The sequence below is a fragment of the Heptranchias perlo genome, chromosome 5 (assembly GCF_035084215.1).
Source record: "Heptranchias perlo isolate sHepPer1 chromosome 5, sHepPer1.hap1, whole genome shotgun sequence".
NCBI classification, from domain to species: domain Eukaryota; kingdom Metazoa; phylum Chordata; class Chondrichthyes; order Hexanchiformes; family Hexanchidae; genus Heptranchias; species Heptranchias perlo.
The window spans coordinates 45691576-45979933 of NC_090329.1; the positions used below are offsets into that span (position 1 = coordinate 45691576).

The following is a 288358-nucleotide window of genomic DNA, read 5'->3' on the forward strand; positions in this document are numbered from 1 at the left end:
GAGCTGGCACCTGTGGTATCCATTCCCCCCGCCCCAGCTCCTGCGCACTTGTGCTCAGTGTCTCACCATGTGCAGATCCCTCCTCAAACCTAGCCTCTAAAGGACGCACAGTTTCAGTCTCTAAGCTGGTGGAAGCAAGTGTCAGATCGAGTGACGGTGTGGCTTCAGTTTCCCGCTCCTCCTCCTCCTCGGACGGTGCTGCCATATGTTCTTGAGAATCTGCAATGACAAAGGGAAACAGGTTGAGTTGTAGAGTTGACAGCATCTGCAGAACATGAGTCAAAAAAGATTATGGGAGGAGGGACTTGTGGAAAAGGAGAAGGAGCACTATATGGCAGAGACTCCCTTCATCGGGACCTCCAGCGCGGCATGCTGTCATGGCTGCATGAATGGCCCGCCCAATGATCTGAAGCACTGTCTCCTCCAGGGGGGTGAGGACGTGTAAGCGAGCCCGCCCACCCTCAGGTCCCCTTCTGCTGCTGACTGTTATGCGCCACCTTCTCCTGCAAGACAGAGGACATTGTGTCAGTGAGTATCCTGCAAGGTATGTGGGTGACGTGCCTGTCGTGGTCGAATAGCTGCCAGTTTGTATGACTTGTGAATGGTGGTTGCGTGGCCTGCAAGTGTGGTACTATGTGCAGGTGAGATGCAGAATGCCGAGTTTAGCATTGCGTATGGATGGGCAGTGTTTGTTGGTGGATGGGTGACAGGGAGTGTGATGCATGGAGCAGTGGTGCAGTTGGTAGGATGTGCCACTTGACACTTGCACTCACTCACCTTGACCACTCATGTCAAATTATTGAACTTCTTTCAGCACTGTACCCACGTGCGTGGTGCAATGCTCTTGGCGTTGATTTCCTGCACCACAGCCTGCCAATGCCTACGGATCTGCAGTCTGGAGGGTCTCCTGCCACCCTGCGGGTACATGTTAGCCCTCATTTCATCCACACCTTCCACCAGGGCCTCCAGAGCATCATCGGAGAAGTGTGGAACCCTCTCTCGTGCCGGTCCTGCTATCCTCGTGGCCATCTTTCCCTTCTCCAAGTAAGCTGTGTACCTGCCGTTTGAAATGTGCACCTGCACCTTTAAGAGGTGCAGGCTGCTGATGACGTGTGCTGTGCACGCCCCATTTCCAACTTCCTCATTCTCCATGCAGTGTCTCAGCAGCTCGGGTAGCGCTGGCTGCATGGAGATATCATGGTAAATAGCAGGCAGCACAAAATTCACGTGCTGCCTGCATGGGGGCCATTGGGCGCGGGGTAATAGCACATCATGCTACCTCTGCCCGAAAATGGCCCTTATCGAATTTATCCCCCATAAGATCCTGAGGGGACTTGAAGGGGTAGATGCTGAGAGGATGTTTCCCCTTGTAGTAGACTAGAATGAGGGGCCACAGTTTAAAAATAAGGGGTCTCCCATTTAAGACGGAGATGAGGAGAAATTTTTTTCTCTCAGAAGGTTGTGAGTCTGTGGAACTCCCTTCCCCAGAGAGCGGTGGAGGCAGGATCATTGAATATTTTTAAGGCTGAGTTAGATAGATTCCTGATTAACAAGGAAGTCAAAGGTTATAGTAGGTAGACGGGAAAGTAGGGTTGAGGTCACTATCAGTTCAGCCATGATCTTATCAAATGGCATAGCAGGCTCGAGGGGCCGAATGGCCTACTCCTGCTCTTAATTTGTATGTTCTTATGTTCCCGGCTGGCCAGAGGAAGCGCCCTGCTTCTGCCACCAAGATGGTGTGGCTGGAGGTGGCAGAGGAGCTGAGCAGCAGGAGCACAGAGGCAAGGTCATGGGTACAGTGCAGGAAGTGCTTTAATGACCTAACTAGGTCAGGAAAAGTGAGTACAGTTACTGATTCACCCACATCCTGTGGTGTACATTACCCCGCCCCCACCCCAAGCATCTGTCTTGCCAAGCCTATTCCATCACATTTACTCCTCACACCCACTTAAGTCTCATCATCAACTTACCTTCACTTTATGTGCACTTCCTCACCTCCCCCACTTCCACTCACCCCAATCCTGATGCAATGTGATGAATCTGTCTGATGGTCACCCTCTGATGCATCTGCTTCATTGTCAGCCTCACCCAGAGCAATGCATCTATCGGGTGACCACGTCAGCTTCACTCACTCACATGTCTGTTCTTTCTCCCCTTGTGGGAGAAAAGAGCGCAAAATGCACAGGAGAGGAGCAGGACTGGAGGGGGCCACCACAAATAGTATCCCTGACAGAGGCGGAGGAGGAGGCGTTGGAGCTCAGCCACACGGTTGAATGACTGGCCTTTGGAGATGGCGAGTCTGGCAACCCGCAATAGGCTGGTAGCAGAACTTTAACATCCTTCACACACATCATGAATTGATGCTATCAATGATTGACCTGTTGCATGCCTCGGGTATGCTCGTCACAAACTAACTTCTGCAATGATTGTTAATATTGCTTTATGTTCTCTTCCAGGGCCTTCAAGGATTTGTGACGAGGCAGGCACCATGGAAGAAGGCGATTCCTCAGAGGAGCTCAATTCCTCTGAGAGTGCAACGTCACATCACATCCACCCATGCATCAGCACAGATACTGGCACTTTGGTGGATCCTGTTAGGCAGATAGTTGGATTGTCACCTGGTGATTCACCACTCACAAGTGTGCACGAGCAGACACTGGTGGCAGGGGCAGCTGTGGAGAGTCCACATCGGGGGGTGCACTCGTCTCTAAGCTCTGCTCAGCTGGACCCAGATGATGAACCCCGGGGGACATTGTTGAGAGTGAGAATGATCGAGGCACAGCTCCACCTTTGCGAGGTAATGGAAAAGATGTCACGCACACTCGCCACAATAGCAGATAGGATGGAGGAGTCCAACTCCATCTCTAGTGGACTGGTGGCACAGTTAAGTGTGGAAATGTCTTCATTATAGAGAGTGGCAGCGTCCAGTGAGCCTCACGCAAGGCTCTCAAATGAGTCAATGCAGGCCATGATAACGACCATGCGGACTCTGGATGCCAACATGTCTGCCACTTTAAACACTTAAAAAATCTTCTAGTCAGTATTTCTTGACACTTTCAAGAATTATTTTGATGTAATGATATGAAAATGTTTTAAAAGTTACTTATTGTTTGGCAAGTAGATTTTTTTTCAATTCCGACTAGATTATATTTTGCTTGCCAAAAAACTGTTAGCTCAACTGTAACCAGTGAAAATTAATCAGAAAAAGAAGAAAAATTCACCATTGTGTAAACAAAGAGCTTAGTCAGTGAGAAAGGGAATAACTTTGAGACTGCAAGGATCAAATGAAATGAGAAAACAGAATGAAACAATTGGGATTAGCGATGGAAATATAAACACACTAGCATAACTAACAAAGTGGTGACTTGCTTTACTTTTTAGCTTGCCAATACTGGAAGCCAGAGACCGATTAATGACTGAAATTTTCCAACCCTGTATAAGTCAAAGAACTATATTTTATAGAAATATCATAGAAATTAGCAGCCGTAGCACAATCCTGAAGTGGCCAATGCCCTCTTCTAGCCAATAAGATACTTCCCATGCTGTTCCTACTAGCGACAAAAAAATATTATAAGGGTCAGAAATTCCTGAAGACCCCAAATTCCCGATATATGCTCCTGGTGGGCGAAGTTTTGTGTCAGGAGGGCAATTTGTAAAATTAGCCCTCAATTCTCTTCTTATCTATTTTTCTTGCTGCTTTTTGTGGTTAAGGTCAAGGATGGCTGTGCTGGAAAAGAAATGCTTTTCCACTTTTGGCAACTAGTTCCACCATCAAGCACTCTTGCCTCAGCTACAACATGCCCAGATGCAAAATAAAGCCCTTTCTAACATACACATTCTGCATATTTAAAATCCATAACTTCACTTAGTGCATTTCTTAATGTTTGTGCAACACTTTTCGCATTGTCAGCTATTATATGGATGATTTGGTACAATTCTCACATCTGACCAGCTAACTTTTTCTCTTTCTTCTATCCTGCATTAAAACAATAGTTCAAAAATCAACAATTCACAAAATCACAAGACTTGGAAATGAATATATAAGTATTAAAATACTAAAAGAAACACTTATTTCAATGTAATAGCTGTTTAGCTAGTAAATAAGAAACATTTCAATTAATTTCAAAACAGGTTTATTTATTTCAATTTTGCTGAAAATCTACAATTTAACCAGAACTCAACATTTTATTGCCCAATATTAACCACGTATATAAAGCAAGAAATACACTAATGAAACTAACTGCAACTGTCCACATTAACTTTAAGATACACTTGTTGGTTGCAACTTTTAAAAAAAATAGCAAATATTGATAATGTAAAGATAAGTACGTAAATTACATTGCTGATGAATTTCAATTACAAGTTAAACTGAGTGTGGATCACTTGAAGCTGTTTTTTTCATATTTTTCTATATAAATGTATTTTCATGTGTAAATCGAATCAACTTGTGACCTTATGGCAGAAATGAAATTCAGTATGGATGCATATTATGTTTTTTTAATGATGCCAGTAATTGGTAAGCACTAAGTTTTGAGTTATGCTAAAATAATCACTGATATATGCACACATTGTCATTCATTATTGCCCAACTTAAATGTATTTCTTTTATAGGCTATTATAGATATTTTAATACCTACAAATCAATCAAGTAGTACAAAAATAATTACAAATATCTGAAGAGCCATCCTGAGAAAACATTTTAGAGGGATGGTTCAATTCTTTATTTCATATTTTCTTCCCTTACCTCCCAAAGGAGTTGATCTCTGATGTAGTTTTATCCGCCTGGGACAATCGAGACAGTATGGGCCACAGACTTCTCCATAAACAGTATCAAAACTGGTTTGTGATTGGCTGATAAAAATGGAACATTTGCCAAAAGCCAGGACATCACTTTTTTTTCTCTTCACTTTAGTTTTACACTGTGGTTCTGTCCCTAGCCAGCCTGAAAAAAAAGCTCATACTCTCAGTAGTGGCAGATGGACTGATGTAACAATCAACTTCAGGAATCTGACCATCTGCATTAGGAAGCAAATATTCTGCTGTCTGTGATACTACATTACTATGAACATACAATTAGGAAAGAATATCAGCTAAGTATGATTAACGTGAACTTTTATATTCTTATATAACACAACATTAACAAAACATTAAATATTTGCAACTCTCAGTGCCCAACCAGTCAGATAGTTCCAAACAACACTCATTTCATCTCAAATATGGATGTAGATGTTTAGCTTTGATCTTTTTAGACAAACCGATCCTTATGGGACCAGCACACGTTTTAAGAGGTTCAATTCTCAGCAATCCACTTGACAAATAGGATCCTAAATATGAAACAAAAGAAATGTAGTCATAATTGTTTCAGGAAAGAAGTAAGTTAAAATATAAGGTTCTGTGTAATATATACTAAACATCTCTGTGCTATGGAACAATAAAGAGGCAAAACATAATCATTGGTAAGATTACATTTAGCAACCAATTAGAAGACAAAAAAAACATGAGCCCAAGTAATGTAGATATTCACTAAACATTAGTCAGCCAAGTGACACAAGGGGGGAGAAATTCAACATGGTTTTGCCCGTTTTTTTGGGTGCAAAATGAAGAATTTTGGGTTGTGATCTCCTCTGGAAATTTTCCAGCCACCAAATTGGAAGCCAGTGACTTTTAGAGCTCCAGGGTGCTCGCCTGAAACAGGGGTTAGGCACCTTACGTATGTAAATCGGGTTGGTTGTAGGACTCCGATTGAAATTAGTGTCCAAATGGGTGGAGCTTGTGCTGTGAAAGCTCCACGTAGTTGGACAAAGTCTTAAGTGGCCTAACCAGCAGTCCTTAAAGGGACTGCTGGAGGCTGCTCAAGAAATGGGCACAAAACTTTTTCAAAGTTTAATTTCTGTGTAGCCTGGAGGAGCAGGAGTGATTCTCTTGGTTCCACAAAAATACAGACCCTGATAGTAACGGGGAGGCGTAAAAAATGCTGGAGAGCTCGGTAGCGGGCGAAGAACCCGGTGAGGCAAGGGACAAGGAGCCCCTGCTGATCTTAACAGCAGGGCCTCATTTAAATAAATCACTGCAGATTCCTGCCCAACAGCCAGTCAGATTGACTGCCTGGCCAGCGGGCGGGAGCAGAAATTAGCAGCAGGAGGCCGCAGCCGGGAACCCGGGAGAAAAACTCAGGACAACTGAAAAATTCTAAACCACTGTAATACCTCTCCTACCAGGTGATTGAGACCATCATTTGCAAGCACCTGGGGGGGGGTAGTAGTGTGACTGTCTCTCCTAGGAATGAAAAAGAGGCATTCATCAGCCTCATGGGGACTACAATAAAAATGTTGTGTTTCAATTTAATAGTCAGTTAACAATTCCAAACATTTAAAATGTGAAATTATTTATCAGGCTTCATTGTTGTACAAAGACGTGTGTTGTAATATTGATAATGCTAATAGTTACCTGTTTTACTGTGTATATTATCAGCCACAGTCTCTTCATAGTTTGTCTGGAAATTAAATGCCGATGACCAGGTTTTAGTTTCTCTGGATTCATGGCTTTTGTATTCTGTTAAAATTAAAAAGCATGTTTCTCATGAAAACAACAATGAAAAGAAAAAAAAAATCATTCTTTAGTTTCATGAATTTTCTCTGTGAGCTCCATAACTGTTCAAATTAATTATATAATATTGTTACAGAAGATGCATTATTAAGCTTCACTTTGAGAAAAATATTAGTCTTACAACAGAGAACATCTTGAGGGAAATGTTTAAAACTGACTAAGGAAAATAGTATTATCTCATTGATATGGATTTGGAGGGGGAAGACAGCAGCACCAAGCAAATAATTTGCCTTGCTTTTGTAATCTACTTCAACCCTGTTGTAGACCTTCACTGAGATTGCCAATGATTATAGCTATAAAATTATTAAAGGGGCCAGTTTAAGTCTGCCCAAAAAAATCTGGGTAAACAGAACAGGAACAAATCAGTTGTAAATGAGAACCCAGTTTCAGGAATACAGCTGAAAGTCACCACTCTTTAGTTCACTACAGCTAACCAGTCTCTTGGACATACTGGGGGGTAATTTTCACCTTGGGCCATAAACTACTTGAGTACGTCGGAAATGGAAATCCAGCTGGATCTGCAATGGGCAGATGATCCGCTCTGCCAACTTATCACTGTACCATTGAAGGTGAAAATTACCCAAATTGCATCCAAGTGAATAGTTAGCTGTAGTAAGCTAAAGAGTGTTGACATTTACATAGCCATCAGACTGCAATGCCAGACATTCCTCATATTTTAGGTTCAAGAGAAAGGTTACAATTATCTTAAGAACTGCTTTGTAAAGTCCACCATTAAAGGTCCAAAAATTATGCTTGACTATAAGGCAGACAAAAATGCCAACAGAATCATCATCACAGGGGCCTCAATATTAACCCCCCCCCCCATGACGGGCAGGAGAGCGTCAAGGGTGGGGACCATGAATTAAAAATCGGCGAACGTGTCACCAGCCACCTGCGTATGTGCCTGCTGTCATTTTTACAGCGGCGGGTTGCGAGGTATTCCCAGAGCTCCGGAAACCCGGTAGAGAAATGGAGGCTATATCTGCTGGCTCCAGCAGGTTAGTGCCTTTTAGAGCACACCCTGTGAGCCAGGAGGAGCAGAAGTGCTCTCCCCAGCCCCTCATGGAAGTCTTTGGCCTCTCTTCTGCCGATCGTGGCCTCTCCTCGTCACCGCGATCGACAACACCCCTCCCACCCTCACCAAGCTCTGATCTTGAGCCTCCAGCCAGATTCTGACCCACCCCCCCCCCCAACAAAGCTCCAATCCCAAGCTTCCTGCCAGGCTCTGACACACCCCTGCCCCCACCAAGCTTCGATCCCAAGTCCCGATCTCTCCTGATTGCTGGGGCCGTCCCCAATGATCCCCGGCTGCAGCATCCTAAATACCAGCAGGACATCTGCATCCCTGAGCTTTCTGGGTTTTAGATGCGCTACCGCACTCCCCCGCACCCTCCCTGCCTCCCCGTAAATATCGGGGCCAGGGTGTTCAGTTGAAGTGACCTCCTAAAATCATACTGATGTCAACTAAGAGTAATTTATATAAAAGGGTGAAGGGAAATATATATTTTTTAAATTGTGAATAGCAGCAAAAGGAATCAAAACCATTTTTAAAGCTATATATGACATCTCTCTGCCCACTATTTTAATGCAGATGTTAACCCATTTATGTTATGGGCTGATGTGTTCTTTGAGAGATATGTTGGGTAGCAATTCTAAGGGGGTCCGAAACTGGTTAAACTAATTCTTCTCTTCAGTTTCCACAAATGAATTCTGAGGATAAATTCTAGATGAAGTCAGTCTGTAGAGGTCAGGAAAGGCTATGTCATGGAGAAACTCAAAGCATTATGCTTTGTTATTGAACTTCTGTGTAAATGCCAATGCTGTCGTCTACCACAAGGAAAATAACAATTATGGCTGCAATTAAATCATAGGAACAGGAGTAGGCCATTGAGTCCCTCAAACCTGTTCCGCCATTCAATTATATCATGGCTAATCTGTACCTTAAGTTCATTTACCTGCCTTTGCTCCATATCCATTGATACCGTTACCTAACAAAAATCTATCACTCTCAGTCTTGAAATTTTCAATTGACCCAACACCACAGCTTTTTGAGAGTTCCAGATTTCCACCAGCCTTTGTTACTTGCACTTAGAAAATCATAATATGTTTAGGCAGAGTCAATATGGTTTTATGAAAGGAAAATCATGTTTGACAAATCTATTAGAGTATTTTGAGGGTGTAACTAGCAGGGTAGATAAGGGGGAACCAGTGGATGTAGTATATTTGGATTTTCAAAAGGCATTCAATAAGATGCCACACAAGGTTGCTACACAAGATTAGGGCTCATGGGATTGGGGGTAATATATTAGCATGGATTGAGGATTGGCTGACAGACAGAAAACAGAGGGCACGATTTTAAAAACAAAGTGAGGATGCATTGAAGGCGGGGGGGGGCAAAGAAAATTGGGATTTTCTGGAGCGGGAAGGAATCCCGTCCTCAAACTGCCAAAAAACGCACACGACCCAGAGCCATCTGGGTTTGGGCGCCGTTCCTGAACCTGGAAGTCCCGCCGGCACTTAAAGCTAGCGGAGCGATATTTAAACCAGCAATTCAAGTACTTAAGTGTTTCCAGTGCTGTGTGAAACACGGCACGGGAAACTCGGCAGGTTGCAGCCGGCAACCATTTGGACATTTAAATCCCTGTTTGACAGATGGGGATAAAAGGTGAGTTATTGCAGCAGGGCACTCAGTTCTCTCAGATAAACTTTTGGCTGGAAGATCTTTGTGTTTGGATTTGAAATTCTTGGTTTACACTGAGAATTGTTCTGTTTACACATATTTACCTACATTTTTTTGGACCCCCTCAAACTGACAACATCAGGATGGGGGGGCGCAATGGCTGCATTCACCAGTACATCCGAGGACAAGGAACATCACCAACCTCGCCAGGCACAGCGTACACTTTTACCACTGAGGTGCGCCACAGGCACAAGAGCAGAGAGGGGAACAACAGAGGGACCGACGTCGCAGGAGGCACTACCCTCATGAGAGGGTCTACAGACCGAGGCTGAGCTTCCTGGACCTCTCGGAGGAGCAGTGCCTATGGAGGCTGATAGTGAGTCGCCAGGTGGTCGCAGACATCTGCAGCCTCCTTCGTGCCGAGCTGCTCCCGGCTGGGCCTGGTAGCATTGCATTACCTGTCACAGTTAAAGTGACAACTGCCCTCAACTTCTTTGCCTCCGGATCATTCCAGGGCGCCACTGGGGACATTGCCAGGGTCTCTCAGTCGTCTGCCCACAAGTGCATAAGACAGGTCACCAATGGTTTGTTTCGCAGGGCGTCGCAATACGTCAACTTCCCCATGTACGACCTCAGCTAGAAGGAGAGGGAAGTGGGTTTCCACTCTGTGGCTGGCTTCCCATGGGTACAGGGTGCAATCGATTGCATGCATATAGCAAACCAAGCACCTCCACACGAGCCTGGACTGTTCATCAACAGAAAGGGGTATCACTCCTTCGACGCGCAGCTCATTTGCAACCACAGGAAAAGATTTCTTCACGTCTGTGCCAGATTCCCTGGCAGCTGCCATGATTCATTCATTCTGAGGGAATCCAACATCTTCCACACACCAAACAACCTTAAGGGCTGGCTCCTCAGAGACAAGAGATGCCCCTTGTATACGTGGCTCATGACACCTCTGAGGAACCCCATCAGCGAGGAACAGCGTTGATACGACAGTCACATCGCCACCAGGTCTGTCATTGAACATGCAATAGGACTGCTGAAGATGCGGTTTCGGTGCCTGGATCGGTCTGGGGGAGCACTTCAATATGCACCAGCGAGAGTGGGTCAAATTACAGTCGTCTGTTGTGTCCTGCGCAACAGAGAGGGTTACCAGTTAATGAGGCCCCATGCCCTCATCCAGCATCCACATCTGCCATCAACATCAGAAGGAGGAGAACAAGGAAGAGGATGAGGAAGAAGAGGGGGAGGAACCCATCGGCAGAGCAGCAGCTCACCTGGCTGCTCGTGAGGCCAAGGAATGACTAATATTTGAACGATTCTCATAAGGACATATGGAAAGTGAGGATAGTCCAGTTCTCGGAACACCTGGAAAGAGACGCGCCAACAGCAACCCCCCACCCCCTGCATAAAACAGTCCTACAACTACACATACACACACTGTGAACACACCCATTGGGTGGAATCAAGTCTCGCCGTTCATGATGAAGCATATGAAAGGGCACTATCACAAAAGGCAGTCAAGAATGGGCAAGACGTGGCAGTAGTGGTGAGAATGATAACATTCAATGTGAATTTAACAAAAATCAAATATAAATGAAAAACATGACAGTCTGTCAAATACCCTTGTGCATACCCTTCATGATCACAAAACCTTCGCCTTTCTCTTCCCACTACTTTTTCATGATGCATCCCCTGTGGCTGCAGCAAAGGTAGTGGCAGGTTGCTCATGTTCATGCCCTGACTGCCTAGATGCTTTCAGCCTACGCCCTCTGGGTTTTAGAGCCCGTGAGGGCCCGGCCAAAGACTGCTTCACCTGCACTTGTGCAGGGGCAGACTCAGCCACCTGGAGAGGAGGCAGCATTGTGGGTACTGGTTGAGAGGGGGGCAACAGGTGAAAGATGGGAGCGCTTTGAGTGGTGTCCCCACTTCCATGTCCCCTTTCACCATCATCCCTCTCCTGGGCCAGGCCCACATCACTCCTACCACCCTGCTTGAGAACAGTTTGGAACACATGTATGATGCCTTGGAAGCCTTATTGTAAAGTTTCTGTCTGCCTGTTTAAGGCAGCAGAAAGTTGTTCACCGAGTCCGAACGGCTGTTGTCAGGGCCTGAATGGACTCATTTGTGAGCCGTGCTTGAAGCTCAGTGGAGGCTAGCATTCTCTCCATCGCAGACATTTCCCCACTTACCTGCACCACTATCTCAAACATTCCCACACTTACCTGTGCCATCATTCCACTCATGCAGGAGGTGGACTCCTCCATCCACTGCGCTATGGTGGAGAGTGTGCATGGCACCTGTTCCAGTACCTCGCAAATGTGCTGCTGCCCCTCGATCATTCTCCTTTTAAAGGATGGTCCCCAGGATTCAGCATCTGTGTCCAGCTGAGCAAAGCCTGGAGAGGAAGGTGCCCACCGACACGGACTCTCCGCAGCTGCCCCTGCCACCAGTGTCTGCTCATGCTCACTTGTGTGTGGTGACTCACCAGGTGCCAACCCAACTAACTGACTAATAAGACCCACTGAGGTGTGAATATCTGCGCTGGTGGATGGCTTGCTAAGATGTGACGGTGTGCCCTCAGAGGCCAGAAGTTCTCTGTGGAATTGCCCCCCCCCCCCCATCACTGCGGTCATTGGAGGGCCTGGAAGAGAATAGAAGGCAATATTAAGCATCATCAAAGATGTGTAATGTTGTGATGAGCATACTGAGGTGTTCAACATGCCAATCATTCTTAACATCAATTGTTTCTGATGAATGTTAAAATTGTGTCACCAGATGTTTGTGGGGTGCCAGTCATGGCGTTCCAGACAGCCAGTCATTCGAGGGTGTGGCTGATCTCCAGGGCCTCCTCCTCTGCCTCAGTGAGGACCACTATTTGTTGTGGCCCCCCTCCAGTCATTGCCCTCACGCATGCATTTTGCGCTCTCTTCTCCTAGAAGGGGAGAAAGTACAGATGTGTGAGTGAGTGAGGGTGAAGTGGTCAGCCGATGAATGCTTGGCTTTGAGAGAGGCTCACCGTGAAAGAGATGCATCAGAGGGTGAGTATCAGACAGAAACATCACATTGGATCAGGATTGGGGTGAGTAGTAGTGGTGGGAACTGCGGGATATGTTGCTCCTGTTGGTAACCTCCTCTTCCACCTCGAGCCAAGCCTTCTTGGTGGCAGAAGCAGGGCGCTTCCTCCTGTCGGCCAGGTAAAATTGTTCCCTCCTCCTACTCACCCCGCCCAGCAGCACCTCAAATGAGGCGTCGCTGAATCTTGGAGCTGGCTTGCCTCTCTGCTCCTCCATTCTGTCTCCTTGCTCCTTGCTTCAGCAAAAGCCATTGATGCAATGGCCCTTTAAATCCAGATGCTCCAGCTGACAGCGGGTCATGCGGGTGCGCAGTCCGCCTGCTGCACAGCTTTCGGACGGCAAACCCGGAAACAAGATTAATGGTCATCAATTAAGTTGCGATCGTGTAGGGAACAGGTAAGGTTTTATTTTTTGGGTTAAACGCGCACCCATTGACCGCACCGCCCCCCCCACCCCACTGCTGCCATCCTGCTGGCTGTTTAAAATCATGCCCAGAATAGGAATAAATGGTTCATTTTGGGGTTGGCAGATTGTAACTAGTGGGGTGCCGCAAGGATCAGTGCTTGGGCCTCAACTATTTACAATCTATATCAATGACTTAGATGAGGGGACAGAGTGTAATGTATCCAAGTTTGCTGACGGTACAAAGCTAGGTGGGAAAGTAAGCTGTGAGGACGCAAAGAGGCTGCTAAGGGATATAGACAGGTTAAGTGAGTGGGCAAGAAGGTGGCAGATGGAGTATAATGTGGGGAAATGTGAGGTTATCCACTTTGGTAGGAAGAATAGAAAAGAAGAATATTTTTTAAAAGGTAAGAGACTAAGAAATGTTGGTATTCAGAGGGATTTGGGTGTCCTTGTACACGAATCACAGGAAGTTAACATGCAGGTACAGTAAGCAATTAGGAAAGCAAATGATATGTTAGCCTTTATTGCAAGGGGGTTGGAGCATAAGAGTAAGGAAGTCCTATTACAATTATATAGGGCTTTGGTGAGACCACACCTGGCGTACTGTGTACAGTTTTGGTCTCCTTACCTAAGAAAGGATATACTTGCCTTTGAGGGGGTGCAACGAAGGTTCACTAGGTTGATTCCTGAGATGAGAGGGTTGTCCTATGAGGAGAGATTGAGTAGAATGGGCCTATATTCTCTGGAGTTTAGAAAATTACAAAATTCTTAGAGCGCTTGACAGGATAGATGCTGAGAGGCTGTCTCCCCTGGCTGGAGAGTCTAGAACTAGGGGTCATAGTCTCAGGATAAAGTATTGGCCATTTAAGACTGAGATAAGGAGACATTTCTTCCCTCAGAAGGTGGTGAATCTTTGGAATTCTCTACCCCAGAGGGCTGTAGTTCAGTCGTTGAGTATATTCAAAACTGAGATTGATAGATTTGTGGACACTAAGGGAATCAAGAGATAGAGTGGGAAAGTGGAGGTAGAAGATCAGCCATGATCACATTGAATGGCACAGCATCCTTGAGGGGCCGTATGGTTTACTCCTGCTCCTATTTCTTATGTTCTTAAATGGCCTAGCTCTAATTTTAAAATTATGTCTCACTCTGCCCCCAAACACATATCATGGATGTCCTCGATTCCACAATCCATCCTTCACAACCAGAACTACACATCTTCAATTAAGCATGATTACTTCTTCCAATGGTATTAGTGTCATGAGGGAATGACAAATGGCAACAAATAGAAACATATAAATATTTGGTGATAAATTCATGGATATCACTGGGAGTGATTTTGAATGGGCTAAAAATTGATAAAGAAGAGATACTAGAAAGGCCAGCTATACTTAAAGTGGATAAGTCACCCAGTCTGGATGGGATGCATCCTAGGTTGCTGAGGGAAGTAAGGGTAGAGATTGCGGAGGTACTGGCCATAATCTTCCAAACATCCTTAGATATGGGGGTGGGGACCAGAGGACTAGAGAATTGCAAATATTACACCCTTGTTCAAAAAAGGGTGTAACGATAAACCCAGCAACAATAGGCCAGTCAGTTTAAACTCGGTGGTGGGGAAACTTTTAGAAATGATAATCCGGGACAGAATTAACAGTCACTTGGACGGGCATGGATTGATTAGGGAAACCAGCACGGCTTTGTTAAAGGCAAATCATGTTTAACTAATCTGGTAGAGTTTTTTGTTGAGGTAACAGAGAGGGTAGATGAGGGCAATGCAGTTGATATGGTATATATGGACTTTCAAAAGGTGTTTGATAAAGTGCCGCATGGTAGGCTTGTCATCAAGATTGCAGCCCATGGAATAAAGGTGGCAGTAGCAGCATGGATACGAAATTAGCTAAGTGACAGAAAACAGAGAGTAGTGGTGAATGGTTGTTTTTCGAACTGGAGGGAGGTGTATAGTGGTGTTCCCCAGGGGTCAGTGCTGGGACCACTGCTTTTCTTGATATATATTAATGACTTGGACTTGGGTGTACAGGACAGAATTTCAAAATTTGCAGATGACACAAAACTTGGAAGGGTAGTAAACAATGAGGAGGATAGTGATAGACTTCAAGAGGATATAGACAGGCTGGTGCCATGGGTGGACACGTGGCAGATTAAATTTAACGCACAAAAATGGGAGGTGATGCATTTCGGTAGGAAAAATGAGGAGAGGCAATATAAACTAAAGGGCACAATTCTACAAGCGGTAAAGGAACAGAGAGATCTGGGGGTATATGCACACAAATTGTTGAAGGTGGCAGGTCAGATTGAGAAAGTGGTTAAAAAAGCATACGAGATCCTGGGCTTTATAAATAGCGACATAGAGTACAAAAGTAAGGAAGCCATGATGAACCCTTATAAAACACTGGTTCGGCCACAGCTGGAACATTGTGTCCAGATCTGGGCACTGCACTTTAGGAAAGATGTGCAGGCCTTTGAAAGGGTTGAAGAGATTTACTAAAACGATTCCAGGGATATGGGGACTTTAGTTATGTGGGTAGACTGGAGAAGCTGGGGTTGTTCTCCTTGGAACAGAGCAGGTTGCGAGGAGATTTGATAGAGGTATTCAAAATCATGAAGGGTCTAGACAGAATAGATAGAGAGAAACTGTTCCCATTGGCTGAAGGGTCAAGAACAAGAGGGCATAGATTTAAGGTGATTGGCAAAAGAACCAAAGGTGACATGAGGAAAAACTTTTTTTACACAGCGAGTGGTTAGGATCTGGAATGCACTGCCCGGGGGGGGTGGTGGAGGCAGACTGAATCACGGCCTTCGGAAGGGAACTGGATAAGTACTTGAAAGGAAAAAAATTGCAGGGTTATGGGGATAGGGCGGGGGAGTGGAACTAGCTGGATTGCACTTGCATGGAGCAGGCGCGGACTCGATGGGCCGAATGGCCTCCTTCTGTGCTGTAACCTTTCTATGATTCTATGAATGACATGAATGGGCCAGACAAGTAGATGACAGCAATTCTAATGATATTTAGATTCCCTCAACTAAAGTGGGTTCACAAAGTTTCTTAAACTTATTATCCTCTCTGAGCACAGGTACTAAGTCTTTCCACATCCATAACCATAGCAAGAAATAGTTCCTCAGTGAAATCTAGATGTATATCCCAGGCACTTAAATTGTTGTTTGAAAACATCATAAAATAAATCTGAGGTACCATACATTGGATAGAATCTGTGAGCAATCGCACCCTTAGGTCCATTATCTTTAATTTCTCTCATCTTGGGTCTAATACTGTATCCTAAAAGAAAACAAGTAAAGAGAGTAGAAGAGTGGTACTCCCTACTCCATACCGAGATAGGATGCATATTCGCCCCCTCACTATGCAGTTTTCAATCCCTTTATTGTTATCTTAGTCATTCAAAAATGCAAGAATTCTTTCAGTTTTATAAAATTCAGAGTGGAATAGTGAAAACTTTAAGTACCAAATCTTAATTTCCTAAACAGTGTTGAATTTCCTTTCTTCACAGGTCTTACTTGAATAAGTGGTTGTATAAACATACTCACCTGAGACTTTATGTGGGATATACAATGATTCCTCCCTTTCTGTTTCTGATACATCAATTGCCATTGGTACCTCCTGTTCTCCTTTAATGACTGACCCCCTCTTGGCAAACACAGGAAATGTACATTGTAAAGCATCTTGTCCTATTAAGTGGTCATGATCTTTCTGACTCAAAGCAGCTTTCCCATGTGAAATAGAATGCTGTAAATCATCATGCATTGGATCCACGCATAAATTGTTCATTTTATCAAGTCTACCTGGCAACTCATCTAAATCTTTTGTGTTGTTGGCAATCTCAGTTGCATTTTCTTCAGACACGTTGTCAGGCCATTCTGATTGTCTGCTGATTTCATGAAACAGACAAAGCTCCTCTAACACGGCATTAAACTGCGCCTTCATTTCAAAATTTGGAATATCGTTCTTTGAATGTATAAACTGTTTCTTAAATTGTTGCACATCAACATTAAGCATTGTTGATCCTGTAGCAGAATTATTTTGTTCAAAGTAATCATTTCTTCCATGACCAATTGTGCTGTCAGGTCTCTGCATTTGATGATTTAAAGAGCCTTGTGACATTAAGCAAGTAGGTGTTTCATACTCATTGGATTCCTTTGTATATAACTCATATATAGTTTTTATCTGACAAGGTAAAGGGTCTTGAGTCTTTGTTGTATTGGAAACATCTTGCTTAAATTCCTGCTTAGAAGGAATAAAATTCAGTTTAAGAGGTTTCATATCTTCTTCCAAATTATGTCTACAAACAGCAGGAACATCATTTGAAAGGGAAGATCCTTGAAAGATTCTTGCTGGATCTACGCTCAAACTAACCGATGTACTGGCCTTTTCACTTGTCTTCTGCTTCTGTCCCTTTGGGTCCATTTCGACAAATACTGTATCAGTACAAGAAAAACATTCTAAAGAATTCATTGATACCTCCTTCTGAGTATCATGCAAAGATGTTCGATCATTCTGAAAAATATTAACTATATCATATGATAATTCCTTACTTTCTTCCTTGTTCTCATACAGACTGGATTCTGTGCTGGCTTGCTGATGGTCCACATTGTGTTGCTGTAATTGATCTGTTGCCCTGACCAATTTATAATTTGTAACTAAAGGCTGAGAAGTTTGAACGTAGCGTGCATTGTTTTCTTCCTTAGTTCTACTTTGTAGCATGTCAGGTAATCTTAAATGAGAACATTCTTTTTTATCTCTTTCAGTGACAATTACACTCTTGGTTTCTTCAGCAGAGATATTTATGTTACTCTCACCACCTTCTACTGAATTGGTTTTGAAGCTTGACATTTGAGGTAACCAAACTTTGTTTAATTTAATGGTATCATTATCATAAATAATCTGTTTTGTTATGGTCTCATTCGCATTATACATTTCCTTGTTGCAGCAGTTAACCTCTCTAATAAATGTAACTGTATCTAGTTCTTCAGTATCAGTATTGAGGGTAAATTTTTCAAAATTGTCAAATGCAGATCCATAAGGTGAAGCTGTTTCAGAAAAGCTATTAATTTTTATTCCTGGCTGTTTGCTTTCTTCTTCTTTCACTAACATAACTGATTTTTTATTCCCTTCAGTTTCCGATGTAGCAAATGCAGTCTTTTCTTTTACAGCAGTATCAATGCTAAATGTAAGAGCAGCTGTTTTATTGCTATTGCATCCTTCTAGCTCTTCTTTCATTTCACAGTTCTGTGAAGCATTTATAGTGCCATTCAAGCCTGAACAATCTTTTAGCAAATTACAAATATTGGAACACTGTGCTGCTTTATCAGTACACTTAATCTGAGCCATAAGCCTATTGCTAGCCTCAAGTGGAGGAGTTTCATGAAATACATTGACTAAATGTGGAGGCACATCATCACTGCCATTTATAAGACAACTAGGGCCATTCACATGTGCGGCATAATTTTCTGTAGAATCATTTACGGTAGTATCTTTAATCATCACATTACAAGTGACTGGTGTTTGAATATTTGCATCCTTTGAAGCACAAATAATAGTGTTTTCTTCAATATTGTTCTCATCATCTAATACAGTACTAAGTATTTTACTACCCTGATGTTCTTCCAATATTTCATTCTCATGACTAAGGGGTGAAGTACTTACAGGGCTACTCAATGCCACAACATCTTTGCTTGAATTGTTGAAAAATGAAAATTGTGCTGGTTTATATGAATAATCAGTCTGAGCTTCATGCGTATTTTCAGTATCAAAGTGAGGCACTGCATGTAACATATTTACTTTTGCATGAAGATCATTATCTGAATGTTTAATATAATCACAGCTACTTGTACATTTCTGCAGACACTCCATTTCCCTTTTGGAAATATAATTTATTCCAGTCCTTGTACAACTCAATTGTCTGCCTACATTTTCTGAAAAAACAATCTTAGTCTCTTCTGAACTATTCTCAGCACTAAGCACAACAGTAGGAGAGACACACTGTTCATCCAGTAGCTTATTTTGATGATACAGTAATATACTAGCAGTACAGATAAATGATGTATTATCTTTCATCAAACTGGAAACACTAGAGAATTGCAAAGTTTCATTTGCACACCTAATTTCAGACTTCTTCCCACCATCATCCTCTAACCAAGGGACTGCATGTAACACATTGACTGCTACACTGTCCACATTACTGGTAGTGCTTTTGAGCTTCTCAGGACTGCTTAGACATTTAAGTTGGCACTCTGCTTTATTTTCTGAAAAGTTATTTGCTTCAGCGTCTTTAGCCACATTGTAGGCAACTGATGTTTGAATGCTTCCATTTTCTGAAACCCCAACTGTGATTTCATCATCAGTACTATTTTCTGCAGCAACTGTAGAGCTAAGCATTTTATTACAGTGATGCTCATTCAGTATTTCTTTCCCATGGTTGAAATGTGGAGTATTTTCAGGCATATTCAATACTGCATTTTCTTTTGTTGACATGCCCAAAATGGAAAATTGTGCTAATTTGTCTAAACATTCAGACTGAGACCCATGCCTTTTGTCAGTATCAAAGTGAGGGATTCCATATATTACACCTAGTTCTTTGTGAACATCACTATTTATGGGTTTCACACAGCTTAACTCACTCACATATTTCTGCTGACACACTCCTTCCCTTGCAGAAATATTATTTATTTCAATCTTTTTAGAACCTACCAAAGATGTTTGTCTGTCTGTATTCTCTGAAAAAATAATACTGGTCTTTTCTGTACCATTCTCAACACTAAGTATAGCAGCAGAAGTAGCTTGATGTTCACATAGTGTCTCGTTTTGATGACAATGTGGTATATTGGCAGTACAACTCAATAAGTTATCTTTTGTCAAACTGCAAACATTGGAAAATTCTACTACTTCATTTACACATCCAGTTTCAGACCTCTGACCTTGGTCACCCTGCAACCACAGGGTTGCATTTAGTACACTGACTGCTACACTGTGCATATCACTGTCGGTACCTTTGAGGTAATATTTAAGCTGGCGTTCTGCTTCTTTTATTGAAAAATCATTTACTTCAGTGTTTTTAATCAAATTACAGGTGACAGATGTTTGAATGCTTGTGTTTTCTGAAACATAAATTGTGATCTCTTCTTTAGTACTATTCTCTGTATTACATGTGGTGCCTGGCATTCTACTAATATGCTGCTCCCTTAATATTTCTGGCTTCTGACTAAGTAGTAAAGTATTTACACGGGTACTTAACTGTACACCATCAGTCACTGAACTGCTAGAAGTGGAAAACTGTTCTAATGTATTTGTATAATCAGTCTGCATCCTTTGTGTACTGTCAGTATCAAAGTAATGGATTACATTTTCTTCTGTGAGAAAGCCACAATCTCTATCTTTCACATAATGAGGGCTGCTCAGATTTTTCATATGACATTCTGTTTCATTTTCAGAAATATTTAGTCCAGTTTCTTTAGCCCATGCCAAAATAGAATCTGATTTTTGTCTGCCTATATTCTCTGAAATTATTTTGGTTGCTCCAAAACCATTCACTGCACTGTTCTTAGCACTAAATGCAGAAGTAGGAATTTCCATTGCATAACTGCCTTTGGATGCCTCGTTTTCATGGGAGAGCAGTGATACATCATTGATGTTACTCAAATCCACACTATCTTTTGAACTGTTAAAACTGGAAGATTGTTCTATGTTGCCTGCACATTCAATTTGCATCACATTCCCATTATGATCCTCAGAATGGGGTACTGCATCATTGTTTTTCACAAGGAGAAAATTAGGTCTAGATACACACATCAGTTCGTGTTCTCCCTCATTTTCTGAGGTACCATTCCTGTCACTGACTACACAATAGGCATTCAAATTTTCAGTTGATTCATATACTGAAATCATCTCTGACATTTTTTCAAATGCTTCACTTGAATTAACCAGAAGACATTTAGGTTGACATTCATGGCTATTTGAATGTATTGCATCCTCAGAGGTCAAATCTACTATTGGTACCATTGAGAAGTCATCACTTTCAGCATTACTATGACTATGCAAATGTTGCCGTATGTCACAAACTGATTCATCATCTTTTTCTAAATATTTTTTTTCAGTCAATGAATTAACTTCCAATATTTCTAATTTTATCTGTTCTGTTATCTCTACTTGAGAATTGCCAAGATTTTCATTTTCACTTGAACTGGTAATCTCACTATCTGTAGGTCTATTTTTACTGTCTGAAATTTCTGGCACTTTCTGCATCAATTCTGCTTGTTTTTCCTTTTGTAACTGCGACTGGACTACCAAAGCTGCTTCTTCAGCTTTCTTGCCATATACAAATTGGTTCTTTTTATCTGGACTTTTAGAAATGCCTCCATAGATAAGTTCTACCACTTCTTTAGAGGCATCTACTCCCTCACAATTGACATTTAAAATTCCACCTGTTCCAATAAATTTGTTGACATACATAAGGTTGTCTATCTTCTGTGTCTCATTAGCATCTATACAAGTTCCTTCACTGTTATAAATTTGGCTTCCAGTGGATTCTTTATTAACAGTAATATCACTATCTCCATGGTAATACATGTCGACCGTTACAGTCTTTTCATTCTTTCTTATTATTGGAATCTTTCCAATGAAAAGCCCAGAGCTATTTTCAGAAGAGGCGAATTCTAAAGGTATAACTACCATTTTCTGTGTGTCCATTTCATAAGCACTTTCATTCAAGGTAGAACTATTAAGTGAACATGAACTTTGTACATTTACTGATTTTATATCAATACCCAAATCTAAAACAGGTGTCTCAGTCTGATTAAGCATCTTTGTGGCATTTTGGATCTCATTGTCCATAGTGGCAAGTGGAACTCCCAAAATTGACTCTGTATGATCCACAGTTACATTTTTATTATTTGCAACTGGTATGGAATTCAACTGTGTTTTTTGACTGCATTCTTGTTCCTCATGCTTTATGTTGCTCATTTCCCTCCTTTCATCCTGTGATCCACATACTTTTACAGATTCAATGCATATCTCACTTGCCTCCTCTTTTGATTTAACTGATTCACAAGTCAGCAAATTGTCAATCTTGTGTTCATGGCAAATAGACTTATTGCAGATGTCTTTTTGATTTTTCACATCTTTGGCAATGGTAATGCCACTCAAAATCATTATGTTATCCAAAACCGGATCATTTTTCTTTGTTGTACTATATGGCATTTTATTATCCTGGTCATCAGTTTTATAGCCGAACAACAGTATGTCAGTTTTAGAAGCTTTGTTCTCAGCAACACCTGGAATTAACACACCCTGAGAACTTTTATGTTTCACTTTTTCAATGTGTTTTTCCATGTGTAAAGGCACCATTAAGTCTGTTATCCCTAAATTGTGATCTTCACTTTTAACATTTGATATACCAGTTGCAGAATAGTTTTCAAATCCATATTCATTATCTGTATATCTCTCCAGTTCAATGGCACTGCTACTGGTGTTGCTTTTCCCATCTGTAGCCTTTACCTCAGTATTTGAATCAAAGAAATACCCTTTTTGTTGTGTAAATTCATTTCTATGTTTTAACAAATCCTTACTATTTGCACAGGGTAGATTTTTCTCAATTGACTCTTCGATTGTGTTACAGGGACCACTGAAAAGTTTCACTCGCTTTGAAGCTGGATGTTCCATGTCATTCTCAGAAACTTTGTTTGTAGAAAATAATTGTTGTACAATAATATCCTCCATCTGAAGACCTTTCAACAGAAATTTTGATTATGGAATAAGCTAAAACAAAAAAGCAAAATGCAAAGTTTAGCATTGTCAATTTGAACTGTTTTAGTTAAAAAGAATCCATACTGGCTCTTTAAGATCAGTAAAGATCAATTAAAACAACAGTGTACAGTACATTACATATATAGTCCTCACCACTTACACTGTCCCTGTTTATCCTGGACAGCCACCTATATCGGGCAAATGGTGCGAACCATCTAGAGAAAGGAGTCCCAGCCTGTTCAGTCTTTCCTGATAGTTGCGCCTGTTCACTCTTTCCTGATAGTTGCACCTTTTCAGTTCCGGTATCATCCTTGTAAATCTTTTTTGCACTTACTCCGTGTTCTCCATTAAAGGTAAGCTCACTAATTTTCTGCCTCATACTGAAGGGAGGTTTCAACGTCTCAAGGTGCAAATTGTGCACAATGAGGGCAGCACCTAAGACTCCCACATTTAGTAATAACTCCTTGGAGGTCTTGTTACAAGAGGTGCAGTAAAGAAGGGTAGCACTCTTTACTGCCAAATGCAAGCTGCTGGTGTGAGTGATTGAGATCAGTATCCAGGTCTCTCTTACCTGGAAGCAAGAGGTTTGGTGACAGCAGAAGTGCCAAGGTAAGGGTACACACCTTTTTACACATACTTACTCTTTGTATATAAAAGTCGTGGCCCAAATGTAAATGTTTCTCTCCTGCATCCTCAAGAAGATGACATGCAAAGCAGAGAAAACATTTACTGCTTTTATCAACACTGCTTCGTACAACACAAACTGTAGAGCCCAATTGTAGTGGGGCACAGTAATATCTTTCACATTGCAATTCAAAGTTCAGCTCACGATTACTGCCAACAGAAACACTATGGAAGCTTATTTGTAAAGTCCTGCCACTGGGAGGGACATGGCCTGTTTTGAGGTGCTCAGGCATCCTTTCTATACTTTCTGGCTTTCTTAATTCTCACTACATCCGCTACACTTGCAAAGCATGATGCAAAAAATGTATGCTCTTATCTCTCTTTGAAGGCATTGTCTTGGAAATGTGTGGTAAACCTTCTTCCTTTTCTCTTCCTGTAGGTTCTTCCAAAGATGAGGTCAGAGAAAGTGTCACCACAGATCCTGGCACATCACAACAACCTACACTTCCCCCTGCCCCCTACATTAGTACAGCTACTAGAACCCACAGAAGGTAGGGAGTGAGCATGTAGAAGATGTACTGGATGATTCACAACTAACAAGTGGGGAGGAGTAAGTCGAGGTGGCAGGAGAGGAAGGGAAAGATCTGGTCAGGCTCAGAGCCCATAATGTATGTTTGCTCCATGGGCAAGGGGTTGGTATCCTACTGAGTCTGCCTTCAGAAGGGAACTAATACAAAAGCAAATTGCAATATTCCACATCCTATGATTCTGCTGTGAGTAGTTTTGAGCAGCTGGTGGAGAATTGAAGCAATACACCTCTGACATCACTACAGTCCTGTGTAAGGGATTATAGAAATGCAGTGCCATGAACTGAGTGGCATCTTCACAACCAGCTGCAGGGAGGCCCCAAAACACAAGGGAATCCCCAAAACACAAGGGAATCAAGTTCAGAACAACTTTCTTCCACAAATGTTGTGATTGCTGCCATTGAGACCTTAGGCACCCACTTACAGGAGTCTCTTGGATGTGACAGACTGAGTGATTACTTGAAAACACTAGTGAGTCCAACCTTTGCCTAGATCGAAGACAACTTACAGACTTCTGTCATGCAGAGCATTAGTCGCCCAGCACTGAGGGTGTGGCAGAAAATGAAGCAGCTTCCTTTCAAGGCTGCCACTTATCCTTCCACTGCAGCCAGGCTTCTCAAAGGATTGATGAAGTGCCAGAGTGGGCAGGTGCTGGCAGCCACCGTGCCAGTGGACAAGGCTCCAGCTATTTTTTTTATTCGTTCATGGGATGTGGGCGTCGCTGGCGAGGCTGGCATTTATTGCCCATCCCTAATTGCCCTTGAGAAAGTGGTGGCGAGCCGCCTTCTTAAACCGCCGCAGTCCGTGTGGTGAAGGTTCTCCCACAGTGCTGTTAGGGAGTTCCAGGATTTTGACCCAGCGACGATGAAGGAACGGCGATATATTTCCAAGTCGGGATGGTGTGTGACTTGGAGGGGAACGTGCAGGTGGTGTTGTTCCCATGTGCCTGCTGCTCTTGTCCTTCTAGGTGGTAGAGGTCACGGGTTTGGGAGGTGCTGTCGAAGAAGCCTTGGCGAGTTGCTGCAGTGCATCCTGTGGATGGTACACACTGCAGCCACAGTGCGCCGGTGGTGAAGGGAGTGAATGTTTAGGGTGGTGGATGGGGTGCCAATCAAGCGGGCTGTTTTGTCCTGGATGGTGTCGAGCTTCTTGAGTGTTGTTGGAGCTGCACTCATCCAGGCAAGTGGAGAGTATTCCATCACACTCCTGACTTGTGCCTTGTAGATGGTGGAAAGGCTTTGGGGAGTCAGGAGGTGAGTCACTTGCCGCAGAATACCCAGCCTCTGACCTGCTCTTGTAGCCACAGTATTTATATGGCTGGTCCAGTTAAGTTTCTGGTCAATGGTGACTCCCAGGATGTTGATGGTGGGGGATTCGGCAATGGTAATGCCGTTGAATGTCAAGGGGAGGTGGTTAGACTCTCTCTTGTTGGAGATGGTCGTTGCCTGGAACTTGTCTGGCTCGAATGTTACTTGCCACTTATCAGCCCAAGTCTGGATGTTGTCCAGGTTTTGCTGCATGCGGGCTCGGACTGCTTCATTATTTGAGGGGTTGCGAATGGAACTGAACACTGTGCAATCAACAGCGAACATCCCCATTTCTGACCTTATGATGGAGGGAAGGTCATTGATGAAGCAGCTGAAGATGGTTGGGCCTAGGACACTGCCCTGAGGAACTCCTGCAGCAATGCCCTGGGCTGAGATGATTGGCCTCCAACAACCACTACCATCTTCCTTTGTGCTAGGTATGACTCCAGCCACTGGAGAGTTTTCCCCCTGATTCCCATTGACTTCAATTTTACTAGGGCTCCTTGGTGCCACACTCGGTCAAATGCTGCCTTGATGTCAAGGGCAGTCACTCTCACCTCACCTCTGAAATTCAGCTCTTTTGTCCATATTTGGACCAAGGCTGTATTGAGGTCTGGCGCCGAGTGGTCCTGGCGGAACCCAAACTGAGCATCGGTGAGTAAGTGCCGCTTGATAGCACTGTCGACGACACCTTCCATCACTTTGCTGATGATTGAGAGTGGACTGATGGGGCGGTAATTGGCCGGATTGGATTTGTCCTGCTTTTTGTGGACAGGACATACCTGGGCAATTTTCCACATTGTCGGGTGAATGCCAGTGTTGTAGCTGTACTGGAACAGCTTGGCGAGAGGCGCAGCTAGTTCTGGAGCACAAGTCTTCAGTACTACAGCCGGGATGTTGTCGGGTTGCAGGGATATCACATGACTGAGAGGTTCAAGTCCACAACCATCCTAACAGGACCACACCTCCCAAGAGTACAATTGCTCCTCCTATTGAGGGAGCTTTTAAACATAGCCTCGGTTGCTATGGTTCCATTTTTACTTTCAGCCAGAATAAGATTAACACACCTCTTTCACACGTAACAGGTTTTACTACTCTGTTGGTCATTTTTATTTAATTGTAAGATGGCAACTATTAATGTTGTGTCTCTTAATGTTTAAGGGCTGGAATGTTCTGTCAAGTATTAGAATATTGTTTTCTTCAGCATGGAGACTTGCTTATCCCTCGTAGAACATGTGAAGCTTTGTCAGAGCTGGATGGAATTTTTCCTTTATGCCTCGCTCCTCTAGAATAGGCAGTAGTGATCTTGATTCATAAAAATCGACCATTGGAAGTTGCCACTACCACTATAAATTAGCAGGATCACTAGAATCTGGTCTCAACCCAGTTAGTTGGAATACTTTTATCCCTTTTTAAAATTTATGTTCCAAACACTAACTCGGTATTTTTTATTTTTGATGTTTCTTATTATGGCTGTTTGGTTGTGTCCCACTACTATTGTAAAGAATAAATTCAAACGGGTCCTCAATCCGTGAGTGGGCAAGCTTCCTTCCAGTTCAGCTCTTTTTTCATATATGACTTTGGCCCTACATTGGCCCAGAATTTGCTATCAAAATAACGGTGTGGCTAATGGCGCTCGCCTTTATTTATGTGCTAATGCTACAGCAATTTCAGGCGAGGGTAGATGCGCAGTTAAAAATGGAAATCCAAAGGTTGCTGTCCGAAATGCGCCACTCCACCGTTAGCTTCACGAAAACGGCATCTCACTGTCTGCCTCACCATTGAACAGCGTGAAATTCCTGTATTTGCAAGGTGGATATGAACTAAACTCGCCACAGAAAATTAAGTCTTGTCCATTTCGGTCTAAGTACCCTTTTAATGATGTGATAAGTGTTAATTACTGTCAGTCAACCTCTCTGGCACTGAAAATGAACCGTTACAAGTTTGGCATCTCATTCCTTCAGGTTTTAATTGTTGTTGGAGGTTTTTTTTAAATTACATTATTTTTCTTTACTTTTCCTTTCTGTCTCTTTTTTTCTTTCTCTACCTGATTTGACATTGAATTCACCCACTCTAACTTACACTTCCTTCTCAGTCCTTGAACTGTTAATTTCACAATCCTTCAATCTGATTGGTTAAGGAGATACACAGTTGCTTGACCTGTTCCTTCAGATCCCCAGTTTCCCTCGCTGCAACGTTTCCATCTCGCACTTCCAGCAACTTGCGGTGCAAAATATCATCACGATTAAACAGGCACGGGCAAGTCTAACTAACAGCGGACGCTGTTCGTTGCCCTGCTACAGCAAATTCTGGGCCAATGTAGTTGTAAGTATTTAGTATTGGTGGGTATGTGGTGCATATGTAAGCTGTCATTCTCAGATTACATTTTCTGGTCCAATCCCTACAAGTCTTATTCTAGGATTGTTTCTCATCCCTGAAAAATATTAAGTTCTTCTGTCCAATTGATTGAATTGGACTGTCAGACCATGCTCTGATTGCTCTTTTCCTGGTCTTCAAAGGAGATCAAGCAGATGATGCCTCAGTCTCTCTCCTCTGGGAGTGCCACAAAATCTCTCTGGATCCCTTAGTTGGTTTTAGGGAGCACAATAATATACTGGACACTTTGCCGGGTTTGATGTGGGAAATAGCCAAAGCTGTATTGTGTGGTAATGTGATTCCTACACCTCCAATAATAAGGCTGTTGGCTTCCAGAATTAATGGAAAGATTAGATTTGTACGTGAATTGGAGTGGTTGGTATGTCCCTTACCCTCAGGAGGTTAATCGTGAATTTATTTTGTTTTATTCTGACCCTCATTCAAAATCCAGGATTGCTCCTAAGGCTATTCGCAGTAAAGATCACGGTAACCTATCCCCTTAGTGCATCTGGAGGAAGAGTGACTGAATGCAAAAGTGACGATGGAGGATTTGCATCAGGCCATCTGGAATTGGCCCCTGTTTTTAAAGCATTGCACCATATTGCTGATTCTGGCTCAATTTCTGACATTTTTGAGATACATCCATCTCCTTTTTAAAAAAAACTGCAAAGTACATTGAGGGTAAGTGACAAGTCAACCACTATAGATCTATCTCCCTCCTTAATTGCGATTCCGTTTTTTTAAAAACTAAAATTCTAGCTAAACGCCTGATTAGGTTTGTCCCAGTTGGTCCACCCTGGATAGACAAGCGTTAACTGTTAGACGCCCGATGTTTTTTAAATGCCCCAGGTTCTTTGGAAGGCATCAACTTGTTCTCTGCCTTGGCACTGAGAAGGCTTTTGACCAAGTGAAGTGTTTTTTTTTCCCCTTATGAGTGGTGCTGCAGCTTTTACTCGGTGGATCTCTTAATGTACTCTCACTTTTGATCGCTGGGAGATTGAATTACCCATTTTGGACTCGTCCTGAGGACTCAACATGGGTGGGTGAGGTCTCCGTGCGTCAAACCCTTAGCTGGGCGTATACATAACGTCCAGGCGGTACAGACGAAAATCTACCTCTCTGTGTCTGCTGGGCTCTTGCCTTTGTTTGGTGAGAGAAAAATCTCTTTTCATATCTATTAGTGCAATCAAAAAGAAAACAACAATTTCATTTTAAATGGAAGAATCTGCAACCCACGCCGCAGTTTCCAATGGCCAGGACGGTCACCTTTTTCCTTCACAATCACCATTCCCGCACCTCCAGTGGGAAGGTAGTGACTGGACTTACCCGCTGCTCGGGTGACCCTCCCCCAGGACCAGGACCTCCTCCGTCTCCTCGCGCCCTGGACTGAAGCCGCGCTTGAAATTTGGCGCCTGACCCTCGCTCGCGTCTTCCCGCCCTCACTTTTTAACGGCTTCTAGCCTCGCGCGCTGGAGCGGACGGCCGGGGGACTGCGGGGAATGGCAGGTGGGTGTGTGTGTGTGTGTGCGGTGGGCATTGGGCATTGGAGGTATTGCTGGAGAGACTTTGAAATTAACTCTCGGCCTGTTTAGCAAAGTTGCACGTCTTCGCGCGCGTACACACACATACACGCGCGCATATATATATATATATATATATAATTGTTATTTATCCAGTGTTAAGAGCAATGTATATATATTACTATTAATACTGGATAAATTCCAATTGTGAAATTTTCAGTTGACAGTTTGGAAGGCTGTCATCTGATGCCCCCCACCCCCCCCCCCCCCCCCCCCAAAAAAAGAAAGGTGGATAAAAGCAATAGGCTGAAGCCATATCATCAGTAATATGATTCTACCACGTCCTAGAGTTGAGCTGTGTCAGGTCAAGTTGTATTAATATATTACTTGTCCCTTCTCTCTGTCTTTCTCTTGCTCTTCATTATAAACATCCTCACTTATCACTGGAATAGGCTAGTGTGTCTCCTCGATAGAGGTGTTTCTGTTCTTCAGGTTACACCAAACAGATGAAGATGAATCTGGAAACTGCGTATTGGCCTTGGAAACCCTGGTTCTACATCCTAGAGTTGAGCTGTGTCTTGTCAATCTCAATACCCACAGGAGAGATCATCTGTCACTCTGATCTAATGGGCTTCAACTTGATTTTCACTTTTGGGAGGAGACACCACTTAGTTCACAATATCCCCATCTTCAGTCATGGCTAATTTCTGGCCTCTAGAAAAATGCCTACTAACAGATTTTACAGCATCAAATGGAAAATGTTTCTCAACAGGTGCACCTCTCACCAAGTGAGGCCTCTCTTCGGTCTGAGATCTGAACCAATTATGCTTCCATCCTTGAATATCTACAACACATTCTTAAATTGTAGCTGAAACCCAGTACCATACATGGTGACACAGCAGCCTTTGCAGTCTTTTATCATTCTGTTCTTAAGGGCTTTCTTGATGAACAACCTCTCATTTCTCATTTTATGTGACTCCTTGTTAGAGAGGAAGAAGCAGGAAATAAGCTGGATCTCTATGGCCAAAGTAGCTCCAAGATGACATGCCTGGCAATGAAGGTTCTGAACTGAGTCAACTTTATGTGGCAGACTCTGTAATCTGATATCTGAATCAGGCAGATCCCTCAGTACTTCAGAGTACTAGTGATGATTGACCAGCCAGTCTGTCTCACTAATGACTTGCTAGTCAATTAGTCTTATTTACTCTGACACACAGACCTTCATGCACATTCTCACTTTTTGCCTTAGATAATTTCATATTTTCCTTTAGTTTGAAAACCATTGCTTCTTTTATCTGACATCTCATAACTTCACATTTTTACCTTAATCCAGAGATTGTTATCACTTTTTATCAACTGCCTCATAAATCAGAATTGCAACATAATACTCAGTATATTAATGTAATTTAGGGCTTTATCATACCATATTGATCATTCAGAATCCTAATTCATTTCAGCAATTGTTTTTTTCATATAGCCTTGTTAAACCGGTATCAAAACAATGCCTAACCAAGTAGATGTTCAATCACCCAGCTGGGTGGGACTGCGCTCGTCTAGTTCCACTCTTATCTATCCAGTCGTAGCCAGAGAATCAACTGCAATGGCCATAGCACAGACCAGGAGTAAAAGTTCTCAATTGGGGAAAGGCCAATTTTACTAAGCTGAGATGTGATTTAGCAAAAGTGGACTGGAAACAGCTACACGAAGGTAAATCAGTGTCAGAGCAGTGAGAGGCATTCAAGGAGGAGATAGTGAGGGTTCAGAGCAAATATGTTCCCACAAAGAAAAAGGGTGGGACTCCCAAATCTAGAGCCTCTGGATGTCAAGGAACATATCGGGTAGAATAAGGCAAAAAAAGGGAAGCTTATGTCAGATTTCGAGAGCTCAGTACTGCAAAAAGCCTAGAGAAGTATAAGAAGTGCAGGGGTGAAATTATAAAAGGAAATTAGGAAAGCAAAGAGAGGGCATGAAAAAATATTGGCAAGTAAAATCAAGGAAAACCCAAAGATGTTTTATAAATACATAAAGAGCAAGAGGATAACTAAGGAAAGAGTAGGGCAAATTAGAGACCAAAAGGGTGTGGAGGTAGAAGACGTGGGTATGGTTCTTAATGAATATTTTGCATCTGTCTTCACAAAAGAGGGGGACGATGCAGACATTGTAGTTAAGGAGGGAGAGTGTGAAATAGTGGATGGGATAAACATAGTGAGAGAGGAAATATTAAGGTGTTTAGCATCCTTGAAAGTAAATAAATTGCCAGACCCGGATGAAATGTATCCCAGGTTGTTAAGACAAGTAAGGGAGGAAATAGCAGAGGCTCTGACCATCAGAGGACTGCTAATGTTGTGCTGTTGTTTAAAAAGGGAGAAAGGGATAGACCGAGTAATTACAGGCCAGTCAGCCTAACCTCAGTGGTGGGAAAATTATTGGAAAAAATTCTGAGAGACAGTATTAATCGTCATTTAGAAAGTTACGGATTAATCAAGGATAGGCAGCATGCATTTCTTAAGGGAAGGTCGTGTCTGACTAACTTGATTGAATTTTTTGTGGCGGTAACAAGGAGGGTCGATGAGTGTAGCGTGTTTGATGTAGTCTACTTGGATTTTGGCAAGGCTTTTAACAAGGTCCTATGTGGCAGGCTGGTCAGAAAAGTAAAAGCCCATGAAATCGAAGGGAAAATGGCAAGTTGAATCCAGAATTGGCTCAGTGGCAGGAAGCAAAGGGTAATGGTTGTCAGGCATTTTTGTGACTGGAAGGCTGTTTCCAGTGGGGTTCCGCAGGATTCAATACTAGGTCCCTTGCTTTTTGTGGTATATATCAATGATTTAAACATAAATGGAGGGGACATGATTAAGAAGCTTGCAGATGATACAAAAGTTGGTCGTGTGGTTGATAGTGAGGAAGAAAGCTGTAGACTGCAGGAAGATATCAATGGATTGGTCAGGTGGGCAGAAAAGTGGCAAATGGAATTCAATCCGGAGAAGTGTGAGGTAATGCATTTGGGGAGGGCAAATTAGGCAAAGGAATACACAATAAATGGTAGGATACAGAGAAGTGTAGAGGAACAGAGGGACCTTGGAGTGTCCACAGATCCCTGAAGGTAGCAGGACAGGTAGATAAGGTGGTTAAGAAGGCATTTTTTTTTATTAGTTCATGGGATGTGAGCATCGTTGGCAAGGCCAGCATTTATTACCCATCCTTAATTGCCCTTGAGAAGGTGGTGGTGAGCCGCCTTCTTGAACCGCTGCAGACCGTGTGGTGAAGGTTCTCCCACAGTGCTGTTAGGTAGGGAGTTCCAGGATTTTGACTCAGCGACGATGAAGGAACAGCAATATATTTCCAAGTCAGGATGGTGTGTGACTTGGAGGGGAAAGTGCAGGTGGTGTTGTTCACATGTGCCTGCTGCCCCTGTCCTTCTAGGTGGTAGAGGTCGCGGGTTTGGGAGGTGCTGCCGAAGAAGCCTTGGCGAGTTGCTGCAGTGCATCCTATAGATGGTACACACTGCAGCCACGGTGCGCCAGCGGTGAAGGGAGTGAATGTTTAGGGTTGTGGATGGGGTGCCAATCAAGCGGGTTGCTTTGATGGTGTTGAGCTTATTGAATGTTGTTGGAGCTGCACTCATCCAAGCAAGTGGAGAGTATTCCATCACACTCCTGACTTGTGCCTTGTAGATGGTGGAAAGGCTTAGGGGAGTCAGGAGGTGAGTCACTCACCACAGAATACCCAGTCTCTGACCTGCTCTTGTAGCCACAGTATTTAGGTGGCTGGTCCAGTTAAGTTTCTGGTCAACGGTGACCCACAGAATGTTGATGGTGGGGGATTCGGTAATGGTAATGCCGTTGAATGTCAATGGGAGGTGTTTAGGCTCTCTCTTATTTGAGATGGTCGTTGCCTGGCACTTATCTGGCTCGAATGTTACTTGCCGCTTATCAAACCAAGCCTGGATGTTGTCCAGGTCTTGCTGCATGCAGGCACGGACTGCTTCATTATCTGAGGAGTTGAGAATGGAACTGAACACTGTGCACTCATCAGCGAACATCCCTATTTCTGACCTTATGATGGAGGGGAGGTCATTGATGAAGCAGCTGAAGATGGGCCTAAGATACTGCCCTGAGGAACTCCTGCAGCAATGTCCTGGGGCTGAGATGATTGGCCTCCAACAACCACTATCATCTTCCTTTGTGCTAGGTATGACTCCAGCCGCTGGAGAGTTTCCCCCCTGATTCCCATTGATTTCAATTTTACTAGGGCTCCTTGGTGCCACACTCAATCAAATGCTGCCTTGATGTCAAGGGCAGTCACTCTTTCCTCACCTCTGGAATTCTGCTCTGTTGTCCATTTTTGGACCAAGGCTGTAATGAGGTCTGGAGCCGAGTGCTCCTGGCAGAACCCAAACTGAGCATTGGTGAGCAGGTTATTGATGAGTAAGTGCCGCTTGATAGCACAGTCGACGACACCTTCCATCACTTTGCTGATGATTGAGAGTAGACTGATGGCACATTAATTGGCCAGATTGCATTTGTCCTGCTTTTTGTGGACAGGACCATACCTGGGCAATTTTCCACATTGTCGGGTAGATGCCAATGTTGTAGCTGTACTGGAACAGTTTGGCTAGAGGCACGGCTAGTTCTGGAGCACAAGTCTTCAGCACTACAGCTGGGATGGTGTTGGGGCCCATAGCCTTTGCTGTATCCAGTGCACTCAGCCGTTTCTTGATGTCACGTGGAGTGAATCGAATGGACTGAAAACTGGCTTCTGTGATGGTGGGGATATCGGGAGGAGGTTGAGATGGATTATCCACTCGGCACTTCTGGCTGAAGATGGTTGCAAATGCTTCAACCTTGTCTTTTGCACTCACGTACTGGACTCTGCCATCATTGAGGATGGGGATGTTCACAGAGCCTCCTCCCCCGTTAGTTGCTTAATTGTCCACTACCATTCACGACTGGATGTGGCAGGACTGCAGAACTTTGATCTGATCTGTTGGTTGTGGAATCGCTTAGCTCTGTCTATAACATGTTGCTTCCGTTGTTTAGCATGCATGTAGTCCTGTTTTGTAACTTCACCAGGTTGGCACCTCATTTTTAGGTATGCCTGGTGCTGCTCCTGGCATGCTCTTCTACACTCCTCATTAAACCAGGGTTGATCTCCTGGCTTGTTGGTAATGGTAGAGACAGGAACATGTCAGGCCATGAGGTTACAGATTGTGCTGGAATACAATTCTGCTGCTGCTGATGGCCCACAGCGCCTCATGGATGCCCAGTTTTGAGTTGCTAGATCTGTTCTGAATCTATCCCATTTAGCACGGTGGTAGTGCCACACAACACGTTGGATGGTGTCCTCAGTGTGAAGACAGGACTTCGTCTCCACAAGGACTGTGTGGTGGTCACTCCTACCAATACTGTCATGGACAGATGCATCTGCGACAGGTAGATTGGTGAGGACGAGGTCAAGTAGGTTTGTCCCTCGTGTTGGTTCGCTCACCACCTGCCGCAGGTCCAGTCTGGCAGCTGTGTCCTTCAGGACTCGGCCAGCTTGGTCAGTAGTGGTGCGACAGAGCCACTCTTGGTGATGGACATTGAAGTACCGCACCCAGAGTACATTCTGTGCCCTTGCTACCCTCAGTGCTTCCTCCACGTGGTGTTAAACATAGAGGAGGACTGATTCATCAGCTGAGGGAGGGCGGTAGGTGGTAATCAGCAGGCGGTTTCCTTGTCCATGTTTGACCTGATGCCATTAAATGTCATGGGGCCTGTTGTGTCAATGTTGAGGACTCCCAGGGCCACTCCCTCCTGACTGTATATCACTGTACTGCCACCTCTGGTAGGTCTGTCCTGCCGGTGGGACAGGACATATCCAGGGATGGTGATGGAAGAGTCTGGGACATTGGCTTAAAGGTATGATTCTGTGAGTATGGCTATGTCAGGCTGTTGCTTGACTAGTCTGTGGGACAGCTCTCCCAATTTTGGCACAAGTCCCCAGACGTTAGTGAGGAGGACTTTGCAGGATCAACTGGGCTTGGTTTGCCTTTGTCGTGTCTGGTGCCTAGTGGTCCGATGCTGGGTGGTCCGTCCAGTTTTATTATTAAATAGAATACTTTCCTTTATTAGCAGGATACTTTATATACAGTACTGTGTACAATTCTGGTCATTAGATTACAGGAAAGAGGTGATTGCGCTGGAGACGATACAGAGGAGATTTACAAAGATGTTGCCAGGACTGGAGAATTTTAGCTATGAGGAAAGATTGGAGAGGCTGGGTTTGTTTTCTTTGGAACAGAGGAGGCTGAGGGGAGATTTAATTTAGGTGTATGAAATTATGAGGGGCCTAGATAGAATGGATAGGAAGGACCTATTTCCCTTAGCAGAGAGGTCAATAACCAAGGGGCATAGATTTAAAGTAACTGATAGAAGGATTAGAGGGGAGTTGAGGAGAACTTTTTTCACCCAGCAGGTGGTGGGGGTCTGGAACTCACTGCCTAAAAGGATGGTAGAGGCAGAAACCTTCATCGCATTTAAAAAGTACTTGGATATGCACTTGAAGTGCCGTAATCTACAAGGCCACGGATCAAGAGCTTGAAAGTGGGATTCGGCTGGATAGCTCTTTTTCGGCCGGCACAGACACGATGGACCAAATGGCCTCCTTCTGTGCCGTAAATTTCTATGATTCTATGATTCTTCCCGATTTTAAAATTCTCATCCTTGTTTTCAGATCCCTCCATGGCCTCGCCCCTCCCTATCTCAGTAATCTCCTCCAGCCATACAACCCTCTGAGACCTCTGCACTCCTCCAATTCTTGCTTCTTGCACATCCCCGATTTTAATCAGCCTTGCCTTCAGCTGCCTAGGCCCTAAGCTCCGGAATTCCATCTCTCTACCCTTCTCTCCTCCTTTAAGACGCTCCTTAAAACCTACCTCTTTGACCAAGCTTTTGGTCACCTGTCCTAATACCTCGTTATGTTACTCGGTGTCAAATTTTGTTTAATAACGCTCCTGTGAAGCGTCTTGGGACGTTTTACGTTTTATGTTAAAGGCGCTATATAAATTCAAGTTGTTACTGTTGTTGTAGTCTCCTTTCTGGTGGAAAAATAAATGAATTGGAAGAGATTACTTATTGTAATATAAAATTTGCAAATGAAACCAGGTTATGGGGATGAATAACATATGAGGGAGAAAAACTGCATTCAAAGAGATCTGAACCAATAATGCAGATGGCCTAATGAATAGCAGGTGCTTATTAATACAGATAACTTTAAGGATATTGCATAATGAAGGGGTGTCTATTAGCAAAGTAGGAGAAGATTTGAGTGTGAATATTAATCATTGATTAAAATTTTCCAGGCATTGCAATGCTATTAACAAAAAATTTGATCAAATACTAGATGTACATAAAGGGCATTTGACTAAATCAAAATGGGTTATTTGAACATTGTATGGTGAGGTTACCTTTGGAATATTGCCTGCACTTTTAGATATTCCAGGAGATCAGAGAAAGGGGACAACGATATTTCTGGTACTTAGTGCTCTGAGTTATGCGGAAAGACTCATAGAGCCAAACTTTTTATTATTGGGGAAAAGAGGGAGGGATGGGAACAGTTCCCAGGTGCTTAAAATTGGAGAGACACAGATAATGTAGATGTAAGTAGGCTGTTTGACAAAAGCTTGGAATTAACACAGCTCAAGCAAGGCTAAAGATTAGAAGTAATCTCCCCTCATAGATTAGTGGATATATATAACGTGATGCTGTGCTGTCCAGCCTTCAAAAAAGTGCTGGATAAATATTTGGTTGGTTACAGGATTGGATTTTAAAGGGATAAATATAGCCTGAGATGTTTAAATGGGATGCAATGATGTCACTGCTGGGGCCAGAGAAGGATTTGTATGGTCTGTGGAGGGCAGCAGGCCAGGGTTGAAAGTGGAAATATAGGATGGATAAATAATGTGGCACTTTACTTGATCATTGGGGATCAGACAGGATTCACACAGAACTTTCCCTCAAGCGATTGAATTAGTGAGGTAGAATCTAGAATAGGGTAATTGTAAACAATTTTACAACACCAAGTTATAGTCCAGCAATTTTATTTTAAATTCACAAGCTTTCGGAGATTTTCTCCTTCCTCAGGTAAATGTTCAGGATCTCCTTGAAGCCTACGCATTTATGCGTAGGCTTCAAGGAGATCCTGAACATTTACCTGAGGAAGGAGAAAATCTCCGAAAGCTTGTGAATTTAAAATAAAATTGCTGGACTATAACTTGGTGTTGTAAAATTGTTTACAATTGTCAACCCCAGTCCATCACCGGCATCTCCACATCTAGAATAGGGTAGATTGTATTTGGTGTGTGGAAGGAGAAAATTTGTTGAGCCAAATGGCTTGTTTTTGATCCATGCATTGTTACACATTTAATACTGGGAATGTTTTTTTTACAGCAGTCAAGTTTTAAATTGGGCTATTATAGCAATCTGGACACATTCCCTAACTCACGAGGGTTCTGCCTTACTAGAGAACCATTCGTCCAGTTTGATGTCAGATGATAATCTTCACTCTCAAGCATTTCCTACGCCAGTGATTGCCACTCAGTAAAGAATTCCTCCTAGCTGATCAGTATCCAGCTCCTGCAGGAAGATTCTTCAGCAAATACTGCAGTGGATGAGATCTCCTGATTTTACAGGTTAGGAAATCCTACCACTAAAGCACTCACTAGAGTACCTTGCTGCAGAAGCTGGAGCCAGCTAAATTACAAGCAACTAAAGGAATAAATTCCGCACCAATGGAGTAGGTAGGAAGGGAAAATTTCTTGTTTCTTAAAATATGATTTATTGTATATTTAGGTTTGACATGTTCTAACACAAGAAATAAATAATTCATTGCTTAGAATGGAGAAAACATAAGCAAAATAGATCACTTTGTGATCTTGAAAAGGGAAATAGATATGCTAAAAAGCCCTTTGAGAATATAAGCAGATGAACAGATAATTCCCCTCTTTGCTGATCAGAATTGGAATTACAAACTGTCCAGCTAACATGAAGATCTGTGATTTAGAAAAGGAGATATCCTTTCCATTTTGAATGTAACATGACAATATATCAAAGAACAAAATGTGTGGCATAAGTCTTTTAAGACAATAGACCCAATACATAAATCACTTTCAGACAGAGGTTTTCTTTTCTACTGATTGCTTCAATTTAATTTTACAGATATGGTTACCAGCCATTTAATTCAGTCAGAGCACTAACATAATTTGTCCTGTTTCATATCTCTGATTCCTATTAATTTTAAGGTCATCTCCAAAATAAAAGTTGTTCTTCAAGTTCCCTTTCCTTTCTGAAAAGACATGACGATGTCTTTCTTTATCTTTCTTCTTTCATGTTTTCCTTCACATTCAGCAGTTATTGCCATAGGGGAAACAGAAAAGACTATAAAGTTCAATAATAACTGTTTGTCCCTTTATTATAGGGTCTGCTTTAGTTTCAAACCAGTGGGCTATCTTAATTGCACCATGACATATATCTACACTGATCACCACCCTTCAGTAAAACCTGACTTCAACAATATAAAAAGCTCTGATATCACCATCTGCACCTTGCTTCCTGCCAGTTGCTACAATTTATAAAAATATATTTTTTCCAAAATCATCTACTTTCCTCAGACCTGGCAAATTAATGCTTTCTTCATCAACGTGTTTTAAAAATTTCCTTCATTCTTGCCTAATACATCTCTGTTCCTTTCTCAGTTCTCATTTTACTTTATGTAATGTTTGCCATTCATTTCTTTCTTCATTCTTAACACTTAGTTAAAGGTTGTGTAATTTAGCTATTAATTTAAAATGGCAGGATAATTATACATACCTCCTCCGTTCCTCAGCAACTAATCACAGTTCATTTCTTTCTCAATGCTGACCTCTTCAAAATGATTACTTGCTCCTTTCTCAAAGATTACAAATTGTAAGGGTGTCAAAATAAAAATAAAAACTAACATATAATCTGCGACACAGGTCCCAACTTTATGGATATTTTTGTGTCATGCAAATCTAGAAAAAACAATTTACTAACTGCTACAGCTCATGTTTTGCCATCTGCAATTAATGTTTTCACTGGACCATGGCCTGTTGAAATGAAAATATCAACTGGGATCAACTGAGATAGTGCTACATGTATGAATTTCTGGAAAGCAAAGTAGCATGCAACTGTAAATAATGAAGCTGTGGGCCAGGGCCTTCCACCCTCCCTCCGCCTATCCTGGGTAGAACTGGAAGTTGTATCGATGTACTCCTGGAGGTTTCATTACATGGCCTCCTGTCTCCAACCAACCTGCCCAGTGAAATAGCCTTTTTGCCCCATCTCCAATATTTTTATAACTATTAAATTAAAGTGTTCAAAGAAAATTGTAAAATCACACAATTTTTTTTAAATGCCCCTATGATTTTTCTCCTGGATTTGTCACAAAAATATCCAAGATATTAATTCCTGGAGATCTCCAGGAAATCCTGGAAGTTTGGTGGCGGAAAATTGGAAGGGAATGCCGCACTCCATTGCTTCCCTATCTACTTTCCTGCTGATCGGATTTCCCACCAGTGAACTGTTATGTCCGAGTAAACACTCATATTGGTGGTAATAACTAACTGCTTTTATTCCCAGTCCCTCTAGAACATTCCTGTCAAAGAATAACAAAACTAATACAAGAGAAGTATAATTACTACAATGCGCTTACTCCCATCAGGGGATATCTAGGGGGAAATTTTAACCCCTAGTAAAAATAGTTGATTTTTGGAGCAGGACTGCATCCGGCTCCAAAGCACCTGCTTCCAGGTTTAACCCGTGTTTGGATGCGCGCATGTAACAGAAAGACGGAAGTCCCGTCCCCACTTAAAGCCGGCGGGCCGATACTTAAGGGGGCAATGTACCTCATTGCGATAATTGGGACACTTAATTTTTTGTATATTAGAAATGTCAAACAAATTTAACCTTACCTGTTCGGGTTTCCCATGCTTCTGATTCACATCAGGTGAAAGCAGATGGGAAGGGCCAGATCCATGAGGTGAGTGCCTTTATTGCACTGCTGTGGGCCAGGAGGAGCAGGAGTACTTCATGCAGGCCCAACAAGCTCACCTGGCGTGCCCAGTCACTATGGTCCATTTTTTCAATTGTGCCCTCGTGCTCCATGCAATCTAATTCCGCTGATATCCATCGTGAAAATTAAAATTGGCCAGTTTCTGTAATGGGTGGCCAATCCGCAATACCTATTTTACGCCTGGCGGTCAGTTGAAAATCTACCTCTCCATGTTGATAAATGCAAAGCAATGAGACTAGTGAAGAAGGATTAACATTGGCTCCCGGTCCAGCAACGCTTCAAATTTAAAATTCTCATCCTTGTGTTCAAATCCTTGTGTAACCTTCTCCAGCCCGACAACCCTCCAAGAACTCCTTAAAACCTACCTCTCTGACCAAGCTTTTGGTCACCTGTCCTAATATCTCCTTATGTGGTGCGGTGTCAAATTTTGTCTGATAACATTCCTGTGAAGGCCTAGGGACATTTTACTATGTTAAAGGCGCTACATAAATGCAAGTTGTTGTTGTTGCGTGCATCAACATGGCCTAAGTAACTCCAACATTCTTAGATTGTTTTGGTTGCTTGCCTAGGGTTACCCATATCAGTTGGAAGGCTGTCCAGCTGAGGGTGGAGGGTTAGTTTAGATTGCCTCCCTCATTCACTATACCTTTCATGTGGTGGGGAGTGAGAAGTTGAGGAATTCCATTTACATCGAGGCCCAGCAAACTGCTTAGTGTAACAGCTCTGGATACAGACACCCCAAAAAACAGCGAAAAATAGAAGACCCATGTCCTCCATTCCATGCCTCTGAGTAAAATATAGAGAATATCCTCCCCAAACACAGTGACCAAAAGACAATGCTCACCTCCCTCCTACTTTCGCACCTAAGACGGCTTCCAACCTCTGGACCCAATAATCACAAGGACTCTAACCTCTATTGCAATCTCTACACTCAGGAAAGAGGCAAGTGTGAAATCCCCACTGCACTCACACTCACCTTCAATGTGCCAGTCATTAGGATCAGCTGATGCTTCTATGGTTAGTCTACTTTTTCCCAGATGTTCAAAAACCCCATCTGCATTGCTGGAATTAAGACCAGCAAAAACTCTACTGGGGCTGACAGGTATGTAAACTGAAGCACTAACTGACTCTGTTTTCTCTCACTAGCCCTGAAATGTACTCACTTTTCAAGATCCTGCTGGCAGCTCCAAGGACCAGCTAACCTGTGCTTCAGACTGCACCTTCCCCCACTGTACCAACAGAGGCTGTGCTGACTTGAGAGTCTGGCTGTGCTTCTTGCACCCTTAAATTTAGGGCAAACAGGAATTATAGTGCTGCCCTAGCATCTATACCTCTCACCCACAGAAAGACCAACAGTCCCAGGCAAAGTCCATGGACCTGGTTGCCAACATGTTCACCCAACGATCATCCAACACCCTCGAGTACTGAAAAGGTATCCCAACATCCTCAATACCATTTATGGAGTACCAGTCCTCACAGCCTGCAAAGATGGCATATCGCAGAACAAGGACAGAACCAGCACAAGTGACCTCAGTCACAAATAGTGGCCCAACCCAAAAACACAGCATTTACTGAGGACTCCATAATAGGAACGCCCTCCCCCTGAAACCCAGAATACTCAGCTCATGCCATAGCTGACTGCAACACATCACCCCCAGATTTAGAAAAACAAACCATCCATACAAGCCAGGACAAAACCCCAAAGGGAATCAGTTCTTTTAACGAATGCATACCTTTTTTGTTTATATCTGTATAAAAATATATGTCTTCCAGAATCAGTGTTTATAATGCCACTTTCATTTTTAAACTAAGTAAGAAAGCTTTTTTTTCCCCTATTTGTGTGTTAAACAATTAAAAGCATTGGTGTGGCAACCTAACAATGTACTAACAAACAGATTATACATTAACATGGCTTCTAATTATTTCCTTAGAATCGATAATTTATAATCTGGTTTTTCATTGACCACCCTGACAGCTATTACTGAATGACATATGTGTATACTTATGTTTGAGTGTAAATGATTCACTTTAATGAAGATTATATAAGTAATATTTTATATGATCATCTGTAAAGTTGATGCATTTTTCTTTCATCAGGAATCAATATTAGACAAAGCAAAAGCAAAGCATCCAGATATCAGTAAATTATCTGCTTATTTTATATCAACCAGATGATTGGGTCTGGAGCATAAATCTTAAGTTTGTCCAATTTTCCACCATTTGAATCTTCCGTCCTTTGTTTATTTGGGTGGAAAACTGTTTTCTGCACATTTTCTGCACATTGTTGAAATCTATCATTAGAGATGGGATGCAATTAACTTTTGAGTCGGCATGATTTAACATCATAACTATGGCCTTTCGCTGTATTAGAATTTAGACTTACTCAGATCATGTTTGATAAATGTTTAAAATAGAAATGAATTGACAATGCAGTTTTCTTCAAAATGTAGTATTATACCTAGATTATAGCTCCAAGTACAACTTTTTTCCCATTTCCCTCAGTAGGGTTTCTCCCAATGTCATGGCCAATATTCCTCCCTCAACCACCAACATGAAAAATAGATTATCTGGTCATTCATGCTTTAGCTGTTTGTGGGGCATCGCTGTGCCGTGTAGTCACTGTTATGTAGGCAAACACGGCATTGGAGTTGTCTGCCGTGTTTGCCTACATAACAGTGACTACACTTAAAAAGTAATCTATTGGTTGCAAAGAGTTTTGAAACATCCTAAGAGTGTGATACAACAATATAAATGAATGTTCTTTCTTTCTAATATGCTACTGCAGTGAGGAGGACTGCTGGAGTTTCTTATTTATGTCCACCATTGAACAGTGAGTTGACATGTTACAATGACTGGTGCCAAAATATCGCACAACAATTTGTAATTTACTCAAAGTGAGAAAAAAGTAATGGATGAGTACTTTTTGTTCACAGTACACCTAGTGTCCATGTAAAGACATATAACTATTAAAATATCTGAAACCATTTTTTAAAAACTTTCACATTTCTTGCCCCAGTAGAGATCCCTTATTTTAGGTATCCTTCCCTCTAGCTCATTTAAGTGATGTCACAGCTTGGATGATTTTTCTGTGCCATGGAACAACTCCAATCGTTTTAATAAGAGTCACAACTTCAGATCAGCCTGGAGGCCAATCTGGAGCTGAATCCCCCCATCCCACCAAACTGACAGTTATCAGTGATAGCATTATTTTCATACGCTACCTGGGAAATGCAGTGATGCAGTCATGAATTCCCAAGGTTGTTCATTGAAGCACTATTTGCATCATTATAACTATCAGCCATGATCTAATTGAATGGTGGAACAGGCTCCAGGATTTGAATGGCCTACTCCTGTTTCTGTGCTCCTGGATCCTAATAAAGTGGTAGATCACTTTATTTATCCTGATAACTCCCAAAATAGATAGTCTCTGATGAAAATACTGCAGTCTTGAGCCAGACGCTCAATGGAACAAATTACCTTGGGAAACTCTTTGGCTGTGGTTATATTGTAGCTACTGATCTCAGATCAGTCAGTGCCTTATTTATATTGCCTAATGAAAATCAAACTCTTGTAACCAGGAGAGAATTATATATATATATATATATATATATTACACCCTCCTGGCAGTGGAGATGACAAATTTTCATTGGTAGTTTCCATTATAAATGTAGCATAGGAAATATGATTTTAAAATGGAGACCGAATTATATCTGCATGTCCTAGTCCAATTATTCCCAACCCTCTAATCACGCTTCACTTGAAGATTACACCTGGTCTTGACTCCCTGTGTGCAACGCCATGGGAAATTGAGTCATATTTTAAAAGTGTTCTGCTTCAGTTTCTAAGTGCCGAGGGGATCCAAGAGATCCTCTGAGCACCTTTTAAATTTGGCTTTACACCATTCTGAGTTATATTAGGCATGTAAAGCCCAAGCAATGGGAGGCAACCTCCTTCAGGTGATCTGAAACCACTCTGCTCTGGAGTCAGGTCATTTTTGTAACACTGCAAAGTGAAAGCCACTTCTCAGCAACGCAGAAATGGGCAACCTTTTAAACGCCTCCATTTTCTAGGTCTGTCTGAATGGAACATTGGCAAAAGCTTGGAAGCAGGTCCTCCTTAGTTGAGGAATAATGGTTGATGTGAGGGCAGGGTTAATGAGGTGGAGGACAAATGAAGTGCACCAAAATATCACATTTCATGTAAAAACATTTGTTCTGATTTGCAAATGTGGCAATATATATGTTTTGGTTAACCTTCCATTGAAAAGTTATGCTTGAAACCGTAGAGAAATGTCGTTTCTGAGCGTCTATTTAATTGCACAATACTAGCTTTATATATAATATTGTCGTCATAAACAATACAGTCAACAGAAGCACAAAAACGAATACTTTTTGTGGACGGTCGAAAAGTATCTCAAAATAAAACAAAAAAATAAAGTATACAAACAACCCAGATCATCCCATGGCTGTTTCTATACAATACCCATTTTTCTGCCGACTACTGTGATAGATAGGGAAAGAAAACACCATTAATCTTTCTTACTTGCAATGTGTTATTGCTAAATATATTTTAAGCCTTTAAGACCCCATAAATTAACTCTTGGTGCCCAATGCCGATTTTGAAACACGATATACAAACCGAAAGCATGTCAGCACCAAATAAAAGAGAATGGGCAGCTCCCTTATTGTATTTGCAAATATTGTTGAAAACGTGATTTTCAACCTTGCTGATTCTTAATTTTCTAAACAGCGATTTGAAAGCTGAATTATTTGGATTTTGGAAATGAGATATCTTATTTCCACCATAGTTTTTCATTAATTCTGCGGTGGTATACAGACTGTCATTGAGTATGTATTTTTTTCTATAAACCACAAATTTAATGTGGGATAATTTCGATGTGATATTTTGCATCATAATACCAAAAATGTGCTTCCTTATAGCCCGGACACCGAGAGCATACGTGATCTGAATGTTCCATTATTATGCAACATACCGTCAGAGTGGTTTACTTTAAATTCACACTTTTCCCTCCTTTGTATATATAATTGAACAATGTAGCCCACAATTATTTGAACCTCTAAATGATACCTTAAAAACGAAAACATCGTATTTTAAGAACTTGAAAGTGTGCCCCCTCCCCAAGTCGCTTGGCATAGGAAAAAAATCAGTCTTGCATTTCCTTGACGTTTCATGTCTTGGCATTACTGTACTATCAAAAATAACAACAAAATCTGTAAATATTTTGTTGTTGTTACAGGAACGAATTTGAACACTGAAGGTCAAGAAATGGATATAGCTGTCAAATATGAATGCAAATCATAATCGAGGGATCCAAAATGTGGTAGATTGGATTTTGTATCATGAATGCCGTAAACGCATTTTAAAGGAATTGCAATGTTATCAGAATTTTAACATGTTTCCTTTTCCTCACATCTGGCGGTGACACTCCATTTGTCACATCGATGTGTCTGCAGCGCGGCTGAAACTGACCATCTCTGGCAGCAGCAGATCCTGCACGGTAGGCGGGCTGCTTCTGGTCGCGCAGACTCAGACCATATGACATCAACTAACCACGTTACTACTTCTGAAAGAAAGCAAATATATGGAGTGTATGATGCACAGGGACTGACGCTCATCCTCCTTCCTGTAGTACCCCATAACCCAGAGCTGACGCGAGCCCTGTTGCACATAACACATACAGATCGACAGGACCTGCATCAAACACTGTGACCTACCCGCTTTCATTGCTTTTAACTCGAATGGTAGGATTCAACTGATTTCGGATCTAGCAAAAAAAAACTAATTGCTGATTTTTACTACAGCTTCGCCTACAAAGGTAAGTGGATGATGCACTGGACAAAAAATATTGCACCATGCGCATGCTGATTGAGATTGCTTGTTTAAGATCCGCGTTTTTTAAATCTCATCTGCAGCAATAACATCTCTTTGCCTTTCCCCTAACCCGTGCAATGTTACCTAAAGCTACCATCAATAAATCTGGCATGTCCATATAATATAAAATGACATGTATGCTGACCGAAATATTGATTGAAACAGGAATCATCATCTGAGCATTTCAATTTCACTTCAAAATCGAGCACGATACTGGCATCTTGGAGTGAATGAATGTCTTTATGTGAATCTTAGGAATTAACTGCAGTGTTGTATTTAACGTAAATATCAGCATGGGGAAATCCAAGTTGGATGCTTAATGCATGATCGCCTTTTCTTATAATGAAGGTGCATTTTGGTTATCACTGTAAGAAATGATTAGTTGGAAGGCAATTAATCGGTATAAGGTGCATGTCATTTTCCATGGCAATTCAGCCATAGGTTGTGATTCGCAGTCGCGTGCCTGCAAGAAAAGCATGATCAAGAACTCCACAGTAAATTAAACATCATTATTCGTCAAGTTGATAAACCTTGGATAAAATAATTAGAAGCACGCCAGAGAGAAGAGGCTTAGCAATGTGCTCGATAATAAAACATCGTGATCTCTGTTTTGATGGTAAAAACAGCAAGTGGTGGCCCCGTCCTTTCGCTGCTCATGATGCAAATGGAAAGCAACGGGTTTGTGCAATTACAAAGGTTGAAGTGATAATCCAAAAGCGACACCTTAAGTGAATCTCGTGGCTCAAAACTCAAGGCGCGTTGCAACGTTACCTACCGCCCCCAGCAGGCTTGCTTCGTTTATTAAAAAAAGGGAACATATATGTCACCTTTAAAAAGCCAAATGAAGATTTATTGTTTCTAAGTCAAAACGTTCTAAGGGAATGATTTTTATACTGCCAAGGGTGATAACAATAAGTGCTATTGCTTGGATTCCGATTTGATGCATACTTATGTTTTGAATCAACACAAGAGTCAAAATTATATTTCTCTGACGTGCATTGTATAGAACATTGTCGTTAGTTAATGAGGGATTTAAACAAGCACAAATGTATCATTTAGGAACATGAATATTTCAAGTTCCATAATATAAGGGCTTCGGTGATAATTATTAGTTTGTGCGTTCGCAGTTGGGGTGGGATAAAAACGTTTGGCTATATGCAAAAACAACTTTCCCTTTGATAGATTTTGTCTTACAGAGTAAAGATTTAGAAGTAAATTTGATAATAAGGACTGAACCACATTGCTGGTAATCTGGTATAGCGAGATGCTTGTGCTAAGCTCTGAGCAGCTTTTCGAATTGTGTATTTTAACAGTTACTAAAGCAATTGCATGTTGTGACTGGCGACATTTGCCCTCTCACAAAACGTGAAGTTTTGCAGATTACAAATTACGACCGCGGAATATCACCTGTAAATACGATCACTGACAAGGAAACCGAAAGACATGGCATTCTGTGCTTGTCCATTGGTATGTGAGGAGATTGATTCATGTGAACGCACTCAGAATTCCCACGGATTTATATTAAAGTACAACTCTTAGAACAATACCAGCATTATTTTTGTGATTTCAATGTGAAATATAATCTTTCGATGTCTTTAGAACTGAATATCAACATTATTGTGTACAAATCCATGGCAAACCAATATAGGTCTCCGAATACAACATCAGATAGAGATGCCGCTCTAAAATTGCATCCGACTTTCAAACAGAATAATTTAAGAGTGGGACTGGTTTGTACAAGAATACTAATTATCAGACCACACATTCTCAGTTGCTGTACCTTTTGATTTTAAGCGAAATTGTCTTTATTTGCCCACTAAATTAAGTGTTCTTCCCATAGATCTTTATTGATTTGGCTATAGCAATAGAGATGCCTGATATAATTGTAGATCCGCGGTGGTAATGATGTTTGCACTGTATGGCCCCTGGGTATTTTACTTGCTGCATCAAATGCCCAAAGGAATTTTGAAAATGAAGTATGAAAGCGCTCCACCGTGAAATTTAGAATTGGCAGCACTGCGTGATGATTTCCGCAAAAGGAGGGAAATGCAATACAAGAGGGAATTAAGGGCACATCACAAATAGTAGGTTTTGGAAGATTTAATAGAAAATAGTGAAGTCTGTTAGTGGTCTCTCTATGACTTTTCCTTTTGCACAGGATATCTGGTAAAATGCAGATCAACTGCTTATGGGAAAAAACATATTTTCTGGTTTTGGAAACATTGATAAAGTTGCCGGGTATTCTGCTGATTTGCAGGCTTACCAGTGATTGCTTAGAACTTTCCGCTTGGAATACCCACGTTGTGGTTTGCCAGTTTAGCAGGAAATGGCATCTGTAACATGTAACGGAGATTCACAGACAGGATCCAGGGAACCTTTGTATGTTGTGTTGGAAAGGATGCCATCTCTTTAGGAATGGCAGATGTCTCGTAGTTTCATTCCGCTATCAGTAAAATCCATACACTCATTTTTTGTATTGCTATGCTATTAGATGATGCATTTTGATATGGAGATCATATTTGGAAAATGTTTCAAACAGATTAAATAGGATAAAACAGGCAATGTCGTTATCATTCCCAGATGGCGTTAAAATATTAGTGGCCTTCGATTATCAATAAGTATGCTGATTCTCTGGCCAAAATTATTTTGGATTATATGCAGCACAAATACGCCTGCTGTAAAAGTCACATTCTTAAAGAGAACATAATCGGCTATCTGATAAACAGTGAATGTAAATATTCGTGCATTATTTGTAACCAAATTATTCACAATTCCAGTACTTGTAATCTGTAACAACCAGAAAAACACTCCAACTCTTTTATAATGGAGTAGTTCTATCATTTCTTACAACTTAACTATTAAGGTCGCACCTTAAATGTTTGTCTAAATCCTTATAAAATAACCCAGTTCTTTGGTGATTATTATATATAGGATCACTTTTTCTTGCGATCATGTTTAAATATTTGGCTATACTATTAATCAATTTTACTGCATTTTCGTTATGTCACGTTTAAATATCTGCCTGTATGTTTACTAATCATCGACGCTAATGCATCTTCATCTGAAACAGCAGATAGTTCCTGCTGGAAATCAGCGGCGTTTCGGAACAGAGCAGTTGATGTCATTGTTTGGCTAGTATATTATTATTATTGCAGCAGTGACGACCATTTCCAGAATATTCATATATAGACACAGAAACGTCAAAACAAACGTGAAGCAAAAATAACAAGTTTGTATTATCTCCGGGTTTCAACCAGAGGGCGCCACTAACTGATTACTGAAAGTGATTGTTGCTCTTCAGCAAAAAACCCAACCAATTAAATGTACAGACATTGCTGTAGCATAATTTTTTTTGTTATTTTACTAACTTACTAGTAGAGTGCAATGATAATTAGTATTTTTAAAGTAATTTCATGCGCCTTTAAAGTAATTTAACAAACGTTTATCTAAAACCCATCCTTAAACTAACGCTGCACAAACATCAGTTCTAACCAACTATTATTACAAATCTCTTCCCATTAGCGGCCCTAGTCTCGACTTAAGTTCCACTTGTTTGCACCGCAGTCAAAAAGACCTGCTGGCTCCCATAAATTTGTAAGAAAGAACTTGCATTCATATAGAGCCTTTCACAACCTCAGTATGTCCCGAAGTGCTTTACAGCCAATTAAGTACTTTTGAAGTTTAGTCCCTGTTGTAATATAGGAAATACACATAGCAAGCTTTCACAAACAACAATGAAATAAATGACCAGATCATCTGTATTTTTAAGTGTTGGTTGAGTGATAAATGTTGACCAGGACACCTGCTCTTCCTTGAATAATGCTGTGGGATCTTTTGCATCCACTTGAAAGGGCAGACAGGACCTTGATTTAACGTCTCATTCAAAAGACAGCACCTCCGACACTGCCGCACTCCCTCAGTACAGCACAGAAAGGCCAGCCTAGATATACGCTCAAGTCTCTTTAACCCTCAACCTTCTGACTCAGAGGCGAGAGTGCTCCCACTGAATCAAGGCTAATTCCTGTAGTTTTCCGTGGGGTGAGAAAAAAATAAAAGTGCGAATATATCTCCTATGGTATTGCTCATGGGCCTAGGAGTGGAATCCCGGGCAAGCAGGTTTGAGGCACATTGGGAATAAAACGCCAACACCCTGGCACAAAGCAGAGGACAGATGCAAAGTTTGTTGTGGAATTGAATCTCTTGACATGATTGGTCTGTGTTGATCATACGACTGGCAGTACCATATTGTTAGCATCACCCACCAGCAATGTTGGAGGCACTCTACAATCATACATTCTTAGTCACAAAACTTTTAACAGGATAAGATAGATCACATCACACAATCCAGTGACTGAATGTTTCCATGATAGCTATCGAAAAAAAATACTATGGAGTTCACTACTTTTTTTTACAATGCTATCACTGCAGAACTAAACACTGTTAATGGCAGAGTAATAAATGAAAATCCATTGCCTTCTTGGAGGTGAATCGATACCAGAGATTTGCTTCATTGGAGATGGCAGGGGAATGAAGAAGATAATTCCACTGGAACAAAGAAGTCTCAGGATTAGGCTTAGTATGCATTAGTTGGTCAATTGTAATTGGTTGTGCATCCAGATGAAGAATTGTCCTGTATGTAACAATGAATCAATTGGAAACTGGGTACTGTTTCTCACTTCATGTATTTTTAAGCAAATCTTTGATATTTAATGTTTCCTCCCCCAAGTAGCTTGCTGTATTTTTGTTTATTGGTTGGCTATTACCTATTTTACATTCATATTTTACTTCTGCATTGAGTAACTGTGTTTTCTATAGTGGTCGGTCATATTTGACACACAATATTGTCTAGCAATTTTTCCAACATCATTCAGACACTAGGGGCAAATTTTCATTTCTTGGTAAGAAATGGTTCAAAATGCCTACTTTGATGCAATATTTTATGACCCCCTCCCCCCCAATCAAAATGGTAGGTTTGCACAGTTTTTTTGCAGGGGATTCTGAGAAACCCAATTTGTTGGTGGAAGTGGCAGCAAACTGTCCAATCATGATGTGTCTGTAATAGTGCTGTTTCAATCAATGTACAAACAACTTAATTGGTATAAACTGGTTAATACAGATATGCAACACAGAAAACTCAACTGTTTATAAATGTCAGCACAAAATGTACAAAAAGCCTGATTTACTGCCCAGGCAAAGAATGTCCTAGTAGATGGTGTGCTCACACCAAAATTGATTAATGAATTTCCATGAGTGGCAAAGGACCCATTGATCTTCATATGAGATTAAAGGCCATTTATAGATTTAACTCTTTGTGATTAGAGATATTTTCTAAAGATTCTCACACAGAGAAATGAATAAATACATTTCCATGATTGGCAAATTACCCACCTGTTTTCTTATGGAGTTAAAGGTATATATAGAGATGCATTCAAATGTTGTTAGAGACTTTCTCATACTCACTATGAGAAATTAATAATGAATTTCCAAAGTGGCAAGTGGCCCTTGGGGATGACAACAGGAATTAGGTTGGGGTTACCAGTAGGAATTGGGTTAAGAAAAGAATAACACCTTATTCCCCCAAACTCACTATTTTTAAACGATAAACACTAGTTGTCTCGATACTTCCAAATCTTGGCCTCCCTTTTGTATAACTAGCCCCCATTCTGAACAGAAGTTCAGAACTCAATTTTTGTTTCAATTTGCCCATGCAGAACGTTGCCTTTAATAAGGCCTTCCTAGTCCTCAACGAACCCTATACAAGCAAATTTTTCACTAATTTCCTTACCCCACTTTAGGCTGCTAGCAAGACTCAGTAACAGTAGCAATAGACATTTACTATTTTCTACTGGTGTTGTTCACCTGTTCACTCATGCCTGCTTTTCATGGAAATTAACATCCAGGGGAAAATATGGCCCTAGAGCAAAAAGTATAGGAGGAAGACTTCCTCTGTGCTGTGGGTATAATGAAATTGTAAACCCATTTTTTAAAATAAATGAGTTATGAAATCCTCACACATAGCATATAGAGAGGAAATATTTGTCCATTGCCTACTGTAGTTGGAGAACAGGCTATAGCCTATATGAAAATGTTTTGAAACGCTTCTTAATTAAAGAGCCAATGTGATCAAATTGTGTAATAAAGCAAATATTGACTGAAGTTTTCAGGCTATACGATGAACTATTGTCCTCTGGGTTATAGGATCTCCTATGTAATAAGGATTTCAGTCTTTGGATTTGACCTGTTATAACAACACACTCTCAGTTGCTTATGTAACTTTGCACTTTATATCAAGGCTGAGAGACACATTAATGATAAGTAACTGACACTGAAAGTACTTCCTCAACTTTCTCAGTGGCTCACTGCCCAGTGTGGAGATGAGCCATAAGGACTTTGGAAAGTGGAAGGTTCATTCTCCAGTCTGTCCTGAATTAATTCAACTGGGAGACGGTAGAGGTTATATATTTGGCTTCAGTGTTCCTGGGCTAGATAGAGGAAAAAAGAGCCAGGCTTCCAGCTCGTTTTCTATCCAATGATCCCCAGCTCAGAAGTGTAAGTGTGTGGCCATGCAATCAATCTTGAGAGTCTCATAGCTTCAATAGGAGGCAGGAGCCAAGGATGATGTACAGGACATCGCGGGGAAAGGGATAGAAGAACAAGTTTGTGTCAATTCCTTTGTGAAAAAATGTGGACCTTATATCTGCTATAGATGAACCCCATTGCTTCTAAGCAGACAACTTGAAATGATCATTTGTTTTACTTTGAAGTGAAAAACTTTGGAATTTTCTTATTCCAAAGAACTGAACGCAAACTTTTTTGTACAAAACATCATGCAAATGTCATTAATTAGATTGTTGCAGTTGGTTTCCTGAAGATCTGATTATGAATTTTCACAAACATTTGGTGCTTTACAGCAAAAGTCTTCTGATCAGGGTGTTATCCAAAACTTATAATTAACACAACAGAGCTCGAAATTTCATCAGTATCCGCATTTGTGGGATTTTACCACCCACAACACAAAGACAAACCTTTAAATTATCAGGAGCTTAACATGGGGAGATTTGGTGAAATGACTCGGAGGTTCCCATTTCCTAAAGGAATCCCAGCACTGATAATTCAATATTCTAATCGATGAGACTAGGCGTCAAATTCAAGGACGTCAAGTTCAAGGACAGTACTCCACCATTGGTTAGTAAACAATCTGAAACAAGAACTGGGCACATTCTGTTATAGATTGCACAATGTTTTAGTGGGGGAGGGGAAGCGTTATCGTTTATGGAAACACTGAGAGTTACAAGTTATAACCATACCCAGACAGAGAGGCACACTGGGGCTGTTTTTGTATATTTTGTATCATGCTGATTTTTGGAATAAAAGCCTCACATACTACCAGGTTGACTGTTTACACATAATCAATTCTGCTCTAAAAGGGGAATAATACAAATTTAGATGGCAGGCAATGCAAGAAGTGGAAATTCTTTATTTGGATACAGTTGACTTTAAATTGAATTTTTAAAGGGGTACACAAAATCCAATTCAACCTTGCAGAAAGCAGTAGTAAACAGTTGTTATCTATTTTAAGACTGTTCAGTTGCGCTGAGTGATTTACTTAGAATTATACAGCTCTTTTCTCTATCATACTGCTCTTGGATGCAGAGTACTGACACTGCTTTTACAATCAACAGAAATAAAAGAAAACATTGGCTACACAGCTGTAATTACAATGCTGTAACTATAGCAGAGTTATTGCAGCAATTTATCAAGAAAAATATATTTTTTAAATCAAGCACAGCATTGACAAACCCTCTCCTATTGTATTAACTCAAATGTATTAGTCAGATTACCATGCGCTGTGTAATTTTACTGTTTTATAGTAAGCATTATCATTAACAATTCTTTAATACTCCAGAAGAGAGGGAAATGCAAAAGAACATAGCACAGTTGATCCTATGATCACTTGTATAAAGCAAAAGATAGTCATACTTGCTTGGAACTTAATTGTATAATGATTTGTGCAATAAAAATTGCACATTGCATTTATGCCAAAACTATAAGTGTATGTTGTTTTTAATTGCTCAATAAGCAGATTTCAGTATTGTATATTAGGCAATGAATTGCATTGCTATTTTTTACTGTAATTAGAAAGAACAAGATCACCATTGTGAAACTAAATCCAGATTGCGTTGTGGGTCGTTTGGCCCAGAGCATGTTAAATCAATTTCATGTTCCACTGATGCACAAAGTAATTCCAAGAGGTCCACTGAATGACCTTTTTTTTAATATTAGTAAAGATAATAACATTTATTGTTATCTTTAATAACATTAAAAATTTCACTAGCACTGAAGAGTTGCAGTTGTCTGTGAGTTCAGGTGGACCTCATACTTCCGAGGACAGAGAGATCTGAGGTGACATTAATGCTGAATATATCCTTTGTGCCATCATAGATTATGACCCAAAATGGTTAGATTTGGGAGAAGGACCATAAGCTTTGTATAAGTTCCCATTTTGGTTACATTCATTCTGGCATTCATCTGATGGGTGGTGGGGCTTATGTGATGGGCGGTATATTCAATGTATGAGTTTTAATTGATGCTTACGTATTCTACTGCAAATAGTGATTGAGAGGGTTTGTTCCCAGCTTCCTGTCCATTCTTCTGCTGTCATTTGGTGACCTAGATCTTTCTCCCATATTCCTTTTAGACTTTTTGTGACTTCTGCCAATGTGGTGAAATCCTAACCCTTGCACTACAAATGTGTAGATTAGGCACCTATGGAATATATGCCAGCAGAGAGTGCTTGATGTATGGACTCTGTCTCAAACTGAGAGAATATCAAGAAGTCTGGCCTTCTGCCTGGAGACCTATACAACAGATCACCTCTTGCATACTTCATAAAATACCTTTGGTCCCAGTGTATAGAAGAAGCGATCCAACCCAAAAACACACTGGAATGGGTGGGACAAGCGCTGTCCAGCTGTGTAGCTCTCAACACATGTCCACCTTGGACCTGGACTGTGTTAAATCACTGCAAATGTGCACAACTAGACTGCCAATGTACCATCTCATCAATGCCCTGTTAATAAAATTTACAATTTCATCAATGTGAAAACTAATGTATGATTTTGCTCTTTCCATAAAAAAATTGGAAAATTTGCATTTAAAAAAACCAGAAAAAAATAAACCTGTTAAATCTTTGCCTGTATTCCTGTTTCAACTCGTAATCTGTTTAGATTCTTGAAGTAACATGACTGTAAACAGGCATATATGTGATTAAATACACATTAAACAGAGTTCCATTTTACCCAAGTACAAAATAATGTAGAGAGGGCAGTGTAATTTACTGCTATTAGCTTGCACACTTTAATGCAAGTACTGGTTTCAAAGGCACTGTAATGGCACTGATATTGTTAATATGTTGCATATTGAAGAATTAGTTCACTCTAGTAAAAATAAATTAAATATCATATGTCAAACAGCCAACATCTGTACATGTGAAGGTTTATCACAGTTATGTAGTGGGATCACAAACAGTAAACATTTACCAAATGAAAGCATTTTTTAACATTTAACGATGGTATTCTCAAGGTCAGAAATGTAGTATTTGCCATTAATAAAGATGGGCTAAGTAAGTTATTTTGTTGAAGATGCGATAATTTAATTACTTTTATAAATGACCTATAAACAGAAATGAGTTTGTACTTAACTACAGCTATTATCTGACCACAAAATAGTATCACACACGTCAATGGTCATTATCCAGAAAGCAGCCATGATGCATTCATTGTTCAGCATTCCATGGAGCCTGCATTAATCCATTGAAGGAAAACAAATATAATGGCTGGCTTTTAGGAGAACTGGGCTATCTTCTGCATCCATAGTATTTGGCGCACAACTGGTTTACCCATTCATTGCCAGATCAGGATGGACTACATCAGGCACTATTGGGCCCTGCCCTCCTCTTCCTGGAATCATCCTGGAATGCAAAGATAATCCCGACTTCTTTTCTGAACTACAAACCATCTCCTTAAATCCCGCTCCCCTGCCTCTTTCACCCTTACTCCCAACAACAAGTGTGAGGAGCTAATGAGATTCTTTGTCACTAAAATTGAGACCATCCATTTAACTGCCTCTGCTACATCCCTGCCCTAGCCCTGAACCTACATCTTTCTCTAGTTTCTCTCTTCATGCCCTCTCCAAACTCATCTTGTCCATGAGACCCACCTTCTGCTCTATTGATACCTATTCCCACTAAACTGATGACCACCCATTATTCCTTCCTGGCCCCCTTGTTAGCTGATATTGTAAAACATTCCCTCTCCTCAGGTACTGTCCCTCTCCCATTCAAATCTGCCATCATCAACCCCTTCCTCAAAAAACTCACCCTTTACCCCTCTGTCCTTGCAAACTACCGCCCCATCTCCAACCTGCTGTTCCTCTCCAAAGTACTTGAACGTGTTGTCGCCTCCCAAATCCATGCCCACCTTTCTTGCAACTCGATGTTTGAAGCTCTCCAATCAGATTTTCACCCCTGCCACAAATGGCCCTAATCAAAGTCACAAATTACATCCTCTGTGACAGTGACCGTGGTGCACTTTCCCTCCTCATTCTTCTCGACCTCTCTAGCGTTTGACATGGTTGATCACACTGTCCTCCTCCAATGCCTTTCCTCTCTTGTCCAGCTGAGTGGGACTGCCCTTGACCCCTTGACTGGTTCTACTTTTACTTATCCAACCATAACTAGAGAATTTCCTGCAATGGTTTCTCTTCCCGCCCTCACCATCACCTCTGGAATCCTCCAGAGATCTAACCTTGGCCCCCTCCTATTTCTCATCTACGTGCTACCTCTTGGGGACATCATCCAAAGACATGACGTCAGGTTCCATATGTATCCTGATGACACCCAGCTCTACCTCACCACCACCTCTCTCGACCCCTCCACCTCCTCTGTGTTTTCATCTAGACCTGGATGAGTTGCAATTTCGTCCATTGACCATTAGGAGACCAAAGCTATTGTCTTTGGCCCCCGCCATAAACTCTGTTCCCCAGCCACCGATTTCATCCCCCTCCCTGGCCATTGTCTCAGGCTGAGCTAGCCTGTTTTGCAACCTCAGCACCCTATTTCACCCTGAGCTAAGCTTCTGACCCCGTATCCACTCCATTACAAAGACTACCTACTTCCACCTCTGTAGCATCGCTTGTTTCCACCCCTGCCTCAGCTCATTTTTTTTTATTCGTTCATGGGATGTGGGCGTCGCTGGCAAGGCCAGCATTTATTGCCCATCCCTAATTGCCCTTGAGCAGGTGGTGGTGAGCTGCCTTCTTAAACCACTGCAGTCCGTGTGGTGAAGATTCTCCCACAGTGCTGTTAGGTAGGGAGTTCCAGGATTTTGACCCAGCAATGATGAAGGAACGGCGATATATTTCCAAGTCAGGATGGTGTGTGACTTGGAGGGGAAAGTGCAGGTGGTGTTGTTCCCATGTGCCTCCTGCCCTTGTCCTTCTAGGTGGTAGAGGTCGTGGGTTTGGGAGGTGCTGTCGATGGTACACACTGTAGCCACGGTGCGCCGGTGGTGAAGGGAGTGAATGTTTAGGGTGGTGGATGGGGTGCCAATCAAGCGGGCTGCTTTGTCTGCTGCTGAGACCCTCATTCATGCTTTTGTTACCCCCAGATTCGACTATTCCAATGCTTTCCTGGCCGGCCTCCCATCTTCCACCTTCCATAAACTTGAGCTCATTGCTGCCCATATCCTAACTCGCACCAAGTCCCATTCACCTATCACCCCTGTACTCACTGAACTATATTGGCTCCCAGTCCACCAATGCCTCAATTTTAAAATTCTCATCCTCATGTTTAAATCCCTCCTTGGCCTCCCCCCTCCCTATCTCTGTAACCTCCTCCAGCCCTAAACTTCCCAGGAACTCTGCGTTCCTCCAACTCTGGCATCTTATGCATCTCCTACTCCCTTCGTCCCACCTTTGGCGGCCGTGCCTTCAGTCGTCGGGGCCCTAAGTTCTGAAATTCCCTACCTAAACCTATCCGCCTCTCCATCTCTCTCTCCTGCTTTAAGACGCTCCTTAAAACCTACCTCTTTGACCAAGCTTTTAGTCATCTATCCTAATATCTCCTTCTTTGGCTTGGTGTCAATTTTGGTCGGATTACGTTCCTATGAAGCGCCTTGGGGTGCTTTCCTACATTAAAGGCACTATGTAAATGAAAGTTGTTATTGCTGACCTTGCTGAGAAATCCACTAACAACATACAACCATGTCAAACTGAATGCCTCAGTTAGGGTCAACATCCTTTGGTGCTTCTCCTGCCAAAGGATCTCCAACTCTTCAACATCAAAAGTAGCAGTGCTGTCCACATGTCTACTCTACCATTATGAACATATAATCAACTTTTGTGTCATCAGCACAACTTGTCCTGTAATGGTTGCTGTTGATTTGTTGGATTTTCTGCTCCCCATCCAAGTGCTGCTCTCTTGTCATAACTACAGTATAACCGCAACATTTGTGCAGCGCTGGTATGCTAGTATCACAGACAAGATCAGAATAACAGAAGCATGCTTTTTAACCATGGATTCAGTGGTTGCGCAATGGAAATGGCCATTCTGTTCTCCAAGATGTGGTCAGAATTGGTAAGGCTGCATTTATTGTCCATTGGGGTTATAATATCAACAATGACAATAGAGCAACTCTCTGAAAAAGCTATCCATTTAGTCTCATTTCTCTGGTCTTTCTCCATACCCCCTTCTTAACTTTCTTCCTCCATCAGTGGGGTCCTGAAGACCTTCAGAATGTGTCTTCCAGAAATCTGCCCATCCCACGTATTTTGTGGGTGTAGTCATCTGGTCTTTGAGCTCAGTATTCCTCAGCTGAAGCAATACAACTCTGATGTTTTTTGCATAGTACTACTCTTGGATACTTTGCAAACAAAGATTTCTGCATAATGCAAACTGCGCATATATCGAGCTTAGCTCCTGATCTTGTCATTACTATACTCCCACTTTCAATTATACCCCAGCCTTAATTAATTATCACCGACCTAATCTTGCAGATAAAGACCAACTCTTTCTCAGCTCTGAACTCCAGTTTTGGCCAATCTCATTTCCTTTCCTTTTTTCAATTTGTTCTTGGGATGTTAGCAACACTGGCAAGGCTGTATTTGTTACCTATTGCTAATTGCTATGAGAAGGTGGTAGGGAGCTTCTTCTTGAATCATTGTGTTCTTTGTGGTGATGGTGCTTGCCTGATGATAATTGAGTTCAGTGGCACAACTGAACTGGATGGTGTTGAGCTTCTGCACTGGAAGGTGTTGAGCTTCTTGAGCATTGTTGCAGCTGCACCCATCCAGGGGAGTGGTTAAATCACATTCCTGATTTGAACCTCGGAGATGATGGCGAGATTTTGAGAGGTCAGGAGGTGAATTACTCTTCGCAGTCTGGGATGCTCTAGTAGCCATGGTGTTGATATGACTGGTCCAAGAAGAAAAAGAACTTGCTTCTAGTCAATGGTGGCCTCTAGGATGATGGTGGGAGACTTGGCTATAGTGGTGCCATTGAAGATCAGGGAAGATGGTTGACGATGGTCATTACCTTGCATTTATGTGGCACAAATATTTCCTGTCATTTGTCAGTACAAGCCTGGATGTTATCCAGGTCCTGTTGTGGGTTGTCATGGGCTGCTTCATTATCAGAAGAGTTGTGTTTTCTCTTGGAAGAACTCATTCTGTTAGCATTTCACTCAGTTTGCCTCTCACAATTCAAGAAGCCTCTTGCTAGTACAATCTTATATGCCTACATGAATCTACCTGGTGATTCACTCAGGAATTCATTTTGCTCTCTTAGACACTAATAATAAAATGCTGGAAATCTGAAACAAAAGCAGAAAATGCCAGAAACGCACAGCACATCAGTTAGCTTCTGTGGAGCGTACAATCAAATTAATGAGCTGGAGGCCCTTTGCTATTGCCAGCTATTACGAGTCTCTTTGGATGGAGTTGTCTTGCTCTCAGGGTGGGCTGACTCTTTGTCATGGATTCCTAGGCAGGCCGGTCCCGCAAAGTTGAAGGCTTCTGCAGGAAGCTGTTGGAGTGCTCCTTTGTGCTGCTGCTATGAGGAAAAACAGCCTTGTCAGCACACACACCCGCTATTCCACTGGTACTGGGAACAGGATTCTGGTTACCAGTGACATGCAGGAGAAGTGACTACAGTAAGAGAAAGATCTGGAAATCCCTGAAAGAGTCAAGCAAATATCCCTCTCAAAATGGTTCTTCAAGACCTGAAGTATTTTATTCAGTGTCCCAACGTTGAATTGACTTACCTAGCTACCTTGTGGGTCTCTTATGAGGAATGTGGTAGCCCGTGGAGGAATTGAAGAATACATAGAAACATCATTTTAGAAAAGGTGTACATGCTCACAAACCCATTAAAGGCACATTAACTCCGATATCTCCATACCCTCTGCCAAGCCAGAGTTGATTGCAATGATAGCCAGTGCTTTCTCTTCATGCCGACTTAATGTGAATGCACTTCCTTGGCCAGTGGCCTGCTCTTCCCTCGCATTATGTGCTTGTTCAGGATTCTGGGACCATTTCTTTCATAAATAGGACTTTGATACGAGCTGTCTTGAATTGTGTTTCGAACAAGATTTCGCCTAAAAGTGATTAGCCACTCCAGAAAGTCCCATGCTGAGTTATAAATCCCGTGGCAGTCAAGAGGAGTTTTAAATGTGGGATGAGCCGATGTTTTCAAAGAATTCTGAAACAGTGGCTCATTCGCTATCAATGTCTGATCATTCAAGAGACATCTAGCACATTGGTGTTGATTAATTTCTTTGATCTCTGCTAGCCTTTGAAAAGAAACCTTTTTAATAGTCAACCCGGACACCAGGAGGGTGATTTTAACCCCCAAGAAGGGGTGGGTTGGGTGAGGGTGGGAGTTGAAAATAATTGTTTTTTGGGTCGCAACTGCAAAATTTTTGGACTTTGCATTCCCAGTGGGAAGCCTGTACTTTTATGCGCCCAAGTTAAACCCAGAAATAAAGCTGGGTTGCGGTCGCGACCCAAAAAACAGCTATTTTCAACTCCTACCCACCCCCAACCCACCTGTTCTTGGGGGTTAAAATCATCCCCCAGATGTCAGTTAAAGCAACAGAACTTTGAGAAAGAAGCAGAAAAGCTGTGAGGAAGAAATAACCTCTGCACTATCGGCAGGACAGATAGCAAAGTGAATCTATCTTTCTACTTAAGAATCCTCCTCTCAGTGAGCTAGTGCACATGTGTACGCAAACAGAAGTTGAACTGATTGTACCAAGTGACTTTCACCATACTCTGTGTTCTACTTTTGTCTTCAATGGAATAAAGCAGTTTATGAATCAAACCAAACAATGTCCTCGCCTAATGTTAACTTGGTCCACCTTGGAGAGAATAAAGGAGGACACGTGCTTAAGACAAAGAGATCCAGTCTAGATCAGAAGGGAGTTTCATTGTTACATTCAAAGGTCTTGCGAACACTGTAGTAGATATAGGACAATGGGAGTCAACTTCCATAAAAAAAACAGGCAACCAGACTGCTTAAAGGATTGACTAACACCACTAAATGGGAATAGATACCTGCGGCAAACCTGAATTTGTAACAGTTCTCTCTTCCCCTGCAGGAGGAATGTATTGTGTTAATTGTCTGCAACAGTCTCCAGATGCTGCAGTCACAATCTGCCAAGATTCATGGAATGGATTGTATTAATAGTAGTTATTGTTGCTGTCATATTTTCACTCTCTCCCCTTGGAGAATAGTGTGAAATAGTGGAGGGATTCACAGGCTGATTAATAATCTGACAGGCTGCAATGTGAATGCTCCTTTCATGGTCGTAACCATCCTTATACTGGTGATAGGTTGGTTAGTCCTAGACAGCGGGAGGGTTTTATGGCCTCCCACAACCTATATGATGAAGGGGGGGAAACCGGATCCACAGCCATATCCACCAAACTTGAGTATCCTGCTGGATATCAACCTAGAATTCAGAATCAGAGCTCCGGTGTCCACTCACTGGGACTGTCTGGAGCAGGGTTCAAACCATGCACCTTCTGACTTGCAAGGCAGGAATGCTACCACTAAGCCAAGGGCTCACTCCATAATAGTAGCTGAAAAGGAACCAGAACGTAGGATGTAAGACTTCAAAGTGCTAGCATAAATTACAGGAGGTGAAACAATTGACACAAATGATGCTAGGTTACAGTGCTTCCAGGGAAAGGAACAAAGTGTCATGTCATACCCCAAATGACTCAGGTTGACTATTCGGGCTGGGAATACCCGTTGGCTTCTAGGTATGCTTTCTGTGGGAAATCTGTTGCCTGTTGGTAACAAATTTTGTGCTCCCAGCGACTACAGGGTCAATTTCATGACCTAACGGATCTCCTGTGCCATTGCTCAAGGTAAGTCGGAGGACATGTTACTTTATAACGTAGGGCCCTTAAGCCCCAATGACAACTGTCCCATCTGCTCCCATTAGAGCAAGAGATGCTCTCTTCTCTCTTCCACCTCAACAGAGTATCTCTGCTCTAATATTCAAAGGTCTTCCACTGCCAACAGGCTTTCTCTCTCCACATCTCACAATTGAGTATCTTTCTCTCTGTTCTCATTTCCCCCTCTCACCCTCCCTCTCTCTGCAACTCCAACAAGGTTTCTGTCTTCTTGCTTTCTCTTTCCACCACCTCAACCAGATCTCTGAGGATTTCTCTCCCAATCATTTCCCCACCCCAACAGCTTTTGTCTTCATCTCTCTTTCCTCCTAACACCAGCTGCAGTTTGTTTGTCTGAGACAGACTCCTGCACATGGGCACATCATGGCCATTGTTGGATTTATTTGTTTCAGAATTTTTTTGGGCTGGACCTACCATAAATTCTCACAGCCTCCCACTTTTCTCTAACTTTAGATACTGTTACTGGTAAGTCCCTCTCATCCTTCACTTCCATTTCTCTCTCTGTTTCTCAGTATTTGTTTCTGTCGCTGTGTTTATTTCCCCACTGGCAGACCTCCTGTGGTATTGCTCATGATAAATCAGAGGACAGACACATTATACAGTGTAATGCTCAATATATTATTCTGCTATTTAGGTGCAGTTCAGCACATTCCAGCGTGTCCCTTTAGGACTATAAGATCTAAGGGTCAATTTTAACCCAGAGCGAGTTTCAGGTGGGCAGAGGACGAAGCGAGCATGAAACAAACTCTCTGACCTAAGTTTCAGGTGCAGGGTATTTTTAGATCCTGGACCTCATTTAAATGCCGCTGGTCCACGTCCCACCTGGTACATGCAAGAATAGGATGCAGACCATCTGCCGGCGGGGGAAAATTGGGCAGCCCTTGGTTACCCTCCAATTTACAGGTAAGTGGAGGAGAGGGGGTTTTGGGAGGGTCTCGCTGGAGGGAAGTGGGAGGTTACTCTGCAGCAGGGGAGGCTGTGACTTACCTTGTGGGGCTCGGTGGAAAGGAAATTTTTTCACTTACATGGAGGGCCTCTTCATTCTTCCCACCAGCTTCAGCCTGGCAGGAAATGAACTGTAGTTAAAATGCCATTTGGGTCCTATTGACATCTTGGGACTCCAATTACCATTTGGAGTCCAGCGAGCACCTCATCCGCTGTCAAAATCAGCAGTGTTAAAATTGGATTGAAGATTCAGCGAGAACATAGCGGGAAATTATGTTTTAACTGCTCATCCCTCTGTCCCCACCCAGTGGGGAGAGTTAAAATTCCCTGCGCCCCCCCCCCCAATTTCTGTAAATAAGCACATATTATTACATAGTATTCTGGCATTCTTACTGCTGTTTCAGGGATAAACTTCCATGACTGTCCATTTTTCTGTGAAAATCTTGAATGAATGCATTTATTATAATGTTCTTTCACTTCTTTGTTTCTCAACATGAATATAATTTCTCTCAGTTTCTCAGTATTTGTTTCTGTCTTTTGTATTTATTTTTTAACTAAAATATTTCCTGTGGCATCACTCGTGGTAATTTCTTACATTTTTCAAGCCTTGGATTCACAGCAAGATGTTTGGCAACATGTAGCTGATTGGAGGTAGGTGTATTAGGCTTAGTAGTGGTAGAAGAGAGAGGGTGTGATTGTGGTGCTTTGCAGCAATTATGGGAGTAATTTTGGCATATGGCAGCATATCAGAGGGGAAATATGGGGATTGGTAGCATTGGGGAGTGGGATTTGGGGTATGGTTTATTTGCTGCTTCCTGGGGTCTGGCATCTATCGATGCTGAGGTCGGTGGGGAATTCCAAGTCTTGGCAGCAGAGGGCATGAGGTGTTCAGGAGGATTGCTGCACGGTGGGGGTAGCCCTAAGGTCTGGAAGAATTGGGAGAATTGGGGGTGGTACTGGGACTTGAGGGTCCCACGAGTTGGCAGCACTGGGCAGATTGCTAGGTTTTGTCAGAACTGTGGGAATCCCAGTGTCTGACAACAAATGGGAAGCAGTACGTAGATAAACTAGAAGATGTCCGGTAGTGTTGCTCATTGTAAATACAACAACAGGAACATTTACCATACAATGCAATGTGTATTATTCTGCTGCTAAATTGGAGCAGTGTTTAAGCTGGGCTGTCCCTTTAAGGTCAGAGTCCAACTGCTGTATATCCTGAACACAGTGCATAAAGTACAATCAGGTGGGAAGGAGTGCACGCCCAGAATGGAGTCCAACCAATTCTCCTCTGTGCTGCGGCCAGGTAATCCAATATGCTCAGGCACAATAACAGGAAAATCTTTCTCTCTCCTCCTCAATGTTGTTTTTCCCATTAATATTTATCTTTTTCTTCCCTTTGTAGTATTTAATTCTCTCTTTCTCGGCATATCTTCCTCATTTCTCGATATTTACCTTTGCTGTTGCTTCAGTTTCTTCACCCTTTGAGGAGAGATGGTGCTGAGGGACACTTTCCATTCCTCCTGAAATTAAATGAGTGAACTCCCCTTTCTCTCGTTCTGCCCTTGGCAAGGTTTCTCCTCCAACAACCTGCATGCCCTTTGTTGATTGACCAGCATTTAATGCAGGATTTGCACTATACAAGCTTTTGGGGGGCATCTGGAAATTATAGTGTTTCATGTCAAAGATAGGCTCCTGTGCATGTCCATTTTGTTTACATCTGGGCCTTGACACTGGGATTCAGAAAGTGGGGAGTCAGCTGGCCAGTTGGTAATTGTGAAGTTTGGGGGTAGAGTACCAAGAAACCAGGATGTTCAGAGGTCTGTAACTAAAATTCTAGGGCCCCAAGATTCTGATTGGAGCCGAGGTGGAATCCTGGATGATCTCTGGATTCCGCCCCTTGTTTTCCATCCTGCTGTTTTCCAGACGGGATCATGGGTGAAACTTCCACCCACCTCCTTCATGTCAAGGGGGTCCATTTGGTGAGTTATAAGGCTACCATAGGAATTCTGCCCTTATGCCTTCCAAGGACCTCGGCAGAACTCACGCCAACTGAGAGGTGAGGCTTGTAAAATGGGCCCAAAGCTCCACTAGGGAAAGGTGATCGATTCCAGGAGGGATAAAATGCCTGATTGCTCCATTGGGAGCAGAATAATAGAGATAACATTTCTTCAGGCCTCCTCTTTGTCATCGAGCGGCATGGCATTGCTCTGACATTCCACCGGTGTTTTGAGTGGGTGAAGCTGAAGCCCCCTCTCTAGCCATGCAAATCATCCCATCTCTGGGATTTGGGGTGGTGTCGCCAGCCTGGGGCTAGGGCTCATGAGGGTTCCACCACAAGTGGAGCAGACCCCCCCACCCTGCCCTGGAATTTCGGGGCCTAGGAATTTAAGCAGATGGTTAACTAACAACAGTGATGTTTTTGCTAATGGTAGGGAAAACTTGTAGCAACATAGCACAAAAAATTTTATTTCAGTCAATGTTTTATTAAACGGAGCAAAACATTAGCATAAGAATATTTCGATGTAAACTATGTTCTGGCACATATTGCTGCTGTATTTGTGCAGGAAGTCACAGGGAGAAATGGCTGTAAATGGTATTGGAAGTTAAAGTGACCATTCCCAAGACTTCACAGCTGCCTTCAAAATAAATCTTAAAACAGCACAAACATCATCCCTGTGGCCAACTGATAAGAACAGAGCTTTTATATGAATGCTTATTGTACACTTGACAGTGGCACCATTATGCTGCCTTGGAACTAGCATTATTGAAGCAGCTTGAGTCCCATAGAGTGGCCAATTAATTATAATTCTGCAGATGCGCTTCTCTGCCACATGAATGGGAACTTGTGGGTTAATAGCTGCATAACATGGAAATCCTGCAAGATAATTACTAATGCTGCTTTGTTTGCCTAGCATTAATTAGATATAGGACCACACACTGGCCAGCAATTTCCTCGAAGCTGCTCCTGCTCTGCCGCAGTAACTTTGCTGAAAGCGCGGCAGAAACCATGTTTTGATTGTGGTATACCACTACTAATATTTTGCTCCTAATTTTTAGTTCAACTTATCAGTTTTGGTGGCTACATTACAGGGAAGTGCTGGCCTCATTACTGGCCCCGATATTATTTAAATTAATGCGAACTGATCCCACGATGAATTTTCCATGGTTTTGGGCATCGTAGCTCTTCGTTAGCTGAGTGCCCATTTAAAATAAATGTTGCGATGACTCCATGCTATTTCTTGTAGACCAGCATTCCTTAAAGCTAGATTACCTGATTTAGGAAAATTGGTTTCCTAGTGTTGTTTTTTGACTCAGCATAATGAACTTTTACAGTAAGTTTTCTGATGCTTGCTGCTGTTTTTCTGCAAATCAGGACTCCTTTGAAACACACCTCTAGCCACAGCCACACTTGTGCCACCAGTTGCCAATTCAGCTACAACCACACTGCTCGGTGTGGACATTCCATTGGCTGCCCTGGATTTGGATGGCCAAATGCAGTTCCAGCAGAAGGAGGAAAGATAGGAGGAAAAAGAAGTTTCCTCTCACTTTAACAGCTGCTGCACTCAGGATTTTTTAAACATTTTTTTTCCAATTCATTCTTGGGATATGGACATCACTGGCCTTGAGAAGGTGGTGGTGAGCTATCTCCTTGAACCGCTGCAGTCCGTGCAATGACGGTACACCCACAGTGCTGTTAGGTAAGGAATACCAGGATTTTGACCTAGCGACGATGAAGGAAGGGCGATATGTGTTCACGTCAAGATGGTGTGTGACTTGGAGGGGAATGTGCAGGTGGTGTTGTTCCCATGGGCCTTCTGCCCTTGTCCTTCTAGGTGGTAGAGGTCACGGGTTTGGGAGGTGCTGTCAAAGAAGCCTTGGCGAGTTGCTGCCGTACATTCTGTAGATAGTACACACTGCAGCCACGATATGCCGGTGGTGGAGAGAGTGGATGGGGTGCCAATCAAGCAGGCTGCTTTGTCCTGGATGGTGTTGAGCTTCTTGAGTGTTATTGGAGCTGCACACTTCCAGGCAAGTGGAGAGTATTCCATCACACTCCTGACTTGTGCCTTATAGATGGTGGAAAGGCTTTGGGGAGTCAGGAGGTGAGTCACTCGCTGCAGAATACCCAGCCTCTGACCTGCTCGTGTAGCCACAATATTTATGTGGCTGCTCCAGTTGAGATTCTGGTCAATGGTGACCCCCCGGGATGTTGACGGTGGGGGTTTCGACGATGGTAATGCCATTGAATGTCAAGGGGAGGTGGTTAGACTCTCTCTTGTTGGAGATGGTCATTGTCTGGCATTTGTGTGGCGCAAATGTTACTTGTCACTTATTAGCTCAAGCCTGGATGTTGTCCAGGTCTTGCTGTCTAAAGGCATGGATTGCTTCATTATCTGAGGAACTGTGAATGGAACTGAACACTGTGCAATCATCACCGAGCATCCCCACTTCTGACCTTATGATGGAGAGAAGGTCATTGATGAAGCAGCTGAAGATGGTTAGGCCTAGGACAGCCCTGAGGAACTCCTGCAGCGATGTTCTGGGGCTGAGATGATTGGCATCCAACAACCGCAACCATCTTCCTTTGTGCTCGGTATGACTCGAGCCATTGGAGAGTTTTCCCCCTGATCCCCATTCAATTTTACTAGGGCTCCTTGGTGCGACACTTGGTCGAATGCTGCTTTGATGTCAAGGGCAGTCACTCTCAGCTCATCTCTGGAATTCAGCTCTTTTGTCCATGTTTGGACCAAGGCTGTAATGAGGTCTGGAGCCGAGTGATCCTGGCGGAACCCAAACTGAGCATCGGTGAGCAGGTTAGTGGTGAGTAAGTGCCGCTTGATAGCACTGTCGATGACACCTTCCATCACTTTGCTGATGATTGAGAGTAGGCTGAGAGGGAAGTAATTGGCCAGATTCGATTTGTCCTGCTTTTTGTGGACAGGACATACCTGGGAAATTTTCCACATTATTGGGTAGATACCAATGTTCTAGCTGTACTGGAACAGTTTGGCTAGAGGCACAGCTAGTTCTGGAGCACAAGTCTTCAGCACTACAGCCGGAATGTTGTCAGGGCCCATAGGCTTTGCTGTATCCAGTGCGCTCAGCCGTTTCTTGATATCACGTGAAATTAATTGAATTGGCTGAAGACTGGCTTCTGTGATGGTTGGGACCTCAGAAGGAGGCCGGAAAGGATCATCCACTTGGCACTTCCAGCTGAAGATGGTTGCAAACGCATCCCCCATGAGCAATGGTCTCCTCATGAGTTAAAAACATGCAGAGAGCAGATATCAATTATTTAAATGATCCAACCCCGTAGAATTCATCAGGTTCGGGATCGCATGCAGCCAGTGTGAATGCATGTCAAGAGCACAGGCCATTTCTCCTCACATCCTCCCCCCACCCCACCCCACCATCCCCCCGTCGTGGAATCAGCCTTGTCGTGCCTGAAAGCAATGATATGAACAAAATAAGACTGAAATTGGGATGGACCTGCTCACCAGTGCAATTATGGTGCAGTGGAAGTCACAGCCACCTCAAGTGAAGGCTGATGAACCTGTCCCAAATTGTGGGGGAAGGAGCCATTAGAATGGTCAGGGTGGGCGCATCAGCAGTGTCCACCTGACTATTGAAGTTGCTCTATGCCGCTACAACACAGCAGATGCAGCTCAAGAAGGGCCTCACAGGAACAGAACAGCCTCCATTCTGCACCCTAAAGGAGTTATTGGACCTCTTCAAGAAATATTATTTGCTTCCTCTGGCATTTTGCAGCCCTAGGCTCCTAACAGAAACTATGCTTGCTCTGTTGAGGCTATCAAGAGGCAACTGTGTGGAATTTCCTGGGGAAGTCTGTGAACTCCACTAGCCAAGTCCCCTTGACAGGATGAGCCCAGCAATAGATCCATCCACAGCCCCCGCACCCCCCCCAACCCGGAATTTCCTGGCTTCCACTCCCAATGGAACTGGAGTTTTGCCCCATTTTCTGCACCCCTCCAGAACAACACCTGTGATGCACTAAACATAGGGGCAGAATTTTGTGCCCAATATTTCTTTCATTGGCTACGTATAGATAAATATTGCATTTGACTTTAAGCTTTTGCATCATCTTTTCACCAATTCTCAAAAACAATGAAATAAGTGGACTAAACCACATTTTACTTTGATATTAATATTGTCACTTAAATATTAAAGATGAAAAGCAGCAAAATTAAAGATAAATTCAACACTGGATTCCATTTTTTATTATATTTATTTGGATTCCTAAATAAACACGTAGGGTTGTAATCTGCGCAAGGATTCTCTCATCTCCCCGTAACTTCAATGGAAACCCTGGAGAAAGGCATAAACAGCTATTTATGTCATTGCTCCAGAATTTTCACCAATGTTCCGTCGAAGTTATGGCAAAAAAACCCTGCAGAAAATCTACCCCATAGATTTTAAACCAGGAACTATTCTGTTTCCTCATATCTGTTCTAAAAAAGTCTCAGTTTTGTTTAGATCTTCCCATATAGGTCATTTCCCAGGTCAATGGAGTGAAATTCCTTCTGTCAATTATTTAAGTGGAAAATGTCAGTGTGACTTACAAAAGGAATTTTCTGTTTTGTACTGAAACTGAAACCTCTCATCATCAATAGGAAGGTAAACAGGTTACTTGATGCTAAAGGCTATCATGTAAACACCTGCAAGAAGGTGCAAAAGAGAAACCTGAGTTCTTCTGATGTTTTGCTTTCACCATCCCTGTGGAGAAATACCCTAATATGCCTTTAGTTGATGCATTCCCATACACCCTGGCTCAGAATGGGAATCGACAATATGAGAAATTATAGATAAACCCCATGTTCTATAATTCTATGATGCATTGTAATTGTATAATAATGTACTGCATTACCAGGCCACAGGGATCTAATCTTTGGCATTGTGGTGATATTTACAGCTAACTGAACTTAGCTGTGATCTGAAAAACATTAGTGACACATTGAAAACCCTCCTGCACTTTGTCCTTGTTCATTCCATTTATAATGGGGAATGATCTTTTGAAAATCTGGCCTAAGGGGCCTTTTAAGCACAAGGACACATTGACTGTTTCAATTAGACACCAGTGTACTAAATCCCAGGTCAATAAACATCTTTTAGATCACCATTGTGAAAGTGTCTATGCTTGTTTCTATAATATATGCAACGTTCTGCATCCCCATAATTATGTCAGCTCTGATGCTCACTTTATTTATTGCCAATCTCTTACTAGTTTCACAGCAGCATGTTGCTGGCCCTTTGCTTGATGCTTCCCCCCCTACAACTTGGCACAGAATAGGAACTTAGTATATGGGAAAGCACAAGCAGAACTTCACATTCTACAGTTTCATGATGCTGTGTACCAGCATAATTATGTACTGTATCTCCTACTTCTTTCAACAAAAAAATGTATGAGTAGAAAAGAAGATTGTGTATACTGTACTAAAAATAGTTGACTGTTTATTCTTAATTTGTATGGGCAATGATGACTGTGGCAGCTTAGGATACCATTTACTATGGCTAAATAAAGACCCTGCACCACAAATGGGGCTTCATATGAAGCAGGCAGTTTATGATTTCAATGATTTAACAATAGCAAACTTTATATTCCCCACACTCTTCTGAGATCGCCCCATGAGCTAGCATGGCTCTGTTGTTCTGCAAAAAGTGCTACCTGGCTGATTAGCCTTCTGCATTTGACAAGACAGATTCGTCCTTGATAAAGAGAGAGAGAGCCTCGTGGGGATTTGACTGAGCTCTGACTGCATCAAAAGCTTTTCCTGGCCACCACCTGCAATCTGAACAGCATAATTTTCTGGTCAGTTATCTTTCATCTCTAGGGCAGACTCAGAAAAATTGACATGTCGGAACTGCATCTGATAAAGCTATGGACACTCTTAACAGCTCAGGAAGTAGACCTTTGCAGTTCATGATGGTACAATTTCTCTTTGCTCCTTCTAGTAGCTACTTAACACAGATTATTCCTTCCTGGATTAATTTTTCAGATCATCCAATTTGTCTTCTCACTTGAAAAACATATCAACAGTGAGAATGGTGATTAAAAACCTCAACCTACCAGTAGTGTAAATTACCTTGTTTTTAAGTGCCACAATTTTTTTCAGTGCCTGGTAAAGCTTGATACTTTCGCTTACCTCATTTATTGACCATGGTTGTTTAACTGCACAAGTGGAGCTTTTGCCTTTTTGGAGTATGTACTGGTTTTTGTATCATGCCTAATACATCTTAGAATACTTCTCACTATTTGTCTGAAGGTTTACCGATTAACAGTTCAGCCCAGTTTGCTGTGGTCAATTTATTTCTCATCCCTTTGAAGTTTTTCTTACTTAAATTTAAGACCTTGGTTTGTGTCTGTTCCTACTCCCTCTCAAACCTAATATCAAATTCAATCATCATATAGCCACTATTCGCAAGATGTTCCTTTACCGTCAGATTAGTAACTCATTCTATGTCGTTACTCATCACTAAATCTAATGTGGCCTGTACCCTTGTTGCTTCTAAAATTGTCAGAAAATTGTCCCACATACATTCTAGAAATTTGTTGCATTTACTATTTGAGCTGTCCTGCTTCTCCCAGCCTATGTGGAAAATAAAATCTCCCATTATTACCACATTGTTTTTGCTACATGCTTCCCTGATCTCCGTATTTATACATCCCCCCTCCCCCAACATCACTACTGTCAGGAGGTTTGCTGTATTGTGTCTTTTATTAATAATCCTCCTACTTTCCCAAATTGCCTTTAACAAATTCGTGTTGGCTATCATTAATTAACCCATGTTTCTCCAAGTGAATGTAATTTTGTCCTGGATTATGGGGCTCGATTTTGGCGTCGGGTTTCCGGCGGGTTTCCAGCGGGAGGACCCGGAAAATCCCGATATCCGGTCACGTGACCGGATCGCGACGAAATCCCGGCCACTTCCGGGTACCGCGCTGATGTGCGGGGCTGCGCGCGCAAGCCCCGCTGGTGGGAATCCCGCAGGCAATTAAAGCCAGCGGGGTTCCACTTGAGAGTACTTACCTTGCTTGTTGAGGTCAGTTAATGAGCTGAATCAGCTGTCAAAAGAGGAAGTGTGGGATTTTTGGTTCAAGGCAGTGTGTGTCCAACCTGGCGTGTTGCAGCCAGCAGCCTGTGGCAGGTGCCAAGGTGCACTCCACGGGGGACAGCCCTCACCCACGCAGGAGGCCACCGCGTCACATAGGGCAACCCCTGCCCCCCACCACCCCCCGCCAAGCCAGAGGACAGACCGACATGAAACCGCAGCCCCAGTCCGAGGAACCACCCACCTACCCTGCACAACCCCTCAGACCAACACCTGCCAGATGGGTGGTGTGTGGACACCCTCGGAGGACGAAGAGCATGACCAGCCCCAGCAGCCTCGCAGTCCACGCCGTCCGCCGCAGAGACGTGGATCCCCCCAACACGGTGTTGTTGCACGCCCACCTGCACAGCAGGAGGGAGGGCTACCGCAGAGAGAGACGCATCGCAGAGGGCACTAGCCTCGCCACAGGGTTCACAGACCGAGGCGCAGCTCCCCGGACCTCTCCGAGCAGCAGTGCACAGGGAGGCGCAGATTCGCTCGACATCTAGTCGTGGAGATCTGCAGCCTCTTTCATGCCGAGCTGCTCCTGGCTGGCCCCAGCACCAACTGCTTACCTGTCGCTGTCAAAGTCACCACTGCCCTCCACACCTTCTCCTCCGCATCCTTCCAGGGTGCAGCCGGCTACACCGCCGATGTCTCTCAGTCGTCTGCGCGGACGAGCCCTGCAAATACACCTGCACCTACTCTGCAGTAACACGATGGGTGGCATCAGTGGTGGGTCCTCATAGTGATACCCAGGAGCGGGCATTATTGGACACAACGGACAGGATTCGCGGAGACATGGCAGTGGTGGTGTCAATATAATATGTGCTGTTTGTTGCTCTGAAATTCAATATAGGTAACACCCATGACAAACCCTTCATGCTCACGACACGTTTGCCTTACGCTGCCTACTGCACATATGTGATGCATGCCCTGTGGCTGCAGCACAGGTGGTGGCAGGTTGAGTGAGGCTGGCCGTGAGGGAGATGCACGAGAGGGTGAGTATGGGATGGAGCAATGAGATTGTATGAGGATTGAGTTGCGTGTTAGTGGCAGGATGAGTACTGGCGAGGTGAGTAGGTGGAGGTAAGATGAGGATGAGGTTTGAGTGGGTATGAAGGGTGATGTGACAGAGTAGTGTTGGTGGTGCCGAAGGAGATGTGGGGTGGGGGCAGTGTTGTGGCAGACGGAGTGTAGGGGAAAGACTTCGTGTTCTCACTGCGGCTGACCTACTGCGGTCATTGCAGTGCCTCCTGCACTGAATGCAGGTGGGCCATATGTTGGTGGCGCAGGTGACCCCCTCTGCCACCTCGAGCCAGGCCTTCTTGGTGGCAGAGGCAGGCCGCTTCCTCCCGCCCGCCGGGGGGAAGATCTGTGTCCTCCCCCTCCTCCTCACCCCATCTGATGATACCTGGGGTGAGGCATCATTAAACTGGGAGCAGCCTTCCCCCTGGGCTGCTCCATGCTGCAATTTGTTCCATTGGTTGCAGCATCTGTCAGTGAAGGACTGCCCCTTTAACTCGAGAGCCTCCAGCTGACAGATCGTACTGCGCATGCGCAGCCCGACCGACGCGCAGGCCAGCGCCGTGGACCCCGGAGGAGCAGGTAATTGATTCCTATTAGTGGGTTGCCTGCTACGATCGCGCGGGCAACCCACTAATTTCGCCGAGCGTGTTGACCACGCTCCCAGAGGACCACCCGCTGGGAACCCGCAGGCCTGCTAAATTCGAGCCCATGGTCTCTAGAAGTTTTCCCAGCACCGACATTAGGCTGACTGGCCCTATTCCTCCCCCTCCATTATGTGTCGGAGTGTCTCCAACTTGAGCTCCAGCCCAACGACACTGAGCTGCAGTGACTCAAGACGTAGATATTTTCCACAGGTCTGGTCATCAAGAACACTCTCACTGTCTACAAATGCCACATTCTGCAGTCCTGACACACTCACTGTGCTGCCATTATCTATTCTACATTTATTATATGGGAGTTATTTATTTATCTATTTCCAGTGCTAGCTGATTCACCTTTAATACTAATTATGATTATCAAGACAGATTTAATTTGAATTCCCTTAGTTACTTTTATTACTCAGTTTAGTTTATTTAGCTATTTCATCTATTGTTGACCTCACTTTTTATTTAATTTTTATTTACTTACTTAAAGCTGCTAGTTAGGTTTTTGCCCTTGCCACATATTTATTCATTCCTTTTTTAAAAGTTTACCTGACCTTAATCTATTATATAGTTAAGTATTAAAGTGTGTCTAAATAATTGAAAACTTTGTAACTCTATTAATTCCCACTCTTACCAATTTCCTGTTTTAGAAGTCCTCATTCTGTTCCCAGCTCACTCTGTTCCCAACTCATTCTGCTGCACTCTTGCCTTAAAAACATTGAACCATGTGTTTAAAATAAACATGATGTTCTATAAAAATATTACTGCTTTGTAGGGTTTTTCTTTGGAGCTTTAAGTGAATTAACAAAGACTGAATGTAAAAGTAGTACATTCAGTAACGGAATCTTGGTGGTGTGACAATATAATGGATATGGTATTGGACTGGCAACTCCAGAAGTTCTCATTGTGGCAGATTATGAAATTGAATTTAATAAATCTGGCAATGCGTGGGCTGGCACGGAAAAAAATGACCATGAAAGGTGCAGGATTGTCGTAAAAGCTGAACAAGTTCACTAATACTCTATTGGTCCACACCAAGTGGTTGACTTTAAAAGTAACCTTGTAAGCCATTTAGTTCTACAAGTAATCACTATGAAGCATAATTATTCAGTAACATTGTGAGAGCACCATCACCATTACAGCAGTTTAGAAGAAGACCCACCACTAATTCAGGGCAACTTGTAATGGGCAACAATTGCATTGCCCACATCCTGAGAAGAAATTAAAAACAATCTAAACATTTAACTTCATAAAATAAATCTCAATAAATATGAAACTTTGTATACAAATACTTAATTCCTTAAGACCCAAAATATACTACATGCAATTTCTATAATAATATGTGTTCTCTCCACATTCTCTGAATTGGGAGGATCACCTTGAATTATTCCTTGTTTATAACCCACTTTTATTGTACAGCCTCTCTTTTTAGTAATAACATTCTTTAGAAGAACCTTGCACTTAATAATGTTTCATTTTCAAAGTAAAATAATCATTGGCAATATCATTGGACTTTCTACATTTTTTTGAATGTTTGTAATTGATGCCTTTTAAAATATTCAGGCATTAATTTGTTGTACAGTCTGACTACAAAAATGGTAAATGCATTAAAACAGACTTTTTTAATATTAAAATGTACCTAGAGCATTTTATTGTGTTTACTTTAATTCTGTGCCAGAAAAGATAATCCCATTGGTCAGACAGCAGTGAATGAAATAATAAGTAATATTAGCTGTTTAATGCACTTCATGCTCTGTTTCGTGCTTAAACCACTCCTGTTATGCATTAGTCATCATGAGTAATGCAGTAACCTTTGTATTAATTATTGTCATTAATAATGCCTTGGATCATTCAATGTTAGTTAATAACATTTTCTGATAATGTGTAATATATAATCATTAGTGCAGAAACTGCCAGATAATTACAGCGATGATGATCACCAAAAGTACTAAATAATTTGATTTGAAATAATTCTCCAAATTGCTAAGCTCCGGAAAGGGATGATGTCATTGTGACTATGTTTTAGCCTCTGGCTCTGTATGTGTTGGCCTGTTCCTGATTTGATTGATTGATGGATTCTCCATCCTTCCAGTTGTATTATCTCCACTCTCAGCACCCTGAATCCCAGAAAATAGCATTGATGAATTATTCCAACCCTAAAATCTTCAGTCCAAGAATCTCCTATAACAGAATTATGCTGAACTATTTCTATAGGTAAGAATACATCTTTCGTATTTATTGGTAGCTCTAGTTAAAGTTTGTGGGGGGGGGGGGGGGCGGGCGGAGGGCATTGAAGACTGCTCTCACTCACCTGCTTGTGATAAGACACACAGAGTAGATTTTAACTATCGGACTGCCGGCTGGCTGGCCGATAATGCTGGCAGGAGACCCGGTCCATTTTGATGGCCGAGCTTTATTAACATACTGTCAGTGGGAGTGTGGGCACTAAATGGCCACTTCACTGCTGCTAACCAGCTCCAGGCTGGCACAATATTGGATGGTCCAGAAGCCAACAGGGCAGAAAGGTAGGTTCAGAGGGGGTTGCGATTGTGGTGGGTCCAGGGCAGAAGCAGCCCCACATTAGTCTTGTGGAGCCCTCCTCCTTGACCCCACAAAATAACTCTAATACTTACATTTTCAGGTCTCTTCTGCCGAATCACCAGATTTTATACAATGGAACATCCATGTCGTACACTCTGGCCAGCAGGAAGTTAAAATTGCATCAGGGTCCTATTTTTGTCGTCAGACCCTGATTTGCATAGGTTAATGAGGCTCCCGCCTGATTCAGGTGGGATTCTTGGTCGCCCAGGAAAAATTGTGCCAGGGTGCCACCTCCATTTAACCCAACTACTGCCCCATTTATGATCTCCCCCATGGTATTCCTGGCAAAGGTCTGAAAAGGATTACCTGAGCCCATAAAAAGAATATAATAGGAAAATAGTTTAAACAGCAGTACAATAATTGTTACTCTGGTACAGTAACTTTAAGTTTCCAACATCTTGTTCTCTTCTTTAAAATCAATACTTGTAATCGTGAAATATATTCCTCCTTTTGTAATTTAGAATTGCATTACAATGGGAAACAAACCCTGAAATGACTGGGAGTCTAATCCACTGGCTCAAGTGTGGGAGAATTGAAGCTCAGTCTGCTCTAGCCCTAAGCAGGAGACCCCATCTGAAATCCAGGGATTTGCATGAGTTCGACAGGCCTGCTATGCCTGCAAGGATCCATCAGCTGATAGTGCTGACAGGAGGGTGGCCAAGCCCTAATATCTTCCAGAATGTTTGCAATACTTGTGCTTAGGAACCAGCTATACAGCAGCAACTGAACCATATGATATATGTTGGAAGTACCTCCTGTGCCTAAGAAAACAATAGGTAGGAATTGGTATGCAATGTGTCTATTTTTCAGGTGTAAAACGGGCGCAACACAGACAAATTGGGACGGACTGTGCCCAATCAGCGTGGGTGTACGGGCCACTGCTAAATTCATCAGGTCCATTTTTTAGGCTGCCTTAAACGGGCTTTTGGCCCCTTGCATAGGTCATTGAGCGGCTGTTTACGGACCCCTCTGGGAAATTTGTTTCGGTGAGCAGGATTTTACGACAGGGCCTAAGTATTGCCTCCAAGAAAAGGTATGATTACAATTTTTTTAAATTAAAAAGCAATTCTGTGGAGCCAAAAGGAGCAGGATTGCTCCTCCGACTCCACAATCCTCGCGATTGCCCTCCCCCCTCCCCCCCGTTGCCCATGGCAGATGTGAGGTTTATCGGAAGTCATTTTGAGTAATTTGTTTTCTTTGTTGGTAATTTGTCATTATTTCCCATACTTGCTGAGTTCTGATTTATTGTGACTGAAAGGATTTTAAATATTTTTATAAACGATTTGATTGGTTCAGTTTCTGCTTTTTTATTGTTAGATTTAGTTCATTGGTCATAATTACAGAGTACTGATGCACTGCTCTTTTTTAAAAAAAATTGAGCCAATCAGGTGCAAATGTGATGGGAAATCTGAATGTAAAATAGGAAGATGCCCAAGTATGAAAGGCAAAACACATGTAGATGTGTATATTTATAGTATTCCAGATATGTAGATAGATCATTGGGAGAGATTTCAAGGGTTTGTGTGAAAGTTGTTAATTACTTGAGCTTTGCTGTTGATGTTCATGACACGAGTTTGATCCCCTCTGTGAGTTTACTGAATTGTAATCATTCCCAGGTGTTGATTATTCTCTAGTGCCTTGAAATCACATAGTGCAGTATTAGGAAAGAAAGCACTAACAAGTTCGGATGGAATTCCTTTGTCTGCTATTTTAATGCAGGCATTAACCCATTTACTCAGGTTGTTACTAATATTACACAGCACAATTTCAAGGCATCTGGCTTATATAAGGAATTATTAACTGATGATTATGCCATGCATGGGACCTTATGGACAATCAGCAACCAATGGAACAGAAGATCCATAAAGCACATTATCTATAAGAGCTATAGATGAGTAACCTACAAATAAAATGAAATATAGTTTAAACAAGATATTTGTACATTTTACCTTTTATTTTTAAATTATATAGAATATTATCTTAGCTTTTTCATTGAGGAAAAAAAGCCCCATTGTTCATTTGCACCAACTGTGGGAGTTTTGTGAAATAAATATTGAACTTCTACCAGTGCATATTTAATTACATTATTATTGATAAATACTTCTTTGTGATACCTCATTATAAAGCATTACATAATATCATACTTAATCTCTTCGGTCCGTACTTTATTGACTAAACTATTTTTTATTGTATGCTGCAAACAGGACTTGGCACAGTTGAAATATACTAACTTTAATCAATTAATTGAAAATAGAATTTTGTGGTAAACAGCAGCTGAGTTACATTTTACTTTATGACATTCAAATCAGACCTGTTTACAAATGATGTTTACAAAGTAAGAGTATTATTATACTGAGCCTGTTGTGTTACTTAGGACCTGCTGCTGAAATTTTATATTCTTCAATTTTTCTTAGATTAAATTAACGGGGTATTTCTCAGTATAGATGAAACTTCTCTGTGGCTTACAAATACAGTGATAACACTGCACCAATCATTTTGTACGGCATTCTTCTGTCAACTATATTAAGACTTGAAATAAAAGGACTAGTGCTGCTGTTAAAATAGCATATAAATAAATATCATAAGGCACTTCAAAAAGGCGTTAACAGGCCGAAGGTGATGATTTCAGTTTTCCCAGTCTTCAACTGGAGGAAATTAAGGCTCATCCAAGACTGGATATTGGATGGGTTGAGAGAAGTGGCAGAGAGATAGAGCTGGGTGTCGACAGTGTACATGTAGAAGCTGACCCCATGCCTGGGGATAATTTTGCCAAGGGGCAGCATGTAGATGAGGAAGAGGAGGGGGCAAAGGACAAATTCCTGGGGGATTCCGGAGGTGACGGTGCGGGGGCAGGATGAAAAGCCATTGCTGGAGATGCCCTGGCTACGATCTATTAGAGAAAAGTGGAACCAAGCGAGGGCAATCCCACTGAGCTGGACAATGGAGGAAAGGCATTGGAAGACGATGAGATGATGTGGTCAACAGTGTCTACAGGGAAATTGAGCGGGATGAGAAGGGATAACGAACTACAGTCACAGCGGACGTCATCTGTAACTTTGGTTAGGGCTGTTTCAGTACTACAGGAAAGATGAGCTCAGATTATAAGCTTTAGGTGAAGGTCTGCCGTGGCATAGCAAAAATGATGGTTCCCAATGATACTTCTTTATGTAGGTCAAATCTGTCTGGGCTGCCACATGAAGAATGATCACTTGGATGAGGTTCTTGAGATGCTAGTGCCTGTGGAACCAAACCCAGCGTGATGTAAAAAATCTGAAAAACAGATGTTGAATATTTATGATAACTCCATTTTTGTCAGTGACTCAGATTTGTACGTATGCACTGCCTCTTGTGTGCAAGATTTTGTACCTACTTTTTAACATTGTAATTATTAAAAGGTGGTAAAATGGCTTTTAATTCTTATATACAAACACAACACAAACTTTTTAAGTACAAACCAAAGAGAAGCTGTCCATGTGTACTTGTGGCAGATGCAAAGACTGAATTTGTAAGCTACTGACATGACCTCCAAAACTGTAATTAAAACCAATTAATACTTAAAGAATTTTCACAGATAAATTAAATCATGCACATTTTAATTTGTCCAAGTTTAAATTTTCCAGTAATAGTTTCATTGTGGAGCTTCACTGGATTACAACATAACTGTAGTTTATAAAGAAAGTTTAATCAAACAATGTAGCTATCACATGCTTGCATTAGACCTTCTCTTAAGTCTCCTGGTTAGTTTAAAACATAATAAAACAAACATCATAAATAGGGACTAAGTGGTGCAATGGGTCAATATACTGACCTTTCACTCCGAGAAGCTGCGTTTGCACCTGACCCAGGCTGATAGGATAAAAGTCTCCTTTCCCTGCTGACAATAAAGGTCCTATGTAAAATGGTACCAGTAGTATCAACCCAATTCGTAGTGGATATTTACTGACAGCATACAACTGTCAACAATTCAGCACAAATTGGCATTAAGTCTCACTTATAGAGGCCACATAAGGTGGCAGATATAGGAAATGAAAGAATTCATTCTGATGCAATAGAAAGTGCTCTATTGAGGCTGGAGTTAAAGCACATCAGTCACTGCCTTCAGGAAAAGAGGACAGAAAATTGGAGATCTTCGAGCAAGCAGCTGTCCAGCACTGCATTAACTGCCAACCCGAACCCCCCCTCCCGGCAGTTGGCCAAGATGCACCCATAATGACATAGGTACCAGCCAGTAATATTTAAATTAGAGAACTTCACCGCGATACTCTGGCAGGGTCAGTGGCGGAGGTTCCCAGTGCGTGAATTTCAGCACATATACCAGGATCAAAGATCCATGGATTTTTGGGCCTTGTGCCTGTGTGTATTTCCTGTCCACAACACCTCACTTCCATTTGTTGTGTTTTTGTCACAAATTATAAATTCCTATGGCAACATTTATAATGTAAACTGCCTGTGTTAACTTATCACACTTTAATTGTGACTTCCTACCAATGGTGGTTCTGTAACACCTCAATTTTGTGTCTCCCAGCACCTCAGCCTGTAAAACAGATAAACTCCTGGGGGTAAATTTTAAAGGAGAACTGGGAAGAGGGCAGGGGCGGTGGGGGGGGGAGGGAGTTCCTGACAGGAAACTCAGAAGTACGGGTTTTCTGGACGTCCTTACGATTTTGACGTAAGGACATTTTTTTGTAGGTTTCCTGCCCAACAGGCCAGCCAGATTGACAGGCTGGCTGCCAGTCGGGTGGTAGAGCAGCCAGGGAGCAGATTCCAGCAGGTTAGTCATCAGGGAGGTCGGGGTCGTCAGGGGTCATCATGGGGGTCGGTCATCGGGGGTGGGGTCAGTCATGGGGGGGTCAATCATCAGGGGTGTCAGGGTCGGGAATCATCAGGGGGTCAGTCATCGGGGGGATCATCAGGGGTCATGAGGGGCCAGGTGTCATCGGGGGAGTCAGCGGGGGGTTGGTCATTAGGGGGAGACATTGGGGGTGTTGGGGGTCAATGGGGAGACTTCGGGGGTCATTGGGGGATCGTCGGGGGTCATCAGGGGAGTCATCGGGGGTCATCAGGGGAGTCATCGGGGGGGTTGGTCATTGGGGGGGTCGGTCATTGGGGGGGGTCATTGGGGTCATCGGAGGGAGTCATCGGGGAGGCCAGGGGTCTTCGGGGCATTGGTCATCGGGGGAGTCATCAGGGGAGTTGGTCATCGGAGGGAGTCATCAGAGTCAGCGGTCATCAGAGGTTGGGGTCATTGGGGGGAAGGTCATCGGGGGGAGACGGCGATTGGGCGGGGTGTTGGAGATCGGGGGGAGTCGGAGATCGGAGTGGGGTTGGAGATTGTGGGGAGGGGGTGTCGGAGATCATTAGGAGGGTCCGAGATCGTGGGGAGGATCGGTCAATTGCGAGTGTGGGATCGCTGCACATAGGCTTGTTGGGCCTGGAGGAAACATTCCTGCCCCTCCTGGCCCACAAGCAGTGCAATAAAAGCACTTACCTGTCCTATCCGGGCCTTCTCGCCTCCTCTTACGTGACGTGAAGCAGAAGGCCCAGGATTCCTGGCCCCCAGGAGTTAAAAATCAGAAACCTGTCAAATTGGAGGCCTGCAGCCTCTTTAAAAGATTTCACTGAGAGCGGGTTGGTCGCCAGTCCCTCGACCCGCCTCCGGTAAAACTGGAAGTAGGCGGGTTGGGGTCGGGTTTTACTTTTTTACAATTTTTGCCTTCCCACCCACCCCCAACCCACCCGTTTGTGGGATTAAATTCACCCCCGAGACTTCAGTTCAATCTACTTCTCTGCTTCCCTAATTACCATACGTTTTGCTATTTAACTACAAATATTAATGTAAAATCAAATATAATAATGTAATATCAAATCTATCTATAATATATTAAAAATCTTACATCTGCATGCACTTCCCATCTGCACCATTTGACTTCCTGTTGTCATGACTTCATTATGATTTTTGTGTCAATTTTCCATTATAAATTCCTATGTCCAAATTTACAGTGGAAATGCCTATATAAACTTGTCACTCTGATTGCACAATCTGACAATTGGGTTTTCACAATTCTCTCAAAATGTTTTCTGAATTTTTTTCATCAATAACTGCAATTTCTAATGTCCAAAATAAGGGTTGAACCAAAATGAAAAATTCAAAAGTGTAATATTTCAAAATAACACTACTAATTTATGCATTGAATTGTATTGTGTGTCTTTTAATACCTTTATTAAAGCCTCTCCCAAAAGCTTTGCCTTGAACTTAATATTTTTACCTAGAACTGTGGCACTGTAAGCTGAATTTGGATTGTATAGTCTGAGCATGTGCAGTGAACTTTTTTAAAAAAGGAGAGACTGTATGTGTATGTGGCCCAAAATGGTCATAGAATTATAGAATCATAGAAAGGTTACAGCATGGAAGGAGGCCATTCGGCCCATCGAGTCCGTGCCGGCTCTATGCAAGAGCAATCCAGCTAGTCCCACTTCCCCGCCCTATCCCCGTAGCCCTGCAAATTTTTTCCTTTAAAGAACTTATCCAGTTCCCTTTTGAAGGCCATGATTGAATCTGCCTCCACCCCCCGCCCTCCCCCGCCCCCCCCCCCCCCCGCACACTGGCAGTGCATTCCAGATCATAACCACTCGCTGCGTAAAAAAGTTTTCCCCCATGTCACCTTTGGTTCCTTTGCCAATCACCTTAAATCTATGTCCTCTGGTTCTTGACCCTCCCACCGATGGGATCAGTTTCTCTCTATCTATTCTGCCTAGACCCTTCATGATTTTGAATACCTCTATCAAATCTCCTCTCAATCTTCTGTGTTCCAAGGAGAACAACCCCAGCTTCTCTGGTCTACCCACATAACTAAAGTCCCTTGTCCCTGGAATCATTCTAGTAAATCTTTTCTGCACCCTCTCTAAGGCCTTCACATCTTTCCTAAAGTGCCGTGCCCAGAACTGGACAAAATATTCCAGTTGTGGTCGAGCCAGTGTTTTATAAAGGTTTATCATGACCTCCTTGCTTTTGTACTCTATGCCTCTATTTATAAAGCCCAGGATCCCATATGCTTTTTAACCACTTTCTCAACCTGCCCTGCCACCTTCAACGATTTGTGCACATATACTCTCAGATCTCTCTGTTCCTGTACCCCTTTTAGAATTGTGCCCTCTAGTTTATATTGCCCCTCCTCATTCTTCCTACCAAAATGTGCATTTTTCTGCATTAAATTTCATCTGGCACGTGTCTGCCCATTTCACCAGCCTGTCTATATCCTCTTGAAGTCTATCACTGTCCTCCTCAATGTTCACTACAGTTCCAAGTTTTGTGTCATCTACAAATTTGGAAATTGTGCCCTGTACACCCAAGTCCAAGTCATTAATATGTATCAAGAAAAGCAGTGATCCCAGCACTGACCCCTGGGACACACCACTCTAGACATCCCTCCAGTCCAAAAAACAACCGTTCACCACTACTCTCTGTTTCCTGTTATTTAGCCAATTTTGAATCCATGCTGCTACTGCCCTCCTTATTCCATGGGCTTTGATCTTGATGATAAGCCTATTATGCGGCACTTTATCAAACGCCTTTTGAAAGTCCATATGCACCACATCAAGTGCATTGCCCTCATCTACCATCTCTGTTACCTCATCAAAAAACTCAATCAAGTTAGTTAAACACGATTTGCCTTCAGCAAATCCATGCTGGCTTTCCCTAATCAATCCACACTTGTCCAAGTGACTGCTAATTCTGTCCCGGATTATCGTTTCTAAAAGTTTCCTCACCACCAAGGTTAAACTGACTGGCCTGTAGTTGCTGGGTTTATCTTTACACCCTTTTTTGAACAAGGGTGCAACATTTGCAAATCTCCAGTCCTCTGGCACCACCCCCGTACGGGGTGCGCTCTGAATATGCACCAGGAGCTGGAGGCTCAAGGTTAAACTGATATTGGATCTTGGGCCTTATCAACAGATTTCTGGCGAGTTGCAGGCACCTATCCCTGCCTGCAGAGGCACCTCGCCGGTGTACTGGCCTCCAATTTGGGCCAGCTGCCTCACTGGGAGTGGCCCTTAGGTAAATCCTATAGAGTGGAGAATGGATGGGGGTCAATCGTGGGCCGGCACCAGTCTTCTGGAGTGTTGTGGATCCTGGAGGAACATTTCTGCTCCTTCTGGCTCCACATGGAGTTAAGTTAAATTTGAAATACTTACCTTTTTTGTGGCTGCTGGTTAGACAACAGGAAGCAATTGAAAACCGGATGGGTTCAGCGCTGACAAATTTGTTGTGGGGTCCTTAAACGGGCATTAGGCCCCTCAATATCATATGCCTGTTACAGGCGGCTACCAGAGATGCCTGGAAAGCACCTTTACCAATATGGTGGCACCCATAATGCACGCGCAGATCAGGCATGGGATGTTACGCCCCTGGAAAACAGTTTCTCCCCCAATGTGTATATGAGAGAGAGAAAAAATGTCAGTCGTTTGATTACACACCTGTTGTAACCTTTGTTTTGTGTTCAAGAAGCTTTAGAAATATAAATGTAGAAAGACTGGGGTCAGAGGTTGAGAGAGAATCAGTAAAGAGGAGAATGGGCACATGTAATGTTACTTGAATTTCAAAAGAAACATCAATTGAATTTTAAAACCAACTAACTAAATCTTTCCACCTGTGTTTTATTGACAGTTAGAAAAGGTCAATGCTAATCACATAAAAAGGCAGAAATTCTCATTTCTAACATTTATAAGACAAAGGGAGAGAGGCAGAAAGAAAGACTCAAATAGAGAGAAAAGGGGACAGGTAGTGTCCTTCCTCATTCTAATTTTATTTCTTAAAAAAAGTTGAATTTTGAAAGCAAACAAAGCTGCTTTGAGTGAAACAGATAGGAACGTAGGATGGCAGGGGGGAGAGGGGAAATGAAACAGGTTGAGGATGGGGGGGCCTCTGGCCTCTCACCACCTGCCTTGGGGAAGTGAATGGACAATTAAGGGCAAGGTGAGTGACAACAGAGCATGGAGGAGGGGAGGATAAGGGGCTGAGTAGGTAGTTCAAAGGGGAACTGAGTGTTGGGAGTAAGGTTCTGGTAGGAAGCATAGTGGGAAGGTGAAAAGATATGGACATATTGGTGGTGAGGGAAGCACTTTATGATTGGGGAAAAAGGATGAGAAGGAAGTCTGTAAGGAACATATTTTCCAAGGGAGGTGTTGCAGTACTACCGCTGGCAGGAGGGTATAATTACAGCATGACAAGTTTATATCAGCAATTTTCATTATAAATGTAGACATAGAAATTTTGACAAAAATATGTAAATAAGGACAGAATGTATGACTTCAAAATGGGGACTGAGTTACATCTGTGCAGCCTAGTCCAGTTATCTTCTTCCTTCTCACCCCACTTCACCTAAAAACTGCACATGATTTTGACTCCCCATGAGCAACCCCATGGGCGATTGAATAGTTATATATAAAATTATTGTGTAAATGCCGATACAGAGTACAGGATAGCTTAAAAATAGCCCAGACATTAATACTAACTACACTATCATTTGTATGACAGCCCAGTTCATATTTCTTTATGCTACTTGAATTATTAGAATACATTTTCTCTGCATATGTTTCCATGTTTCAACAACCATTTTACATCAGAGATTTTCTTTACACAGTCTGTACACCACAGATGGAAATGTTACACTGAAAATAATAAAGACTGTAGATTTACATTTTTAAATGATCAACTTTAAATGGAACTTTCTTATTTGCACATAGCTGAATAGTTATTTTAATACAATGGCTGTGAAACTAGAATGTTATAAATAACTAGCTTATTTTCTGAGAAAAGGCTGCATTTCAACAACCTGTTTTTCAACATGCCGGCTGGCAGTGCACTGCAACAAGTAAACTAAAACTGACAACAATTCGATTTGTTCCATTAACTCAAGCAAAGATACTCGGTGGTAAATCTGAGGCTGTTTTCAGCCAGAGTCTATGCAACAATAATCTAGATCAATCACTGTTGTGCACTTGCAGCAAAGCATGATGCAGTTTGTCTCACTGTCCTCTGTAATCGTTAGAAATAAACTCTTCTATGGCACCACAAATAAGGCTAGATTCACTTGGAATTTTCTGGGGAATTAAGTCGGATCAGGCACATCTGTAAAATCTGGATATGCATTCCCCAATCTACTTTGCTGGAAATCAAAGTAGATTAAGTTAATTTAGGTTCCACTGATGCAAGTTCACTGCTCCCCTACTACAAACAGTTACAAGATGCTTCTGATTTGTGGTTCAGCTGCACATTTTTATTAGTAGCTTAATGTAGTATTGCATGCTCTTTTTTTCTCACTTTGCATTTTTATAACCAGCTATTCTCTCTCATGCATGCAGTTTTATGCAGTCGACATCTCTGTGGAACGTCAATGCCACTTCTTGTTCAGCATGCTGTTAGGGACACTTGAGCACTACGATCCAACAGTAACAAAAAATATTTTTGATTTTAAGATTTATTAAAATAATATACGCAAAATATGGAATTAACCTTTAGCCTCCTACAACTTGATTTATATTGTGCATTCAAATAGATTTTCAGCAGGCTAAAGTTAAAGGTAACTTTGCATCACACCCTTATAGCACATTTTAATTTGATTTGTGCTTTCCCAGCATTTTCTGCATATTTCCAACAGTTTCTGCCATTCAAATTTCTAGCATTTTCTGTTTTTTCTTTTTATTCCTACTCTTTGATCTATTCCAGCAATGCCAGCCTCGAAGAAATTTTATTAATTTTTAAAGTATTGTTTCCATTTTGTCTCTTTCTTCCTGTTCACTTTTATTGTTATTTCATTCCTTCTTGTTTATATTCCAGTTTCCCCAATTTTCCCACCATTTTGTTTGTGCAACCTCACCCGTATGTTTTCATCCTCCAGTGTGTGCATATTCTTTTGTCCCTTCATCACCTCAGTGATACTTTTTTATATCATCTTAGTCTTAGTGGATGAAACTTGTTTCTGGAAAATTGAAACCCTAAGAATAAAGTGCATCCGTTACAGTGTTTTCAAACTTGGTATCTAGTGCCAGGGCAACCTGCGTAGAATTACATAGAGTCTACAGCACAGAAACAGGCCATTCAGCCCAACTGGTCTATGCTGGCGTTGATGCTTTACACGAGCCTCTTCCCACACCTCTTCATTTTAACCCTATCAGCACATCCTTCTATACCTTTCCCCCTCATGGGGCATCTATGCTATTCGCCTCAAATACTCATTGTGGTAGCCAGTTCCACATTCTTATCACTCTTTTGTTAAAGAAATTTCTCCTGAATTCCCCATTGGATTTATTAGTGACTGTCTTATATTTATGGCCCCTAGTTTTGGTCTCCCCACAAATGGAAACATCTTCTCTATGTCTACCCTATCAAACCCTTTCATAATCTTAAAGACCTCTATCAGGTCACCCCTCAGACTTCTCTTTTCTAGAGAAAAGAGCCCCAGCCTGTTCAGTCTTTCCAGATAATTATATCCTCTCAGTTCTGGTATCATCTTTGTGAATCTTTTTTGCACCTTCTCCAGTGCTTCTATATCTTTTTTTATAATATGGAGATCAGAACTGTGCACAGTATTCCAAGTATGGGTCTAACCAAGGTTTGATTTAAGTTTAACATAACTTCTCTGCTTAAAGTTATCCTAAATCCTGAATTAAAGTGATAATTAATTACCAGTTCAAATGTCATGTCATGTCTTTCCAGGGACAATGGGGAAACAGAACAGCAAACTTGCCCCTGAGGTGATGGAAGATTTGGTGAAGAACACAGAATTTAATGAACACGAACTCAAACAGTGGTACAAAGGATTTCTTAAAGACTGTCCCAGTGGCAGACTGAACCTGGATGAATTCCAGCAACTGTATGTAAAGGTATATGTATTTTAATTATAAATCAATTCAGGTCATAGTGACAATATTCTGAGGGTCAAAAAGAAGCAGCTGATAGGAAACTAAATGGGAGAAAAATTGGGCCAGGGTAGCTCGATCCGCTATTACCCCATGCCCAGTGGCCCCTGAGCAGGCAGAATGAGACTTTTGTGAGGTCTGAGGACTTACCTTCAAACCGCGTTCCGAATCAGTATTGACACGAGGATCCAGTACAATTCGCACTTTCCACCAGCAGGGGGAGCCCCAATCTCTTAAAGGCAGGCTGTCTCTTAAAAAGCTCTTAAAGGTAACTGGTACCTATTATTTGCTGAAAATAACAGTCTGCTGTCTGCGCGGTGTCTGAACGGAGATCAGACATAGCACATGCAAAACACAGATGCAGCTCCCGTCCTATATTTACAAACTGATGAGTTAAGTTAAAACATTGAATGAAGGTTGAGCACTACTAAATCCCACATCCTCCAATCTGCACGCCAGACCTCACCAATTTGCCAATCTGAGTTGGCACCAGGCCTGTGAAAGTGCATACATCAAGGTTCTCTGCTGATGCACTAAAGGTCTTGGTGCAAGAGGTGGACAGAAGGAGGGACATCCTATATCCGCGGTAGGGGTAGGGGGGGGCAAGAGGCCCTCCAGACATATATCCAGTAGGCAGTGGGAGACAGCGGGGGACAGAGTCAATGCCAGGTGCACAGCATCATGAACATGGATGTAATGCAGGAAGAAGTTCAATGCTTTGACACGAGTGGTCAAGGTGAGTGAGGTCAACTGTCAAGTGGCATCACCTACCAACTACACTACTAGCTGCATCCACTGCTCCACGCACTACACCCCCCATCAACCACATATCAACAAACTGTTTCCATCAGTACTCAACTTTTCCAATCAGATGCTTCCTCTCACCATCACACATTAACACTATTGCAAGTAGCCCACCCACAATTCACAGACCACACACACACTGGCAGCTATTCAACCATGACAGGCACATCACCCAGACACACATCCGCTTTCTTCCAGGAGAAGGTGGTGCATAACAGGATGCAGCAAGTGATAGTGGCATTCAGCCCCTCAAGCCTGTACCACCATTCAATGAGATCATTGTTGACCTGTGACCTAACTCCATATATCTGCCTTAGCCCCATATCCCATAATACCCCGGTTCACAGAAATCTACCAATCTCATATTTAGAATTCATAATTGAGCTAGCATCAACTACCGTTTGCAGAAGAGCATTCCAAACTTCTCCCACCCTTTGTGCATTTCCTAAATTCACTGCTGCACATCATGGCTCTAAATGTTAGGCTATGTCCCTTAGTCCAAGTATTCAAGTCTAGGAGACCTCCAAAAACAGTTACAAATGTCTCGGTAGCCAGAAGCAGTAATCCAGCCACTAACCTGTAAAAACCTGCACGATCCCTTTAAATAGCACTGGCGGGGGTCCTCGAAGCACTCTAAGACATGTTCAGATGGTCGGGGTTAAGACTGCGCTTTGAGTTGAGTATTAAGCCCCAAAATGGTGTCTATTGCTTTAAATCAGCATTGCACACTGATTATATCCATTTTCTCCTTACTTTACCTGCAGCCAGCGTTCGGTATTTGCGTATGCGCTAACTCCTATACCACGATGGCGTTCGGCACACGTCACACTGGAAACATACTTGCGCAGCCAAGACGCCATCTTGGATGTTGAAGAGGCTGTGTAGCACCAAAACAATGAATGCTATACGGCCCAATTTAGCACCCTAAGTACTATCTGTAAAACATGTCAAGGAGACGATTTCATCTATTCACTATTTATAGTGATTCATAAATCCATTCTTTATATTGGTACTTACAATTTCACTACACATAGAGAACAGAGGCAATCTGCCCCAACTTCATTGCTTAAATTGATTGAAAGATAACAAGTGATATGAGTCAGTTTATTGAGATGTATGGAAAAACAGGAATAAAAACAAAAGGAATCCACCAGATTTTCCTTTGCAGACATCCACTCCAACAGGCCTGATTTTCCAATATTCACTGTGCCTGGGTGATCCATTGCATCCGGGCAAAGACCCAGGAAGCTTTCCCTTTATATGTATTAGGAGAGAAAGGATCTGAAGATAATTTCCAGAATTGATTAAAAACTTGGAAATCTACATCACCACCTCATTCCCATACCAAATCAGTAAAGATTTCTCAGTTCATTTAGGTCACTGACATACATGCTTATGTTTATTCATGCATGTGGATTCTGGTGCATAGCTGATCAGAAGATTGCCAGAAGATGTTAGCTGTTCACATCACTAAATAATTTCTTGCTCGTTATTAAATTGTGGTTTGACACCATGCAGTACGATCTGTGCTTTGCTTTTTAAGTAAAATATAGCTCTGATGTGTTGTGTGACAGAATTGTTATTGTAATCCTTTGGGCTTACTTGGAAAGACATCTGTCATAGAGTACAACTAGAATACTTGTCAGTGAAATTAAAACCAACAGCACCCTCAATAGCTCGATTGGTAAATGCAGTACATTATTGTGATACTGAGGCATACAGACCAAGAAAGTATAAGGGGAAGTCTGGAAGCCTCCGGCCCGGTGGAGACGGGACGGTAGCACCCAAAAAAACCACGGGGAAGAACTTACTGCCCTGTTCCCGTCGTTGCCTTTCACTGTTGCAATTTTGCCAGGATACTTAGATTTGGCAAGCCAGGCGGTTGCCTGAAACAAGTGCGTGGCTAATTTAGATACTTAAATCGGGGTCCCATGACTTCAATATGACCCCGATGCCATTTTAGGACTCAACTGGTTGCAGCGCATGGTCCTGCCGAAGAGGAGCCCATAGGCAAGTACTTATTTATTTTTCTGGGGCTAAGAAGAGCAGGTAACCATGGGGCGCTTGTTTTCTGTCTGCAGCCCACCAGCCCCATGTTAATGGAGCCCAGCCTTAAAAATGGACCTGGCCTCCCATCAACACAATCAGCCAGCGAGCCCCGCGCTCTGCTGACCAGCCACCCGCAAACCGCACAGAGGGAATATTTACCGTTCAGAATAAATTCCTGGTCTTTTGTGAGTTCATTCATTTTAGGCAGAGAGGTAATAATGAATTGCAATTAAATTCAGTGTCCCTGGGCTGATTGCTGTCCAATGACCCTTGTTACTTGAGGTATTGGAAGCTGCCAGCATCAATAGAACTTTATATGTACATTAAACAAAAAGTGATTGGGGTTTATTTTAACTTTTGGGCAACCGACTGGCGGAACATGCTGGCCGGTCAACCATTCCAGCGGCGAAGAGGCCCCTGCGGTTTTGAGGACCTCGTTTAAATCTGGCAGGTGAGCTGCAGGATGCCAAACCGGCATCCCGGTGCAACTCACCTGAGGCCTCAAAATCGGGCCGGGATGGCTGAAACAGAAGGACGTGTGGTAGGCCCCTTTCAAAATGGTGTCAGCCGCACCACCGGTGTTAACAGGGCGGTAAAGCTAACAACCCTACTTTGATACTGTTACTGCCTCATTAATGCCAAGCCAAAGCAATCAAAATTGACCCCATTGACTTCAAGAAAGAAAATTGGTTAAAAATAAAAGAAATAGTAGCAGTAAGTACCTCACACTTATGAGGGAAAACACTAAAATAGAAAGCTGCCTATCCTTTAGCTGTTGCTTGATTAAATTACTCTGTGATGAAACACGCTGTATTTTTCGTAACTTCTGTCAATGCTATCTTCAGAGCTAAAGATTTTTCTGTCCATGTATAGTAAATTGCTCACTCATTTATCGACAGCTCATAACAGAGATGTTTTTTAAAGCACTGACACACACTAACATAAAGTGTAAATTGGTTTATAGAAACAGGAGTAGGCCCTTTAGCTCCTCGAGCCTGTTCCACCATTCAGTTAGTTCATGGCTATTCTGTACCTCAACTCCATTTACTCACCTTAGTTCCATATCCCTTGATACCCTTACCTAACGATGTCAGTCTTGAAAATTTCATTTGACCCTTTTGGGGGAGAGATTTCCAGATTTTCACTACCCTTTGTGTGAAAAAGTGCTTCCCAATTTCATTCCTAAATGGCCTAGTTCTAATTTTAGGATTATGCCCCCTTGTTCTGGGTTCCCCCACCAGACAAAATAGTTCATCTGTATCTATCCTATCAAATCCCTTTATCATTTTAAAGACTTTGATTAGATCACCCCTCAGCCTTCTAAACTTCAGGGAATACAAACCAAGTTTATGCAACATGTCCTCATAATTTAGCCCATAAACAGACCAAGCTTTTAGTCACTCATCCTAATATCTCCTTCTTTGGCTTGGCGTCAGTTTTTGTCTGATCATGCTGCAGTGAAATGCCTTGGGTTATTTTCCTACAATAAAGGCGCTATATAAATGCAAGTTCTTGTTGTCGTTTAAGCCCTAATATCATTCTGGTGAACCTGCGTTGTACCCCACTCCGGGGCAAATATATCTTTCCTGAGGTTTGATGCCCAAAACTGAATGCAGTTCTCCAGATGGGCAATATTCCAGTTGGTATCAAATTAGGCCCTCTTCTGAACATTTTCCAAAGCCTCTATATCACTCACTATGTGATGGAACCAAAACTGTACAATGTTTTCCAGATGAGTCCTAACCAAGGTCTTATACAAGGACAGTGTAGTGTTTTTTGTTTTGTATTTTCTCACCTAAGGTTCTAACACCCACACAATTCTTTGTGTTGTCGATGAACTTGTGGACAGTTCCCCCAAAACCTTCATCCAGGCTACTGATAAAGACTGTGAAGCACAATAGCTCAACACCGATCTCTGTGGGACTTGACTAGTAACCTGTCTTCATGCAGAACCATTGCCATTAATAACAACCTTCTGTGTACGAGAATGCAACCAATATCTGCCTGCCAATCCAACAGGACTCTATCTTATTAAGTAGCTTATTGTGTGGCACCTTGTCAAAAGTTTTTTGAAAATCCATGTATACAATGCCAACCAATCTACCTACATCCGCCAATCTAGTACCTTCCTCAAAAAATTCAATAAGGTTGATGAAACCTGACCTACTTTTACAGAGGCCATCTTGAGAGTCTCTAATAACCACTTTCCCGTCAAGATGGTCATACGGAGTATCTCTAATGATCCCTTCTAGCAACATGCCTGAGTCAAGCTAATAGGCCAGTCATTTCATAGTTCTCACTTATTGCTCTTTCTGAATATTGGCACCAAATGGACCTCCCTTTAGTTCATGGGAACAATCTCAGACTCTGGTGAGCTGTTAGATATAAGAGCAAGGGGCTCACTGAGCACAGCTCCCATTTCTTTAAACACCCTTGGGTGAATGCCATAAAGACCAACAGCCCAATCTGCTTTGAGACCCCTTATTCTAACCAGGACTATATCCGCATCCACTTTGACACTTTCAACTATACAGCCAACTGTAAAATGTATTGTTAACTCAGCATTGTCATCTGTAGTGAAGACTGATTCAAAGTAGCCATTTAAAACAACTGCCATGTGCTAGAAGTCCACCTGAATCTGCCCAGAGAATTCCTTCAATGGCCCTATAGAGTCCTTAATCAGCAGGAATAGGAGGCGACTAAGAGAGGAGTCTATGTTGATATTGAAATGAAAGGACTTAAGAAGGATTTTGAAGGTTGGAAGGGATGTAACAAGATGAAGGAGTTTGGGGAGGGAGTTCCAGTGCTGAGACAAGAAGACAGAAGGCTCTCCCATTCAATAAACTTAACCTCAGAAGATCACCCTCATTGTATCATTTTTTACAGCAGGCACCCCAATGGCCTCTCTGAGTGAGATTGCTCATTTAAGGGCCACGATTGCGAAGATCTGCTACTGGTACAGAGGTTTGCTATTGATGTGTGTGGTTTGGAGAATCAGAGCCATAATATTACAGCCCCATTTTTGACCTACACTCTCATCCAGCAAGGCTCCATGCTGAACATTTCTATCTAATCTTTAGATAAATTTGTGTCAAATTTGAGATATTTTTGAGCTGAGTAATGCATACCCATTAAGAATTTGGTTCAGATTACCTGAAATATTTTGACATAAGGAGCATTACTATCAACATTCTTACTGTCTATGATTCTATGACCAGAGAAAGGAAAATATCTTCCCATCAGTCTGAGCTGGATTTAAACTCAGGTGACATAGGTGAAAGGGTAGTGTGTTGACCCATTGTAGTTAATTCTCCAGATAGTCATAAAGTAAGGCTACAGAGAAGCTTAAAATTAAAACGCAAATTTTGACAAAAAAGAGGAAACATATTGTAACAGAAACAGACGTAATAAAGTGCAGGTTGAGACAAAATGCCCCACCACGGTGAAGAAGCAAGAGTGGGCCATTAGCAGCACAGTATTAAAATCTTGATGATGAGCTCTTCATGCACTTACCATAGAAAAAAAAGAGCTCTGTAGGAAATAGACTGGTCACAAGACAAGCTCAGGGAACTAGAAAGATTGTTTTTTAGAGTTCATTCCCTTGTATCAGAATTGGGTGACCTCTGAGAAAGCAAAAGGATGTACAGTATCCCCAAGGAAATTTAATATGGTGGCCTTCTGAAACTAGAGAAGTTGACCACCACTGACTTCTGCAGTAGTCACCAACATTACATGGACAAAGAGAATGTGGATGAGGAAACAAGAAAAAAATTCAATCTCAAGTAAGAGTATAATGTGGGGAAATGTGAAATTATCCACTTTGGTAGGAAGAATAGAAAAGCAGAATATTTTTTAAAAGGTGAGAGACTAAGAAAGGTTGGTATTCGGAGGGATTTTACACCAAGTAATTAGGAAGGCAAATGGTATGTTAGCCTTTATTGCAAGAGGGTTGGAGTATAAGAGTAAGGAGGTCTTGCTTCAATTATAAAGGGCTCTGGTGAGACCACACCTGGAGTATTGTGTACAGTTTTGGTCTCCTTACTTAAGGAAGGATATATTTGCCTTAGAGGGGCTGCAGCAAAGGTTCACTAGATTGATTCCTGGGATGAGAGGATTGTCCTATAAGGAGAGATTGAGTAAAATAGGCCTATATTCTGTGGAATTTAGAAGAATGAGAGGTGATCTCATTGAAACGTATAAAATTCTTAGAGGGCTTGACAGGGTGGACAGCCCAGAGGGCTGTGGATACTCAGTCGTTGAGTATATTCAAGATTGAGATCGATAGATTTTTGGACACTAAGGGAATCAGGGGATATAGGATAGGGCAGGAAAGTGGAGTTGAGGGAGAAGATCAGCTATGATCTTAATGAATGGCTGAGCAGGCTCGAGGGGCCGTATGGCCTATTCCTGCTCCTAGTTCTTATATTCTTTTGTACAAGTAGAAGAAGAGGGTAGAATTGAAGATAAGGGGAAAAAACATTACAGGATCTGAGGAAAAGAGGGAGAGCTAGAAAAGTGAGGGAAGGGGAAGAGAGTTCAACAAAGCAATTTGTGACATGGTGGCATGACTACCTAAGTGCTTCAAATGCGTTGCACAATCCAGCAAGATTTCATTTTTTGTATTGACGCCTACACACTTTGTAATTATTAACCTTACATAAACAGAAGTGTCTGAAAAATAAAGAAGGTGTAAGATGCTCTGCAGGAAATGTATCATTAAAAAATGATCATGAGTAGTTTTAAATAGCTTGCATTAGATGTGTTCAAAGATTAGGCGACGATAAGTGAAAACTGACAATATGAGAGAGACAACAGAATCTAGTCAATCTGTTTTAGGGTGGAATGGAAAACTACTTTCACAATTTCAGAAAGGTTATGTTACTTAAAATTGTCAGTAAGAAGCATGTCACTTTGTAAATAGCAGCTTAGTGATCCATCCTTAGCATGAGCTAATTGAGGCCTTAGTACCTAGTACCAGCTGGCTGGTGGATTTCTGTTCTTTTCTTAGACTGTAAACACTGTTTCATTGGTATCTCTGCAAAAACTCAGTATGTAATAAAAAATCTACTTTATTATTTATAATTCCACATTACAGAGGCCAATGACTAGGAAAAGTGCTACAAGGCACTATTATCCAATTGGCCAGTTATACTACACAGTTTGCATTGATATGAAGTAGTTTCAACTTTACATTAATACGAACAGTAAAGTTTCTTGAATCTAACTCAGCTGGTGGTGAGGCCATTTCAAAGAGGTAAACTAACTTAACTTAGCTTCAACTGGTGCTGAGCAAACTTCAAAAACTGAAACCTCATTTTTAATCTTTTTAATGTGAGCAGAGAATGATCTTTCCCACTGGCTCTTTATTAACATTGAAGTTTAACTGCCATTTAGATAACAATGAGTGATGAAGATTAGAACTCCATTTTACCAGGCAATCCAATGCTTTGTAGTGTAACTGGGATCTGCCAGTCCTGTATTGTTCCAAGCATGTGCCAGTCACAAACCAGTACCTGCAATACAGTCTTTTTAAAAGAGGTTGCTAATTAATTGGTAAGCAATAGAAATTAATAGGGGATTAATAACAGAAGAGGGTATGGTAGTATAGTGGTTATGTTACTAGATTATTAGGAAAAAGAGGGTGGTCAAGAGCGATGTGGGCCCCTTAAAAACTGATAATAGTCATATTGTAAATGAAAATAAGGAAATGGGGGACATGTTAAATAATTACTTTGTGTCAGTATTTACAGTAGAGGAAGAGAATAGCATGCCAGATGTCCCAAGGAAACTAATTTTGAATCAGGGACGGGGACTCACCATAATTAGTGTAAGCAAATTAACAGTAATGAAGAAAACAATAGCACTAAAGAGTGACAAATCCCCAGGACCAGATGGTTTCTATCTCAGGGTTTTAAATGAAGTAGGTGAGAACATTGCAGGTGCCCTAACTATAATCTTCCAAAGTTCTCTCAATTCAGGAACCATTCCTTTAGATTGGAAAATTGCATGTCACTCTGCTATTTAAGAAAGATAAGAGAAGGAAACCAGAGAATTATAGACCAGTTAGCCTAACATCTGTTGATGGGAAATAACTGAAGTCTATAATTAAGGATAGAGTGATTGAACACCTTGAAAATTTTCGGCTGATCAGAGAGAGCCAGCATGGATTTGTAAAGAGTAGGTCATGCCTGATGAACCTGATTGAATTTTTTGAAGAGGTGACTAAAGTAACGGACAGGGGAATGTCTATGGATGTTGTTTATATGGGCTTCCAGAAGGCATTTGATAAAGTTCTTCATAACAGACTGTTAGCTAAAGTTGAAGCTCATGGAATTGAGGGAAAATAATTGACCTGGTTAGGAAATTGACTGAGTGGCAGGTAAAAGAGAGTAGGGATAATGGGCACATACTCAAATTGGCAGGATGTGACTAGTGGTGTCTCACAGGGATCTGTGTGGGGCCTTAACTATTCACTGTATTTATTAACAACTTAGATGACGGGATAGAAAGCCACATATCCAAGTTTGCCGATGAAACAAAGATAGGCAGCATTGTAAGCAGTGTAGATGGAAGCATAAAATTTCAGAGAGATATAAATAGATTAAGTGAATGGGCAAAACTGTGGCAAACGGATTTCAATGCAGGCAAGTGTGAGGTCATCCACTTTGGACCTAAAAAGGATAGATCAGAGTACTTTCTAAATGGTGAAAAGCTTGAAACAGTGGAGGTCCAAAGAGACTTAGGGGTCCATGCACATAGATCATTAAAATGTCATGGACAGGTACAGAAAATAATCAAAAAGGCTAATGGAATGCTGGTCTTTATATCTAGAGGACTAGAATACAAGAGGGTAGAAGTTAGGCTACAGCTATACAAAGCCCAGGTTAGACCACACCTGGAGTACTGTGTCCAGTTCTGGGCACTGCACCTTAGGAAGAAGATATTGGCCTTGGAGGGAGTGCGTTATAGATTTACTAGAATGATACCTGGACTCCAAGGGTTAAATTACGAGGAGAGATTACACAAACTAGGGTTGCATTCCCTGGAATTTAGAAGATTAAGGAGTGAATTGATCGAAGTTTTCAAAATATGAAGGGGAGCTGATAGGGTAGATAGAGAGAAACTATTTCCGCTGGTTGGGGAGTCTAGGATTAGGGGACACAGCCTAGAAATTAGAGCCAGGACTTTCAGCAGTGAAATTAGGAAACACTTCTACAAGCAAAGGGTGGTAGAAGTTTGGAACTCTCTTCCGCAAACAGCAGATGATGCTAATTCACTTGTTAATTTTAAATGTGAGATTGATAGATTTTTGTTAGCCCCATATCCCTTAATACCTTTGGTTAAGGCGGGTATATGGAGTTAGGTCACAGATCAGCCATGATCTCATTGAATGGCAGAACAGGCTCGAGGGCCTAAATGGCCTACTCCTATTCCTATGTTCCTATTTTCCTATTAGTAATCCAGAGGCCTGGACTAATAATCCAGAGAATGTGAGTTTAAATCCCATCATGGCAGTTTGAGAATTTGTATTTAGTTTTAAAAATCTTGAAATAAAGAGCTGCGAAGGAAACCTGCCATCCTTACCTGGTCTGGCCTGTATGTGACTCCAGTCCCACACCAATGTGGTTGACTCTTGTGGCCCAACGAGCCACTCAGTTGCATCACCACTTTCTCAAGGCAACCAGGAATGGGCAATAAATGCCAGCCTTGCCAGCGTGCCCACATTCCGAAAATGAAGAAATAAGAAAAACTTTTTTGCCATCCACCTGCTACTTAAACAACTGCACAGGGAATTCCCTAAGGGGTTCTCTTGATCGGCCACTGTGACTTTGATCAGCAGAAACCGCTGCTCTTCCGCCAAAATTATGCTGGCCAATTGGGAGAGTCCCCCCCTCAAGGAAATTCCCGCTGCTGGTTTATATCTGTGAACCATATTTTCGGACATTTGAATATTGCACTTCCACACTGGGAGATTTCCTTTTTTAAAACAGAGGGGGTCACCTTCACTTTCAGCGTGGGAGGAAAATTGATGGTTGCAAATCGGCCGCCTGTTTTACACACCGCCTGATTTTTCTTTCTGCCAATCCCAAACGTATTTATTACCCCAGACTTTCTTGAAAGATTATCTCACTAACTTTACATGTTGAGAAAAATGACATAAAGTGATCCCAACTCTCAGGGAGATGCATAAATGCTGAGGTACTCAGGCGTTTGCCTGATAAATATGCATCATTATCCAAAATATATCTGGCAAGCTTTCATTTTTTTTTAAATTCAGAAATATTTAAATGTACTTCAGTCAGATCATGCAGTGTGATAACTAATTTTCACAGGAACATAATTTTGGCAGGGGATGTAATATATAAACTGAAATATGATGTGCAGAATTTAACATGGTAATAATGTTGTAGAAAGACTTGATATTAATTTGCCAAAGGCAACATACTGTTTTCTTTTGTCAAGGAAATTGGATTTGTTCATTCCCTAAAATTTGATGCACAACAGATCGTGTGCAGGGAACAAAAGATCATCTTAGCTTCAAAAAGATTACTTGGACCATATACTGCATTTAAAGATATGAAATGTTTGCCACATCCATAAATAAATGAAATCTACACGCACACACCTAGCATAATTTCATATATAAAAAACGCCATATACTTAAAACTATTTGAAATTTGCAGAAGGGTTTTTGGTACAACAAAAGAAGATTTCAAGTAAGTTTTCAATGTGGATAATTTTGAAATCCTATCAAATCCATCAATGAGGAATAAATATCTTAGTAAAACAAAATTACAGGTGCTGTAAATCTGAACTCATTTCTGTGCTGGTCAGTCCTAAAAAAGGGGGCCTGAATATACTGATCACTACCTGCCCGAGTGAAGAAAAGGTGGCTGGAAAACGAGCAAAGGATATGCAAATGAGGGTGAGAAGACGGTGTGACATCATCCGCTGTATTTCCCATCATCCGGTCTCTTTACATTGGTCACAGGGCCTGCTGGAACAGATATAAATTTCAGTGGAGATTTTTAAAGGAACCAAACTTGGACATCTATTTCAGTGAGGTGAGATTTTGATCTATTATAAAGAAAGGATTTATCTCAGGAGATATTTTATTGCTGCTCTCAATTTAAGTACTTTAACTTAAGGCTCATTACTACTGAGGCCTGTAGCTGTGATTTTGGGGTGGGAGAAATTTAAAAGGGTCTGCACTGTCTCTTAAAAGGAAATTTCCTTTGGGGTACCAGAGAACATGACAGTATCTCTGGGTATTCCTCTGTATTTGACGTTCCATTGTGAGGAGGAGAGTGCCAGAGAAGGGTCCAACTGCGTCTGAAAAGACTGAGGAGGGTAAGAAGTTACCCAGCCACCAGACTGCACACAGTATGAAACTCTTACCTACAGCTGTCTGGAGAGCAGTATATGAGGAGAATCAGATTCCTGAAAGAAGCACAGTGCGAACGATGCAAAATCCTGGAACCTGCTTTGAAGCCATCTTCAAGAAACGCCACCGCTTTGTCAGTGGAGGCAAAGGCTTCAACTGCAATGGATCATTGCAGTCTAGTGCAGGGTATCTGTGCAACATTTCTTAATCAGCAGTCCACTGTTGCATCAGGCAGGTGACTGATGCACTGTTCACTAGAGCTGACCAGTTCATTTCCATGGATACAGCTCTCAATGTGAGAGGGCTTTGGGCTTTAGCAGAATGGCAGGCTTCCCAAGATTACAAGGGGCTTGTGGACTGCACTCATATAGCTATCAGAGTGTCAGTATAAGATACAGTGGCTTACACGAACAGAAAGGGATACCATTTCCTAATTGTACAGCTGGTATGTGACCTCAGATGCTGAACGTCAATGTGAAGTACCCTGGGAGTAGCCATGATGTGTTTATAATGAGACAGTCCTCTGTGCCAGCTTATTTTAACTAATCAAAGGCAGATCAGTGCATGGCTTCTTGGAGCTAAGGGTTAGACTCTGCAAACCTAGTTAGGGACCCTAGGAATTTGGATTCCTTGCAGTGCTGCTGAGGAGAGGTACAACAAGATCCTTGCGCCCACTAGGGTAATAATACCACACACTTTTGGAATGCTGGAAGCACAATTCTACTGTCTAGATAGTTCTGGTGGTGCTCTACAATATGCTGCAGCTGGACTCCTCCAGGACAATGAACCACCATAGGAAAGGGAGGAGGAAGTAAATGTAAAAGCAGACACTGAAGAGCAGGAGAATGAGGATAATCCAAGCGCTTTCCCTGTGCCTGGTCCAAGAAAGGTCAGAAATGCTCTGATAAAGAGTCACTTTTTCATATACATTTAAATCAATAAAATGAAAATCAGACTCTTTTTATAATGGGCAGTCAATCTGCAACACCAGCTTTTGTCCAGGTGGCAAGTTGTACGTCTGTTCCATGGTTACATTTCCTTTGTACAGTTTTTCAGCAACTGTTCCTTATCTTTTCATAAACTAGTAAAATTCCTCTACTCATTTCCAGAAGAATGGAACCACTTTAAAGCACAGAGCCATTTTTAGTTTTGATTTCTCATCCAATATTGCTGAAAAAGCAATTAAAAAACAATGAATGTCTTGGAAAGTTATGTAATATGAACAGAAAAGAAAATACAATTAACAGAAAAATGTATTTTGAATTATTTGTGCTTTGAAATTAGGCAGCAGCCCACAGTCACACTTATACTTAAAACTTCATATGAAACACATTTTAATCACAATAGACAACTGCTTTACATTGTAGCCCACTTTTGACACCCACCCAAGAATAATTGGCATCAAAAGTGACAGTGTTGTTTTTCACCAATCTGTGCTCGTTGCGTTTTATAAAATAGTGACACTCAAAATTTAATTACATGGAGCCAGTGATTAACTATTTTGCTTTTTTATCTGCACTGGTCCTAGTCTGGCACCAATTCCTTTGCACCAGTCAGTAAGGGTACACTATTGAAGAAGAGCATTTATGTCTTGCTGCACCTTTTCCATTGTCCCTTTCGTTTGACAAACTGCGCATTCAAACTACATTAATACAACAAACTGTTCCAGTACAGCTACAACACTGGCATCTACCCGACAATGTGAAAAATTGCCCAGGTATGTCCTGTCCACAAAAAGCAGGACAAATCCAATCCAGCCAATTACTGCCCCATCAGTCTACTCTCAATCATCAGCAAAGTGATGGAAGGTGTCGTCAACAGTGCTATCAAGTGGCACTTACTCACCAATAACCTGCTCACCGATGCGCAGTTTGGGTTCCGCCAGGACCACTCGGCTCCAGACCTCATTACAGCCTTGGTCCAAACATGGACAAAAGAGCTGAATTCCAGAGGTGAGGTGAGAGTGACTGCCCTTGACATCAAGGCAGCATTTGACCGAGCGTGGCACCAAGGAGCCCTAGTAAAATTGAAGTCAATGGGAATCAGGGGGAAAACTCTCCAGTGGTTGGAGTCATACCTAGCACAAAGGAAGTTGGTAGTGGTTGTTGGAGGCCAATCATCTCAGCCCCAGGGCATAGCTGCAGGAATTCCTCAGGGCAGTGTCCTAGGCCCATCCATCCTCAGCTGCTTCATCAATGACCTTTCCTCCAACATAAGGTCAGAAATGGGGATGTTCGCTGATGATTGCACAGTGTTCAGTTCCATTCGCAACCCCTTAAATAATGAAGCAGTTCGAGCCCGCACGCAGCAAGACCTGGACAACATCCAGGCTTGGGCTCATAAGTGGCAAATAACATTCGCGCCAGACAAGTGCCAGGCAATGACCATCTCCAACAAGAGAGAGTCTAACCTTGATATTCAACGGCATTACTATCGCCGAATCCCCCACCATCAACATCCTGGGGGTCACTATTGACCAGAAACTTAACTGGACCAGCCATATAAATACTGTGTCTACAAGAGCAGGTCAGAGGCTGGGTATTCTGCGGCGAGTGACTCACCTCCTGACTCCCCAAAGCCTTTCCACCATCTACAAGGCATAAATCAGGAGTGTGATGGAATACTCTCCACTTGCCTGGATGAGTGCAGCTCCAACAACACTCAAGAAGCTCGACACCATCCAGGACAAAGCAGCCCACTTGATTGGCACCCCATCCACCACCCTAAAAATTCACTCCCTTCACCACCAGCGCACTGTGGCTGCAGTGTGTACCATCCACAGGATGCACTGGAGCAACTCGCCAAGGCTTCTTCGACAGCACCCCCGAAACCCGTGACCTCTATCACCTAGAAGGACAAGAGCAGCAGGTATATGGGAACAACACCACCTGCACGTTCCCCTCCAAGTCACACACCATCCCGACTTGGAAATATATCGCCGTTCCTTCATCGTCGCTGGGTCAAAATCTTGGAACTCCCTTCTTAACAGCACTGGGAGAACCTTCAGCACACGGACTGCAGTGGTTCAAGAAGGCGGCTCACCACCACCTTCTCAAGGGTAATTAGGGATGGGCAATAAATGCCGGCCTCGCCAGCGACGCCCACATCCCATGAACGAATAAAAAAAACACAATTAGTCCTATGTTCAGCACTATACCCCTTTATTTGACAGGCGGCTGAATTCATGAGTCCATCACGGTGATGGATGTCAGTATTGAGGAATGGAACATTTTTCTCTTTTTGTCACTCAATCTGAGCATCAAACAGTCCCAGAGACATAGAATGGGCCTGTTACTAACCAAGACTTCCTTTAATCTGCTACAACAATGTGCCTTTGCAAAACCTCAGAAAAGCACCCCAATATGACATCCCATTTCCCTGTGGGCTCCCTAAGTGAGACAGACAATTTATGGCCTGAATTTCTTGTGTGCTATTTTTAACACATTGGTTAATGCATTCAAATTCAAATTCCTGTTTGTGATACTTTAACACAGTTGCTAACCTTTGCAAAAATAGCACATAGAAAAAATTAAACCATTTTAGAAGAAAATAAACCATTTTAGTGTCAATTAGAGCTGACGTATGAGCAGTTTTGAATGGTGGAGTAATAACTAATAAAAGAACAGGTGGAGGCTGCCCAAACTCAATTGCATTAGGATCCTTACAACCAACAGAGGGAGAAGGGGTTGAAATTCTGCAGCCTTTCTGGTGGACTCCTGGGATACGTTAGATCCCGACCTAGTGCCCAAATTTGTTGGGGGTGGAACCTCCACCCGCCCCAAGCGTAGACATTGATGCAAGGGAGGGCGAGGCCCAGGGCTGGGACTCCAAATATCAGAGTTCCAATATTCTAGACCTATTTAGGGATCCCATGTACGGAAGGCACTGTTACGTCTTGTCCAAACAGGCATACTGGGTGACCAACCAGCAGAAGTGGGGCCCACCTGTGGGTCCAGGCCAGGATCATGATTAAAAAATTTAGCAGTCCTTTGGACAGGGCATCCTTCATTTTATTAGTGGTTCCCTCTTGAAGTGGGTATTTGCAGTTGCTCTTGTTTCTTTGAAACAGAGCAATAACTGAAGTAAAGGAACTCTGTGCGGTAAATGTTCATCTTCACTGCTCCCAGCTTTGCATACAGGAGGCATGTGTTGGGAATTTGGTTATGCCCTCAAATTCCAAGTATGCATTTCTAGAGTGTGAAGCTCTATGCTGGAGCATTAAAGATGAAAATCTACAGTTAGAAGTGCTTTGTCATTATAAGGTGGATATCATTATAAGATCTTATGGCACAATTGAAAGAGAATATTCCAGGTGTCTTAGCCAACTTTGCTTTCTTAACCAATACCACCAAAAACAAAATAACTTGGTCATTTATCTCATTGCTGTTTGTGGGTATCTTGCTATATGCAAAATGGCTGCCGGATTTGCCTGGATAGAACTGCACTTCAAAATGATTCACCGTGTACATGAAGCGCCTTCAGAGGTTTCCAAGAAACGTGATAAGGCTGAATTTCCAGTCACCATGACCAGGGGTGCCAGAGCGAAAAGAATGATTGGAAATTAAGTGATCGTTGTTGCCAGATTTTTACCCGTTGTGTGCTAGTACGATAGTGTTCTTGCACAAAATGTGTGAAAGCTTCATTTTGATATTACAATGAATTTTAATGAAATGTAAATCAATACAGGTGTGATACCCCAGTTTTCTAATGGAAAATTCTAATGGAGAATGGTCACTGTGCCTGAGCGGGTAAGGCCGAGGCACACCCGATATTGAGCCTCAGGCATCATTTAAATGAGACTGTCAAGCTGCGGACACCCGCTGGGCATCCCCATGCATCTCACCGGTGAAGAGGTTTTGAATTTCGGGCCGCTGGTCGCCGGCAGTGGCCCTCAGGTAGGTCGTTAAAAGGGAAGGGAATGCGATCGAGAGCGGTGGGGTGGGGGGCAGGGCGACCAGGAGCTGGGGGGGGGGGAACTGGGACATCAGAAAATTGGGAGAGGGGGCGATCGAGATATCAGGACGGGGTTGAGGAGATGATCGGGACAAGTGTGGGGTCAAGGCGGCAGTCGAGGCATTACCTTTTTGGTGCCGCCTTTAAGGACCGCCAGTTGGGCCGCATGTAGACCTGAATTTCCTGAAAGCAGCCAGCCCAGAGAAAGAGGAGGATGAAAGATGGGATTTCAGACAGGCAATGGTGAACTGCTGCCCTTACTCACACACCCATTTCTATAAATCCATCAGATGGCAATGACATTGTTGTGCCATCTGCTTGAAACTGACTTGTAGACAACTTGTATCATTGGGACAGCATTGCCAGTGGCAATCAGAATCACCACAGCCCTGAATGTTTTTGCCTCAGGCTCATTCCAAGGTTCAACGAGGCTGATCAACAACATCAGTCAATCCACAGTGCACAGATGCAATGATTGCCACCTCAAGCAAATTAATTATTTTCCCTTGGAAGTCTAGCAGCAGAATTAGAAGGTCCTATGAGTTTTTCACACTGCAGGATTCTGTCAAGTCCAGGATGTATTTGACCTATTTCAAAGAGAAGGCAGAAATCATGGGTAGGAGGCCACGGCTTGCCTTTTCATTCCTGACTCATGACACAATTGAGATAACCATGACAAGAACCTGAGTCAAGATATTACGAGACCCTTGCACTTACCAGGATATTGAAGCAGTTTTTTAGATTGGGGTGTCTTACAATACAGGTCCAATAGGGTGTCCAGGATTATTGTAATCTGCTGCATGCTGCACAACTTTGTCATCCAGAGAGACCTAACATTGGAGCAGGTGGAGAGACAGGAGGCCTACCTGCAACAAAGAGCAGAACTAGGCACTGTTATCAGCCAAATGATATCTCAATTGAAAACTCCAGTGCCCACCAGCTATTGGCAGAAGGGGAAATTTCAAGGCCCTCTCCAAGGTCTCATTTACTGACCCCTTCAGCGCACTGTGTAAGGGAGCTGATATTAAAATTTTCTAGAGAAAACATTTGGCCATCTATGAGGAGCTAGGTCAGGGAAGTAGCCTGAACCACTCTGGTGAGGCCCACTTACACCCTTCTGGAGGCTGTTATGCTTCATCTGACTTGATGTACTAGTCATCAGAGATACGCCAGGTCCGTTTTGGGCCAGGGAAGTGGGAACTCTCAGTGTAGGAAGTTCGTACTCCTAGACCTGCCCCTCCGACATGGTTGCCCTTGTAAGGGGTGGGCAGAGGCTCCAACCTTTACTGGATCAAGCAGGAATTCCCAAATCAGGTTGAGGATGGAACGTCTGGGTCCTTGACTTTTCCAAACCATTCCCCTGAATTGTTGCTGGAGTTACAGCGGGAGACCAGTAGAAGCCCCTGGGAATTCCAGGGCCAATGGGAATGCAGTGGGACATGAACTTATCTTAGCTGCAGGTATAGCCAATATTACATCTGTTGTATTATAGAGAAGAAAATTCAAGTACACAAAAGTCACATTTTTCCAATGGTGGATTTACACATTTTTGAAGGGATAAGTGAAATCTAATTGTGCAAAATATATTTCCTAGGAGGAGTCTGGGGTCATGCCCACCTGGAAATTTTGATTTTTGACACTTTTTTGGTGCATATTCCAGCATTTTAAGTGCACTGTGATTCAGCATTTGAAGTCAAAAGTAATGGTGTTATACATATTTAAATATTAATCTAAAATAGTTATGAGTCACAATTGGCTCTTAATTTTTGAGCATCAGGAAATAACATCTAGTGAGTATAACACAACAGGCCTACATGATACATGTCAACCGTCCAGAGAGTCAGCTGTTTCCCAGTCCCATTCATGCTGGAAGCTGGAAAGCAGCAGATGTCAAGTTCCATGAAGTTGCCCCATAAGCCACAGCAGCTAGCCTCTTCTGCACCTGCAATGAGGCATCACATATGCACAGAAGAGGTGAGCCAAAGTGATTTATAGGGTGACTTCCCATATCAACTGTTCTCCAGCCTCCAACATGAACGAAAAAGCCGATGTGCCAAAAAGTGGGCAGCTGGCATGTATGCTGATGCTACACGATGGATGTCACCACTGTAGCGAAGTGTTGCATAAAACACCAGGGGCTAGATTTTAACCTTCCCATCGCCAACCAGCAGAGTGCGCCAGCCAGTTGCCCTACTATTCTTGCCAGCAGGAAGTCCAAGCCATTGTGAGATCCGGATCTCATTTCCATGCCGCTGGCAAACTGCACGTCCCAAATGGGCGTTCCACTGCAGCTCGCCATCTTCGGCTCAGCACAACATCAGGCGGCTCAGACGCTACAAGGCCCACAGGTAGGTCCTGGAAAGGGAGGGGGGGGGGTGCGAGACCAGGGGGCAGCGGTCCACAGTGTTTTTGTGGAGCCAGGAGGAACACTCTGCCTCCTCCTGGATCCACAAAAATATAACTTGGAAAAGGTTTTGGGGTGGTTTTTCAGCGGCCACCAACGGTCCCTTTAAGGACTGCTTGTTAGGCTGCTCAACAGCAGGACACATAGACGGACTGTGCGCAGTGCAAGCTCCGTCTAAGTGCCTTTTAAAATTGGAATCAGGGTCCTAACTGTCCACTACACAAATCAGAACACCACCTGAAACACACAGGTGCTCTGGCCGACAATGGGAAGACCCATTTAAGAATGGCGACAGCCGGAATGGTTTTAATGATGCAGTAAGCCTACTGACCCCATTTTGAGGACATTACCACCTTGTTAATGTCAATTTCAGTTAATTAAAATTGACCCTCATGAGGTTTATAAAGTTCCCAAGAGATCTAATGGATCCCCTGAGTTATTCTAAAATGTAAAATCGCACCTGGCTGTAATTATCTTCCAATCAGCATGAGACTACTTGCAAGAGATGATTTCAACGACTGCTCAAAGGCATCAGACCACCAACCTTGCTATTTTCATCTCAATTCTTATTTGATACCGCTTTATATTGACCCAAAAAATGATAACATACTGGCTGCCTAGTAAAGTCACTTTGTTTCAACGCTCTAATGTTTATCTTATTCATCCTCAGACGATATTCTTATTGCAAACTAGAGCAATATATAATATTTCTCTGAATAAAATACAATGTACAATAATCTACCTAACAATTACTGAATTGATTTTCAGTATTGAATTCTATTTTCATAATTGAGGCTGAATATGTAATTCATGAGTGATAAAGTTGCAGTTAAATTACGGTCAGGCAAAAATATCCATGTGACATTATTCAATTCCAAATCATCCTTTATAGTAAAAAGTTATAAATCTTTTGTGACTTTGTAGTTTGGAAGAAAACCAATGGAAACTATCTGATCTGCAACTGCTTCATTCAAACTACATTTCACTGCCTCTGCTGTGAAAAGTAATTTTTATTTCCACAGGTCTAGAACCGCATCAATATTACAAAGCAACCCCTCACTATTATTATCTGATTATCCCTCACTATTGTTTACTGTTTCTTCACTAACTGAAACCATATAAAATACTCCTTCTGTATCATTTTCATAATACAATGGCAAACTTGAATGTGAATTTGTAATAGGTTCATATTAAGCCCATGTGTAACCAGGGTGGGGGTGTGGTGGGGGGGGGGGGGGTGGGGAGAAGCAAGGGGAAAAGAGCTGGTACCAAACAGAAACTTCTATCTCCAGGTCAGCAGTTTCTGAACACTCTGCAGTATTCAGATTTATTCACTGACAGTGCAAACTGTTCCCCCAGCACAGAGATCCAATCAAACTCTGCAAGACATTTGTTGCTGGAGAGACTTGCTCTGTTTAAATATTCCCACTCTTACAATTAAGTCTAGTTTTATATTAGGTATTCTATTCTCATGTGTGGAATTAGGTGCTGCACTTTTTTTGTTACTTCATTATCCATTCTGTTTTCAGTACAATTGTTGTTATGATGAATTGAAAGAACAATCTTCACTCTACCTCTGTCACTTACACATAGTCAAACTTCTGTAACATCACAAATGATAGTGAAAATGAGGATCTATTAACGACAATGCACACGCAACCAGAAAGCTGATAACTTGGTTATATGACTGTAAAGTGAGTTACTTTTCATGGCATGATCCTTGATGGTAAACAGGCTGTGCCATTCCATTTCTGCACTGTGAACTGACTTAAACATGTGAAAACGTATGAGCACCAAATTGAGTTTGAAAAAGCATAAATTGAATTCAATTTTTTACAGCTGTAGAAAAAGACTTGTAATGTTCCCTTTACCAGAACACATTTTTGATATGGTTCCCAAAGTTAATATCATAGAGAGGAGGCACTGTTATAAATATATTTACAACATGCTTTTTCTACCTCTTTTTTCCCCTGTCTCATCCTCCATGCATTGCATCATCGTTTTGAAGAAAGTTGAAAATTAAATTGTTATACTGTTATAGTTGTGTATAATCATACTTCCAAAATATGAAATGTTCAAAGATAAAATAGATATTCTTATGTTTTCTGTAACATCCAGATAGACTCCAATCCATCTGCCAAGGCGGCTCACTCATCCTTTGATCTGGTGTGTAATTAAGAAGGTGGGGGTAAGGTGAAATTATGTTTAGCGTGAGAGACAAGAGCAGAACATATTGGGCTGTGCGCTGCTGCAGCTGAAAAGAAATGGAGGTCCTTGCCAAAATTCCACATCTTCCCTTTATAGTGGATATTTTGATATTGCAATTCAATTTTGGAGCAATACTAGGAAGGAGTGTGTCATTGTTACATGTCAAGGTAGTATTGTTCTTGGCATGCAACTCTGACTTTAGCTAGAAATCAAGCTTAGAACTGGTTAGTGGCCTGCAGATTCTCAGTTCGTTCTGAATTCTAAGCAGACAGAGGTGTTCCATAATGTAAACAATACAGGGGAGGATGGTAATTAGCTTAGAAAGACAAAGAGGAAATATTAAATGCTAATATCAAATAACAGAAAAATAAATAGTGAAGTATTCCATAGGCACATAAGCAAAAAAAGGAGAATTAAGATGGGGATAGAGCCATTAAGGGATGAGCAAGATAAACTCACATGAGATGATAGTGAAATGGCAGAGATACTGAATAGATACTTTGGGCCCGATATTAGGAGGTGGGCAGGTTGGCAGGAGGGGTCGACTGGGCGCGTGGGTAACGTGCCCAGTGAAATCGGGGTGCTCTGCACACGATCGCAGCCTAATTGAAGGTACTTACGCGTGCTTCCAGGTTCCCGTTGCAGACCTGCGCACCCACATCACAGGCTGTCAGCAGGAGGAGACCTATTTAAAGGGACAGTCCTCCAATGCTCCTCCTGCATCAAAGAACCAAAATAATAGAATGGAGCAGGCCAGAGGCAAAGCTGCTCCAAGGTTTTCTGACTCCTCACTCCAGGTGCTGCTCGATGGGGTGAGGAGGTGGCCTGCCTCTGCCACCAAGAAGGCCTGGCTCGAGGTGGCAGAGGAGGTCAGCAGCAGCAGCAATGTCGGCCGAACCTGGGTCCAGTGCAGGAAGCGCTTTAATGACCTAACCAGATCAACCAAAGTGAGTATACTTATGCATTCTCCCACACTCCGTCTTCCACATCACCGCCACCACGACACAACTCCTTCTGCCACCACAACGCTCTCGCATCACTCCTCACATCCACTCAACCATCATCCTCACCTTGCCTGCACTTACTCACCGCCCCTGTCCCCATTCGTACACTACCACGCAACGCAATCCTCATACAATCTCATGGCTATGTCTCACATGCACCCTCCTATGCATCTCCCTCACGGTCACCCCCACCCACACCAATGCATTCAGCGGGTCACTATGCAACCATCACTCAATCATGCCTCTCTGCGTTTTGCCTTGATAGGAGAAGAGATGCCAGAATGCCCGGGAGAGGGCAAGGACCGGAGGGGGCCCGCCACACCAGGTGGTCCTAACGGACGCGGAGCAGCAGGCAATGGAAATAAGCCGCACGCTGGAGTGGCTGTCCGTGGCGGACACCGAGACTGGGAGCACAAAAACGGCTGTTGACAGAAATCTAACACTCAGCACTCATGATAGCAAATGATCATGATAGCAAATGGCATCTGCAGCACCTCAACATCTGTCCACATGCTTAATATTGCTTTCTGTTCTCTTGCAGGGCCATCTGCGACCGCCGTGACTGGAGGGTGATTCCTCAGAGGACCTGCCGGCCTCTGAGGGGGCATCGTCACATCTGAGCCAGCCATCCATCAGCACAGATACACACACCTCGGTGGGTCCCCGTCCTCAGTTAGTTGGGCTTGCACATGGTGAGTCACCACGCACATGTGAGCACGAGCAGACCTTGGTGGCAGGAGCAGCCGTGGGAGTCCGCGTCAATGGGAGCACTCTTCTCCAGGCTCTGCTCAGCTGGACCCAGATGCTGAACCCTGGGGGCCAGCCATGAAAAGGAGAGTCATCGAGGGCCAGAAGCACATTGCCGAGGTACTGGAACAGTTGCCCGTGCACTCTCCACAATAGCGCAGAGGATGGAGGAGTCCATCTCCTGCATGAGTGGAATACTGTCACAGGGACGTGACGGCATCTCTGAGATAGTATCGCGGGTAGGTGCGGGAATGTCTGCGATGGAGGGAATGCTAACCTCCATCGAGCTTCCAGCACGGCTCAACAATGAGTTCATTCAGGCCCCGACAACGGCCGTTCGGATTCAGGGTGAGCAACATTCTGCCGCCTCAAATAGGCTGACAGATACGTTACAACTGGCCTTCCAAGGCTTCACACAAGTCCTCCAAACTGTCATCCAGCAGGGTGGAAGGAGTGATGTGGGCCTGGCCGAGGAGAGGGATGATGGCGAAAGGGGACATGGAAGTGGGGACGCCACTCAAAGCGCTCCCACGTCTCACCTGTTGCCACCCTCTCAACCAGTACCCCCAATGCTGCCTCCTCTCCAGGCGGCCGAGTCTGCCCCTGCACAGGTGCAAGTGGAGCAGTCTTTGGAGGGGCCCTCACGGGCACCGAAAGCCAGAGGGCGTCCGCGCAAAGCATCTCATCGGTCAGGGCATGGACAAGAGCAACTAAATATTCCAGGATACATGACGTTTAGAAAAGACAGGCAGAATGGAAAAGGAGGGGGTGTAGCCCTAATAATAAAGGACGACATAAGGACAGTGGTGAGAAAGGATCTTGGCTCAGAAGATCAGGTAGTAGAATCAGTAATGGATGGAAATAAGAAATAACAAGGGGAAGAAAACACTGGTGGGAGTAGTTTATAGGCCCCCTAATAGCCGCTATACCGTTGGACAGAGTATTAATCATGAAATAATAGGAGCTTGTAACAAAGGTAATGCAGTAATCATGGGGGACTTTAATCTTCACATAGACTGGACAAACCAAATTGGTGAAGGTCGTTTGGAGGATGAGTTCATGGAATGCACTCGAGACAGTTTCCTAGAACAATATGTCTTGGAACCAACCAGGGAACAGGCTATTTTAGATCTTGTATTGTGTAATGAGACAGGATTCATTAGTAATCTCACAGTAAAGGATCCACTGGGGAAGAGCAATTATAATATGATAGAATTTCACATTGAGTTTGAGAGTGATGTAATTAAGTCCGAAACTAGAGTCGTAAACTTAAATAAAGCCAATTATATAGGTATGAAGAGCAAGTTGGCTAAGGTAGGTTGGGAAATTAAATTAAAGGGATTGACAGTTGAAAAGCAATGGCAAACATTTAAAGAAATATTTCAATATTCTCAACAAATATACATTCCATTGGGAAATAAAAACTCCACGTGAAAAGTGATCCACCCGTGGCTAACTAAAGAAGTTAATGATAGTATTAGATTAAAAGAAGAGGCCTATAATGTTGCCAAGAAGAGTAGTAAGCCTGAGGATTGGGAATGTTTTAGAAATCAGCAAAGGACAACCAAAAAATTGATTAAAAGGGAGAAAATAGAGACTGAAAATAAACTAGCAAAAAATATAAAAATGGATTGTATGAGCTTCTACAAGTATGTAAAAAGGAAGAGAGTAGCAAAAGTAAATGTTGGTCCCCTGGAGGCTGAGACAGGAGAAATTATAATGGGGAATCAGGAAACGGCAGATGGGTTAAACAAATATTTTGTATCTGTCTTCACAGTAGAAGACACAAAAAGCATACCAGAAATAGTGGGGAACCAAGGGGCTAATGAGAGTGAGGAACTTAAAGGAATTATTATCAGTAGAGAAAAAGTACTTGAGAAGCTAATGGAACTAAAAGCCGATAAATCCCCTGGACCTGATGGCCTACATTCAAGGGTTTTAAAAGAGGTGGTTGCAAAAATAGTGGATGCTTTGGTTATTATCTTCCAAAATTCCCTAGATTCTAGAACGGTCCCAGCGGATTGAAAGATAGCAAATGTAACCCCATTATTCAAGAAAGGAGAGTGAGAGAAAACGGAACAATAGGCCAGTTAGCCTGACATCAGTCGTTGGGAAAATGCTGGAATCCATTATTAAGGAAGTGGTAACAGGGCACTTAGAACATCATAATATGATCAGGCAGAGTCAACATGGTTTTATGAAAGGGAAATCGTGTTTGACAAATTTATTAGAATTTTTTGAGGATGTAACTAGCAGGATAGATAAAGGGGAACCAGTGGATATAGTATATTTGGATTTTCAAAAGGCATTCGATAAGGTGCCACATAAAAGATTGTTGCACAAGATAAGGACTCATGGGGTTGTGGGTAACATATTAGCATGGATAGAGGATTGGTTAACAGACAGAAAACAGAGTGTAGGGATAAACGGGTCATTCTCAGGTTGGCAGGCTATAACTAGTGGGGTACTGCGAGGATCAGTGCTTGGGCCTCAGCTATTTACAATCAATATTAATGACTTGGATGAAGGGACCGACTGTAATGTATAAAAGTTTGCTGACAATACAAAGTTAGGTGGGAAAGTAAGCTGTGAGGAGGACACAAAGAATCTGCAAAGGGATATCGACAGGTTATCTGAGTGGGCAAGATGGAGGCAGATGGAGTATAATGTGGGGAAATGTGAGGTTATTCACTCTGGTAGGAAGAATAGAAAAACAGAATATTTTGTAAATGGTGAGAAACTATTAAATGTTGGTATCCAGAGAGACTTGGGTGTCCTGGTGGAAGAAACACAAAAAGTTAGCATGCAGGTACAGCAAGCAATTATGAAGGCAAATAGCATGTTGGCCTTTATTGCAAGGGGGTTGGAGTACAAGAGTAAGGAAGTCGCATTACAATTGTACAGGGCTTTGGTGAGACCTCACCCGGAGTACTGCGTACAGTTTTGGTCTCCTTATCTAAGGAAGGATATACTTGCCTTAGAGGCGGTGCAATGAAGGTTCACTGGATTAATTCCTGGAATGAGAGGATTGTCCTATGAGGAGAGATTGAGTAGAATGGGTCTATACTTCCTGGAATTTAGAAGAACGAGAGGTGATCTCATTGAAACATATAAGATTCTGAGGGGGGCTTGACAGGGTAGAGGCTTGAGAGGTTGCTTCTCCTGGCTGGAGAGTCTAGAACTGGAGGGCATAGTCGCAGGTTATGGGGTCAGCCATTTAAGACTGAGAACAGGAGGCATTTCTTCACTCAGTGGGTTGTGAATCTTTGGAATTCTCTACCCCACAGGGCTGTGGATGCTGAGTCATTGAATATATTCAAGGCTGATATGGATAAATGTTTGGACTCTAGGGGAATCAAGGGATATGGGGATTGGGCAAGAAAATGGCGTTGAGGTTGAAGATGAGCCATGATCTGATTGAATGGCGGAGCCGGCTCGAGTGGCTGTATGGCCTACTCCTGTTCCTATTTCTTATGTTCTTATGTTCTCATGAAGTGGTGTTGCAGGGATCCTTGCTGGGACTACTGCTATTTACCATATATATAAATAATTTGGACTCAGAAATTGGAGGTCTTCAATGGAAAGGAAAATTGTGCAAGGTGTATAACAGGCGGCCGATCTGCTACTGCTCATTTTGCGCCCGCACCGAAGTTGAATTTCACCCCATGGTATCAAAATCTTCAAATCATACTAAATTATGGGCGTTGCTAATAATGTGGAAGACTACACCAACATACAGGAAAACATAAACAGGCTTGCTGAATGTGCGAATAAATAGCAAATTAAATTCAATATAGTGAAATGTGAGGTGGTTCATTTTGGTAGGAGGAATAGCAGGCCTCATATTCCTTGGAAGATAAGAAACTAAATTGTGTAGAGGAGCAAAGAGATCTGGGAGTACAGATACATAAATCGCTAAAAGGAGCAACACAAGTTGATAAGACCGAAATGTGTGCTAACAAAGTACTGGGGTTCATTTCTGGACAATTACTGGACAGTACAAAAGCAGGGAGGTAATGTTAATTTATATAGAACTTTGGTTAGATCACACTTGGAGTACTGTGTGCAGTTCTAGTCACTATACTACCAAAAGGATATTGAAGCACTGGAGAAAGTGCAGAAAAAATTTACAAGGATGTTACCAGAATTGAGAGGATGCAACTATCAGGAAAGATTGAGGAGGCTGGGGATTTCCGGAAAAGGGAAGACTAAGAGATCTGATGGAGGTCTTTAAAATTCTTATTAGACTCGATAGGATGGACGTGGAGAAATTGTTTCCACTTGAGTCCAAAACAAGGGGGCATAAATAAGATAGCCATTAACAGATCAATAAAGAATTTAGGAGGAATTTCTTTATCCACAGAATGGTGAGAATGTGGAACTTGCTGCCACATGGAGTGGTTGAAGCAGATAGCATTTAAGGGGTGGCTTGCTGCATGCACGAGGGAATAGAGGGAAATGGGGGCAGGGTGGAAGCAGTAATTAGAGTGGAAGAAGTCGTTGGGAATAAACATCGGTATAAACCGAACGGTCTGTTTCTGTGCTGTAGATTCTGTGTAAGCTGACATTGCATAGATCATGACAAAAGACTTCAATAAACCTGAAGAATCTGAAAGATATTGCCGGAGGACCGTTTCAATTGACTGTGATTTAAAATAAGTGTTCTGCAGGGTTTGCAGCTGCAAGCCTGTGGTGAAGGTACAGTGATTCCTTGGGTCTTAAAATGTGCAATATTAGCATATGAATGATTAACACATTGTTATGAAATCACATTGTCTGCTATTTCAAAGATAGTATTAACCCATTTAAAATAAAATTAATTCATTGCAAAATGTAGGTTTTAAATTTTGTTAATGGGACTCCTATCACAGACAGCCCTAGCTCTAGCAGCAATGTGATTGGAAATCAGCACACTGAATTAGAGCTGCTCTTCTGAAGCAGAGGTTGGTTACATGTTTCTTCACAAAAGGGAGATGCAAGTCAAGATTTACCCCGGCATAAAGTTGCATGAGGTCTTTGCACCCACCTGTTTGTTAGAGCACAATTTTCTGGGGTTGGTCTTATCAGAATAATTTTGGAGGGCTCCTAGCAGGATTCCCACCTGCAAGGCGCACACCTCAGTGGAGGGAGAATAGTCTCTGCAGTAGGCATTGGGTGTCTGCAGCAGTCGATCATGGCCAGCTGCCTCTGGAGCAGCTAAAAAAAACCTTGCCCATAAATTTCAAAATTCCTGAGTTAAAGGCGTGTAGAAAAGCACTTCACGATTGATTAAACTCCTTTGCGTTGAGTGTTGCTACGCAGTAGTGATGAGAATTGCATCGTCTGACATCGTCCCATGATTACCGGCTATTTTGAAAATGCCCGCCTATATTTGGATGGACAAGGTCACTTTCAGTAGAAAATCTGGTGAAACGGCTCCCATCAGATTGTCCACCCCTGCTTCAAATCCACCCACAATCCAGTGGCTTTGAGCAAAATATCGAGTAGCCCCCAAACTGGCTGATGTATCAGAAACTCTGCTCCATCATTCCTATATGTGCACAAACCTCATTATGACTGCATTCAGCAGGTGTTTATGCATGCAGCACAGATGTCATAAGCCAGGCCTGCAGTGGATAGCCTTGGTCATTAAAGAGCCAACCTTGCACTTTGTGTCCAATGGGGGAATGGGGGATTATTGTAAAATGAAGGCAATGTGACTGCTTCCAGGAAAGCAGGCATTCAATGGCACAGATGGCCATAGACTAGCTGCACATAGATTGAGTTGAAGCCATTGTGGATCATGAAGGTTCCACTATTATGGGCAGGAGCATGTAAAGCAACTTATGTACAACCTTTGATGTGTGCAGTCTGGATGGAGCCAAAGGCAAAAAAGTTCAGCACTGCAACAAACATTATTGCAACATGCTTGCCCTGGAGGCTGACTGCAGTCATATTGCAGCATGTGACACAACTCTGTCACTGCCTCCCTGGTGAAGCGTAACTTCCATATGCATTGTTCTTTTGATAATTCCAGGAATGTCCACTTTGGCCTTGATCTGTATACTCCATTTAGAGGGTTAGGATGAGTCAGAGAAGTCTTTTCTTAGGTGATGTTCATTTATCAGCATCCTTACATTCTTCATCTTCCTCAAAGTAAGCCAAATAAAGAGAGATGTTCAAAAAAGTAGAAAGTTCAAGGCACAGCTTCACTAGAGCACTATAAAGCTTCAGCATAACGCTCTCAGACTTTTAATGGCTGAATTTACAAATGTGAATTTGTGGTGGGGTGGTTTGTCTGCTGGCTGCGCACATTGGAAAATTATGGATGTGCTAGATACACAATCAACTGACCCTATACTCTGTTGATTTGTCAATTTGGTTCAGTATTTTGTTTGCTTTGTTAATTGTTGTCTTCCAATAATAAGTGTTGAGTTTACTATCATTTCCAGGTCTGTTTTAGCCTTTCCCCAAGCTTGTTCACTATCATTTATTGAGCAAATATGTTCCCTATTTTGCATTTCAATATTCTTACTGCAGTTATACAGGGCCTTAGTGAGACCACATCTGGAGTATTGTGTGCAGTTTTGGTCTCCTTATCTGAGGAAGGATGACCTTGCCATGGAGGGAGTGCAACGAAGATTTACCAGACTGTTTCCAGGGATGGCAGGATGGACGTATGAGGAGAGATTGGGTCGACTAGGCCTATATTCACTAGAGTTTAGAAGAATGAGAAGTGATCTCATCGAAACATATAAAATTCTAACAGGACTAGACAGACTAGATGCAGGGAGGATGTTCTCGATGGATGGGGAATCCATAACCAGGGGTCACAGTCTCAGGATACGGGGTATGCCATTTAGAACAGAGATGAGGAGAAATTTCTTCACTCAGAGGATCGTGAACCTGTGGAATTCTCTACCACAGAAGGCAGTGGAGGCCAAGTCATTAAATATATTCAAGAAGGAGATAGATATATTTCTTAATGCTAAAGGGATCAAGGGATATGGGGAAAAAGCGGGAACAGGGTACTGAGTTAGCCATGATAATTTTGAATGGCAGAGCAGGCCCAAAGAGCCGAATGGCCTACTCTTGCTCCTATTTTCTATGATTTCTATTATTTCTATGTAACATCTTGCACTTACCAGCATTGAATTTCATCTACCATAGTTCTGCTCCCTTCAATCCCCTTAGCCCCACTCTCTGGAACTCTGCCCCTAAAACCCGTTGCCTTTCCAATTTTCTCTCCTCCTTTAAAAGCCTTCTCAAAAACCCATCCTTTTGACTAATCTTTGAGTTGCCCCTCCTAATCTTGCCCTCCATGGTTTGATGTCTGTTTCTCTGTCTATTTCCAATTGTAAAAAACCTTGAGACTTTTTTTTAACGTTAAAGGCATTGTATAAATCCAAGTTATTGTGCTTCCTTGGCTGCTTCAACAGACTTGACTGCCTCCCTAGATTAGTATCATGTATTTGACCAACTTTAATGTGTTTTTGAATCTAGGTCCTTTATGCAGACTGGAAACAGAAAGGACCCAGCATCAATCCCTGGGACATCTCCTTACCCCAACATCATTCCTCTAACTAGTACCTGCATCTTTCTATGTCAGCCAATTCCTTACCTGCCTTCAAGTTTTACCTGTCTCAAGCTTGTGCAATAACCTTTCATGTAGAATCTTTTTGAAAGCTTTCTGGAAATCTGTTGAGGGCTAAATTGGGCCACGTAGTGCCCGTTGTGTAGGCTCCTAACGACCGAACATGGCGTCTGAGCTGCGCGCACACTTCTAGCGTGATGTGCGCAGGACGCCATATTGGTAAAGGCGTTTTTGCACACACACTTAACGAACATCGGCAGCATGTAAAATAGGGAGATTATGCAATAGATCAGTGTGTAACGCTGATTTAAAGGGACAGATGCGATTTTGGAACTCCACGCTCCAGCCAACACATTGTCTTAACCTCGCACAGCCGAACAGGTCTTAAATGGCATGGAGGACCCCCCCCACCACCAGTCCTATTTAAAGGGACCATGCAGGAGTTACAGGTTCATTGCTGGATTATTGCTTCTGGCTGCTGATAGATTTGTACCTATTTTTGGAGGTCTCCTATACTTGAATACTAGGACAAGGTGACATAGCCAAAAAATTAGAGCCAGGACTTTCAGGAGTGAAGTTAGGAAACACTTCCACACACAAAGTGTGGTAGAAGTTTGGAATTCTCTTCCACAAACGGCAGTTGATGCTAGCTCAATTGTTAATTTTAAATCTGAGATTGATAGATTTTTGTTAACCAAAGATATTAAGCGATATTGGGCTAAGGGGGGTATATGGAGTTGGGTCACGGGTCAACCATGATCTCATTGAATGGCGGAACAGGCTCGAGATGGCTAAATGACCCACTCTTGTTCCTATAATAAAGTTTCAATACTGTACAGGGAGTGGGCTGGCTAGCTCACAGGCAACAGCAAGGGCACTAGTGGAGTGGCAGGGATGGGACAGGAATGCTGTCATCCTGAGAGAGGACAGCAGGTTCATGTTCCATGGAGCCACTGCCACTCGCTGTCCTCTGTTATGCGCCACCTTCTCCTGCAAGAAAGCGGGAAGTGTGTCGGTGAGTGTCCTGCAAAATGTTTGGGTGATGTGGCTGTCATGGTTGAATAGCTGCCAGTGTGTGTGACCTGTGAGTTGTGGATGTGCAGTTTGCAACAGTGGTAATGTGTGCGGGTGAGAGGAAGCATCTGATTGAAGAGTTGAGCGCTGATTGAAAGAGTTTGTTGGTATGTGGGTGAGGGAGGTGTAGTGCCTGGTGCAGTTGGTAGGAGATGCCACTTGACAGTTGACCTCACTCACCTTGACCATTTGTGTCAAAGCATTGAACTTCTTCCTGCACTGCATCCATGTTCGTGGTGCTATGCGCCTGGCATTGATTTTGTCTCCTACTGCCTCGGGAGTATATGTCTGGAGGGCCTCTTGCCCCCCCCCCCCCCCCAGCGGATATAGGATGCCCCTCTTTATGTCCACCTCTTGCACAAGGTCTCTAGTGGATGTTCAGAGAACCTCTCTCACAGGCTCTGTACAAACTAAGATCGGCAGATTTGTGGGGTCTGACGTGCAGATTGGAGGATGTGGGATTTAGTTGTGAGCAACCGTTATTCAATGTTTTGAAAGAACACAATAGTTTGTAAACATAGGGACGGGACCTGCATTTGTATTTTACGTAGGCGATTTCTGATCTCCGTTCAGTCCCGTATCTTTACATTTGGAAAATATAAGAGTCCCGCAAACTTTGAGCAGCCAAGTTGTTGTTCATTAAAAACTCCAGAGTTCCCATCGTCACCATGCTTCACTTTTTTGCAACACAGATTCACTTCACTATTGACTTCCATCACTTCCTGCAGCCACACTGCACCTCCCATTTAAGAGGCGCAGGCTGACTTTAAGTGGTGGTAGCCACTCATGGGCCCCCTGCTGGTGAGCAGCCACTCAACTGCGCAGGTAGGGCTGGCTGGACACAGCAATCAGGTAAGTCACCAGGCAGCATGAATGTTACGTGCTGCCTGCATCTTAACGACCGGGTGCCGGTTAATCGAGCACTGCGACATCCAAGATAAAGCAGCCCGCTTGATTGGCACCCCATCCACCACCCTAAACATTCACTCCCGTCACCACCGGCGCATTGTGGCTGCAGTGTGTATCAACCACAGGATGCACTGCAGCAACTCGCCAAGGCTTCTTCAACAGCATCTCCCAAACCCAGACCTCTACCACCTAGAAGGACAAGGGCAGCAGGCGCATTTTGGGGGTTAACCAATTTAAACCACAGTGTCTTCTAATGTCCAGCTGGGATGTCACTTTCTCAAAACTTTAAAGAAGGTTCATAATGCAGGATCTTCCCTTTCTGAAACCTTATTGGATACCCTTTGCTTGATTATTTTCATATAGGCAATCCTCAAATTTATCCCTAATGATTGACTCCATTATTTACCAGTTTTTCTTTATTCATTCATGGGATGTGGGCATCGCTGGCGAGGCCAGTATTTATTGCCCATCCCTAATTGCCCTCGAGAAGGTGGTGGCGAGCCGCCTTCTTGAACTGCTGCAGTCCGTGCAGTGAAGGTTCTCCCACAGTGCTGTTAGGAAGGGAATTCCAGGATTTTGACCCAGCGACGATGAAGGAACGGCGATATATTTCCAAGTCGGGATGGTGTGTGACTTGGAGGAGAATGTGCAGGTGGTGTTGTTCCCATGCGCCTGCTGCCCTTGTCCTTCTAGGTGGTAGAGGTCGTGGGTTTGGGAGGTGCTGTTGAAGAAGCCTTGGCGAGTTGCTGCAGTGCATCCTGTGGATGGTACACACTGCAGCCACAATGCGCCGGTGGTGAAGGGAGTGAATGTTTAGGGTGGTGGATGGGGTGCCAATCAAGCGGGCTGCTTTATCTTGGATGGTGTTGAGCTTTTTGAGTGTTGTTGGAGCTGCACTCATCCAGGCAAGTGGAGAGTATTGCATCACACTCCTGACTTGTGCCTTGTAAATGGTAGAAAGGCTTTGGGGAGTCAGGAGATGAGTCACTCGCCGCAGAATACCCAGCCTCTGACCTGCTTTTGTAGCCACAGTATTTATATGACTGGTCCAGTTAAGTTTCTGGTCAAAGTGACCCCCAGAATGTTGATGGTGGGGGATTCAGCGATGGTTATGCTGTTGAATGTCAAGGGGAGGTGGTTAGACTCTCTCTTGTTGGAGATGGTTATTGCCTGGCACTTGTCTGCCACGAATGTTACTTGCCACTTATGAGCCCAAGCCTGGATGTTGTCCGGGTCTTGCTGCATGCGGGCACGGACTGCTTCATTATCTAAGTTACTGATGTGAAACTAATGGGTCTGTAGTTAACCAGTTTTTTATTGATTTTTATGAAAATATAGGTACCACATTGACTTGATTCCAATTCAAAGGTACCCATCCTTCATGATGATTGTCAGCACTTTGCAAATTTTGTCCCCAGTCTCACTTAGCACCCTTGGTATATACCATGGGGGCTAAATTGGGCCACGCAGCTCCCATTTTGTAGGCACTATGCGGCTCCTAAACTCCAAAAATGGCGTCTGGAATGCGCGCACAGGTCTTAACCTCGCACAGCTGAACAGGTCTTAGGCGGCCTGGAGAATCCACCACCAGCGCTATTTAAAGGGAGCATGCAGGTGTTGCAGGTTAGTTATCGAATTAGTGATCCTGGCTGCTGGCACAATTGTACGTGTTTGTTGAAGCTTCCTATACTTGGAGAAAGTTGCAATATTATATAGAGAGTGATCTGGCAGTTGGTACTGTTGGTGACATTTACAACAGTGTGCTGAACAAAGTTGCTGCCAACTATGGGTGGCCTGTCAGGGCTCCCGCTGGGCATTGAATACAACTGGCAGCATGCAAAGAGGCCACACAGAGCAGGTCAAGCTGCTAAAAGAGGGAAGAGGATGAGGCTCAGGGCACTGAGCGGGAGGCCATATCCAATGAGGGCCTTCAGGGACCAATTCTCTTTCCTCAACTTGAGCGAGGATCAGTGCGTCCAACGTCTGCGGTTCACGAAAGTGGTCATGATGGAGATTTGTCAACTGCTGCAGCCACAACTGCAGCCTCAGAGCAGGGCAAGGACAGCATTGCCTCTGGCTGTCAAGGTAACCGTGATGCTGAACTTTTAAAGCTCTGGATCCTTTCACGCTGCTGCTGGCAATATAGGCAACATCTCGCAGTTTGCAGCGCACTGCTGTATAAGGGACGTTACTTAGGCCCTCTATGAGCTGCGCAACAGATTCATCATGTTCCCTCTTGACAGAGAGAAGCAGCAGGAGCAAGCACGAGGGTTTGCTTGCATTGCAGGCTTCCCCATGGGAGAGGGTGCCATTGACTGTATGCATATTGTCATGCATGCTCCACATCTCAACTCAGCCATCTTCATGAACAGAAAGGGATTCCACTCCCTCAATGTGCAGCTGGTGTGTGACCACATGCAGCGCATCATGCAGATCAATGCTCGCTACCCTGGCAGCAGTCATCACATCTTCATTATGCGGCAGTCCAACGTCCGAACTATCTTTCAACCAGCACGGCAAGTCAAAGGCTGGCTACTGGGCGACAAGGGCTATCCCCTCATGAAGTGGCTCATGACTCCGGTCAGGAACGCATGCACACGTGCAGAGTAGGCCTACAATGAAAGCCATGCGGCCACACAAAACACCATCAAGCACACCACAATGCTTCTGCTGCCTGGACCGTTCTGGTGAAGCCCTGCAATACTCCGCTGAGCGGGTGTCAAGTTTCGTCGTGGTATGCTGCATGCTGCATAACCTCGCCCTTATAAGGGAACAGCCCATGGCTCCGCCTATCTGGCAAGACCCTGAGCCAGAGGCAGAGGAAGAGACGGAGGAGGAGGAGACAGAGGAAGAAGTGGAGGAAGAGGCAAGGTGCCACAAGGCACACAGGCCCTATCTGCCAGGGCTGTGCGTACTCACCTTATTCAAGAGTGATATCACTAACCTCAATGACATCTCCCAAGTCACCAACAGTCCTATACCCCTCACCTTTCCTCTCCCACATGACCATCAAATTATCCTCACATCACTTCAACCCACAGCTCATCAAATAAATAAAAACCACCCCCAATTGCGAGTTCAAATACAAATTTATAAATTAAAACATGAAATGATGTATACAACATCACACTATTCACCCTTGTGCATTCCCTCAGTGCCTGTTGTTCATGGTGCCTTTTCCTTTCCTAGTGCTCCTACAAGGTTCATCCCCAGTGGCTGGAGAATAGGTGGTGGGAGGCTCCTGACCTTCAACTGAGGAGAGTGCAGATGGCCTTGGAAGATGACTTCGAGCAGCTCTGGGCCAAGGGGGCCCGGCTTCAGATTGCACCATCTCAGCCTGGGCTGCAGCAGTCTGGCCTGGCTGGCTGATAGGCAACAGCAAGGGCACTGGTGGAGTGGCAGGGGTGGGAGCAGGAATGTTGTCATCCTGAGAGAGAACAGCAGGTTCGTCTGCCATAGCACCACTGCCACTCGCCCGGGACGGCACCTCAGCACTCCTGGTGATCAGCTGGAGAACAAATCTCTGAGGTGCTCTGACGCCCTGGAAGCCCCATTCCACAGTGGAACCCAGACCCACGATAGCAGCTGTCTGAGCCTGTAACACAGTAGTCTGAGCTTCCAAGGCTGCAGTCTGAGCTTGGATGACAGATGTTTGTGCTGCAATGGAAGCTGTGACATTGGTTGTTAGACATTGCATCATGGTGGATTTCACAGGTGTGCTGATGGATGTGACCACCCGTTCCATGTTTGCAACATTGGGCTCCAAGCTCCACGCCAAGCCCTGTGCCAAGTTCGAGGTGGACTCCTCCAAGCCCTGTGACATTGCGTGCAGGCTTTCTGGCAGGCTTTCCAGTGCACCAAGCATTTGGTTGTGGACGCCCATCAGCCTTCTTCTGTAGCCTGGTCCATCTAAGTCATCATCTGACTCCTCTGCAGCAGAACTAGTGAGCAACATCTGGCAAGCTGGCACCTGCGGTATCCGTGGCTCCTGCACACTTGTGCCCGTGTCTCACTACGTGCAGATCCCTCCTCTATCCTAGCCTCTAAAGAACGCGTAGTGTCAGTATCTGAGCTGGTGGCTGCGAGTATAAGATCAAGTGACGGTGTGTCTGCATCATCACCATCTTCCTCCTTCTTCTCCTCGGATGGTGCCGGCTCCAATTCTTGGGTATTTGAAATGACAAAGGGACACAGGTTGCGTTGTGGAGCGGGAAGAGGAGAAAGTAACACCTGCGTGCTGACCCCATCTGCAGCACGTGAGTCAGAAAAGATTGCGGGATGAGGCAGACGCGGGAAGCGAGAAAGAGGATTAGGTATGCAGGGACCCTCATCATCGATATCTCCAGCAGCGCCAGTGGCCATGGCCGGAGTGATGGCCCATCCAATTATCGCCAGCACTGTCTCCTCCATAGGGGTGAGGACGTGTCGGCGTGCCTGTCCTCCCCCAGGTCTTTCCTGCTGCTGACTGTTATGTGCCACCTTCTCCTGCAAGACAGGGGGAAGTGTGTCAGTGAGTGTCCTGCGAGATTTTTGGGTGATGTGCTGCCTGCATCTCAACCAACAGGCGCGGGGTAATCGCGCACCATGATCCCAGCACCCATTTTCGGGGTTTAACCAATTTAACCCCCCATTTGTCTCTGGAGATTTATTGCTTTTGAGTTCTTTGAACCTGCCTGGGACCTCCCTGCAAATGTAGCAAAGCCATTAAGTTCAAATGTGAAACCTCCTATGATGGGTGTCATACTGCTAAGGGATAATTTACAAGTACGCACTCCTGGAAAAGAGTCTTGCCCTCTGAGAATGTATATCAGGAACTTGGGCATGCGCTCCCCATAATTTTACACTCATTAATTTTAATTGATGGAACTTGTAAAATAACCTCTGTAGTGTCTCCTCCAGTGAATACTTCCAGGAATCAATTATTTTGTAGATTGACCATCTTTTGGCGGCAGTCTTGCTTAGGTCAAACTGCAACGGTCAGGTTGACACAAACAGCATTTTACTGCACTTGTGGTATTGGCAGAACACAGTGACAACCTTGCACAGTTAGGGGAAAGAATATGAGTGCTAGAACTGGAATTTGAAAATGTTTTTTAAAAGATAATTAAAATTAGTCAAGTGTACATGCCTGAATTCGCTTTTGTGGAATTTGACTGTAAATCAATCTTGTGTATTGAGTAACCCAGCAAAACACACTTCTTGGATTTTTACTGCCATGTAACATTGTTTGCCACAAGAGTGAGAACAGCATTTAAAAGCATCATAAAGCCATCCATGTTATTCCTTACTTATTTTGTCATGGCTGCCCCATCAGTTTCAAGGTTATAACTATTTACTCCATCCATATTATCACAATACCCAGATGAGTCCACAGCAATTAAATCTATTTGAGGAGTAAGTAAGACTTGTAATCATTTGTCACTGGATTACTCGTATATCTAATCCCTAACTGGAAAAGTATCATAATGTACCAGCCGCCAATGCAAATTTTCAAAAAAAATCTGCGAATCATTGTTAGAAAACATCCACAAACACAGTAATTAAGATGTTGACTAACCTAGCAATGGATAACTAAAAACAAACTTGACATTCACAGCTTCTGATAGACATAAAGTGCATTCATGAGTCAAATTTTTTCAACCTATGCAACAGACATGTGGTTCCTGTTGTTGTATCTTCATACTCTTGCCTTGGAAAACAGTGTGAAATGGTGGAAGGTTTCATAGACTGCTTAACAATCTGACAGGCCTCGACATGAAAGCTGCTTCTGTGGCACTAACTTTCACTATACCAATCGATAGGGTGATCAGTCCTATACAGTGGGAGGGTTTTATGCATTCCCACAACCCACACCCACTGTACATGAGTATCCTGCCAGATATTAACCCAGAATTCCAAGTCGGAGCTCCAGTCTCTGCTCGCCAGGAATGCCTGGAGCAGGGTTCAATCCCTGCACCATCTGACTCAGAGGCAGGGGTGCTACCACTAAACAAAAGGCTCACACCTGACATGGTGTAAGTAAGATTTCTTACCACATTGTGGGAGAAAGTAATTTCTCTGCGAACATATGAAACAACTTGACACTAAGGTAAAGTTTTACCAGCACGTGGTGGAGGGGGTACAATAATGTGCTGTGGAAATGCAGTAAAGATTGAAAGATTGTTTGCAGGGTCCTCGGAATAATATCTGTATCTTTACTATAAAGATATAAGGGCATTATGGGGTGAATGTTCTAAGTAAGCATTGCCAGCACCTGTAATTTTTCAATATCCCTTGGCATGGAAAATTCAGGCTTATATATTAGGCAAATAATTTGTTTTCATATATAATATTGCCTAATAAATTGTATCTGCATACTGGGACTGTTTGTTTCCTCACAATTAATGATTGCACTAAATACTACTGAGTTATCGGGGATTTATTTTTGGTTCCTCTTTCTTTTCACACCTCTCTGGATACAGCTGAGAAGGTAACCAACTACACTCAGGCCTTTATCAATATTACCCATGATCTGGCTACAAGGAGTGTCCATCCCCACCTTCACAAGAGATTCTTAATGAGTGAAGAGGTACAGAATGTGTTGTGGAGTATGTTTCCATCACACATCTCCATAATATTTTCTGAAATGATTTATAAAAATGTTATAATGGCACTTAAGATTTCTTTTGCATGCCAAAATTAGAACACAGGGAACCTCACAAAATCAATCTCATTGCATAGATGCTTGTCTCCGAACACTTCATGAAAACATGTGCCAAATGTCACTTTGCTAAATATAGCCAGTATCCTGCTTCTCTTATGTAATCTCAGAAGGCCAAAAGTTAAGGAATACATGCCAAGAAATACCATATATTGCATAAGGGTAATCGAGCAGCATTTATATTTAGCACCTAATTTTTGAAAAATCAGAACATTAAATATTTTCTACTTAGATTGCTTCTCGTAGCTGGGGCATAATATTATGCTGCAACTAGTTAAGAATTCCTCAGACTCAACCAACAGATGGTGCAGTGCTGAAGATCTTCTTGGCTTCCACCAAACCAAATGCTTGAAATTCTCTGTGTGTTTCCTTCCTCAGTGAACTATATTAGTAGATAACCACAGGAAATATGTCCAGGAACAATATTAGATTTTTCATTCTGGTACAACTGCCAGATTGTCATGATGAGAGTACAGCCCACATGGGGATTGTTCTTCTTCTGCAGTATTCTACTTAAGGGTTTTGTTTTATCTTCATGGTGGTCGCATTGTCAGAGCTGAAAATAAGCTTTTCTTCCAGAGGATCTTCCTTTTTTGTGTTGTGTGTTAATATTGATAATGCTAAAATGATCTCACCAGTACTATGATACAGACAAGCATATCAAGGAAGCTTGAGTGAATATGCTGGGAACCTAGCACAGCAAAGCTCCTTTTGATGTTTCAGTCACTAAATTTTGAGAAACCCAAAGTATGATGTCTGTCACTGCTGGGTAACTTGGTCTTCCAGTTTTGTAGTGACAGATTTCTTTAAAAACTCAGTTAACTTAGTCTTTCATAAACAAATGTCTGAGTCTGTGAACAGCTTATGACAGGATCTCCCTTGGTCTGTCACACGGAATGAGAGATTACGTTGAACTATGAAGCTGGGGAACAAGTAACTCACTTTAATTTCTGGTGGACTTTCTGGTGCAGCAGTTTCTGAGTGCTCCATTTCAGAACATATTCTGCAAGGTAAAAAAAAGTCTGACCTCATTTTGATGTGTCCCTGAGTTTCCTTACTACAGAAGAAAATATTGTGTGATAGAAACAAAACTTAAGTGTAAATCTAAATTGAAGGAGAGCCAGAACTGGTGAATGAGGGACAGAGAGACAGGATGAGTACATTCATGATTAATATGTGAAGGTCTAGCAGGGTGGGATTTAAGTATTGATGGGCCTAATGTTAGTTCGCTGGTTATTGATAGTTCACCCATTAGAGACAGAGTTAGGTTTCTAGTTGAAGACATAATAGCAACAGAAAGGATGTAACTGCAGAAGTAATATTGCTTAAAATTCTAAACTACGAAAATGATTCCATAACTAGAGAATAATATCTTTGTTTTATTTACAATTGGTGGATATAGCATTGGCATTAAATAGTAATATTCTTATGTTATCCTCTTTATATTCTTAATTAAATGTTAGAGAAAATGTCTAGCTTTACCATGCCCAACATGTTCAAATTTTTAAAACTTATTTTGGTAAGTTATTTTGCATTTTCTCTCCTACCTTCAGGCCTCAACAACACTATGGGCCAGATCTTGCTGTCAAAATAACTGTGAAGCTAATGGCGCTCGCCGTTATTTATGAGTAAACAGTACAGCAACTTCAGGCGAGAAGCAGATGCGCAGTTAAATGCGAATATCCAAACGTTGCTGTTCGATAGCACTGCTCTGCTGTTAGCTTCACATAAATGGCATTTTGCTGATTGCCTCACCATTGACATGCATTGAGTGTCATGAAGTTGTTGCACCTGCGTGGTAGATACAAACTAAACCCACCGCAGATATTTAGGGCTAGTAATTACAAGCATAAGTACCCTTTTAATGACTTGATAAGTGTTAATTCCTGCCAATCAACCTCTCTGGCACTGAAAATTAACTATTACAAATGTGAGAGTCTCATTCCTTCAGGTTTTGAATTTATCGGGGAGATTTTAAAAATCTTTTTTCTTACTTTTCCTTTCGGTCTCTTTTTTCTCTCTCTCGTAATCCAATATTTACTTCCCTCTCTTTATTTCTCTTTCTGTACCTGATTTGACATTGAATTCACCCCCTTTAATTCGCCCTCCTTTTCAGTCCATCCACTGTTTTTTTCCCAATCCTTAAATGTCATTGGTTAAGGAGATACCCTGTTGCTTGCCCTGTTCACTCAGGTCCCTGATGCCCTGTTTCCCTCGCTGTACCGTTATCAGCTCGCACTTTCAGCAACTTTGTGGTCAAAAATGTTTTGAGCTGAAGGGTTCAGGGGCAAGTCTAATCAACAGTATCTGCCGTTAGATGCCCTTCTATAGCAAAATTTGGCCCTATGTGCCTTCTTCTGGCAAAAAGTGCAGCTGTCGGGTGTGCAAAAGTGCCCTGGATGACTTGTGTTCTTATTTTCTCTCTTTGGGGAAATGCTCTACTTTACCCAATTTTATCCTTATATTTACCAAAGCCTTTTAAATTATATTAAAAATTCTCACTGCATAAAAAGAATTCCACACACTGAAGGATAAGAAATGATTTTTATCTGTATTGTTTTAAGTTATCACATTTTCCCAACTCCCATACATTACTGTGCAGGATCTTCAGTAGAACAATCAGCTATTTACATTAAGCAGCTCTGTACAACACCATTTGTTTTGAATTTAGTGTTGTAATAAAGTGCACTGCTGTGATTAATTTAGCACTCACAGGAACCACCTGGTGCAGTACCGCAGTTGCAGCATCCTGAATGTGTTGATTGCAATCTTTTTTTATAACAATTGCAGACAGAGAGAGGAGCGGAGAGAAATGAAAACAGCTTTTTAACAGCTTCTCCAAGCTCAGTAAAATAAACTCCTCTTAAAAAAGAATTCTTCACTAGTCCTCATGGGTTAATAATAAAAATTGTTTACACTTAGTTTCAGGTGAAATGGATAATTAGGAAAATAAAAATAATCCCATTTTCATTTAATTATTTAGCGCCTATATTATAGATCTCTCTACATGGATTAATCATGGCCTTCCTTGTTAATTATCTTGCGATCTTGTGATATAAAGGTACTTTTGGTGGTAACAGAGTGTTAATAGTTCACATTTACTGCCTAAATACTGATATTAAATATTCAAATTCATTGCTGCTCAGTTTACTGCCAGTAATAAGTTGAACCATCCAATGGGAAGTTAGCTGGAATAATTCAAGCTCAAGTAGAAATGAGCCTCTTTTAAATGAATGGACCTCCAGGGCTCTGGTGCTAAAAAAATGGAAAATATTGAAAAAAAATTCAGATCACATTTCACACGAGGCCAAGGCAATTACAAAAAAAGGTGAATAACGTTTTCAAATCTTTTAGGAATGCAGTAAATACGTTAATTATTAGCTATGATCTGGCCTGGCAATAAGTATACAGTTTATCTCAGCACCCCTTGGTTAGGAAAGGGAAATATTGGCCAGACTCACTGATCACTGCTCAGCAACAGCTCCCAGAAATGTGTATATGTGGAGCTGAATGTGGGCAGAATCAGACTTAGCTGTGATCCCTGCATAGTGGAATAGCCTGCTGGCACTGTCAAGACTCACATGTGAAGAATGAGCACTTGGGCAATGGATCAGGGGGCACCAGAAGCCTGTTGAATTGAGAATGTTGAGGGGGGAAATTTGATAAAAATGCTCAAAATAATAAAAGGAATAGACAAGGCATACATAAGTAGATTATTTCCACTAGTAAATCAATCAAAGTCATAAGACCACAATCTCAAGATGTGCACGGATACCTAGAGGGGGAGATTAGAAGAAATTTGAGTTATCAGAACATGGAATGCTTTGCCAGAAATGATGATCAAAGTTAAATTAATTACTGAAAAATAAATTAAAGAATATAAAACAGGAGAAAATAGGAAAATAGGATTAGTTTGGAGAAAAAGTGGGAAATTAAAAACGGGCTTTAGTGGAAGCAAGAAGGGCTGAATGGCCTTTTATGCTAAAATATATGTGTTTCTATGAAGTAACTGATGTTATTCTAGCATGCAGGGAAGATTTGATACCTCTCATATTGCCCTTCCATTTAATCTAGCATTGCATCTTGGTTCAATCGTGGCTGCAACTGTGCAATCAGGAAAGAAACAGAGTTCTGTTGTAAAAATTCTGCCTGTCATATCTGGTGTTTTGATCAGTCTGAGCCATCCTGAGCCAACTTTATCTCTGCTCATAACTTTTGTAAATCCACTATTCAAGCTGCTAAATGTTATTTTATCCCATCGCTAACCAAGGGCAGCTGAGACCAATTATATCTCTACAACCATTCTTCTTTGACTCACTTTTCTCCTCCATCTCAAATCTCAATGAAGCTTGTAAATATCCTCAGGTCCATTGTTCCGTTCTGTTCGACTTTATGATTATCATCAAGTTTCATCCCTGTCAGATCTGCTGGATCTTTGGAAGGGGGCCTGATAAAACCAATTTAAACAAATTAGAAATCTTTCTTTAGGGGGTTCAGGCTTGGACTCCTAAGGTAAATCCTACTCTCCAATGATCCTGAGGCCGGTATGCCTTTTCTTTCAATCGCCAAAGATGTGTCAGAACTCTGAGAGGCCAAGAAAGTGGGAACACCTGCCCTTGACCCCAGCCCCTCCGCATCAGTGGCCTTGTTTGGAGCAGGCAAAAGCTCCACCCTCAAACAAGGCCCTAGGAATTTCAGGCGCATGTCTGGGATATGACGCATTTCGGTTCCGATGGAGTTCACAGCCGTTCTGGTTGACCCTTACTGGAGTTATGGTAGGAATCTACAGGAACAGCTGAGGAATTTTGGCCCCATTATCTTTTATATAGTCGTAGATTCTACAACAAAATGTCACAGCCTCAAACTTTGTCGGGGGCGGGACAAAAAGACAGTTGAATTTTAGCGAACAGAGGTTGGTGAATCGGTGGAATCTTTTGCCAACAAATTCAAGATAAAGTTGAATAAGGACCTCGAGAAAGATTTGATCAAAGGTATTAGTGATATCATGCAATATCCTATTTCCAACAAGGGTCTAGCCAAATAGATCACAATGGTTTCTTCCAGTTCTGTATGTTCCTATGTAAGCTGATCTTAATTCTCAAATTGTCCATCACCTCGAAAGTTCTGACCCAATCCATAAGTTGCCAGTACAGCTTTTGGCAGGGCTATTCCACTGGTAATCTTGTTGTTTATGTTACACTTATCTCCATCTCTGTTTTAACTATTTTGTGAATCATCAGTAATTGTCTTGGATCTCTCCAAAGCCTTTCTCAGGGCCTAGAGCCATGCACTTCTAAACAAGTTGCTATCATTTGGCTTCCCAACAAAATTATCTTCACAGCTGCTTAGTCTCCTCTCAAGTCTCTCTACTGTGCTATTGTGATGGCTTATCCTCTGACTCTTTTTTGATTAATTCATGAGTTCTCTTGTCTCTCCCACTCTTCTTTCTTTATATCAATGGCCTCCTCCATTCATCATTCAGCCTATCCACTCTTTCCCTTCAATTCCATTCCACATTTATCAGATCACATTCCCTCAGTGCACACCTCATTACAGCCTTGGTCCAAACGTGGACAAAAGAGCTGAATTCCAGAGGTGAGGTGAGAGTGACTGCCCTTGACATCAAGGCAGCATTTGACCGAGTGTGGCACCAAGGAGCCCTAGTAAAATTGAAGTCCATGGGAATCAGGGGGAAAACTCTCCAGTGGCTGGAGTCATACCTAGCACAAAGGAAGATGATAGTGGTTGTTGGAGGCCAATCATCTCAGCCCCAGGGCATTGCTGCAGGAGTTCCTCAGGGCAGTGTCCTAGGCCCAACCATCTTCAGCTGCTTCATCAATGACCTTCCCTCCATCATAAGGTCAGAAATGGGGATGTTCGCTGATGACTGCACAGTGTTCAGTTCCATTCGCAACCTCTCAGATAATGAAGCAGTCCGAGCCCGCATGCAGCAAGACCTGGACAACATCCAGGCTTGGGCTCATAAGTGGCAAGTAACATTCGCGCCAGATAAGTGCCAGGCAATGACCATCTCCAACAAGAGAGAGTCTAACCACCTCCCCTTGACATTCAACGGCATTACCATCGCCGAATCCCCCACCATTGACCAGAAACTGAACTGGACCAGCCATATAAATATTGTGGCTACGAGAGCAGGTCAGAGGCTGGGTATTCTGCGGCGAGTGACTCACCTCCTGACTCCCCAAAGCCTTTCCACCATCTACAAGCCACAAGTCAGGAGTGTGATGGAATACTCTCCACTTGCCTGGATGAGTGCAGCTCCAACAACACTCAAGAAGCTCGACACCATGCAAGATAAAGCAGCCCGCTTGATTGGCACCCCATCCACCACCCTAAACATTCACTCCCTTCACCACCGGCGCACTGTGGCTGCAGTGTGCACCATCCACAGGATGCACTGCAGCAACTCGCCAAGGCTTCTTCGACAGCACCTCCCAAACCCGCGACCTCTACCACCTAGAAGGACAAGAGCAGCAGGCGCATGGGAACAACACCACCTGCACGTTCCCCTCCAAGTCACACACCATCCCGACTTGGAAATATATCGCCGTTCCTTCATCGTCGCTGGGTCAAAATCCTGGAACTCCCTTCCTAACAGCACTGTGGGAGAACCTTCACCACACGGACTGCAGCGGTTCAAGAAGGCGGCTCACCACCACCTTCTCGAGGGCAATTAGGGATGAGCAATAAATGCTGGCCTCGTCAGCGACGCCCACATCCCATGAACGAATAAAAAAAAAACACTGCCTCCTGTCCTCTCATAGTTGAATGGCAGAAATACTGTATCTTGATTTCCTTCCATGGCCTTCAATGGAGCAGTGAAAAATCTTGTTTCTTTCAACTCTTCAGAAATGGTTTATTCATGCCTACAGCTACCACATATTATGCTTGACAGCTCCTCCCTTTGATATTCATTATCTATCAACATTCTCCTCTGACTTTAAATGGAATTCCCACATCTCCCCATTTCTAAAGTTGCTTTCTTCTCTCATGTACTTCTGGATGATATACAGAAAAAAAGCTTGCCTCCAATGGATGATCCATGTTTGATCTTCGTTGCTCCAAATATGTCATCCTACATGCTCTTTCTCCTCCCTGCATCTTCACTGTGTTGAAATGAGACTGTGTGTTAATAACAACAAATGCATTGAATGTTCTTATGAAATTTGTGGAGAGGGAAGGAGAATATTTTGAGATCAACAAAAAAGGATGAGTTTGATGAGCCAAATGGCCTTTTCCTGTTCATAAAAACTTGTATGTTTAAACCTACTTCCAAATGGGCACAACACCCTAGCACTGGCTATAATTTAGCACTAATTGATGCTATAATGGTGCTGTCATTTGACAATTATAGTAGAAAGTATTGTTCTGAGGTTGGGCAGATTGCAGAGTGGATGAAACTTTACCCTCAATCTAATGCATGATTTAAGAGAGCCAATTTTAACTCCCTCCGCCTGGCGTAAACTGGGCGCTGGTAGCCCGAAAATGGCATTGGGTTACTTCCCGCACTGTTTATGGTGCCACTCTGGCCACCACCATCTCGGAGAGGGTCCTGAAGTGTGAAGACGGAGCACTCGCCTGCTTCAGGTGGGAGACTACTTGTAATGTGAAATCAAGATCCCATGATGCACACAGGACCCAGACTGCAATTCTGAGGCACAAATGGGCGGAGCATGCGCCAGTCCATCCACTGCCCGCTCATTCTCTGCCAGTAGTTAACATTAGCCCGATGTGTGCTTGATGCTTTCACTGGGATACAGCTTGGACAAAGTGACTCATGTTCAGTATCTGTTCTAAAAATCCAACAGTTGGAAAAATTATCATTTTTTTTTTAACATTTCTGTTTCACAGTGTGCATTGATGATATCGTTTGGAAAAATGACTCATATGAATAACTGAGCTCAAGCATGAGAAAGTTGAATTAGCCAATAACACAAATGATTTAGTTTTGACTGTACATGCTGATTTACATCCTCCCACCATCACCGCCACACCTTCAGGCCCAACACCTCCTTCTCACCAGTTACCCCCACTCAATGTTAAACATAAAATATTCCAAAACAAAATCAGTGAAAATAAACAGAAACATTCCAATCATAATTCTATGGATGATGCTCAACCTTTCATTTTAATTATTCTTTTTGTAAAAGTATTTGCATGGTGTAGGATTCTAAATTAACACATTGATAAGGTGTAACGTACTGTTGTCACACAAAGTTCACACTACAAGCATCGGATATTCCTTTTTTTAAAAGGTGTTGTGAATAGATTCATTGCTTGAATTGAGTTAGTTATAGAACCTCATTCTTATCCCTTTACAGTGTCTATCAGTGGGGTTGAAATTTCACTGTAATATTTGTAAGCGTTGATTAATGCATCCATATGAAATTTGCAATTTTAACAGTCAATAACCAATGTATTATAAATATTGTACAATGCAATTACAATGCCAATATGATTTCACTCTCTTTAGTAACAAACTGAAGATGATAGTAAAATCTTCAATTTTTAATTTTTTCCACATTATTAAATATAGGGGACGATTTTAACCCTACCAGCCCAGTGGATGGGCAATTCAAAACAAGCAGGCTACTTACTCACTCAGATCTCGACCATTTCTAAGCATTTGTGATGTTAACCTGCAGGGTTTTGCAGACAGATGAGGGTCCAAGCTAAAGCAGTGAGTGGTCATAAATTTATGCAAATCGGAGTCCTATTACGTCAATAGGACCTTGATGCAGTTTGAACCAGGGCCTGAGTGGGGAGGCCGCTGCGGCATTCCAGCTAAGCAGAAGCTGGTGTGAAGACAGTAGAGACCCTCCTGGTAAGTCCAAAGCTTTCTTTTGTGGAGCTAGGAGGAGCAGTAGCGTTCCTCTGGGCCACACAAGGAAAGTTGCGTACTCCACTGCCCCGGACTTTGCCCCCCCCCCAACCTTTCCTTCCGCAAGGCCCTCCCAAAATCTCCTTCTAGCCATTTACCTGATAGCTGGTGGGCAGTCAAACGCTGTCCGATCTTTGCCTGCCGGCAGCCACTCTGCACCCATACCGGGGCTTACGATTGCCATAGTCTCCTGCTACCTCTGCTGGGCAAGAAATCAACTCGCCGGAGTAATTTCCTGAAACCCGCTCCATTAAAATTCACCCCATAGTTTTAGTTAGTGTAGCTGGCAACCAGATTTTATGTAAACTTTATATAATTAGGAACGCTTTTAGAATAATTGGGCTGATTTTGTGATGAGGCACTCCCAGTGAGGAGTGACATTCACATAAAGTATAGGTTGGGAAGTCATGGATGCGTAGCTTATGATTTCCCAACAAGCACCCACTGTGAGAGTCAGCCTATTATTTAAAGGAAATTTTAAATAATGAGCTATGTCTATTGCACACAACGTAAAATCTGGCTATGTGCAATATTGGTAGAAAATAACAGAATGGATAATCTGTCAAAATATTCACTTTTTTGATATAGTTTTCAGTTAATGGGATTCAGTGAAAATTAATAAATAAAAGAATGCAAGTCATGGTCATGCAACATAAATATTCATGTACAAAGAGAAAGCAAGTGTATTCTGTTCTTTTTCATGTGAATACAATACTTCATGCTGACACTATTTATTAATAGTGTTGACTCATTAATGATACAAAGAATAAGATGTGACCTTTACATTGCAGCAGTATTTATAGCCAAATGACGTAATAGTCTTGAAAAAGGCAGGATGTAACTTGAAATCACCAATGGAACCTGTTCCTCAAATAAAGGCCCAGGTTTTGCTGGAGCAGGGCATCTCGTGGTGTGCCCCATTAGTTCGCCTTTTTCCCTCGCCTTTCAGTTCGAAAAAACTCTGCCCTGTAAATTGCTGGAAGTGTGAGCTGATAACGGCGCAGCAAGGGCAACAGGGCATCTGGGACCTTAGTGAACGACGGGACCAAAAGTCTATCTCCTTAATCAATGAGATTTAAGGATTGAGAAAGAAGCAGAGAAAGAAGGAGGGTGAAATAGTCAAATCAGGTACAGAAAGAGAACTAAAGAGAGCGCAAGAAAGATTGGATTGAGAGAGTTAGAAAAAAGAGACATAAAGGAAAAGTAAGAAAAAAATTAAAAATTAAAAATGTGCAATTTTTAATACCTCTATATAGAATTTACTACATGCAGGAATGAGACTTAATAGTTTAAATTGTTCCTTTTCTGGGTCAGAGAGGTGAATTGGCATTGCATTAACAATTATCATGTCATTAAAAGGGTACTTGACCTGTTAAGTACGAGCCCTAACTTTCTGTGGCGAGTTTAATTCGAGTTTAATGTGCAAATGCAGCAAGTTCTTGAAACTCACGGGGAGGTTAAGGGCCTGCTGCCGTTTTCGCGAGGCCAACGTCGGAGTGGTGCAAATCATCCAGCAACTTGTGGTGATTCGCAAAATTGCTGGACGATTTACACATTAATAACGGCGAGCACCATTAAACTTGCCATTATTTTGTCAACAAATTCTGGGCCAATAAGTATTGCAGTGTGATGTACTCAGGAACCAAAGGTTATTGTTAAATATTTAAAGAGATATAAAGGATACAGGTTGGAAACTGATAGCTTCTGTTGAGAATCCCTACGTGGTCAGTTTTCGGTAAAATATTAAAATGCCTACGTGGCAAAGAAGCAGAATGCAAAATGGTTAGAAAGGGTTAATTAGTTAGTAACTGAGATTGGTACAAGTGGCCTGGCCCTCCTGCTGGGCCATATGTTTGCTTAGTCAGCAGGCCTGCATTGTCTTATCAATGATAGGTCTTTGATGTGAGTCAAGGACTGGTCTGAATGTCTCCATGTTTATGGCAGATCAATATAGGGAACGAGCTTAGCCAAAGTTGAAAGACATTCCAGGTTGGGAGATAAGGAACAGAAGGGACAGGGAAGAACATTCTAAGTTGGAAAGTGAGGAAGTTATCCCCTTTGATGTCTAACAGCAGCATGATCAGCACATGGACGATTTATGATTGGTCGGAAATAATGTAACCTCGCATGGCAACCTATGCCCGGCTTATGATTGGTGTTGACCCTCGTTAAGTATGTTCCAACCCTATTGATTTGTATAAAAACGTGTGGATTTCTGTATGTTTTTGTTCTTGCTCTGCCAGCATAGAGGGACTCTATCAGGAGTCCAAATCAATGTTGCAGACTAAGAACCCTGCTATTAAAGATGTGTTGGACTTTAAAATGTATTCGACTTCAGTTATTACTGAACCAGACTGAGGGGAAAGAATCCGGATCGTCACTGTAAAATAAATTGCTAAGAGGCACTGACCACATAATTCACAAGCTATGCCATTATATCAGCTACAATGTAAGCAGTTTATTTCTTCAAACCACCACTATAAATTATATATTCCATCTATTTAAGGAAGATCAATTGGTTGAAAACAATGTTTTGAATTTTAATTTAACTTTAACTTTTTTGCTGATTTCAGCTCAAATTTTCAGCACAGATGTCGTCATAGGCTTTTCTATAGCTGTAAAAATAACACTGTATGTTTATGATCTTGAATATTCCAAATAGAATTAAAAAGCATGTCATTATTCTCAGTATTATCTAAATAAACATCATGCTATTAAACAACTAACATCAGTGTTTTTATATTACTTTGGTGTAACTGCAGTTCTTAAATAGTATAATCTTCCTTTGTAATTGTTCATGAACTTCAACCCTCAGATAAAAATTACACCAATATTCCTTTTCTTATCTCAATATTTCACATATGCTATATGCAAATCCACAGAATCCAGAGTTGGCAGGGAATAAAAGATATAAGGAAAAAATAAAATCTTCAATACTCATTGGATACTGCAACATTTTATAGAATGTAGTTTCCTCAGAACTTATTCCAGACAGAATTATTTTTTTATTTCCACTTTTCTTGACTGCTATTACTGTCTGAATGTGCTAAAGCCTGTTTTTGTTTAGTCTATAATAGGTAACAAAAGTATTATCATGATGATGTTTATAGTAGCTGCTAGAATTTCCATCCTTTCCTCAATTTAATCATCTAAGTAGCTAGAAAGTTTAATCATATGTTATGTTGAATCCAATACTTGTAACATTGAGGCAGATTTTGCCACTTAGCGGAGTTTAGGCGGCTGGCCGGCAGAGTGTGCCAGGTGCCAACCCAATGGCCCTGGCAGGAGGCCCTGTCCATTTTGAGGGCTGGATCTCATTAGCATTCGGCCAGTGGGAAAACTAGCACCCCAGGGCAGTCGCTTTATAGGGCCAGTGCAATATCGTCATTCCCCACCATTTTCGGGGTGTTACCACCCCATTTCCCAGGTATTGGGGGCAAATACATGGCAGATGCAGTATAACGTAGATAAATGTGAAGTTATCCACTTCGGAAGGAAAAACAGAAAGGCAGAGTATTATTTAAATGGTGATAGATTGGGAAATGTTGATGTACAAAGGGACCTGGGTGTCCTTGTACACCAGTCACTGAAAGCAAACATGCAGGTGCAGCAAGCAGTTAGGAAGGCAAATGGTATGTTGACCTTCATTGCAAGAGGATTTGAGTACAGGAGCAAGGATGTCTTACTGCAGTTATACAGGGCCTTGGTGAGACTACACCTGGAGTACTGTGTGCAGTTTTGGTCTCCTTACCTAAGAAAGGATATACTTGTCATAAAGCGAGTGCAGCGAAGGTTCACCAGACTGATTCCTGGGATGGCAGGACTGTCGTATGGTGAGAGAGTGGGTCGACTAGGCCTGTATTCACTAGAGTTTAGAAGAATGAGAGGGGATCTCATTGAAACGTATAAACTTCTGACAGGGCGAGACAGACTGGATGCAGGGAGGATGTTTCCCCTGGCTGGGGGGCGGGGTTCTAGAACGAGGGGTCGCAGTCTCAAGATATGGGGTAGGACATTTAGGACTGAGATGAGGAGAAATTTCTTCACTCAGAGGGTGGTGAACCTGTGGAATTCTCTACCACAGAAGGCTGTGGAGGCCAAGTCACTGAATATATTTAAGAAGGAGCTAGATAGATTTCTAGACACAAAAGGCATCAAGGGTTATGGGGAGAGAGTGGGAATATGGTATTGAGATAGAGGATCAGCCATGATCATATTGAATGGAGGAGCAGACTCGAAGAGCCGAATGACCTACTCCTGCTCCTATTTTCTATGTTTCTATCCCATTATGTTGGTATATTCAGTTTAGGCTGAAATTAAAAAACAAATTAATACATAGGTGTAGATTTTCAATTTCCTGCCTGGATGTAAAACTGTCATTGCGAATCAATGGAAATGAAAATGCAGTTTCTATAATGGGCAGCTGATCCACGATGACAGATTTATTGCTTGGGCATAAAACTAACAGAACAAATAAAACTCGTCGCCTTCGTGCCCGAAACCGGGCCCCGAAGAACTCAGTCTTTTCTCCAGCAAAAATAACTTCTCCCCACCTATCATACCAATATTAGCATATTAATGACATTTTGCTCTCTAAACGAGGCCGTCTTCCTCAGATTAGCCTGCAGTTGTAGAACCTTGAGTGAAAACTTGATTAAACTTAGCAAATGTACATGGGTTCAGCATCAAGCTTCCTAGGCATTCCTTCCCCATCAACCAAAGGAAGTAAGCGATTTGACATCACCTTATAGCCTTAGTTTAAAAAAAGACAGATAGCAACACTGGCCAAAAAAAATAATGCTTTAGTAAATGAGAAAGATCCAGCAACTAAATAGACAGGGAAGCACATTTCTTTTCTAACTTATAATTTGAACGAATTCTTATCTGTTCACCAAAGGGGTAATTTTCCTATTTTTGTGCTACCAGCAAGTAACCTCACCGACTGAGAACATATATTGGAAATTCTGATGAATGCTTTGCATGATTTTCTGAATAATTGGTTGGAAAATAATGCTGGAATTTTTGATATGCGCTCTTGGTAGTGAGGCTCGCTGCTGAGAATGCAAAGTTGTACAATTAGCCCACAGAGGCTCAACTGAGATCAGCTCCAAAGAGCCACTGGATGATTCTTTAGCAAGCTTCAAGGACCAGCATAAAGTAACCAAATCTGATTCCAAAATCGGGTGCAATATAACTCCTATTGAAATGGATGACGTCACATGCCACACCTCTGCTGAGTGTATCAGCCAATGTATAATCCCCAGTCTCATAATACAGAAATGGAATAATTCTCTTGATGTCTCAAAATCAGAGCTGTAGTCCTTAATATTTCTCAATGCTATCATCTGTCAAAAGCTCTAGAAACATTGAGGGCTATAAATTAGGCCGTGTAACGTCCGTTCTTTCAGTGCTACGCAGCCTCCCAAAGTTCCAAAATGGCGTCGGTGATGCGCGTGCACACTTCTAGCATGACATCCGCTAGACGTCATCTCGGTAAAAGGTTTCGCATACGAGCCGATAATGAATGCCGGCAGCATGTAAAGTAGGGAGCATATGTGGTAGATCAGTGTGCAATGCTGATTTAAAGTGGTAGACACCATTTTGGCACTTAACACTCCACTCAATGCTTTGTCTTAACCACGAATACTTGATCGTGTCCTAGATGGCCTGGAGGACCCCCGACCAGCGCTATTTAAAGGGACCATGCAGGATTTACAGGTTAGTTGATGGATTATTGCTTCTGGCTGCTGATTCATTTGTACCTGTTATTGGAGGCCTCCTATACTTGAATACTAGGATGAAGGGACATAGCCTAACATTTAGAACCAGGACTTGCAGGAATGAAGTTAGGAAAAGCTTCCACATGCAAAGGGTGATAGAAGTTTGGGACACTCTTCTGCAAACACCAGTTGATGCTAGCTCAATTGTTCATTTTAAATCTGAGATTGGTAGAATTCTGTGAACCAAGGTTATTAAGAGATACGGGGCTAAGGTGGGAATATGGAGTTAGGTCACAGATCAACCATGATCTCATTGAATGGTGGAACAGGTTTGAGGGGCTAAATGCCACTTGCTGCCTCCTGTTATGCGCCACCGTTTCCTGCAAGAAAGCGAGAAGTGTGTCAGGGTGAAGTGCCTGTCATGGTTGAATAGCCTGCAGTGTGTGTTACCTATGAGTTATGGGTGTGCGGTTTGCAGCAGTGGTAATGTGTGAGGGTGAGAGGAAGCATCTGATCGGAAGAGTTGAGTACTGTTTGAAAGAGTTTGTTAGTGGGTGGGCGTCGGGGGAGTAGTATATGGAGCAGTGGATGCGGCTAGTGGGGCAGTTGGTAGGAAATGCCACTTGACACTTGGCCTAACACACCTTGACCACTCATGTCAAAGCATTGAACTTCTTCCTGCACTGCATCCATGGTGCTATGCGCCTGGCATTGACTGCATCACCTACTGCCTCCCACTGTTTCTTCACCGTACGTCTGGAGAGACTCTTGCCCTCCCCTCTCACCCCAAGGATATAGGCTGCCCCTCTTCTGTCCACCTCTTGCACCAAGGGCTCTAGTGCATCAACAGAGAACCTTGGTGCATGCTCTCTCACAGGCCTGGTACAAATTCAGATCGGCAAATTGGTGAGGTCTGACAATCAGATTCAAGGATGTGGAATTTAGTAGTGCGCAACCTTTATTCAATGTTGTAACAACATAACTCAACAGTTTGTAAACATAGGGATGGGACCTGCAGGTGCGATGTCTGATCTCTGTTCAGACACTGTGCGGACCCTGCCTTGTGCGAGCAAATCACGCGACATTTGCCTCCCGCCCCCCCCCCCCCCCCACCGTTGGTGAGATGTGCGAACCTGGTGCAAGGACTGATTGCTGCTCTTGGATGAGGTAAGTGACCAGGCAGCACAAATGTCTCGTGCTGCCTGCATCGGGACCACCGGGTGCAGGTTAATCGCTCACCGCAGTGCCCGCGCCCAGAATCGGGCCGTATTCAGTTCAACCCCCTGAAGCTCTAAACCCTACTAGCCGCTTGAGCTGTTGAACTAGATATGTATCTTTGTCAGAAGATGCAAACATACAAAAAAACCTGATAAATGAATGTTCCTTACCTTATCGCAACACTGACACAGGAGCGTGTTAATGATTAATATAGTAGTGGATATGTTCCTATGTTCCTATATCATCCAAAGTGATTTTTTTTCTTCTTGCTGATAATTGAAGTTTGATTCTGATGCTGTGAATGCCGACTGGGTGCCTTCCTGCTGAGAAAGTCATTTCTAAGTTGCTGGTGCATAATTTCTAGCAGCTAGTTAAGAAGTATTGAGAAGACCGGGAGCAGGATAAGTGTGACTTGGGGAGATTGGAAGAGAAAGCATTATTTTAAATTAATGCTTTATCTTACACAAGATTACACAAGATGGGATTGGAGGTAACTTATTAGCATGGATTGAGGATTGATTATCGGACAGAAAACAGAGTAGGAATAAAGGGATCATTTTCAGGTTGGCAGGTTGTAACTAGTGGGTTGCCGCAAGGATCAGTGCTTGGCCTTAGCTGTTTACAATATATATCAGTGACTTAGATGAGGGGACCGAGTGTAATGTATCCAAGTTTGCTGGCGATACAAAGCTAGGTGGGAAAGTAAACTGCAAGGAGGACGCAAAGAGGCTGCAAAGGGATATAGACAGGTTAAGTGAATGGGCAAGAAGATGGCAGATGGAGTATAATGTGGGGAAATGTGAAATTATCCACTTTGGTAGGAAGACTAGAAAAGCAGAATATTTTTTTATAAGGTGAGAGACAAAGAAATGCCGGTAGTTAGAGGGATTTGGGTATCCTTGTACACGAATCATAAAGTTAACATGTCGGGTACAGCAAGCAATTAGGAAGGCAAATAGTATGTTGGCCTTTACTGCAAGGGTTGGAGTATAAGGGAAAGGAGGTCTTGCTGCAATTATATAGGGCTCTGGTGAGACCACACCATGAGTACTATATATAGTTTTGGTCTCCTTACCTAAGGAAGGATATACTTGCCTTGGAGGGTGTGCAACAAAAGTTCACTAGATTGATTCCTGGGATGAGAGGGTTGTGCTAGGAGGAGAGATTGAGTAGAATGGGCCTATAATCTCTGGAGTTTAGATGAATGACAGACGATCTCATTGAAACATAAAATTTTTAGAGGGCTTGACATGGTAGTTGTTGAGAGGCTGTTTCTCCTGGCTGGAGAGTCTAGAAGTAAGGGTCATAGTCTCAAGATAAGGGGTCAGCCATTTAGTACCGAGATGAGGAAAAATTTCTTCACTCAGAGGGTTCTGAATCTTTGGAATTCTCCACCCCAGAGAGCTACGGAAGCTCAGTCATTGAGTATATTCAAGATTCAGATAGAATCAAGGGATAAGGGGATAGGGCGGGAAAGTGGAGTTGAGGTGGAAGATCAGCCATGATCTTATGGAATGGCGGAGCAGGCTTGAGGGGCCGTACAGCCTACTCCTGTTCATATTTCTTATGTTCTTATTGCAGTGAAGCATGTAGGATTCAGCTCATAAAATATTGGATGTTGGCCAGGTCAAAATGTTTGCTAGAAACCGGAACCAGTTATAAATTATATGGTTCCTCTGATATGCAATAAAAACTGGACTATTGTATCCAGTTTGTTGTACTTAAAGTAGATAAGTCACCCGGTCCGGATGGGATACATGCTAGGTTGCTGAGGGAAGTAAGGGTGGAAATTGCGGAGGTACAAGCCATAATCTTCCAATCATCCTTAGATATGGGGGCGGTGCAAGAGGACTGGAGAATTGCAGATGTTACACCCTTGTTCAAAAAAAGTTGTAAGAATAAACCCAGCAACCACAGGCCAGTCAGTTTAACCTCGGTAGTGGGGAAACTTTTAGAAATGATAATCCGGGACAAAATTGACAGTCACTTGGACAAGTCTGGATTAATTAAGGAAAGCCAGCACGGATTTGTTAAAGACAAATCGTGTTTAATTAACTTAATTGAGTTTTTTGAAGAGGTAACAAAAAGGATCGATGAGGGCAATGCGGTTGACGTGGTGTATATGGACTTCCAAAAGGCGTTTGATAAAGTTTCACATAATAGGCTTGTCATCAAAGTTGAAGCCCATGGAATAAAGGAGGCAGTGGCAGCATGGATACGAAATTGGCTTAGTAATAGAAAACAGAGTAGTGGTGAATGGTTGTTTTTTGGACTGGCGGGAGGTATACAGTGGTGTTCCCCAGGGGTCAGTACTAGGACCATTGCTTTTTTTGATATATATTAATGACTTGGATTTGGGTGTATAGGGCACAATTTCAAAATTTGCAGATGATACAAAACTTGGAAGTATAGTGAACAGTGAGGAGGATAATGATAGACTTCCAGAGGACATAGACAGGCTGGTGGAATGGGTGGACACGTGGCAGATGAAATTCAACGCAGAAAAGTGTGAAGTGCTACATTTTGGCAGGAAGAACGAGGAGAGGCACTGTAAACTAAAGGGTACAATTCTAAAATGGGTGCAGGAACAGAGAGATCTGTGGGTATATGTTCACAAATCGTTGAAGGTAGCAGGGCAGGTTGAGAAAGCAGTTAACAAAGCATACGGGATCCTGGGCTTTATAAATAGAGACATAGAGTACAAAAGCAAGGAGGTTATGATGAACCTTTATAAAACATTGGTTCGGCTACAACTGGAGTATTGTGTCCAGTTCGGGGCACCGCACTTTAGGAAGGATGTGAAGGCCTTAGAGAGGGTGCAGAAGAGATTTATCAGAATGATTCCAGGGAAGAGGGACTTCAGTTACGTGGATAGACTGGTGAAGCTGGGGTTATTCTCCTTAGAGCAGAGAAGGTTGAGAGGAGATTTGACAGAGGTATTCAAAATCATGAAGGGTCTAGACAGAGTAGATAGAAACTGTTCCCATTGGCGGAAGGGTCAAGAACCAGAGGACATAGATTTAAGGTGATTGGCAAAAGAACCAAAGGCGACATGAGAAAATATTTTTTTACACCACGAGTGGTTGTGATCTGGAATGCACTGCCTGGGGGGATGGTGGAGGCAGATTCAATCATGGCTTTCAAAAGGGAATTGGATAAGTACTTGAAGGAAAAAAATTTGCAGGGCTACGGGGATAAGGTGGGGGAGTGGGACTAGCTGGATTGCTCTTGCAGAGAGCCGGCCCTGATTCAATGGGCCAAATGGCCTCCTTCAGAGTTGTAACCATTCTATGATTCTATGAAGGAAGATCAATAATAAAGAAAACACTAAATCCAAGAAGCAAGATGGAGGAAGCTATTTCTTAATGCATCCTGTACAAATATTAAAAATGATTAATATACAGGGCTATTACTTCACATAGTCAAAAGTGTTTGATAATAAAATGTGATTGTAGAAGATCAAACAAAACATGCGGTTCCAAACTTATTAATCAGACTATACTGGGGTAATGGAAATTATTGTCCAGGTAACTGAAGTAAATTTTGCATCATATCAGTTTTGAATTTGCTGTGGTTATTAATGGATGAGTGTATCTGAATAACATTAAAATTTGTTGATTTAGAAACTATGCCTGAAACTCAAATGAAACACTCCTGGTCAGACTTCTCTTGTTTACCATGATATTTCCTCTGCATTTTCCATGTAGTTCTGGTAATTTGCCCTATGCATGTTCCACTATGCACACAATTATAAATCCATCAAGAAAAATTGTTTATATAATTCTTTGACATGCCTTGGGATATTTTTCTTTGCTAAAGGTACTATAGAAATGCCTGGTCACTGAACAATGCTATCTGATGGGAACAGTATAGCAGGAAATCCAAAGAGTGCAAGTATTTTGAACATGGAATTTTATTACTTCATCGCAACCTCATTATCGGATTGACATTACAATAGTAGTAAAGCCTGGCCCCAAAAAATCCAGCTTTCTGCCTTCTTAATGGAAGTTATTATTTTTACATCCTTTCACAAGAAGCGAGTACCATTTTGATTTTTGTTTTTTTCATTTTCATCATGACTGTTTCCAGATTTGAAATCAGAACTCTTGGGCTGTTTCTTTTAACAAGCAGAGTGTTTACACTACATTTGTAGACTACACTAAACTACACTGTATTCTGTGTGCTACTGGTTGAAGTCTGGAAAGAAATTACTTGTACAAAATTCTCAGAAAATCTAACAATGCAGTGTCATATATTCTGACCGTGGTGCACCATCCCTCTTCATCCTTCTGGATCTTTCTGCAGCCTTTGACACTGTCGACCACACCATTCTCCTCCAACGCCTTTCTTCCACTGTTGAGCTCAGTAGGACGGCCCTCACTTGCTTCAACTTTTACCTATCCAATCATAGCTAGAGCATCTCCAGCCTAAAAATTAGAGCCAGGACTTGCAAGAGTGAAGTTAGAAAACGCTTCTACACGCAAAGGGTGGTAGAAGTTTGGAACGCTGTTCTGCAAACCGCAGTCGATGCTAGCTCAATTGTTAATTTTAAGTCTGAGATTGATAGATTTTTGTTAACCAAGGGTATTAAGGGATATGGGGCTAAGGCGAATATATGGAGTTAGGTCACAGATCAACCGTGATCTCATTGAATGGTGGATCAAGCTCGAGGGGCTAAATGGCCTACTCCTGTTCCTACTTTCCTAATGGCTTCTCATCCTGCGCCCTCGTCATTACCTCCAGAGTTCCCTGAGGATTTATCCCTCCTCTTGCTCATCTGTATTCTGCCCTTGGTGACATGATCCGAAGACATAGGGTCAGGTTCCATATGTACCCTGATGACACCTGTTATCTCTGGTGGTGTAATAACTAACTGTTTTTACTTCCAGAGGTTCTAGAATCTTCCGTCAAAATATGACAAAGGAATATAAGGGAAGTGTAATTGCTACAATGTACTTACTCACTTCAGGGGCCATCTAGTGTTCAGTTAACAATATGCAAGGACCATACATATCACTTTCCCCCCTCAGAATTACAAGGTGAAAATAATAATCACCAAGAATGAGCGTGCTTAGCAGCTAAAAAAGATTGGGCCATAATTTGCTGTGGCTGGGCATCTAACAGCATCTGCCATTAATCAGACTTGCTCATGCAAGTTGCTGAAAATGCGAGCTGATAACGTCGCAGTGAGGGGACCCGGGCATCTGGGACCTGAGTGAACAGGGCAAGCAACTGGGTATCTCCTTAACCAATCAGTTTGAAGGATTGTGAAATAAACAGCGAAAGGACTGAGAAAGGAAGTGTAAATTAAAGGGAGTGAATTAAATGTCAAACCGTGTACAGAAAGAGAAATAAAGAGAGGGAAAGAAAGATTGGATTGAGAGAGAGAGAAAAAAAAGAGACAGAAAGGAGAAGTAAAAAAAGAAATAAAATTGTAAAATTTTAAGTTTTTGAAATATCCAACAGCAATTAAAACCTGAAGGAATGAGACTCCACATTTGTAATAGTTAATTTTCAGTGCCAGAGAGGTTGGCTGGCAGTAATTAGCATTTATCACATCATTAAAAGGGTACATAGACTGAAATGGTCAAGACTTAACTTTCTGTGGCAAGTTTAGTTCATATCTACTGTGAAAATACAGTAACTTCATGCCGTTCAATACATTTCAATGGTGAGGCAGGCAGCGAGATGCCATTTTCGCAAAGCTAATGGCAGAGCGACGCATCTTGGACAGCAACTTTTGGATATCTGCATTTCACCGCACACCTGCCCCTCGCCTGAAGTTGCTGTAGCATTTGCGCATAAATAACGGCGAGCGCCATTAGCCTCACCGTTATCTTGACAGAAAATTCTGGCCCATTAAGTAAAAGAAATTCTGTAACTACATCTTACAATAATGTGATCAGAAAAAATAACCATAGCACTCTCCCATTAGCATGCAGAAAAGATGGGTTATGCCAACATTAGAACCAGTATCTACAAGTCCAAATACTTTGGAGCTTTCTTTGAACTTTGAGGATATCTTTGAGTAGGATTGGCAATGGGTAATCTGGGACTAATAAGAGGAGCAGTAGATGGTAAATCTTCAGTTTCAGTTTCAACATTATCAGGGTTCACAACTAGTCTGACCAGGAGTGTTCCATTTGAGTTTCAGTCATAGTTTTTAAATAAATAAATCTTAATAAATACAGCAACAAAAACAATAACTCGCATTTATATAGTACCTTTAACATAGAAAAAGGGTAGACCACTACTTAAGTAACACAGATGTCCAATATTCAATCTTTTTCACAATGCGCTGTCCTTTATCTTTGATGCCACCGTTATGTCTGAATAAACACTTAAATTGGTGTGGCAATAACTAGCTGCTTTTATTTCCAGATCCTCTAGAATCTTCCATCAAAGAATAACAAAAGAATACATGAAAAATGTAAAATATAATTGCTACAATGTGCTTACTCTCATCTGAGGGCTGTCTAGTGTTCAGTTAACAATATGCAAATACCATACATATTAGCACCCTACTCTATCTATCCACCACCTCTCTTAACTGCTTCACTGCCTCTATATTTCCAGACTGCTTGTGCGATATCCAGTCCTGGATGAGCTGCAATTCCCTTAAGTTAAACATTGCGAAGACTGAAACCATCGTCTTCACCCCCACCGCAAATTACAACTCATCCAAAACTCTGCTGCCCATATCCTATCCCGTAACCTATGCTCATTGGCCTACATGTAGCCCAGTCCCCTAAGGCCTCAAATTTAAAATCTTTGTATTTGAATCCTTTCATGGCTTTGCCCCTATCTCGGCAACCTTTCCAGCTCTACAACCCTCTGGAAACTCTGGGCATAATTTTAACATGGTGGCGGGAACTCAGCAGGGGGTTCAGTAGTCGCGTGGGAAACCCGGAAAAATTTTGTGTGCGTTGGCTCGAAGCAATCGCGACTAAATTGAAGGCCCTTAATGTAACTTCTGGGTTTCGCATCTACAAGCTGCGCAGCAGGCATACTGTGCACCCAAATTACGTGCTGGGAACTGGAGTATTTAAAGGACCACTGCATCCATGGATTTTTGAGGCAGAGATGCAGCATCAAAGGAGTACGGCAGCACCCTGCTTTAACGACTTCTCTTAAGTTGCTACTGGCTGGTGTAAGGAGCAGGAGGGAGATACTGTACCTGGCTGATTGGAGGAAGCACCCTGCCTCTACCACCAAGAAGGTCTGGCTGGAGGTGGCAGAGTTGCTGAGCAGCAGGAGCACCGTGGCAAGGTCATGGGTACAGTGCAGGAGGTGCGTTAATGACCTAACCAGGTCAGGAAAAGTGAGTACAGTTACTGATTCACCTATATCCTGTCATGTACATTACCCCCCCCCCCCTCACTCTGTCTTGCCAAGCTTACTCCATCACATCACTCCTCACACCCACTTGAGTCTCATCATTAACTTACCTTCACTTTACGTGCACTTCCTCACCTCCCCATTTCTGAACCCACCACTCCCACTCACCCCAATCCAGATGCAATGTGATGAATCTGTCTGATAATCACCCACTGATGCATCTCTTCCATTGTCAGCCTCACCCAAATCAATGCATCCATCAGGTGACCACGTCACCTTCACTCACTCACACGTCTGTTCTTTCTCCCCTTGTAGGAGAAGAGAGCGCAAAATGCACAGGAGAGGAGTGAGACTGGAGGGGGCCCACCACAAACAGTGGCCCTGGCGGAGGAGGCGCCGATGGATCTGAGCCTCAGGGTTGAATGCCTAGCCAACAGAGATTTCAAGACTGGCAACCTGCAAACGGCTGGTGACAGAACTTTAACATCCTTCACATACATCATGAATTGGTGTTATCAATGATTGACCTGTTGCACGCCTCAGTATGCTCATTGCAAACTAACTTCTGCGATGATTGTTAACATTGCTTTACATTCTCTTCCAGGACCTTCAAGGATCGATGAGGAGGCAGGTGCCATGGAAGAAGGCGATTCCTCAGAGGAGCTCCATGCCTCTGAGGGTACACCATCACATCATATCCAGCCATGCACCAGCACAGATACTCGCACTTTGGTGGGTCCTGTTAGGCAGATAGTTGGGTTGTCACCTGGTGATTCACCACTCATAAGTGAGCACAAGCAAATACTGTTGGCAGGAGCAGCTGTGGAGAATCCGTGTCGGGGGGCGCACCCCTCTCTAAGCTCTGCTCAGCTGGACACAGATGCTGAACCCCGGGGGCCATCGTTGAGAAGGAGAATGAAAGAGGTAAAGCTGCACCTTTGCAATGTATTGGAAGACGTGCCACGCTCTCTCTCCACAATAGTGGAGAGGATGGAGGAGTCCACCTCTAGCGTTAGTGGAATGGTGGCGCAAGTAAGTGGGGGAATGTCTGCGATGGAGAGAGTGGGAGCCTCCATTGAGCTTCAAGCATGGCTCACAAATGAGTCCATTCAGGCCCTGACAATGGCCATGCGAATTCAGGATGCCAACTTTTCTGTTGCCTTAAACAGCCAGACAGATACTTTAGCCATGGCCTTAGAGCGTGTCATAGATCTGCTCTTGTCCAGCAGAGTGGTAGGAGTGATGTGGCCCTGGCCCTAATCCTGGCCCAGGAGAGGGATGATGGCGAAAGGGGACATGGAAGTGGGGACTACACTCAAAGCGCTCCCACCTCTCACACATTGCCCCCCCTCAACCAGCACCCCAATGCTACCTCCTCTCCCAATGGCCGAGTCAGCCCCTGCACAGATGCAGGTGGAGCAGTCTTTGGCGGGACCCTCACGGACTCCAAAACCTAGAAGTCATAGGCCCAAAGCATCTAAGCAGTCAGGGCAAGGACCTGAGCAACTTGCCAGAACCTCTGCTAAAGCCACAGGGGATGCACCACGTAGAAGCGCTTGAAAGAGGAAGGCGAAGGTTTTGTAATCACCAAGAGTATGCACAAGAGTGTCTCACACAATGTCATGTTTTTCATTTATATTTGATTTTTCTTACATGCACATTAAATGTTATAATTCTCACCACCGCTGCTTGTCCATTCTTGAGACCCTTTTGTGAAAATGCCCTTTCATGTGCTTCATCATGAACGCCAAGACTTGATGCCACCCATTGGCCGCATATACAATGGGTGTCAGTGTGGTTGAAGGACTGTTTTGTGCAAGCGGAGGGGAGGGGGGTTGGTGTTGGTTGTTGTGGTTGTTCCAGGCAATCTGAGTAGTTCACATTCTTTAGTTTGCAGATCTCATTATGAGAGCCTGTTAGATATGAGTGACTCCCTGGCATCACTAGCAGCCATGTGCGCTGTTGTTCTGGCGATGGGTTGCCCATCTTCGTCCTCCTCCTCCTCCTTGACTTCTTCAATGTTTCTAGCAGATGAGGATGCTTCATGAGCGCATTCGACCTCCTCCACCTGTAACCCTCTCTACTGAGCGATATTGTGCAGGACACAACACACCACTATTATTCTGCACACCCTCGCTGGTGAGTACTGAAGGGCTCCCCCATATCGATCCAGGCACCTGAAGCACATCTTCAGCATTCCTATGGCTTGTTCAGTGACAGACCAGATGGTGATGTGACTGTCGTTGTACCGCTGCTGTGCCTCGTTGGTGGGTTTCTCACAGGTGTCATGAGCCACGTCTGCAGGGGGTTTCCCCTGTCACCAAAGAACGAGCCCTTAAGTCAGTCTTGTGTGTGGAAGAGGGCCGGGATGTTGGACTCGCGCAAAATGAAGGAATCATGGCAGCTGCCAGGGAATCTGGCACACACCTGCAGAAACCTCTTCTGGTGGTCGCAAACCAGCTGTGCATTGATGCAGTGATATCTCTTTCGGTTGATGAACAGTCCTGGCTCATGTGCAGGTCCTTGGATTGCTACGTGTGTGCAATCAATTGCGCCTTGTACCAGTGGGAAACCATTGAGAGAATGAAACCCACTGCCCTCTCAGTCTGGCTGATGTCGTTTCAGGGGAAGTTGACATAGTCGGATGTCCTGGCAAACAAGCCATCCGTGACCTGTCACATACACTTATGTGCAGATGACTGAGAGATCCTGGTGATATCACCGCTGGCGCCCTGGAAGGATCTGGAGGTGAAGAATTTAAGGGCAGTGGTTACTTTGAGTGTGACAGGCAATGCGTGGTCACCAGGCCCAGCCGGGAGCAACTCTGCATGAAGGACCGTGCAGATGTCTGCGACCACCTGTCAACTCAATGTGAGCCTGCATAGGCACTGCTCCTCAGAGAGATCCAGGAAACTCAGCCTCTGCCTGTACACCCTCTCACGTGGGTAGTGCCTTCTGCGAGGTCAGCCCCTCTGCTGGTCCCCTCTCTGCTCTTCAGCAGGTCCTTGTGGCGCACTTCTGTCTTGTGAAGCTGCAACTCCCAGAACCGTGCCTGCCTCGGATGGTGTCGTGCCTCCTCCTCAGATGTACTGTTGAATAAATCCATTGTGGCCCCCATCCTGATGTTGTCAGTTTGAGGGGGTCCATATGTGGGTAAATATGTCTGAACACAAGAATTCTGAGTGTGAACAAAGGAATCTTCAGTCTAAACCCAAAGATCTCCCAGCCTAAGGTTGGTCTGAGAGAACTGATTGCCCTGCTACAAAAACTCACCTTTTATTCACTTGTGTCAATCACTGGTTTAAATGTCCAAATGAGGGTCGACTGCAACTCGCCTCCGTTTCCATGGCATATTTCAGAACCTACGGGAGACACATTCAGAAGAAGTTAAAATGGTTTGTGTAACTCAAACACAGAAAGTTAATCGGATTAATTGCTTTAAATACCTAAATTGGCCCTTTAAATATCGGCCCACCAGCTTTAAGTGCCGATGGGACTTCCAGGTGTCGGAAGCGTGCGTGCATCCAAACACGTCTGGGCCAAGCCCAGAAGAAGGCGCGTTGGAGCCGGGATGCGGTCCTGCTCCGAAAACGGAGTATTTTCACTGCCCGCCCACCCCCAACCCACCCGTTGCTGGGGGTTAAAATTTACCCCCCCCCCCCCACCCGTGTTCCTCCAGCTCTTCTTCTTGTTCTTCCCTCACTCCCTTTGCCCATTCATTAGCGTCCATACCTCCAGCTCTCTAGTCCCTGTTCTCTGGAATTCCCTCCCTTGCAGAATGGTCGTGTAATTGGCAAATGAATTTCAATATAGATAAGTGTGAGGTGGTACATTTTGGTAGGAAAAATAAGGAGGCCACATATTGCTTGGATAATAAATGGGGTAGAAGAGCAAAGTGACCTTGGGTTACAGATACACAAATCTCAGGTTAATAAGGCCATAAAAAAGGCAAACCAACCACTGGGCTTCATTTCTAGAGGGATAGAATTGAAAAGCAGAGAAGTTATGTTAAACTTGTATAGAACCTTGGTTAGACCACACTTGGAGTGCTGTGCACAGTTTTGGTCTCCATATTATGAAGAGGAATTGGAGACGGTGTACAAATGATTCACAAGGATGATACTAGAACTGAGAGGATATACTTATCAGTTAAGTCTGAACAGGCTGGGGCTCTTTTCTCTAGAAAAGAGAAGGCTGAGGGGCGACCTGATAGAGGTCTCTAAGATAATGAAAGGGTTTGATAGGGTAGATGGTGAGAAAATGTTTCCACTTGTGGGGGAGTTCAAAACTAGAGGTCATAAATATAAAATAGTCACCAATAAATCCAATAGGGAATTCAGGAGAAACTTCTTTACCCAAGGAGTGGTAAGAATGTGGAATGTGCTACCACAAGGAGTAGTTGAGGCAAATAGCATGGATGCATTTAAGGGGAAGTTAGATAAGCACATAAGGGAGAAAAGAATAGAAGGGCATGCTGATAGAGTTAGATGAAGAAGGGTGGGAGGAAGCTCGTGCGGAGCATAAACGCGGGCATAGACAAGTTGGGCCGAATGGCGTGTTTCTGTAGACTCGATGTAACTCGATGTAAACCTTTCTGCCTCTCCACCTCCCTCTCCTCTTTTAAGACCCACCTTAAAACCTACTTCTTTGACTAAGCTTTTAGTCACCCCTTCTAATATTTCCTTTGGCTCAATGTTGTATTTTTGGCTGAATACACTTCTTTGAAGTGTCTTGGAACCTTTTTCTCTGTTAAAGGTTCTATATATATGCAAGCTGTTTTTGTTGCTGTATTTGTTCATTTACAAATTATGCCTGAAACTCAAATGGAACACATCTGGTCAGATGTCTCTTGTTTACCATGACTTTTCCTTTGCATTTTCCATGTAGTTCTGGGAATTTTCCCAATGCATGTTCCACTATACACACAATTATAAATTCATCAAGAAAATTGTTTATATAATTAATTTCGTTAATTTTCAATCATTTCTATATAGGTGAAAAATATTAAATTTGGCATTTATATTACTTGCTGCATTTTCCTTTGCTTGTCTTTTGTATCTTTTCTCAGATTTGTTTCTAGAAATTACTGATGTATTGAAAGAGTATAAAGACTCAGAAGGATGTTTCTAGACTTAATACACTAATTTATGAAGACAGGTTCAAAGAACTGAATATGTTTTCAAAGGAGAAAAGAAAATTGAGAGGGGATATGATCCAGATCTTTAAAGTAAAAAGGGGAGCTTGGCCAATGTAAACTTAAGCAGGGGTTATTTAATTTAGTTTTGATTACAGAACTAGCATATACAAAATGAACAAAGCTCAAGTAAAATTAAAGATCACAAGATTTATTTTCCCACTGAGTTCTAATATGTTCCCAGCTAATCCTATGTCAATTAACTTCTTTAAAAATAATATTGCTATATATCTGTTTATAAACAAGACTGAAGGTTATAAGGATAAGTATTTTGCAGAATACAATGGTTCCTGTGCTACTGTGACTCAGAACATGCCATCTGTGGAATGTCGTGTCAGAATTGAATAATGTTGTAAAAGTTTAAACTGATATGTTGTGATCTTATAGGCAGTCTTAACACGTTCACTTGAAATATCCCTATCTGTTATTTTAGACCAGGTGTTAACCCTGGTGAGCACAGAGCTTGGTGAGAGTTGGCTGAATCCATTAAACGGAGTGGCTTGCTAAACAGAGTGAAAATAGGAATTTGGTGAGATTGGGAATTTGGTGTAGAGGGGGAAGGAGGTGCTAAGTAATTTAAACCAAGGGGCAACAGTAAATAAATAAATCAATCAATCAGAATAATTAATTAGATTTAAGGGGATAAAATTTAAATTAACTAAATAGAGGATGCCAACATTAAAGGAATCCGAATCGTATTAAATAAAAACCTGGTATATATAAATAAATAGGAGTTAAGGGGATACTAAAATGAAGAAGTTAATAAACAAAAAACAAGACTAATTAGTTACAGATTAACCTGAAATCAAGCTAAATCCATCTACTAAATATAATCTAGATCTCAAGTAATTCTGTTATATCTAGAAGTAAATTACTACTAATAAATAAACAAAAATTGTTTATTTATTAGTGTGATCGCTTTGGAGAGGGTGCAGAGGATGTGATCGCTTTGGAGAGGGTGCAGAGGAGATTCACCAGGATGTTACCAGGGCTGGAGCGCTTCAGCTATGAAGAGAGACTGGGAAGATTGGGTTTGTTTTCCTTGGAGCAGAGGAGGCTGAGGGGGGACATGATTGAGGTGTACAAAATTATGAGGGGCACAGATAGGATGGATACTAAGGAGCTTTTTCCCTTCGTTGAGGGTTCTATAACAAGGGGACATAGATTCAAGGTAAAAGGCGGGAGGTTTAGAGGGGATTTGAGAAAGAACTTTTTCACCCAGAGGGTGGTTGGAGTCTGGAACTCACTGCCTGAAAGGGTTGTGGAGGCAGGAACCCTCACAACATTCAAGAAGCATTTGGATGAGCACTTGAAATGCCATAGCATACAAGGCTACGGACCAAATGCTGGAATATGGGATTAGAGTAGACAGGGCTGATGGCCAGCGCGGACACGATGGGCCGAAGGGCCTCTATCCGTGCTGTATAACTCTATGACTCTATGACTCTAAAAACTAGAAATGGCAGTGCAGGCTATGTGTTGGGACTGTGATATGTGGAGCTTGTGGACAGTGAGACTGTCCCGGATTGCCACACCTGCAGGAAATGTCTCTGCCTTGAGACACTCCAGTTCATTGTCCTTGAGTTAGAGACACTCCGACACATAAGGGAGGGGGAGGAATTTCTCCAGAGTATAGTCACATCTCAGGAAAGCATAAGTGCAAGAAGGGGAGAGTGTGACTGTCAGTCAGCAGGATAGGGGGGAACCGAGGGGAGATAGTGGAGGAGATCCCACAGACACTGGTCCTATCCAGCAGGTACAATGTACTTGATACCTGTGAGGATAAGGGGAAAGACCGTGGGGAGGACAGCCACAATGCTGACACTGGCACCGTGGAGCAGAGGGGTGTCTAAAGGGGGGAGGAGCAGAATAGAATGTAATAGTTGTAGGGGATTCAATAATTAGGGGGATTGATGGCATCCTCTGCAGCCACAATTGAGAGTCCCAAGGGTGAGTTGCCTACTTGGTGCCAGGGTAAGCAATATCTCAATGTGGCTGGAAACGAATTTGGAAATGGAGGGGGAAGATCCAGTTGTCGTGGTCCATGTCGGGAACAATGACATTGGGAAGAAAAGGGAGGAGGTCCTGCAAAGGCAGTCTCAGGAGTTAGGAGCTAAATTTAAAAAGCAGGAACTTAAGGGTAATAATGTCAGGATTATTACCCGAGCCACGTGCAAATTGGCATAGGGACAAACCAATCAGGAAAGTGAACACATGGCTAAAGGAGTGGTGGGGTTCCATTTCATGGGACACTGGCACCAGTACTGGGACGTAAGTGAGCTGTATCATCTGAACCGGGCTGGGACCAAGGTCCTAGCAGAAAGGATAAATAGGGTGGTGAAAAGGACTTTAAACTAATAAATGGGGGAGAGGGCGCAGTCAGAAACAATAGTAAAAATGATAGTTCATATATAAAATAAAGGGATAAGAGCAGAGTTCAGGTCACAAACAGTGATAAAAATACTCCAGGTGAAGGGAATACTAAAATAACTGAAGCAGTTAAAGCAGAAGTGACAAATAAGAAATGTGTTAAGTTTAACGGTGTGAAAAAGACAGCATCAGGGCAGGACAGGTTAGGGTCTCTTGCCCAAATAAGAATTTTATATATTAATGCACAGAGTATAAGAAATAAATTGAGTGAATTAGAGGTTCAAATGCAGCTATGAGGGGATAACATGGTGGCCATTACTGAGACATGGCTGCAAGCTGGTCATGATTGGGAGTTAAATATTCCAGGTTATAAGGTCTTTAGAAAGGATAGGGAAATTGGAAGAGGAGGAGGGGTAACCTTATTGATCAAAGATACTATTACAACATTAGTAAAAGAGGATATAGGTAAAGGAAACAAATCAGTGGCGACTCTATTGTTAGAATTGAGGAATAAGAGAGGACTTCAAATTGTCTACAGGGCTCCTGATAGCAGCAATGAAGTGGCAGAATGTATTCATTCAGAGGTTAGAGTGAGGCTTGTAGCAAAAGCAAAATTGTTTTAATCTTGATATAGATTGGGAACAGCAGAGTAGCTCAAGTCAGAAAGGTAGTGAATTTCTTCAGTACATTCAAGGTAATATTCTGGAGCAATATGTTCTAGAACCAACAAGAGGTTTTTGAATTAGATTTAGTAATGAGCCAGACTTCGATAAATGTTCCCTTACTGTTAGTTAATAATCTAACAGTAATCATAATATGATCAAATTCATGGAATCATAAAATTATAGAATTATAGAAGGTTACAGCACAGAAGGAGGCCATTCGGCCCATCGAATCCGCGCCAGCTCTATGCATGAGCAATCCAGCTAGGCCCATTGCCCCGTCCTTTCCCCGAATTCAATGTTAGGTTTGAAAAGAAGAAATGTAACACAGCTACTAAGATTCTAGATTTTGGTAAGCCCAATTTAACAGGATGAGACCGAGACTGACAACAGCAAACTAGCCAAAACTGTTATCGAATAAAACTACAGATGAACAGTGGGAGGTGTTCAAAACAGAATTTAGCTTAATACAGGCTCCTAAGGGGCAAGAGCTCTAATTACCAAATAAAACAGCGATGGTCAACAAAAGAGGTGAGAGATAACAAAACTAAAGGAAAGAGAATACAAAAGTGCAAAGAATAGTGTAGATCCAGGGGACTAGGAGAGATATAAAGGAAGACAAAAAATAGTAAGAGCTGCAAAAAGGGAATATGAAAAGAAACTTGCAAGGGATATCAAGATTAATACAAAAAGATCTTACAATTATTACAACAAGGAAAAGGGTAGTCAAGGATAATGTGGGCCCTTTAAAAACAGATGCAGACAATATTGCAAATGAATATAAGGAAATGAATAATCACTTTGTGTCAGTCTTCATAGAAGAGGAAGAGGATAATACACCTGACATTCCTGGGAAACTAATAATGAATCAAGGACTGGAACTCACTCAAGTTAACGTGAGCAAGAAAACAGTAATGGAAAAAATAATGGCCTTAAAGACTGACAAATCCCCAGGACCTGATGATTTCCACCTCAGGGTTTTAAAGGAAGTAGGTGAGGAAATTGCAGATACTTGAGCCATAATCTTCCAAAGCTCTCTCGATTCAGGAATTGTCTCTTTAGATTGGAAAATGTCAAATGTAACTCCATTATTTTTTTTATTCATTCATGGGATGTGGGCGTCACTGGCAAGGCCGGCATTTATTGCCCATCCCTAATTGCCCTTGAGAAGGTGGTGATGAGCCGTCTTTTTGAGATGCTGCAGTCTGTATGGTGAAGGTTTTCCCACAGTGCTGTTATGAAGGGAATTCCAGGATTTTGACCCAGCGACGATGAAGGAACGCCGATATATTTCCAAGTCGGGATGGTGTGTGACTTGGAGGGCAACTTGCAGGAGGTGTTGTTCCCATGTGCCTGCTGCCCTTGTCCTTCTAGGTGGTAGAGGTCGCAGGTTTGAGAGGTGCTGTCGAAGAAGCCTTGGTGAGTTGCTGCAGTGCATCCTGTAGATGGTACACACTGCAGCCACGGTGCGCCAGTGATGAAGGGAGTGAACGTTTAGGGTGGTGGATAGTGTGCCAATTAAACAGGCTGCTTTGTCCTGGATGGTGTCGAGCTTCTTGAGTGTTGTTGGAGCTGCACTCATCCAGGCAAGTGGAGAGTATTCTATCACACCCCTGACTTGTGCCTTGTAGATGGTGGAAAGGCTTTGGGGAGTCAGGGGGTGAGCCACTCACCACAGAATACCCAGCCTCTGACCTGCTTTTGTAGCCACAGTCTGGCTGGTCCAGTTAAGTTTCTGGTCAACGGTGACACCCAGGATGTTGATGGTGGGGTATTCGGCAATGGTAATGCCGTTGAATGTCACGAGGAGGTGGTTAATCTCTCTCTTGTTGGAGATGGTCATTGCCTGGCACTTGTCTGGCGTGAATGTTACTTGCCATTTATCAGCCCAAGCCTGGATGTTGTCCAGGTCTTGCTAATTGCGGGCACGGACTGCTTCATTATCTGAGGGGTTGCGAATGGAACTGAACACTGTGCAATCATCAGCGAACATCCCCATTTCTGACCTTGTGATGGAGGGAAGGTCATTGATAAAGCAGCTGAAGATGGTTGGGCCTAGGACGCTGTCCTGAGGAACTCCTGCAGCAATGTCCTGGGGCTGAGATGATTGGCCTCCAACAACCACTACCACTTTCCTTTGTGCTAGGTACGACTCCAGCCACTGGAGAGTTTTCCCCCTGATTCCCATTGACTTCGATTTTACTGGGGCTCCTTGGTGCCACACTTGGTCAAATGCTGCCTTGATGTCAAGGGCAGTCACTCTCACCTCACCTCTGAAATTCAGCTCTTTTGTCCATGTTTGGACCAAGGCTGTAATGAGTTCTGGAGCCGAGTGGTCCCAAACTGAGCATCGGTGAGCAGGTTATTGGTGAATAAGTGCCACTTGATAGCACTGTCGATGACACCTTCCATCACTTTGCTGATGATTGAGAGTAGGCTGATGGGGCGGTAATTGGCCGGATTGGATTTGTCCTGCATTTTGTGGACAGAACATACCTGGGCAATTTTCTACATTGTCAGGTAGATGCCAGTGTTGTAGCTGTACTGGAACAGCTTTGCTAGAGGCACGGTTAGTTATGGAGCACAAGTCTTCAGCACTACAGCCGGGATGTTGACGGGGCCCATAGCCTTTGCTGAATCCAGTGCACTCAGCCATTTCTTGATATCACATGGAGTGAATCGAATTGGCTGAAGACTGGTTTCTGTGATGGTTGGGATATCAGGAGGAGACCGAGATGAATCAACCATTCGGCACTTCTGACTGAAGATAGTTGCAAACGCTTCAGCCTTGTCTTTTGCACTCACATGCTGGACTCTGCCATCATTAAGGATGGGAATGTTCATGGAGCCTCCTCCTCCCATTAGCTGTTTAATTGTCCACCACCATTCTCGACTGGATGTGGCAGGACTGCAGAGCTTTGATCTGATCCGTTGGTTGTGGAATTGCTTAGCTCTGTCTATTGCATGTTGCTTCCGCTGTTTAGCATGCATGCAGTCCTGTGTTGTAGCTTCACCAGATTGGCATCTCATTTTTAGGTACGCCTGGTGCTGCTCCTGGCATGCTCTTCTACACTCCTCATTGAACCAGAGTTGATCCCCTGGCTTGTTGGTAATGGTAGAGTGAGGAATATGCCAGGCCATGAGGTTACAGATTGTGCTGAAATACAGTTCTGCTACTGATGGCCCATAGCACCCTCATGGATGCCCAGTTTTGAGCTGCTAGATCTGTTCTGAATTTATTTAAGAAAGTTCTTATTTAAGAAAGGTGAGAGAGAGAAACCAAAAAATTATAGACCTGTTAGTCTAAGATCTATTGTGGGGAAGTTATTGGAAACTATAATTAAGCACAGGGTGACTGAGCCCTTAGAGAAATTTGAGCTGATTAGAGAGAGCCAACATGGATTTGAAAAGGGTAGGTCATGTCTAACAAACCTAATTGAATTTTTTGAGGAAGTAACTATAGTAGTAGACACGGGAATGTCAATGGATGTAGCTTATATGGACTTTCAGAAGGCATTTGATAATGTTCCACATAAGAGACCGTTAGCTAAAATTAAAGCTCATGGAATTGAATGCAAATTATTGACCAGGTTAGGAGATTGGTTAGGCGGTAGAAAACAGAGAGTAGAGAAAATGGGTATGTACTTGAATTGGAAGAAAGTGACTAGTGATGTCCCACAGGATCTGTGCTGGGACCTCAACTATCCACTATATTTATTAATGGCTTAGATAACACAATAGAGAACCATATATTCAAGTTTGCCGATAACACAAAGATTGGTGGCATAGTAAGTAGTGTAGACGGGAGGATAAAATTACAAAGAGACATTGATAGATTAAGGCCACGTGTGCAGGAAATGCCTCCAGTTGTTCGAGTTCAAGCTGAAGGTTTCTAAGCTTGAGGGGCAGCTGGAGTCACTGCAGAGCACAAGGGAGACTGAAGGTTTCCTGGATCGTATGGTTCCAGAAGGTGGTCACCCCACAGTCACAGAGAGTTCAGGATAGTAAGTGGGTGGCCATCCAAAAGGGTAGGAAGAGGCAGGCAGTGCAGGAATCTTCTGGGTGTATGGCACACTCAAACCGGTATGCCAGTGAGGGTGATGACACCTCAAAGGAATGCAGTCCTGAACATGGCACCATGGGGCAAAGGACTGCACAGGGGGCACAGTGAAGTGTAGAAATACGGTAGTCATAGGGGATTCGATAGTCAGGGGGACAGACAGGTGTCAACATAAGTCCCACATGGTGTGTTGCCTCACTGGTGCCAGGGTAAAGGACATCACAGAGAGGGTGCAAAACATTCTGCGGAGGGAAGGGGAACAGCCAGAAGTCGTGGTCCATGTGGGTACCAATGACACAGGAAAGAAAAGGGATGAGGTCCTGCAGTTAGAGTTTCAGGAGCTAGGGAGGAAGTTAAAAAGCAGGACCTCAAAGGTAATAATCTCTGGATTACTCCCAGTGCCACGTGCTTGTGAGTACAGAAATAGGAAGATAAGGCAGGTTAATGCGTGGCTAGAGACATGGTGCAAGAGGGAGGGCTTCATATTCTTGGGGCATTGGGTCTTGTTCAAGACGGACGGGTTGCACCTCGACAAAGCTAGGACCAATGTCCTCACGGGGAGGTTTTAAACTAATTTGGCAGGAGGGTGGGCACCAGGATGTAAAATTAGAAAGGAGAAACAAGTTGCACAAAGGATTGAGAGAGACAGATAGAACTAGAGTAAGAAATAGTACAGTATTAGGTGGGGTCAGACTAAGAGAGAATACGAGAAGGTCTAAGATAGGTTTGGAGTGCACGTGTGTAAATGCACGAAGTATGGTAAATAAAGCTGGTGAGCTGCAGGCGCAAATAGTCACATGGGAATATGATGTAGTGATGATAACGGAGACCTGGCTCAAAAAAAGAGCAGGATTGGATACTAAATATTCCTGGATACAAGGTGTTCAGGAAAGATAGGGAAGGAAAGAAAAGAGTTTGGGGGGGTTGGGGGGGGGTGGTGGCAGTAATGATTAAGGAGAATATTGTAGTGCTGGAAAGAGAGGATGTCCTTGAGGGGTCAAGGACAGAATCTATTTGGTTAGAGTCAAGATATAATAGAGGTGCCACTACTGGGTGTATTCTATAGGCCACCAATTAGAGGGAAGGATATAGAGATGCAAATTTGCAGGGCAATTAGAGAGAGGTGCAAGAACTATAGAGTAGTGATAATGGGGGACTTCAACTATCCTAATATAGACTGGGATAGTAATAGTGTAAAGGGCAAAGAGGGGGAGGAATTTCTGAAGTGTGTTCAAGAGAACTGTCTTTATCAGTGTGTTTCCGGACAAACGAGGAAGGAGGAATTGCTGGATCTGATTCTGGGGAATGAGGTGGATCAAGTGGAGCAAGTGTCAGTGGGAGAACGTTTAGGGAACAGTGATCATAGTATCATAAGGTTTAGATTAGTTATGGAAAAGGACAAGGAGCACTCTAGAGTAAAAATAATTAATTGGAGGAGGGCCAATTTCAGTGGGTTGAGAACAGATCTGGCCCGGGTAAATTGGAATCAAAGATTGACAGGCAAAACTGAAATCGAACAATGGGCGGCCTTTAAAGGGGAGATGGTTCGGGTACAGTCTAGGTGCATTCCCACAAGAGGGAAAGGTAGGGCAAACAAAGTCAGAGCTCCCTAGATGAAGTAAGAGATAGAGAGTAAGATGAAGCAGAAAAAGGGGGTGTATGACAGATGTCAGGTTGATAATACAAGTGAGAACCAGGCTGAATATAGAAAGTACAGAGGAGAAGTGAAAAAGGAAATAAGAGAGTCAAAGAGAAATTATGACAATAGACTGGCGGCTAACATAAAAGGGAATCCAAAAGTCTTCTATAAGCATATAAATAGTAAACGGATAGTAAGAGAAGTGGGTGGGGCTGGATTAGGGACCAAAAAGGAGATCTACGCATGGAGGCAGAGGGCATGGCTGAGATACTAAATGAGTACTTTGCATCTGTCTTTACCAAGGAAGAAGATGCTGCCAAAGTCACAGTAAAAGAGGAGGTAGTTGAGATACTGGATGGGCTAAAAATTGATAAAGAGGAGGTACTAGAAAGGCTAGCTGTACTTAAAGTAGATAAGTCACCCGGTCCGGATGGGATGCATCCTAGGTTGCTAAGGGTGGAAATTGCAGAGGTACTGGCCACAATCTTCCAGTCCTCCTTAGATATGGGGGTGGTGCCAGAGGACTGGAGAATTGCAAATGTTATACCCTTGTTCAAAAAAGGGAGTAAGGATCAATTCAGCAACTACAGGCCAGTCAGTTTAACCTCAATGGTGGGGAAACTTTTAGAAACGATTATCCAGGACAAAATTAATAGTCACTTGGACAAGTGTGGATTAATTAAGGCAAACCAGCACGGATTTGTTAAAGGCAAATCGTGTTTAACTAACTTGATTGAGTTTTTTGATGAGGTAACAGAGAGGGTTCATGTGAGCAATGCGGTTGATGTGTATATGGACTTTCAAAAGGCACTTGATAAAGTTTCACATAATAGGCTTGTCAGCAAAATTGAGCCCCATGGAATAAAAGAGACAGTGGCAGCATGGATAAGAAATTGGCTAAGTGACAGGAAACAGAAAATAGTGGTGAACTGTTGTTTTTCGGACTGGAGGGAGTGTACAGTGGTGTTCCCCAGGGGTCGGTGCTGGGACCACTGCTTTTTTTGATATATATTAATGACTTGGACTTGGGTGTACAGGGCACAATTTCAAAATTTGCAGATGACACAAAACTTGGATGTGTAGTAGACAGTGAGGAAGATAGTAATAGACTGCAGGAGGACAAACAGGCTGGTGGAATGGGCGGACATGTGGCAGATGGAATTTAATGCAGAGCACTGTGAAGTGATACACTTTGGCAGGACGAACGAGGAGAGGCAATATAAACTAAATGGTACAATTCTAAAAGGGGTGCAGGAACAGAGAGACCTGGGGGTATATGTGCACAAATGTTTGAAGGTGGCAGGACAGGTTGAGAAATCAGTTAAAAAAGCATACAAGATCCTGGGCTTTATAAATAGAGGCATAGAGTACAAAAACAAGGAAGTTATGTTGAACCTTTATAAAACACTGGATCGAGCACAACTGAAGTATTGTTTCCAATTCTGGGCACCGCACTGTAGGAAGGATGTGAAGGCCTTAGAGAGAGTGCAGAAAAGATTTACTAGAATGGTTCCAGGGATGAGGGACTTCACTTACGTGGACAGACGGGAGAAGCTGGGGTTGTTCTCCTTGGAGCAGAGAAGGTTGAGAGGCGACATGAGGAAATCCTTTTTTACGCAGCAAGTAGTTATGATCTGGAATGCACTGCCTGAAAGGGTGATGGAAGCAGATTCAATCGTGGCTTTAAAAAAGGAATTGGATAAATACCTGAAGGGAAAAATTTTGCAGGGCTATGGAAAAAGAGCAGGGGAATGGGATTAACTGGATTGTTCTTACAAAGAGCTGGCATGGGCTCGATGGGCCGAATGGCCTCCTTCTGTGCTGTAACCAGTCTATGATTCTATAAGTGAGTGGGCAAAACTGTGGCAGATGGATTTCAACGCAGGTGAGTGTGAGGTCATCCATTTTGGATCAGAAAAGGATATTTCCGAGTATTTTTTAAATGGTGAAAAGCTAGGAACAGTGGAGGTACAAAGAGATTTAGGGGTCATGTACACAGATCACCAAAATGTAGTAGTCAGGTACAAAAAATAATCAGAAGGTCCAATGGAATGTTACCCTTTATAACTAGAGGGCTAGAATATAAAGAGGATGTTTTTCTACAGCTATACAAAGCCCTAGTTAGACCACATCTGGAGTACTGTGTACAATTAGTTCTGGGCACCTCACCTTAGAAAGGATATATAGGCCTTGGAAAGTGTGCAGCGCAGATTCACCAGAATATTACCAGGGCTCCAAGGGTTAGATTATGAGGAGAGATAACATGAACTGGGTTAGTATTGTCTGGAACATGGAAGATTAAGGGGTGATTTGATTGAGGTTTTTAGGGTTTTAAAAGGAATTGATAGGGAAGAGAGAAACATTTTCCACAGGTGGGGACAATGGGACATAATCTTAAAATCTAAGCCAGGCCATTCAGAAGCGAAGTTAGGAAACACTTCTTCAAGCAAAGGGTGATAGAAGTGTGGCATTCTCTCTCACAAAAAGCAGCAGATCCTAGCTCAAATAATCAATTTAAATCTGAGATCAATAGATTTTTACTAGCTGAGAGTATTAATGGATATGGAGCCAAGGCGGATGAATGGAGTTAGTACACAGATCAGCCATGATCTCATTGAATGGCGGAACAGACTCGAGGGGCTGAATGGCCTACGCCTGTTCCTATGTTCCTAACCCAACTGTGCTAAAACGGCAGGGAGATATTTCAGATGAATGCACTAAACAGTCACGTCCATTAGCATACTGTAATTTCGGGTCCTCTGAACCTGTGGATTTGAGGACTTTTTTTTGGTATTATGAAAAGCATGCAATTTCCTGTAGAAATTAGAATGCAGCAAGCACATAGTCAACCTTTGTCTCATGAGCATGTTCAACTGATAAGAAAACTCAGATGACTTCTAAATCAGTGAAGGTTAAGCAGAGAAGGTGTATTACACTCTACATCTACCAAATATGGCAGACAACCACAGCCTCCAACGTAAATTTTTATTTAGGAACATCACGGTTCACCATACAGGACTCAAAAAGGACCACGTCTTGTTTAATGTATTTTTCTTTGTTTGATGTCCAAATCAGGGTATGGTGACTGCTTTGCCCAATTGATAAAATGTATTTTCATGAGTAAGGCAATTTTTAAAAAAAACTAAAGCTCATTATTTGATTTATTAATAAATGAGCTCCTAAAATGGTATCTGAATGTTTGGTGTGATGGAAAGGGCTCAGTCTGAAAACCTTTTACTCTTGCATAGGGCCTGTGTAAATGCAAAAGTGCCAACATTACCCTAACACTTCCTAGAAGCATGAATTTATAATGGAAACTACCCTGCCTGGAGAATAATGAATTACTTGGTTAGGTTTGTAATGAATTAGGTAGCCATGTAGAAGAATAAACTCAGCAGTGTGATTTGTGTAACCTGTTTCAGTTCTTTCCACATAACTAGTTTCCAAATAGAGTATCTTAGAAACTCGTTGATGCAAACTAATTTCTAGGCCCATCACTTGCTAAACCATTGTTGTTGAAGTATGCTTTCGGATAGGAAGTCTCTAATTGCCCTTTTGGTACCATAGTATCATTTCCTCATCTTTTTGTGCTCCTAGAAACCGCTAGGTTCAAATTTTTATAACATCAGCCTCTTCATTTTCTTTACAGATATATCCAGATACATCTAGTTATGCAATCTAATAAGAAAACAAAATTAAGAGAGAGTGCTAGTTTGACAGGTTCTTAATCTAGATACTGCCTGCTAATAGCTATAAAATCACTCAATTGATGGATTTTCTAAGACAGTTTTGTTTGGTAAGGATAAAAATATGTCTTTTTATAATTGAAGTCATTTCTAAAACACTTGAGAGCAAATAGTCCGAAAGGCAACAGAAGCCATAAGGAGTAATTAACAGAAGCAGTCGATTTTTTACTGCCTTCCCCAGGCGTTAATGGGATGGTAACGGCCTCAACATGGCCACTTGTTCTCTCTGCTGACTATGAAATGCATCTATTGCCGGTTTTTAAATTCTCTTTCTACTTTACAGCTGTGCCTAAAATTCTATTCGAGTCTTTTCTTGTTGCAGACAGATTGCAATCATTCATTACTCCTACAGTATAAACACATTTTTCAATTATAAATGAGAAAAAAGAAAACTGAAATTCATGGAAAATAATTTGTATTTACACCTCTGAACGACGGAAACAACGAGCCAGAAATTGCTGCATTGGCAGATCTCACGGCGAATGACATTAGTTGGACATTTTAGTTCACCATTGACATTGCACTATATTTGCGCTGCAAATTTCTGGAATATTGATAGGATAATGGCACAGCGATGTCAATATCATACCTGGGACCTGATGAACGTTGAACCCAATGGCTTATCTCCTTAACCAATGAAAGAAAAGGATAGAGAAACAGAGTGGATGACAGAGAAGGAAATAGGCTGAATTAGAGTCAAATTAGAGACAGAAAGATAAATAAGGAAAGTGGATTAAGAAAGAGTGAAAAAAGAGACAGAACGGAAAGTAAGAAAACAATTTAAAAGAACAAGTAGTAGAAGACGACATTGTCAGTTAATAAATGAATGGCAAGTTGGGTGTGCGAAATGTTCAAACATTCTTGACACATGAAGTATAGAACCAGCGGCCCCGTCCATCATGACCAGGAACAATTAAAGTCAATGGGAATCAGGGGGAAAACTCTCCAGTGGCTGGAGTCATACCTAGCACAAAGGAAGATGGTTGTGGTTGTTGGAGGCCAATCATCTCAGCCCCAGGACATTGCTGCAGGAGTTCCTCAGGGCAGTGTCCTGGGCCCAACCATCTTCAGCTGCTTCATCAATGACCTTCCCTCCAACATAAGGTTAGAAATAGGGATGTTTGCTGATGATTGCACAGTGTTCAGTTCCGTTCGCAACCCCTCAAATAATGAAGCAGTCCATGCCCACATGCAGCAAGACCTGGACAACATCCAGACTTGGGCTGATAAGTGGCAAGTAACATTCGTGCCAGACAAGTGCCAGGCAATGACCATCTCCAACAAGAGAGAGTCTAACCACCTCCCCTTGACATTCAACGGCATTACCATCGCCAAATCCCCCACCATCAATATCCTGGGAGTCACCATTGACCAGAAACTTAACTGGACCAGCCACATTAATACTGTGGCTACAAGAGCAGGTCAGAGACTGGGTATTCTGCGGCGAGTGACTCACCTCCTGACTCCCCAAAGCCTCTCCACCATCTACAAGGCACAAGTCAGGAGTGTGATGGAATACTCTCCACTTGCCTGGATGAGTGCAGCTCCAACAACACTCGAGAAACTCAACACCATCCAAGATAAAGCAGCCCGCTTGATTGGCACCCCATCCACCACCCTAAACATTCACTCCCTTCACCACTGGCACACTGTGGCTGCAGTGTGTACCATTCACAGGATGCACTGCAGCAACTCGCCAAGGCTTCTTCGACAGCACCTCCCTAACCTGCGACCTCTACCACCTGGAAGGACAAGGGCAGCAGGCACATGGGAACAACACCACCTGCACGTTCCCCTCCAAGTCACATACCATCCCAGCTTGGAAATATATCGCCATTCCTTCATCGTTGCTGGGTCAAAATCCTGGAACTTCCTTCCTAACAGCACTGTGGGAGAACCTTCACCACACGGACTGCAGCGGTTCAAGAAGGCGGCTCACCACCACCTTCTCAAGGGCAATTAGGGATGGGCAATAAATGCTGGCCTCGCCAGCGACGCCCACATCCCATGAACAAATAAATTTTTTTAAAATGGAACATCCAGTGGGTACACCATTGCACTGCTCTCATAGAAATATAGGAATTGCTGGACAAAAAAAAAGGCCAAGATCCATCTAGTTCGCCTTCTACCATCCTGGTAGTCGCATAATAGGCACGACGTTCATCAGGTCCCAGATGCTACATCGACATTGCTGCATTGTTATCGGATCGACATTCCAGCAATTTGCGGTGCAAATATAGTGCAATGTCAATGGTGATAATAGAATTGTTAACTAATCATAGCAATCAATCTCTATCAATCATTCTACAACAGACCCAGAAATGAAACGAGGAAATCCCCACTGGTGGAAAAATTTGGGAACCATAGGTCTAAAGTCACCTTTTTCATCCCAAGGATGCCACACATTCTACGTCATGTCTCAAATTGCTCATATACTGTATCCCAAAATGTTATTTTCTGAAAGAAATCTATCTAATTTGCATTTCTGAGTGTCAAAACAGCTTTGCACCCGAAAATTATTGCCTTCCGACACTAACAGGAATGTGGATGGCAATTCAGGCACAAAAGATTGCCAAGACAGATAAAAATAAAAAACTTTTAGGAACCATTCACTACCTACTGGAGTGAGGCTCTATGACATTACCAGCCTAAATGGGTGCGGCAGGAATAAATCGTACTAATGTCATAGATCCAGCAATTTCACGATCGCCATTATGTTCAATGGGGAGCCTCACAACGAGAAAGGACTTTTGTCGGCTTTGGCAAGGCTAACCGCGGAGTGGCACAAATCATCCAGTAATTTGTGGAGAATCGCAACTCATGGCGTATCTCTTTTACTATGCAAATTGCTGGATTTTTTTGAATCAATATTGGCGAGAGCCGTTAATGCGCCATTATAATCCCAGCAATTTTTGGCCCATAATAAACACCATTTCTGGAGTTTCTGGGTAATCTATCTGAATTTCTTGTTACAAGCAGTTTTGTTTAGAATCACAGAAAACCTGCTTTTGTGGATGAATGACTTTTTAACTCAATCATAATTCTAAATAAAATGAAACAACCCTTTAACAATCACAACTGGACATGTTTCTTCAGTCTTATTGAGTTCCTAGGTGACGCAAAAATAGAATACATATCTGATCCATATACTTGTCCTGATGTTTTTAGAACATAGGAAAGTACAGGATGGAAAAAGACTCAGCTGCTGATTTATTGCCCAACACTCACCTTGATTAACTTTCAAATGTTCAAAATATATTATGTTTCTGTATTATTCAACAGTGAATTTGTGCTGAAGATTTACTTCAGTTCACAGGTCCTGCCCTGTGCAAAAGTTTGAACTCAAGATATGTGGGATGTGTTATGGCGTTATGAATATGGAGGTGCAAATAAAAGTGTCAGGTCTGAATCACGTGAAGGTTATAAATTTAAGAATCTTACCATGTGGGAGAGACTTGGGAAGAAGTAAACACTTCTGCCATCACCCCCATCACTTAATGAATGCAGTTTTACAATTTGAGAATACGTATCCTTAAGGAAGTTCTTCTTTAAATGTAGAATGAAAGGATTAAAAATCTCAAAGAATAAAAAATGTATGAGATGATCACACATACTCTAGTTTAAGATTTCTCTTCTTCTCTGAATTGTAAACCTTAAGAATAACAGGGGACTGTATTGCTTATAAAAAGATAGGTACTTCAACTTTAAATGCATTGATCTTTCCTGAATTCAGCTATATTTCACGGGTATAATGGGTATGGTGAGTTAAGTGAGTATATCATTGGAATGTGTCAGATTGATCCCCATTACTTCTGTCCTGCACCCAGAGTTGACACCTGCTGGCTGAGCTCTTCTATTTTGATTGTGAGAGACATCCAATGCAAAGATCTTCTATGAGACCAATAATGTCAACTCATTTTTTTTAAACTACACGAAAAGTACCAAAACTTTATTTTAAACTATTTAGAGAGGAAGAAACGAATAAACTTGCATATCAAAGAAACCTACTGTGGAAGATCTTCAGAAACTCCTAGAGAAGTATTGGAGATGTTCTATGTAGAACCAGGCCAGGGTGGGGGAGGGTTTAAAATCGGGCCCAGAATGTTAGGACAAAACTGGTAGGGGGACTGGAGGGTCATTTGGCTTAGTGGGGAAGGGGGGAGGTGCAGAAGCGGCTGAATGTATTCTCTCTATCTTGGTGATGAATAAATCTATGAGCTCTTCATACTTGTTATTAGAGGTGAGGGTGGAGAGGGCATGGGAAAGGGGTTTAAGGTGGCAGTTGTTTGTAGAGAACAGGATCCGAGGGTTATCTTCATCCTCCAGGATGACTGGTAGGCGGAGGAATTGCCCAACCCCCCACCCCCCCACCCCCCACCAATCAAAATTTAGGATGCAGCCTAAACAGGGCAGATACCTGGCGGATTTGTGTTCCGCCCCAAATTCCTGGAACTCTGCTAGTGATCCATCTGAGTTGTGTCCTCTTCCATCCCAGAAATTTCAGCCCCAATGTTTAGTGAGAAGCAGAATGGTGTCTTTATTATTTTATATACCGAATAGTTAGTTGGAGCATATGATTCACTGTTGCATACCATATACAGTACTTATACCTGTATTATTTAAATAAAACAATTTGTTGGATCAGAGCTTGTATCTTGGTCTGGTAAGAATGTATTTTAAGTCTGCTTTTTGAAAAGAGGAGAATCACCTGTTAGCACTTGATGCATTCCAGTAAGACACTATACAATGTAGGGGTTCTCTGTTATGATCCTTGGGTCTCACTATTATTTACCTAAATATTGGGCAGGTTAAGGCAGGCTCCGAATTATAGGGAACATGAGGTCCACTTATAGGAGCGGTTGATACTGAACCCAAGAAAACATCTAAAAACATGACAAGTTGCTATACAGGAAGTTTCTTTGTGACATTGGTAACAATGATTATGTTACTTTTCTCATTACATAAGCATTCCCTTTGTGTCATGAAAAATACACAAAATGGTAGCTGGAATGAAAAAAATTACACCAATACCCACCAACTATTAATTAGAAAAAATTATATAGCAAACATTGGCTGAAAAATACATTGATAAGAAGTTTTCTGACTTCATATTCCAGCGTCCGTTCAAATTTCTAAAATATGCTTCCGGCAGACAAGGCTCCCCGCCAGGAATACGAAGTTGGAAAGTTACCCTCCACATTAAATATTAGCTAACCAATACTAAACCGGGAATAAAAATTAATTACCTTTTATCCTTCTGTCCCTTTAAATTAGGACTCTTATCAACTTTCTTTTAATGTTTCATTATAATCACAGATTTTAATGGTCCTGCTAAAGGTCCTCATTAACATGCTGGCTGTATGTATAATTAGGCTTCCACTCAAAATGAACAGGATTGAAGTAGTTGGATGTGCAGCTTGAACAGAAAATAAGTCGCGATAAGATTCCACTGGGGACGGGGAGGAAATACTGCCCATTTTCCTGGTCTGCACTTGCACAAATCCCGTTGGTAGTCTAATCTACTATACAGAAAATCTTCCCTATTGAGTTCGGTCTTTTGGCAGTAACAAAACTTGGTTCAAAAATTTGATTTTAGAAGTGGGTTTAAAATATCACGATGCTACTCTAATAATCAGCCAAATTGATATTTTCAGTTCAGGACTGGTATGTATTTACTAGTAAACATGTTGGAAAATGACATATGATGGTAATACTACGAAAAGAGCCCTCATTGGCTCAAACCACATTTCTGCTGTATAGTAATTGAGTAGTAAAATTACTGACAATCTGAATATGGAGGACCTTCTTTCTCAGAGATCATGGAGACCACTTTTATTTGTAGGATCCACTTACTGGGCTGGACTGTGCCACTGAAGTTTGCCGCATTTGCTGACTTCTGGACAATTGTTCATCCTTGCACTTGTACCCTATTTCCTTTCCAAACATTCTTGTATAAAGCTCTTGAATTTCTGGTTAGAAGTAGAGATGAAAACAGGTAGTACAATTGTATAAAACTAGAGAGGGTTCAGATCAATGGCTGTGTGAGCATACTTCCTGAATGATAATGAGCAGAGCAAGTATTTTTAACTTATTTAAATTTCTAAAGCTTAATATTCATAGGGTCAACAAAATAATGCAAATAGAGCCTACTTCTCACCAAGAATCGACAAAAGTTGGTTGACAATCCTTTGAATTGAAGGGCACATGTCATTGACACAGACCTTAATTCAATTATTGTTTATAAGTATATAGAAGGAACTCTGGTTAGGGTGTGATGAACAATATTAGATTATGATCTAAAATTTCTTAGGACAAGTCTTCTAGTGAGTTGGCTACTTTATTCATGCTACATGGAGCGTAACGATCAAAAAATAATTCTAATTTGAATTCTTTATTTAATGTATGCACTCTTTTTCTCTACAGTTTTTCCCTTACGGAGATGCATCCAAGTTTGCTCAACATGCTTTCAGAACCTTTGATAAAAACGGTGATGGGACAATCGACTTCAGAGAGTTTATTTGCGCTCTCTCTATTACTTCAAGAGGCAGCTTTGAACAGAAGCTAAACTGGGCTTTCAATATGTATGATTTAGATGGTGATGGTAAAATAACAAGAGTGGAAATGTTGGAGATCATAGAGGTAAGGAAAAATGCATCCATAAGTTCTGCTCTTTAATAACCGCTAACCTATACAATCACCTATTTTAGATCAAATACAAAGCAGCTAGAGCAGCCACTTTCTTCTGCAGTTTAAATAAAAATGTACCTACCTCAAATAAATGGTTTGAACATAAAAATTATGACTTTCAATTAGGTATATAAGATGTTTAGAAAAAATGTTTTTAAAATAGGGAAACAGCACTGTTACTGTTTATAATATACATTAAATATCAAATGTTTCACCAATCTACAGTAGAAAAATAAAAAAAAGAATGATTATATGATTTTTCAACCCCTTGACAATATCATATGTCAGCATGGAGATCACAATGTAATTCTACCCTTTCGTGAATACTGAGTTGGCATTATTGGGGTAATGTTTTGACTTTGTGCTTTGGGCAAGGAGCCTTGCCCGCCGGCTGCACATCGCAGAAATTCAGTTGATCGCTGTTGATGTTTTTTTTGACCTAATGATCAGAAAATAATGTGAGCTCACTTGAAGTTCTGATATGGGCTTCTGGCAGGTGAGATTCCGTTCTACAACACCCAGCCATGTGGCATCTTCTCCGGCTTCTGTTCCCAGGCTCCATAAGATTATTGAAATACCTGACCGACATAGTGTACTGCTGTCCCCTGGGCATGCGTGCCAAACAGGACAAAACCTCCTTGCAGTAGCACATCCACTAACAGAAAATCAACCATTGGGGTTTTCCTTGTGTTGTTTCTGGATCTGTTGTAAACTAATGGAGAGATTGATTGCTATGATTAATCAACAACTCCATTATCGTTGTATTGTGCGACTACCAGGATGGTAGAAGTTAAACTAGATGGACCTTGGTCTTTTCTCGACTAGCAATTCCTATGTTCCTATGCTGCATCGTTACATGTTCACAGATTCTGTATTGTGCCTCCACATTTGGGTTTCCTTTTACCTGACTGCTTTGGGCTGATTTGCAAGCAACGCCTAAAATGGGAGTGAAGATGGTGGAGCGGACGTGCCTCATTTTGAGTCCCGGGCCTCATTAACATGCCACCAATGAGCTGTGGGTGCCCTACTGCTGTGCACCGGTTGTGGGACGGCAGGAAATAGGCTGGCTCCCATGCTGAGCTAGCTGGCAGGTCTGGTTGGGGGGTGGGGGAGGGGATGGGGGAGCCTTGAATGGGCCAGCAGCACGCTGGACTTTCATGGGAGTCCAGGAGAAATAGAAGTGCTCCTCCGGGGCTCACCAGAAGAAAAATTGTGTATCCTGAGCTGTTTTTTGAGCGGCTACCAGTAGTCCCTATAAGGACTGCTGGTTAGGTGGCTCAGTGCTTGGTACAAATAGGTGGAGCCCATTTGTACCTGAAAATTGCAATCAGGGTACTACAATGGACATAGGACCCCAATTTGCATATTTAAGCAGCCTGTTTCAGGCCTTTTCCAATGGCCCATTTTTTAGGTGAAAAATGACAGTTGAAAATCTTTGTCCTCTACTCCCATGGCCTTGGCAAAAGCTAACAAATATTTAAAATCAATTTTGACTTTCAAAAAGGCTGAAATAATATGTGCCCTCATATGAGGCCACTTACCTTTAAGGTGCACATCCCTTTAAATTTGAACTGGTAGCCAGATTCTCCACATTCCCCAATAGACTAGCTCTCAGCGCAAGGCCAGATCTGTGCAGGGAGTTTATGCTAATCATTCAAATGAGATGAATCCCAAAAATGCTGTTCAGTCAGCTCAGTGCACATTTGATATCCTATTCCTTCTACCTTCATTTTACCGGGATTGCAAAATTGGCTTTTATACATGACGACAAAAGTTCAGGTGGTAGAAGAACACCAGCAGATTACTCTGAATTCTTCCCTTCACGGAAAGAAAAACCTTCACTATTGCCACTATTAGACCCTTAAGTATTCATATTTTCTCTTTCCTTTTCTCTCAACATTATACACAACCTACAGCAGGCAAAGTAAGCCTATGATTTGTTCTAGTATTCTAAATTCACCTGCTGGGAGGTGCAAGAGAGTGACTCATCCTCTATTTTCTCTCTCTCCCCGTGGGAAAGTGACTGGCTTCCACTTGGCCCTTTCCCAAACAACCAGGTTTAGAAAGGGAACAGTGTGTGTGAAGGGAAAGGAGGTGTGAGCTTGAATTCCACCAGTCCATGTCACAGGATATTAATGCTCCACCTTGCAAGCTGTATCTAAAATGATAGTGTGAAACTAAATAATTTAATTCTACCTCAATATCCTGTTGAAATTCATAAACAAGTCAAATTTCACTGTCATGATTAAGACTGTCAGAAATCAACAGTGTTAACGATTCATAACACCCTCTCCAGCATCTGTTATTCTAGATTTAAACTTTAGAAACAGGCTTTATGAATATTTGTATCAAGATTAAATCTGTTATAGTGGAGATTTCATGAAACCATGGGATATAAATTGTTCTTCGTTGTACCTGTTTTGCAGGCGTAAAACGGATGCAAAAAGGAACAATTTTGGGGTGCAACAAAATTGGGTTGGGCCATTTTTCAAGGGTCTGGGGCGACAGGCATTAGGTCCCTTACAGGTGCTAATGAGGGGCCTGATGCCTGTTTAAGGACCCTTACCAGGAATTGGGCTGCCCTGAGCAGAGCAATCCATGGGCCTGGGTAAAGCCTTACACCTGCTTTCCTCTAGTAAATAAACACTTCACTAGGGCCAATTTTAACTCTTTCTGCCCAGCGTAAGCAGGGTAGTAGCGGCCTGAAAATGGTATTCGGTCACTTACTGGCCTGTTTACACTGGCACTCTGGCTGCTGCCATCTTGGGTAGGGTCCTGAGATGGGTGGCCAGAACGCCTGCCTGTTTCAGGCCGGAGACCACTTGTAACATGCCAATGTTGGTCCTATGTTGTATATAGGACCCCAATTGGAATTTCGAGGTACAAATGGGCAAATCATGGGCCATGCACGCTTTGCCCATTTGTACCTGGTGTGCAGGGCCTAGCCATCAGTCCTTAAAGGGACTGTTGGAGGCTGCTCAAAAGACGGCCCAGGCAATGTTTAATTTATTTGATGGGCCAGGAGGAGCAGCAGCAGGCTCACATAAAACCTCCGACTCTCTGTAGGCCTATCTGAGGTCTCTCCGGGATCGCCTCCATCTCCCAGGCTATGATTGTCATCGGGCTCAGTGCGGGAGCCGGCTGATTTCTCACAGAATACCTGCTAGTGCCCGCAGCTTGCCACCAACATGTAAATGAGGCTCGGGCCTACCACAAGCAACAACGGGCGGCTGGCTGGCATGCTCCACCCACCCCTTATCTGTCCGAAGTTAAAATCAGCCGTACAGTGTTCATAGCAAAACCAACTACGCTCGGAAACCAAGCTTTAAGACTCTATTGATATTTTTTGAGATCCAGAAGCATCAATTGTTCCCAGAATATCTCTCACTGACCTGCAGGTCTATTGGGAAACCTGAAATGACGTTCCAAGAGTTTTTCCTGATTCACTGTCATACTAACTTACACTGCCAACAGTTGAACTGAACACAATAGCTTTGACAAGTTGCAGTCCTCATTTGGAGTGTGCCCTGCTCATGCATCCCTCTTTCTCCATATATCCAACTTGCCTTTTTCTGACGGCGCAGGGTTCTGGCAATTTGCCGTACTTAATCTGTACATAAGATTTCACAGCTGAATTCTCAACTAATTCATTTAAAAAAGAGATCTGTGGTGGCCACTGGGACTATATTGTGTGATATAATCAAAACAACATAAATTCATATATCTCTCAGGCCTGTTAAGAGCTGCAGAAATCCGATTCATTACATAGAGTTTACAGCACAGAAAGAGGCCATTTGGCCCAACTGGTCTATGCCAGTGTTTTATGCCACCTTACTTCATCTAACCTTATCAGCACATCCTTCTATTCCTTTCTCCCTCATGTACTTATCTAGCTTCCCCTTAAAGGTATTTATGCTATTCGCCTCAACTACTCCTTGTGGTAGCAAGTTCCCATTCTTTAAACAATGTTTGTAGCAATTCTTGCATGTAGTGAGAGCACAAAAAGTTCAAAACAGTGCAAAGTATATGATTTTCTTTGATTTTCACCTTAAATTTAAATCATTTCAAATTATTTTGTTTTCTTCCATGAAGGCTATTTATAAAATGGTGGGAACAGTCATAATGATGAAAATGAATGAAGATGGTTTGACGCCAGAACAGCGAGTCGACAAGATTTTCAGTAAGATGGATAAGAACAATGATGACCAGATTACATTGGATGAATTCAAAGAAGCGGCAAAGAGTGATCCTTCGATTGTGTTACTCCTGCAATGTGACATTCAGAAATGAGCCGTCAGTAATGCATATAATGGACTGCACAAAATTCAAATGTTTCATTCAGTTTGCAGCTACATCCATACACACACGAAAACAAAGTGCTTGGACTACCTTTAAATGGACTTGCTTCTTGTGTTGAAACACTTGTGTGCATGAGAATGTCATATGCAAAAAAAAAGTTTAAATTAATATAAAAACTGCCAAAAGTGAAGTGTGCGCAATTTCATTACCATCTAAAATTCATTCCTCAGAGGCCTGTGCATCAATATCGTGTTGCATTAAAATATGCTATTATTGTTCATGTTCCACTGGAGCTTGCAATGTGTTTCACTTACTGGGAATGAAACTGAATTTTCATGTCAAAGTACCTGTTTATAATAAATCATTTCTTTTTCCTCTAACCATTGTAGCAGATCTGAGATATGAATTTTTGAAAATATTGGCAAAAATTATCTGACCAGAAAACATAGTCTGCATTACACAGATCTGCTTGCTTAACAAAAAGTAAATGGCATTTGTGTCCAGTTAAGTTTTCCCTCAATTCTTTGCACCCTGAAAAATCATATAAAGACAGGACTAAATACCTCAGAAAACTGCAGCAATGTTTAGCAGACAATGGATTCAGCATTTATAATTAGCATCTTATTCAAACATGGGCGCTCAAGAATTTCTTCAACAGACAAAAAGATTTTGTAGGAACAGCAAACATTTAAAAATACCTAATGGTAAGATTCTCTAGTGTATCTGACGTTAGTTTAGATTTTTCCTACAATACCTAAAGTAGCAACTCCACTTTACAAATTGTCACCAACTACCAGGAAATGTGATAGCGACTTTTTAAACACTTTTTAGAGCTTTTCGACTTGCACCTTATTGGCAGTTGGGGTTTATATTCACAGAAATCCTATAAACATTTTAATTGATGTCATTACAGAGAGAAGAAAAATGCAAAACTGCATTAGTAAGTTTTAAGACAAAAAATACACTATTATTTTAAAAAGGGAGAAATAGATAACATAATAAGAAAGGCCTTGTTTTCTTTACTACTTAATGAAATGTGCCAGTAAGATATTCTGCTAGTGATCTGATGTCAAATCTAGGAGTACTGTGCCATAACCTGTGACTCATTTGAAAACAATCCGAGGTAGAGTGAGTCATTCTTAACAATACTATTTCCCAACATTCTCCCTTGCATTGCTAAACTGATTTAAAGGGGAAGTTTAGTCTACATAAGTGTCCCATAATCGTAAATCATAAAAGGGAAAGATCCAGCATTTAGTAGTATCTCAGCCATCACTTGTTACTCTGCTTTAGGCTTTAGAATGATTGCCTATAGCCAATTGTAACATCCTCCACTGTGAATGAAGAGTGCTAACCACGGTCTCCATTCATGTTGTTATTGGAGCAAAACTCAATGTTACTAGCAGAACTTTGTGGTGTCACCTGGGGACTGAAATTCTGCTTCTATGCACCACTGGCGTAAACGTGTGATGGCGCAGAAATCGGGGGATAGAGACTTTGAGCGACAAAAGTGCTCTGGGCTTACTGCCTGGTGTTACCAGCTGGGCAGCACTGGGAGAGCAGGGGTCTTGTACTGCTATGTGGTGCAAGCCTCAATAAAGCGCTAAAAAATTGGTGAATGAGCGTGTGCCTCCCAGTCCTGGCACTTCTGCTGGCTTGAGCTGGGAATCCACAGTCATGGGACTGCACCCTTAAAAGAAGGCACACAGAAGTTGGCAGCAGATGCATAGACAACAGAAAACACGAGCTGCTTTTCTTGAAGCTGTTTATTCATTTGGTGAGTGTTTTTATTTATGACCTCTCTTGATTTTCTTTTGTTGCATTTGTTTAAGTGCACTTTTTGTTTTGCATTGCACTTTAATTTAGATTTTTTTTTAACTTTTTTCTATTTTTACCACCTATCAGTCAAGGGAGTTTTACTACAATATTCAACAGTCCCTGGTGGTAGGATGAGTAGTTCTTTTAAAATTCCTCTTGCCCTCAGGGACTAGAGGACAACAAGCATTTTCAGAGGGTTCATCTGCCTACACATAAGGCAGATTGTCCAGACCCACCATTGCCCGCAGAGTTAGTCCACCAGCCCAGCCTTAGCTACTTGGGCAGGTCATCAGAGATGTGCTTTTGACCTGTGTCTTTGGCCAGATTCTGCACCTTACGATATGTTCTCAAAGTTGCACCAGCATTAGTCATCTTGAGTTGTTAGAAGTTGAAGGAGCTCGTGCACAGTGACCGGCGTGCACAATCTGCACGCCAACTTGGGTGTCAGGAAGTGGCTGGGCATCATGCAGTCTAGATTGTTCTAAAATGACGAAGTATATGGCCGTGGAAAATGTGAGTGTGACAAGGTTTTTGATTCTACTTTGCATCTAGACAGTACACCTTCCCAAGTTATGGGTATGCATGAGATACAAAAAAAACCTGTGTGAGGGCTTGGTATGGGTGAGGAGTTCATGTGAAAACAGGCAACACTTTGTTGCAAGGAATCTTTGGGCCATGCACGAGGTACATGGTCCTGTTGGGTTGTGCTTCCTTGCCAAACTCCATTAAGTGTATTGTCTTCCTCTCCACTGTTACCAGATCCCGCAAATGGTGTACACAGCGTTGAGCACTGCTTACCGCCTGCTGACAAGGATAGTATGCTGCTGTTCTCTGGGAAGGGTGTCCTTAAGTGTGAAATTAGGCAACTCTCCTCATGCAACTATATGCCCATTCAGCCATCTATCAAACAGGGAGTCAGGTGCTGTACCATTATGTCCATGGAATCTATTTTGTGCATCCATATTTCTTTACTTCATTTATGCCCAACCCTACTCCCTCTCCTAGCCATGGCGAGGCTTGAAAAATATCTGAACTTCATTTTGAAGCTTGACAAGCGTTGAAATAAATATTTGTCCCGATATGCAGAAACTTACTTTAAAAGCGCACATCCCTTTAATTTGGACCTGTTGGTTGCACTCTCCGAGTGTTCCATTGGGTTGGCTCCCTGCACAAGGCTAAGGCTACATTGGCAGCTGTTAATAATTATTTAAATAAACTGAAGTGGAAAATTCAGAGCAGTCAGTTCACTGCTCCATTGGCATGTGTAGCTCTAGAAATGTGGCATAAAAGGCTCAATTGTGCTGGAATTTCAGCCCACTGAAGTCAAGTTCTACACAAAATGCCTGTATCCAGAGTGCCCAATAGCAATTCTAAAGTAAGATGATAAAAGGTTGAATGCAAAAACCTTATTACGTTTAGAACTATGGAGACATCTTTGGAATATACTTCCCCTTTAATAGACTATTTACTGATTGCTAATTTAGAGCTTTGAATGCAAAACATGACAATGCTAAATACACAAAAGTTATAACGTTAAAAGTAGCAAGTTACCTTTTATCCAGTGAGAGCACAGCAGAAATCAGAGCATGCTCTGCACAAATTTTCGTAGGGACTCTCAGCAGATGAGGCTACCTAGTAGCAGTGTGAAGTTGGAAAATTACCCCTTTAACATTTAAGGTTTTGAAACTTAAAAATTATATTTTTTACTTAACCAGGACAGTGATTTATCTATTCTGGCAAAAGGGTAATGAATAAAGCTTACCAAACCTTCCCCTTTTATGTATGCAATGTAAAAAAAAATGTTGGTAAAAGTGTTCGGTGCAGTACCTATATGTTTGTTATGGCTTTTACAAATGTTATGAATCGATACATAAATCATTAATATATCTTCTAAATGAAATTGTGCAGAAAACAAAACCCAGAACTGTTAAAATGAAATTGTGCTACAATGTGAAACAAATAAACAGTGGCATGGACATACTTTAACATGAAAACCATATTTGTCATTTTTTCCGGTTAATATGCACAATTCAATTTTAAAACAAGTGAAGGTTCATCCATATAATTAAAAAATCTTGCATCATGCACACAGTCATAGCATCACATCTTTCAAAGGCATCACACCTTTGAAAGTCATCACATATCAATGGTGTCATACATCTGTTGAGCAAAAAATTAAGATTGGTTCAAATAACCAATATCTAAGTTACCAATCAAGTATCCATGCATGAATTAGGAGGAAATCTATTCACTGTACACGTAGCAAATGTTAACACTGAGGAACAAGTAAGCAGCACAATGCCGAGCAATTGCCTCACTTTTTTCCCCAATCTATCATTCATGAACCAGCAAGTACAATAAAAGTGACCAATCAAAACACTTCCAATTTATTTTGACTACATTGGGCTGGATTCACATTTTCACAGTTGGATAGCGGTGGGGTGTGACTTCTGCCCACCACTGTGACTCTGACTTATTTTCCTGGGTCAAGGGTCATCTCGTATGCAGTGTAGACTTCTGGACACCAAGAGGGTGCCCTCCATTGTAGAACAAGAGAATCCAGGCAGTGACTGCTGCAGCATTCAAGATCAGGGCCTAAAAAGTATGTATTTTGGGCTGCTATGGAGGGAGAGGAGGCAACTGCTAGACTGCCTCTTTCCATTGAGAAACTTTGGGACTTATCACTGTTACCCTCAGGCCTACTGCCAGAGACAGAGGATTGAAGAAACACTTGAGGTAAGGAAGGATTTGGGCAAGGAACTGAGGACTGTCTCCTACTAACCTTCACATGCAGTTGACGGGGAAGGGATTTCTGCCTTTACAATAGTAGCAGGGGAGAGAATGCAGGTATCACCACCCAATTTTGCCTCCATATCCCGCAGCAAAGAAAAATCCAGCCCACTGTTTCCTCAGCCAGTTGACTATACACAAGTAAAAAATTAAATTTCTAGCAAACATATAAAAATTGTAATTTGTCAATACTTTAACATCTATAAAATGCCAAAGTATCAAAAGGGTTTAGGCACTTTGGGGCAATTTTCTGACTCAGTCTGGTGGTAGGGAATCATATCCGCTACCAGCACATTTGGAAAATTGCAGGCATGCTGTTTCTAAGGCTCCTAGCCACCAACGTAGATTGGAAAATTTACCCCCTTTGACTTTCCAGTATGAATCTGGCCAGTTCTTATGGATACTCTGCCTTTGTTACCTTTTGTTCCACTACTATTTCTCTGTCTCTACACATCAATTGGGCACAGGACTCAGCCAATGCAGTTAAAAACAATTTTTTTTCCTGCCGAATTGATTTAATTGAGTCAACCAAATGACAATCATCATGTAAGCAGGCTGCTTGAAAAGACATTTTCTCTGCAAAATATATGTGATATAGATATTAAATAATCTGTCTTACAATTCTTTCCATGCATCCTACATGTTAGACGCAATGATAAATACAATGTCATGAATACAAGTTGTTATAACCTGCAGAGAGAGTGGGAATAATCTAGGCTTTATCTAGAATCACCAAATAAGCAGATTGTTACATTGAATTAGATAGCGTGTTTTCTATTAAGGATCAACAAGACAAAACAAAAACCTATCTGCTCCTGACTGCTCCCATAATGCAGTCCTCTTCCCCCCCCCACCACCCCAAAGTCCTCCCACAACCACTTACTCCACTTAAAAAAACATTAAAAGTACATGATAATAAATGTCAACAGTCATTTAATCAGCTGAGTCTTCAGATTCATCTTGGGAACGAAAGGGCAGTGCAATCAGATGCAATCACCCTCTTTCAGGGTGATGCTTACGAAGGATTCCAATAAGGCAACAATCAGGCAAAAAACTGAAACAGAATATTTCAAAATTACATATAGGGATCAAACACAAGTACAAATTAATATTTCTTTAATCTGAAACAATAATTTCAGAATTCAAATGATTTCACTTATTTACTGCCGAATGAAGGATTTGTCATTTATCTTATTATAGGCCACAGAAAATGACTTGCTTTCTGTGGCGTGCTTGGCACCTGGCTTCACTCTGCATCTCCTCCAACAGCACAAACTTATATTTGGAACTAAAGATGTAATTGTTCCTTCCACCTTTGTGGTGCTACACTACACCATACACAATATGGTACACCTAATATAAAGTTGAAACCGCTACATAATTAATTCTGAATATTACAAAAGAAATTGTGAGACTCCACTTCTCAACACTTTATACAGGTTATCTCATCGTTTATCGGATTGCTGTTTGTGAGACCCTGCTGTGTGCAAATTGGCAGCCACGTTTCCTACATTACAACAGTGACTATACTTCAAAAGTATATTGGTTGTAAAGCGCTTTGGGACGTTGTGAAAAGCAACAAGAAGCGTAGGACCCTTATTTAAATATTCTATACATTGCTTTAAATAGTTTTGGCATGCACCATGGAAGCCCGATCTAATATGGCGGGTGGTGCACTTTCTGCTTCTAATGACCGCGCACTTCATGCCCACCATATTAGATGCTTATACACTCGTTTAGTACCTATAAAATAGGTGCAGCACAATCAAATTTCTAGGCCCACATCTTTGTTTCTAATTCCCCCAGTTTTACTTCCCTAGCTCTGCATTGCAATACATGCACTTTATCTTGTTGTGCTAAATATTGTTCATTTGCCCATTCTATATTAAATAAATCATTTGCTGATTTATACCCTATGCTTGATAGAGAATGTATTCAATCTACCTACTGAAGATGAAGAGAATCGCATGATGGCAAGTGATACGTTTACCTAGATGTTGGACAAGTAAACGTTTCCGTACAAGTGTGGTTGGTGATGCTAAACCCAAGATATCCAGTGTAATACCAAAAAACATAATAACGAGCTAACACAGCACAAACTAAGATTTGGACCTGGGATCATCCAGGCCTATATGGGTCATTACAACACCAAACGCTCCATTCATCCACTAAACTATTGGAAGAGCCCAAGCAACACATATCTGTAATCTGTTTTTACATCATAGCACTAACACCATCAACAGCCCTGACTTCAGCAGCAATGTTGTAATTTAAATGAGATTGCAGCACAGAATATTGCCTCAAGAGTGCTCAGCTCTCCCCACCACACTACTGGCTAGGATTTTTCTGGACTGATGCCACTAGTACATGTAGCAACATGCCTGTCCCATCACTGGCCCCATTGGAAATATCTGTAGCCAAGAAAACATATTGCAATTGCTAGGGGTACTCCAGAATCCAGCCCAAAACATAAACAGGGCAAATTGTAGAGTCAAACAAACAGAATTGCTCTTATTTGAGGTAATACTGTACAACATAAACTTGATGGCCTCTAAATTGGGTTGCGTAACGCCCATTTTGTGGGCTCCATGTGGACTCCTAAGGTCCCAAAATGGCATCCGGAATGCACGCGCACACTTCTAGCATGACGTGTGCTGGACGCCATATTGGTAAAGGCATTTGCTCAAGTGCAGATAACGAATGCCGGCAGCATGTAAAATAGGGAGAACATGCAGTAGAACAGTGTGCAACGCTGATTTAAAGGGACAGATTTGATTTTGGAGCTCAACGCTCCAGCCAACGCACAGCCAACCTCACACAGCTGAACAGGTCTTAAACAGCATGGAGGACACCCCCACCATTGCTATTTAAAGGGATCATGCAGGATTTACAGGTTAGTTGTTGGATTATTGCTTTTGGCTGCTGATGCATTTGTACCTGTTTTTGGAGGTCTCCTATAGTTGAATACTAGGATGAGGGGACACAGCCCAAAAATTAGAGCCAGGACTTGCAGGAGTGAAGTTAGGAAATGCTTCTATAAGCAAAGGGTGGTAGAAGTTTGGAATGCTGTTCCGCAAATGGCAGTTGATGCTGGCTCAATTGTTAATTTTAAATCTGAAATTGATAGATTTTTATTAACCAAAGATATTAAGGGATATGGAGTAAGGTCACAGATCAGCCATGATCTCACTGAATGATGGAACAGGCTCAAGGGGCTAAATGGCCTACTCCTGTTCCTATGTTCCTATAATAAATTTTCAATACTGTACAGGCAATGGGCTGGCTAGCTGACAGGCAACAGCAAGGACACTGGCAGAGTGGCAGGGGTGGGACAGGAATGCTGTCACCCTGAGAGAGGACAGCAGGTTCATGATCCATGGAGCCACTGCCACTTGCTGCCTCTTGTTATGCGCCACCTTCTCCTGTAAGAAAGCGGGACGTGTATCGGTGAGTGTCCTGCAAGATATTTGGGTGATGTGGCTGTCATGGGTGAATAGCTGCCAGTGTGTGTGACCTGTGAGTTTTGGGTGTGCGGCTTGCAACAGTGGTAATGTGTGAGGGTGAGAGGAAGGATCTGATTGGAAGAGTTGAGTACTGATGGAAAGAGCCCTAACTATAATCTTTCAAAGTTCTCTAGATTCAGGAACTGTCCCTCTAGATTGGAAAATTGCACATGTCACTCCACTTTTTAAGAAAGGAGAGAGAGGGAAACCAGGGAATTATAGACCAGTTAGCCTAACATCTGTTGTGGGGAAAATGCTGGAGTCTATAATTAAGGGTGACTGAACACCTCGAGAATTTTCAGTTAATCAGAGAGAGCCAGCATAGATTTGTGAAAGGTAGGTCGTGCCTGACAAACCTGATTGAATTTTTTGAAGAGGTAACTAAAGTAGTGGACAGGGGAATGTCAATGGATGTTATTTATATGGACTTCCAGAAGGCATTTGATAAAGTCCCACATAAGAGACTGTTAGCTAAGATAGAAGCCCATGGAATCGAGGGAAAAGTACGGACTTGGTTAGGAAGTTGGCTGAGCGAAAGGCGACAGAGAGTAGGGATAATGGGTAGGTACTCACATTGGCAGGATGTGACTAGTGGAGTCCCACAGGGATCTGTCTTGGGGCCTCAATTATTCACAATATTTATTAACGACTTAGATGAAGGCATAGAAAGTCTCCTATCTAAGTTTGCCGATGACACAAAGATTGGTGGCATTGTAAGCAGTGTAGATTAATTCATAAAATTACAAAGGGATATTGATAGATTAGGTAAATGAATTCCATTTGCCACAGCTTTGCCCAATGTAGGCAAATGTGAGGTCATCCACTTTGGATCAAAAAAGGATAGAACAGGGTACTTTCTAATTGGTAAAAAGTTAAAAACAGTGGCTGTGCAAAGGGACTTTGGGGTTCAGGTACACAGATCATTGAAGTGTCATGAACAGGTGCAGAAAATAATCAATAAGGCTAATGGAATGCTGGCCTTTATATCTAAGGACTAGAGTACAAGGGGGCAGAAGTTATGCTGCAGCTATACAAAACTCTGGTTAGACCATACCTGGAGTACTATAAGCAGTTCTGTGCACCGCACCTTCGGAAGGACATATTGGCCTTGGAGGGAGTGCAGCGTAGGTTTACTAGAATGATATCTGGACTTCAAGGGTTAAGTTATGAGGAGAGATTACACAAATTGGGGTTGTATTCTCTGGAGTTTAGAAAGTTAAGGGGTGATCTGATCGAAGTTTATAAGATATTAAGGGGAACAGATAGAGTGGATAGAGAGAAACTATTTCCGCTGGTTGGGGATTCTAAGAGAAGGGAGCAGAGTCTAAAAATTAGAGCCAGACCTTTCAGGAGTGAGATTAGAAAACATTTCTACATACAAAGGGTGGTAGAAGTTTGGAACTCTCTTCCGCAAACAGCAATTGATACTAGCTCAATTGCTAAATTTAAATGTGAGATAGATAGCTTTTTGGCAACCAAAGGTATTAAGGGATATGGGCCAAAGGCAGGTGCACAGAGTTAGATCATGGAGCAGCCATGATCTTATCAAATGGCGGAGCAGGCACGAGGGGCTGAATGGCCTACTGCTGTTCCTATATTCCTATGTTTCTTCCTATGTTGGTATGTGGGTGATGGGGGGGTGTAGTGGATGGAGCAGTGGATGCGGCTAATGGTGCAGTTTGTAGGAGATGCCACTTGACAGTTGATCTCGCTCACCTTGACCACTCATGTCAAAGCATTGAACTTCTTCCTGCATTGCATCCATGTGCATAGTGCTATGTGCCTGGCATTGACTTTGTCCCCTACTGCCTCCCACTGTCTCGGGAGCATATATCCGGAGTGCCTCTCGCCCCCCCCCCCACCATCCCCCCACCCCCTCCACCCCCACCCCCTCCCACCCACCCCCCACCCCCTCCACCGTGGATGTAGGCTGCCCCTCCTTCTGTCCACTTCTTGCACCAAGGCCTCTTGCACATTATCAGAGAACCTTCTGCATACTCTCTCGCTGGCCTGCTACAAACTCAGATCGGCAGATTGGTGAGGTCTGTCATGCAAATTGGAGGATGTGGGATTTAGTAGTGCACAACCTTTATTCAATGTTATAAAACAACTCATCAGTTTGTGAACATAAGGATGGGACCTGCATCTATGTTTTATGTGTGCGATGTCTGATTTCCGTTCAGACTCCATGTGGACCCGTATCTTATATTTTGCAAAAATCAGAGTCCCACAAACGTTGAGCAGCCCAGTTGTTGCTCATTAAAAGTTCCAGAGGTCCCATCACCATGCTACACTATATTGCAGCACAGATTCACTTCCCATTTTACTTCCACCACTTCCTGCAGCCACACTGTACCTCCCCTTTAAGAGGTGCAGGCTGCCTTTAAATGGTGCTAGCCACTCCCAATATCTGGACCTCCTGCTGATGAGCAACCACTCAACAGCTCAGGTAGTGCTGGCTATTCGCAGCAATCAGGTAAAACACCAGGCAGCACGAATGTTACGTGCTACCTGCATCTCACCTCCAGGCGCGGGTTAATCGCGCACCGCGACCCCCGCACCCAGTTTTGGGGTTATCCAATATAACCTCATGTCCGTGGAAATAGGTCAAAAACTTAAATTTAAGACGATAAAATACCCTCAGATAACTTGTTGTAGCATCCAATTGTTTTTCAAATAATTCCTGGGCTTTTGCTGCCATCACTCTATCTGAAAGTCAATTCCATGCATTGGTTGCTCTTTTTGTGAAAAAGAATTTCCTCACATTAATCCTAAAATTACCTTTTATTAGTTTGTCTATTTACATAACTTGTCCCTCATGCTGTAATTTCTGAGCTGCCTTTTCAAATTCCACTGCCCCTCCTATGTTGGTATCATCTGCCAATTTGACTACTTTGCATAGAGTTTCTGAATCCAAATCATTATGTAAATTAAAAAGTGTCGAAGCATCCCACTCAGTACATCACCCCATTCTGACATAACTATTCTAATGAATATTCATTGTTTACTACCCTTCAGCCAATTCCTTATCCATTCCCAGGGTTTACCCTGAATCCCCACAGCTATGAATTTAATTGATAATCTTTCATGTGGAACTTTAACAAAAGCCTTTTGGAAATCTAGGTACATCACGTCACAGAGCTTTCCACAGTCCCCTTGCGTTATCACTTCTTCAAAAAAATTGAAGAGGTCAGACAGGAACTTCCTCTTCTGAATCCATGCTGACTGCTGTTAACTAGGTTATTGGTGTATAGTTTACTCCTGATAATCAATTCCATTATTTTATATGGAATAGCTGTAAGACTAATGGGGCTCGATTTTAGTAGCGGGTTCCCTGTGCGTTATCGGCGGGGTGGGCTCCAAAATGTCAATTTCCATGTGCGGGCCCGGATCGCACCGCGATCCCGGCCACTTCCGGGTCCCGCGCTGACGTGCGGGGCTGCGTGCGCAGCCCCCGCTGCTGGGAATCCCGCAGGCAATTAAAGCCAGCGGGATGCCACTTGAGTGTACTTACCTTGCTTGTTGAGGTCATTAAATGAGCTGAATCAGCTGTCATAACAGGAAGTGTGGGATTTTACCTTCAACTCAGACTGTTTCACACACTGGGGGAAACAGTCTCCCTCCAACCGGACGTGTTGCAGCCAGCAGCCTGTGGCAGCTGCCAAGGTGCACTCCACAGGGGGGGGGAGAGAGCCCTCACCCACACAGGAGGCCACCGCGTCACATAGGGCAACCCCTGCCCTCCACCATCCCCCGCCAAGCCAGAGGACAGACCGACGTGAAACCGTAACCCCAGTTCGAGGAACCACCTACCTACCCTGCACAACCCCTCAGACCAACACCTGCCAGATGGGTGGTGCGTTGACATCCTCGGAGGACGAACAGCATGACCAGCCCCAGCAGCCTCGCAGTCCACGCCGTCCGCCTCGGAGAGGTGGGGCCCCCCAACACGGTGCTGTGGCACACCCACCTGCACAGCAGGAGGGAGGGCAACCGCAGAGAGAGATGCGTCGCAGGAGGCACTACCCTCCGCACAGGGTGTACAGACCAAGGCTCAGCTTCATGGACCTCTCCGAGGAGCAGTGCATACGTCAGCTCAGAGTCATTCGCCAGGTAGTCGCCGACATCTGCAGCCTCCTGAACGACGAGCTGCTCCCGGATGGACCAAGCAGCATCTTCTTATCTGTCGCCGTCAAAGTCACCACTGCCCTCAACTTCTTCGCATCCGGATCCTTCCAGGGTGCCACCGGGGACATCACCGGGGTCTGTCAGTCGTCTGCACACAAGTGCATAAGGCAGGTCACCGATGGGTTGTTCCGCAGGGCCTCGACCTACATCAACTTCGCCATGGATGAGCGCAGCCAGATGGAGAGGGCGGTTGGATTCCATGCCATGGCTGGCTTCCCACGGGTACAGGGTGTAATCGGCTGCACCCACATCGCAATACGGGCACCTCCGCATGAGCCAGGGCTGTTCATCAACAGGAAGGGGTATCACTCCATGAACGCCCAGCTCATTTGTGACCACCGCCAGAGATTCCTACACGTGTGCGCCAGATAGCCCGGCAGCTGCCACGATGCCTTTGTCCTCAGGGAGTCCACCGTCCCGCCCATCTTCCACGCACCCAACGCGGGCAACGGCTGGCTCATCGGCGACATGGGGCTTCCCCTACACACGTGGCTCATGACGCCTCTGAGGAACCCCATCACCGAGCCGGAGCGTCGGTACAATGACAGCCACACTGCTACCAGGTCTACAATTGAGCAGACCATAGGGCTGCTCAAGATGCGCTTCAGGTGCATTGATCATTCTGGGGGAGCGCTCCAATACACACCATTCAGAGTGGGACGAATCATAGTTGTCTGCTATGCCCTGCACAACATGGCCCAACAGAGAGGGGTGCCGCTGGAGGAGGCCCCATCAACACCCGCCACCCACATTGAGGACGGCGATGAGGACGAGGAGGTGGAGGTGGAGGAGGAGGTTGAGGAGGAGAGGGAGGAGGGAGACGTGTCACAGGTTGATGGACGACCCATGCGCCGAACCCCGACTCATCGGGATGCTCGCCGGGCCAGGGAGGCACTCATATGTCAACGGTTCTCCTAGAGTCAGACAGTGCGAGGCGTTCGCATCTCCTCACCTGCACATGCGAGGGGCCATACCAGCCCCCTCCACTGAAGACTGTTGCCAGTACTCCAGCACCCACAGCAGTGTGCCCAATGGGTGGCAGCAGGTGTTCGCTGTCATGATGGGCTGCTCGGAACGCAGCTATTGCACAGGCCGCGGACGAATGGACGAGAGGTGGCAGGAGTGGTGAGAACGATAGTGTTTAATATCTACAAGGTGCAATACTATAAACAAAAAGTGTACAAAGTAACAGACACCCTGGTGCATTCCCTTTGTGCTTATAACGCCTTTGGAGTTCTTTTCCGGGTACCCCTACGTGGTGCTACCCCTGTGGCTCCAGCAGAGGTAGTGGCAGGTTGCTCATGTTGTTGCCCTGACCGGGTAGATGCTTTGGGCGGACGGCCCCTGGGTTTCGGTGCCCGTGACGGCACCTCCACAGACTGCTCCTCCTGCACCTGTGCAGGGGCAGACTCGGCCACCTGGAGAGGAGGCACCATTGCGGGTACTGGTTGAGAGAGGGGCAACGGGTGGGACGTGGGGGCACCTTGAGAAGTGTCCCCGCTTCCATGTCACCGTTCACCATCATCCCTCTCGTGGCCTCGGCCCACATCACCCCTTCCACCCTGCTGGACGACAGTTTGGATGACCAGTGTGAGACCTTGCAAGGCCACCTCCAATGTATCTGTCAGCCTGTTTATGGCGGCAGAATGGTGCTCACCCTGAATCCGAACAGCCGTTGTCAGGGCCTGCACGGACTCGATGTGGAGCTGTGCGTGACGCTCGAGGGAGGCCAGCCTCTCCTCCACCGCAGACAGTCCCGCACCTACCCTCGACACTATGTCGCCGGTACCCTCCTGTGCCTGCGCCACCAATGCCCACATGCAGGAGTTGGACTCCTCCATCGCCTGCATGATTGTGGACAATGCGCGCGGCACCTCTCCCAGTACCTCGGCAATGTGCTGGTGCCCCTCGACGGCTCTCCTTTTGACTGGTGGCCCCCTGGGTTCAGCATCTGGGTCCGGCTGAGCAGAGCCTGGAGATGAGTGCTCCCACCGACGCGGACCCTCCGCGGCTGCCCCTGCCACCAGGGTCTGCTCATGCTCACACGTGCGCGGTGAATCACCAAGTGCAACCCCAACTAGTTGGCGAGGGAGACCCACCGAGGTGCGTGTCTCTGCGCTGGTGGATGGTTGGCTCATATGTGATGATGCACCCTCAGAGACCGCCATGTCCTCTGAGGAATCGCCCTCCTCACACGAAGCGCTCGCAGACGGCCCTGCAAGGGAACAGAGGGCACTGTGAGGCATGTGCACAGAGGTCGCGGTGCGTCAGATGGCAGGTGATGCTAAGGTCATTCGCGATCATGAGTGTTGAGTCTCAGCTGTCCCTTACCGGCCGATGCTGCAGCGCCAGACTCGCCATCGTCCACCGACAGGCACAGTTGCGTTCCGCTCAGTTCGAGCGCCTCCACCTCGGCATCCGTGAGCTCGAGCACGTGCGGCGGGCCCCTCCGGTGCGGTCCCTTTCCCGCGCGTTCTTGCATCTCTTCTCCTGTGAAGGCAAAACACAGATGCGTGAGTACGTGCAGATTGCATAGTGAGACGCCTGGAGCATCGGTGTGGGTGGGTTGCGCGTGGGGCGGATGGATGGGAGGATGCGTGTGCCACATGCCCGTCCCACTGCATGGGGTTGGGGCGTGTGGTGGTGTTCCAGTGGGGACAGGGAGGGTGGGTCAGTGCAGGCACGGTGAGGATGGTGAGTGAGTGGCTGTGAGGATTGCTGTGGGAGCGCTGTGGTGGCTGTGCAGAGGGGGTTGTGGGGTGTTTGGCGTGATGGTCGAGACGGGTTCTGGGGGGGGTGCGTTAGTGAACTCACCTTGCCGGACCTAGTGAGGTCATTGAATCGCTTGCGGCACTGCTCCCAAGTCCTGCTGGTGTTAGAGCTGCTGCTCACCTCTGCCGCCACCTCTGCCCATGCCCTCCTGGTTACGGAGCCAGGGCACTTCCGTCCGTCCCTGGGGAAGAGCGTGTCCCTCCTCCTCCGCACACCTTCCAGGAGGAGCTGCAGCGCGCGGTCGGAAAACCGGGGCGCAGCCTTACCCCTGGGTTGCGCCATGGTCTGCTTCCTGATGCTAGATGCAGGGGGGGGCTCTGTGGGACTGCCCCTTTAAGTGGAGCTCCACCATCGCGCTGGCGTCAATGCGCATGCGCAGGCGGCCGGCGCACAGCTGGGGTGCGGCGAACCCGGAACCACGGCTTAATTCAATCAATTATCCCGCGATCGCGCGGGGGGCGCACTCAATTAACCGTCCGCGTTTTCCACGCTCCCGGAGGACCACCCGCCGGGAACCCGCAGGTCTGCTAAAATCGGGCCCATGGTGTCTGTAGCTTTCTGTGTCTTGTTTTGTCACCCTTTTTGAATATGTGCATCATGTTAGCTCTAATTTGTTTTTAAGTCCATTTAGTGCCATCCTTGTTTATTCTGAGTTTGTTGGTTTGGGGGATATCCTGCATTATTCCTTTAAAGGTGTTCCATTTGTTTTCTGCTGAAATGTTGATAAACAATTTCGGCCAATCTATTTACTTTAGTTGTTCCCTCATTTCATTGAATTTTAACCCTGTTAAAGTTGTATACCCGGTATACATTCCACAAGGGTGCTACAACTTCCATTTCATGCGCATTTTGTGTTACTTGTAAAAGATCCAAAAAATGTTTTCTTCTGAAGTTTTTGACTTTCCAAGTTCTCATCGTGTAAGATTTGTGAGAAAGGCCACTGGGGACATAAAAATGCACTGTCTGAATTTTAAATATAGGGGGAGTGTTTTGCATGAGGGGGAGAGATCCTGATAAGGATAAAGAAGGAAGAATGCACAGATGCACACCAGCGTGAACTAGGTAATGGCCCTCACAATGATGCACAGCCATAATGGTACAGCCATGCATTCAGTCAAGCCTAAACTTGAATTAGATAAGAATTATATATAGAATGAGCGGATAAGAAAGAGAACAGGAATTTACCCTACTATGTAATCATAAGGAGTTTTCAGATCCTCAGTGATATTGTTTGCTAAGCCCAAGGGACAGTTTAGCTGAAAAAAGAAAGTGAGGAAATATGACCTCAGAGGCTCTAAGATAGTGAGAGACTCTTGTAGAAGGGGTAAGGGATATCAAAACATTAAATGACAAAACCAGGAGAAAGAATGTTCCAAATGTTCCAAAAAATGGAGTCAGGATAGAGTGATATGGATGTGAATGCACAAGGCATTCAAAAGAAAATTGGAGTTAGAAACATTAATAAATATAGTTAGAAACTATGAAGGGCTATATATAAATGAGGTCTACTTTTGTTTTCTCGCTCTCTATATATAAATGTTTGTGTGTGTGTGTGTGTGTGTGTGTGTCTGTATGCGCGCACGCACGCGCTAGGGTCTGCAAGATCTCACTATAGCCCTCCTGCTCATCAGTGAGCAGTCAGTACCAGACCTCAGTGCCAATGGCATGACAGGACTACATTTGCCTTATGCTGTTGTCCCTAGGCCTAGCAACACAAGCCAGTGGTCTTCCCGGTCCTCTCAGATGCCTTCACGAGTGGCCAAAAGTAAACAGCCCAGGCTGCCACCGAAGCCCTAAAAAGCTCATACTAGGGCAGTGCAGCCGTCTATACTTGGCCTTCAGGCGCGATAAGACAGAGGGCAAGAAGAGTGAGCAAGAGGGAGAAGCAAAGTGTCGATAAAGAGCAGAATTTAAGTTAATAATAAATGCCTTGTTGGGCTACTGGTTGTATGAGATGGGCAATAGGGATGGGCAATAAATGCCGGCCTCGCCAGCGACGCCCACATCCCATGAACGAATAATAAAAAAAATGAGATCCTTTTTCTGAAGATTGTAACGGGGGAGTCATGTGTAGGATTAAACAGTGAAGTAGAGGATGGAATATTTAAAAGCTGGCACAAAGTGATGAGGACAATGAGGCTGATGAAAATTGCGAAAGGAAGCCTATAGGAGGACGCAATTAAAGCACCGAGTTCTCCTGAATTATCTTATTCCTGATGTCTTTGGCCGCCATTGCAGTTTGTTCTATAACATCCTCTTCCGCTACATGTTCCTCTGCCTCTCCTTAACCCTCTGCTGGCTTGCCTTCCTCCTCTGAGATTTCCATTGGGAGGCACTGCTGTTAATATATTTAGGGTTGTGTTTGTTTTGATTGATTCTAGGTATGTATTTACTTACATGCTCATCACTACACCTTTAAAGCTGTCTGTATTCTATTTATGTGTGGCTGAACAACCTCTCCCAGTCAATTTGCTTCAGTTATTTGAAATGAACTTATTTAAAATTATTCTGGTCCACGGTCGTTCTAAGTCCCAAATGATGTTGAACTTTATGATTTTGCAGTCGCTGTCCTCCATGGGTGGCAAGACTTCCATTTCCTGTACATTGTTTGAGTTATTTATGATATCCAGTTCAAGATGAGTTCAAGATGGCCGCACTGATGCACTAAGTCATGAAGCAGCCGTGCGTTACGTTTACCAACTCTGATTCGAAATCACTTGCGTTTTCCGAATTTATATTTGGTTTATTGAAGTCGCCAATTAAAATAACTTGTTTGTTCTTGTATATCCTTTCAACACTCATAAGGCGAACTCTTCCTTCTTATGCTGACTTTGTGGTGCATACACATTGTGTTAACTTGGTTTTGTTTTTGTATTAGAGATTTCTAACCAAAGTAGTTCATTATGTCGTTTTCTATCTCCTACAGGATCAACTTCATTTTCCTTCCATGTGTCCCTGACATATAACGCGACACCACCATTCTTTTCCATCCACTCCATCTTTTCTAAACACTTTATACTCCTGAATGTTACATTTATTACCATCTTCTGGAGTCAGCAATGATTCTGAGATTCCTACAACATTGCAGATCCCTGCTAGGAATCAGCCTTCAGGACCAGCATCTTATTTCTAATGATTTGAGCATTTATGTATAAACATCTTATTGAAGATTTGCCTCTTTTCCTGGCCCCTGGTAGCTACCTTTTCCTGGTCTCTGATTCATGTTTGTCTCTGAGTTTCAGTGTCATATTCCACCCTGTGATCAACCTTATCTGGGATTCAATTTCCCCCTTGTCCCCCCTCTATATTGTTTAAATGATTCTTAATCACTGTCTTTCTGTTCCTTGCATGTCTCATTGTTCCTATTTGGTAGAGGTGTAGCTTATCTCACCTGTAACAGTCCTTTTTGTTCTGAACGTATTTCCAGTCACTTAAGAAAATAGTACTTATTTTCACACCAGGTTGCCAGCCATTTACATTCTCAACTTTCTTGGTGAATTACATTGCTTTCCCGAACACTGGAAGTGTGTCAGAGAACACTATTTTGCAGCACTACTATCTTTGAGTTTTGCAGCAGTTCTCGCAAATGTGACTTTTAAGGACCCTATGTTATTTCTTCCTATGTAGTTCATCCCCACGTGGGCTACCACCAGTGGATCGCTTCCTATCTTCTTCAGCACCCTTTATAACCTTTCCTCAATATGCATTGCTCTAGTTCCAGCTGGGTAACGCACCATTTAATAGGTATAGTCCTTATTTCTCATGTGGCTAACTACTTTCCTGAGCAAAGATCCCCATAGACTATAACCTCTCTCTGATTTAGAAACGGTGTCTTTATCCAAGCTATACTCTTTGGGTTACTACCTACCTCTCCTTCTGTAACCTTGCTTCCTAATGCATTGTTGGACAATGCCTAGTATCAATTCATTATTGTAATATCGAGTAGCTTCATAGGCTTTCTTATCTTTTTCTATTGCCACTGACCTTAATCCATCTAGTATCCCTGTTTCCTTGCTTTCCCTCAGTGCTTGTTTCCATTACATGATAATCCTGTACCTGTAGTACTGGTCTCAAACTGTCACTCCTTATGATTTGCTCTTGAAGTCTAATGCTGTCTTTCATTGAACTGTGACATTTAACAAGTCGAGTATTATCCACTCATCCTTGATAATCCTTTCACATTTTTCTGGCCTTGTATGTTCCTGTACCTTCCTTAAGCTTTTTTGATCAACAGACCTTTATCACACCTCTTCACTCATCTATTATACCAAGCTTTCTTGTTCTTAAGTATCCTATAACAAACACACTTCAAAGCATCCATCTTAATTATACTTCTCTCAGATGCTCCTCTTTTGATTACCTCTCTCTTGGTTGCCCCTTGTAATTTCACTTCCCTCAAGTAGCTCCTTTTAAGTTTACTTCTCACAGGTGCTCCCTTCTAAATTTATCTTCAATGTAACTCTTTTATCTACTGCAGTACTGAGGGAGTACTGCACAGTCGGAGGCGCCATCTTTCAAATGAGACGTTAAATTGAGGCCTTCTCAGGTGATTGTAAAAGATCCCATGGCACGATTTCGAAGAAGAGCAGGGAAGTTTTCTCCAGTGTCCTGGCCAATATATATCCCTCTACTAAAACATCACTAAAACAGATTATCTGGTCATTATCACCTTTCTGTTTCTAATACCTTGCTGTGCACAAATTAGCTGATGCATTTCCTACATTATAACAGTGACTACACTGCAAAAGTATTTAATTGGCTGTAAAGCACTTTGGCACGTCATAGGAACAGGAATAGGTCATTCACCCCCTCGAGCCTGTTTCCCATTCAATGTGATCACAGCTGATCTCTATCCTAACTCCTTCCATCTGCCTTGGCTCCATATCCCTTAATACCCTTGGTTAGCAAAAATCTATCAATCTCAGATTTAAAATTATTAATTGAGTCAGCATCTACTGCTTTTTGTGGGAGAAAGTTCCACACTTCTGCCACCCCTTGTGTGCAGAAGTATTTTCTAACTTGAATGGCCTGGCTCTGATTTCAAGGTATGTCCCATTGTCCTAGACTCCCCCACCAGCAGAAAAAGTTTCTCTTTATCTACCTTATCAATTCCTTTCAAAATCGTATAAACCTCAATCAAATCACCCCTTAACCTTCTATACTCCAGACAATACAAGCCTAGTTTATGTAATCTCACCTCATAATTTAACTCTTGGAGCCCTGGTAACATTCTGGTGAATCTGCACTGCACTCCTTCCAAGGCCAGTATATCCTTTCCAAGGTGTGGTGCCCAGAACTGTACGTAGTACTCCAGATGTGGTCCTACCAGGGCTTTGTATAGCAGAAGTAAAACTTCCTCCCCTTTATATTCTAGCTCTCTAGATATAAAGACTAACATTCCATTAGCCTTTTTGATTATTTTTTTATCTGTGTACATGGATCCCTAAATCTCTTTGGACCACCACAATTCCTAGTTTTTCACCATTTAAAAAATACTTGGATCTATCCTTTTTTGGTCCAAAATGGATGACCTCACACTTACCTGTGTTGAAATCCATCTGCCACAGTTTTACCCACTCACTTCATCTATAAATGCCTCTTTGTAATTTTATGCTTCCACCTACACTGCTTACTATGCCATATATTTTTGTCTCATCAGCAAACTTGGATATATGGCTCACAGTTGTGTTATCTAAGTCATTAATAAATACAGTGAATAGTTGAGGCCCCAGCACAGATCCTTGTGGGACACCACTAGTCACTTCCTTCTAATTCGAGTACATACCCATTATTCCAGTATCCCTACTCTCTGTCTTCTACTGTCTAACCAGGTCAATAATTTGCCTTCAATTCCATGAGCTTTAATTTTAGCTAACGGTCTCTTATGTGGAACCTAATCAAATGGCTTCTAGAAGTCCATATAAACTACATCCATAGACATTTCCCTGTCTACTACTTTAGTTATTTCCTCAAAAAATTCAATTAGTTTTGTTGGACATGACCTACCTTTTACAAATCCATGTTGGCGCTATCTAATCAGCTCAAATTTCTCGAATTGCTCAGTCACACTGACCTTAATTATGCATTCCAATAACTTCCCCACAACAGATGTTAAACTAACAAGGTCTATAATTTCCTGGTTTCTCTCTTTCACCTTTCTTAAATAATGGAGTTACATTTGCAATTTTCCAACCAAAAGAGACAATTCCTGAATCGAGAGAGCTTTGGAAGATTATGGCTAAAGCATCCTTTAAAACCCTGGGGTGGAAATCATTAGGTCCTGGGGATTTGTCAGTCTTTAGTGCCATTATTTTTGCTGATACTGTTTTCTTGCTTATGTTAACTTTAGCGAGTTCCAGTCCTTGATTCGTTATTAGTTTCCCTGGAATGTCAGGTATACTATCCTCTTCCTCTACTGTGATGACTGAAACAAAGGGCTCGATGTTACCAGGGCTGCGGGTTCACGGCGGGGGGGCTATTGGGCGCGTGGGTAACGCGCCCGGTGAAATCAGTCTGCCCCCCGCGCGGTCACAGCCCAATTGGATCCACTTACCTTGTCTTCCGGGTTCCCCACTGCTGATCTGCGCGTCAGGCGGACTGCGCATGCGCAGTAAGGTCTGTCAGCTGGAGGAGCTCTATTTAAAGGGGCAGTCCTCCACTGACTGATGCTGCAACAAATAGAAAAAAATGCAGCATGGAGCAGCCCAGGGGGAAGGCTGCTCCCAGTTTAATGATGCCTCACTCCAGGTATCAATAGATGGGGTGAGGAGGAGAGGGAGGACAGAGATCTTCCCCCCGGAGGGCGGGAGGAAGCGGCCTGCCTCTGCCACCACGAAGGCCTGGCTCGAGGTGGCAGAGGAGGTCACCTGCACCACCAACATATCGCCCACCTGCATACAGTGCAGGAGGCGCTGCAATGACCTCAGTAGGTCAGCCAAAGTGAGTACACTTACTCATTCCCCTATGCTCCATCTGCCACATCACCGCCCCCACCCCACATCTCCTTCTGCACTGCCAACACTACTCGGTCACATCACCCCTCATACCCACTCAAACCTCATCCTCATCTTACCTGCACTTACTCACCTCGCCAGTACTCATCCCGCCACTACCACTCAACCCAATCCTCATACAATCTCATGGCTCTATCTCATACTCACCCTCCCATGCATCTGTTTCACAGTCAGCCTCACCCAACCTGCCACTACCTGTGCTGCAGCCACAGGGCATGCATCACATATGTGCAGTAGGCAGTGTAAGGAAAACGTGTCATGAGCATGAAGGGGATGCACAAGGGTGTTTGATGGTTTGTCATGGTTGTTACTTATATTGAATTTCTGACCAACTCACATTACATATTATATTGGCACCATTACTGCCACATCTTTGCGAATCTTGTCTGGTTTGTGCAATAATGCCCTTTCCTGAGGATCACAATGAAGACCCACAACTGATGCCACCCATTGTGTCACTGCAGAGTGGGTGTAGGTGTATTTGCAGGGCTCTTTTTGCAAACGACTGAGAGACGACGGCAATATCCCTGGTGGCACCCTGGAAGGATGCGGAGGAGAAGTTGTTGAGGGCAGTGGTGACTTTGACAGCGACAGGTAAGAAGATGGTGCTCAGGCCAGCCAGGAGCAGCTTGGCATGAAGGAGGCTGCAGATGTCCACGACTACATGTCGAGTAACTCTGAGCCTCCGTGTGCACTGCTGCTCAGAGAGGTCCAGGAAACTGAGCCTCGGTCTGTGGACGCTGTGGCAAGGGTAGTGCCCTCTGCAACGCATCTCTCTCTACGGTTGCCCTCCCTCCTGCTGTGCAGGTGGATGTGTCACAGCACTCTGTTGTGGAACTCCACGTGTCAGAGGTGGACGGCGTGGATGGCGAGGCTGGTGAGGCTGGTGATGCTGTTCGCCCTCCGAGGAGGTCATGACTGCAGCTACGGCGGCCCCCATCCGGAAGATGTACATCTGAGGGGGTCCGCAAGGTAGGTACATGTCTCTGGACCCCGGGGTAAGTGTGCAAGTTGGTGAATTTTCTTGTCAGGAGGAGGGTGGTGGAGGCCAAACTTTGTCCCAAGTGACAGAGTGGCCTCCTGCAATGAGTGAGGGTCTCCCCCCCGCCACCTGTCAAATGGACCTTTGCAGCTGCCACAGGCTGACAGCTGCAACACGTCCATTTGAACTGGGAGTGTTTCCCCCAGTACGGGAAACAGTCCCAGTTGTCAGTAAAATCCCACCCCTCCTCACATATTCACTTAATCAGGTCTGTTAACGACCTGAAATACCAAGTTAAATACTGCTAAGTGGCACCCCGCTGGCTTTAATTGCCTGCGGGAGTCCCACATGCGGGGGCTGCGCGCGCACGTCAGCGCGTCTGTGGGGAACCCGGAAGTGGGCGGGTTGGAGCCGGGCTCCGAACCCGCTCTGGGGTTCCCCGATTTTCGGAGCCCCCCTGCCAGGAACGCACCCGATAGTGGGTGCTAAAATGAAGCCCAAAGTAATTATTCAAATAGTTTGCCATTTCCCTATTTTCATTTGCAATATTACCCACATCTGTTTTTAAAGGGCCCACATTACCCTTGACTACCCTTTTTCTTCTAATATAATTGTAATAACACTTAGGGCTCGATTTTTGGACATCCGAGCGGGTGGGTTCGTGGCGGGGGAGCTCCGAAAATCGGGGATTCCCGGGGCAGGTCCAGAGCCCGGCTCCAACCCGCCCACTTCCGCATTCCCCAGTGACGCGCTTCGATGCGCATGCAGCCCCCGCACGCGGGACTCCCGCTGGCAATCAAAGCCGGCGGGATCCACTTAAGGCAATAAATGTGATAGTTCAGGTCATTAGCAGACCTGATTTGTAGGGTATTTTAGGAGGGGTTGGATTTTCAACTAAACTGAGCGTGTTCCTGTAGGGGGAAACACTCCCAGTTGAAATGGACGTGTTGTAGCCACCAGCCTGTGGCAGCTGCAAAGATCCATTTGACAGGTGGGGAGGTGGTGGGAGGGGGGGGAGACCCTCACTCATTGCAGGAGGCCACTCTGTCACTTGGGACAAAATTTGGCCTCCACCACCCTCCTCCTAACAATCAAATTCACCAACTTGCACACTTACCCCGGGGTCCAGACACATTTACCTACCTTGTGGACCCCCTTAAACGTACATCTTCCGGATGGGGGCCGCCGTAGCTGCAGTCATGACCTCCTCGGAGGACGAACAACATCACCAGCCTCGCCAGCCACACCGTCCACCTCAGACACGTGGAGCTCCACAACACAGTGCTGTGACACATCCACCTGCACAGCAGGAGGGAGGGCAACCGCAGAGAGAGATGCGTCGCAGAGGGCACTACCCACGCCACAGGGTCTGCAGGCCGAGGCTCAGCCTCCTGGACCTCTCTGAGCAGCAGTGCACACGGAGGCTCAGAGTCACTCGACATGTAGTTGCACACATCTGCAGCCTTCTTCATGCTGAGCTGCTCCCGGCTGGCCCGAGCACCACCTTCTTACCTGTCGCTGTCAAAGTCACCACTGCCCTCAACAACTTCTCTTCCGCATCCTTCCAGGGTGCCACCGGGGACATCGCCGGCATCTCTCAGTCGTCTGCACAAAAGAGCCGTGCAAATACACCTACACCCACTCTGCAGTGACACAATGGGTGGCATCAGGTGTTGGTCTTCATGGTGATCCTCAGGAAAGGGCATTATTGCACAAACCAGACAAGATTTGCAAAGATGTGGCAGTAGTGGTGACAATATAATATGTAATGTGAGTTGGTCAGAAATCAAATATAAGTAAAAACCATGACAAACCCTCAAACACCCTTGTGCATCCCCTTCATGCTCACGACACGTTTGCCTTACGCTTCCTACTACACATATGTGATTCATGCCCTGTGGCTGCAGCACAGGTAGTAGCAGGTTGGGTGAGGCTGACTGTGAAAGAGATGCATGAGAGGGTGAATATGAGACGGAGCCATGAGATTGTATGAGGATTGGGTTGAGTGGTAGTGGCGGGATGAGTACTGGCGAGGTGAGTAAATGCAGGTAAGATGAGGATGAGCTTTGAGTGGGTGTGAGGAGTGATGTGATAGAGTAGTGATGTGGCAGACGGAGTGTAGGGGAATGAGTAAGTGTACTCACTTCGGCTGACCTACTTAGGTCATTGAAGTGCCTCCTGCACTGTATGCTGGTGCGTGGTATGTTGGTGGTGCTGGTGACCTCCTCTGCCACATCGAGCCAGGCCTTCGTGGTGGCAGAGGCAGGCCACTTCCTCCCATCCACCGGGTGGAAGATCTCCCTCCTCCTCCTCCTCACCCCATCCAGTAAGATCTGGAGTGAGGCATCATTAAACTTGGGAGCAGCCTTCCCCCTGCTGTAATTTTGCCTATTTTCTGCAGCATCAGTTAGTGGAGGGCTGCCCCTTTAAATAGGGCTCCTCCAGCTGACAGTCTATGATGCGGGTACGCAGTCCGCCCGCTGCGCAGCTTTCCAGCACGAAACCCGGAAGCCAAGGTAAGTGTCTTCAATTAGGCTGCGATCACGGCGGAGCACCCCGAATTCACTGGGCGCGTTACCCCCCGCTGCCAACCCGCCTCCCTCCTAATATCGAGCCCTTTGTGTTAATCTTGATATCCCTCACAGGTTTGTTTTCATATTCCTTTTTTCAGCTTTTACTATGTTTTTGTCTTCCTTTGATATCACTCCCAGTCCCGTGGATCTACACTATTCTTTGCACTTTTATATGCTCTTTCCTTTACTTTTTTGTTATCTCTCACCTCTTATGTTGACCATGGCTGTTTATTTGGTGAGCAGAGCTCTTGCCCCTTAGGGGCCTGTATTAAGCTAAATTCTAGTTTGAACATCTCCCACTGTTTATCTGTAGTTTTACTCGATAACAGTTTTGACCAGTTTGCTGTTGTCACTCTGTCTCATCCCATTAAAGTTAGGTTTACCAAAATCTAGACTCTTAGTAACTTTGTTACGTTTCTCCTTTTTAAACCCATCATTGTTAGATAAATGTTGCCTTACTGTTAAATTATTAACTAAGTCTGGCTCATTACTCATTACCAAATCTAAATCAAGAACCTCTTGTTGGTTCTAGAACATATTGTTCCAGAATATTATCTTGAACGTATTCAAGAAATTTACTACCTTTCTGACTTGAGTTATTCTGCTGTTCCCAATCTATATGAAAATTAAAGTCTCCCATTAAAACAACTCTGCTTTTGTTGCAAGTCTCATTCTAATCTCAAAATAAATATATTCTGCCACTTCATTGCTGCTATCAGGAAGCCTGTAGACAACTCCCATTACTGTTTGAAGTCCTCTCTTATTCTTCAATTCTAACAATAGAGTCGCCACTGATTTCTTTCCTTTACCTATATCCTCTTTTACTAATGTTGTAATAGTATCTTTGATCAATAAGGTTACCCCGCCTCCTCTTCCAGTTTCTCTATCCTTTCTAAAGACCTTATAACCTGGAATATTTAACTCCCAATCATGACCAGCTTGCAGCCATGACTCAGTAATGGCCACCATGTTATATCCTCTAAGCTGCATTTGAGCCTCTAATTCACTGAATTTATTTCTTATTCTCCGTGCATTAGTATATAAAACTCCTATTTGGGCAAGAGACCCTAACCTGTCCTGCCCTGATGCTGTCTTTTTCACAATGTTTAACTTAACACATTTCTTATATGTCACTCCTGCTGTAACTACTTCACTTATTTTAGTATTCCCTTCATCTGTATCTATATCATTGTTTATGACCTGAATTCTGCACTTATCCCTTTCTTTTATATTTTTACTATTGTTTCTGACTGCACCATTCCCCCCCCACCCATCACCCCCATTTATTAGTTTAAAGTCCTTTTCACCACCCTATTTATCCTTTCTGCTAGGACCTTGGTCCCAGCCCGGTTCAGATGATACAGCTCACTTACGTCCCAGTACTGGTGCCAGTGTCCCATGAAATGGAACCCCACCACTCCTTTAGCCATGTGTTCACCTTCCTGATCGGTTTGTCCCTATGCCAATTTGCACGTGGCTCGGGAAATAATCCTGAGATTACCACCATTACTTTCCTGCTTTTTTAATTTGGTTCCTAACTCCTGAGACTGCCTTTGCAGGACCTCCTCCCTTTTCTTCCCTATGTCATTGGTCCCGACATGGACCATGACAAATGGATCTTGCTCCTCCCTTCCCTGAAACCTTTCCTGTCGCTTTGAGATGTCCCTTATCCTGGCACCAGGTAGGCAACATGCCATTTGGGACTCTCAACCCTGACTGCAAAGGCTGCTATCTGTCCCCCTAATGATCGAATCCCCAAAAACTACATTACGCTTTTGCTCCTTCTCCCCTTGGACTGTCTTCTGCCTTGGACTGCCATCTGCTCCACGGTTCCATGGTTAGCATTCTGGCCATCCTCCCTGCAGCCTTCATCCTTATCCTCACAGGTAGCAAGTACCTCATACCTGTTGGATAGGACCAGCATCTGTGGGACCTCATTCTCTATCTCCCCTAGGTTCCCCCTACCCTGCTGATTGATTGTCACACACTCCCCTTCCTGCACCTATGCTTTCCTTTGAGATGTGACTGTTCTCTGGAGTAAACTATCCTGAAATTCCTCCCCCTCTCTTATGTGTCGGAGTGCCTCTAACTCGCACTCCAGCTAAATGACTCTGAGCCAGAGTGACTCAAGGCAGAGACATTTCCTACAGGAATAGTTATCCAGGACAGTCTTGGTGTCCATAAACTCCCACATACTGCAGTCCGGACACGCTGCCCTTTTTTATACTTATTTATTTATTGTTAACAGGAATTTATTTCTAGAGCTAATAGAGTCACTTCAGGTCTAGTATTAATTAGTTGATGGGTTAGTTTGATTTCAAATTAATTAGTAATTAATTACTCTGATTATTTATTACTTATTTATTAAATATTTATGTATACCCAATATTTAGGTCTATTTGTTTACCTAAGAGATACTATCCTTTTAATACTTAAGATATAAATTAAGTACTTAGCTCTAATTCCTTGGGCTGAGGTCATGAAAGGCGTTATATAAATGTACGTCTTTCTTTCTTTACATGTTATAAGACCTATATTCATGGCTTATTTTAGGCTATCATCTTTTTGGGGGAAAATCAGCTATTTAGAAGCTGCTGGTCAACTTTTGCTATTTTTGTAGGTTGGCATTTATACATTTGATAAAATACTTAATATTGGACCTCGATAATTGACAAGCTAAGGGAAGACCAACCTCATAATAAATCTTACATATTTCTGATTACAATATTTCAACCTTTTTCTGTTTCTTGTGTAATCTATTCCTCAAAAAGAAAAACAATCTTTAAATAAATTATAAATAATTCACTGTAATTAAAAGATGCCTATTCTTATGGTTGAAGATATTTCCAAGGTAGACAACAAGCTGATGAAGTAATATTTGCAGCAAAGAGAAATGTACCTATTTAATTCAAACAGAAAAAGAAAATGATGTTATGAATATATTCATAAGATACAACAAACACTACACATAGATGGCTTTCTAAAAGAATGAATGATAAATAGCCTTTATGGAATGGAGATCATGCTTGACAAATCCAGGAGTTTTTTGAGGAGAAAACAAACCTTGTGGGCAGGGGAAACAAACTGGATGTTGTTTATTTAAATTTCAACAAAGCTTTTAGATTAGAAAACTGGCCAAAGCAGAGGAAGCAAAGGGTGGTTGTACATGGAGCTGGATTAGCATGGAAGGAGTAAACTTATGGTGTGCCTCAGGGATCAGTGCTGGGGCTGTTGCTGTCTACAATGTACATACATTATTTGAAAATAGGGAAAGAAACAAAACTCTCCCAAATTGCAGATTAAACCAAACTGGGAGGAACTGCAAACAACACAGAACATGCTGACCAAATATGGAACGATCTGGATAGATTGAGGAGCTGGACTGATAGGAACATAGGGACAGGCGTAGGCCATTCAGCCCCCCGAGCCTGTTCCACCATTCAAAGAGGATAGCATGCCGGAAATCCCAAGAAAACTAATATTGAATCGGAGACAGGGACTCGATAAAATTAACATAAGTAAAGCAACAGTAATGAAGAAAATAATAGCACTAAAGAGTGACAAATCCCCAGGACCAGATGGTTTCCATCCCAGGGTTTTACAGGAAGTAGGTGAGCAGATTGCAGATGCCCTAACTATAATCTTTCAAAGTTCTCTAGATTCAGGAACTGTCCCTCTAGATTGGAAAATTGCACATGTCACTCCGCTTTTTAAGAAAGGAGAGAGAGGGAAACCGGGGAATTATAGACCAGTTAGACTAACATCTGTTGTGGGGAAATTGCTTGAGTCTATAATTAAGGATAGGGTGACTGAACACCTCAAGAATTTTCAGTTAATCAGGGAGAGCCAGCATGGATTTGTGAAAGGTAGGTCGTGCCTGACAAACCTGATTGAATTTTTTGAAGAGGTGACCAAAGTAGTGGGCAGGGGAATGTCAATGGATGTTATTTATATGGACTTCCAGAAGGCATTTGATAAGGTCCCACATAACAGACTGTTAGCTAAGATAGAAGCCCATGGAATCGAGGGAAAAGTACAGTTGGTTAGGAAATTGGTTGAGCGAAAGGCGACAGAGAGTAGGGATAATGGGTAGGTACTCACATTGGCAGGATGTGACTAGTGGAGTCCCGCAGAGATCTGTCTTGGGGCCTCAATTATTCACAATATTTATTAACGACTTAGATGAAGGCATAGAAAGTCTCATATCTAAGTTTGCCGATGACACAAAGATTGGTGGCATTGTAAGCAGTGTAGATGAAAACATAAAATTACAAAACAATATTGATAGATTAGGTGAATGGGCAAAACTGTGGGAAATGGAATTCAACGTAGACAAATGTGAGGTCATCCACTTTGGATCAAAAAAGGATAGAACAGGGTACTTTCTAAATGGTAAAAAGTTAAAAACGGTGGATGTCCAAAGGGACTTAGGGGTTCAGGTACATAGATCATTGAAGTGTCATGAACAGGTGCAGAAAATAATCAAGAAGGCTAATGGAATGCTGGCCTTTATATCTAGAGGACTAGAATACAAGGGGGCAGAAGTTATGCTGCAGCTATACAAAACCCTGGTTGGACCGCACCTGAAGTACTGTGAGCAGTTCTGGGCACCGCACCTTCGGAAGGACATATTGGCTTTGGAGGGAGTGCAGCGTAGGTTTACTAGAATGATACCCGGACTTCAAGGGTTAAGTTACAAGGCGAGATTACACAAATCGGAGTTGTATTCTCTAGAGTTTCGAAGGTTAAGGGGGGATCTGATCGAAGTTTATAAGATATTAAGGGGAACGGATAGGGTGGATAGATAGAAACTATTTCCGTTGGTTGGGGATTCTAGGAGTAGGGGGCACAGTCTAAAAATTAGAGCCAGACCTTTCAGGAGTGAGATTAGAAAACATTTCTACACACAAAGGGTGGTAGAAGTTTGGAACTCCCTTCCGCAAACAGCAATTGATACTAGCTCAATTGCTAAATTTAAATGTGAGATAGATAGCTTTTTGGCAACCAAAGGTATTAAGGGATATGGGCCAAAGGCAGGTAAATGGAGCTAGATCACAGATCAGCCATGATCTTATCAAATGGCGGAGCAGGCACGAGGGGCTGAATGGCCTACTCCTGTTCCTATGTTCCTAATTAAATCATAGCTGATCTGTATCTTAACTCCATTTACCCACTTTGGTTCCGTAACCCTTAATATCCTTGCCTAATAAAAATCTAGCAATCTCAGTTTTGAAATTTTCAGTTGACCTAGTCTCAACAGCTTTTTTGGGGGAGTGTTCCAGATTTCCACTACCCTTAGTGTGAAAAAGTGCTTCCTGACATCACCCCTGAATGGCCTAGCTCTAATTTTAAGGTTATGCCACCTTATTCTGGACTCCCAACCAGCGGAAGTAGTTTCTATCTACCCTATCAAATTCTTTAATTATCTGAATGAGTGGCAGTTGTCAATTAATGTGGATGAATGCAAAATCACAAGATTGGGCAAGGATAATAAACAGTTTCAATATAAGCTAAATGGTATTATTCTACAAGACACAACAGAGGAGTGGGATTTGGGGCTACTGGATCACTGAAGCCATAAGCACAGAGTATGTTAAAGAAAGCAAATAGTATCTCGGGCTACATAGATGGAGGAATAGAGCACTAATCTCAGGAAGTGATTCTGAGTTTGTACAGAGTGCTCAGCCCCACTGGAGTTCAGTGTAGAATTCTAACCACCATTCTAATCACATAAGACAGACATCCAGGCTTTGGAGAGGGTGCAGCACAGGTCAACTAAATTGATAGATGATTATAACAAAAATGGATTTTTTTCTGCATTGAATTTTAACTTGTTTTGTTAGAAACAGCATTTAAAGTAGTTGAAACCCAATGCCACACGGTATTTCTCCAATAAAAGCCACCAACATTCAATCACAGATTTCTTTGCCATTATCAAAGGTTAGTTATCCTTATAATATTGATTCCTTATAATTTTGATGAGTAATGCAGTCTTCTGTGTACAGCTGTTGATCTAATGTAATTATGAGAGATGCAGTCATCTATTGTCTTTTGTTTCTGCATAATTTTAAGGGGTAGGAATTGCATTTCTGTAGAAAGCCTGTTTTACCAGAGAGCCAATTTCAGTTTTCAAGCCAGGAGCACATGAGCTCTGTGTTTCAAGCTTGCTCCAGTTATGCAAGGAAGCTAAGCTAGATTGAAGTTACAAGTAAACTTCTGTTTTAAAGATTAGGTTTAGAGAGAAAGATAACAGTTTTTAGTAATAGTATTTTATTATTTTTTGTATTAATAGGGAAGTGTATAATTTATTGTTTGATACTGTATACTATTCATTTACCTGTTTTATTTAAATAAAAGCATTCGTTGGTTTAATGCTTGAATCACAGTCTGATAGAGTCTAATTGGAGTAAGTGTAACCCTGCTGGCCTGAGTGAAGCAATGTTGTTTAATCACCTCAAGTGCACCAACTCCCTTACAAGACATAAGCAACACAAGGTTTTCATGAAGGAATAGAACACACATGAAATAGAATTGCATTTTAATTATAACTCAACAAATACAAAAAATTGTACTGAATGAACTCATGGAATCATACAGCACAGGTGGTGGTCATTCGACCCATCATGCCTGTGCCGGCTCTCTGAAAGAACTACCAATTGTAATAATTATCTCCTGAATTTTCCATTTGTTTTGTGCCTTTCCTCCATTATTTTATCAATCATCTGCGTAAACTTCTTCAGGCTCTTGATCTGGTTTTTGATATTCTTGTAAGTTTCCAAAACACCAAAGTATTGCCTGTTCAAAAAACAATGAAAAATTATTAATTTCAGGTATACTAATAGTTTTGAAAATTGAATCCATTGTATGCAGTACAAAAAACAGGAGTTAAATTTGACAACCCCCGAATCCGGGCATGGGGGTCGCAGTGCGCGAATAACCCGCGCCCGGTCGTTCCAATGCAGGCAGCACGTGAGATTCGTGCTGCCTGGTCATTTACTTGATTCCAGCACGAGCAGCCAGGCCTGGCTGCTCTGTTGAATGACTTCTCACCAGCAGGGGGGTCCAGATATCGCATGAGTGGCTCGCACCTCTTCAAAGCAGCCGGCACCTCTTATTTGCAAAAAAATAAGATACGGGTCCGCACGGAGTCTGAATGGAGATCAGACATCACACACATAAAACACAGATGCAGGTCCCGTCCCGACGTTTACAAATTGTTGAGTTATGTTAAAACATTGAATAAAGGTTGCGCACTACTAAATCCTCCAATCTGCATGACAGTCCTCACCAATCTGCCGATCTGAGTTTGTACCAGGCCTGCGAGAGTGTGCGCACCAAGGTTCTTTGATGATGCACTGGAGGCCTTGACGTAAGAGTTGGACAGAAGGAGGGGCATCCTATATCTGCAGGGGGGCAAAAGGCCCTCCAGACATATGCTCAAGAGGCAGTGGGAGGCAGTAGGGGACGAAGTCAATGCCAGGCGCATTGCACCACGAACATGGATGCAGTGCTAGAAGAAGTTCAACGCTTTGACACAAGTGGTCAAGGTGTCAACTGTCAAGTGGCATCTCCTACCAACTGCACCACTAGCTGCATCCACTGCTCCACGCACTACACCCATCACCCAGAAACTCTTTCGATCAGTACTCAACTCTTCCATTCAGATGCTTCCTCACACCCTCACACATTACCACTGTTGCAAGCCACACATCCACAACTCACAGGTCACACACACTGGCAGCTATTCAACCATGACAGGCACATCACCCAAACATCTTGCAGGACACTCACTGACACACATCTCGCTTTCTTGCAGGAGAAGGTGGTGCATAATGGGAGGCAGCAAGTAGCAGTGGCATTTAGCCCCTCGAGCCTGTTCCGCCATTCAATGAGATCATGGTTAATCTGTGACCTAACTCCATATACCCGCCCCATATCCCTTAATACTATTGGTTAACAAAAATCTATCAATCTCAGATTTAAAATTAACAACTGAGGTAGCATCAACTGCCGTTTGTGGAAGAGCGTTCTGAACTTCTACCATCCTTTGCGTATAGAAGCGTTTCCTACAAACAAAACATGGCGTCTGTTGCATGTCACGCTAGAAGCGTGAGCGCACATTCCAGATGCCATTTCGGGACCTTAGGAGGCCGCGTAACACCTGAAAAATGGTTGCTACACGGCTCAAAAACCTAGTTTTATTTGAATGGGATTTATCGCAAACAAGTAACTTATTCTTGGGTCTGGTATAAAGCAGTATTAAAGCATTGAGAGATTAAAATATAGAAGCTATAAATCCTTAGGTGTACATAACTAATTGGTCAATTTTTAAAAATTTTAATTAGGAACTTTCAAAACTTAAGATTTCAGAACACCAAAAGTATTTGTCAACATTTATTTCAGTTTTGGTGTAGGCCTACTGCTTGTAGCTGCAGAGTACTTCTGGTGCAGCCTGATCTGCCTGTCATCCTTCCATTGATCCTCTTCCTGTTCCTTTAGAAAGAAAAGATTTAGGAAATTCCCAAGGGGAGCTCAATGTGACACTGTTGCATTTATTGCGCCACAACAATTATCACAAAGGCTCATGGATACCTAAATACCAGCGGCAAATAAAAAACAAAAAAATGCACAAAGTGTCTTCTTATAGGGCTCATTCAACTTACTTCTGTATACAGCTCAGTCCCTAGTAACCATGGATGCCCATTTCAATGGATGGATAGATAATTGTTAGGTGCACGTGAATATCGGGAAACTGTGGATGCCTAAATAATGTCATCAGCACTCCAATAAAATATTCAAATTAAAATATTTTAGGCAGGAGATCCCTGTATCCCTCAACTCCCCCAGTGCAAATGCATGCAATAGGCAAAATAGGTGGATATCTAATCTGCTCCAATATCCACCCCATTTTCTGATGAGGATCACCCACTCTACATCTGAAAATCAAGCATTATCGATTGAAAAAATATACCCTAAAAGCCAGTGTGGAAGACCAGGATCCTTACTTCATGCATGGGTCATGTAGGTTTGAGTGGGAAATCTGCAATATATTGTCAGTGACAAATTTGCCTTGAACTCTCGAATACACCACCCAGCTTACCTACATCGTGATTGATAAAATTACCTAGTGGACCTTGTTTGCAACCACAATGGATTGCAAGTGATTGGATTCAATTCTAACCCTAAGGGACCCAATTTTTGTATCTTCCCATTGGGAGAGAGGGGAGGTTGCAGTGTTGATTGCTTATGGTACCTTATACTGGATTGAAATACAGATTAATAACATCATGACTTCTGTGTAATAATTCATGGATATCTGATGCCCATTTGGGACTTCCACAACTTTCTCCCTGGGGACCGGGGTGGGCAAGACATAGGGCCCTATTTCTCAAAAGCCTCTATATATTTAATTCACCCACATTGACATATGGACGAATGAATTGCTATTTTTTTTGACAGTCCTGTAAGGCTGGCCTGGCAATATCTCCATCTCTCTCCCTTTCCTTCTATAGGTGTTCACCACTCCTTGGCACTGCAGATCGAATCGGTAACTCAGAATTTGAGGGAATCAAATCTGCACTTTAGTATTCTCAAAATGAAAGGACCCTGAAATCAGCTAGTCACTGACCTATTCTTTGCCATGGAGTTGCTCCGATCTGCTCCTTGTAATCAACATCACTGAAGCTATTTAGGGGGGCGTCCCTACTTGAGAACCTCCATAGTATCAATTAAATTGACTTTTTTAAAAAGAGAGAAATTTCTGATAAGACCTTTAGTTTCTTCTATTAAAGGGGCGAGCACCATCCTTCTCCTTTAAGTTCTCCATTGATTCCATTTTTTCTGACAACGCAGCATAATAGCTGAACATATTGGGGTCATCTGCTGTTCTGCTAGACTCCCATTGTAACTCTGGTGGGTATTTGGTGGAACAGCTCTGAGATAGGTCAGGACCCGGCTACATTGGGTCATGACCTAATCTGGGATTTTCTGCTTGGCCTCCACCCACCACAAGCATGAAGGGGGCGAGTACTGCCTATATTCGGAGATCCTATTTCTCCGGCCCATATGGGATCTGGCATGTGTCTGGTGGCCAGTACACCCAACGTGATAAGGCCTCTAGAAGGTGTCCAAGCTGGCCCCCAAAGAAGAGAACAATTTTTAAGGAGGCCGAAGGGGACAGAAAAAAGATTTATCCAGGGACGGGGAGGAATCTGGCCTGCAGATTTTAGAGTCCAATAAGTTACGTACAGAACCAACAGAACTAACTTCACAATAAGTGGTGACAGAATTTTATTTACTATAGAATGATACAGCACAGAAGGAGGCTCTTCGGTCCATCATGCCTGTGCTGATATGCAATGTGCATTACAAATAAATACCTTGTAATTTCCTCTTTGTTTCCATGACATTCTTGTTCTGTGTTGATCCTTTCCCTCAGACAATTGATCACCACATCGATACTCTTAGCAGTTCTGGTGACCTCTAATCATTGTGTGTGCAAATCTGCCTGGCTTTAGCAATATCTCGCCGGAATAAACAAGAACATAAGGAGCTGGGCAAAGAGGAAAGGGCACTTGGCTTATCAAGATCTTCCTAACTATGGATACGTGTTTCAGGCAGCACCGTCCAAAACTTGAGTTTCCATATCTACTTGCATATTAGATGAGTAATTTATGCCCCTGTTTGTGAATAAAAGTAGTAACTTCATGTTACATGTGGGCCATATCTTCCCTTAGGATTCCTTCCTGGCAGAGCAAATTCTGAAAAAATGATGGACCCATACCAGCACCTTCCTACCAACTGTTGCTCTGCTCCAGCACTGGTGTTATTTAAATACCCAACTTTGGCCCAGGCTCCCACTGATTAAAATCAGAGTCAGTGCAGCAAGATAGTTACAGGAAAAGAAGATTAAAGGGGTCCTTTTAATCTAACCCGTTTGTGCGGGAAACAAGCAGGTTCGGGTTGGCTGCCCATTTTACACCCAGCCCAACTTTACTCTCCATTGAAGTCAATGAAGAGTAAAATCGAACAGGTGTAAAATGGACGTCTGATCCGAGCTTGCCCATGTCCCACCAGGCGGTTAGGTTAAAGTTACCCAGGTAAAATAAGCTGCAGCAGCTAGAACTGACATCAGTAGGGAGAGTTATCATTTAAGTATCACAGCTTTGGAGAAGTGGAGCAACAGCTGATAGGAATGCACTGGTTGAAATAAGAAAATGTATTTACGGATGCCAGCCCACAGAAATGTGAGAATTTTGTCTGACAGCAGCTTTGTAATGTTGATCCTCATTTGATATAAGGGCCATGGATTTTACATTGGATGCCAGACAGGCGCAGCAACCCAAGGTGCGTTCTGCCTGAGGGGCACAGATGACCCAAATTTCATGCCTCAGGCCATTAACATGTGAACGAGGGGTAGAAACAGAAGCTCAGTTGCTGGCCCACCACCAGCTTTTTGGGGCACCCTGTAATTGGGTATTCCTTGGCCAGACACAACGGAAAGTGAGGCAGAAGGGCCAGGAACACCTTCTCCTCCCTCATTTCAATGCTTATGCTGCAGGCGCAGGTCCATTTACAGCCATTCAGGATATCCCAGGGAATCTCAGGGCAGTGTAGAGAGGACAAAAACCTGACATAACAGGTCGCCACCTTCTTTTCCCCTTCATTGTGCCTGGGACTTGAGCATTGTCCTGGCAGAGCGAAGAGGAAAATTGGTCCTGTAATTTCTCCTTGTGATCATTGTGAAAATAGGCAACATAAATGTAGCAGGCCATAATCCCCTTATCTCTTAGGTGCGTGGACTGTGTTCCAAGCAATAAGAGAAGCCTCAGCTCATTTATTCAAACGAGCTGAACGAGCTGTTCCACTCCAAAAAAAACTGTAAATGTTTTGAGAAAAAGTCTGAACTGTAAGACTTGCATCTACTACATCTAGGCAGTGTTGGTTGCCTCCGTTGGAAGTTGGATAACTTTGCAGATGAGTGGGAGGTAAGATTATAATTATGATGGACAGTTTCTCAAAGCTGTATTACATCTTACCTGTACCTGCTTCTATAGGTAATGCTATTAGTGTGTTGGTTTGTTAGATTTATAGGTAGGCTGTGGGCATTTTCAGGTTTTGCAAGAGTACCATCAGACAAGGCATGCCAGACATGCTCATATTTGCACCTTCGATGCTCCATTACAGTCCATCCTTACACCTCCATCAATGTGTATAGGACCAGGTTCTCATAACTGGACCTGTTTGAACATTGCAATATACATGGATTGAAATTCCTAAAGGGCGCTAAAGCTGTTAAATTTTTTTGTTTTTTATGCAAGATATGCTATTTGGCTTCAATGTCAGTGACCACTCCTGTACGTGGACCTCACATCCCTTATGAAACGAAGTGTATCTTTATCTACCCAATATCTAGGTAAATGCAACAAGGCCCAGGGATCAAACAGATAACGCTTGTATCCTGGCTTATTGTGACGTATTATGGACTCATGTTTGGTAAGCAGATGAATATACACTCCATCAGACTACAGCTCAAGCTATAAACCAGCAGACAAATTTTATTAAAAATACCTAGTACAAACAGTAGGGTTGAGTTTCCACTTTGGGTGCATTCGGGAAATTGCGCCCAAAATGCACTTGAAATTGCATTGTTTTTCCAATTTGAAGTTACGATTCAAGTTGCCACCCAAACTCATTTTCATAGTCCCGAACGTTAAATTTCCCATGAATCAGTGCAGGGGAGCAGTATGAACGCACTTAATCGATGAGTGACTAGGATCAGAGCCAATTGGGCCTCAAGTATCTGGGGAAGGGTCCTATAAAAACCACTGAAAAAAATTTCCTTCAGAGTGAGGCTGAAGATCAAAAGGTAAGGCTACTTTTTTCACTCTCTGCAAACATTTTATTACCATGTGCCCTGCCTTTATAGTTTTAAGAGCATTGACCTGATGGATTTAAATTAATTTTAATGTATTAACGCATAAGTTTTAAGAGTAGTGAGTGATTTCAATCTGAGTACTGTGCAAATTGATTTAAGGACACTTTTCCCTCACCCGATGCAAACATTTCATTGCCACATGCCCAGCGATCTGATTACTGGTGCCTGTGGCCGAAAAAAACAAGGGCAATTTGACCACCCTTCCCAAACGGACGCAATCAGCAGAAAGTCACCATCCCTACTATTTCGGCCTGGGGGCATGGTCGGTCTTGTGAGCAGGGCTTGCTTCGATAAAGTGATTTTTGAACCAGCATAAAAGATCGCAGAAAACATGAGCGTAAGTGGTTTTGGGCGTAGCTCACTTGTTTTAAATTCCACAACCTTTTGCGCTGATTCGCCCGATTCTGTCCGGATTGTGCTGCTATAACTAACGGAAGCTCGACCCCAGTATATTTACAGAAATTTACAAACTTTACTATCCTCAAAATTTCAAAAAAAGACACTTCTGCTGTGCCAGTTCTTTCCTGCCATTCTCACAGGATTATTCCACATCTGTACCCCAGTGGCTGTCACTCACTTAGGGTGTTTAGAATTGAATGGGATGGCTTGATTCATTGATCTATGCCAAATACTTTGAAAGATCTCCCAGAGATGTTGAAGGGTTCTAAAAATTCCCACATTTTTCATATCAACAACGAGGATATGACTTTTGGAATTTTATTTGAAGACGTATCAACTGCTAGTTTTAAAACATGGATCCCTGCAAGACAGGCCTGGACTTGTTGCGACAGAGTGGATTGTTCCTGAAAACCAGACAATGAGAGTAGACAGAATACGCATTCTTCCCTTTAAAACAATCAACCCAGAGAAAGACTTCAGCTTACAAGAAACTAAAGCCCATCAAAACCTTGCATAAATTATCGCTACTAACTACTAAAAGCAGGAAGCCAACAATCACCTGAAGAACACAAAGAACTAACCTTGTTTTGGGAATCAGATAAGAAATTCGAAAGTCAGTATAACTGGGGACCAGTTATGAAGCAGGAAGGGTTTTTGGTTTTGGAGCAGGTTCTAAGCAGTTCAGCTTTAAAACAGCAGTTTTGAAGCAGCAAGAAGGCAGCCACAGCCCTGCACGAAGATCGTCCACCCACAACTGCGCCTTACCGTACCAACAGACTCTATCCAACTGAAGAACCTTCACAGATTCCTCAGACCAGGGCCACGTGGGGACGGCAGGGCCCAGAGGACACAAAGAGCGTACCCCAAAACTGCAACCGGCTTACCTGGCTGGATTTCGAACTGTCAAGGAACCCTGGTTTGGTGAGCATGATTCCTGACCTCTCCTAGTTCAATTTAGTTAGGTTTTGGGGGTGGGACAAGGGTAAGGGGATTAGTAGGGTGATTTTCCCTCGTTATGCCGTGTGTTCCCCATTCTTAACTAAGTGTACTTTGTATCTCAGTGTTATCCTAATGTTATAAGTTCATTTGTGATTTCAATAAACCCAGTTTCTTTTCTTGTACCAAAACCAGTTGTCTGCTGCATTTTTTGTCACAACCCCCAAATAAGTCCAAGGTCTAGAACCCAGGGAGTGGGAGCGATTCGGACCGCTCAGTAGTCAGAGGTGAAGCTGACACAGACCACCACCCCCTACAATGTCCCCTTTTCAGCTATAACGATATCAAACAAACCATGCATAACAAGTATTTCCAGTACTATGCATGTCTCTGCCGTGCCTGAGGTGCGAATATTATTCAGTCCTAACATAATGCCGTACATCTTGTAGAAGACAGCTAAAAATAACAGACCATTACCTCATGTGTACATTGCAGTCAGCAATACAAAATCTAATTAAGAATCAAAGATAAGAACGCTGTATTTTCATCACAGGCACCACAACAGAATTATTCATATTCCTGCAGACAGACTATCAAACCAGTTCCACAATAGGGACAGCTCAGTCTGCAACTGTGAAGGTTACTGCTACATTGTTGTTGCCACGGTTTGGAAGTGGCTTTCATCAAGTGATTTGATTGGGAAGTGCACGGGAGGATTCTATAGATGATGACAGATATGTGAATGGAAGAGGAAAGATGTAAACAGGACTGCTAATGCACTTAGCCAGATGTGGAAGTCAAAGGAAAGCCTCTTCATGAAAGTCTTTTGCAGCCAGCAATAGGTTCTCCTCCATAGCCCCTTCAGGCCACTGTTGCTTCTCTGGCTGAAGACCCTGCTGTCTTTGGATGCTTTCCTTTTCCAAGGCCTCCATGATGAGGCATCTTTGTAAGGCAATGTTAAGCAACAGACAATTGTGACCCTGGACAAAGTAACAGAGCAGTTCCAGTATGTTCCAGGCACCTGACATGCCTTCAATGTTCCAATAGTGTACTCTGGACCTCCTTATAGCAATGATCAGCTGGTGTACCGAGGCAGCACACAGGTGTCATCAGTCATGGCTGTGGAGAATAGCATTAATCTCCCGGGAGCCACCCAAAGATGTATTCTCAGCTGAAATATGTTGCCTTACAACATGCAGGAGAGCAAGCATTCACTTGCATGATTTGGTACTATTCGGACATTCAGAGAACAGAATCTGCTGCTGTTGGTGTAGGTGATGAGATTGTTGAAGGGAGTATATATGACCAACTAGGTGCAAGCTATTACTCCTTGACCTTCAGGAATTCTGCCACAATATAAAAAAAATTGTAGTGTTCAGTCATGCTGCTGCTGCTTATCATGGGGAAGTGGATGAAATGGCTTTGTGATTTGCTTAATCCATCTGTGCACAGCTGCATGGCTAATGTTACTGATGCCTATGGCGGAGGTGGCTATTGGTCAGGTTGCAGTATATGGTATAAATCATTGATGGCTTCTTTTATGAAGCACAGCATCTGCAAGCAATGCTGCTTGGACAGCTGGAGATAGGAGCATCTCAGTGGGTACCATGTGCCTCTTGTGCTGCGTGGCCAGACTGGACTCCCTCCATTTCCCCTCCTTTTCTTCCTCAAACTATATATCGTGGAATCTCCAATGAAAATCGCATTTGTCTTGGGCGTTGGTGGAAAGCGTGCTATAGTAAATCGTCAGCCTGTTTTACCTTCCATCCGGGCGGGGTGTAAAACAGGCTATCAATTCTCTATTGCCCATTTTGCGCTACTGCTCAAGATTAAATTCAACCCTGTTGTGCCCTATTTAGAATGAGGGGGAAGGTAAAATGGGAGCCCCACAGAAAAAGACACAAAGTTGGGTGGCAAGCAGCTGTCAGTAGCAAACAAACTAGAAGAAAAATGACCATCTGCAAAGAATTAAGCATTCTGAGAGTCATTGGAATATACCTCTTCGGCCCTTTAAATTCACTTCTATCTTTTCTGAAGTGCTTCACGAGCCTGGATGCCCATTTTTAACTTTTATTATTGTTTTCTCTGTAGTTTTAAGTGTGATTCCATTATTAAAGGATACAACAGAGTACAAGGCACCAGAAGTGTTGTGCCTCTCAGATTTTTAATGGCACATAACCACTTCAAAAAGTGATTATATAAATTTGATTTTCAACTTTCTTATACTCAAGACCATTGCATTTATAGTGCAGGATAACAAATGAGGCAGCTTAAAAACCATGACCGCTATAACTCTATGTGGCAGAAGCCCATTTGTTCTTCCCTTACAGGCAATGAAGCAGTTTTACCATTACTTTCTTGTACAAAGCTTCTCAGCAATAGGGTGAGAGATTGATTGAAACCAAAAGTATATAAAAACAAAATCTTGTACAATTTGACTGAATGTGCACAAGTAGTAAAGGCTTGTGCATGCATTTAAAAAAAGATGTTTTTTGGATCCAATATCTTCATCAATTGCTTGTGTACTCCTATACTGAAAGAAATGATAAAACTGCTTCAATTCCTGGTCAGAGAGAGGTGGAAGGGATTCAGCCATTCATACTGGTAGTAGCCATTTTTTATGTTGCTGTGGCTGATTTTTACTTCAGCACCATTGTTATTTATAAGTACACTGAAAATGAAGGCAAGACTCATGTTCGTGAATTCAACATCCAGAAACCACAGGTGGGCTTCCAATATGTTGAAGGTAACAAGATCAAATTTAGAGGGCAAATGGGAGCTGAATTAATAAGTTAATTCGACTTATAGTTGCTACCAGAAAGGGGGTATATACTAATGTTATAGAGAATGTGGACAGTCAGATTTCAACAAAAATAAGCATTAACACAAAGGAGACCAGAGGGGCCTCCTTTGAAAAAGTATACCAACAGCACAGCCATGTGTGGTGTACTGGAAAGAACGAACTTACATTCATATAATGCTTTGCCATGTCTCTCAACAAACCCCCTAAGCATTTCACTTAAAATGAATTAATCTTAACTGCAATGACTAGTGATGTGGAAGGCATTTTGTGCAGAGCCAGAACCCACAAACAGTAATGAGATGATTAGCCAGTTAATCTGTTTTTAATAGTTTTAGTCAAAGGAAGAATGTTGGCCGAACTCCCTGATCTTCTTCAAATATCACCTTGGAATCTTTAAGGAGTAATTTTTATGAACCCATGCTGTTGGCAGGGAGCCTCATCTGCCACCAGTTAACATTGTAGAACCAGAGTCAGAAAATTGTGGCAGCAAAATTCTGAGCAATCGCACCCAAATTTCTGAAACACACTGTGGGTGGAAGAGGCTTCTCACTGGCAGTGCAGATTTGTAAAATTGACCTTTAATATTCAGCTGAACCTTCGGGACAGGCAGACAAAGTATGAATTTAATGTCTTATCAGAGGAACAGTATCTCTGGCAACGTAGCACTCCATCAGTAATGCACGGAAGTATTAGCATAAATGTGTGCTCAGGTCCTGTAGAGGTGAGAGTGCCACTAAGTGCATAATGACACCTGCAATTGTGTAAAATAGTTCGTGCTAGAAATTCGGCCTTGTAGCGCCTGTTTTGTAGGCGCTACACGGCCTCCTAAAGTCCCAAAATAGCACCCGGAATGCGCGTGCATACCATGTAAAGTAAGGACCATATGCGTTAGATCAGTGTGAAACACTGATTTAAATTATGGCACTCAACGCTCCAGCCAACGCACCGTCTTAACCACGAACAGTTGAACATGTCGTAGACGGCCTGGAGGACCCCCCATCAGCACTATTTTAACAGACCTTGCAGGATTTACAGGTTAGTTGCTGGGTTACTGCTTTTGGCTGCTGATGCATTTGTACCTGTTTTTGGAGGTCTCCCATGCTTGAATTCTAGGACTAGGGGACATAGTCTAAAATTTAGAGCCAGGACTTGCAGGAGTGAAGTTAGGAAATGCTCCTACACGCAAAGGGTGGTAGAAGTTTGGAATACTCTTCTTCAAACTGCAGCAGGTGCTAGATTACTTGTGAATTTTAAATCTGAGATTGATAGATTTTTGTTAACCAAAGGTATTAATGGATATGGGGTTAAGGCGAGTATATGCGGTTAGGTCACAGACCAACCATGATCTCATTGAATGGCGGAACAGGCTCGAGGGGCTCAATGCCACTGACACTTGCTGCCTCTTGTTACGCACCACTTTCTCCTGCAAGAAAGCGGGACACGTGTCGGTGAGAGTCCTGCAAGATGTTTGGGTGATGTGCCTGTCATGGTTGAATAGCTGCCGTGTGTGTGACCTGTGAGTTGTGGGTGTGCAGCTTGCAACAGTGGTAATGTGTGAGGGTGAGAGGAAGGATCTGATTGGAAGAGTTGAGTACTGATTGAAAGAGTTTGTTGGTAGGTGGGTGATGGGGGGGGCGTGTAGTGCGTGGAGCAGTGGATGCGGCTTTTTTTCATTTGTTCATGGGATGTGGGCATCGCTGGCGAGGCTGGCATTTATTGCCCATCCGTAATTGCCCTTGAGAAGGTGGCGGTGAGCCGCCTTCTTGAACTGCTGCAGTCCGTCTGGTGAAGGTTCTCCCACAGTGCTGTTAGGAAGGGAGCTTGACCCAGCGACGATGAAGGAACGGCGATATATTTCCAAGTCGGGATGGTGTGTGACTTGGAGGGGAACGTGCAGGGGGTGTTGTTCCCATGTGCCTGCTGCTCTTGTCCTTCTAGGTGGTAGAGGTCGCGGGTTTGGGAGATGCTGTTGAAGAAGCCTTGCCGAGTTGCTGCAGTGCATCCTGTGGATGGTACACACTGCAGCCACAGTGTGCCGGTGGTGAAGGGAGTGAAGGTTTAGGGTAGTGGATGGGGTGCCAATCAAGCGGGCTGCTTTGTCCTGGATGGTGTCGAGCTTCTTGAGTGTTTTTGGAGCTGCACTCATCCAGGCAAGTGGAGAGTATACCATCACACTCCTGACTTGTGCCTTGTAGGTGGTGGAAAGGTTTTGGGGAGTCAGGAGGTCAGTCATTCGCCGTAGAATACCCAGCCTCTGACCTGCTCTCGTAGCCACACTATTTATATGGCTGGTCCAGTTAAGTTTCTGGTCAATGGCGACCCCCAGGATATTGATGGTGGGGTATTCGGCGATGGTAATGCTGTTGAATGTCAAGGGGAGATGGTTAGACTCTCTCTTGTTGGAGATGGTCATTGCCTGGCACTTGTCTGGCATGAATGTTACTTGTCACTTATCAGCCCAAGCCTGGATGTTGTCCAGGTCTTGCTGCATGCGGGCTCGGAATGCTTCATTATTTGAGGAGTTGGAATGAAACAGAATACTGTGCAATCATCAGCGAACATCCCCATTTCTAACCTTATGATGGAGGGAAGGTCATTTATGAAGCAGCTGAAGATGGTTGGGCCTAGGACACTGCCCTGAGGAACTCCTGCAGAAATGTCCTGGGGCTGAGATGATTGGCCTCCAACAACCACAACCATCTTCCTTTGTGCTAGGTATGACTCCAGCCACTGGAGAGTTTTCCCCCTGATTCTCATTGACTTCAATTTTACTAGGACTCCTTGGTGCCACGCTCGGTCAAATGCTGCCTTGATGTCAAGGGCAGTCACTCTCATCTCACCTCTGGAATTCAGCTCTTTTGTCCATGTTTGGACCAAGGCTGTAACGAGGTCTGGAGCCGAGTGGTCCTGGCGGAACCCAAACTGAGCATCGGTGAGCAGGTTATTGGTGAGTAAGTGCCACTTGATAGCACTGTCGACGACACCTTCCATCACTTTGCTGATGATTGAGAGTAGACTGGTGGGGCGATAATTGGCCGGATTGGATTTGTCCTGCTTTTTGTGGACAGGACATACCTGGGCAATTTTCCACATTGTCGGGTAGATGCCAGTGTTGTGGCTGTACTGGAACAGCTTGGCTAGAGGCGCAGCTAGTTCTGGAGCACAAGTCTTCAGCGCTACAGCTGGGATGTTGTCGGGGCCCATAGCCTTTGCTGTATCCAGTGCACTCAGCCGTTTCTTGATATCACGTGGAGTGAATCGAATTGGCTGAAGACTGGCTTCTGTGATGGTGGGGATATCGGGAGGAGGCCGAGATGGATCATCCACTCGGCACTTCTGGCTGAAGATGGTTGCAAACGCTTCAGCCTTGTCTTTTGCACTCACGTGCTGGACTCTGCCATCATTGAGGATGTGGAGATGCCGGTGATGTACTGGGGTGGACAAATGTAAGGAATCTTACAACACCAGGTTATAGTCCAACAAATTTATTTTAAAATCACAAGCTTTCGGAGATTATCCCCTTCGTCAGGTAATTCACCTTGTGGAATCGCTTAGCTCTGCCTATAGCACGTTGCTTCCGCTGTTTAGCACCTATGTAGTCCTGAGTTGTAGCTTCACTAGGTTGGCACCTCATTTTTAGGTACGCCTGGTGCTGCTCCTGGCATGCTCTTCTACACTCCTCATTGAACCAGGGTTGATCTCCTGGCTTGTTGGTCATGATAGAGTGAGGAATATGCCGGGCCATGAGGTTACAGATTGTGCTGGAATACAATTCTGCTGCTGCTGATGGCCCACTGCGCCTCATGGATGCCCAGTTTTGAGCTGCTAGATCTGTTCTGAATCTATTCCATTTAGCACGGTGGTAGTGCCACACAACACGTTGGATGGTGTCCTCAGTCCGAAGACGGGACTTTGTCTCCACAAGCACCGTGCGGTGGTCACTCCTACCAATACTGTCATGGACAGATGCATTTGCGACAGGTAGATTGGTGAGGACGAGGTCAAGTAAGTTTTTCCCTCGTGTTGGTTCGCTCACCACCTGCAGCAGGCCCAGTCTGGCAGCTATGTCCTTCAGGACTCGGCCAGCTCGGTCAGATGTGGTGCTACCAAGCCACTCTTGGTGATGGACATTGAAGTCCCCCACCCAGAGTACGTTTTGTGCCCTTGCTACCCTCAGTGCTTCCTCCAAGTGGTGCTCAACATGGAGGAGGACTGATTCATCAGCTGAGGGAGGACGGTAGGTGGTAATCAGCAGGAGGTTTCCTTGCCCATGTTTGACCTGATGCCATGAGATTTCATGGGGTCCAGAGTCAATGTTGAGGACTCCCAGGGCCACTCCCTCCTGACTGTATATCACTGTACCGCCACCTCTGGTGGGTCTGTCCTGCCGGTGGGACAGGACATACCCAGGGATGGTGATGGAAGAGTCTGGGACGTTGGGTATGATTCTGTGAGCATGGCTATGTCAGGCTGTTGCTTGACTAGTCTGTGGGACAGCTCTCCCAATTTTGGCACAAGTCCCCAGATGTTAGTAAGGAGGATTTTGCAGGGTCGACTGGGCTTGGTTTGCCATTGTCATGTCCGGTGCCTAGTGGTCCGTCCGGTTTTATTCTTATTATGAATTTTTGTGGCGAGATTTTGCAACTGAGTGGCTTGCTAGGCCATTTCAGAGGGCAATTAAGAATCAACCACATTGCTGTGGGTCTGGAGTCACATATAGGCCAGACCGGGTAAGGACGGCAGGTTTCCTTCCCTGAAGGGCATTAGTGAACCAGATGGGTTTTTACGACAATCCGGTAGTTTCATGGCCACCATTATTGATACTGGTATTTTAATTCCAGATTTTTATTTAATTAATTTAATTAAATTAATTAATTGAATTTAAATTCGCCAGCTGCCATGGTAGGATTTGAACTCATGACTCTGGATTTTAGTCCAGGCATCTGGATTACTAGTCCAGTAACATAACCACAAATTTATATTACAGATTGATGATTATCATAAAAAAAATCAAAAGATAAGTTGAAAACAAGGCACAACAGATTCACAAACACAAAGGTACACCGTATCTCTTTAAGCACAACTTTAGTCTCAAAATTACAGCATTCATCTCCACAGTGTAAAGGAAAAAAGGAAAAAAACTTCAACCTTTCACATCCTTAGGATGTTCCAAGTGTTTCATAAGCTATTGAATTAAGTACAAAATGTAGTCACCTGTTACATAGGTAAACCTGGCATTCAACAGAGTGTCTATTGACACAACTGTGTCAGCCAATGAGTTGGAGGTGGGGCGGGATTTACGGCAGAACTTACAGCAAACAGTCTATTTTACAGCAAATCAAGCTTGTTTACTCAGCAAACAGCAAAGCAAACAAAGTCCATTTACAGAGTCCATTTAAGAAGAGTGTCTATGAACTGCAACAAACAGAACTCATGACCAAAACTGCAGCAACTTCTCCCGATAAAAGCAGGGTGATTTCTCCAGCAAAATGCAGTGAGTGGAGGATAGTTACATATTACAAATTGATTATATCTCTAGCAAAATGTAGTGAGTGGAAAATAGTTACATACAAATTATGTGCATAAAATCAATCCCAGTCACTTATAGCAGCTCGGTCTCCAGGCATGGTTGACGGGGGAATTAGCCAATCATCTCCATTCTGGCTAGGAATAACGGTGTCACTATATGCAGCCGGTATTCATTTTAAGCAAGGAAAAGTGCCACAAGCAGCAATGATATAAATGACCAGTTAATCCATTTTTGGTTGTTATGGCTAAGGGAGGAATGTTTTCCATGAAACTGCGAAAATTCCCTGCAATTTTTTGAAATAGTGCCATGGGATATTTTATGTTCACCTGAACAGGTTTAAGTCTCATCCAAAAGACCTCCAACAATTCAGCATTCCCTCACTGAAGTGTTTGTCTAGATTGTGTATTCAAGTCTTTGAGGATGTCTTAAATCCATGACCTTCTGACTAAGGTGAGAGTGCTACCACTGGGCCAAGTAACACAGCAAAGTTGCTGGTTTTGAAAGTAAATAGTTCAAGTTAAATGTGCTCCAATATGCAATTCACCATTAAAATACAACTTAACTTAGTTCAATCAATCATCTTCCTAATTATAAACTTGCACAGCCATAAAAGGAATTCTATAGAAAGAAAACTGCAAAGGGACTTACTTTGATTAGTAAGATTTTTTCTATGCCTCTCAAGTCAATCAAACAGTTTGCCACCACTGGGTTGTTTATTTCTAAGGCATCAAGAACTGTTGGGAAATCTAGATGATGAACAGCTCTTTAAAAAGAAAAATATAAATTCAATTTGGATTTTGTACAGTCTCCCTACTGAAGCTTCGAAAACAATGAACATAACAAGTGAAGAGCCATTATATCAAATATCAGTAGTCATTTTGACATATCCCTATGAAGTTTTCCATAACCTTATATACTGTCACCTAAAAGACCTTAATTATTAGTTTCACCCTGAGTACCACTGAGCACAAAGCTTTTCTTGTGTAGGTCATCAAGGTAGGCAACAGTTTAATAGGTTTTGATGATGTGTTCCTTGGAATAGTGAGCAATGCACAATGTATCTTTTCTCTAGCATGAGACTGAACTATTACACCAGTGACCCAAATGCTATTCATTCGTGAGTAGCAACAACCACTGTACAGTTCAATACTATAATGTCACATACACAAGCATAGTGCCAACTTTTGTCAATTCCTGCTGACAAAGTGGGCAACTGTATATAAATGATTATACAGCTACCTTAACAGTAGATCTAATTAATCTTGTTTACCTAATGGTTTAATGTACAACCTTTTTTTATGCGAAAAAGACTCAGACAGGTCAAATATTTGAGAATCTTGAAACTTACCTTTCTTTTACATTGTACATTCGATTTTCAAACTCACACACATTAATTTGGGGTCGTCTTCCTGAATTGCAGTATCGAGACATCAAAGTTTGCAGCACCTGCTCATCTCTGTAATTATCACAGCAAAATGAAAGCAGCAGTGCTTTCAAACAACTTTCAACTGCCAAACCCAATTCAGCATACTTCAGTCTGAAGAAAGCACCTAAATAAAAATTATTTTTTTTACACTATAATTAACAACATTCAGTATTTCTAAATTCATATCACTATTAACTCAATATTACCTTAAAAGCATATTACTAAGCAAACTCCTGTCAGGTCTGTTAATCTTGTCTATACACAAATCATTTATATAAATGAAAAACAGAAGAAGTCCCACCACAGTGTCCTAGGCCCAACCATCTTCAGCTGCTTCATCAATGACCTTCCCTCCATCATAAGGTCAGAAATGGGGATGTTCGCTGATAACTGCACAGTGTTCAGTTCCATTTGCAACCCCTCAAATAATGAAGCAGTCCGAGCCCGCATGCAGCAAGACCTGGACAACATCCAGGCTTGGGCTCATAAGTGACAAGTAACATTCGTGCCAGACAAGTGCCAGGCAATGACCATCTCCAACAAGAGAGAATCTAACCACCTCCCCTTGACATTCAACGGCATTACCATCGCCGAATCCCCCACCATCAACATCCTGGGGGTCACCATTGACCAGAAACTTAACTGGACCAGCCATATAAATACTGTGGCTACGAGAGCAGGTCAGAGGCTGGGTATTCTGCAGCGAGTGACTCACCTCCTGACTCCCCAAAGCCTTTCCACCATCTACAAGGCACAAGTCAGGAGTGTGATGGAATACTCTCCACTTGCTTGGATGAGTGCAGCTCCAACAACACTCAAGAAGCTCGACACCATCCAAGATAAAGCAGCCCGCTTGATTGGCACCCCATCCACCACCCTAAACATTCACTCCCTTCACCACCGGCGCACTGTGGCTGCAGTGTGTACCATCCACAGGATGCACTGCAGCAACTCGCCAAGGCATCTTCGACAGCACCTCCCAAACCCGTGACCTCTACCACCTAGAAGGACAAGAGCAGCAGGCACATGGGAACAACACCACCTGCACGTTCCCCTCCAAGTCACACACCATCCCGACTTGGAAATATATCGCCGTTCCTTCATCGTCGCTGGGTCAAAATCCTGGAACTCCCTTCCTAACAGCACTGTGGGAGAACCGTCACCACACGGACTGCAGCGGTTCAAGAAGGCGGCTCACCACCACCTTCTCAAGGGCAATTAGGGATGGGCAATAAATGCTGGCCTTGCCAGCGACGCCCACATCCCGTGAACGAATTTAAAAAAACAGTTCTGAAGGGAACGCCACGATCCACTTCCTGCTAATCCAAGATCCATTTATTTCTATTCTTTCCTTTCTGTCTCCTAGCCACCTCTCTATCATGTGGCTACATTCCTTTTAATACCATGTGCCTTCATTTTCCTAAGTCTCTTATGTGGCACTGTCACATTTCAGGATTTCAAGCTATGGTGCCACAGGGGGATGCTGCTTAATATGTTAAAAATGCTACTTTTGTGTTAAACTAAGCCCTCAAGGGGTTAGGCTCGCAGGACAGTATGGCTGAGAGATGTGGTTTTGGATTCAGACAAGGTGTCTAAACCAATTCCTTTACGCAATAAATGTTAGTCTGACATTTCAGTGATCATTCACACCTATTCTGGTTGAGATGACCCAATTCCTCCAAGCTCAGCAGGGATAATAAGCCAGGGGGGTCGTCCATCTGGTCAGATTTCACATCCTGACATCAGAATTAACAAAAGGAAAAACATGTTCTGGGTCAGTGATGTCTAACAAACCCTGCAAGAAAGCAGTTCGGGGCCCGATTTGGGAATCAAGATTTAGCAGAGAAAGAAAATGCCGGAAAACACTCAGCAGGTCAGGCAACATCTGTGGAGATAGAAACAGGGTTAACGTTTCAGGTCATCGACCTTGCATCTGAAAGGTCATCGACCTGAAACATTAACTTTGTTTCTCTCTCCACAGATGCTGCCTGACCTGCTGAATGTTTTCCAGCATTTTCTGTTTCTGTGTCCAACCAATCTGATTTCCAGCATCTGCAGTATTTTGCTTTTGATTAAGATATAGCAGGTTGGTTTTCCCACCCAGAAGCTGACCCAAAAGCAAATAAAACAAAAAATGAATATTTTGTCTGTTATTCAGGGTCATGTTTTTAATGTTTTGTGTTGCTGCAGGATGCATTGTAGGCAAGGTTTAAAAAGGTTGGAATTGGTACTTTTGCTCAGTCACGTGTATTCTGCAAAATAAACTAGATTCTTGATTCATCACTGACCTTACCTTACCAGCGTATTCATCAGTTCTGCCTATCAAAATAACAGTGATTTCTGCGGTGGTTATCCTGATCTCCTGCCGTAACTTTGGAGGGAGGTCGGTGGAAATCCCGGTGAAATGGCATAAACGGCCTTTTGATGTAGCTGCGGTGAGTGACCAAGAGAGCACTGTGGAAATTCTACCCCAAATATCCAATTCATATGTCAAGAGGCAGGCACTGTTATATCCCCTGGCTTACACTAACATATGAGTAGATATTGGACTATTAAGAGTCAAATCCAGCATGTAAGGGGTGTCAGATCTCATCACAGGAGCGACTGATGCCACTGAACTTGAGCAGACCCAAAATCGATATCAGGAACTTCATCAAAAGCTTTCTGAAATCAATATATACAAGTCACCTCATCCCCTTTATTCATATCTCTGTGATTTCCTCAAAAATTCAATTATGTTAGTCAAGCATGACCTACTCTTTACAAATCCATGCTGATTGTGCATGATTAACCCATGCTGATTTCATCCCATATTATGGACTCGAGAGGTAATTTTACAAATCTATATTGCCTGGAACCATTAATTGTTAAATTGTGACCAGTGTGCGCCTGAATTTCCAATATGTGCCTCCAATGAGTCTGACTCAGCACCGCAAACTCATAAAATTAGCCAGTAGAAGTTTACCCACAGTTAAGACTAGCCTGCCTATAGAAGGAAAGAATGAACTTACAGTTATAAAGGGTGTAATTTTCAACTTTAGTGGGGATGAAAAACTGTTAGTAGTGGATTGGCTGCCCATTATACACCCGCCCAATTATCCTTTCCATTGACTTCATTGGAAAGGAAAATCAGGTGGGGTATAAAATGGGCAGCTGATATGCAACCTCCAGTTTTAGTTCCCAACCAAAAGTTGAAAATTACCCCCATAATGTCTTTCATGGACTCAGGACATGCCAAAATGTTTCACAGCCAATTAAGTACTCTTGACGTATAGTCACTGTTGTAATGTAGGGAAATGTGGCAGCCAATTTTTTTTTTTATTCGTTCACAGGATGTGGGCGTCGCTGGCGAGGCCAGCATTTATTGCCCATTCCTAATTGCCCTCGACAAGGTGGTGGTGAGCCGCCTTCTTGAACCGCTGCAGTCCGTGTGGTGACGGTTCTCCCACAGTGCTGTTAGGAAGGGAGTTCCAGGATTTTGACCCAGCGACAATGAAGGAACGGCGATATATTTCCAAGTAACACACACGGTAAGGTCCCACAAACAGTGATGAGATTAATGAGCCGGACAATGGGAGAATTTCCCTGCTCTTCTTTGATGCCCCTGCATCTTTTACATTTTTCTGAGAGGGCAGGCAGGACCTCGGTTAAACATCTCAACTGAAAGATAGCACCTCCGACAGTGCAGCTTTCCCTCAGTATTGCAGTATAATTTCCAGGCATATACCATTCCCCTTCTTGAACTGGTGTTTAACATTTCCCAACCTTCAGTCCTTTGACTCAATTTCTCATTTGGTCGGAATCTGAAATCGTAACTTAATTGAAGGATAAAAATTTTACTTCTGGGATTTGTGCCCAGCAGCCAGTTACATTGACAGGCTGGCTGCCTGTCGGCCGGGAAGAGACCAGAGTCTTCGGGGTTTGTATGGGCAGGGTTGTCGGGGAGAAATCAGGATCTTTAGGGGCTGAATGGGGGGGTGGATCACGGTTGGGGGGGGTGGGGAAGAGGTGGTGAGTAGTTGGCCATCGCTGGGGAGGTGAGTGTCTCGGACATCATTGGGGGGAGGTGGGGGCGGGAGGTCTTGCTATTTCACTTTATGTTGACGGCCAGTCTTCTTTCATACTCCCTCTCCCTTTTTGATTCCCTTCTATACATTTTAAAAAATATTTCTCTGTTTTTCCATGTTATCTCCATTTATCATATGACTGTTGTCAAACCTCATTCTATGCTCTAACCTTAATAAGACAACAGCTTACTGCATCTAATTTTAGTTACCATTCACGCAGATTTGACAGTAAATTATTATATAGAGTATGTAGAAGACAAAAACAAAGAATTCCTAGACAGAGACCTCTGGATTTTGAAGACAAACTAAGAGTTAGACTAAATCTTTTTGAAAGAAGGAACATTTAGAGGCAGGAACCATGGTTTTAAAATAATAAAGACAACACATCAATTTGAAGTCAACAAAATCTTTGAGCTGAACTCAGGGTGTGAAACAATAGAGGGTAGAACTCAACTAAACTCTTCAGTCATAGTAACTGACCTGGGGGACAGTGCTGCCACCAAGTGCTGTGCTCACTAGATTGGGAAGACTTCCAAAAGACTTTTATTAATATTTGGTATGTAGACTACTGGTACCAACTAAAAGAATGACATGCTAAGTTGCTGCATATTAATCAAATCATAGTCTATCATATAAATAGAATGAACTAGATGGGCCAAGAGTCATATAATCCTTCAGCTCATGTGGAAAATTACCCTGATATCCGAATATGTCCAAATATAGATTTCTGATTTGTATAGGAGAAATTCCCAGCACAATCCACCCAAAACTACCATGGAAAAAGACAATTCTAATCACATCTGTATGTAACAGAGGAAGAAACATCTGCACTCAAGTTTAATGATAGATTTTATAAACACAAATTTCGAGACCACAGTACACAATATACTGGGTCTTTAATATTTACATTGCACAAGAAACTCAAAGGCAAATCAATTATTCTGCGACTGGCTTAAATAGCTGCAGGTTATATATTACTGAGACTTACCTAAAGAGCCGACTGGTTTCGTCCAGAAGCGACCCTGCTTATTTGCTTCCTCTATTGCATGAAGTAATGCAGATATGTTCCTGTCAAACCTTTTCAGCCAGCTCATTCTATTGGCCTTCAGTTCATTCAGCTGCCTCTGGATTGAGCAGCATTCGTCACACTTTGTTCCTCTCTCTTGCAGGTATTTAACAATTAACACTGCAGATAACACTACAACTATATGAAACAAATTCAATTTTTTTGAAGAGGATTCTACAAGTTAAACTCTCAGCTCACTTAAAAAAATTATCTCAGAGCTTACCATGCATGATTCTGTTTATAATATAGCTTAGAAATTAGTCTTTGCAACATTAGTACACAAACCCTTAACACATTTAATTGACAAATCTCTGTTGCCCGAACAGATTGCATTTCTGGTTGGTGGATGTATGTTGGAGATAAATTGAATCACATTATGAATATGGAACTTTTAAATTGTTAATATTTTCAAAAGACTAAAACCTCACCTGCTGCTCACCTTCAATAAGATGTCTAATTAAGAGGGAAGTTTGTAGAAACAAAATTGGTGCGGAACCCACCTAGTAGCCAAAACATGGAACTACAGGTAAACTTAAACCTCAAACTTTTTAACAGGGAATTGCATGGACTTACAGGCTTATATGACCAAAAAACGTGACAAAGGGACGAGTGGTCTAAATGGGAAAACTTTAATAGACTGATACCCGCAGATGCCACAGGCATGTACAAGTGTAACAGGAAGTGGAAACAATTTATACAGAAATCTCCACAAGGAATGTTGACAGGTGACGAGAACATACCGATTTTAATATATTGATCATTTTAACACTAAAGCTACAACCAATACCCTCTGTCATTTTTTTTCCTTTTTTTTTCTCTCTCTCACACACACACACAGCTTTAAGAAAAACACAATATAAGACTGATATAAAATATTTGTTTAGTGTCTCTGCCATTTCCATATTCCCCATTATAATTTCTCCTGTCTCAGCCTCTAAGGGACCCACATTTATTTTTGCTACTCTCCTCCTTTTTACATACTTGTAGAAGCTCTTACAATCCGTTTTTATATTTCTTGCTAGTTAACTCCCATTCTATTTTCTCACTATCAATTTTTTTAGTTATCCTTTGCTGGTTTCTAAAACTTTCCCAATCCTCAGGCTTACTACTCTTCTTGGCAACACTATAAGACTCTTCTTTTAATCTAGTACTATCCTTAACTTCTTTAGTTAGCCACGGATGGATCACTTTTCCTGTAGAGTTTTTATTTCTCAATGGAATGTATATTCGTTGAGAATTATGAAATATTTCCTTTAATGTTTGCCATTGCTTATCTACCGTCATATCTTTTAATCTAATTTCCCAACCAACCTTTGCCAACTTGCCCCTCAACCTATGTAATTGTCTTTCTTTAAGTTTAAGACTCTAGTTTGGACTTAAGTATGTCATTCTCGAACTCAATGAGAAATTCGAACATATTATGATCACTCTTCCCTAAAGGATTCCTTACTATGAGATTACTAATTAACCCTGTCTCATTATACAAGATCTAAAATAGCCTGTTCACTGTTTGGTTCCACGATGTATTGTTCTAGGAAACTGTCCTGAATGCATTCCATAAACTCGTCCTCCAAACTACTTTTGCCGATTTGATTTGCCCAGACTATATGAAGATTAAAGTTGCCTATGATTATTTCATTGACTTTGTTACAAGCTCCTCTTATTTCTTGATTAACACTCTGTTCAACTGTATAACTATTGTTAGGGGGCCTATGAACTACTCCCACCAGTGTTTTCTCCCCTTGTTATTTCTTTTCTCCACCCATACTGATTCTGCTTCCTGATCTTTTGAGCCAAGATCCGTTCTCACTACTGTCCACAGGTCATCCTTTATTATCAGGGCTACTCCAACCTCCTCCTTTTCCATTTTGTCTGTCTTTTCAAAAAGTCAAGTACCCTGGACTATTTAGTTCCCAACCTTGGTCACACCTTGCAACCACATCTCAGTAATGGCTACCAGATCAAACCCATTTATCTCTATTTGTGCCATTGATTCATTTATCTTGTTACGAATGCTTTGTGCATTCAGATAAAGCATCTTTAATTTTAACATTTTGCTATCTTTCCCTGATTTGACCTTATTACCGTTAAACTCTTTGACCCTTCCCGTCACACTCTGCTTATCGTTACCCAAATCACTACACTGTTCTATGGCCTTGTCTTTTTTCTTTAGATTTGTAAATTTCCCCTCACCAGAACCCTCCCCCTCCCCCCTTTTTAGTTTAAAGCCCTATCTACAGCCCTAGTTATTCAATTCACCAGGACACTGGTCCCAGCCCGATTTAAGTAGAGCCCGGCCCAACGGAATAGCTCCCTATTTCCCCAGTACTGGTGCCAGTGCCCCATGAATTGAAATCCCTGTCTCCCACACCACTCTTTGATCCACGTATTTAAAACTCTGATCTGTTTGTCCCAATGCCAATTTGCACATGGCTCAGGTAGTAATCCAGAGATTATTACCTTTGAGGTTCTGCTTTTTAATTTGGAACCTAGCTCCTCAAACTCCTTCAGCAGAACCTCATTCCGAGTTCTACCTATGTCGTTGGTTCCTACGTGGACCACAACAACTGGATCCTCCCTTTCATGCTCCAAGTTCTTTTCCAGCCACGAGGAGATATCCTTAACCCTGGCACTGGGCAGGCAACACAGCCTTCAGGACTCCCGGTCATAGTTGCACAGAATAGTGTCTACCCCCTGACTATAATATCCCCAAACACTACCACATTCCTTTTTGCTCCCCCAACTTGAACGGCCTCCTGTACCACGGTGCCGTGGTCAAATTGCCCATCCTCCCTGTAGTCTTTATTCTCATCCACACAGGTAGCAAGTACCTCATACCTGTTGGACAAGGTCAAAGGCTGAGGCTCCTCCATCACTGCATCCTGGGTCCCCATACCTGCCTGACTCGCAGTCACATCCTCCTGTCCCTGACCACTGACCAAATCTAAACAATTACCTAACCTAAGAGGCATGACAGCCTCCTGGATCAAAGTGTCCAGATAACTCTCCCCCTCCCCCTCCCAGATGCATCGAAATGACTGCAACTTGGATTCCAGCTCAACAACTATGAGCTGAAGTTCCTCAAGTTGCAGACACTTACTGCAGATGTGGTTGCTCGAGATCTCATGGGGTTCCACCAAATCCCACATGCTGCAGTTAGGACACACCACCTGCCCCCTGCTATCTCTATCTAACCTTGTTTTATATATTTAATTAGTTAAAGTTTTATTAACTTGATATTTTTAGTTTTAGTAACTAATTAGTTTATCTAGTTTAAGTTATTGTTTTAATAAAGTAATAGTTATAGCTTCCCAGCTCTTAGTTTAAACCACTGCCCTAACTTAGAGAGCAAAAAAAAGGTAATACTCACCAACCAATCACCTACCTGCAGTCCTGTGAATTCACTCCTTGGTTATTTATTTTTCTCTCTCTCTACATCTCTATATCAGGCCGCTAGGGAGAGGGGGAGATTCCCTGCTCTCTCTCTCTCTCTACATCTCTATACCAGGCCGCTGGGGGGGGATTCTCTCTCTCGCTCCCTCTCTGCTCCTCTATACCAGGTCGCTGCGGGGGATTCTCTCTCTCTCTCTGCTCCTCTATACCAGGCCACTGCGGGGGATTCTCTCTCTCTCTGCTCCTTTATACCAGGCCACTGTGGGGGGGGGGATTCTCTCTCTCTCTGCTCCTCTATACCAGGCCACTGGGGGGGATTCTCTCTCTCTCTCTCTCTCTGCTCCTCTATACCAGGCCACTGGGGGGGATTCCCCGCTCTCTCCCTCTCTATACCAGGCCACTGGGGGGGATTCCCCGCTCTCTCTCTCTCTGCTCCTCTATACCAGGCCACTGGGGGGGATTCCCCGCTCTCTCTCTCTCTGCTCCTCTATACCAGGCCACTGGGGGGGATACCCCGCTCTCTCTCTCTCTCTGCTCCTCTATACCAGGCCACTGGGGGGCATTCTCTCTCTCTCTCTCTCTCTGCTCCTCTATACCAGGCCACTGGGGGGGATTCTCTCTCTCTCTCTCTGCTCCTTTATACCAGGCCACTGGGGGGGATTCCTACGCTCTCTCTCTCTCTGCTCCTCTATACCAGGCTACTGGGGGGGATTCCCCGCTCTCTCTCTCTCTCTGCTGCTCCTTTATACCAGGTCACTGGGGGGGATTCCCCGCTGTCTCTCTCTCTCTGCTGCTCCTTTATACCAGGCCACTGGGGGGGATTCCCCGCTCTCTCTCTCTCTGCTGCTCCTTTATACCAGGCCACTGGGGGGGATTCCTACACTCTCTCTCTCTCTGCTCCTTTATACCAGGCCGCTGCGAGGGATTCTCTCTCTATGTGCAGCTCTTTTATTCCAGGCCGTTGGGGGGTGGGGTGGGGGGGGATACCTGCGCTCTCTCTCTCTGCTGCTTCTTTATACCGGGACGCTGGGGGGGATTCGTGCGCCTTCTCTGCTCTAAGAACAACCCCAGTTTCTCTACTCTCTTCACGTAACTGAAGTCTTTCATTCCTGGTACCACTCTAGTAAATCTCCTCTGCACCCTCTCTAGGGCCTTGACATCCTTCCTAATGTGTAGACCCCAGAATTGGCTACAATATTTCAGCTTCGGCCCAACCAAAGATTTATAAAGGTTTAGCATAACTTCCTTGCTTTCGTACTCTATGCCTCTATTTATAAAACCAAGGATCCCATATATCTTTTTAACGACCTTTTCAACTTATCCTGTCACCTTCAAAGATTTGTGTACATACACCCCCAGGTGTAAGTACATCTCTGTTCCTGCACCCCCTTTAAAATTGTATCATTTAGTTTATATTGCCCCTCATTCTTTCTACCAAAATGAATCACTTCTCACTTCTCTGTGTTAAATTTCATCATGTGTCTGCCCATTTCATCAGTTTGTTTTGTCCTCCTGAAGTCTGTTACTATCCTCCTCACTGTTTACTACATTTCTGAATTTCGTGTCATCTGCAGACTTTGAAATTATGCCCTACATACCCAAGTCCAGGTCATTAATATATATCAAAAAGAGCAATGGTCCTAATACCAACCCCTGGAAGAACCCACTGCACACTTCCCTCCAGTCTGAAAAGCAAATGTTCACCACTACTCTCTGCTTTCTGTCCCTTAGCCAATTTTGTATCCACGCAGCCACTGCCCATTTGATCCCATGGGCTTCAATTTTGGTAACAAATCTATTATGTGGTACATTATCAAAAGCCTTTTGAGAGTCCACGTACATAACATCAACCGTACTAACCTCATCAAACTTCTCCGTTACATCATCAAAGAACTCAATCAGGGTAGTCAAACAAGATTTGCCTTCAATAAATCCGTGCTGGCTTTCATTTATTAACCCATATTTTTTCAAGTGCCAATTAATTTTGTCCTGAATTATTGTTTCTAAAAGTTTCCCCATCACGGATGTTAGGCTGACTAGCCTGTAGTTGCCGAGTTTATCCCTCTCCCCTTTTCTGAACAGGGGCGTAACATTTGCAATCCTCCAGTCCTCTGGCACCGTCCCCATATTTAAGAAGGATTGGAAGATTGTGGCCAAAGCCTCTGCAATTCCAGCCTTACTTCCCTCAGCCTAGGATGCATCACATTCAGACTGGGTGACTTTTCTATTTTGAGCACTGCCAACCTTTTTAGTACCTTTTTATCTATTTTTATCCTATCCAATTGCTCTACTACCTCATCCTTTACTGTGACATGGGCAGCATTCTCTTCTCTAGTGAAGACAGATGCAAAATCCTCATTTAGCACCTCAGGCATGCCCTCTGCCTCCACAAGAAGATCTCCTTTTTGGTGCTTAATCGGCCCCACCCTTCCTTTGACTACCCTTTTACTATTTATATGTTTATAAAAGACTTTTGGGTTCCCTTTTATGTTACCTGCTAATCTATTTTCATACACTCTCTTTGCCCCTATTATTTTCTTTTTCAATTCTCCCCTATATTTTCTGTATTCAGCGTAGTCCTCTACTGAATTATGAACCTGACATTTATCATAAGCCTCCTTTTTCTGTTTCATTTTAATCTCTATATCTTTAATCAGCCAGGGAGCTTTAGCTTTGGATGCCTTTCCTTTCCCCATCATGGGAATGTATCTAGTCTGTACCTGAACTATCTCCTCTTTGAAGGCCTCCCTTTGCTCATTTATTGTTTCACCTTCCAAGCATTGATTCCAATCCACCTGGGCCAGATCCCTTTTCAACTCACTGAAATTAACCCTCCTCCAGTTGAGTATTTTCACATTTGATTTTTCCTTGTCTTTTTCCATAACTACTCTAAACCTAATGATATTGTGATTACTGTTACCCAAATGCTCCCCCACTGAAATATGCTCCATTTCATTCCCAAGAACTTGATCCTGCTTCCTTCCTTGTTGGATTGGAAACAAACTGATCAACAAAGATCTCTTGTACATATTTCAGGAATTCCTTCCCCTCTTTGCCCTTTACAGTGCAATTATCTTAATATAGAATGGGAAAATTAAAGTCCCCCATTATCACTACTCTAAACTTCTTGTATCTTTCTGCAATTTGCCTGCAAATTTGCTCCTCTATCTCCTTCCCACTATTTGGTGGCCAGTAGCATAATAGCTCCTCTATTGTTCCTTAATTCTAACCAAATATATTCTGTCTTTGAACCCTCAAGTACATCATCCCTTTCTAGTTCTATAAAGTATCTTCATCAATACTGCCACCCCCTCCTTTTTTATCCTTCCCTATCTTTCCTGAATACATTGTAGCCAAGAATATTAAGTGCCCATTCCTGCCCCTGTTTGAGCCAGGTCTCCATTATTGCCACTATATCATAATCCCATGTGGCTACTTGTGCCTGCAGCTCACCAATCTTATTTACTACATTCCATGCATTTACGCACATGCACTCCAAACCCATCTCAGTCTGCCTTGCATTATCCCCCTGTCTAATCGCTTCTATTTCTGAACTACTCTTTATTCTAATGCTGTGTGTGCCTCACAGTCCTCTGTGCACCTTGTAACTCCTCAGGTCTCTCCTGCCCCAAAACTGGTCCCAATGCCCCAGGAATCTGAAGCCTTCGTATTGGCCCAGATGAGAATCTGTCTGGAATTGAACTGAAATCTAACAACTGATTGGTACACTGGAATCCTAATTATATGTGGAAATGTCAGCATAAGTTCTCAAGATTGATTCTTCCTCTGCTACCAATCCAGCTCCAGTAATCCATGAAAGCCAGGAACATTTGCTGTTTTGTCTTGCTTGAGGATAAATTTGGTCTCTTTCAAAGCACTCGCCCTTGCAAAGAATGATGAGATTGCGTCTTGTGGCTCTTATTAGTTTTGTAGCACCAGTGTTCTGGCCATTTTTATGAATCATATTTTAAGTCCAATACCCCCAAGAAAGAACTGTACTGTTTGCAAGCTTTTGGGAGTGGCTTAGAGATCAGGATTAACTGGCAGGAGTTTCGAGCCAGGATAACCTGACTAAGGTGCATTCATATGCAAACGAACATTTCACACTGACAGGCTGGGTGGAAGGGAACCCAGGCCGATTGACGTCATCACCATTTAACATGATTACTGGGAACAATACCCCAAGAAGTAACTCAGAGACACTCAGTCTCCTGGTGGAAGGCAGGAGATGGCCGGGCCATTGTCTTCCAGGAGAGAAGCCAGTTTGAGATCGAAACCCATTACCTGCTAATGGGGGCCATCAACTCAGGAAACGACAGACACCCAGTAATCAGCACCCATTGTCTCTCCAGGTGCAAGGCCTGGGAGCGGGATAATGAAAATAGCATTTTTCACAAAGATTTCAAAGGTTATGAGTCACTCCAGGCAACGGTGTGGGGGTTCAGACAGATCACCTGAGTCAATACATCGAGCAGATCAGTATCGTATTGGCTCGGCTCTGTTAGGATCTGCTGGGCTCTGCTCTCTGGGCTTTTCTCTCTGCTCCTCGGCATTCAATCTACAGTGCATCTCCCGAGCGGAGCTCTGCTCAATTCAATGGAACACCGCCAAAAGCTGAACGCTGTTCTTCATCCTTCATCAACGGACCTCAACTCAAATTGGAACTTGGATACTGCGTCGGCGGTACGGAACCAGGAGCGAGACGTGCAGGAAGAAGCTGCAAGCAAGACAATGGGCAATTGGGGTGAGCATATTGCCTGCGCCTACACATCCACTTAGCTGTATGAGGGGGTGATTTTAAATCCCAATCAAACCTTAGAGGGTTTTAGTGCTGGGGGGTCCTGTGTTAGTTTATTTCACGGGAGGGGTTTCTCTTATTAGGCCGTGGTAAATTAGCACCGTAGGGCTTATTGGACAAGCCAGGGTTGTACTGTTTACTAGTGTTATTGTTAATCTTATTAAACACAATACGGTTGAGTCCGAAAATGTGTGTCCGAGTCTGATCTGTCCTTATAATCCCTATCGTTCCAGAACTTATAGTAAGAGGTGTGTTTTCGGTATACACGAGAAAATCACTTACAGATTCATGGCCAAAAAGTCCTGTTCACTTATCTGGAATATACTCATGCCAATAGGGTGTGTAAATATGCACCCATTCAATTGACTATGTTCTTGAAGAGGCTACTAACGGGTTCAGGGAATATATCACTCCCATTATATGAATAATACCTTAGGCCTTTCACCATCCAAAAAATCATGATGCATTAGAAATTACTGTTGGCATCGTCATACAAACACCTAACTTGTTCATTCCAAATTCTTCTTTCTGCTATTTTACAATAAGCAGGTTAAAACGTTCATTAAAATAGCAGAGGAGATTCTGATACGAACACATTCATACCATGTGATCGCTGACAGCACATTGCAGGTTCATTTTCATTCAGACAAAGGTCATGAATTGAAAAACAAAACATATCTCTTTATTGAAATGGTCTAAAATCTGCTTTCTTTGTAGAAATTATATGCCCTAGAAAAAAATATTATGGGATCTTAAATAATGAAAGAATTTACAAGGCAAGCATATAAAACTTTCATAATGATCTGTATTGTATGATTTGATCATTTGTAAGCTAATGTAGATTGCAACTTTTTCTGTCATTTACTTAATGTGTTATGTTCTGCAACATTTGCAGTAAATTTCATATTAGGACATTTGCTGCAACGCATAAAGGAGCTGTGACTATTTTAATACATGAGTGTATAACACTTTATCGCAAAATGGTTTATTCTCCTCTATTCTACTATTGGAATAGAAGTGGCACATAATTTAACAAAACATTACCAAAATGTTACCAGGGTTTATAGTTATGAATAGACTTGAGAAGTTAAGGCTTTTCTCACTGGAGCTGAGAAGGTTAAGCGATGACTTGATTATGCAGGATTATGATAAAGTAAAGGGTGACGGATTTTTATTTGGTTGGCAAGATAGTCATGAGAGGGCATAAATTTAAGATAATCGCAGAATGAATTGAAGGGAAGGTTAGAAAAAATGCCTTTACAAAGAGGGCAGTTAAAAGGTGGAACTCTCTTGTCACAAACTGTTGCTAAAGCAGCGTCCATTTTTTGGAAAAACAATTCATTGCTTAAAAAAGGTGAACATTAAATGGTATGGGGAGTGAGCAACCAAGATATGGGGAGTGAGTGGGATTAGACTAAGTGGCTCATGTGGTGAAAAATGCCAGCATAGATTTGATGAACCAAATGGCCTCCCACTTCCCCTTCCTCTCTGGTCAGCATCCTTAGATGATTGATTCCCTCTCCACATGCATCATATGACAGAAGAATCGTATTTGTATAGGGAACGGAAACAAATTGAGAAAGAAATTACTGCTGAATCCGAAATGTCTTAGTGCAATTTGCTTAAAAACATGATTGCTCTACATATTGTAAAATAATAAAATAACAACACTGCTCCTTAACCACACACGTTTTAAAAAAACATAGTTTTGCATTTTACCTGATTTACTCTTTAATCTGTACTCCTTGTTCCCTGTCCAAATATAAGCTGTTCCACTATGATGGCTTCCCCATATAATTCAGGTTTAAAAGCAAGTCCTCTGTTTCTCAAAATTATTGAGATGCGTGGAGAACTGCAAATAAAGAATGTTAAGATTTTTAGTTTTAATATAATCATCTATACTCTCAAACACAGTTAATTTTAACCAGTTTTTTCTTCTCCATTGCAGGCATATTAAGGCTTTCATGAGCACTCAGTTAAACTAATGAGGTCAGAACCACGTACAGATTACTCATGTTAATTCAAAGCTAGACTGTAGTTAAACTATCTAAATGTGGATTTTCTCTGTTGTACACAAATACTTGGAGTTTAAGGCCACCGGGTGGCATGTTTCATGATATATGGCTATGCTGCCATAGGGAAACCTTGGTATAATATATGTTAAAAGTGCTATTATTGAGCTAAACATAGTTTTCACGGGTTAAATTCACAGAACACCAGAGCTGGGAAATATAGATTAAGATTCAGACAGGATGTTTGAACCAATGTGCTGCAGACAATGAAATATAGTTTAACATTCTATTGATCATTCACATGTATTGCTGCTGCGACAACTCTATTCACACAAACTCAGTACGGGTCATTGTCAAGTTAGTCTGTTGGATTTCACTCTTGGATGGGGGGGGTGGGAGTGGGGGGTGAGAATAGTGAATTTGACTGAAAGCTGCCACTGCACTTAGGCTGATGAGAAAAAACAGCATACTGCAGGAACAGGATGTTCTGCTCCAGGCTGAAGGCAAAAATGTAGTGGTTCAGTTTCTTATAGCCAATAGTTTTGCTGAACTACTACATTTTTGCCTTCAGCCCGGAGCAGAACTACTAATGGATAAAACTACGGATGAAGAGTAGGCAGTGTTCAAAAAAAATATTTGGTAGAATGCATTACCTCTACATACCCTTAAAGGTAAACAATTTTACAACACCAAGTTATAGTCCAACGATTTTATTTTTAATCCCACAAGCTTTCGGGGGCTTTCCCCTTCCTCAGGCAGTGTGGAAAGGGTATGATGGCATCTCCACATCATACCCTTAAAGGGCAAGAGATCTACTGGTATAATCAAACTACCTTGGTCAACAAGGGGAGTGAGAGATAGTATAAAACTAAAAGATAGGGCTTTTAAAAAAGGCAAAGAAGAGTTGAGATCCCGTGGACTGGGAGACATATAAAGAACAGCAAAGGGATACAAGGAAAGTGGTAAGAGCCGCAAAAAAGAATACGAGAAAAAGCTTGTGAGAGATATCAAGGATAACACGAAAGCTTTTTATAAATATTAATAGAAAGATGGTGGCTAAGAGTCATGTGGGCCCCTTGATGACAGATGCAGTGATATTGTAATTGGAAATCAGGAAAAGGCAGACCTACTAACTAGTTACTTTGTATCAGTCTTCACAGTAGAGGATGAGGATAAAATACCAGAGACACAAGGAAAACTAAAAATAAATCAAGGGGAGGAACTAACTAGATTCAATATATACTAAAAAAAATTGGTAGAGAAACTAATGTTATTAAAGTTAGACAAATCTCCAGGACCCAATGGTTTCCACCCCAGGGTATTAAAAGAAATAGGTGAGGAAATTGTTGACGCGTTAGTCATGATCTTCCAAAACTCAGGAATTGTCGCCCTGGATTGGAAAATTGCCAATGTCACGCCACTATTTAAGAACGGTGAGAGATAAACTAGGAAATTCTAGGCCTAGTAGTCTAAATTCAGTTGTGGGGAAGTTACTAGAATCTGTTATTAGGGGCAGAGTGACTGAGCATTTGAACAAATATGAGCTGATCAGAGAGAGCCAGCATGGATTTGTAAAGGGTAAGTCATGTCTAACGAATCTAGTTAAATTTTTTTGAGGAGGTAATTAATGTGGTAGATAAGGGAATGTCAATGGATGTTATTTATATGGAATTCCAGAAGGCATTCAACAAATTTCCACATAAGAGACTGTTAACAAAAATGAGAGCGCATGGAATTGGAGGCAACCTGTTGGCTTGGATAGGGAATTGGTTAAGAGGTAGGAGACAGAGAGTAGGGATAATGGGTATGTACTCAAATTGGCAGGATGTGACTCGTGATGTCCCCCGGGGATCTGTAATGGGGCCTCAGCTTTTCACTATATTTATAAATGACTTGGATGAATTAATAGAGAGCTGTATATCTAAGTTTTCTGATGACATTAAGTTAGGTGGCACAGTGAATATTGTAGGTAGAAGCAGAAAGTTGCAAAGGGACATTGATAAATTAAGTGACTGGGCAAAACTGTGGCAGATGGAGTTCAATGTGGGAAAGTGTGACCTAAGAAAGATAGATCAGAGTATTGTCTAAATGGTGAGAAGCTAGGAACTGTGGATGAACAGAGAAATTTAGGGGTCCTAGTACAGAAATCACTAAAAGGTAATGGACAGGTACAAAAAATAATTAAAAAGGCTAATGGAATGTTGGCCTTTAACTCACGAGGGCTGGAAGTTATGTTACAGCTGTACAGAGCTCTGGTTAGACCCCATCTGGAGTACTGCATTCAGTTCTGGGCACTATGGGCTCGATGTTAGCAGGGCTGCGGGTTCGCGGCGGGGGGGTATTGGGCGCGTGGGTAACGCGCCCGGTGAAATTAGTCAGCCCCCCGCGCGATCACAGCCCGATTGGATCCACTTACCTTGTCTTCCGGGTTCCCCACTGCTGATTTCCGAGTCGGGCGGGCTGCACATGCGCAGTAAGATCTGTCAGCTGGAGGAGCTCTATTTAAAGGGGCAGTCCTCCACTGACAGATGCTGCAACAAATAAAAAAAATTACAGCATGGAGCAGCCCAGGGGGAAGGCTGCTCCCAGTTTAATGATGCCTCACTCCAGGTATCAATAGATGGGGTGAGGAGGAGGGGGAGGACAGAGATCTTCCCCCTGGCGGGCGGGAGGAAGCGGCCTGCCTCTGCCACCAGGAAGGCCCGGCTCGAGGTGGCAGAGGAGGTCACCTGCACCACCAACATATCACGCACCTGCATACAGTGCAGGAGGCGCTCCAATGACCTCAGGAGGTCAGCCAAAGTGAGTACACTTACTCATTCCCCTACACTCCATCTGCCACATCACTGCCCCCACCCCACACCTCCTTCTGCACTGCCAACACTACTCGGTCACATCACCCCTCATACCCACTCAAACCTCATCCTCATCTTACCTGCACTTACTCACCTCGCCAGTACTCATCCCGCCACTACCACTCAACCCAATCCTCATACAATCTCATGGCTCTATCTCATACTCACCCTCTCGTGCATCTCTTTCACAGTCAGCCTCACTCAACCTGCCACTACCTGTGCTGCAGCCACAGGGCATGCATCACATATGTGCAGTAGGCAGCATAAGGCAAACGTGTCGTGAGCATGAAGGGGATGCACAAGGGTGTTTGAGGGTTTGTCATGGTTTTTACTTATATTTAATTTCTGACCAACTCATATTACATATTATATTGGCACCACTACTGCCACGTCTTTGCGAATCTTGTCTGGTTTGTGCAATAATGCCCTTTCCTGAGGATCACTATGAAGACCCACAACTGTGTGAGGACAACACAGTGTGCTGAGAGTTCGGTAAGTGTGGGAGTTGAAGGGTTAATCTCTTTAAATCTCGTGCATATTGCTTCAACTGTTTAAGGTCAATTTAAAAGTTTAAATTTCTAAGTTTCTGTCAGGCTTCAGCAGAGAGCTGCTGTAGCAAGTTAATTGGTTAGCTAGATTCAATTGGTCCCTGAAGGTGGGGCAGGCCTGACTCATCTGAGTCTCAACTGTAGAAATACAGGGGCCTGTCAGTGCGGACAGCACGGTGTGAGGACAACACAGTGTGCTGAGAGTTCGGTAAGTGTGGGAGTTGAAGGGTTAATCTCTTTAAATCTCGTGCATATTGCTTCAACTGTTTAAGGTCAATTTAAAAGTTTAAATTTCTAAGTTTCTGTCAGGCTTCAGCAGAGAGCTGCTGTAGCAAGTTAATTGGTTAGCTAGATTCAATTGGTCCCTGAAGGTGGGGCAGGCCTGACTCATCTGAGTCTCAACTGTAGAAATACAGGGGCCTGTCAGTGCGGACAGCACGGTGTGAGGACAACACAGTGTGCTGAGAGTTCGGTAAGTGTGGGAGTTGAAGGGTTAATCTCTTTAAATCTCGTGCATATTGCTTCAACTGTTTAAGGTCAATTTAAAAGTTTAAATTTCTAAGTTTCTGTCAGGCTTCAGCAGAGAGCTGCTGTAGCAAGTTAATTGGTTAGCTAGATTCAATTGGTCCCTGAAGGTGGGGCAGGCCTGACTCATCTGAGTCTCAACTGTAGAAATACAGGGGCCTGTCAGTGCGGACAGCACGGTGTGAGGACAACACAGTGTGCTGAGAGTTCGGTAAGTGTGGGAGTTTGGTGAAGTGGGGGAAGGAGGTGCTGCTTTGCCTTGCTTTTCCTGCAGAGCGGTAGTGGACCTGAGAGTAGAAGACTGAGATTGTGGAATAAAAGCAGCAGCAGACCTGCAACAAGAGACAACTACTGTGCGACATCACAGGGACTTAACTCCTGGACCTAAGATAAATAAGAAGCAAAAAGTAATCCAAGTGGGACGTCACCAAGGAAGAGGTAAGTGATTGGCTGGTGAGTATTTTCCTGCTGAATTTGTCTAAGGTTAGAGTTTGTGGATTCTCTGGTCTCTGTTGTGTAGTGGGGGACTGCTGTTCAGCAAGGGCCCTTGAGTATACCTTTTTAATTGAAGTGAAATTGGTGGGATTCATTTAATTTGAGGGAGCGTCCGATAAAAGGCGGGATTTCAGAGCGCTGAGAACAGCTGAGAGGAGCCGAGCCGAGCGGAGCTGCGACCGAGTTCGAAGTGACGTCAGGAATCAGATCGGGACGCGACACGGGAGGCACCTGATTGGTGAGTAGGTTCAGGTGAGTATTTCTACTTATCGACAGTAACTGAAGTAAAAGGAAAGGGAAGGTCTGCTGGTCTTATAGGAAGTAGCGTTTATTTTTTAGTGAATCAAGGTCCCTAGTGTAGTTAACATTCTCTAAATTGAGAACAATTTAAAGGAGTAAACTCCTTAAAGGGAGTGGTAAGTAGTTTTTCTTTCCTTTTTTTTCTCTTGACATTGCAGTTGTTGTTAAGCTAACTTAAGGGTTAAGTCATGGCAGGAGATCCCAGAGCCGTGTCATGTTCCTCTTGTGAGATGTGGGAATTCAGGGCTCCTTCCTGTATCCCTGATTCCTTCACCTGCGGGAAGTGTGTCCAGCTGCAGCTATTGTTTGACCGCTTGACGGCTCTGGAGCTGCGGATGGACTCACTTTGGAGCATCCGCGATGCTGAGGAAGTCGTGGATAGCACGTTCAGTGAGTTGGTCACACCGCAGATAAAAATTACTGAGGGAGATAGTGAATGGGTGACCAACAGACAGAGGAAGAGTAGGAAGGCAGTGCAGGGGTCCCCTGCGGTCATCTCCCTCCAAAACAGGTATACCGTTTTGGATACTGTTGGGGGAGATGGCTCACCAGGGGAAGGTGGCAGTGGCCAGGTTCATGGCACCGTGGCTGGCTCTGCTGCACAGGAGGGCAGGAAAAAGAGTGGCAGAGCTATAGTGATAGGGGACTCGATTGTAAGGGGAATAGACAGGCGTTTCTGCGGACGCAACCGAGACTCCAGGATGGTATGTTGCCTCCCTGGTGCAAGGGTCAAGGATGTCTCGGAGCGGCTGCAGGACATTCTGGAGGGGGAGGGGGAACAGCCAGTTGTCGTGGTGCATATAGGCACCAACGATATAGGTAAAAAACAGGATGAGGTCCTACAAGCTGAATTTAGGGAGTTAGGAGTTAAACTAAAGAGTAGGACCTCAAAGGTAGTAATCTCAGGATTGCTACCAGTGCCACGGGCAAGTCAGAGTAGGAATGACAGGATAGCTAAGATGAATACGTGGCTTGAGAGATGGTGCAAGAGGGAGGGATTCAAATTCCTGGGCCATTGGAACCGGTTCTGGGGGAGGTGGGACCAGTACAAATTGGACGGTCTACATCTGGGCAGGACTGGAACCAATGTCCTAGGGGGAGTATTTGCCAGTGCTGTTGGGGAGGGTTTAAACTAATGTGGCAGGGGGATGGGAACCGATGCAGGAAGTCAGTGGGAAATAAAATGGTGACAGAAACAAAAGGCAGTAAGGGAAAGTGTACAGAACATGACCGGACAGATGGTCTGAGAAAGCAGAGCAAAGACCAAGGGAAGTCTAGATTAAACTGCATTTATTTCAATGCAAGAAGTCTGATGGGCAAGGCAGATGAACTCAGGGCATGGATGGGTACATGGGACTGGGATGTTATAGCTATTACTGAAACATGGATAAGGGAGGGGCAGGACTGGCAGCTCAATGTTCCAGGGTACAGATGCTATAGGAAAGATAGAGCAGGAGGTAAGAGAGGAGGGGGAGTTGCGTTCTTGATTAGGGAGAACATCACGGCAGTAGTGAGAGGGGATATATCCGAGGGTTCGCCCACTGAGTCTATATGGGTAGAACTGAAAAATAAGAAGGGAGAGATCACTTTGATAGGATTGTACTACAGACCCCCAAATAGTCAACGGGAAATTGAGGAGCAAATATGTAAGGAGATTACAGACAGCTGCAAGAAAAATAGGGTGGTAATAGTAGGGGACTTTAACTTTCCCAACATTGACTGGGACAGCCATAGCATTAGGGGCTTGGATGGAGAGAAATTTGTTGAGTGTATTCAGGAGGAATTTCTCATTCAGTATGTGGATGGCCCGACTAGAGAGGGGGCAAAACTTGACCTCCTCTTGGGAAATAAGGAAGGGCAGGTGACAGAAGTGTTGGTGAGGGATCACTTTGGGACAAGTGATCATAATTCCATTAGTTTTAAGATAGCTATGGAGAAGGATAGGTCTGGCCCAAAAGTTAAAATTCTAAATTGGGGAAAGGCCAATTTTGATGGTATTAGACAGGAACTTTCAGAAGTTGATTGGGAGAGTCTGTTGGCAGGCAAAGGGACGTCTGGTAAGTGGGAGGCTTTCAAAAGTGTGTTAACCAGGGTTCAGGGTAAGCACATTCCTTATAAAGTGAAGGGCAAGGCTGGTAGAAGTAGGGAACCTTGGATGACTCGGGAGATTGAGGCACTAGTCAAAAAGAAGGAGGCATATGACATGCATAGGCAGCTGGGATCAAGTGGATCCCTTGAAGAGTATAGAGATTGCCGGAGTAGAGTTAAGAGAGAAATCAGGAGGGCAAAAAGGGGATATGAGATTGCTTTGGCAGATCAGGCAAAGGTGAATCCAAAGAGCTTCTACAAATACATAAAGGGCAAAAGGGTAACTAGGGAGAGAGTAGGGCCTCTTAAGGATCAACAAGGTCATCTATGTGCGGAACCACAAGAAATGGGTGAGATCCTGAATGAATATTTCACATTGGTATTTACGGTTGAGAAAGGCATGGATGTTAGGGAACTTGGGGAAATAAATAGTGATGTCTTGGGGAGTGTACATATTACAGAGAGGGAGGTGCTGGAAGTCTTAACGCGCATCAAGGTAGATAAATCTCCGGGACCTGATGAAATGTATCCCAGGACGTTATGGGAGGTTAGGGAGGAAATTGCGGGTCCCCTAGCAGAGATATTTGAATCATCCACCGCTACAGGTGAGGTGCCTGAAGATTGGAGGGTAGCAAATGTTGTGCCTTTGTTTAAGAAGGGCGGCAGGGAAAAGCCTGGGAACTACAGACCAGTGAGCCTGACATCTGTAGTGGGAAAGTTGTTAGAGGGTATTCTGAGGGACAGGATCTACAGGCATTTGGAGAGGCAGGGACTAATTAGGAACAGTCAGCATGGTTTTGTGAGAGGAAAATCATGTCTCACGAATTTGATTTTTTTGAAGGGGTAACCAAGAAGATAGATGAGGGCTGTGCAGTAGACGAGGTCTACATGGACTTCAGCAAAGCATTTGACAAGGTACCGCATGGTAGGTTGTTACATAAGGTTAAATCTCATGGGATCCAAGGTGAGGTAGCCAATTGGATACAAAATTGGCTTGACGACAGAAGACAGAGGGTGGTTGTAGAGGGTTGTTTTTCAAACTGGATGCCTGTGTCCAGCGGTGTGCCTCAGGGATCGGTGCTGGGTCCGCTGTTATTTGTTATTTATATTAATGATTTGGATGAGAATTTAGGAGGCATGGTTAGTAAGTTTGCAGATGACACCAAGATTGGTGGCATTGTGGACAGTGAAGAAGGTTATCTGGGATTGCAACGGGATCTTGATCAATTGGGCCAGTGGGCCGATGAATGGCAGATGGAGTTTAATTTAGATAAATGTGAGGTGATGCATTTTGGTAGATCGAATCGGGCCAGGACCTACTCCGTTAATGGTAGGGCATTGGGGAGAGTTATAGAACAAAGAGATCTAGGAGTACAGATTCATAGCTCCTTGAAAGTGGAGTCACAGGTGGATAGGGTGGTGAAGAAGGCATTCGGCATGCTTGGTTTCATTGGTCAGAACATTGAATGCAGGAGTTGGGATGTCTTGTTGAAGTTGTACAGGGCATTGGTGAGGCCACACTTGGAGTACTGTGTACAGTTCTGGTCACCCTATTATAGAAAGGATATTATTAAACTAGAAAGAGTGCAGAAAAGATTTACTAGGATGCTACCGGGACTTGATGGTTTGACTTACAGGGAGAGGTTAGACAGACTGGGACTTTTTTCCCTGGAGAGTAGGAGGTTAAGGGGTGATCTTATAGAAGTCTATAAAATAATGAGGGGCATAGATAAGGTCGATAGTCAAAATCTTTTCCCAAAGGTAGGGGAGTCTATAACGAGGGGGCATAGATTTAAGGTGAGAGGGGAGAGATACAAAAGGGTCCAGAGGGGCAATTTTTTCACTCAAAGGGTGGTGAGTGTCTGGAACGAGCTGCCAGAGGCAGTAGTAGAGGCGGGTACAATTTTGTCTTTTAAAAAGCATTTGGACAGTTACATGGGTAAGATGGGTATAGAGGGATATGGGCCAAGTGCAGGCAATTGGGACTAGCTTAGTGGTATAAACTGGGCGACATGGACATGTTGGGCCGAAGGCCCTGTTTCCATGTTGTAACTTCTATGATTCTATGATTCTATGATGCCACCCATTGTGTCACTGCAGAGTGAGTGTAGGTGTATTGGCAGGGCTCTTTTGTGCAGACGGCTGAGACATGTCGGTGATGTACCCGGTGGCACCCTGGAAGGATGCGGAGGAGAAGTTGTTGAGGGCAGTGGTGACTTTGACAGCGACAGGTAAGAAGATGGTGCTCGGGCCAGCCGGGAACAGCTCGGCATGAAGGAGACTGCAGATGTCCACGACTACATGTCGAGTGACTCTGAGCTTCCGTGTGCACTGCTGCTCAGAGAGATCCAGGAAGCTGAGCCTCGGTCTGTGGACCCTGTGGCGAGGGTAGTGCCTTCTGCGATGCATCTCTCTCTGCGGTTGCCCTCCCTCCTGCTGTACAGGTGGATGTGTCACAGTACTCTGTTGTGGAGCTCCACGTGTCAGAGGTGGACGGCTTAGATGGCGAGGCTGGTTAGGCTGGTGATGCTGTTCGTCCTCCGAGGAGGTCATGACTGCAGCTACTGCGGCCCCCATCCAAAAGATGTACATCTGAGAGGGTCCGGAAGGTAGGTAAGTGTGTCCTCACACCGGGGTTGCGGTTCCAGGTCGGTGAATTTTCTTGTTAGGAGGAGGGTGGTGGAGGCCAAACTTTGTCCAATGTGACGGAGTGGCCACCTGTCGAATGCACCTTTGCAGCTGCCACAGGCTGCTGGCTGCAACACCTCCGTTTGAACTGGGAGTGTTACCCCCAGTATGGGGAACAGTCTCAGTTCAGTGTAAAATCCCACCCCTCCTAATAAAACAGCTCAATCAGGTCTGTAAACGACCTGAACGAGCAACTTAAATACTTTCAAGTGGCATTCCACTGGCTTTAATTGCCTGCGGGATTCCCACCAGCAGGGGCTGTGCGCGCACGCCGGCGCATCAGTGGGGAACCCGGAAGTGGGCGGGTTGGAGCCGGGCTCCAGTCCCGCTCCGGGATTCCCCGATTTTTGGAGCCCCCCGCCAGGGACGCACCCGATAGCGGGTGCTAAAATGATGCCCTACATCTCAGGAAGGAAAAATTGGCCTTGGAGGGGGTGCAGTACAGATTTACCAGAATGATATTGGGGCTAAAAGGGTTAAATTATGAGGATAGGTTGCATGGACTAGGCTTGTATTCCCTTGAATATAAAAGATTAAGGGGTGATCCAATTGAAGTTTTTAAGACGATTGAAGGATTTGAAAGGATAGATAAAGAAGTTAATTCCACTCGTGGGAGAGTCCAGAAAAAGGGGGCATAATCTTAAAATTAGAGCTAGGCCATTCAAGGGTGATGTTAAAAAGCACTGCTTCACACAAAGGGTAATGGAAATTTGGAACTCTCTCCCCAAAAAGCTTTTGAGGCTCGGTCAATTGAAAATTTCAAAACTGAGATTGATAGATTTTTGTCAGGCAAGGGTATTAAGGGTTACGGAACAAAGGCGGGCTGATGCAGTTAAGATACAGATCAGCCATGATCTAATTGAATGGTGAAACAGAGTTGAGGGGCTGAAAGGCCTACTCCTGTTCCCATGTTCCTGAAGAAGGATAGTTCTGAAAATACAAGTAAGGCAGTTCACCAATATGGAATAGCATGACAAATTCATTATCTTATTTCCTTATAGGAAGCAAAATTAAGCTGAGTGGAATAACAACAACAACTTGCATTTATACAGCGCCTTTAACATAGTAAAACGTTCCAAGGTGCTTCACAGCAGCGTTATCAAACAAGATTTGACACGAGCCACATAAGATGATACTAGGACAGGTGACCAAAAGGTCAAAGAGGTAGGTTTAAAGGAGTGTCTTAAAGGAGGAGAGAGAGATAGAGAGGTGGAGAGGTTTAGGGAGGGAATTCCAGAGCTTAGGGCCCAGACAGCTGTAGGTACGGCTGTCTATGGTGAAGCGATGAAAATCGGGGATGTGCAAGAGGCAAGAATTGGAGGAGCGCTGAGATCTCGGATGGTTGTAGGGTTGGAGGAGGTCTCAGAGATAGGAGGGTTGAGGCCATGGAGGGATTTTTAAAATTTTTTTATTCGTTCACGGGATGTGGGCGTCGCTGGCAAGGCCCGCATTTATTGCCCATCCCTAATTGCCCTCGAGAAGGTGGTGGTGAGCCGCCTTCTTGAACCGCTGCAGTCCGTGTGGTGACTGTTCTCCCACAGTGCTGTTAGGAAGGGAGTTCCAGGATTTTGACTCAGCGACAATGAAGGAACGGCAATATATTTCCAAATCGGGATGGTGTGTGACTTGGAGGGGAACGTGCAGGTGGTGTATTTCCCATGTGCCTGCTGCTCTTGTCCTTCTAGGTGGTAGAGGTCGCGGGTTTGGGAGGTGCTGTCGAAGAAGCCTTGGCGAGTTGCTGCAGTGCATCCTGTGGATGGTACACACTGCAGCCACTGTGCGCCGGTGGTGAAGGGAGTGAATGTTTAGTGTGGTGGATGGGGTGCCAATCAAGCGGGCTGCTTTATCTTGGATGGTGTCGAGCTTCTTGAGTGTTGTTGGAGCTGCACTCATCCAAGCAAGTGGAGAGTATTCCATCACACTCCTGACTTGTGCCTTGTAGATGGTGGAAAGGCTTTGGGGAGTCAGGAGGTGAGTCACTCGCCGCAGAATACCCAGCCTCTGACCTGCTCTCGTAGCCACAGTATTTATATGGCTGGTCCAGTTAAGTTTCTGGTCAATGGTGACCCCCAGGATGTCGATGGTGGGGGATTCGGTGATGGTAATGCCGTTGAATGTCAGGGGGAGGTGGTTAGACTCTCTCTTGTTGGAGATGGTCATTGCCTGGCACTTATCTGGCGCGAATGTTACTTGCCACTTATGAGCCCAAGCCTGGATGTTGTCCAGGTCTTGCTGCATGCGGGCTCGGACTGCTTCATTATTTGAGGGGTTGCGAATGGAACTGAACACTGTGCAGTCATCAGCGAACATCCCCATTTCTGACCTCATGATGGAGGGAAGGTCATTGATGAAGCAGCTGAAGATGGTTGGGCCTAGGACACTGCCCTGAGGAACTCCTGCAGCAATATCCTGGGGCTGAGATGATTGGCCTCCAACAACCACTACCATCTTCCTTTGTGCTAGGTATGACTCCAGCCACTGGAGTGCTTTCCCCCTGATTCCCATTGACTTCAATTTTACTCGGGCTCCTTGGTGCCACACTCGGTCAAATGCTGCCTTGATGTCAAGGGCAGTCACTCTCATCTCACCTCTGGAATTCAGCTCTTTTGTCCATGTTTGGACCAAGGCTGTAATGAGGTCTGGAGCCGAGTGGTCCTGGCGGAACCCAAACTGAGCATCAGTGAGCAGGTTATTGGTGAGTAAGTGCCGCTTGATAGCACTGTCGATGACACCTTCCATCACTTTGCTGATGATTGAGAATAGACTGATGGGGCGGTAATTGGCCGTATTGGATTTGTCCTGCTTTTTGTGGACAGGACATACCTGGGCAATTTTCCACATTGTCGGGTAGATGCCAGTGTTGTAGCTGTACTGGAACAGCTTGGCTAGAGGCGCAGCTAGTTCTGGAGCACAAGTCTTCAGCACTACAGCTGAGATGTTGTCGGGGCCCATAGCCTTTGCTGTATCCAGTGCACTCAGCCGTTTCTTGATATCACGTGGAGTGAATCAAATTGGCCGAAGACTGGCTTCTGTGATAGTGGGGCTATCGGGAGGAGGCCGAGATGGATCATCCACTCGGCACTTCTGGCTGAAGATGGTTGCAAACGCTTCAGCCTTGTCTTTTTCACTCATGTGCTGGACTCCGCCATCATTGAGGATGGGGATGTTTGCAGAGCCTCCTCCTCCCGTTAGTTGTTTAATTGTCCACCACCATTCACGACTGGATGTGACAGGACTGCAGAGCTTTGATCTGATCCGTTGGTTGTGGAATCGCTTAGCTCTGTCTATAACATGTTGCTTCCGCTGTTTAGCATGCATTAGTCCTGAGTTGTAGCTTCACCAGGTTGGCACCTCATTTTTAGGTACGCCTGGTGCTGCTCCTGGCATGCTCTTCTACACTCCTCATTGAACCAGGGTTGATCCCCTGGCTTGTTGGTAATGGGAGAGTGAGGAATATGCCGGGCCATGAGGTTACAGATTGTGGTGGAATACAATTCTGCTGCTGCTGATGACCCACTGCGCCTCATGGATGCCCAGTTTTGAGCTGCTAGATCTGTTCTGAATCTATCCCATTTAGCACGGTGGTAGTGCCACACAACACGTTGGATGGTCTCCTCAGTCCGAAGACGGGACTTTGTCTCCACAAGGACTGTGCGGTGGTCACTCCTACCAATACTGTCATGGACAGATGCATTTGCGACAGGTAGATTGGTGAGGACGAGGTCATGTAAGTTTTTCCCTCGTGTTGGTTCGCTCACCACCTGCCGCAGGCCCAGTCTAGCAGCTATGTCCTTCAGGACTCGGCCAGCTCGGTCAGTAGTGGTGCTACCGAGCCACTCTTGGTGATGGACATTGAAGTCCCCCACCCAGAGTACATTCTGTGCCCTTGCTACCCTCAGTGCTTCCTCCAAGTGGTGCTCAACATGGAGGAGGACTGATTCATCAGCTGAGGGAGGACGGTAGGTGGTAATCAGCAGGAGGTTTCCTTGCCCATGTTTGACCTGATGCCATGAGATTTCATGGGGTCCAGAGTCAATGTTGAGGACTCCCAGGGCCACTCCCTCCTGACTGTATATCACTGTACCGCCACCTCTGGTGGGTCTGTCCTGCCGGTGGGAAAGGACATACCCAGGGATGGTGATGGAAGAGTCTGGGACATTGGCTGAAAGGTATGATTCTGTGAGTATGGCTATGTCAGGCTGTTGCTTGACTAGTCTGTGGGACAGCTCTCCCAGTTTTGGCACAAGTCCCCAGATGTTAGTCAGGAGGACCTTGCAGGGTCGACTGGGCTTGGTGTTTTGCCGTTGTCGTGTCCGGTGCCTCGTGGTCCAATGCCGGGTGGTCCGTCCGGTTTTATTCTTCTTATGACTTTTCGTAGCGAGATTGTACAACTGAGTGGCTTGCTAGGCCATTTCAGAGGGCAATTAAGAATCAACCACATTGCTGTGGGTCTGGAGTCACATATAGGCCAGACCAGGTAAGGATGGCAGGTTTCCTTCCCTGAAGGACATTAGTGAACCAGATGGGTTTTTACGACAATCCGGTAGTTTCATGGCCATCATTACTGATACTAGTATTTTAATTCCAGATTTTTATTTAATTAATTGAATTTAATTAATTAATTGAATTTAAATTCACCAGCTGCCGTGGCGGGATTTGAGCTCATGACTCTGGATTTTAGTCCAGGCCTCTGGATTACTAGTCCAGTAACGTAACCACTATGCTACCGTACCGATTTGAAAACAAGGACGAGAATTTTAAAAATCGAGGCATTCTCGGACCAGGAGCCAATGTCGGTCAGCACGCACAGGGGTAATGGGTGAACGGGACTTGGTGCGAGTTAAGATACAGGCAGCAGACTTTTGGATGAGCTCAAGTTTATGGACGGTGCAAGGTGGGAAGCCGGCCTGGAGAGCATTGGAATAGTCAAGTCCAGAGGTAACAAAAGGCATGGAAAAGAGTTTCAGCAGCAGATGAGCTGAGGCGAGGTGGTGACGGGTGATGTTACGGAGGTGGAGGTATGTGGTCTTGGTAATAGAGAGGATATGGGTTCGGAATCTCAGCTTAGGGTCAAATAGGGCGCCAAGATTGTGAACGGTCTGGTTCAGCCTCTGACAGTGATCAGGGAGGGGTTGAAGTCTGAGGCAAGGGAATGGAGTTTGTGGCAGGGACCGAAGACAATGGCTTTGGTTTTCCCAATATTTAATTGGAGGAAATTTCTGCTCATCCAATACTGAATGTCGGACAAGCAGCGTGACAAATCAGACAGTGGAGGAGTTGAGAGAGGTGATGGGGAGGTAGAGCTCGGTGTCGTCAGCGTACATGTGGAACCTGATGTTGCGTTTACAGATGATATCGCCGAGGGGCAACATGTAGATGAGGGGGGAAATCATGAATTTGAGCAAATAAGTTTTGATTACAACTCAGTATATTTGCATGCTGTGAAACAAAGCAGCTTAATGATTTGTACCTGGCTTTATCTCACCAAGTGCTCGCTCGGTCCATTTTCAGAGAGATTGAAGAAGTATGAGTGTGAAATATACAATATCAGGTTGTTATTATTATTGTTCCATCCCCCAGTTATATTATCGTGCAAGATTTTACAGGGCAGAATGTATTAACTCCTCTAAATATATGATGCGCGTACTACTTATGGGAAGAACTGACAGATTTCCAAGTTTCCAAGGGCAAACTGTTTGTTTGTTCATCTGTTTCACGTGACATTCAATCAACTCATGCATGACTTGACCACATTACATGTGTTGAGCCTTGTTAGTTCATTTATGAATGTTATTGAATTTTAAAAGCATGGCTCTCCCTTATTTACATACGCTCCTCATCCTGGATTCTGAGGACAATTTCCAATCACCAGATGACTGATAGTGTGTTTGATGAGATGCCTGACCCATAAAGATATAACAGTGTCCATGTGTATGACACCAATGTAGTTGCTGCAAATCTGAATGCATCTCGCATAGTAGATGGGAAGTGTACAAAATGTTACCTCCATCATTGCCTTGATTACATTGCAGCTTTTAACAATTGCTACCTACTGAGAATAGGTAGTGTTAATGTCAGAGAAGTTAAACTTGGCAACTGTTTTCTAGTTCCTTCCAATCCATACACTATGTCTGGAAAATGTTGAGATCTGTTCAAATATTACTGCAGTGAAGCAACAAGTATGTGTCTACAGGCACATGTCTGGTTGTTTTGGGTTTCACAAAGCAAGGTAAGAAACATTTGCAGTCGATTCTATTGAAGTGGACAGATTCTCAGATACTTTGTTGCATGCTTCAGTTTTGAAGTATCCAAGTGGGATGAGTCTACCATGTTAGCATGTAGTTTATTTTCATGATACTTGAAACTTGGAAATATGATTCAAAACAAGCATTTGACAACTATGATGCATTGGTTTCACATGAATGCCACAGATTCTACAGCACACTTGATTTTGTACCGAGATTTTCCAAAGCACTGTGCTTCTAAGCTTCAAATGCTTCTAAGATGTGGATCCAATGAAAAAGCGCTCATGGTGGTATTACACAAATATATTACAATCTTCTGATTTTTTTTTCTGAGATCTCTACAAAGATTGCAAGTGAGAAATTGAGAGATGCAGACGCATGAATGATAAAATCCAGTGAGCATTTAGCAATAAATAGTCTAAGAGAGAGAAAGAAAGATGGTTGTGATAAACTCTGGTGCCTATTATTATTAATTGCAATGTTTCTTTCCAAAATATAGTACTGAAAAGAGGAAATAACTTGTGCACTCCAACAGGAGGGGCTCAGTCTTGGGACCACTGCTGTTTCTAATTTACATCATTGATTTGGATTCTAAAGTTTCCAAACCCTTTCCCTAATTCCATATCCCTTAATCTTCTCCAATAATCTCCTGTGTGGTACCTTGTCAGAGGGTCTCTGAAAGTCCGTGCACACCACGCCCACTGCATTTCAACCAACCAAAGTCACCACCTTCAATTCTGGAGTATGAGCTTTCCATTGTCTCAAGACGACTGTGATACACGAGAGTACACATTTTTGACGGCTGATTCATCTGGTATTCTACCAAATTGTCTTAATCAACAGTCGAGATGGCTAGTCTGGGCGTTAACACTTTGTAAACTGAATCTAACTTTGCAGCAAAATGATAACATAAATGAAACCAAAATCCCTTCCAGACCAAATAGATAAAAGTCTCAAAATGTTAGAGGTATATAAGGTAGTTAAGGGAATGGAAAAGTTAAATCCAGAATACCATTTTAAATTAAACTGCAACAAAAGGACAAGGTTCAAACTAGTAAAAGGTAAATTTAAAACCAATATCAGAAAGGTCTTCTTCACACAGTGATTAATGCATAGAATAGATTCCCAGAGAGGGTAGTGGAGGCAAAAGTCCTGCAATCATTTAAGAAGCAATTAGATGCTGAAATGGGGGTGGGGACTGTAGGGTCTTTCTCTAGATAAATGAATTAAGATGGACTGAATGGTCTTCCTCACATAATTATCTTGAGAGTGTTGTCACTATCTGATAGATCGGTGAGTTTTAGTTTGACCAATTAGATTGCTGAGTCATGGTTGACTATTATTTCAGCCAATTATAGAATAGAATCATAGAGCACAGGAGGAGGCCGTTCGGCCCATCATGCCTGTGCTGGCTCTTTGAAAGAGCTATCCAATTCGTTTCTCTTCCTTGCTCTTTCCCCAAAGCCCTGCAATTTTTTCCTTTTCAAGTATATATTCAATTCCCTTTTGAAAGTTACTGTTGTATCTGCTTCCACCACACTTTCAGGCAGTGCATTCCAGATCATAACAACTCGCTGCGTAAAAAAATTCTGTGATAACAATGTGTTAAAACAGTGTCCAGCAGGAGGACCGACATTTTAAACCAGTGCAACTGTTGACTCATAATAAATCTACTAGTACTATTACATCATGGTGTCATATTCCTTTTCAGGTTGCTTTCAAGTTAATGATGGCCCAAGCATCAAACAAAATGCCGTAACTGCAGCTGAAATACTTTAAATCTCTCAAGACAATTCAAAGATAAAATTCAGCACAAGACTCCTCCACTGCCCCAACGTAAAACGTCATGCCTCTTCAATCTTCCTTCAGACCTCCCCCCTTCATCAGGCCATTGGCTCCACTGGAAATCTCCTCACATAGCTGGTCTTTTTTCTATGATAATGAGATAATCAAAGCAAATCTGCTCCCAGCTGTCTTGCCTGAACAGAGGCCATTCTGGGTATGTCAGTCTGATAACTTTGGGTATGTAGTGTAAAAAGAGAGAGAAACTTAATTGCGCAAAAAGCCAGGTCTGAGATGGAGTATAAAACTTTCTCATAGGCTCATGCTCACACACACACACTTACGTCCACATGGACAAGGATTTCTTCTTCATCTGGCATGCCCACTGACTCCTCTTGTCCAACGACAGCAGTTTCACCTACCCTCATCAGGCTTTTTATAACCCACTTTTTGGACCAGTTCTCATGCCTTACTTATCGTTTTTGGACCATAAAGTCGGCCAACTGATGTCTGTTATTCTTCCTTATCTTGTTTTTAACCATCCTTAAGATCTCTTTGCTGCTTAGCAATCTATTGTTTTCAAGAGTTAATCACACACTTCACATACACACCTTCATATAAATGGCAATTTGCTCTTTACATATCAGAATTTTTGTTATTTTGTCTTTCTCTCAGCAATGTCCTTGTTTTCTCTATTGCATCAGAGGCACTACATCAGCAATGTCCTTGTTTCACTGGCACATACAATTTAATTTGCGAGGGAATCTGACTTTTTCTCCATATAGTTCTTTTTTTCCTAAAACTTAATTTTAGCATACAGTTAGCATACAACAAATCTAGGAATAAAGTTGTCTGGCCACATTTAAAAGATCAAAAGTAAGCAGCAAACTATTCAGTTTACCAGTTAAAAGCATAGGAGCATTTTTGCAGCAGGTCAGGTTGAATTTACTTTATTGGCAGTATTTATATATGTGATTCTGAGCCAAACTACTTAAAAAAAAATTGGATTCATTCAAATTTGCAGCTATACTTTTAAATAGTGCTCTAGAAAAATGAGAACAAGGAAAACACCCAGGTGTAGTACTCAAGCCAGACAAAATATGAACACAAAGTATCGTACTCAAGCCAGACAAAATATGAACACAAAGTACTGTACTCAAGCCAAACAAAATATGAACACAAAGTATTGTACTGGTAATAAAATAGGCACTCATGTTACAGTATAGAAATAAGCCCTCCAGTCATCATAATATTTAGAAACAAAATCCCTCTGTGTTTTAATATCTCACTGGTGTGTAGACTTTGATGTCTGGTACATGGTTTGATTTATAGAAGGATTTAGCTAATAATGATTTACATCTGGACAGCAGCGTTTGTAGCAGGTACAATGCATTGTTAGAGGTACAGACTGCTGCTAAGGCCAGTTCTGCCTTGCAGCATGTAGTTTTGGAAGAAAGGGAAATGCGTTATCCAGGAGGAGCCACTTATCGACTCCCTCCCCATCGACGAGGGCTAAACACTGTAATTTGTGAGCGTGTGTGTTTCCTCCGAGCCGCACAGCCCAAGGGAAGGGAACGTGGAAGGATTTTAAAAACATCATTTTACCCAGTCTTTGTTTGTATAAAATGAGAGAGTGCGCCCCCCTTTACTGGATGTGTGGTAAACAACAATCCCGTACAATACTGCGAGCGTGTTTAGACTCTTGCATTGTACTGATACCTGTTGATGCAAGGAATGCATTTATTTTAAAGTATATTTGCTACATAAACTGAGTGTTGAGTTGCCTATCCTGTATTTTAGATAACTTTGCAAATAAACTTCTATGTGAAGCTAGTGTATTCACTTATTCCTGTCCCATATTTTGGAGTACAGTGCCACGGGTAACCTCTAATACCTCACCAAAGTCTTCATTCCTCATCTGTGATCCCAAACGTTGAGTGTTTGCAGGCTATATATTGGAGCCCATCATCCCTGAGCTCGCTGACCTACATTGGCTCCGGGTCCAGCAACGCCTCGATTTTAAAATTCTCATCCTCGTGTTCAAATCCCTCCAATGGCCTTGCTTCTCCCTATCTCTGTAACCTCCTCCAGCCCTACAAAAGCATAGGGAAGGAAGAAAGTGGGGGGGGGGTGGTGGAGTAGCTATTATAATTAGAGACAACATAATGGCAATAGAAAAAAGGGACACGAGTAATCTTAAGATAGGAACAGAATCCATATGGATAAGAAGGAATCAATGTTAATAGGTATATTCTACAAACCACCTAATAGTGGAAGGGAAGTGGAGGAAGAAATATGTAGACAAATCTATGAAATAAGCAAAAAAAAATCGAATAATAATCATGGGCAATTTCAACCACCCCCAAATAGACTGGCAAGAAGAGATAAGGAAGGGGGAAATCGAGTTTTTACAGTGTGTACATGATTCCTTTCTTACCCAGTATGTGAGAAGCCCAAGAGAAGAATCATTGCTGGATCTAGTAACTGGAGTAGATAAGAGAAGTAAGCATAGGGGAACATCTAAGCAATAGCTATCACAACATAACAAGGTTTAAAATAATGATTGAGAAAGACATAAGTAAGACAAAGACCAAAGAAATGGATTGGAAAAAAAAATAATTTTGAGGGGATGAGAATGGAATAGGGAAGGGTTTGATGGGGTAGACATAGAGACATAAACATAACCGGTGTTTTATTATTGGTGAGAAAGGATCTTGGCTCGGAAGATCAGGAAGTAGAATTAGTATGGATGGAAATAAGAAATAACAAGGTGCAGAAAACACTGGTGGGAGTAGATTATAGGCTCCCTAATAGCAGCAATACTGTTGGACAGAGTATTAATCATGAAATAATGGGAGCTTGTAACAAAGGTAATGCAGTAATTGTGGGGGATTTTAATCTTCATATAGACTGGGCAAATCAAATTTGCAAAGGTAGTTTGGAGGACGAGTTCATGGAATGCATTTGAGGTGGTTTCCTAGAGCAATACGTCATGGAACCAAATAGGGAACAGATCTTATATTATGTAATGAGACAGGGTTAATTAGTAATCTCACAGTAAGAGATCCTATGGGGAAGAGTGATCATAATATGACAAACTCAATGTGAAATTCTGAGAGTGACGTACTAAAGTCTTAAACTTAAATAAAGCTAATTACATAGTTATGAGATGCGAGTTGGCTAAGGTAGATGGGAAACCAAATGAAAGGGTATGATGGTTGAAAAGCAATGCAAACATTTAAAGAAATATTTCAATATTCTCAACATTCTATTGAGAAATAAAAACTCAGTGGGAAAAGTGATCTACTCGTGGCGAACTAAAGACGTTAAGGATAGTATTAGATTAAAAGAAGAGGCCTATAATGTTGCCAAGATGTAAGCCTGAGGATTGGGAATGTTTTAGAAATCAGCAAAGGACGATCAAAAAACTGATTAAAAAAGAGAGAAAATAGAATATGAAAGTAAACTAGCAAGAAATATAAAAACGGATTGTAAGACCTTCTACAAGTATGTAAAAAGGAAGAGAGTAGCGAAAGTAAATGTTGGTTGCCGATAGGCTGAACCAAGAGAAATTATAATGGGGAAATCAGGAAATGGCAGATGCGTTAAACAAGTATTTTATATCTGTCTTCACAGTAGAAGACACAAAAAACATACCAGAAATAGTGAGGAACCAAAGGTCTAATGAGAGTGAGAAACTTAAAGTAATTAATATCAGTAGAGAAAAAGTACATGAGAAACTAATGGGACTAAAAGCTGATAATTCCCCTGGACATGTTGACCTACATCCAAGGGTTTTAAAAGAGATGGCTGCAGAGATAGTGGATGCATTGGTTATGATCTTCCAAAATCCCCTAGATTCAAGAACGGTCCCAGCAGATTGGAAGGTAGCAAACGTGACCCCGCTATTCAAGAAAGCAGGGAGAGAGAAAATAGGCCAGTTAGCCTGACATCAGTCATCGGGAAAATGCTGGAATCCATTATTAAGGAAGTGGTAACAGGGCACTTAGAAAATCATAATATGATTAGGTAGAGTATACATGGTTTTATGAAAGGGAAATCATGTTTGACAAATTTAAGAGAGTTTTTTGAGGATGTAACTAGCAGGGTAAATAAAGGGGAACCAGTGGATATAGTATATTTGGATTTTCAAAAGGCATTCGATAAGGTGCCACATAAAAGGTTGTTACACAAGATAAGGGTTCATGGGGTTGGGGGTAACATATTAGCATGGATAGAGGATTGGTTAACAGACAGAAAACAGAATGTAGGGATAAATGGGTCATTTTCAGGCTGGCGGGCTGTAACTAGTGGGGTACCGCAAGGATCCGTGCTTGGGCCTTAGCTATTTACAATCTACATAAATGACTTGGATGAAGGGACCGAGTGTAATGTATCCAGGTTTGCTGACAATACAAAGCTAGGTGGGAAAGTAAGCTGTGAGGAGGACACAGAGTCTGCAAAGGGATATAAGATAGGTTAAGTGAGTGGGCAAGAAGGTATTAGATGGAGTATAATGTGGGGAAATGTGAGGTTATTCACTTTGGTAGGAAGAATAGAAAAAAGAATATTTTTTAAATGGTGAGAAACTATTAAATGTTGGTGTTCAGAGAGACTTTGGTGTCCTCGTACAAGAAACATAAAAAGTTAGCTTGCAGGTGCAGCAAGCAATTAGGAAAGCAAATGGAATGTTGGCCTTTATTGCAATGGGGCTGGAGTACAAGAGTAAGGATGTCTTACTACAATTGTACAGGGCTTTGGTGAGACCTCACCTGGAGTACTGTGTACAGGTTTGGTCTCCTTATCTAAGGAAGGATATGCTTGCCTTAGAGGCAGAGGAAGGTTCACTAGATTAATTCCTGGGATGAGAGGGTTGAGTAGAATGGGCCTACACTCTCCAAAGTTTAGAAGAATGAGAGGTGATCTAATTGAAACATAAGATTATGAGGGGGTTGGACAGGATAGATGCTGAGAGGTTGTTTCCCCTGGCTGGAGAGTCTAGAACTAGGGGGTCGTAGTCGCACGATAAGGGGTCGGCCATTTAATTCTGAGATGAGGAGGAATTTCTTCACTCAGAGGGTTGTGAATCTTCGGAATTCTCTGTCCCAGAGGGCTGTGGATGCTGAGTCGTTGATTTCTGGACTCTAGAGGAATCAAGGGATATGGGGACCAGGTAGGAAAGTTGAAGACCAACCGTGGCCTGACTGAATGGCGGAGCAGGCTCAAGGGGCCATGTGACCTACTCCTGCACCTATTTCTTATGTTTATAGAGGTTTAGCATAACTTCCTTGCCTTTGTACTCTGTGCCTCTATTTATAAAGCCAAGGATCCTGTATGTCTTTTTACTAGCCTTCTCAGCTTGTCTTGCCATCTTCAAAGCCTTGTGTACATACACCCCCAGGTATCTCTGTCCCTGCACTCCCTTTAAAATTTAGTTTATATTGCCTCACCTCATTCTTCCTACCAAAATAAATCACTTCACACTTCTCAGCGTTAAATTTCATCTGCCATGTGTCTGCCCATTTCATCAGTCTGTCTATGTCCTCCTGAAGTCTGTTACTATCCTCCTCACTTTTTACTACATTTCCAAGTTTCATACAATCTGCTAACTTTGAAATTATGCCCTGTATACCCAAGTCCAGGTCATTAATATATATCAAAAAGAGCAGTGGTCCTAATACTGACCCCCGGGGACTGCCACTGTATACTCCCTTCCAGTCTAAAAAAACAACCATTCACCACTACTCTCTGCTTTCTGTCCTTTAGCCAATGTTGAAGGTGAAAAGAATTAAATGTTTCAGTCACCTATTTCCATATTTAAAGTACAAGAAATTAATTTTAAAAAGAGGAAAAATGTTATCAAAACATCTTACTTTTGACCATTTCTCATAAATCCTTTTGTGCAATATTCTCTATTTGTGGCAGTAGCTTTCCTTCCCAGCCCAATTATAAGAGCAGTAAGTACAGCACTCTTTCCACCTAAAGACAGATGAGAACAAAAAATCATTGGGGCTGAGCTTCTGCTTGTTTATGCCAGTAATATCAGCACAATTCGGGTTGAATCGGACAAATCTGCGTAAAAGATCGCAGAATTTTAACCGCAAGTGAGTCACGCTCAAACCCACTCGTGTTTGTGTTTTCCACCATCTTCTACACTGGTTCTAGATTCAATTCACACGAATCAGGCCCCGCCCACATAACTGGCCATGCCCCAACTCTAAATTGCGAGATTCCGCCTGTTGCGCTGGTTCGGGAAGACTCTTCAAATTGTGTTCATTTTCTTAGGCGCACAGGCACTAGTAGATACGTTTTAAAAGTTTTTTCATATCAAAAAATATTTAACTTACTAAAAACTGACTAGTGCACACCAATGAAACTTTTAAATGGTTCAGTATAGTTTTTAAAAGTTATTTTCAGTGATTTTAAATCAGGTTACTCACAGATGAAAGACTGGATGCCCTTATTAAAAATGCTTATTTTTGGTGATAAACCCATTTTCAGATGCTTTAATAAAACTGCACCAGGTTACTACTCCTAAATAAACCAAGGAATACATTTTAATGGAAAGAAAAAATGAAACAATTACATTCTATAACACTGGTTCATAGATGATTTTACATTTATGATTATGCAAATGAATTTTAGCGGAAACTTTAAGCATAACCTAATCAGCACAATTTCAAGCGCATTTTGGGCGCAATTTCCCGATTGCACTTGAAGCAAAAACTCTACCCCATAATGTGTATCATACAATCAACATATTTCAGCAATGGATAGTTTCACAGTTCCTAAAAGAAATTGTGTAAAGTGGTCTGCAAGAGGCATATTCATCCTTAGGCAAATGTGGGCAGCCAACACTTGTCAAGCTCTCCAGAGAAGGAATTACATTACTTCTGAAGATTAAAGTGATTGAAATGGTGCACTTGTTACAAAAAACTAAATAGTAGAGGCCAATAGTTTGTAAAAGAACCAGATTCTTAAAGCCTTAGCATAGTGATATAGTTAGAATTGAGATAATAAAAACAAACAAAAACAAAAGCTGTGAATGCTGTAAATCTGTAATAAAGTGCATAGTGCTGGAAATACACAGCAAGACAACCAGGGTCTGAAAGAGAACCTCTGCGTATTTCCAGCATTTTCTGTTTTAACTTTGTAATTGTTACCTGAGGGACACAGATACTCCAGCCTATACAGAGGAACACATGATCAGTTAGCTTAGGAACTGCTAGCTTGAAAGTGAATTTTCAATAGTTGTGAATTAATTATTTTCATAGTACAAGGAATGATTGGAAATACACAAATCTCACTGTGAGAACTGTATTCTGTTCAATCATGTATTTATGTAAAACAAACCAGTTTGTTGAAAGAAATCATGGCTCATTTTGCGAGAGTGCTTTTCAGTCTGCTTTCCTTAAAAACAGAAGACTGCACATGGCAGCACATGATATTTCAATAGCCAGTCAACAATGGTTCTCTGTTAAGATCCCACCCTCCAAGTCACCCTATCATTTAACTAGGTATTGGGCAATAAAGGTGCACTTCTGATGAAAGGGTAGACAAGGTCCACTTATGTAAGGAATCTTACAACACCGGGTTATAGTCCAACAGTTTTATTTGAAAATCACAAGCTTTCGGAGATTATCTCCTTCGTCAGGTGAGTGAGTGAATGAGGGGTTCTCAAATCGCATATCTTATATTAGGCTGGGACACCATCACACCAATCAAAGGTGTCGTTGGTGTTCAGACAGGTTAGCCACGGAAAACAGTAGATCCCAGTATACTGAATATACAATGGGTCAAATTACACAGACAAAGAGAGAAAGAGACCCGAAAGGCAGAGAGAGAGAGAGAAAGAGAGAATGTCCAGTTGTATTAAAAACAGATAACTTTTTTTTCCTGCTGGTGGGGTTACGTGTAGCGTGACATGAACCCAAGATCCCGGTTGAGGCCGTCCTCATGGGTGCGGAACTTGGCTATCAATTTCTGCTTGACGATTTTGCGTTGTCGTGTGTCTCGAAGGCCGTCTTGGAGAATGCTTACCCGAAGATCGGTGGCTGAATGTCCTTGACTGCTAAAGTGTTCCCCGACTGGGAGGGAACCCTCCTGTCTGGCGATTGTTGCGCGGTGTTCGTTCATCCGTTGTCGCAGTGTCTGCATGGTCTCGCCAATGTACCATGCTCCGGGGCATCCTTTCCTGCAACGTATGAGGTAAACAATGTTGGCCGAGTCACAGGAGTATGAACCACATACCTGGTGGGTGGTGTCCTCTCGTGTGATGGTGGTATCTGTGTCGATGATCTGGCATGTCTTGCAGAGGTTGCCGTTGCAGGGTTGTGTGGTGTCGTGGACGCTGTTCTCCTGAAAGCTGGGTAATTTGCTGCACCTCAGCACCTCACTCTACCGCAAGCCCACGGACAACCACACGATGCTCCACTTTTCCAGCTTCCACCCTAACCACGTCAAAGAGGCCATCCCCTATGGACAGGCCCTGCGAAAACACAGGATCTGCTCAGACGAGGAGGAACGCGATGGACAACTACAGACGCTGAAAGACGCCTTCGGAAGAACGGGATATGACGCTCGACTTGTCGATCGGCAGTTCCGACGGGCCACAGCGAAGAATCGCATAGACCTCCTCAGAAGACAAACACGGGACGCAACCAACAGAGTACCCTTCGTCGTCCAGTACTTCCCCGGAGCGGAGAAACTACGCCATGTTCTCCGCAGCCTTCAACATGTCATCGATGACGACGAACACCTCGCTAAGGCCATCTCCATGCCTCCACTACTCACCTTCAAACAGCCACCCAACCTCAAACAGACCATCGTTCACAGCAAATTACCCAGCTTTCAGGAGAACAGCGTCCACGACACCACACAACACTGCCACGGCAACCTCTGACAAAACAACTGAAAAAAGACAAAACATCTGCAACGTGCAGAGAACTCACCCAGTAGCAGAAAATATCTTATGGACATACAAGTAGCCTCTCACTGACTTTTTTAATCACACCTTTTTTAAAAAAAAAGATAGCCACGCCATTTATCCTTGGCCAGCTGCCTGAAATTTCTAGCATTATTTAAACGGAATCATCTGCTGCTCTCAGCTAGGTCACTGTTCGTTGATTTTGACTGATAGTTGCTGTGTTGGCTATTGTAGCTGAGACAAAATATTGCAAAAAGTGATTTTGCTGAGACTAGAGTGGAATTCTGACCAGGGGCTTCTAGCAAAACTTTTTGTTAGCATTATGCATTTGCTGATTGGAAAGCCTTTGTGGCTGGAGGAGGAGGAGGAGGAGGCAAAAGTCTACAGACCTGCAGCTGCAGGGCAAAGTGGCAAAAGGGGAAGCTCACAGGATGCCATACTCCACTAGAGTGTACAGGCCAAGAACTTAATACCTGCAGTTCAGCAAGGAGCAGCAGAGGAACAGGCTCCACTATACCAGGGAGGATGTCACACAGCTATGTCACCTGCTGCAGCAGCAACTGTAGCCCAGCACCAGGTCACGCATATTTTCGCCTGTGGCTCTGAAACTCACCGTGACCCTGAAGTTTTATGCCTCAAGGTCATTCCAGGCTGCAGGTGATATTAGCAATATTAGTCAATCTGCTGTGCATGCCTACATTAAGCAGGTGACAGAAGTGCTCTTCGCCAGAGCCAATGACTTCATCTCCCTCCTTATGGAAGGCCATGAAGGAGGAAGACAGGGCTCTGGACTTCCTCCTGGTCCAGGGCATCATCGACTGCACACACATAGCCTTGCATTCTCTATCACAAAACCATGGAGTATTTATGAACAGGAAAGGCTTCCATTCACTGAACATGCAGTGCATCATGTAGATCTGTGCCTGGTATCCTGGCAGTTGTCATGATGCCTTCATCTTGTGCCAGTCCGCAATCCCCCTCCCCCCCGCCTTTCACCCAGACTATCGGGTCAGAGGTTCGCAGCTTGAGGAAAGGGATATTCCCTGCACTTGTGGCTCATGACATCTGCCAGGAACCCACGCACAGACACCGAGACATGATACAATCAAACTTATTCCTCCACCAGAGCCCTGATAGGGGAAACCATAGACATCCTGAAGCAATCGTTCCACTGCCTGGATAGGTCTGGAGGCATCCTGCAATACAGCCCCCAGAGAGTCTCCACAACTTTGCCCTCTAAAGGGGCCAATCCATTGAGCCAAGTGTGGAGGAAGGTCTGAGGATGTAGGAGCATGAAGAACACAGAGCATGTTGAGGAAGAGTTAGGCCTAACAATCATGCCAACTATAAGAGCTCTTTAACAGAAAGTCATTAAAGATCACTTCAACTAAATCATCCCTACTCCCCTGCACCAACTGTCCTTCCCAACATCAGTCCCAGTACTTCCACACTCTTTAGAACTACATTCAACCCAAACACCAGCATGGGTATTTCTATCAAATCACATTCCCTGGTCAAAAAATAATCACTAAACAAACTCTGCACACCAGGAATTCCATAAAAAAGTGTTATTTTACAATTGACACATACATCAAAATACTAATGATCACCCTGGTGCAAAGCCCCCAGTGCACGTCTTAGGTGCTCTCCTATGAGGTACTACCGCAGTGGCGGGTGGAAGGCTGCTGTGCCTCTGTTAAGGGCATGAGAAGGCCGCGGTCGGTGACCTTGAGAAGCTCGGATCTGAGAGTGCCCGTCTGCAACTGCAGTATCTTGGCTACTGCCAGGGCTGTCTGACCCAGCTGGCTTTATGGCACCAGAATGAGCATTGGTTGACTGGGTGGCAGGGGACCAGGTGCGTTGTCATCCTGAGAGAGGACAGCACGTACCCATGGAGCCACTGCAGCTCGTACTCCCACTCATCGTTGGGAGAGCAGGCTGCAGTGATGCTACTGAAACCCCTACACATGCTTTGCCACATTCTTTGCAAGATGGTGGAGCAAAAAGCCTGAATTGCATCAGTCTGATTTTTGATCAAAGCTGCGATTGCAGAGGCCCGCTGCAACATGCATAGAGATGGCCACATGCTTCACGGTTGACTGCATTGATTAGATGCCATGTGTGAGTACCGAACACAGCTGGAGGTTGTCTCCTCCACTCTGTCCAACATAATGCAGAAGCTCCTTGGGAGGGAGTCTAATGCATCAAGCATTTGCTGGTGAACAGCTATCATTCTTCTTTTAAAGGCTGGGTCCTGGAAGTTCTCATCTGAGCCCTCTGTAGCAGAGCTACGATGCCTGCTCGCCGTCTGGAGAGCTGTGTCCTGTGCTGTCCTTGCTCCTTGCTCACTTGTGCTCGGTGAATTGGCCAGTGCAGGCTCCTGTAGCTGATTCTCTACAGTACATGGAGTGCTGAGCTGATGCTTGCAAGGGTTAGAGAGAGTGATGATGCATCTTCCAGAGGGCTGTCTTCCTCTTCTTGTGCTGCAGCTGGGCCAGGGACTTGCAATGGAATTGGAAACAGGGAGATGGACAATGGTTAGCACTTAGTGCCAAAGGAAAGCAGTGAGGGAAGTATTGGTAGTACTGGGGTTACAGTAGAGTGGAGAAGGGCTGTGCAGAGAGTAAGAAAGCTGTGAATGAGAGTCTTACCTTAGCAGCTCTAGTCAAGTCACTGAATTTCCTCCGGCATTGCTGCCAGGTCCTAGGAGTAATGTTTCTGGTATCGACTTGCTGTGTAATCACTAACCACTGCTGCCAGGCTATTTGGCGGGCCACTCTACACCTGTCTACGGAGAAGAGGACCTCCTGCCTCCTGGTTACCTCGGCCACAAGGACCTCCACAGCACCATCTGAGAAGTGGGAGGGCTGTAGCAGCAGTCATTTTCCAGAAATCCAGTAGTTCAGGCAGTACAAGAGGCAGCATTAACCAAAGGTACCTCGTCTTTAAGAGGTGCAGGATGCCTTTAAATTACAGGAATCTTGCCGGGTTGCCCGCCCCCTCTCATGGGCGAGCTGCCAATTACAGGCGCATATAGTGCCGACAGCTCACACTTCCTATAGTAATTACACACAGAGCTCAAAATGTTTCATGCCAAACATCTTTGGCTTCGACAGGTGCAGTGGGTGCCCCTCCTATTTGGCACCCATTTTGGGCAAAAGTTGAAAATCACTCCCAGGGAGTGAAAACCAAGATTTGTGGGTGGGTAATAACTGGGCCAGGGTGTGCAGATGTTATTCAGTTGCAATTTCAAAGTCATACATTCCGTCTTTATTTATGTGGTTTGGTTCAGTGGTGTATCCGTGTCTGCCAGCAGTGGAGGGAAAGGGAAAAACGGGCACGGAATGACAGCACCGTGGCGGGATCCTGCGGCTGACAGCACCTTTTTAGTTTCTAAAGGATCTCTGCAAACATTGAATTCAGTGATTTGTGACTGGATCTTCTCTCTCACCCACAGTTGTCACTGATTAAGATGTTTACGTTTTGTTAATCTCGTCTGAGAAGCTTTCAAGGTTCAACTAAATTAGATAATAATTAGATTGTGTCTCTGTTTCTCAGATGGATATGCCTGCTGCTGTAAAAAGTGGAAAGCTTTTATTTAAAAGTTTAGGTAAAATCATACATGGGAGGTCCAGCTAATATGAAGGAAGACTACAACAAAATACAAGAAGACGTTAAACTTGCAGAATGGGCGTGTAATGAATTTCAATATAGATAAGTGTGAGGTGGTGTATTTTGGTAGGAGGAATAAGGAGGCCACATACTCCTTGGAAAAAAGAGTCAAAACGAGGTAGCGGAGCAAAGGGATCTAGGGGTACAGATTCACAAATCATTAAAAATAGCAACGCAGGTTAACAAGACCGTCAATATGCAAACCAAGCAGTGGGGTTCATTTCTAGAGGAATAGAATTGAAAAGCAGAGATGTTATGTTAAACTTCTTTGGAAACTTGGTTAGACCACACTTGGAGTCCTGTGCACAGTGCTGGTCTCCATATTACTAAAAGGATATGGAGGCGCTGGAGAAGACGCAAAAAATATTTACAAGGATGATACCAGAACTTAGAGGTTATAACTATCAGGAAAGACTGAACAGGCTGGGACTCTTTTCTCTAGAAAAGAGAAGGCTGAGGGGTGACCTAGTAGAGGTCTTTAAAATTATGAAGGGGTTTGATAGGGTAGACATAGAGAAGATGTTTCCACTTGTGGGAGAGTCCAAAACTAGGGGTCATATATATCAGATCGTCACCAATAAATCAAATAGGAAATTCAGGAGAAAATTCTTTACCCAGAGAGTGGCAAGAATGTAGAAATTGCTACCACATGGAGTTAGTTGAGGCAAATAGCATGGATGCATTTAAAGGGAAGCTAGATAAGTACACAAGGGAGAAAGGAGTAGAAGGATATGCTGTTAGGGTTAGATGAAGTAGGGTGGGAGGAGGCTCATGTGGGAAGCATAAACACTGGCATAGACCAGTTGGGCCGAATGGCCTGTTTCTGTGCTGTAAATTCTATGAAATGCTCATATTCATTGTCTAGTTTGTATATAAATTGTTTTTGAAAATTTAACACAATTTAACTTTTCCACTGAAAAAATAAATATAACATTTATAATTCAAAGTGAAACAAAAGCTACAAACAGGTGTGTAATCAGTACAAGGTCAGGTTTGAAATGAGACTTTTTCTCTCACTCTCTTTCACACACAAACGCAGGTGCACCCACAGACACAACCTCTCTGTTAAAAACAACACTCAATCTAATAAAGACTTTGACATTTATTTTCCAGCTTTTCTTCAAATAACTCTGAAAAGCAATCAAACTAGAAGCCATACTGCTGGAAACTGAAGAAAAACATTCCAAAGTTGGACTAGGTGCTACTAAGGCATTGGGGGAAATTTTGCATGCTGCTCACGCTCACACTGCAAGGTCTGCCTTCGGCTAGCACAGAGTCAAAGCTTTGAGCAGAAATATCGGCCCAGGATTTCCTGTAACGGTGAGATAGTCAATGTACGCCGTAAATTTTGCTGCTTTGCGTGCCGATCTCACCATTGCTAATTTACTCCAAAATTTCCTGGTTTTCTAATTAGAATACGCTGCAGTGAGCATTGCAGCGAATCAGGAGCGGCGCAGCCAATGGGTACTCAAGAATTCAGTTTGCTTGTTGATTTCTGTGGTAAGTTCAACCTAATGTATTTGTTTACTTATTTATATCCAGCAGCAAATTACTAAAAGATATCACAGAAATAAACATTGGCATAAGAACACATTATTAGGAAAATAAGAATTCTTATGTAACTCTCACATTGTACCAATAGGCTATGGCTGTTTTATTCGATTACAGTGCGAGAAATAATTTAGTATAAATAACATTCGCATTTGCATTATATTAAACCTTCAAAAATGTGGCCTCTGCTTTGATCAATCTGATCAAGAAAATATATCAATTGAATATATAGAGAAACAATTTGTCGAATTTCGAAAAGCGCTTTACTATAACGTCCAGAAGTGTTGCTGCCTTTTTAAAATGTGTTTCTAAGTTAATTTAAAAGGATAATTATAGTTTAGTTGCAGACACATAACACTGATTGAAATCAACAAGACTGGATTTTTGATCTGTAATTAAACAGCTCGGCTTCTCAACACTACATGTTGGAGAAAAGAGAATGCAATAAGATAATGATGTGAAACACAAGTGTGCTTAGGGAATAAGAAGATCCAGAGGGAGACATGCTTAAAGTAAATTTTATCATGCAAGTAATACTGAGCTAATTGGCTCAAAGTTCTAACCTAAATTCCCTACAGGTCCATTGCAGTCAAACATTTGTTGTCTGATTATTTTTATCCTGTTGTATTGAGACACGTCATTAGACAATGGTTCAATAGACAGATTACGCTTATTAAAGAAATCATATTATTGATTGATGAAAAACTACTAAAAATATTCATTTTAAGCCAAATGTATTATAGTCAGCAGTAACAGTAACAAAATTGCCCAATCAGAAATATACATGAAAATAAAAGTGCAAATTACAATAAATTTACAAATTGAGTGTCGCATTGAAAACATATTTAAACAGTATACTAAGATTCCTATGATTATACCAAATATACTGAGCCCACCAGCAGTATTCTGTAATAGTCTAAGTGTCACTGGTGATCAAAGTAATGTTCATTCAGCAGATTCAATGATCACCATTGACTTTAATGGGAGCGGAGCTACGATAATGAACTGTTCACTCTTTCAGTGAGGGAAACAGCGGGGCAGTGCAGAATTCCAAGGAAATGATGGCGTGATGTAAGTACTTACGCCATATTTCCTGGGTCTTTTACACCATAAAACAGGCTCTACGATGTAAATGCACCATTAGAATGGCGCAAGCCTCCAGGAAATTCTGAACCATCAAATTCAAGCCCAGGCTTTTAAAAACATAACATAAGAAATAGGAGTAGGAGTAGGCCACAAGGCCCCTCGAATCTGCTCAGCCATTCAATTAGATCATGGCTGATCTTTGACCTCAACTCCACTTTCCTGCCCAATCCCCATATCACTTGATTTCCCCTAGAGTCCAGAAATCTGTTTATCTCAGCTTAGAGTATATTCAACGACTCAGCATCCACAGCCCATTTTGCAAGAGGCTGAGGCCTTTAACAAAAAACTTTAATGAAGGCTTTGAAAGAGACTTCTATATAGATGCAATTTGTTATTGAGACAAAGGACAACTATGAAATATACAATTATTTCATGTTTTTAATTTTGTTTAAAAACTTAATTTGGACATCAGACGTTTCAATTAGTGAAAAAAATGGCGAATGAAACTGTTTTTCAAACAGTGTTGAGTGATTCGATTAGTTCACATCAGAATTGAGGTGTTGGTTTATTGGCAAAGATCACAGATAAGGCCTGGTAGCAGCACACAACACAGGAAGTGAGCAGAGAAGGTGAAGGGTAAGCCAAGGCTGGAAAATAGCAGGCAGCAGGCCCCAGGCCAACAATGGATCATCATGGCAGGGTGAGAGGTGAGTGGGGAAGAGGACAAGCAGGCTGGTCCTGGTAAATAGGAGGCAGTAGGCCCCAGCCCATCGGTGGAGGAGCATAACGAGGTCACAGTCCGGTAGTGGAGTGGGAGGCCAGGTAAATGGCAGTGCTTAAAAGAATTTAACATTTCAAAATGCATTTGAAGTGAAGGCAGCAGTCAGGCAAAGTGTAAACATTGACAAACTGTATAATACAGAAATGGCCAGCAACCTGTAAAAATGGAAAAACTCTAGGATAAGGAAATGGCAGGCAAACTAAAATTGAGAAATTGTACTTAAGTCACAATTTTGGGGGGTTTGCATTAGAGGTTCTACCATTGAGTAATTATAATTCTTGTAAATAAATCAAACTTCTAGTTTAGCTTTAACAATACACTCCCTGACTTATTACACCAACCACACTATCTCCTTCCATAAATCAAACCAACTCTTCCTATCCTAAAGCCTCACGGCTTCAGGTTAGTCAGTTGATTGAAGTTAATTGTGCGTTACCACCTTGCTGCAAGAAACCTTCGGGATTAGTGAAGGTAAACTGCATGTGTCCCATGGTTAGTTCCTGGACAGCACTGAAAAAAGTCGCAACTGATGGCATTTGTGATATGGCTACATGGAGTAGCCCACACACCTTTGCCAAGCGCTACAGCCTAACTTTAGTCAGAGACTGGAACATATTTTGTCTGTCAGTATTAATGGCTGGAGCGGCTATGCTCCCAAAGGGATCTCTTCCCCCACCCCCGTCCTAGTCCTGCACTACCTTGTTATACTCCTGTGTACAGAAGCTGTACCCTGTAAAAGATTATCTATCCTGGTTTAATATTCATGGGCCGGATTTTACTTTAAAAATAACGATAAGGCTAACAGCGCTCACCGTTATTTATGTGCAAATCTAACAGTAACTTCTGGTGGCCGCACGTGCGAAGTTAAACTGAAATTGGGAATGTGCTGTTCGAGGTGCGATGCTCCTCCAAAGGCTGCGCGAAAATGGCACCTTGTCGGCTGGCTCATCATTCAAATGAATTGAACGGCATGAAGTTCCTGCACTGACATCGTAGATACGGACTAAACTCACCAGAAAAAAAGTTAGAGTTTGTCCATTCCAGTGTACATACCCTTATAACGGCGTGGTAAGTCTTAATTACTGCCTCTCTGGCACTGAAAATTAACTTTTACTAGTGTGGAGTCTCATTCCTTCAGCTTTCAATTATTGTTGGATATTAAAAGAAATTAAATAATTGTTTTTTTACTTTTTCTTTCTGTCTCTTTTATCTCTGTCTCTTAATTCAATCTTTCTTATCCTCTCTTTATTCTGTTTTCTCTACCTGGTTTAACATTGAATTCATTATTCTAACTTACACTTCCTGGTTCTGACTCCAAGCAGTTATTAATGATTCTTCAATCTGATTGGTTAAGGAAATACACAGCTGCTTGCCCTGTTCACACTGATCCCAGATGACCTGTAGAAGGTGCCACATGGTTTGGCTATCCAGTTGACAGTAACTTGCTCTGCAAAAGCTCAGACTTGCACTTGCCCATAGATTTTCTAATGAATGGCCGCACAGCAAAATCCGACCCATTCTCTTTTCCAAGAAACAGTCCCCACAGGCACAGGCCCAAGCATCTCCACAGGCACAGGCCCAAGCATCTCCACAGGCACAGGCCCAAGCATCTTCACAGGCACAGGCCCAACCATCTCCACAGGCACAGGCCCAACCATCTCCACAGGCACAGGCCCAACCATCTCCACAGGCACAGGCCCAACCATCTCCACAGGCACAGGCCCAACCATCTCCACAGGCACAGGCTCAACCATCTCCACAGGCACAGGCCCAACCATCTCCACAGGCACAGGCCCAACCATCTCCACAGGCACAGGCCCAACCATCTCCACATGCCTTAAAGGAATGGACGGGGTTTCATTTCACCAAACTGGGAACAAAAACAAGCTAATGCCTGGGTGGGTGGGGGGAGACTTTGCCTTTCATAAGCACAAAGTAGGAAAATTCACCCCTGGACAGTGGCATGAGTGTCAATGAAAGTTTTGAAGGGGGATTGCTGGACCCTTTTCTGCTGGCAGGCGGGGCAGTCCAAGGCTGAAGACCTGGAGGACACGCCCTGAAGACCACAGACTCTGCCAAGGTCGATATTGTATCTGACCTTGGTCACTAGTAAAACCATTGCATTTTCACCAGTTGGCAGGGAGCCCCATTTAATGGATGGAAGTGACACTCTGCACCACTCAGGGAGGGACAGAAGGCTCCACCCCAGACGTAACTGAACATGGGCATGGCCAGCCGGGGACGGACTGTAACAAACTCTTACCACTTTCCCTCCTGCTGCACTCAGGCAAAAATTCAATTCAATCTTCAAACAGTCCTGTTTCACTCCCAGCCTGAATTCGGTGTCTCTGCCTCTAAAACACAAATGAGAACATGTCAGCTTTTTTTTGTATTTCAAAAATGTTATTGCAATATTGATAATGATTTAGATTATGCCAATCTTATTAACAACATCCAATGCACATAGATGCACCGATTTTTATTCTGTTGATTGTGGGAGACATTCCAACCGAAGATCTTCAATGAAACCAACAATTGCATCTCATGTCCTTTCAACTACATGAAGGCACTTTTTTAAAATTAGAAAAGAACCCAATAAACTTTTATCTCAAGGAAATCTACAGAGCAAGATCTTCAGAATGTACCACAAGAGAAACAAAATGGAGCTATGGTACACAGTGATACCAACATTAAAAATTTTAAAATACTGAGATTTACATCATATGGGACAATAGTCAAAGGTATCCATGGAAGGCAGTGTTGCAAAACTGTATAGAAGTGTCGTTCAGTATCTAGGAAAGCCTTCTGGAGAAGCACTGTAGGTTAGTAAAATGACTTACTCTAAAACCAACAAAAAAAAATCAAGAATAGCAAAGGGGATTGTTAAAGATCGAGGAAAGATTGGGGAAAGACCACAAAAACCATCAAACATGATGATGATGGGACAAAGCTAGGAAGCAGGACTCAGAGCTGGGAAACATCACAGGATGGCAGACAGTAGGTAATTTCCCAAATTGTTCTAAATTCACAAAATTAAGAGAATTGTATCAACACAAAAGCGGCACATCAGCAAGTTCCTCCTGGCCTCTCTGAAGGAAAAATAAAGGACGTACTTCTAGGTAGCATAGAAATTACAGTCGGCGCTGTTCTCGCAATGTGTAAACTCAACTTAAAATAGCTCAATGAGGAGTTTGGTACGATCCTTTATGTTGCATAGCTTGACCTTCCAACGTAAGGGGCAGAAGTCTGATGAACTATTTCTTATCTTGGCAGTTATTAGTCAATACAAACAGCGAGACAGTTTAGCAAAGAGGATGACATTCACCACCGGCACACAGTGGCTGCAGTGTGTACCATCTACAGGATGCACTGCAGCAACTCGCCAAGGCTTCTTCAACAGCACCTCCCAAACCTGCGACCTCTACCGCCTAGAAGGACAAGGGCAGCAGGCACATGGGAACACCACCACCTGCACATTCCCCTCCAAGTCACACACCATCCCGACTTGGAAATATATCGCCATTCCTTCATCGTCTTTGGGTCAAAATCCTGGAACTCCCTACCTAACAGCACTGTGGGAGAACCTTCACCACACAAGACTGCAGCGGTTCAAGAAGGCGGCTCACCACCACCTTCTCAAGGGCAATTAGGGATGGGCAATAAATGCTGGCCTTTCCAGCGATGCCCACATCCCATGAACAAATAAAAAAATTCAAGAGTAATAGTGAACATTGCAGTTATGGTCAGAAAGCAAGCCCGATTCACTAAAGACAACTTACATTTTTTATAGTGGCCCTTGTGTACAGAGATGTCTCAGAGCACTTTACACGGCAGGAGTTAACGTTGCTTCTTGAACATATCTGTAGACCTATTCATTCCGCGTTTCATAGTATGATACAGCACAGGATGACGGCATTCTGCCCATCGTGCCTGTGCCAGCTCTTTGGTAGAGCTATCCAATTAGTCCCACTCCCCTGCTCTTTTCCCATATCCCTATAAATATTTTCCCTTCAAGTATTTATCCAATTTCCTTTTGAAAGTTATTGCTGAATCTGCTTCCATGACCTTTTCAGGAAGTGCATTCCAGATCGTAACAACTCGCTGCATTAAAAAAATGTTTCCTCGTGTCGCCTCTGATTCTTTTGCCAATCACCTTAAATCTGTGACGTCTGGTTACTGACCCTTCTGCCACTGGAAACAGTTTCTCCTTATTTACTCTATCAAAACCATTCATGAGTTTGATCCTCTATTAAATCTCCTCTTAACCTTCTCTGTCCTAAGGAGAACAACCCCAGCTTCTCCAGTCTCTCCACAGAACTGAAATCCCTCATTTCTGATACCATTCCAGTAAGTTTCTTCTGCACCCTCTCTAAGGCTTTAACATCCTTAACAACTTCTCCACATTAAATTTCACCTGTCATGTGTCTGTCCATTTCACCAGTCTATCTATGTCCTCCTGCAGTCTGTTACTATCCTCTACATTGTTTACTATATTTCTGAGTTTCGAGTCATCTGCAAACTTTGAAATTATGCCCTCTATACCCAAGTCCAGGTCATTTATGTGTCAAAAAGAGCAGTGGTTCTAATTCCGACCCCTGGGGAACACCAATGTATACTTCCCTCCAGTCTGAAAAGCAATCGTTCACCACTACTCTCTGCTTTCTGACACTTATCCAATTTTGTATCCATGCTGCCACTGACTTTTTAACCCCATGGGCTTTAATTTTGCTAACAAGTCTATTATGTGGAACTTTATCAAATGCCTTTTAAAAGTCCATATACACAACATCAACCCTCTCCGTTACTTCATCAAAGAACTCAATCAAGTTAGTCAAACATGATTTTCCTTTAACAAATCCCTGCTGACTTTCATTTATTAGCCCATACTTTTCCAAGTGCCAATTAATTTTGTCCCGGATTATTGTCTCTAAGTTTCCCCACCACTGACATTAATTTGACTGGATTGTAATTGTCAGGTTTATCCCTCTCCCTTTTTTTGAACAGGGGTGTGACATTTGTAATCCTTTAGTCCTCTGGCACCACCCCCATATCTTAGGAGGATTGTGGCCAGAGCCTCCGCAATTTCTACCCGTACTTCCCTCAGCAACCAAGGATGCATCTCATCTGGACCGGGTGACTTTTCTATTTTGAGTACTGCCAACCTTTTAAGTACCTCCTCTATCTATTTTTATCCTATCCAACTTGCCCCTTTACTGCTACATTGGCAGCATCCTCTTCTCTTGTGAAGACAGGTGTGAAGTATTCAATTAGTACCTCAGCTATGCCCTCTGCCTCCACAGATTTCTTTTTTCGTCTCTAATCAGCCCCATCCTTCCTTTGATTATCTGTTTATTTTTTATATGTTTATAATAGACTTATGGGTTCTCTTTTATGTTAGCTGCTAATATATTCTCATACTCTCTATTTGCACCTCTTTCCTTTTTTAAGATGTCCTCTGTACCTTCTATATTCAGCTTGGTTCACTACTGTATTATGAATCGTACATTTGTCATAAGCCTCTCTTTTCTGTTTCATTTTAATCTCTATATCTTTAGTCATCCAGGGAGCTCTATCTTTGGATGCCCTTTCTTTCCCCCTTGTGGGAATGTTTCTACTTTGTACCTGAACCATCTCCTCCATGAAGGCCTCTCATTGTTTAATTACTGTTTTGCCTACCAATTTTTGATTTCAATCCACCTGGGCAAGATCCCTTTTTAACTCACTGAAATTTGTCCTCCTCCAGTTAAGTATTTTTACATTTGATTGTTCCTTGTCCTTTTCCATAACTATTCTAAACCCAATGGATATTATGATCACTGTTCCCCAAATGCTTCCCTACTGAAACATGCTCCACCTGCCCTACTTCATTCCCCATTTACAGCTCCTCTGGGCCCATCTTTTATTTCTTTACTTGTCCCATTACCACCCTCCTTGCCTTGCACCATCATTCCTTTTGTCATTTAATCACTTGTGCCCTCCACCCTATCAGAGACCTTCCCTTTTGTTCTTTCCTATCCCCCCGGCTCTGTACTTGCTTAAAAAGTCTAATCTTCAACTTCTTCCAGTTCTGATGAAGGGTCATCGACCTGAAAGATTAACTCTTTCTTTCTCTACAGATGCTGCCTGACTTGCTGAGTATTTCCAGCATTTTCTGTTTTTATTTCAGATTTCCAGCATCCACAGTATTTTGCTTTTTATGCATCTATAAGTTGTGTTTTTGAATAACTGCTAACTTGTACAATCATATCCCTATTTTAAGCTAGAAACAAAGAAATCAGAGCAGGTGTTTTATTTTACAATTTAAATCTAAGTGTGTGTATTTTTGAATGTATGTACATTAAATATACTTATTTTGAACACAAATATGACTTTCATAACACATTAAAGGGTTGCATTTATGTTACTAATAAGAAAAAGTGTTTTTAAACAGGAAAAAAGTACTGGTGTTCTGTTTATAATCTGCACTGAATATAAAATTCTGCACTAACATATGTTATAAAACCAAAATTTTTTTTCTCAATTACATGACAACACAATGTATTGGTGTCACATTGCAATTATGCCCTTTCAATCTATCTTTATAACCGTAACTGTGTATAGCCTGTGTCTATAGTGCATGGGAAAGTTTGTGTCACACATCCAAATGTACATCACTTTTATTAGATTTGGTCAAATAACCACTATGTTTCATTAGCATTACTGATTCACTCAAATATAGACAGGTAGGAAAAGCTATCAATCATGAAGCAGCAACCATACAAACCTAACCCATCAAATCACTCAATTATTTTCAAAATCACCAATCAAGAATCAGTAAGCACCACAAAATAAACCAATTAAGTTATCTAATCATATTGTTTAAAACTGCTTTTGGGTGCCAATTTATTTTTTCACTTAGGTCAATAAGCAATAATGAAAGTTACATTTATAGTGATTTAATGTTAGAAATCCTTGAGAAAGGTTTTCCCTGAACAGGCCTGTCACCCTCACTGGGGCCTGGGGCTTGAATTCTGCATCAGGCCTGAAATTGAAAAATGTTACTTGTGTCTTGAGGTCTGCAGCTTTTGTTCACAAAGCATGTGTGTGTGTGTGTGTGAGAGAGCGAGAATGAGAGTCATAGTTTTCATTAATCTTTTGTGGAACTACAATACCAGAGTGTATCTTGAAAACCCATATCATGAAAAGCAGTCAGAAAATTTACAAACAACCATGAGATAGAATCAGGAGGAAACAAGAATAAAAAGGTCATTTTTTTTTAGCATTTTACATTAAATTCTGAGCTAAAAGTGTTGTTTGGATGGAAGGTTTTTTTGGATTGCTGAGAAGTACTGAAGGTTGCTCTAGGGCTGAAGGGGGATGTTGATGAAACACTTAAATGATAAGCTCAGTTATTGTTGCTGAGGTTAGTTGAGCAGACAGAATCGCACCATGGCAAACCTCCAACTATACAAGTCTTGGTCATTGGGAACTTGGTGGGAAAATCTTCCCCAATGCAGTGGCACACTAACACAGCTTCAGCAGAAACTACAAATACATTGTGGGAAGGGGGATTTTTTTTCCATAAGCAATTAAATACCTGAGAAAAAGGTTTTGGGAGGGAAGAATAAACAAATTAAAATGCTTGCATTTTAAGCACATATTACAAATCCTCTGTAGGAGGTAGGCAAAATAAATGTAATGTAAATAATTAAGATTTTTAAAATTCATTCTTGGGATGTGGGCATCACTGGCAATGTTGGCATTTATTGCCCATCCCTAGTTGCCCTGTGAAGGTGGTGATACAACTGAATGGATTGCTAGACGACTTCAGATTGCAATTAAGAGTCAACCAGGTTGGTGTAGGACTGAAATCATATATAGGCCAGACTGAGTAAGGACAGCAGGTTTCCTTCCCTAAAGGACATTAGTGAAGCAGTTGGGTTATGACAACAATCCAATAGTTTCATGGTCCCTTTCTTAACTGAGACCAGTTTTTTATTTTCAGATTTTATAAAAACTGAATTCAAATTCTCAAACTACCATGGTGGGATTTGAACTCACATTCTCAGGATTATTAGTCCAAGCTTCTGAATTACGAGTCCAGTAACATAAGGACTACGCTACCAAATCCACTTTCTTTTTTCACTTAGGTCAGTTTGCAACAACAAAAGTTACATTTATAACATAAAAAATTACACAATTCTGCTTGGATCTCTTACATCCATCTGAGAGGATGGATGGGGCCTCGGTTTAATGTTTCACCTGAAAGACAGCAACCTCAACAATGCAGTACTCCTTCAGTACTGCACTGAAGTATAAACCTAGATTATGTGCTCAAGTTTTGGAGTAAGACTTGAACCCATGACCTTCTGACTCAAGAGGTGAGTGCTACCACTGAGCCCAACTTCTCAAGATTCTGCCATAGCTTAAGTAGAATAAATTTTGTCCTGTTGGATTCTGACTGGCATGAAAATAACCAGGAAATTCATTCTTCCACTGAAGCCAAGTTTTGCTTCGTAAAGAGTCCACCTGAAATTTTGTATTGAATGGACAATTACTTAGAATTGCAAGTGTCTTTGTTTGAAGACAGTAAGTCATTGCTGGACGTGGAAAGACCACTAGCAAAGGGTGCTTTAATTCTTCCTGCCTAGTTCTTATTAACTACAACTTGCATTTATATAGCACCTTTAAAACATCCCAAGGCGCTTCACAGGAGCGCTATCAAACAAAATTTGATGCCGAGCTACATAAGGAGATATTAGGCCAGGCGATCGAAAGCTTGGTCAAAGAAGTAGGTTTTAAGGAGCGTCTTAAAGGAGGAGAGATGGAGAGGTGGAGAGGTTTAGGGAGGGAATTCCAGAGCTTAGGGCCTAGGCAGTGTTTAATGCAACAAAAAAAAAATCAAGGCAATTAATCTGGTCAAAAGGGAAAACGGACACCAAGTTGGAGAGATTAGGAGGGATGACTGAAAGAATAGTTCGAGAAAGGTTTTGAGGGGATTTCTAAAAGAGGAAAGAGGGGTGGAAAAGGAGGGAATTCTAGCACTCGCGTAACTGAATGGTGTAGCGAAGGGATGGAGATACAGGAAAGACTGGAGTCAAGAGAAACAATGCATTCGGAGGGAGACAGGGCTAGAGAACATAGCAGAGATAGGTTGGATCGAGGCCATGACGATTTTAAATTTAAAGCTTTGGAGAATGGGGAGTTAATGTAGGTCAGTGAGTAGGACAGAATACAGACAGTAGAGCATTGAACAAGTTGCAGTCTATGGACGATGGGGAATGGGGGCCTAGCAGCCAGCATTGGAGCAGCCAAGTTTGGACATGATGAAAGGTGTCCTTTCAGTGGCAAAGAGGTTGAGGCAGAGTGGAGCCTTTGTATTGGAGAAGGTATAAAGCATGAACCTTGATACAGGGATGAACAGTCTGTCAAATTTGTGAAGTCTGGTTCAGCAGCCCATGAAGGGATGGAATAAGTTTCACTGGCATCTGGGGTCTGATCCAGTCATAACTATTTACTTATGCTTGAACTGAAGCACTTGTCGTGAT

The 288358-nt window shown here is 43.0% G+C and overlaps 2 protein-coding genes across 5 annotated transcripts; one reads left to right on the forward strand and one right to left on the reverse strand.

Moving 5' to 3' along the window:
- The first annotated feature begins 45614 nt into the window (after positions 1-45614).
- Positions 45615-184069, forward strand: LOC137321725 (visinin-like protein 1). Of its 2 annotated transcripts, XM_067984304.1 has the most exons (4): positions 45615-45860; positions 88436-88602; positions 175721-175936; positions 180077-184069. In XM_067984304.1, exons 2-4 carry the CDS (start codon positions 88441-88443, stop codon positions 180272-180274), a joined length of 576 nt encoding a protein of 191 aa, XP_067840405.1. In that variant the 5' UTR covers positions 45615-45860; positions 88436-88440; the 3' UTR covers positions 180275-184069. The 2 variants fall into 2 exon arrangements, with proteins under 2 accessions (XP_067840405.1, XP_067840406.1); XM_067984305.1 differs by lacking the exons at positions 45615-45860; positions 88436-88602 and adding an exon at positions 108071-108177.
- A 28391-nt stretch (positions 184070-212460) lies between these two features.
- On the reverse strand, positions 212461-263246 carry LOC137321364 (structural maintenance of chromosomes protein 6-like). 3 transcript variants are annotated; one of them, XR_010962796.1, is made up of 4 exons: positions 263160-263246; positions 229876-230077; positions 229176-229290; positions 212461-212717 (listed from the first exon to the last, which is right to left on the reverse strand). XR_010962796.1 is itself a non-coding variant. In XM_067983745.1 (3 exons), exons 1-3 carry the CDS (start codon positions 263186-263188, stop codon positions 212637-212639), a joined length of 225 nt encoding a protein of 74 aa, XP_067839846.1. In that variant the 5' UTR covers positions 263189-263246; the 3' UTR covers positions 212461-212636. The 3 variants fall into 3 exon arrangements, 1 of the variants encoding a protein (XP_067839846.1); XM_067983745.1 differs by lacking the exon at positions 229876-230077; XR_010962795.1 differs by lacking the exons at positions 229176-229290; positions 229876-230077.
- Positions 263247-288358: the final 25112 nt, after the last annotated feature.

Bases quoted from the DNA above. Each gene is read 5' to 3' on its own strand.
- LOC137321364 (XM_067983745.1), bottom strand. From the start codon at position 263,188: ATGAAGAAGAAATCCTTGTCCATGTGGAC. The intron at 229,291-263,159 runs GTAAGTGTGTGT...TTCTTTTTAAAG, and splicing joins AAATCCTTGTCCATGTGGAC to AGCTGTTCATCATCTAGATT. The intron at 212,718-229,175 runs GTAAGTCCCTTT...TTTTTTGAACAG, and splicing joins AAAAAATCTTACTAATCAAA to GCAATACTTTGGTGTTTTGG.
- LOC137321725 (XM_067984304.1), top strand. From the start codon at position 88,441: ATGGGGAAACAGAACAGCAAACTTGCCCCTGAGGTGATGGAAGATTTG. The intron at 88,603-175,720 runs GTATATGTATTT...TTTTCTCTACAG, and splicing joins TCCAGCAACTGTATGTAAAG to TTTTTCCCTTACGGAGATGC. The intron at 175,937-180,076 runs GTAAGGAAAAAT...TCTTCCATGAAG, and splicing joins AAATGTTGGAGATCATAGAG to GCTATTTATAAAATGGTGGG.